This window comes from Nuphar pumila, chromosome 6 (genome assembly GCF_984573655.1).
Source record: "Nuphar pumila chromosome 6, dmNupPumi1.hap1.1, whole genome shotgun sequence".
In the NCBI taxonomy this organism is placed as follows: domain Eukaryota; kingdom Viridiplantae; phylum Streptophyta; class Magnoliopsida; order Nymphaeales; family Nymphaeaceae; genus Nuphar; species Nuphar pumila.
Window position 1 is genome coordinate 83,609,749 of NC_143254.1, and position 268,518 is coordinate 83,878,266.

The 268,518-nt window shown below is 38.5% G+C and overlaps 4 protein-coding genes across 5 annotated transcripts; 1 reads left to right on the forward strand and 3 right to left on the reverse strand.

Moving 5' to 3' along the window:
- The first annotated feature begins 4,492 nt into the window (after positions 1-4,492).
- LOC149834989 (ubiquitin receptor RAD23b-like) lies at positions 4,493-26,232 on the forward strand. Its single transcript, XM_090011638.1, has 12 exons — positions 4,493-5,061; positions 6,662-6,823; positions 12,739-12,777; positions 12,877-12,947; positions 13,039-13,080; positions 15,000-15,174; positions 15,256-15,408; positions 15,510-15,575; positions 18,507-18,554; positions 18,637-18,746; positions 25,462-25,540; positions 25,760-26,232. Exons 1-12 carry the CDS (start codon positions 4,996-4,998, stop codon positions 25,874-25,876), a joined length of 1,128 nt encoding a protein of 375 aa, XP_089867764.1. The 5' UTR covers positions 4,493-4,995; the 3' UTR covers positions 25,877-26,232.
- A 2,073-nt stretch (positions 26,233-28,305) lies between these two features.
- Positions 28,306-61,688, reverse strand: LOC149834990 (histone-lysine N-methyltransferase ASHR3-like). Its single transcript, XM_090009501.1, has 12 exons — positions 61,350-61,688; positions 56,894-57,040; positions 56,141-56,218; positions 55,472-55,636; positions 54,720-54,770; positions 54,136-54,253; positions 53,819-53,918; positions 51,872-51,965; positions 40,027-40,105; positions 36,402-36,573; positions 36,188-36,268; positions 28,306-28,648 (listed from the first exon to the last, which is right to left on the reverse strand). Exons 1-12 carry the CDS (start codon positions 61,686-61,688, stop codon positions 28,501-28,503), a joined length of 1,572 nt encoding a protein of 523 aa, XP_089865627.1. The 3' UTR covers positions 28,306-28,500.
- A 2,250-nt stretch (positions 61,689-63,938) lies between these two features.
- Positions 63,939-65,186, reverse strand: LOC149834991 (trihelix transcription factor GT-2-like). Its single transcript, XM_090009502.1, has one exon. It carries the CDS (start codon positions 65,184-65,186, stop codon positions 63,939-63,941), a length of 1,248 nt encoding a protein of 415 aa, XP_089865628.1.
- Positions 65,187-90,846: 25,660 nt separating this feature from the next.
- Positions 90,847-205,602, reverse strand: LOC149834992 (uncharacterized). 2 transcript variants are annotated; one of them, XM_090010356.1, is made up of 14 exons: positions 205,475-205,602; positions 205,340-205,385; positions 205,023-205,217; positions 128,785-128,921; positions 128,505-128,654; positions 127,840-127,941; positions 125,387-125,551; positions 124,572-124,682; positions 109,135-109,232; positions 107,600-107,723; positions 106,906-106,995; positions 93,515-93,559; positions 92,752-93,072; positions 90,847-91,021 (listed from the first exon to the last, which is right to left on the reverse strand). In XM_090010356.1, exons 1-14 carry the CDS (start codon positions 205,523-205,525, stop codon positions 90,995-90,997), a joined length of 1,662 nt encoding a protein of 553 aa, XP_089866482.1. In that variant the 5' UTR covers positions 205,526-205,602; the 3' UTR covers positions 90,847-90,994. The 2 variants fall into 2 exon arrangements, with proteins under 2 accessions (XP_089866482.1, XP_089866483.1); XM_090010357.1 differs by lacking the exon at positions 205,340-205,385 and having other exon boundaries at positions 205,475-205,564.
- Positions 205,603-268,518: the final 62,916 nt, after the last annotated feature.

A 268,518-nucleotide genomic window follows, 5' to 3' on the forward strand; every position in this document is an offset into this window, starting at 1 on the left:
TAAACGAGTTGTGGCCTGAAGACTAGTTCTTCTGCAGATTATAACAAAATTGTGACACATCAAGGAGATTCACCCAATTTTTCTTATTGGCACTAACAAAGTGCCTAAGGTACTGCTCAAGTATCTCGTTGATGCGCTCTGTCTGCCCATCTGTCTGCGGATGGAAGCTTGTTGAAAACAGCAAATCAGAGTCAAGTAGTTGAAATACTTCATGCCAGAACTTGCCCGTGAAGCGAGTCGCGATCACTCACAATGTTCTTTGGTATGTCCTAGTGCTTCACCACATGCTTTACGAACAACTCTGCAATCTTCTCTGCAGGGCACTCCTTAGAAGCTGGGATGAAGGTGACATACTTTGAGAAACGATCTACCACAACCAAAATAGAATTGAGGCCCTCTACCTTCGACAGACTAACAATAAAGTCCATGGAGATGTTATCCCAAGGACGTTCTGGAATTGGTAGAGGCTCAAGGAAACCGGCAGCCTTTTGGTTTGTCCCCTTATCTTGCTGGCAGATGAGGCATGTCCGCACATACCCCTCAACGACATCTCTCATCTGCGGCCAATAGTAGCCTCGCTCAAGGAGTGCTAAGGTCCGCTCCTGACCAGGATGGTCGGCCCATAGTGTATGATGGCACTCCTTAAGTAGTTCTCGGTAAATGTTTCCCCACCGCGGCACGAAGACGCATCTCCCTTTTGTTATGAGGAGGCCATCTTGTAGCCAAAATCGTCGAGTCTTCCCTGCCTACGCCAGAAAAACAAGGTGTTGTGCAGTCGGATCCTGCTGCGTACATTCACAGATGCGGCTCAGCAATGCGCCCTCCAAGTGCACTTCTGAAGGCTCCGCACTCGCAACTGCTAGTTCAGCCCTACGACTCAGGGCATCTGCCACAACATTGGTCTTTCCAACCTTGTTCTCCAAGGCAAAGTTGAACTTAGTCAAAAACATCAACCATCGAGCTTGTTTAGGCGTTAACTTCTTCTGTGTCTGAAAATAGCTCATGGTCACATTGTTCATCTTGACGATGAACTCAGCACCCAAGAGGTAGTGTCGTCAGGTCCTGAGGCAATACACAATGGCAATCATCTCACGCCCATGCACTGTGTAATGTTGTTCTGCATCTTTCACCTTGCGACTCTCATATGCGATCAGATGACCATCTTGCATAATAACTCCGTCAATGACAAAATATGAGGCATCCGTGTGGACTTCAAAGGGTCTCGAATGATCAGACAGTCGCAACACTGACTCTCTCAGTAAGGCTTTCTTCAAGCCATCAAAGGCATCTTGGCACGCTCCTGTCCAGAGCCATACCTGATTCTTCTTTAACAAATCTGTGAGGGGCGCAACAATGAGGGAATAGCCTTTGATGAAACACCGATAATAGTTTGCCAAACTGAGGAATGATCGTAATTTTGACACTTTGCTTGGCAGAACCCATTCTTGAATGACCTTTATCTTCTACCCATCCATACGCAACACACCATGCCCCACAACATGGCTAAGGAAGTTGATCTCCTCCTGCCCGAAGAGACACTTCTCTCGTTTGACACAGAGGTCATTCTCCTTCAGCACCTAAAACACTGTTCGCAAGTGTCCGACATGTTCCTCCATGTTGCTGTTGTAAATCACGATATCATCCAAGTAGACTACCACGAACTTGTCTAAGTAAGGGTAGAAGATCTGGTTCATTAAAGTCGTAAACGTGGCTAGAACATTAGTCAACCTGAATGGCATTACTAGAAATTCGTAAGCACCATAGCGGGTGACGCAAGTTGTCTTCGGCTCATCACCTTCAGCAATCCTCACCTGCTAGTAACCTGATCGCGGATCTAGCTTGGAAAAGATACGGGCACTATCTAGCTGATCGAACAAGTCCGCTATCAGTGGCAATGGGTACTTGTTCTTTACTGTGACCTTGTTCAAAGCACAGTAATCCACACATAACTGTTTGAAGCCATCATGTTTCATCTGGAAAAGGATTGGGGCACCAAATGGGGCTTTTGATGGACGAACAATGCCTGCGTCCAACATCTCGTCTAGCTGCCTACGCAGCTCCTTCAATTCAGCTTGCCCCATACGGTATGAAACCATTGAGGGAGGCTTCGTTCCCGGGGTCAACTCAATCTTGTGGTCGACCTCACGTCTTGGCGGAAGACGCTTTGGCAATTCCAGAGGCATCACCCCCCGAAACTCCTCCAATAGTGGGGCTAGGGTTGGTGGCACTGTTGCTTCTACTTTCGCTTCTTCTGCGCGCACTGCCACTAAGAATGTCTGCTCCCCATGCTTGACACCCTTTTTCAGCTGCATTGGTGATAACACTGAAGACTTGCCTTTCTATGTAAGGCACTGCAATGTGTGGGACAGGTCTGACCCCATAATCGTCAACGCGTTAAATTTCGGCAGCATCATAACATTCTGGCTTCGCAGAAACTCCATACCCAAAATCATCTTGAAATCGTTCAGGGGCACCACAGAGAAGTTGGCTTTGCCGACCCAACTCCCCACTCGAATAGCCACGTCTCTTGTTTCGCCAAGGATGGGCTTGGCCTCAGAGTTTACCATCTTGATGGTCCTCTGCTTTGGCCCAGGCTTCAAGCCCAACCATTCTGCCACTTCCCGCAAGACAAAGTTGTGTGTGGCCTCGGAGTCTATCATTGCTGAAGTGGACTTTTCATTCATAATGACTTCCAAGTACATAAGTTCCTTACTGACCTGCATGTTCTTAACTGCGTAACTTCTAGCAGCGTTAATCGATCATATGGCCCACATCCTTGGTTGCATCGCTTCAGTGTCACTGCATTCATTATCGCTGCATTCTTCCTGTGCAGCATTGACTTGCCTGTTGTCCTTTACGAGGCACTTTGGGCACTGCCTGACGATATGTCTATCACCGTAGAACCAGCATGTCACAACCACACCCTTGTTGTTGTTGTTATGCTTTGTGAAGTCCTGTTTTTTTTCGGATTGATGGCGTGTCGACGCATCACCTTTATCATTGCGCTGCTCATCCTTCTTGCCTCTGTGGTCAGGCTTCTTCTCGACTTTGGTTGATGGAGTGAAAGGCTTACGCTGAGTGTCAACTAAGCGCTCGGCCGCCACATATGCATCTTCCAAAATACAGGGGTTGCTCCTTTCCACTTCAGACTATACTCATAGCTGAAGTCCCACAATGAACCAGTTGAGTATGTCGTCTTTTGGCATGTTAGGTATCTCCAGCATAAGCTTCTGGAACGTTCTGATATAGTCTTGCAACAAACTAGAGTGTTTGAGCTCACGAATCATCTGATATGTCTGTCTCTGTGCATTTCTTGGCATAAAGTAGTTGTGCAACTCCATTTTGAAGTCATCAAAGATGTCTATTACACATTGACCCCTCTCCATGTCATTGCGTTTCCGCCTCCACCAAGCGATAGCATCTCCATCAAGTAAGGCCGCTGCAACCTTAATCCTCAGATCTTCAAGGGTCACATTCTGGATATCCAAGTAGTCTTCTACTTAGAACAAGAAGTTTTCAATGGCCTTGCTGTCATGAGAACCATTGAATTTTGCGGGTCTTGGCACATCAATCCTTGATAGCCTCTCACCATTTCCGCCATTTAGGGTCACCGTCTGCTGCAACGTACGGTTCTTCAACTGAAGCTCCCCTACTTCAGTCTGCAAGTCGGTCACTGTAGTCGTCAACGAAGTGACCTGCCCTATTAATAAGGTTACCTGCTCTTGCAGGCTCGCCACCACATCATTCAGCCCATTGAATGATTCACATGCACGTGAAATCGCTTCCTCATGTGAAGTCACTTCTTCCACTAACTTGTTAATAGTTGGAGCCAACTCTTCTTGGCCCCGAGGTGAACCCATCTCTTCAGCTTCGGCAACTGCCTTGCCTTTGGTGTTGTGCAAGTTTTGATAAGACGCCACAATGTCTTGCTCACAAATCGCAGCCTGTCGGCGTGTCTTTCGACAACGATTCCGGAGTCCCTTCTCCTGCACGAGAACGAGCTCTGGTACCACTTGTCATGAGCCTATTTCCTTCAATGAGCCAGCGCGGCACGACAATCCTTCCTCATCGCCGCAAGCCTACTCGTCAGCTCGCTTGCTGATCGCGGAAGCTTATAATCAGAGTGCAAGAGAGTAAGAGAGAATAGAGAGAGAGAAATTGCAATCACAAGAAGCAATCACAACGAGAGTGAACAAAAGAAAGCTCAACGCATTTACTTTATTCATAATTTTGTCTGCAGGCTATTACAGTTCAAGTATACAGGATGCCCCTTCGCGGTATTGATTCACCTAAACCAAGCAACTTACATCAGACTCAACAAAACCAAAACATACTCTAAGCACAACTGTAAAATGTAAATTGCAAGAAAACATTTGAAATCATGTGATTTAAAATCACAAAACTTATTTGTGAGATTCCAAATTTTAAGATCTAGGGTGATTTCGAATCACACATGAGCCCTCATATTTAGTTATTTAGTTGGGCATGATGATTGGGGGCGAAATGAGAATGAGAGGATGATTATCATGGGGGGACACAAACAAACACAAGTGCGCTTGACCCCCTCATTGTTAGGACATGTGAATTTTTTGACCCAATAGTACCAACCCAACTGTCACATCGGAAGGTTGGCGCACATTCCTATGGAATTGCACCCTTGTTTCACGACCCGTATTTGCAATTTGAAAGCAAGAACTACTGCGGATCAATTATCATTCGTAAAGTACGTCGACCTTGCCTCTGGCTAGCTGTCCGCGGTAGGGGTGGGGCCCACAGTTCATAAAGAAGAAATAGTCTCTCTCTCTCTTGAAGGGTTCTTTCGTTCTTCGTCCTTCCGTCCTCTTCCTCATTAGGGTTTCGGTGTTACCGCTCTGGTTGTGGTGGGAATCGGAAGCGAACCCTAATTTGTTGGTTCCGTAATTCGTCCGGAGTCAAGTTTCTGAGGAGTCGGTTCGTTCGTCAGGCCGTCGGTTTGGTGGTTTTCCGGCGGTCACGATGAAGTTGACGGTGAAGACGTTAAAGGGGAGCCATTTCGAGATTAAGGTTCAGCCCAACGACACGGTGAGTGGCTTCCTCCCCCCTTTTGCGCAAGTTCGTGTTTTCTTTGGGTTCCGTTTTGTGGGGATTTACTTTCCTCTATTTCCTTTTTTTCCTTTTTCTGTGTGAATAATCATGGTATCCTGTTTGGTGGGTGCGGGCTTGTAGATTGGTAGCGGCACTTTTGGTGTTAGGGTTCATTTGTGTCTCTTGGCGTGAGGATTAAGATTAGGGCAAATTGGCAACGGGAAAATGTGATGTATTTGTAATGTGGCCTTTATGCGGTTTTGTTGAATATAGCCTCCATCGTTTGTATTCCTTCTCTGTTTGGGAAAATCCTTTTTTTTTCCTCTTTCTCTATTGCCTCAGCGATTGCGAAACAAAGAACTCAAAGTAGTTGTGAAGCCTTTGTGCTGTGTTTGGATTCAGGGAATTCAGTGGAATTGGATTCCTACTCTGCTAGAGCCTTCACTCATTTTCCATGCCATAATGAGGAATTTGGTGGAACTGGATTTTCAGTTCCACTAAATGCAATGAATCCAAACAACACCCTTGTGGGAACACATGGTCTTGTAACTTTTTGAAATTTAAACGTAATAGATTGTGACGTGTGTTTGCACTTGAAACATGGGAGCTTGTATGCTGCATTTGATGTTCCATGTTTTTTACTACTAGGGATGGCTAGTCACATGTACGTATACTGTATGTTGTAATGTGTACAACACCACTATCTGCGTTAAGTACCTTACCTGTGCACCAAAAAACCCTCCGTGATCAAGATATATAAAGGTAGGCCCTTGAACCATTAGGCTCGTAAGTCGTCAATGACGGCCACATTCTGCTGCTAACATCCTCGGTTTCTAGCTCATCTTTCTCTAGCCTCAACTCCATGTAGCCATTCCCATTTTTGGCGACTCTCACTCTGGTCTCTTTTGTTGCTTTCCACTTTTTCTAGGGTAACCCTTTTTCCAGGATGTTCTTTTCTGGAATCAATCTGGGGATGTGGGGGATTGCCCTGGTTCCAAGTTAGGTACCTAACCAGAGGCTGAATAAACCTAGGGTGATTAAGATGCATAAAGCCTTTTAACCATTAGTATTGTAGGAGACTCTATGTGGATTATATTATGACCTCTTAACCTCCTATGGCATGTCACTATTTGGACTCTTATTACAGCCGTTATCTGAAGCCATTGTGTACGTGCGTTATATGTATTTACGAGTCCTTAGTACATTGGTGATAAGTTGAAATAAAGTTGACACTTGACATGTATATCTTTTGTATCATTACTTGTATGTTTATGCTACCATGTTTTGCAGTTCTGTTATACAGTTTTTTTTATTGATGATATTGGGATAACTGCATATGATTTTAAGATAGTCTAGGTGGTCTAGAAGATATGTTGATGAACATGTTATTGGTCACAGTTAGTTTCCTTGCCTTATTCCATGCATAAAAGCTGGAATTCTCTGATCTTCTTAACAAAAAAAACAAGATTAGCTGATTTGTATTCTTTCTTATTGTCCTTTGCCTGTGGATGCATCTGTTATCTTGCCTTTTTTGAAGTAAGTCTTGAATAATTTGCTCTTGTTGTGATTGGATATTAATCTGGCATGTTTCCTATAGGTCATTGCTGTTAAGAAGCATATTGAAGAGCTACAAGGAAAAGACAACTTTCCATATGCTCAGCAGCTATTGATTCATAATGGAAAGGTCTTGAAAGATGAGACAACTTTAGAAGAGAATAAAATCAGTGAGGATGGCTTTCTTGTTGTCATGCTCAGTAAGGTATATAGCTTGTTTTTTGGTTTTCCAAAGTTGCTAATGACAATGAATCCCTTATTGTGTTTGAGATTATTTCTTCTAAATAGGATCAGTACCTATGGTCTCTTGGTTGTTCTATGGATGATTAGATTCAGTATGGTTGTAGTTTGATGGACAGATGATCTTATTGGAACATTATCTAAGGGAAAAATTGGAAAAAGAAAAAGGCAAAACCTTTATCGGAGAAGCACTTTTTCCCTCAGTTGTATGTTTCTTGTTTGAAAAGTGTCACCTTCAGGAATATTTGTTTTTGCTTTGTAGATCCTTTTAGTTGCCAAGACTAAACCAGCACTGTCATGGTTTGGATGGTCTTTCAAAGCCAGATATTTCCTGTGTGCATCATTGTGGGTCAGAATTTAGAGTACGTGCTAACTGATGTTGGGAGTGAAGGAACTTTGATGTTAACCTTTCTAGCTAAAAGAATAGTTTCCTCTACCGGTCGTTTTGAATGTCCCTTATGTGATATGTGCTAGATTTTTTCTAGCTTAAGATGTTATTTTCATTGGAGTTAGTATGAATGCTTTGCGTCCTTTTGAAACTTGTTATTTTTTATCCCAATGTTTTCACATCTTATATTTATAGATTATCATTTATTATATACCATACACGATGCCCATTTACAATTCAAACTTCAAAAATACTTTCATCTTGTGTGAAAAAGGTGGCATCAATGTTGTGAAAAGCATTGAGGCGTAGCGAGGTATGTGTAAAGTAAAACAGGGGAGAAGGAATCAAATCAAACATTTTAAATTGGTGTTGTTAGTATCGTACAATACGATATATCGTAGTATCGATGGGGGAACCAGTATGATTTAAGTAGTAAATCATATTCGGTATGATTAGCATACCGATACGATATATATCATATGATACACCCTGTATCGTACTAGTTGAGTTTTTTTTTTTACTTTTCCGATGCCGAAAGAGCGACGACCGACACTTATGGGGCCATCTGTTTGCCTTCGCACTAGAAGTGTGGTTTGCTTCAAATTTCACCCATTTTGCCCTACCTAACCTTTTTTTTAACCCTCAAATCTCATCCATTTCCATCTTACCCCCACCCTAGAAATTGGGGCTTTTGCTAGATATGAGGCCTAGTGGCGTAATTTATCCTAATCCACCTATTTCCATCATACACACACATTTTTGTGCCTTCTAACCCTCAAATTCGAACCCTAGGGTGTTAGATTCAACGTATTTGCAGCATGGCTACATCAAGAGACCCGACCTGGGATCATTATGCACCAATTTACGAAGGAAATAGGATGTTGAACCAGTGCAACTTTTGTAAGAGGCAGATTCATTGAGGCATTTCAAGGATGAAACATTATTTAGGCAAGGAAAATGCAACCACATGCAGTTCTTCGAATATGCTAGATGTTGTAAAATGGCAGATGCATGAGCTTTTGAAGAAATCTTAGAGGAAAAGGCAGAAAAAACAACAGGAGATGAAGAAAATTGGGGGCTACGATATATCCCAACCTTGGGAAGAGCCAGAAATGTCACCTGAGTCATATAGGCAAGCAACTGACAACATATCGTACCGTATCGTATGATACAGGAAAAATCTTGAATTAAAAACCACAAAAAATCTGAAAACTACAAAAAATAAAGAAAAATCTCAAAAATATCAAAAAAATTATAGAATACAATAGAGAAAAAAAACATAAATATATGCATTATGAGTAACTAAATATAAATATGTATTAGTAAAACATTGGATACGATACTGATATCACTCCTAACAAACATTTAACAAAAGTCACAAGCATGAATATTTGATATCAAAGTTGTATATTACATAACAAAACAAAACAAAAGAAGAAGCATCCTAATCTATCAATCATAACGAAAACAATACTCAAATGATAGATCTTCTTCTGAATTGTCTTCTCCTCCTTAATCTACATTCATCTCTGGGCCATCATAATCGTTGTCATCATCCACTTGAGCCTCCATCTCAATCCCTTGTTGCCTCCAATCCTTATCATCATCCAAAACACCACACTCTTCTTCTACCCACTTAATATGTCTAGGTTGTCAATACTGATGGGATCGTAGTTGCTCCTTTGGTGTCTTCTCGATTCTTTTGTGTTCGTCTGCAATATTCATATATTAATTTGCGACCCCAATTGTTTTGGGATGAAGGCGTAGTTGTTGTTGTATTCATTTATTAATTATAATACAAGTTATATTAAAGTGGATCCACTAACATATATCTTAATGCTACCTTTACTTCAATCTCATGTTGTAGACGACAATACAAGATCTATGTCACAGGGATTCGACTAGCAGGGTGCCGCACCCGCGTCGACGCGGGTGCGGCACCAGGTGCGGTCAACCCGATCCTGGGTGCGTTGACCGCACCCAGGATCATTTAGGTCCATTTTTTTTAAAAAAAAATTGCCCTATGAAATGGGCTGCGGAATTTTTTTAAAAAAATTCTGCTGACAGCTGCTGCTGCTCCTGCCTTTTTAATCCTGATCCTTCTTTTTCGTAAAGGATTTTCTCTCTCAATAATAAATGATAATGATGGTGGTAGCCTTGCTGATCCTTCTTTTTCGTAAAGGATTTTCTCTCTCCATAATAAATGATAACGATGGTGGTAGCCTTGCTGATCCTTCTTTTTCGTAAAGGATTTTCTCTCTCCATAATAAATGATAATGATGGTGGTAGCCTTGCTGGCTATTAGTATTCACTGTTCTCCTGACGAGATGGGTGCGCTATCGTGCATGTGTATATAAAATGAAATTTGAAAAAACCCGCGTCGGGGGAACCCCCGGACCCCCTTATATATATATTATATTTTTGCCCCTGCCGCACCCCCGCACCCGGGTTTTTTGGAAGTGCCGAATCCCCGCACCCGCACCCGCACCCATGTGACATAACACAAGACCATTTAATCAAGAGTGCTCAAATCTTTGCTTTTCTTTGTTTAGATGCGCTAAAAAAACTCTAATTTCTCTTGCATCTACTTGCACTGCACCTTTGACTCAATATACGTTGTGCAAACCTAGATAACGAAGAAGCATGTCCACCAAACCTATTCCACCATTGATCTAAACCAACGAAAGAAAAATATATCACGAGAAAATCCTTGCAACACAAAAATACATAATTAAATATAATAACATTGAATTTCAAATGCATACCTGGCCGCAATGAGCTACGCAATTTGATTGTGTTCCTTCATCCAAAGTCCCCCTCCTTTTGTTCATACTCGGTTAACTCCAAATGAATGTGTTTGGAGACTGATATTTATTAATTTTCTCAATGAAGTTCAGAACACCTGTTTGTATTTCCCTATCATATATGAATGTGGGGGAGAATTTGATGGCAGGATTGAAGTAAGAGGCAGCAACATGAATGTCTTGATAGAACTGGTGACTCCATCTCTTTTAAATCACCTTCCAAACTGGCATATAATACTTTTTCTTGTTATTAAAATTTTCTCTAATTTGTTCTTTTGCTCTGTCCTTATCGTCATACAAGTAGAGCATAGCTGGAGCCTCGTCAGTGTTCACTCTTCTTAACACTTTTACGAGTAGCATTGTCATCATCAAAAACATACTGCACTTGACTATCTCCACTATCTCAACCCAATAAGTTTCTGTGCAATCCTCATTGCAAGCCACTCATATTAAGCAAACATTTACTTTAATTCATTTTGATGAATAACAAGGCTTTGTACATTCAAAACATTCGTGGAAAACCTTGTCAATGCATGGTGTATCAACCTTGGTAAACCTCCTCTTCAAGTTTAGGATGGTTGAATGATTATAAATGAATTATGTTACATTTGTATGCATCCCAATGCACTCAGAAATGCCCTCTATCTCACCAATATCTTCAAGCATGAAATCAATACAATGCATTGTGCATGGGCACCATACAAAACATTTATATTCCTACTGTAGTATTAATCCAGCAACTTTGAAGTTTGTTGCATTATCAGTAATGAATTGGACCACATTTTCATGCCTAACATCCTCCACCACATCTTTAAAAATCACAAACAACTCCCCTGCCACGTTTTGCCTATTAAACATATCAATCTATTTCAAAAACATAACACCTTTAGGACAAGAAACAAAAAAAAATTACCAAACTTTGTTGTCACATGTCTGTTCACCCATCTGCCATGATGGTGCAACTCTGGTCTTCCAAGACTCTCTGAACTCATCACACCACTACTTCACTTTTGCAACAACTTGCTTTAAAATCTTGCCCCTTAATGCATGATAGGAGGGCATCTTGTAACCAGCTCCTATAATAGCTATTGCATCAATTATAGCCTGAAAATGATACAACTTTGCAACGTTGAATGGTGTGCAAGTCTAAAAAAAAAGTCCAACTTCTAGATCTGCTTGCTCAATCATTTGCTTGGAGGCCATGGCAGAACGTATATCTGGTTGGGTCCCAAGGATTGTCTTAGTTGAGAAATATCCCATGTCCTGGACTTGTATATCTCCTTCCCTCCTTCCCCAAAGTTCATCCTAGTTGAGAAATATACCATGTGAACTTGTGAGAAGTGAAGTAGAGGCTCATGGTTTGCAGATTTAGTTGATCATTTAAGCAATATGGATGAGAGATATTACATTGTGTTATAGGGTTATGGTTTTCTAGGCATAGGATGCTTATAGGGATTCAAAATACACACAAAAATTGCATACTTTCCTTTTTTGTGATTTGTAACGTTCTTGTCAAAAAATTTATGAAGAGAAAAATGGTATCAGTAGCACATTTCATCTGTCATAAGATATATCATTTGGAGAGTTTAGCCCAAAAAAGGCCAAGAATGCCATAGAGATATCTAAAATAAAATCATGAAAGTGTAACACGTCCCTTTCATGGGGATGTAAAGGTGCAAAATGAATGTAAAGTCATAGTATCCACTAGCAATGAGCAGCTTTGAGCAAATTGTGGAGAGAAATGGTTCATATTCTAAAGGTGCAAAATAAAGTGAAACTTGAATGTATTTCTCGACATGATCTTTGATACATATGACCTATATTTGAGCAAAACAGATTCAACATTGCTAGTGGATAATTTATTCCTCATTTGGAAGAAAAAACAAATTTATTCAAAAAGAGAGTGATTTGGAATAAATGTGAAAAAAGTGATGTAATGGCCTGATATGGCATGATGGATCTTGCTTATGATGTTAACTGCAAAGAGCTACTTGTTTCTATGGTTTCATGCATATGCCATTTTAAATATATCTGTGATTTCTTTCTATATATTTTGTTTCGAAGTGAACAAGTATGACTTGGAATGGGAATTCATTGAGAAATGAACAGAAAGAGACATCATGTTCTCTTGAATAAAAATTATGTATAGTATATTCTAAATTTAAGCTCTCATTATGTTGCTTAGCCCTCCCCTTATGAATTCATTAGCATATTTTGTTTCCGAAAGCATACATCATTCTGTGGTCAAGTATCCAGTTTCTTCAGCTTCATATTATAGACTATAATTAATGCATTTTGGGCTAATTGAAGTCAATGTTTTTTTGTTGGTCTACTATGAACTTTCTCTAGGACATTATCTTTAATTATTCTGTGGTCAGTGATTCAGTATAACTCTCTATTGAAGTATTTTATGCACCCAAAAAAAGTTCTAACATTTGGCAAATTCTGAGATACTCGTGAGGGATTTCAAGATGCCCCATTTTAAGTGTGCATTAATTACTGAAAATTTTATCTGTTTCTAATAGTATATTCAAAATTTCTGAAATAGTGTTTTGAACCTGATTGATATTTGTCTGTGCTAGCAATTTTGCTTGTGTGGAATTTTGAGGTCTAGAATTTGATGGATTGTGCTGCATATTTTGCTTTCTTTAACTTGGCTTTATTTTACTATTTTTCTTTTTATTGCAGAGCAAATCTTCTGCACAAGGGGGAAGCTCATCTGCTCAGGTATCTATAGCTGTCTCTCTGCCCATTGGTTCCACTGGTGTTCTGTCAATTTTAGGATTGTGATTTTCGTCCTTTTAAATTTTTGTTTAAATTAAACAGCCTTCGACAACAAATCCTGTTCCTCCTGCTGCCTCTCCAGTGCCCGAGCTGCAGGCTCCTCCACAAGCAACGTATATCCCTAGCCTTGCATGTCTTAAATTGATGATACCATATGGTTTCGATTTTAAATTTCTTGCTTATATTCTGATGTCATTGTGACAGGACCCATGTGAGTACAGCAGCAGCTTCTGATAAGGCAGCTGAGTATGAGTTTTATCCTTTTATGCTAGCAGTTATTTTTCTTATATGGTTATTGCTTTCAAATAATTTATCAATAATGTTCCAAACTATTGGTGTCATTTGAATGTGAACTTACTCTGTTAGTTGCTCATCGTGAGTTTGAAACATTTGTTTACTCATCTTAATCAACAGATTTAAGTGCTTCATTCACCAACAGCACCTCATCTACCGGAATTGCATAAATGTAGCAATCTTACTCTAATGACATACACACATTGGTTATTGGACTGTGAACCAGAATAGTTTTGCATGAATACATCTCCACTAAAAATCTGGCATTGGCTTATATTATATATGTTCATCTGCCATTGCATTATCCTGTATATAATGAACATGATGAAAGAGAGACACACAAGTTGCACAAAGATTTGTTCTTCGGTATACGCTAGAATAAATCTGACATTGGCTTAGATGTATCATGCTGATATTCCAATGCATTGTCCTGTATCAATATGAGCATGATAAGAGAGAAGTTGCACAGTGATTTCTACTTCAGTATATCCTTGAAGGGTCCGCCACTCAGGCAATTTTGGATGATTCCCTTTTTAATAACATATGCTGATTGCCTCGATACAGAAACTGTGAGAAATCTCCAAGATCTTAGGAATCCATGTGATGTTGCATTAACTCCACACATCTCACCTTCTGTTTTCCTTTTTGTTGTTACTTGTTTTTGCCCGGAGTCTGCTTTGTTTTGTTCAACTGGCTTTGTACTTTTGGTTATATGATGCATATGTTTACATAGGATCAAGATCATCAAATGTATGTGCTCAATGATCATGCATAAGAGTGGACATCAGGCGAGGCACTGATTGGCTTTTAGGTACCCAGCACAAAACCTGGGTCTGGGCATGGCTTTACATGAAGACAGGCCCAGGCTTAGGCCTGGCAGAGATTGTGTCCATAAGGGGACCTAACCTGGCCTGACCTGAGTCTGTCATGATGTAATATCTGAGTGGCTCCAGTTTCAGCAGCAAACCTTATAAAAACTGGGCCTGGGCCTGAGCCTGAGCAGAATAAGGACCAGACTGGGCCCAGTCAGGTGTGACATCCTCCCACTTCTGACCAGGTCCTTGAAGGTGTACCTGACTCCAAGCCTGGCACGCCCACCTCTATCATGTGTCGAGTGTTTTGCTGTAAAGAGTGCAATCAGTTCCATGTATTATGCATGTGATTGCATGGGCAGAATGACCTACTAGACCAGCAACTCTGAATGCATTGACGCTTGCTTACGTGTTCTCATATCCACTTTTACCACTTGGTTTTCACATGTTCTTTGAATTTAATGACTTTTTTGAAATCTGATTAATTACAGGGTGGCTGACCCATATGGTCAAGCATAAGAGTGGACATCAGGCGAGGCACTGATTGGCTTTTAAGTACCCAGCACGAAACCTGGGTCTGGGCATGGCTTTACATGAAGACAGGCCCAGGCTTAGGCCTGGCAGAGATTGTGTCCATAAGGGGACCTAACCTGGCCTGACCTGAGTCTGTCATGATGTAATATCTGAGTGGCCCCAGTTTCAGCAGTAGACCTTCTAAGAACTGGGCCTGGGCCTTGGCCTGCGCCTGAGCCTGAGCAGAATAAGGACCAGACTGGGTCCAGTCAGGTGTGACATCCTCCCACTTCTGACCAGGTCCTTGAAGGTGTACCTGACTCCAAGCCTGGCACACCCACCTCTATCATGTGTCGAGTGTTTTGCTGTAAAGAGTGCAATCAGTTCCATGTATCATGCATGTGATTGCATGGGCAGAATGACCTACTAGACCAGCAACTCTGAATGCATTGACGCTTGCTTACGTGTTCTCATATCCACTTTTACCACTTGGTTTTCACATGTTCTTTGAGTTTAATGACTTTTTTGAAATCTGATTAATTACAGGGTAGCTGACCTATATGGTCAAGCTGCATCTAACTTAGTTGCTGGTAATAATCTTGAGCAAACCATTCAACAATTGATTGATATGGGTGGAGGCAGCTGGGACCGGGAAACTGTTACACGTGCACTCCGAGCTGCTTACAACAATCCTGAACGAGCTGTTGATTATTTATATTCTGTAAGATTCACTGTTTATCAGATATTTAAGCAACTCCTTTTGACAATTCTTCACTTAGTTACACAGGTTGCTATTTTGCAGGGTATTCCAGCCACTGCAGAAGTTGCTGTTCCTGTGGCTCGTCCTTCAAGCCAGGCACCAAGTCAAGCACCTGCTGCCACAGATGCAGACTTAGCAGGAACTGCCCCCCTCTATGGAGGACCCAATGCTTCTCCATTGAACTTGTTTCCACAGGTCTAATTCTGCTACGGTCCTCCTTCCATGTGCTTAAGATTTTTGCTTTTTGTTGTCTAAGGTCCTATGATGTTTATTAAGGTCCTATGATGTTTATGCAGGGAGTTCCCAGTGTTGGAGCTGGGGCTGGAGGTGGCTCTCTTGATTTCCTTCGGAATAACCCACAGGTGTGCTCAAATTGCTTGGATCTATCCTATTGTTCCAGTATTGTATAATTTGCAAATTTGTCTTACTCGTTTTATGTTGTCTTAGTATAAAGGAAAATCTGAAAGTGAGATACTAATCATGGAACTGGATTATAGTTCAGCAGTAATTTGCCATTCTCTTGGTCTAGAATTGGTCTATTCGGTGGCTATTGCATAGTATGCAGTAAAGTTAGAATGTGCTGAATGTCGCTGTTATTGGTAACAGAACAATATGATTTGTGGTATACACTTAATGTAACTTTTGGACACAGTTTTAGTATTGTATCTCTATGATCATCCATTTGAACGAGTTTTTTTGTTTTATACATCCAAATTCTCCCAACTTAGTTATCACTTACAGGGATATTGACTATATTCCATGGATGTGCATTCTAATGTGGAAAACTCAGTCAACGGTACCATCTTTGCACTTTAATTTTCCCTCAACTTGCGTCATGATGAACAACAATGAGCAATAGAGAGAAATTTACCCAAACAAATAAAGAGTACCATTGAATTATAATAAAAATGGTGAAAAGGGGAAGAACACCTATAAAAATACTTCGTATAGCACACACAAATACTTTCAAGAAGTAACATTTGTATAATAGTGTAATGGAAAAGGGATGATGAATAATTGAAGGTGACAGGAATTGGAAGCTACAAATGTGAAAGGAAAACTAGCCAGAAAGTGTCTCAACCATGGAGTGCTTTAGGTCATAAAATTTGCCTCCAAATATTTGTGAATAATCTCTGTTGTAGTTTGTTACTTAGGATGAGGATATTCAGTGGTTGGGCAGCTCTGGTGGGGATAAGAGTAGGCATAATGTCCTCAAACAGATTTGTGGAACTAAGGCTAGTGTCTCTATGTAACTGCTGTGTTGTTGTGGTTAATCCACATGGATAAGACCTTTTTTTTGGGGGGGGGGGGGGGGGGGTAGACCAAGGTTGTAAGTATCGTATTGGTCGGGCCCAAAACAAGATATGTATCGTATCGTGAAAAATCGTAAAATTTGAAAAAAAAATTAAAAAAAAATCTAAAAAATCTAAAAAATAGCAAAATTTCTAAAAATCATAACACATGAAACAATGATGAAATGCACAAAATCAAAATGCAACCATAAAATCACATATGAAGCATTTATGTCTCTATGAGATGCATAAGACATCATCAAACATCAACTATCTTACAAGAACAATGCAAAATATTAAATATCTTGCAATTAAGAACATGTCGCAAGACTCATACTTTCATATTACATAAAAAAATATTGTGGCAATAGTTGCACTCGATTTTTAATCGGTTTTCACTCATTAATTGAGTGTCCCGTTGTCATGTCCGAACATTTGATGCCATCTTTGTTGGAGGAGTATGGAGCTTGATTTCTACCTTGATATAAATCTCTAATCTTCACTGAGGTAGAAATTTTTTGGAGGGTAGCTTTGTAATTTTACTCATAATAGAGATTCTTTACTTTAACCTACTTCTTTGAGTGAAAAAATGGTGAAAATGCATTTTTACTTTAATAAACCGCAAAAGCCCTCTCTCTTGCGCATGAATCGGTTTCCAAATCATTCTCACGAGTCCTAGGGTGTGTAGATTAGGGTGTGAGTGAAAAAATGGTGAAAATGCACTTTTACTTTAATAAACCGCAAAAGCCCTCTCTCTTGCGCATGAATCGGCTTTCAAATCATTCTCACGAGTCCTAGGGTGTGTAGATACCTCTCTAATGGTTTCTACACAAATGAGGGAGTCAACCCTCAAGAGATCTTTAAAACCCAAAACTAAAAAATTATGATTCAGCCATTTTTAAGTGTGTCGCCTCTATATTGTATTGTACACCTTGTATCGTACGATACACACTCATATCATGATACGAGTGCATATCGTATCATACGATACAGTACAATACGTACAACATTGGGTTAAACATCAATATGATGGTCATTGACCAATGGTCTGTCCATAGCAACATGACACAAATATGGGCACAATTTTGTTTGAAACTATGTCACTTGGGTATGGGTATGGGTACGGAGGGTACAACACTACAATTTAAAAAAATGAGGGTATGGGGGCACAACTATATATATATATATATATATAGAGAGAGAGAGAGAGAGAGGTAAAAGTTTGGGTCTGGATCATATGCGGATCCATATTAAGGTTTATATTAAAAGTAAAAAAAATGTAAATGTATTTTTTGAAAAAATAGGGGAGGGGGAATGAAAAATTTAATATAAAAGGGAAAGGGGTATTTTGTAACCTCTCTCCACGAAAAAGAACGAGAAGACGAAGACGACGAAGTTGGAGCCAAGTGATGACCCAGCCCCACCACCCCTCTCTCTCTCTTGGGCAGATTGGAAGAAGGTTCTGGTACTCTCTCTCTCTCTCTCCTCTTCTACTTTTTCTTCCTCTTCCACTTTCGACTTCTTCCTTTTCCTCTTTTTTTTTCTTCTTCTTCCTCCTCTTCCTTTTTCATCTTCTTCCTTCTTCTCCTTCTCCTTCTCATCTTCCTCTTCCCCTTCTTCCTTCTCTTTCTTTTTTTCTTCTTCCTTCTCCTCTTTCTTTTTCTTTTTCTTCTTCTTCCTCCTTTTTCTTCTTCCTCCCTACCTTTCATCGACATCAAACAAAAAAAATGGTTTGGGTTAGGGTCGGACCTGACCTGGAGCAGTGTGGGACCCGACCCACGGTGTACTTGCATTGCGTCTGGTACCCACCCCCATGTCAACACCGGTACCAAGAGTTAGACATGTCCCACTTGTCATATCAAATCTTAATAATTAATAATTATTTGGTGCTATTTCAGATGGTATTTAGTAACTTATGCATGACTATCTATGATACATTGATATGTTTTTGTTTGATGGATGCTTGGAAGTTAATATAAACCTTTGTTTGCTTTCTTCCAGTTCTTAGCTTTACGATCGATGGTCCAGGCAAATCCTCAGATACTACAGGTATGCATTCTTTGTCACAACTTTAACATTTCAATTTCTTGACATGTACATATCAATTTCTAAATTGTTAGTGCGCTTGCAGCCCATGCTTCAGGAGTTAAGCAAACAGAATCCTCAGCTCCTAAGACTGATTCAGGAACACCAAGCAGAATTCCTTCAACTGATTAATGAACCTCTAGAAGGATCTGAAGGGTGAGAATCTCATGCACATATTGTTTGCTGTAATTTATGATGTAATATGAATTTTGGTTATCTGGCATTGGCAATGGTTAATGTCTCTGTTCACGTATCATGATTTATGTCTACGTTCTCGTTTTGCTTGGAGGTACATATCTACAGTTTGTGTTATGATAGACCATCCGTTCAAAAGGCCCTTATGTTTTCTGAAAAGGGTATGGAATATTCAAACTTTGGAAGATTCTTTCCAGAGTTACCAGTCGAGGAAGCGGGAGCGGGAAGCGATACGGGAAGCGATACGGGAAGCGGAAGCGGGAAGCGAGACACTCCTAAAATTTTAGGAAGCGGGAAGCGCGGGACGACTTATGAGCGAATCAGGAAGCGTCTCAGAAGCGACATAGGATTCGAGTGAGAAGCGAATAAGAATCGAAAGGGTAGCGAAAATGTAATTATAATATTATATATTTTTATTTGATCAAAAAATAAGATTTATGTCATGATTAACAAAATAAAACATGTATCTAAAACAATAAATAATATAAGTTGTAATTATCTAACAAATGTATCATATTGCAACTGTCAAACATTTAAAAAATCATACATTAAGAGAAGATCATAATTCGCATTCTTGTTGCAACCATTTAACAAATGTATGCAAGCACTAAATAATGCATTAAGAAAATAATTAAATTTGATTAAAAAGTGTACCTTTTTCAATGAAAGAATCAAATGACTTGTTATTTGATGTTGTGATTGTTGTAAATCTTGTCATCTCTACAACATAGAAAATGAAAAATCAATAAACTCAAAGATTACATAGAGATATAGTTAAATTTTTAAGCTATAAATTTCTAAACTGTAAATTATAAGCTACAAAGTTCTAAACTCTAAACTTAAAATTAACATAATCCGCTACTTCACTTCATCATGCAAGATTCAAAATAAAACTACAGTTTACCAACAAGATATTACAAGACCATGACAAAAAAGTAACATAAAAGTTTTTAAGTTTGACTACTCCAACTACATCATCAAAAAAATAATTAATAATTCAAGAGTTCATTAATTTGTCATCTTTTTCTTTTCCTTCAAGTCAGCAATAGATCGCGAACTTTCTGCATCATCACGTGTTTCTTGTCCTCCACGACCATGTCTTCTGCTCCTTCATTTTTTTCTTATAATGAATACGTTAAAAAATTAAAATGTTCAAAAATCATAATTTAAAATATAAAAAACACAATATCAACATACTTTGCCTAGGTCTCCTGCTAAAGAAACGATCAATCCGACCTTGAGGAACTGATGGTCGCTCTTGTATATCTGCAGTTCTATTAGCTCTGTTGGATTGATTTATATCATTTTCAACTTCATTTGTACGTATGATTATTTGAGGTAATGGAGCTCTTGTTTGTGCATCTTTGGGTTTGGATTTGGAAATAGTGCTTGCTTGTTGTGCACTATCATCCAAATCTCTTCAACGCATGTCCTCTAATCTCAACGTATTTTCTTCTACAATAGGAAGTTCTGGATTGATATCCCATTTTCGACTAGGTCCTTCTTTATAGCGATTGTTGTACCTTTTTATAACAAGAATATAAAATATGAATGGTAATAAATAATCAATGATAGAAAAAGAGAAAAAAAATACCAAAACAAAAGTACAATATAATTTAATCATACCTGTCAATCAATCGAAGATTGAAATGAATATACACTAAGGTATCAGCACGATCTTCATTGAGCCTATTTCATTTAACATTGTGAATATAACTATAGGTGCTCCACACTCTTTCTGCAGAAGATGTGCTAATAGTTGAGATAAAACCTTAATGGCTAATGCTCTCAACTCAGGTGTATCACCACCATAAAAACGCCACCAATTAAGCACCAACATTGTAGGATTCAGTGCATCTATTCTTGTTGCATTTTGGTTAAATCTTTCACTTCTTGATGCAAAAGCCATAAGTTGTGACCTATAAAGTGTAGATAGCTCTTCATTTCCAACAGATATCACTTCAAGCGCGAGCATTGCACCGTCTAAGGTATCATTATCCTTTTCTGCAATTTTTTTTTTAATAACTATAACAAGAAAATGCAAATGAAATAATTAAATAATTAAACTTTAAACTTTATTAAATAGATAGAATAAAATTTCTACCAGGAGAAACTCGTTTGACCCCTCCTGCTGCTGAGATCTTGAGATACTCTGACTCATAATATTGTGGAGTAAGCATGTGGGCTAGACTATGGAGAGGCACATTCATTCTATCCCATCTATTTGAGACAATCTTATGAATCTTTTCATACAAATCTGGTTGTCCTTTTAGATTGTCTTTGATTTCTCCCAACATGTTGTTCATGCCTTCATACACTTCACCAATTATAGGGCCTTCCTGATCACAAAATTTAATCATCTTATATATGGGTTTTATAATCAATAATGCTAAACGTACATAATCCTAATATTCTTCGTCAAGAACAGTTGTTTCTGTTGTAACAACCCTTTTTTTCATGGTTTCATCCGTGCATGACTGCTTCCACTCTTTCCATCTATCTGAAATTAATGTGAGCCTCAAGCTCTCCCTCACATCAAGCAAGCGCTTCAAAGTAGTATAATGTGAAGCAAACCTTGTTTTTGCAATCTTTATTAACTTTGATTTTTCATTGCTTCTAAAGATTGCTAGTGCCTTTGAATGATTTGTAATATACTTCACAATTTCTTTACTCTGCAAATATGTTTCTCCCAACCAATGAAACTCATGTGCCAAATCCTTAAAGATCAAATTAAGTGTATGCACAACACAAGGTGACCAAAAAATATACTTATATGTTTGTTTTAATTCTTCACCTGCTAACTTGCAATTTGCTGCATTGTCTGTAATCACTTGCATTACATTAGAAGGCCCCACAAGTCTAAATCTCGTCTTCAAAAACTCGGCAATGTTTGCAGCTGACTGTTGCACATTAGAAAAAATCGCTTGTATATAAGAACATCGAGCCAAAACAGATTGAGGCAAGTATATTTATCAAGTGTTTGTTCTTGATATTTGTCCAACCGTCTGAGACAATGGAAACTCCAAACTCTTCGAACTTTTCTCGAAATTCATTTAACTCTCTGTGAACGCACTCTTTCTCACTGTCAAGCAACGTTGTTCGCGCTTTTTCATATGATGGGGGTTTATATTTAGGCACTTTACTAACTGCAGATATCATCTCTTCCCAATATGGTGATCGAAGCACATTGAAAGGTATGTCATTTGCACACAAAAATCTGATAATTTTGTGATCTACATCATCTCTTTCTACCTTTTTAAAGGTATCACAAATATCAACTATTTTTCGGCTTCCACTAGATGATGTAGTCATACTAATAGGCTTCTTCGGATTATCAATTCTTGATCTCCTCAACTTAAATGCACTTGATGAAACCTCCACTTTGCAAACTTGCCTCTTATTTTTTTTGCCAATTCTGCATTTTTTGCAAGTACAGGGCAAAAGGCAATCCCAACACTTTGCCCCTTTGAAGATCCCATGAGATGTGCAAAAACTCGAGTATATGACCCATGATAAATATTTTTGCAGTGCCTGCGCATAAAAACCTGGTTTCCACCTTGCTTTCCTTGCCCACTCTTCTTTTGTTTCAATATATGGCGCCATAACACTGTTGTTCTATGCATGCTAGGTGGTTCATCATCTTGGTCATCTTCAGAATAGTAATCATCCAAGTCATATTCTTCTTTATCTTCCTCATCAAAATAATTTTCATTTCTGTCCTCAAACTGATATGGACAATCAGAAGACCTCTTGGTCTTGCCCTTTCTTGCATTGTCCTTCCCAACACCACTAGACGATTCATGCTCCAAATTGTACAAAGAATCATTATCGTCATCATAATTATCGTGATCATAGCTTGTGATGGTCATTAATGAAGCAAAGAACAGGTAAATCTACATGCATCATAAAAGTATAAGAATCATTTTAAAACACTTTAAAAAACTATTATTAACTCCAAAAGATGGAGAGTGGAATGCAGAAACAAAAGGGAAAAAAAGAGACCCAAAGTAAACCATGAACGTCCCTTGCAATCGAATTCCCGTAAAATACCGTGGGGTTTACTAAACAACTTCAGTGTCAACGCACATAAACTAATCATGCTCATTTCTTAAAATAATCCAGACAATATGTATCACACACAGCTTCACAATCACAATCTAAATTTCAGAACTTTGAAACCAATCAGATTTCCTTTTTCTAATAGCATTAACACCCGTAATGAATACAGAGGAAAGCATCAAGCCTTAAAATTCAAGTTTAATTAAACTAAATCTCAAACAAACATGACAGTTGAAACACCACAGATTTAATTTAAACCAGGAAATCACAAATAGGTAGAAGCTGGATAAATCCAATCTAAAAAGAATTGCAGACTATAGTTCTATTTATTCTTATCAGAAATTTTGGTTTAATGACCATCAAATCAAATTTAACGAATCCGTACATGAATCAGCCAAGAGTCCAAGACTCAATGCATATAGCAAAATTTGTGTATAAAACCCATAAGGTTATATATATGATTCTTGAAAACATGTATGTAATAAACATCGGAACACAAGCATCGATCAATCGATTTAACTACAATCAGTGTGAAACTGTGAACCCATTATAGAAGGATGCATATTAAAAATCTATAACATCAATCAATTTATTTCAAACAGAGATGATCTTGATCATTCGTGAACCTAATACAAGAAACAAGCAGATCAACATTTAAACAAACATATCTAATTTAAACAGAATTAAAATCTCAGCAAAAGTTCTTAAAAGAAATTAGATCTTTTTATGTTCATCTAAAACCCAAATCAGAAAATTAATACCTGAATAAGCAAAGACAGTCAGTGTTCCGCCCGTATCACAGGGGGTGTACCCACAACTATTCTTATACAAGGGGGCGATAGCCCCTATTCGAGTCTATACAAGGAAACGGTCTTGATCATTCGAGTCTAAAGCCTGTATCACAGGGGGTGTACCAACATATCTATGGTAACTGCGCTCGCTGATTACACGTGGATGGAGCGAATAGTGGATGAGAGAGGAGAGTGAATCGAAAGAGAGAGGTCGTCGGACGTCAGTGGATGAGAGAGGAGAACATACCTGAACAGAGACATTGCCAACGTCACTCGAGGAGGTCGTCGGATGTCAACAAAGGAGGAGGTCGCCGGTCGTCGGAGGTCTTCGATCATCAGAGGTCGCAGATCGTCGGAGGTCGCTGATCGTCGGAGGTCGTCGATCGTTGGTGGCCGAAAACGAGAGAGAGAGAGGGAGGAGTCGGGTGAAAAACAAAACCCTAAGCCTTCGTTATTAAGTTTTCACGATTTTTTTTGAAATGTTCGTTTTGCCCTTATTTAGAAATTTTTTTAGTTTCTTGTTTTCCACGTTAATTTCGTTTTTGAAAAGGGTAAAAAAGACATTCCGTAAATGTGTCCCCCTTTCAGGGGGATGCCTCCCCCTTTAAAGGGAAACACATACCCCATGAAAGGGAAACATGTACCCCATGAAAGGGGGACGCGTCTCCCTTTAAAGGGGGACGTGTTTCTTCTTTTTTACGTGCGCTTCCCTGTGCGTTTCGGAAGCGCATCTCAGGGAAGCGTGCTTCCCCTTATGCATGTGTGCTTCCGGTAACTCTGGTTCTTTCTTTGTGATGTCTGAGATTCCTATTTGTAGGTAAGTTTGATAGTATAGCTCCATACAAACAACAGCATGTGCCAGATGTTTTGTGTAACCATCACATTTTCCAAAGATTGAAAGAGTAATTTGTACATTCAATCTTTCAGAATACTGCCTAATTTGGTCTTCGCAATGAGGGGCATAGTCTATACTTTATCATGTCCCTGCATAAAGTTATTGATTGGTGCTTTGTATGTTTGATTTTTGTAAATGTGATTCTCTGGCTGTGAGGGTTCCATATTTGAGAACTCTAACAGCCATATCTTGTTTTTATTTTCTTCTTTAACGTTGATTTTGGCTTTTTGTCCAATACCTTCCGTAGCTTTTTACTATAGGATGCGGCTGATGTTTTTGATCTCCTTTAGAGCTCTCTATATCATGTGGTATCTTCTTGAAAAATGGATCCTTCCAGTTATTTTCATTAATTATTTATTCGCATTTGTACTGATTGTCTCCAAGCCTTCTCTTTAAATCTGGCAATAAATTAACGTTGGTATATACTCGACCAGTCTGGAAGAATAAAAGAGGAAGATCATGATTCACAGGTGTTGAAATGACCATTTTGTCAAAATAGTATTGTGTTGTGTTCTTTCTGTTCTTTGTTTCAATTTTCAATTTGCCATTCTGTTGGTTATGTCAAATGCTTCCATTATTTTTCATATTTCCTGTCTTTTTTCATTTGCTTGCTATTTTATTTTCAATTTTGTTTCCACGAAGGTAAAATTTGTCACATTTTGTCACAAGAATGTGAATTTATGTCAAAATCATTATTTTTTATTTACTTAATGGCTGGAGCTTTCATACCAAACTTGTTTTTGACATTTTATGTCAAAATCATTCATTTTGAGTTACCTAATGGCTGGAGCTTTCATACCAAACTTGTTTTTGATATATTAGCTATTTCATTTTAAACACTAGCTGCCATTATTGAATTGGCTGATGTGCTTAGACTCCAGGTGATGCAAAACCAGAAACTGTACCTACTAACGTTTGGTATTTATTTCAGGGATATATTTGGACAGATCGAGCAGGACATGCCCCAATCTATCAGTGTTACACCAGAGGAGCGGGCGGCTATTGAACGAGTGAGTGTTTCGTGCAAAATTTTAAACAAAGGGACCTGTGCTAAGCCTTGGAAAAAAGATTTGGGTAGATTGTGTCACACCCCAAGTTCCTCCTACCCAAGGCTTGGCTTGGATCACCTATTGAGCATCTTCTGAGTCTGGTTCTTTAGTACCTACCTTTTAAGCATTGATTTCATGGTCTACCTAGCTTTTCTGAAATTGGTGCTAAATTCTGTTCAGCTTGAAGCTATGGGGTTCGATAGGGCACTTGTGATTGAGGCTTTCTTGGCATGTGACAAGAATGAAGAGCTTGCTGTGAACTATTTGTTAGAAAATGCTGGTGACTATGAGGATTGACCAGTAGAGCAGATGATGACCTTGTTTGCCTCCCAACTGTATGGTATCAGTTCATTCGGGAAACTGGTAAAAGAAGTCTCTAACGGTCAACTTGCAGTTGAATGGGAATCGTGATCTCTACTTTTCAACTGTTTTTGGTTTGTTTTCCATAAAGGGTTTCTTTCTATATATTTTTTTCTTTTTCAAGATGCAGAGATCAGCCTTGTTTGAGGAACTGCCAAGGATCCAAATCAATCTGTTATTTCGTTTCTTAGTGTCCTTGTTTGGTCTCACATATGAAATCATTTATGAAAATCTTTCATTGATTAAATAGAATTCCACTAATAATACTTTGGTCTAGATCTTGATGTACTGAACAACTTTTGCATCTCTTTTGCAACCCCTCTGATTAAATCTCGTTGTTTCCTTTAAGATGAGCATTTCCATCACATGAACAGCCCCCTACATATATTCACACTTGTAAAAAGATTATAAGCCTTCATACTACAGTTGGTTTTGTTTGTTTGCCTTTAATCGCTTGCCGGATGTGTTTGTTGTGATTTGGTGGTTTAGAGAAAATAATGGCATTGGTCAACAAGTACTATGGATGTGGGATTGGGCATATTGTTTGTTGGGTTGTGCAGTGTTTGGATTCAGGAGATTTCTTTCTATCGGAACTAGATTCCACCTAACGCAAATGAACCTTGTGGCAATTTTCCAGCCACAAATAGGAATTTAGTGGAAACGGAATCCAATTCTACCTGATTCTCTAAAGCCAAACACTACCCTTGCAGTAATATGCTCTGTCAGATTTGCCTACTGGCTACCAAGCTTCGTTTCTTGTCAATTGCTAGTGAGCAACATTAAGCCCTCTTTGTTTCATTGCAAAAGTTAGGGATGTTATGGTTTAGGTATTGATCTAAGTCAACTGAAAGAGGCTTGGTACGTGGTATGGATTAAGGGTGCAATTTTGTTGGGTTTGTCAATCTTCTGACCCAAATCTGATGCTTTATTTCTGGATATGGTTTGTTAAAGTAAGCTCCAAAAACGTATTGCATATTTTCATATCTGATTGGTACTATATATTTGGATTGAGATCTAGCCCAATCTGTATGTAGATTTTGCATGTAAAGACCGAAATGTGTCATCTTTTACCTGATCCAATATCACCATATATTTTGGATCCGGGTTTCATCTTACATTCTGATTCAAATCAGGCAAGATTTGTCTGGTATTTAATTTGTTTATGGTCCTACTATGGATGTCTGCCTCTATTAGTGGTCAGGTTTGGATCAGTTTAAGAGAATCTGCAAATATTCAAATAAATAACGATGTTAGGTCTTTTGTGACCCAATCATTCACAAGTCGATGGGTGGCCAGAAAATATCAAAAAATGCCTGAAAAAGACATTCCCATCTAGCGAATGGCTGGAAAAACTGAGAAAGGTATCAACCCCATCCCATGGCACCTTAAGCAAAAGGCTAGAAGACCAAAAAAAAAGAAGAAAACGACCATTTCCCACCAAATAAACTATGAAAGGTGTTATCCACCATGGATAGCACTTTCAGCAATTTAACGACCATTGGATGGCCGTAAAATGGCTAACATTAAAAAAAGGTACAAATCCATGACTTTTCTGGCGTTGAATCACCGAAAAGCTGTCAAGATGACACCATCCGATGAGAAGGGCACAGTCCGACCCACTTATGCTCATCCGACCATATGCTGGCCAAAAGACGTTAAATCAATTATATTGAGAAAATGAAGACAAGAGCCTGACAAACCCCACCCAAGCTAATCAAAACAAGGTCCTGGACAGGATTGGCTCCAAAACCTGGTTTTGAAAATGTCATCCAAACACTGTGAAACTTAGTTTTGTGGTAAAAAAAGTTTATGCCTAAACCTCATTTTTAACCAGGTCGTCGGCATCATTCAAATGATGCCTAAAAAACGGTACACCAGGAAAGACCAGTTTATGTTCAAAACTGAGTCATAATAACACCATTCAAATATTTCTATATATCTGGAAACTTTGGTTAATCCACATTCCATAAGTGATACTAGTGGATAGTGACCTTGTTTGTGCGGTCTACGTTCCAATCATATGTAAATTTGTTTCAATCTCAAGCCTAAGACTTGAGTGAAAGGGGGCTGCCACTGCCAGGTCCTTGAATTTCAGATTCCAACTGCATTCAAGATTGTCAAGACATTGTGAGGAGATTACTCAATTGCTTTTGCAGAGTCCTTGAAGATTATGACCAAGGACATAACATGAATCAAACCTGATGATACTGGAGTGAATCATGACTCCTTTGAGCGGAATGTCTGGTTGGCAAGCCCTGGCCTATGAAATGAGCCCTGGAACTAGTCCAAAGTCCAAGCTCAAAAGAGCCACTTCAGGCCTCCATCCTGAACTCCCAACAGTAAACTGATTGATAGGTACAAGAACATGGGAAATTGCCCCCTTAAATTCATACAGGAAATCAGGGGTATCAGGGAAATTACAAACAATTGGCTTCATTGATGAATGTCTTTTCTCCTGCATATGCAACGAAGATCATAGCAGGGTAAAAGACAAGAATGAATTTCAACTCGAACATACAAGACAGGTGACATCTGGAATAATGAATAACCATAATTGAACATCATGACGCATTGCGAACTGAAGTTCTCTTCCTCTTGAATCCCCAGTCACTGATTACAACCTTATCATTCTTTTTTTCACTTCCAAGATAGCCTTGACAGTTTGAAGAACCACAGCAACATTTGATATTGTGTCCAAAGTGAACAAACCTATACTCAGATACAAAACCGACTACTTAGCTTTCTCATTGTCAAAAGGTAACAATCACTGAAAACACAAGCACACACATGAAATTTGCAATAGAGCAGCCTCTCTTAACCAAAATTACATTTAGCTAAACCCATCACAGAACCCCGCTACACCTTTATGGAAACACCTCAAAGAGGCGCTCCAGTTAGTGTCTATTCACTTAAGATGCAGAAAACATCAAGTTAGAAGTAAGATTAATTATTTCTTATATCTTAAACCATGTTCCAGAGTTGCCGAGGATTTTCATTCCTGTGCTCTACCAGCTGAGCAATCCTGTAAGTCTCAACTCATGAACACTGAATAACATGTTTATTGATGTGTAAAAAGATGAAGATTATGAAGTCTAACCTAACTACATAACATCTTATAGGCATAACATATATAACACAATCATATCAAGGATAGAAACATTTTTCCAAGTTTGCTTTGCCATTTAGTCCTTTTTCTATCTGTAGCTGCAAATGCCTAGAAATACTTTTGCCTAAGTCGGCTAGCCACTCGGCTCGGGGCCAACACCTAGGTGTTAGAACTTTGGAGTACATTTGCTGAGAGTAAGGGGAATTTCTGTCCAACATATACTGTCTAATGACTAACCTCATTGTGTTCTATATTACTGTTGCAGTTAAGGCATTATCTTACTTTACAAATACAATAAACAAAAGTTTTATATGCAGTTATATTAGCTTATGCCACTAAAGTAGCCAGTCAACTCCCCACATGAATGGCATTCATGCCTACCCCACATGGTTGACAACGCACAAGTCAAGAGTGCAAGCTCCCCCCCCCCTCTCCATGTATTAGGTCAAGAAAAAGAAATTCTTCACAAATAAGCAACGATGTCCTATCCAGCTATCTTGTGTTAAAATACAATCACAACCATAGTTTAAAAACTCGCAGGGTCAACCCGGTGACTCAGCCCGAATCACCCAGTCACTGGGTAAAAAAAACGGTTAAACTCGTTTTTTACAAAACTCGACCAAGTCATGGGAGTCATGCAAATATATACATATATAATATATTTTATATATAATTACATATATTATATGAAATATAATATAAATATTATGTATATTATATATAAAAATATGATTATACATGTATTAATAAAATTATACATTAAATATATTATAAAAAATATCATATAATGCATATTATATATAATATATTGGTAAAATACTATAAAATATAGATAGTATATACATATATTCATATATTTATATATTTTATATAAAATATAAAGTTAACATATATATTTTATATAAAATATAAAGTTAACATGACCCGACCAAGTCACGAATCACTCAAGGAGGAGCCGAGTGACCAGTCACTAGGTTTTTAAAACCATGATCAGAACAAAATTCCATCAATTTTTTTCCAGTCCTTTCCAATGTAAGGATTTCAAAATCAAATTCATCCTTTTACATGCTTCCAGCCATAGTTGGCAAACCCAGCGAGGCGACTCGGGAATCGTCCGAGTCACCCGGATTGGACCCCTACTGGGTCACAATTCAGGATAGCCGATCCAGCCCACTAAATAAATTTTTATCACGTATTTTATTATTTAATGCATAATTCTTATATAAAGTCACTTGTTATGAAGAATCTAATATTGTTCAATGAAAAAAGTTAATAATCATGTATGATTATATGTTTTTGCAACTTATATATTGACATATTAGCTTGAAGTTTAGTAATTTTCATGTCTTATTCATGTGCTTACACTATAAAATATAGAGTCCCCACTAGTTCGAGTCACCGAGTCAACCCGCTGACTCGGTGACCCAATAAGGGTCTGATCAGAGCCTGAGCACGAGTTTGCCAACTATGCTTTCAGCAGCGAGGAGAGCCCCCACCATCGCCTTAACTTTTAATTTTTCTAGGGTCCATATCATGTAAAATTTAGCAAGAAAATATTGCTTTATATGGACAGCTTTAAACAACATTTCATTTGGAAAAGACTCAAATTTTTCCTTTTCCCTTTTTGCTTTCTAGCATAGAATAACAACACATCAGACTACCACCCTACTGCTTGATAAGGGCTTAGCCCCACCTCATAGTCAACAATATATTTGTCTCAGCTATTTCTTGATGAGGGTTTTGCCTTGAGATAGTTTAGAAGTGGTTTTTGATCAGGAAAATCACAACATTTTTAATAATCCAAAGATGTACAGAATAATTCAAATTGTAAGAATAGAAAATTTTTAGTATATTTTCTTATGGAAATATAAAAAAGAAAAGTTTTTCAATATAAAAGAGACCAAGAATCAGAAAAATAACTGCTTAAAATGTACGTAATAAGAATGTATTTAAAAATATTGTGATATTATCATTGATATCATCACAACATTAACGCAATGTTTGTATTATGGCTACATTTTAAGAATATCATGATATTTTCACAGTTTTATCGTTGTAAAAGAATGTCACTAATATTGCAATATTTTCAAAATATCACAAACAGTGGTGGCTGTATTCCATATAGAGCTAAAAGAATTTCCATCCGGCTTAATATCTCGAATCTAAAAATTCTTCTTCAGATTAAAACCATTGCAATCCTGATATTTTTCCGCAGCAATTGTTCGCACAAGCTAAATTGACAGATTAATCCTTTCACCCTCAACACTCTCAATTACCTATTATTAGGATGCTATGTCACATGGGTGCGGGGATCGACACTTCCAAAAAACCCGGGTGCTGGGGTGCGGCAGGGGCAAAAATGTATATATATATATATATATATATATATATATATATATATATATATATATATATATATATACACGCCTTCATCCCAAAACAATTGGGGTCGGCGATATGAACCAACAAAGAAAATCATTATGGGTCTTCCACATGAATCCTTCTCCTCCATTCATTTCTATCCAATGCCATGTCCTCGGTGAGGTTCAAAGCATTCATATCCTTTCTTATCACCTCCATCCATGTCTTCCTAGGCCTACCCCGACCTCTTTTAACTAATATATTTTCCCATTTCTCCATCCTTCTAACTGAAGCATCATTAGGCCTTCGTCGAATATGTCCAAACCACCGTAAATGATTCTCTCTCATCTTATTTTCAATGGGTGCAATGCCTACCTTCTTACGTATCGCCTCGTTCCGAATCTTCTCTTTTATTGTATTTCCACACATCCATCTCAGCATACGCATCTCAGCTACACTCATTTTTTGAATATGATGTCTCTTGGCAGCCCAACATTCCGTACTATATAGTAAAACAGGCCTAATAGTCGTCCTATAAAACTTTCCCTTCAACCGCAATGGCATTCTACGATCGCACAACACTCCAGTTGCACTCTTCCATTTTATCCACCCAACCTTTATCCTATGATTTACATCTCCATCAATTTCTCCATACTTTTGAATGATAGATCCCAAATATTTGAAAGAATCATCCACCAGTATTTCGTGCTCACCAAGCTTCACTACACTCACATCACTACTTCGTTGCTTACTAAATCGACATTCCATGTATTCTGGCTTACTCTTACTCAACTTAAAACCTCTTGCTTCCAATGTCTGTCTCCATAATTCTAACTTAGCATTAACCCCAGCTCTAGACTCATCAATCAAAACAATATCATCAGCAAACAACATACACCACGACACATTTTCTTGAATTGATCTCGTAAGCTCATCCATCACTATAGCAAATAGGAAAGGGCTTAAAGCAGATCCTTGATGTAACCCAACCGTTATAGGAAAATTGGTTGTCACCCCTCCACAAGTGCGGACATTGGTTACTACTCCTTCATACATATCTTTAATTATACAAATGTACTTGAGAGAAACACCTTTCTTCATCATTGTCCACCAGAGAACATCCCTAGGTACTCTATCGTAAGCCTTCTCCAAATCAATAAAAACCATATGCAAATCTTTGTTCCTCTCTCTATTTCTCTCAATAAGTTGTCTAAAAAGATGTATAGCTTCCATAGTTGATCTTCCAGGCATAAAACCAAATTGATTCTCCGATATCATGACAATCTTCCTCAACCTAGACTCAATCACCCTCTCCCAAAGTTTCATAGTATGACTCATGAGTTTTATACCACGATAGTTTGTACAATCTTGTATATCACCCTTATTCTTATATAGAGGCACCAAAGTACTCTTCCTCCACTCATTAGGCATCTTATTTGTCCGCCAAATCTTGTTAAAAAGATTTGTCAACCATTCTAAACCTTTCTCTCCCAAGCATTTCCAAGCCTCGATAGGTATACCATCTGGGCCAACTGCCCTTCTTGATTTCATTTTCTTCAAAGCCTCTGCAATTTCTTTCTTTTGAATCTTGCGCATGAAGTCACGATTCATCTCATGAAAAGGAATTGAAAAGTCTCCAAGATCCTAAGCATGACTTTCATTAAATAGCTTATCAAAATAATATTTTCATCTCTCCTTAATCTCCTCATCTTTGACTAAAACCCTTTGCGTTTCATCTTTGATACATCTAACCATACCCAGATCCCTCGATTTCCTATCTCTCATCTTTGCAAGCCTATAAATATCCTTCTCACCCTCTTTGGTATCCAACTTGTCATAAACCTCCTTATATACCTTATCCCTCGCGTTCCGAACTACTTTTTTAGCTTCCTTCTTTGCTATCATATACTTCTCCAAATTCTCATTATCACGATTTTTACTTAGATTTCTATAACACTCTTTTTTAACCTTAATAGCTAATTTGACATCCTCGTTCCACCACGATGTAATCCTTACCTAACGGTGCACCGCCTTTAGACTCACCCAATACCTCCTTAGCCACCTTTCTCATGCCACCCGCTATCTTATTCCACATAGATTCCGAATCCTCCTCGAGACACCAATCAACTTCTTTAACTACCCGCTCTACAAACATTCCTTGTTTAGCTTCTTTTAGTGCCCACCACTTAATTCTAGGATCTATCATATGTCTATCCCTTTTGCGGTATTGTCTAATTCTAAGATCTAAAATTAAGACTCTATGTTGTGTAGCTACACTTTCTCCCGGTATAACCTTACAATCGATGCAACAAACCCTATCTCTCTTTCTAAGTAGGAAAAAATCTATCTGACTCGTATTAACCCCACTTTTAAATGTTACTAGGTGAGACTCCCTCTTCCTAAACCAAGTGTTTGCTAAGATCATATCATAGGACAAACCAAAATCTAAAATCCTTTCTCCACTTTCGTTTCTTTCTCCTATACCATAGCCTCCATGGATACTCTCAAATCCATCCCTACTAATGCCTATATGCCCATTAAGGTCACCGCCGATGAAAAGCCTTTCTCCATAAGATATCCCTTGTACTACTCCATCTAAATCTTTCCAAAATTGACGCTTAATGGAATCATCTAAACCTACTTGAGGTGCATAAACACTAATAATATTAATAATATTTGTACCTAATACTAATTTAATAAGTAAAATCCTATCACCCTTCCTACGGACCTCAACTACATTATCTATAAACTCACGACTCATAACAATCCCTACTCCATTCCTATTCCTATTTATTCTTGTATACCAAATCTTATATCCCCAAGGTTCTATCACTTTTGCTTTCTCACCTACCCATTTGGTCTCTTGTAGACATAAAATATCAATCTTTATCCTACACATAACATCTACTAACTCTACCAACTTACCAGTTAAAGATCCTATGTTCCAAGTGGCTAACCTAATTTTATGGTCTTGGACTAACTTCTTTACCTCCACTCGTCCAACAAAGTGAGGGAACCCTTGCCTATTTGACACCACACCCGGGCGCCGGTGTGACGCGTCGCTTCCGGGCGACGACCTAGCAACCCTTGCCCATTTATCACTGCCTCCGGACCTATAGAGTACAGCGCGTCGCTCAGTAGGGAACACCCCAACGAAATTCTCATATTGGTTCATATTCATAAGGTATGACTAAGTTTTTATGTTGGCTGTCACAGGCCTACCGCAACCCTCCTCCTTTATCCGGGCTTGGGATCGGCAGTGTATAACTAAACAGTTATACACAGGCGGAGTTATATATATATATATATATATATATATATATATATATATATATATATATATACACACACACACACACCGTAGGTTCCCCCGACGTCGGTCGGGGTCCAGTTATCGACCCAGCCTGCTGTGTTCTGCTGACTGTCATGATTCAATCATGTCTGAAATTCCCTGGTCTTCACGAAAAATATATTAGCAAAGGTTTGATGTGGTTTGTTGGAGAGAGTCTTCACGAGGCCTATGGCTCCACTGCCTAGGGTTCTTCAAATTTCATTTTATATACAGTTGCACATAGATGACAGCTAAAAGAAATTTATTGGATTTGACATGTGGAAAAGAGAGGTCTACACAAGGCTACGACTAGAGCACCCATCTCGTCAGGAGAAAAGTGAATACTAATAGCCACCAAGGCTACCAACATCATTATCATTTATTATGGAGAGAGAAAATCCTTGACGAAGAAGGATCTGGATCGTTGAAGCCTTGAAGGATAAAGACTTCAAAAGGCTCTTGAATTTTGGTTTTAATTTTAGAGGAAGATGGATCATCATTTCCAAGTTAACAGTGTGTTTTCCAACGCTGCAAATTAATTGTTTGGAGGCAGGAATAACATGGGAATCTGGGATGCCAACAAAGCTCGTGAGATGTTGTGGACACAAGTGCCCCTTTATAAAACAAGAGCAGCCTCAAGCAGCTGTCAGCAGATTTTTTTTTTAAATTCCGCAGCCCATTTCGTAGGGAAAATTTTTTTTACAAAAAAATCCAAAAAAATGGACCGAAATGACCCTGGGTGCGGTCAACGCACCCAGGATCGGGTTGACCGCACCCGGTGCCGCACCCGCGTCGATGCGGGTGCAGCACCCTGCTAGCCGAATTCCTGTGACATAGTTAGGATGTTAAAACCCAGTTTCTCATTTAATCTAATCTGAAGTACATGATTTACATACAACAATCTTTATTGAGATGAATTAAGAGACTAAATTACCCATCTGATTAGATAGAAAAAGAAATCTCATAAAATTGGATATCATAAACGGAGAGATCTTTTGAGCTAAAAAATATCATCTATCTCATATGAGGCTGAGAGCTAAGTCAACATTATACATATGCCTAAAACAAGGAATTACTAGATCAAATAAAGCCTACATAACTTTTAAGACTATAGAGAAGTGAAAGACAAAGCACTGCAAGCTGAAAGACAAGGAACCAATTTAAAGAGACCACATCAAACTCCACTACTACACCATGAATTGTAAATAGCAATGTGGCATCAAAGACTTCTTTCCTTTCAAGGGCCAAGCATAAGGAAAGAATGCTCCAAGTACCATCTACTAGTTAGACAGCTAGATCTAACAAACAGAGAATTCCTCCAAGAAAAACATATTATGCAGTAAAATATAAGAGGCCAAAGTTCAGGAATAAGGATGAAGCAAAAACAAACAAATATAGAATATCTAATGTCTATTCCTAAGCAAACCAATTAAGAAATATTCTCAAATACCTATAATCATATGTTAATGGTTCCCCAACTTGAATATCCTTGGAAGCAAACACACCTACACGTGTTTCCCCATCAACTTGCCTATGGAAAATGAAAGCACAAATGAGTCAAAGCAGTGTCCAGGGAATTAAGTGTGCTAACATGCAGGATAGAGTACTGAGGAAAAGTGGCTGGTTAAGATAAAGAATAAGTTGAAAAAGAAAGAAACACAAACCATTTCTCTAATTTGCAATTAGGATCACAGCCATGATTCAAGAATCGAGAGGCATTGCCCTTGAAAGTAGCATCAATTAGGAAGTCCTTATGAATTTCACACATGTAAAAATTCTTATTTCCTCTATATTTCATATCCCAAAGCCTTGCTTCACATAAGGCATCATCAATAACTGAAGCATCAAAGAAGATTCCAAACAAATCAATAAATAAAGTCAGAAAAATAAACATCAAATAAGAAACAAGAGACAGAATGATCTAAAGTTGAAGTACAAGAACCTTTCATGGTTTGCACTCAGAAGTCAGAATTTATAATAAATCACATGTGAGTTAGCAAGAATCAGGCAAAAAAAATGAGCTCAAACATGCTTGCAAATATAGCATAGTTAACTTAAGCCAGCAGTTGAGAAAAATTCATGCTCAAAATCAGGAGTGTTGATGGATTGGATCTTGGAAAGGGTTACCCAAAACAAGATTTTCGGGTTTGATAAAAATAAGAGAAATCCAAACAAAGAAATGGTTGGATATGGGATCTCCTTTCCAAACCTGACCAATTTTGGGTCAGGATACATGGAATGTATATAGAAACCAGATCAGATCCGTAGCAAAAGTCTAACCTATTTTGAAATATGAGTCAGGTATCCTCAACTTGGAAAGCAAGGATCTCCTAGCCACATTAAACAGTCCAGTATAAGCAATTTCAAGTGAATCAATTAGAAGCAAGGTTTTAAAACCCGTGACTCGGGACTCGACTCGTTCTTTATTGACTCGTGACTCGACGGGTCAACTCGGTGACTCGGACCGGGTTTTGTTAACTTTTGATTTTAAAAGAAAAACAGTATATAATTTGTCTCAAACCATGTTTTTCAGTAAACAAGAGATGATAAACTCATATACAGGCTCTATGATGCAACAGTATAGTGGGCTTGATGAAGACATTACTAGTAAGATGAGTTCGATGGATTAAATATTGACAAGCTAGTGGAGTGTTATGTGATCTATGTCACATGGGTGCGGGTGCAGGTACGGCGCAATTTTAAAAATTTTGGACACGGGGACTCGGCTATATATATAGATATTTTTTTAAATAATGAGTGTTTTTACAAACTTTGCAAATTGTACTTTTGCCCTTGCAGAAAGGGGGTCCAAGGCCCCCCCCGGCACGGGTCCCACTGCGCGATCAGCAGGCGGGGGTCCAGGGGGGGCGTGTCGACTCGGGTGCGGACTCATGCTATATATATTTTTTAAAAATATATAAAAGATCATTTTTTTTGTTTTTTGCCCTAAAAATGGACATTTTTAGACTCATTCAACGTTGACCGAGTCCAAAACAAGGACGGGCTCGACCTCGACTTGGCATTCACCGTGTCCGGGCCGTGTCCGAAGCCTCACCCGTGACGGGGCGTGTCGACTCAGGTGCGGCGCCTCCCTAGCCGAGTCCGTGTGACATAGTATGTGATGGATGAGCACTTTTATGATTGCAAGAATGTTTCCAAGATTGTTGTAATACCAACATTCTTACATGGTGCCCAGTGTTGAGAGAATTCCTGTTATAGAGATGTGTATAGTAGGATGAATGTGTAAAATAACAAAGGACAGAAATGAATGCATTACAAGACACTTAAGCTATGTCACATGGGTGCGAGTGTGACATGGGTGCGGCACAATTTCAAAAATTTTGGACACGGGGACTCGACTATATATATATATATATAAGACTCTATCAAAGTTGTGCCCATTAGGGGACAGGTGATGAGTTGTGAAGCCTGATTCAGAGTTTTTTTCCTTACTGGAGGGGGGGGCCATGGCGGGGGGTTATAGAGGGGCAACCCCCCACCCCAAGTTTTTTTTATTCTGTAGGCCAGAAAAATTAAAAAAAAATCCAAAAAATGGACTAAAATGACCCTGGGTGCGTTGACCGCACCCAGGGTCGGGTTGACCGAGTCCAAGTAGCACTCGTGTCGGTGCGTGTCGACGCGGGTGCGTCGACCTTGGAGCCGAGTCCGTGTGACATAGCACTTAAGAGTACTGCCAATAACTGAAAAAGAAGGTTGTTGCTTAGGATGGTTTGGACATGTTCTACATAGACTTGTCACAACATTAAAAATACCATGTTAGTGGAAAAGCTAAGAAAAGAGGAAGACCATTGAAGATTTGGAGGGCGGTTGTGAAAAGATACATCAAAGGTTGCATTATGATAGATGCTATAGCTCGTGATTGGAAGAAATGGAGAAACAAACCTCCTAAAGCCAATCTTCCAGTGTTACTCTATGCATAATATCTATTGTCAGCATGCATTTAATTGATTAATTCTCAAGTTTGCATTTCTAAGTTATCTTTTCAGACTAGTCATCTTATCTTATTCTTAATGCTTATACTAATGAGGGCCAGTTTATATGTTTTGAATCATCAAACTTAGTAAACTGGTCAGAATGATGTACTTAGTTTTTCTTCCACAAGAATTACACAATATCAAACTTAGTAAACTGGTCAGAATGATGTACTTAGTTTTTCTTCCACAAAGAATCACACAATTTTACAATCTAAATGTAGGAGATGCTATTTCTGAGGGGATTTGGTTATGCAAAATTGAAGATGATTGAGTAGAACTCCCATAATACCATTAGCTCGGTATCATTTTTTAATTCTAAAATACCCAAAAAATCAAATTTCAAACATCCCAGAACTTGGCCGAGTGAGGCCCGAGTCTTGGCAAACCGAGTTTGCCTTACCGGGTTGACTCGCTGGAGAGCCGAGCCGAGTCACCGAGTTGACTCGGCGAGTTTTAAAACCTTGATTAGAAGTGATGAAATAAAATCTAAAATATGTCCATGACATAGGCCCAAAAGACACTGATTTCCTAAGAATTTTCAATTTAAAGACTTTTATTTTGTCTGCATTGCCAAAAAATACAAACTATAGAAAAGGGTGTTTCGGCACCAAAAAGAGAACTGCCAAAAAGGGCCTATGATTAACTACATCATGTAACACTTGAGTATAATAATCAGCTGGCATTCTTGGAATACTTGTGCTCATTAGAAATATTTTATTGTTATTAATCAAGATCATTGATGTAATTTAACATGTAATGTTATTAGTATTTAGCACCCCACCCAGCAGTCTTTCAATAGGCTGGACATGACTACCCCAAACTTCTTCCACGCTTCTCTCTTCTTTCTTCCATGGGGTTTACATGGCATCAGAGCCTCCTTATTCCACATGAGCATGCACATTGATCATAAGCAGACCAAATCCTTATTTGTTTTTCTACACAAAACTTGAACTTATTCCACCATAAACGTTATTTCACAAAAATTTTACGTTTTTTTTTCCTTCAATTTCTGCTCTTTTTTTCTCTATTACATGAAAATATGGATTTTGTAAAATCTAAAAATAAAATTGCAATGTAGCAAATTGTATGGCTAACCATGGTTAAATGAAGGTAACTAAAGTTAGAGATATAAATATTACATGCACCAGTTTGAGAGATCAACTAAACAAGTTGAAAAATCATAACCCGCAAAGACGTTCAAGTTTAATCAAACTATCTTAACACTCTTGATCAAGCAATGCTCTTGCACAAAAACAAAATCATTCAAATAGGATAGGGTAGAGAACAAGTATACCTTCTCCAATATATTCTATCAAAAACTCCCCTTTCTTAATAGGTTCAGCAGCCTCCACCCCCCACCCGCAAAATTGAGTCTACAAAAGAAAACTTTTGGTTTTAGTCATTCTGCAAGAAGCAAATACATAAGACATGCTGTACCGGACAGAAGTATAAACTAGTATTAGACAAAGTTGGAGTACAGCAGCTTACTAACTGCATATGATAATCTTCCCATGTACAACACTTAGATGCTTTTGTGAAAATATCTATAGAGAAAATATGTGCAAAAAAGCACAATATTCTTGATATGAGAAGTGTGCACAAAGGCACAAGGAGAACACTCGCAAGTGTACAAAGGCACGGATACACATGCACAAAGGCATAAAAAATACTTTTTTATTGAAACACCAAAGAAAGCTTTTCTAAAAGCTTGAAACATCTAAAGGGGGATGACTCCTATATATACAATGAAGGAGTCATGGGGGGGCTCCAACATATACGTTGGAGCCGGTTATAAATATAACCGTTGGAGGGGGCTCCAACGTGTATGTTGTGGGCCCCCTCATGGCCAATATGAAAAGAAATAAATAAACGAAAACAGAAAAATAAAAATAAAAAACAAATTACAAACATATTCTCAAAAGAGAATGTGTAAAAGGACAATTATACCCTTATCAGGTATTTATACATATTTATATAGATAGATAGATAGATACATATGCATATCTATATATGCATATGCCTCTCTCTCTCTCTCTCTCTCTCTCTCTATATATATATATATATATATATATATATATATACACACACACACACAAAAGAGGCAATTATATATTACAATTTAACAACCCCCCCCCCCTCAAACTTAGGATGAAATAACCGAAAGTTTGCCAAGAAGAAAGATGAATCTGGAAGAACAGAGTGCCTTGGTGAAGAAGTCTATCAGTTGATATTCTGACGTTACATAAGGAAGATCTATAACTTTTCTTAGATATTCTTCACGAACATAATGGCAATTCATCTCAATATGCTTTGTGCGCTCATGAAATGTGTGATTTTTGGCAATGTAGATTGCGCTTTTATTATCACAACATAGTTTTGTGGGTCCTTGAACTCGTATATTCATATCTTTCATCCAAACAATTTTCATGGTAGTGGTTGTCATGACTCTATATTCAGCATCGGTGGATGAGAGAGATACTTTCTGTTGTTTCTTTCATCTCCAAGAAACTAAGGATACCCCTAAAAAATGCAAAAACCAATGGTGGAGTGATGGTTATTTGGGTCACCTCCCCAATCAGAGTCAGTATAAGCAATTAAATTTAATTAAGAAGAAAAAGATATAAATACCTCCTTGTTTATGGTGCCCTTTATGTATCTGACAATTCGGAGAATGGCGCTCATATGTACAGTAGTTGGGGCATGTTGAAACTGACTAGCAACATGCTCAGCATGAGAGATATCAGGTCTGGTAATGCTAAGATATGTTAGTGATTCAACCAGTTGCCTGTAAAGAGTGGGATCTTTCAGAGAAATCTCATCACCAATCTTCATTTTTTATCATACTATTTCAGGAGTTTCACAAACCTTGTCATCTGTAATTCCTGATCTGTCAATAATCTCACAAGCAAGTTTAGTTTGAGATAAAAAAAATAACCTTTGTGAGAATAGACAACTTCAATACCCAAAAAATATGTCAGAAAACTTAAGTCTGACATTTCAAATTTTGTGGTTAATGTAGATTTAATGCTCTTGATTCCTTTGACATCATCACTTATTATTAACATGTCACCAAAATATAATAATATTACAATTCCTACATCAGATTTCTTAACAAACAAAGTAGTGTCAGTATAACATGATGAAAATCTATTTTCTAACATTGCATTGTTAAATTTGTCGTACCAAGCTTTGGGAGCTTGCTTTAAACCATAAAGAGCTTTTTGTAACCAAAGAACCTTTCCTTTAGGAATTTCCAGTTTCGTAACCGAAGAACCTTTCATTTAGGAATTTTCATACCTGGTGAAGCATCCATATAAACTTTTTCATTAAGATTTCTATTTAAAAAAACATTTTTGACATCCATTTGAAAAATATTTCATTTTTAATTGAGGCGATGGTGATGAGACATCTAACAATGACCATGCGTGCTACTGGAGCAAATGTTTCATCGTAGTCAATTTCATATTCTTGACTATACCTTTTTACTACTAAGCGAACTTTATATCTTTCAAGAGATCCATCACTCTTGGTTTTGACTTTAAATATTCATCTGCATCCTATGGTTTCCTTTCTATGGTTTTCTTTCCGTTATGGAGATTTTGAAATTCCCATGTGTTAGCTTTCCTAAGAGCTCTAAGTTCGTTTTTTATAGCTTCTTTTCATTCAACATATTTTTTAGCTTCCTCAAAGTTTCTAGGTTCGAAATATGAGTGAATGGCACTAAGATAAGCTCTATATTTAGGGAAGAATGAATCGAAGGATACGAATCTAAAGAGAACTTTCCTAGTTCTTTCAGTTCTTATAGGATTTGCATCAAAAGAGGAGGTAGATTCCCCAGGTTCACTATATTGTTTAATTGCACCTCTAAAAGTGCCTTTATCTCTATGTGATTAAGTGATAGGATTATTAGATCTGCATCTTTCTTGATGATGGTTGGTAGATGGATTGGAATCATTGTTGTTTTCATCTATTTCATGATCACTAGTATCATTACATGATAATTCATCATCACTAATATCATCATTTCTAGATAATAGGTCAAATAAAAAAGAATAGTCGACATTATTTTCATGTGATTCACATCTTTTGAAACCACTATCATTTTTCAAAAAAGGTCACATTCCTTGAGAAATATAGTTTGTTATTTGAAACATCATAATATCAAAACCCTTTTTGTGTTTCAGAATATCCAAGAAATGCGCAAAAAATGGCTTTTGGTGAGAGTTTATCATTTTTGTCCGTAAGTACAAAACATTTGCATCCAAAAATTCTTAACCTATTATAGTCAGGTTCTTTTTGGTATAATTTTTCAAAAGGAGAAATTTTGTTTAGATTTTTGGATGAAAGATGATTAATAAGATAAACAGATGCAAGAGCCACCTCGGCCCAAAATCTTTTTGAAATGTTTTGAGATATGAGTAAGGTTCTAGTAGTTTTAATGATATGCCTATGCTTTCTTTCTGCCAACCCATTTTGTTGAAGGGTCTTAAGACATGATTTTTGGTGAAGAGTACCATAGCTTTCAAGGTAACTCTTAAATTCATTGGAGAGATTCACCTCCAGAGTCGGTCATAAATATTTTTAGATTCCTACTAAATTGATTTTTAATCATCATATAATATGATTTAAAACACGAAAATACTTCATATTTGTGTTTAAGGAAGTATAATCAACAATATCGAAAGTAATCATCTACAAAAATTACATAATATGCAAAACCTCCTTTTGATATAACGGGTGCCGGTCCTCAAACATTCGAATGAACAATTTCAAAAGGTTTAGTGGTAAACATAGATCTTTGTTAAAAAGGCTTGCTTCTCATTTTTTCAAAAATACAATCATTACAAGAAAACGAACTTTTACAAAGATTTTTGACAAAATGTAAATAGGATAACTTGATGATGTTTGGATGACCAAGCCTTTTGTGCCAAACATTTATATCTTTATGTTATGCAACGTTACAAAATGTAGTTTTTGGTATTTGGAGAGAGTTCACATAGTATAAATTTCTTTTCCTAGAACCTTCCGCAATCAACTTCCTAGACCGGCAATCTTGTATTAAGCATTTATCAGATGAGAATTTTATATCACATCCATGGTCCGAGAGTTGAGAGATGAAAAATAAATTTAAATTCAATTTTGGTATAATTCTAATTTTGGAAATAAAGAAATTTTGTCCTTCAAAGTTTCCAATGCCTTTAATTTCAAGAGAAGTACCATCCGCGGTTAAAACAAAAGAATGTGATGTATTTTTTGAATATTCGAAAAGAGAAGAAGCATTTGGAGACATGTGAAATGATACACCCGAGTCTAAGAGCCAAGAGGTTTTACCTGGAGAAAAAAATGTAAACATGGCGGCTTCAGAAATGGCTCACTTGAGAAGAGGTTGAAGTGCCTCCATAATTTGATTTAGAGAGAGAGAGCTTCATTTGAGGAAGTAGATGAACTTTCTTCTTTTTGTGGTTGGGATATGGTGGCCATGGCCAATAATTTCTTCCATTTGAGACATACCGGTTTGATGTACCCCAGTTCTTTGCAAAAATGACATACAATTTTTCTATAATCCCTTCTTCCGCCTTGTCCACTATTAGCTCCTTGATTTTGATTTTTAAAATGAGGAGGTTTGTAGGTTCTCAAATTATTTCCCAGCCTAGAAACGACATTCACTCTATCATTTTCTTCTTGATTTGAAGGTGTTGAAAGAACACTTGAATTGTGCTTGCTTATGCCCATAAGAGTTTCTTCTCCACTTAATTTTGTAATAACATTTTCAAGAGAGGGAGAAGTGAAAGAAGACAAGAGAGAATATCTAATTTGCTCAAATTCGGGCCTTAGCCCATTCAAAAAATTAAAGAACCGATTTTCCTCTAATTGCTTATGACAAAGGTCTATGGCTTTTCTGCTCCATTTTGGTTCGAGCATGGCAAACACATCCCAAATAGAGGAGAGTTCGGCAAAATACTCTCTAATAGTCATTTCGCCTTGAAGAAGGGTCAAAGCCCTTTTTTGAATGTAGTATTTATGGGACAAGTCCCTTGAGGTATACATTTTCCCAAGGTATTCCTATGCTTGAGATGTCTTCTTGAACTTTATAATGTTTGTGCTGATTCTAGTCTCAACAGATGAAAAAATTCATGATAGGATCTTAAAAATTTTCATTTCCCACTCCTCATATTGCTTACTATATTCTTCAAAAACTTTAGTTATCTCTTCTCCTTCAAGAATCTTAATCTCTTCTTTTTCTACCAAGGTGATTTTTTGCTCCGGTTCCGGAATTGAGCCTTGGACATAACCCCAAAGCCCTTTTCCTTTGATATGTGCTTCCATATTGCCGGACCAAACGTGATACTTTGAGCCATTAAGTTTAAAACTAAGAAAAAAGTGAGAATCTTTTTCACCCATTTGAGAAGAGAGATAAAGATACGTACCCCAATACGTTTTTAGAGCTTACTTGTTGTGGTATACTTCTCACGAAATGGATTACAAAGAGGTCTTCATGCCACTTACTAAGAAAAAATGAGTTGAAGGCACGTCTTTCAAGGCACCCGATATTGTGAAGAACCACACAATCTGCTTTCTTTAATCACCTTGCTTTGATACCATGTGAAAATGTCTATAGAGAAAATATGTGCAAAAAAGCACAATATTCTTGATATCAGAAGTGTGCAGGCACAGATATACATGCACGAAGGCATAAAAAATACTTATATGTTGGAGCCCCTCCATGACTCCTGTGAAAATGTCTATAGAGAAAATATATGCAAAAAAGCACAATATTCTTGATATGAGAAGTGTGCACAAAGGCACAAGGAGAACACTCACAAGTGCACAAAGGCACGGATACACATGCACAAAGGCATAAAAAATACTTTTTTATTGAAACACCAAAGAAAGCTTTTCTAAAAGCTTGAAACATCTAAAGGGGGATGACCCCTATATATACGATGGAGTCATGGGGGGCTCCAACGTATATGTTGTGGGCCCCCTCATGGCCAATATGAAAAGAAATAAAAGAAATAAAATAAAAGAAAACAGAAAAATTAAAAACAAATTACAAACATATTCTCAAAAGAGAATATGTGCAAAAGGACAGTTATACCCTTATCGGGTATTTATACATATTTATATATATATAGAGAGAGAGATGCATATCTACATATGCATCTCTCTCTCTCTCTCTCTCTCTCTCTCTCTCTCTATATATATATATATATATATATATATATATATAAAAGAGGCAATTACATATTACAATTTAACAGATTTATATGGTCATTTTCTTCAAAAACAAAAAAACAGCAAAAGAAAAAGTTCATCAATCAATCTCATTGGCAGGGTAGAAAATGTGGTAGCCTTTTAGAATATATGTAGCATGTAGTCTTAAGTATCACTAATGCTTAACTTGTTCACCCCTTCTATAGTTCCAAGAATATTAGGCACTATGAGAATATGAAAACCTCAGTCTTTAGACTATTGAGAAATAAATAATATTTAGAGCACATCTAATCTAACATGAAAAATTAATACGATGGGTTTAAGGCCGATAATAAGCAATAATCAATTGCACTATACTACAAGCTATGTCACATGGATACAACTGCGGATATGGGGATACAGCTTATATGAAATTTCCAATATCACTTGCATAAAAAGGGCTATGGAACGGCAGTCAATATGGAGTGCCCATGTGACATAGACTACAAGACTATGAATAGTGTTAATTGAGATTAATAATACCAACCTTTATTGAAATCAACAGTAACTAACAACAGAAAGCATTGCAATACTAATTAGACTGACAACACCTAAAAAATAAGCATCAACACAATAATTCAAAAATTCACAGCATGGCACTTAATGGGCATGACAAATGCCATTTCCCTAACTTCAATGATGATTTTTCCTGATTTTGATCCTTTATTTTGTAGTGGCTTAGTTTTTCTTCTTTTCAAAATTTCTTGGTATTTAATTTCAATTTTCAATTTGGATTTTATTACTTAATGGTGGCTAATCAAGCTTATAACTAGCAATTACATTTTTAAGATGGCATGCTTTATTGCTTTAGATTGTGAATTTTGAATATGCACAAACCAACACCCACTATTTTTATTTTTTATTTATGTGCATCATCATCAAACCTTATTGGAACTACACACACTTACCTGCCCCCATTCTACAAAACCTCTGTGTTGTGTTCCATGATAATGCCGGTCTCTATGTGGCAGGTCAAACTGCTGTAGCTGTAACAAAAAGAGAGGAAAAAGGTCTAGCTAGACATTTTCTATTAGCTAATCAACTGGATTGTGTTCATCAACAACCACGCAAACAATAGTAACATGATGGATGTTTCACCCTGCTTCCCTCCTAACCATCCATAAACATCCCTACTTGGTGCCCAACTTCTTTGTGTCCAACTCTATTCCCATGCAGTCATCCTTCTAATAAGCTCATTAGTTGCCTGGCTACAAGTTTTCACAATAGCATCTCAAATTTTCCACCATCCTGTTGATCTATAAGAATTCCATATCTTTTGTACATTCATTTGCCACCAAGACACGTTTATTCCATCCTTCGAGTTTTTCCATCATCTGTTCAGCAATATGGAAGAAAAGGAGTGTGCATCTAATAACATCATAAAAAACAACTAGACACCTTAGTTCAACTAGTCCTTCCCCTCTCAGTTGAAAAGCAAATATGTACTTATGTAGTCAAGGTCCAGTTACACTTGAATATGTGATTCATAGTATTTAAATACAAATCCATGCAACCATATCCAGAATCTTGGGAACCAATCACCAATCTCCATTCATGATCATAGAGAATCTTGGCAAAATATGTCACATAGGTGCGGGTGCGGGTGCAGATGCAGCGATTTAAAAAAACTTGGGTGAGGGGAGTATATATATATATATATATATATATATATATATATATATATATTAACAGTTTTAAGTAAACACTATGTGTATTTGTGTGCATTTATGTATTTATATATAATATAGATAAAAATGGACTTGATTAGGGTTAACTGAATCTACTTTTGGATAGAAATGGACCTCAATGTGGTTGACTTCACCTAACACAAAGGAAGCTGTGTCCAAGTGTCGCACCCACCTGGGTGCGGTGCCCTGTTAGAAGAGTCCGTGTGACATAGTTGGCAAATGAAGGAAATTTTGTAAGGTCAGGGTCTGCAATGGGATGGCACTGAAAGCTGTATGTAGGAAGATGGCAAGCTATCACCACTTGGAAACATAAATTGTTGAGTTGTTAAGAGATTTATCATATGATTTTTACAGTTGGTCTGCTACCCCTTTCTTAGGGGTATTCTTGTACTTTTTCATGAGATGTAAAGCCAATGTATTTTTTTTCTTTTAGTGAGAAAGGGAGAGATGTCTCCTGTATAGGCTTGTATCTTTCCTTTTGAGGGTAAATGAAGTCTCTAGTTTCCACTCTTCTTTGTGTGTCATCTCCACTGATGAATATGTGAAACTCTGAGTTTGTATAAAAATAAACAATACATAATTGTGCTTTTAAGTGCCCACAATGTGTTGCCACATGCTAAGTTTAAAAACACACTTGAAAACCTCTTCAGTAGTAAAAATCTCACCTAGGGGCCTATGTGACCAAGGTGTAGGCCGAGTGCCTAAGTGCTTAGGAAAGTGTCTAGGTGGGTACACCTACAATGATATATTTATATACAGCGTTAAAAACATGGATATTGTTTATATTGTGTTTTTTTAATATTAATATTTTTCAAAGTTTTTCCTTGTTTACATGGATTTTATATTTTTTCTTTAAACTGTTGTATACTATGTCACACGGACTCGGCTAAGGAGGTGCCGCACCCGAGTCGACACGCCCCGACACGGGTGCGGACTCGGGTGCGGCTTCAGACTCGGCCCGGACTCGGTCAACGAGTTCAGGCCGAGTCTGTCCACATTTTGGACTCGGTCAACTTTGACCGAGTCCAAAAATGTCCCTAAAAAACCAAATTTTTATATTTTTTATTTAAATATATATATAAAAAGAGGCACAGTGCTGTGACAGTGCTGCAGTCACAGACTGTGCACAGTCTGTGCAGTGTGCACAGTCACACACAGTGACTGTGTGACTGTGCACGTGCACAGTCTGTGACTGTGTGACTGTGCACAGACACACAGACTGTGACTGGCATTTTAAAAATAAAATAAAAGTATATATATATATATATATATTTGCCGAGTCCCCGTGTCCAAAAATTTTAAAATTGTGCCGCACCCGCACCCTTGTGACATAGGTTGTATATTTTTGGGTCTCTAGGTGACACCCAATTGCATATTAGGTGATGCCTAGCTCTAGGGGGGCAACACCTAGGCAGTGCCTACAACATTTGACAAATAAAAGAAAATTTTATATATGATCTTTTGTTTGGCATCATTTGATTGGTGATTTGATCATTAAATAGCTTGTAAACAACAATTTCACTGCTCCAAAAGTTAAACTGAAGGGATGACTGCATCCAAATATGTGTCAAAACTTTTCTAACGAGTAACGAGGATACGCAAAAAATGAAATATGCAGCAGTACAACCATCCCAAACCAACCTCACATGATTTTTTAATTATAGACTAGGTCCCTGAGCACATTTTTGACAAGAAAAGTTCTACAGTCTCCAATTTATTAGTTATTGTGTTTTCAAAAGAAAAAAACAATTGTAAATTTCTAGGTGATCAAAACTTATATTATATCAAAGACAATTTTTAAATAGATAGCTCATATTGAAAACCAGAACAGTGGTTGAATTAATACAGCATACTGCTACAAGAGGTGAATACCAGTTTAAATCAGAGCAACGTTGTGGAGTAGCAGGATTGTGACTAAAAGACTAACTTTTTTGTGCTTACACTTCCTGATAGGCTTCAGCATTAGAACTATGTAGGACTTTTATTTAAAAAAATTGCAGAATCCCTTACAGTCACAGTACATTTGGGACTGGGATTTCATAAGGAAAAAGGGGAGAGGAAAGCATATTAAACCCCAAGACACCCAAAACCTATGTCACAAAGGTGAGGGTGCGGATGCGGGTGCAGATGCGGCACTTTAAAAAGACTTGGGTGCAGGGGTGCGGGGAGGATATATATATATATATATATACAATTTTTAACAGTTTTAAGTTAACACTACGTGTATTTGTGTGCATTTATGTATTTATATATATAATATAGATAAAAATGAACTTGATTAGGGTTGGATAGAAATGGACCTCAATGTGGTTGATTTCACCTAACACAAAGGAAGTTGTGTCCAAGTGTCGCACCCGCCTGGGTGCGACGCGGGTGCGGTGCCCTGTTAAAAGAGTCTGTGTGACATAGCCCAAAACTGAATATTTCTTATATCTCTCGTCATCTTAATTTTCGGTATCTACTAGCACTAATTATTTCTTCATTGGTCCCAAGAAATCACAAATAAAAAAAGCAAAACCCAAATGCACCTAAAAGATGCTTTAGACTTTATAGGGTGGAGTTTGTGAATTAGTAAAAAGAAAAGCTCATCAATCTTAGGTGACAATATGTCAAAGTATTATATAAATATAATACATTCATCATGTACAGTGCCAACACCAAAAAGTTTTAAAGTTGTTTCACCATATGCGAATGCCTAGTAAACACATATAGTGACAGGAACTTCATATATATATATATATATATATATATATATATCTGTTGTCTACAGTTTGGTAATAGGTAATGCCCTATAGTGCCATTTTAGTCTTTTTACATCGTGTAATAGGAACTATTCATTAAAAACAGTTTTCTTCTTTTTGAGCATAGGCTCTATGGTCTTTTGACCATAGAGTCATTGGGGGCTCCCGAAGGGTCATAAATATGACTGTTGGGAGCTCCCATATGGCCTCTCTCTCTCTTGTATGTGTATAAATAGGGGTGTTGTCCCCCTTCATTCCTCAATGCTTTTGCTTCAGCATTTCATCAATAAATTATATGTTTTTTATATTTGGTTCCTCTTGTTATAGCCTTTGTTGGCTTTTGTATTGTCCCATAGTGGACTTGTGCATGTGCGCTTAGTATTGATGATCTTGTAAGCCCTTGCAGACTCGTGTTTTTTGTTTCCACATATCTCATTACACTAGGCACCATGAGAAAATGAAAATTCTATAGTAATATTGGGAATAAAAAACGTAAGAAAAGAAATTGATTTAATAAAAAACAGAAAAGAAAAACACACATTAAAGACCAATAATAGATAATTATCTAGTATAGCATGTCATATTAGAAAGGTTTATTTAGATCAACAATATTTTAAAATAACATTACAATATTAATTAAGTTAAGCACATCCCCTTAAACTCTAAAATTGACCTCAAACTTTAATTCACAAAAAACATCAAATTGCAGAATACCATGGAAATTTGACACAATTGAACATGTATTGCTTATAGGCAAGAAACCATCAAATAAAGGCAAAAAGTACAAATATCATATAAAATACAAAGATTGGTTAGTCACATATTCGCTAATCTCTATGAATCATAACTTGAATCAATAATTATTTCAAAAAATATTTTACACAAACGAATTTCTCACATAGTTGGCAAACTTGTGACTCAGGCTCGGATCGGACCCCTACTGGGTCACCGAGTCAGTGGGTTGACTCGGACGAGTAAGGACTCTATATTTTATAGTGTAAGCACATGAAATGGACATGAAAATAACTAAACTTCAAGCTAATATGCCAATAGATAAGTTGCAAAAACATATAATTATACATGATTATTAACTTTTTTCATTGAACAATATTAGATTTTTCATAACAATTGACTTTATATAAGAATTATGCATTAAAATAATAAAATACATGATAAAATATTTATTTAATGGGTTGGATCGGCAGTCCTGAATCGTGACCCAGTTGGGGTCCAATCCGGGTCAACTCGGGCGATTCAGAGTCGACTCGCCAGGTTTGCCAACTATGCTTTCTCATGCGTATGATCATGTCTACAAATTATTTTTAATAACAATAATTGGTTGCCCATGTAATGATTATTGACAACAAACACAGACACATGCCGACACTGACAAGCACAAATACATGCACTGATAAATGTTACAAGAATGGAGGGTTACTGCTACACTAAATCATACCTTGACAATTTTAAATTTTTTCTCTTTTCGGAATGGCCTGTTTTTGCATTTCTCTGTACAATAGCATTTCTTTGAGCAGCTAATAGATTGAACCCTACAAAATCATTCATCTAAGATGAGTATCTTTGTGGCTACACATTTAGAAGGCTAAAATCATATTTTGGCATTTTGCAAATATGAATTGATTCCATGAAAAATCTAGCAAACATCACATTAAAACATGAACAAAAGAATTTATTTGTCCACAGGAGATGTGGCCTACAGTAAATGACAAACATTGATTCCAAATGACATGCTTATGTGTTTTGTTCACCATCTATCCACGATATAGTAATCACAAATAATGTGAAAAACAATGTAAATCAGCCTTATAAACAGCAGCAAAACCAAACAGATCTTTACAACAGATGCAGGGACAGCTTGGAACAATAGTATAAAAGAAAGCTACACTTTCTTTCGAAAAAAAAAGAAAAAAATAGAATCCTACACTTACACTCTGATGTTAAAACTAAACCATGGATAAAAGAAGACAACTCCATACCAGAACATTCAGCTCAATGTTTTTGAAGGAAAAATGCTTAAACCAGAAAAACAGCAATAAATTGTTCCATCCCTTATAAAGAATAACGCAATCATCAGTTCATATGGAATCAAGATAAAGTAAATTAGTAATAATAAAATTTCCCCTGGCAAAACAAGCTAATGAATTCTAAAGAATAAAATACATCTAATTGGCATGAATAATAAGAAAATCATATCAATGCATAGAAGGTATGACCCTTAGAGAAGGAAAAACCAAATCTCAACAAAGAAAATCTTTAGCATTGATATTACTTCTTCCCATCATAAACAAGAAACTCATTATCAACCTGTAGACATCCACATTTTGGCCCATTTTAACCAAGAAAAGTTTGTCATATGGACCAATCCCATGTTGCCAAGTCATTCCGCAAGGCAATCAAACCAGTTTAAGTCTAAAGACTCTAAACCTAGTCTAAAAGAGCATGTTTTCACTTAGACTGCAATTTTGATCCTTAAATAGAGGTTTGCGTTTCTTGCACTTAAAATACAAATTAAATTTCAAGATCTTAGCTTTCCAACACACCAAAAATATCGAAAATCTGACACCGCAATAAAAGAACAGCTTCTGCAAGTTAAGGCTGTCAAAACAAGTTTGGAGAGAGACCCAATCCAATAGTCCAAATTCCAAAACTCCTAAAGCCTACACTAATTGGCTTCTAGAAACCCTATCCACGCCTTTAGCTCTTCTAAATAGCCTATGCTTCCTCCATATCTCTCCTAGGATGACCCAAACCAACTAGAAACCCTCTAGTGAAGGACTTAGAATCTTGATCCAGAAAAGCTTCTCTCAGGAGCTCTAGGACGCACCTAAGGTTGAAAACCTCCATCTAAACCCCATCTAAGATTTATCTACATCTCTAATATCATTTAGGAGCTGGGCTAGATCCAAATTTGACTAAGGTGGGAAGACCAAAACTTTTTCGTGTTTTACCCTCTCATTGTGAAAGGGACAGATCAAGCTCCCATTTGTAGCAGTTCCTGCATCTCTTTTCAAAAGGCGGGACTTTTGCACAATTGAGGTTAGTACTCTTTTTCTAAGAATAATTATTTCCCACATACACAACCATGTTCAACATATTTTCTCCTTGCAACCAAAGTAGACACAAGTAAATTTGAAGTTGACACTGCATTGGTGCATAGCAACTAATAACATGCACAATTTGCTAAGATAAAAAGCAGATATAACTATGACAGCACTGCAACATTTAAGATGCCCCATACGCATACAACCAACAAAATACTACAACAGCTCAACAATTATCTGCATTGGCAAAGAGACCAAGGTATTCCTTGAAGAAAGATTAATTAACATATGAAACAAAATACACAAGTGATCTTTTATAAATGATTGGGTAACCGACACACCTGCATTCACAGTCGTCTGCACATGATGAGTTAGCATCACAGCTAGTGCATCCAGTGCCAAAATATGCAGTATCACGCTTCTTCTTGATCAAGTACACATCTATTCTCAAGTTAAGGGCAGTTTATGACCTCAATGATGAAGACATCAATAGGACATCGTTAACTTATAATTCTTTTAAAGTCATACAGATGAAATTCATCTTGCCATTTGAAAATGCAGCTATCAAGTTGCATGTTGCAGACATGATATAGCAAATACACTTCAACAAATTGCTTCAAATGAGAGAGAGCGAGAGAAAGACTATGTTATAGGATACTCCGTCTTATATGTACATAAGGAGCAGGCCCTAATTCATTATTTGTCATATCATTGTGCACCATATCAATCCTAAAATCCTCCTCAACGTATGGTAGTGGTAATCGGTGGAAAACCTCCTGCATTGATGTAAGTATATCATCAAACTTCTACAGCAACCGCCAAATATAAGAACTGTATCATTGTATGCAATATTTTTAACCAAGAACAACAGGCCTTAGCAAAGGCTAAAAGAAAAAAATCAATAAACCACACACACACACACACACACACACACACACACACACACACACATATATATATATATATATATATATATCAAATCATCATAAACCAAGAGAAATAAGGGAGAGGGCTAGAGGTTGGAAGAGAAATCAAAACAATGGCATGTGGCATGGTTGCAGGCACTAATGAACTGCTGATTGAAGAGGCAAAAAGAAAATGCAGTTGTAAGCAACCACAGGAAAGTAATGGCTCAGATTCTGATGATTAAAAATGGTTGGAGGAATGTGGAGAAAAAGATAAGTTGATGATCTATGTATCATCATAATTCAAAAGATGGAGAGAGTAAAGACAAACACAAACCTCAATATCATTTGTGGGATCTTCACGTTGTACATCCATTATATAGCATTCCTGTCAGACAACCTAATCAATGGAAAATAAGAATGTAGTAATGAAAACCTAAAGATGTTTTATAAAACATGCATCAAATAAGAAGTTTTTACTAGTGAAGGATTTGCTCAATGAACCAGGTTGATTATCTTAATGATGAAACAAAAATGCAACATACACAAAAGCTGAAGCTGCAAAAATTATACTAAAACAGCTCCAAAATTGTTGGAAATGAAATGAGATCTTCAATGAAATATGGCATATGGAAACCATCTTCAATGTAAATACTCTTCAAATACAGCCTGATGCAGCTTACAACATGAGTGACACATGGGTCTCATGGGATCACCTATATCTTTAATGGCAGAGACCACAAGATGCTGCAATGTCACTCACAGGCTGTGTGAATGGGATTGCACCATCAGAATCCCATCATGTCAAAAGTACATCTGAACCATTAAACTCCAAGTCAGACCATGCATTCACATTCCATGATCATGTCCCTTTTTCTTTCCCTTTTCCCAAACATTGTGTGTTCTTCTTTTGTGTCTATAAAAAATATTAACTTGAGGTTAAAAGAATTCAAATGGAAACTGTCCATGAGATGAAATTTCTTGCTACAAACTTTTTTTTAAAAAAAGGATAAGGAGAACAACAAAGTACACAAAATGATGAGAAGGATTGATAAGCAAATAGCACTGCTGGTGAAGGAAGAGGTTGACCTTCTTTTGCAATCTCCAGTCAGAAGGATGTCTCCAACAAATAGCTCTCCCTGGTTTATTTTTTGGGAGTATTATAGCCTCTGGCCAAGGAGAACAACTAGAGTGAGCTGCCACTGCACATAGCAGACAACGCCAATACCCTTTTTGCTTGCACAGGAAGCAGGACTGTTTAGAAATCAGAGAAATACATTAGCCTTTAAAAACAAGTAACAAGTCATAATGCATTTCTATTAGGTTTCAAAGAGTTAAAAATTACATGTACACGTCATACTTTGAATTTTTACAGTCATCATGGTTTCCTGTAGGTAGCTTATTAACATCATGATTACAGGCACAAAGTACAGTATTAGCTTCAGTGCGAGCACAATGACCTTTCCCAAATCCAATCCTAAATGCATACTAGCATGCTATCACGTTAGAAATTGATGTCCCCTCATCATATCTTCTATAAATGTGATTCAAAATAATGACTACCTGAAAATTATAACCAGCTTATACTTATGCATGCTTGTGGATTATGAAGGATTTTAAACACTAAGCACCATTTTTTCGTAATTTATATGGACCCAAAGCAAGAAACGTAGCATGGGACAATGATGGCATGCAACACAGTAAAGACGCAATTGATTCAATATAAGCTCTATGAAGAAACAGCTAATCCAGCTTAACCTGATTGTTGGTTTCCCAAAACTTTCTATGTACACGTGCATTTTCCAGGATGATGAATAATTCAAGAGCCTGAACTGCCTGAAGGTCATCAAAAACCAGAACCCATCAAATTAAAGTGATACAACCAGACCACTCCAATCCATCAACATTAGTTCAAGTTTACAAGACCATGTGCCTATTCTTAGGAGGGAAACAAAGGAGAGAGAGAGAGAAAGAGAGGTAACAGATAAAAGATGAGAATGATGTCTAGAGTCTAGACCTACTAGACCAAGTGATTCTGCAGAACCAATTGAACCATGGAACTTCCATTCAACGTACAGCATTTTTAAGTAAGTTGTAAAAACCAGGTGAATATGTGACCACCTAAAAGTTCAACCTAATTCATAGCATGCATGAGACACCTGAGATGGATCTCAGGGTGAAGGAAGCTTTCCATCATATCTGGGCAGGCACATGAGAGAGATCTTCTATTTTACTTGTATGAGCAAAAGTTCAAAACTACTTTGCAGAAAGTTGAGTCATGACTCAAAAAGACTGTAAAACAAACCATAGTCATCAATAGTCATCTGATGAACATAAATTCAGCAGAAAATGCATAAACTCTAAAAGAAGTAACAAAAAATCACACGGCTCCGTGATTTTTCATCCTGCATATATGCCATACTTCATCATAGCCTAAACAATATAACAGCTACAAGACAATAAAAATGGCCAATCATGATCTCAAAGCTAGTTCAGTAGTGAAATAGTTACATGTTGTGGACACTTGAAGTATTTTGAAGCAGAAAATCCAAGTCCCCTTTTAGCACAGGTTTTGTGATAGGCTTGCCCACAACCACGAACAGAACAGAGCACAGCCATCCCAGAAGCAATAGATGTATCACATATGCGGCATTCGACCTGCGATTGGGATAACAAAACAAAGTGAAAGAAATTTAAGATCGTGTATGGCAACAATGCTCGCACACGGTAGCATTTAGTGTAACAAATGTAAAATAGGAGTAAGTTGGGTAACATAAGAAATCAAAAAGTGGAGCTCCAATGCTTATAATGGTTACATATACTGCTAAGATAGTAGCGCAGCAACAACTATAGCAAGCTTACACCATTAAACTAAGAGAATCTGACCATGAATCAGAATGCAGTTGCAACTATTTATATCTCATCAAAACAACAATTATATACATAAAACAGAAGATCTAGCACACATGTTTGTATACATGTGCAATTTTTCGCAAGCAAGCCTCTGAGAAGCTAACGTACCCTGTAACACTGCTCCCATGGGACAGTTGCGGAAGAAGGGGGAACCGTCGCCCCCTTCCTCTCCCACGAAATTGAACATGGGAGAGAAAGAGAGAGGGGAAACGGTTCCCCCCAAATTTTTTTTGAAAGAGCGTGAAAAAGGGGTAACCGACACCCCCCATGGCTATAAAAGCCATGGGGGGATCCTCCCCTTCCCCATCCGCAACGCAGAGAGAGAACGGGAGAGGAGACCATCAATGACAGGTAAGCCCTGCTCTCTTTCTCCTTTTTGTTTTAATACAGGGTCGCTGGCAACTTCACTGTTGCCGACGAGTTTTAGTGAAACAGGGACAGGGTTCTCCCTGTCCCTGCACCACAGTTTGGAAGGTGGGGTAGCAGAGGACTTTTCCTCTTCTACCGCCATAGGAAGAAGAAAGGGGGGTTGGCAACCATCAACGATCGGGATCACCAGCGATGTCCCCATTTGCAGTGGGGTAATAGGGGGCTTTTCCTCTGCTACCGCCACCGGAAGAAGAAAGGGGGGTCAACAACTGTCGACGATCAGGATCGCCAACAGTGCTACCCCCATTTGCAGTGGGGTAGCAGAGGGTTTTTCCTCTGCTACCGCCATTGGAAGAAGAAAGGGGGGTTGGTACCCGCCGACAATCAGGATCGCCAACGGTGCCACCCCCATTTGCAAAAGTTTGCAACAGTCCGACAACGAGGGGTTGCCGAAACTGTTGTGATGTTCGCTAGTAGGCTCGATCTGCATTTCTGCAGACCGAGTCAGCCATCGATCTGAATGACCTAAACTGAGTCATGTCAAGACTGATCAAGTGGGCTCAGTCTGAGCGTGCCAAACCAAGTCAAACGCAAAAACAAAAAAAAAATACGACAGACCAACTCGGGTTTGTATTGACAGACAGACCGAGTCGGATCTGGGTGGTTGATAAGAATGACTCAATCTATGGACAAACCGAGTCAGGTCTGTGACACTCTAACAGACCGACTCGGACTGGACCGACCAAGTTAGATTTGTGTATTGCAATGGACCGACACGATCTAATCGGATCGAATCAAGTCTAAATTAGTTTTTAGACCAACTCGGTTTGAGTAAATCGAGTCAGGTTCATAATTGTGGAATGACTCGGTCAGACCAAGTCATATCCGATCGGACCGACTCAATCTAGACCGAGACAAGTATGTCTAGCGTGAATGCTATGCTTATGACATACCACCACAAACATGTTTAGATCAAGCATACCAGATCCACGATCAAACTGAAATTTTGGTTAAAAACCTAAGTGATACATTTTGAAATCAGTATGGATTTGAATCCGGAATTTAGTACGAACTTGACATGGTATAAAGAAGTGATGTAGAGAAAACATAGATGTCATTTCAATTGGTCAAAAAAGTAAAAAGGTCATTTTACCCTCAAAAAGCCTAATTAGTGAACAATGCGTAACTTGGTACCCTAAAGTCGGATTCAGGTGATTTTTGTATCCTTGGATTTTACTTCTCCAGTAGGATCCATTAACAGGAGATGTGATGACAAACACTGAAAGAATGGAGTCACAGTTTGACATTAAAGCCCAAAGGTATTTTAGTAATTTTGATAAAAACAAGCCTATAAATAATGATACAAAATATTTGTTGTTTTCAGATCAAAACTTGCGAAAAGGCTAAGGTATTTCCTTAGAGTAAAAATTTAAGAGTTTTAGGTAAGTGAACATTTGCAAATTACTCATTAGTTCAATAAAATACATGTTAGCTAGTTTAGGCATCTTTCAATGTGATTCCATGTGCTTGAAGTATGCTAGTTTTATTTATTGTGAATAAAACATTGTTTGGCATGCTTAAGTATCCATGAAGTTTAATGTTCAATATGATGATGTATATTTCTTAATTCATAGCATGAATATAAATGTATCATGACATTACTAAATATAAAAAATTGATATGTAATTTTGAGAATTGAAGGTAGAGTTCAAGAGTCTCAGGGTAGGATCTATCCTGAGAATGTCATGATTATGCCTTGGGAGAGACATTGTAAGTGTCATGAATTGATAAGTCTGTAGTGGGTTGTTATCCTTAAAGTTCTGACATGTGAACGCATGTCAAAAAATAGTTAGTGGATATACAACAACAATTACGCCTTCATCCCAAAACAATTGGGGTCGGCGATATGAACCAACAAAGAAAATCATTCTGTGTCTTCCACATGAATCATTCTCCTCCAATCATTTTTATCCAATGCCATGTCATCGGTGAGGTTCAAAGCATTCATATCCTTTCCTATCATCTCCATCCAAGTCTTCCTAGGCCTACCCCGACCTCTTTTAACTAATATATTTTCCCATTTCTCCATCCTTCTAACTGGAGCATCATTAGGCCTTCGCCGAATATATCCAAACCACCGTAAACGATTCTCTCTCATCTTATTTTCAATGGGTGCAACGCCTACCTTCTTACGTATCTCCTCGTTCTGAATTTTATCTTTTATTGTATTTTCACACACCCATCTAAGCATACACATCTCAGCTACACTCATTTTTTGAATATGATGTCTCTTGGCAGCCCAACATTATTTATTATATAATGCACTGACTTTGAGATATGAATGTTGAAAGAATGTTGTATATAGGATAATCACACAGAGCGTGATAAGGAATTCTATTATGAGGCATGGTCTCGGGCATTTTGAGATGTGTACCTTGAGAATATCTCAAACATTCCTAGGTGACCCTTAGGAGTTAAAACATTGCCTACTAAATACATGTAGGATGTATCATGAACCACAAAATCTTAAGGACAGGTATAGCTCCTTGAGACACCTTTGAGGTTGGTATAGCTTTTTGAGACACCTTGGGGGTAGGTACGATTGAGCTCTTGAGCTCTCGGCTTGCAACCAACAAACAGTTGCAGCACCTGTGTCCATAGTTTGGGTCGGTTTGGGCTACGTTATTGTGAATGGTTCATATGTCTGGCTAACATCATAGACTCTGAGTTGTCTACATGGGTTACTACGTCCGAGGAGGCTATGTCTGAAATAAATGATTAGACTAAAATATGTGTTTAAGAATAATGTTAAAGATACAGAAAAATAAAGTAAAAACTCATAAATAACATGTGTGCATAATTAACAAACTAAACTAAGACTAAGAGCTTAGAGCTCACTACAATTGTAACGGTCTGTCTATTTATAAATGGAATCTTACTAGGTTATAAACGCACCCCGTCTTTTAGTTGCAACTGTAGATTCAAGAACTACTGACACCCACAGGATTTAGTAGTGAACTTCGACTTTGCCACGGTTGAAGTATGGCTCACTTTTACTTTTTTATTTATTTTGTTTATGTATTTGGATGATTATGTAATTGTAAATGGATGTATGGACCTTGAATTATTAAATAAATAAAAAATCTAACATAATTTTGAGATTTTGTTGAGATTATTAGAGTAATTCCCTCTAGGAACTAGCATCCACGAACCCGGGCTCGAGAGGCCCCGGATCAGGTCGTTAATACACTCTGGTTGCATTGTGTCAGTTTCATATTCCCTATAAGACTTCAAAAGCAAGCTTCCTCGCTTCCTCTGACAAACTGGCCAAGTCCAACCGGCTCAATAATCCCATTAAAAGTCCCAGAAAACCAGACAATCATTCATTAGATTGTACTCCAAACTTAACATGATGCACGTCCACTAAAATATACCCCGTTTATCATCCCACTCAATCACCAGTCGCAGCTAAATCCGATCAGTGACTAAAATGCCGGGAAAATAGATAAATCGTTCTAAACCACAAACCAACAGCTGTATAACCGGCTAAGAACAACAAAGATAAGCATGTATCATCGTGTTTTCAGACGAAAAAAAAAACATTCAAATCGTGCAAGAAACGCTTAAAGAACCACGAATAGGGCCGTGCATAACCACGCAATCAAAAGAAAAACAAGTGAATTACCATCCGCTGAGAGTTCACCAGGAAAGGAAGGCGGCACTCGTCGTCCGCCGCCCCGAACTCCACCTTCTTAATGACCCAGGCCCTCACGTGCTCCTCCAACGACCTCCCCGCCCTGCCAAGAGAAGGAGGGCGGCCATTCGCGGCCGCAACGCCTCCGCTCTCGAAAACCCCACCGATGGAACCCGACGATAGGGTTTCGGAGCCATCCACGCCGTTGGCAAGGGGAGCCTTCTCCGGTTGGGGAGGATCAGGGCAAGCAGGAGAAGAGGCCTGATCCTTGAGGACTGGCTCCTCGGGAGGGGCGCCGGAATGGCCGCAGAGGGAGCCGAGACCCGGCATGGCTCGGCGGGGTTAGGGTTTCGGGAGGAGCATCGGTCGTCCGGTAGTGTGGGCGGGCAAGATAAAAAGGGAGGAGGGATAGGGGGGAAATGAAACCAGGGGAAGGCGGGAAAGAGAAAAGGGGATCGGGACGCAGAATTTTTTGTCCGGGTATGGACAGTATACGCAACTAGAAAATGATAACTAAAAATATGAGAACTACTGTGTGAACCGCGATTTTCATTATTATTATTTTTTTTTATTTTTTATTAAATCTAACCGTATGGATGTCATGCTTGATTTATAAATACCATAAATGAAATTTGTTTAAGGTTTTAAAATCAACGGCTAATAATTTTATTCAAACATTCAAAAATCATATCTTTCATCAAAAATACATAATAAATCAGACAATTCTTAGCAAATTTGCCATGCCCAACACATTGGTTAAATTTGCATAAAAAGCGTTGAAAATGCCAATATTTCTAACTCTTATATTCTAACAACTCTCTCTCTCTCTGTATATATATATATATATATATATATATATATATATATATATATATATATATATATATATATATGACGAGGAACCCCATCCAAGCTATGGAAAACCCCTGAGTGAGGCCCCAAGGGCTCATGTTGTCCCAAATCTTGGGACAGTGTTAGCGCTCTTGATAGTGTTAGTACGATGCAGGGCATGTCGTCCTCAGCCCAGGTTGGATCCAGACAAAGTTTTATCTTGTCATGCTTCACCACCATCTTTACTTGCTTGCCCATGATTTGGTGGGGGTAGGTATCATTGTACGTTAAATTCATATGGGCTTTGCTTTGGTAACTTCGTGGGCACTATACTATTTAGTTTTAGTAGGTTCATTGATTTTCAAACATTAATTTGTATAATTTGTAGGTCAAACCGCACGTTCGTGATCATCATGGTGTTTTTTGGTGGAAAACTTAGGCTCTTTGTGAGCCAGCCGTGGGAGTAGAGGTGTCAACGGTAGGGTTTGGTTCTGACCCACGTAGAACCACACTTGGATCAGATTTTTGGGTATAGTATCGGGTTTGGACTTGGGTCTAATCAGGTTTATTATAAGATAAATCATACCCGGACCGATAAGAATTACATGAACCAGACCCAAACCATACCTGGGAAAATAATATTGTTTATCATTTTTACATTGAAAATTTGTGGGTCTTAATTGGAACTTGGGTCTGGCCCAGGTCTGGTATAAAATTTCACAAACTATACCGTCCATGTATTAATAGGAACTTCATGTCTGGACCCGGGTCTTAATCGGGTCTTCTTATTTGTCGCCCAACACATTGGCACCCCTACGTGGGAGCAACATCACAGAGGAGCTGGGGAATCCCAAGATCAGCTTTCTGTTTGGGAGAATGGAAATAAGGTTTTTACGAGCGTTCAAAGTTCAGTTCACAGCGTCGTTTCTACTAATCAACTGCCACAGAAGAGAGGTGGAAATTTGCAACTACCACACCAGTGACTATCTCAAACAGCTGCTTATATATTTTTCAAAATACTAGAATTTGAACCCTAGACCTGCTAGGCCAAAGTGGAACGGACCCATACTACAAACGAAATTACTGATTTGAACTCTTAACTTATTGCTTGAAGAAACACTTACAATATTCAGTTTCTGATATAAAATACATTTATTATTAATTCAAGAACCTTGACAAGCCAAGCCGAACAAAATATTGGTTGTTTCTTGAGCCTTTCACAAACTCGTTGTAACTCATTTACTTTATAAATATGCATAAATTCTTTAAAGCTACAAGCAGTAGCTTTTGAATTCTATGTAGCCAAACACGTCAACCATTTACTTTACACTGCATTATGTGATATATATATAATCAGTTAGGGACCTTATATGAGCTGAGCTGAGCCCAGGCGAACACATCTTGTTTACGTTTGGCTTGCCGAATCTATTTCACGACTTCAACGAGCTCTTTACGAACTAAACACAAATGGAACAATGAGTAACTCGTCTGATTTCCCAGTGCTAGTTCGAGCGTGTTGGTTACATCAATACTCTCAATAGTGGGTCAGGCTGAGAAGGGTATGAGGAAGCTGATGTTTATAGTTGGGTTGTTAAGGCTGCAACCTGTCCGCGGGGAGGATCCACATCCAAACACGAAAGATCCAAACACCATAAAGCTGCACCTCGATGAATTTCTAATTCCCATCATTTATATACACAGAGAAGAAAATAAAACTTTACAAAATTCATACTCTCTAACTATAATTTTCTACTGAATTTCTGATTTGTTTGGATTTACGTTGTAGCGACGGGTCACGAAAGCGAGGAGATCCGAAAAGTAGGGGCTCTCGGACTCATCCCGCCTGCCTTCGCTCACCTCCTTGAACTCGGCCATGAGCTTGTCCCACTTCTCCCTGCACTGCTTCCCCTCCCGCCTCACCCCCTGCCTCCCCAGCTCCTCTGCCACCTCCTCCCAGAGAGCTGCCCGCCTCCCCTCCTTCGCGAACCTCCCCTCCATCTCCGACCTCGCCTTGATCAGCATCATCACCTCGCTCCGAGTCCAGTTCCTCGACCTCTTCTTGCCCCCTAACGCCGTCTGGGAGGATCCCGCCGGTTCCGATCCAACACCGGTTCCGGCCGCGCCCGGAGAATCGCTGACGAGCTTCTTCGCGAGGAGGATGACGGCGTTCTGGAACTCAGTCCGCTGCGCCCTTTCCTCCGCCCTCCACCTCTCCTCCTTCTCCAGGAGGACCCGTTCCCGAGCCCTCTCCTTCCTCTCCATGGCTTCCAGGAGCTCCATGAAGAGCTTGTGCTGCTTGTTCAGCAGTTCATCCAGTAGCTCCTTCAGCTGCCTCACCGTCTCGTCGCCGGAATTCCGCCGTTTCTTCTTCGCTGGAGGAGGATACGATTCGTCCGTCTCGTCTTCTTCTTCGGCGGCGGAAGCGATCGCCAGATTCTGGAGTTCGACCTTCTCCGGCCGGTCCTTCCACGGGAATCTCGTGGATAGAAGGGGATCCAGATCGTGGAAGAACGGATAGTCAACCTTCTCTCTCACCCCGTCCCTGACCTCCTTGTACCCTGCGGAAAGCTTCTCCCACTTGTCCCGGCACTGCTGGGCGTCCCGATGCACTCCTTCATTCCTGAGCGAGCAGGAGATCTCCTCCCAAAGATCCGATTTCCGGACGCTCCGGGCGAACCGCGGCTCCATTTCCGACCTCAACCGGATCAGCTTCAGAGTTTCCGGCCTGGTCCAGTTCTTCGATCGCCTCTTCTGCTCCTTCCCCGGCTTCTTCTCCTCCTCCTCTTCCTCCTCCGCCGCTCGGACGGCGCCACCTTTTCTCCAAGATGGAGAAATCATCTTCGACAGCCTCGCTTTGGCCGGATTCCTCTCCACCGCCGGAGGCGGTGGCGTAATCCTCTTCAGAGACTTCCGACTCGGCTCAGCAGAAGATCGCGTCTTGCTGCTGCTGCTGCTGTTGCCGCTACCGGATTCGTCTTCCTCCTGTAGGCAGTTCATACTAGGCCCGGCTCTTCGAAAGTTTTCCTTTTTCCTTCTTTCAGATCGCCTCCAGAACTCGCAAAAGTCGCCGGATTTTCAGAACGGTTTCTGAATCAGGCGGTTCAATCTGGCCTCAATTCGCCGGAAAAATAGAGTCCCAGCGAATCGTCTCCTTCCTCCGCTATACTCCATCGCCTGAGTCCAAAATTCCGGCGAGCTCAGGGAGGGAGGGGCGGCTGAAAGGATCAAATCTGGGGGGCGCGCACCGACAGTAGGAGCAAAAACCGCTACAACGGAGGATGCAATAAGAAGAAGCCTCTCTTTCCTCCGTCAACATCGCCATCGTCATCATCATCATCATCCAAAAGGCATAAGGTATCCCTCTTCTCACTCTCTGGAGTCTTAACTCGACCTATGTTGGTGTTCACTGGTTAAACAAGTTCGTGACGTGGCGAACATCCATTGGTCCAAAACGTTTATGAGTGTGACTCGGACTCCCGGGGTTAAACGAGTTACAGTGGGCTCGTTAAACGCCTTTTATCTCCATCTCGGTCTCATTAGGCGGAGTTAATCCACCTTTATTCTAATAATATTATAATAGTATAAATAATTAATGATTCCATAGCTAATCTAGTTTATAGGTGTTAATGGTTGCGTTAATGCTCGGTGGTTGGCGAGAGGACCTTCTTTCCTTCACCCTTTTTTATTCTTCTGCTTTTCGTTGTGACCGATAGGTTTTGATTTCCACGATTAATGGCGGGCCATTAGGCTGAGATTGAGCCTTCACAACTCTTTTGATTACCTCTCCTTTTCTTTGGGATGCAGAAAAGTTGAGTGCAAGTATAGTTAAAAATGATTGAGATGATCGGGTCGGGGCAAGGGTCCTGTCAGGGGCCCCTTAAGTGCTGTTCATTTTATAAATTTTGTATGACAATCAGCGTGTAATCACCACGAATCGATTGCTTATGTCTTAGATGGGAGACGGGATGGGTCAGAGTTCCATCAGAGTACTTTTGGATGCTGTTGATATCAAGATAGAAACAAGGTGCCTATCACTTGGATGGGCCTCACTCTTTTTTTTTTATGTCGTTTGTGTTTCGGATGGACGGCATCCGAATGATTTTAAATGAACATGTCAAAACGAGCTTGTTCACTGTTTTTTATAAGTATTCAATTTTTAAGACAAACCACATCCAAGGCAACTCTGATCCTCTCTCCTTTTTTGATAGGCTTGCACACGAAGTCTCGGAGACCCTAGTAGGGTGCCACGATATAGGAGGTGGTTTGATGCATGGTGCGAAAGAGGCATGTGCATGTCACTGAGTGTGCCCTGTGATTGGGTTCGGGACTACGTTGTGCAAAGTGTCTGGCATGTGCACGGATGTAGTGTAGATGCAACAACAGATGCTTGAACGTGTCTGAAGTGCACTGAAATGTCGTAGGAGCGATGGTTTGGTTGGCCCCGACATGCATGAGGCCAGGGGGGGGGCAGGACTGGGCTACCTGACTCCCGAAACAGTTAAATTTTTTTTTTTTTAAAAGCCCAGTCTTGCCCAGCCCCAATTCCATATGAAATAGATTTTTATCCATTTTTGTGGCCCAGCCCAGCCCTGACTGCAGCAAATAGTTTGATTTGTCCATATGAAATAGATTTTTATTAATAATTGTAGCCATTTTTTATTTTATCTCAAAAAAAAAAAATTCGGGGGCACGCCCCCGAACCCCCGACTATAGCACAATTAATTTTTTTTTTTGCTACACCCCTGTTTGCCCCCCCCCCCCTCACATGAATCCTAGCCACGCCCCTGCATGAGGCAATCAGGCCAGATCCCTAACAAGCATGCCCAATTTTGGGTCTGCCCACATGTGCACAGGCCATGCACGGCCTGCATGCGCAGCAGGCGTGCAGGGGATGCACGTGCACAACAGTGGTGTTGCGTGTGGTGCTGGTCACTGCTGTGTGTGTATAGGGTGCACATGCCCCCCACATGTGTCGTGCATTGCCGCGTGCGTGCGCGACAGCATCGGGCACATGTTAAGGCCATAGCTGATGATCGTCACCGCCGACTCAATTATAGCCTTGCTTAAATGCTATAATCAACTCTTTAGACCACCACTCACGCAGGTGTGGTCAGATTGGCGCGCGCAGGTGCAATACCAAGGCTTAGCCACACATGCGCAAATCAAGGCCAACGCTCGCAGGTGTTGTTGCGAAATTTGTTACAGACATGCAGAGGAATGTGAGTTAATTCACAAGCTAGCTGTACTTGATCAAGCATCAGCTGAGTGAGGATCACGCTTCACGTCTTTCAAGCCTGGTTCCAATCTGTCACAGAAACAGGCAGATGAAGATAAATGACATTTAAGCAATCATATACTGTGCGTTGATCTATGCACTTAGATGATAGAGTCAATTCAGTGAAGTGAGCGATCGCTCATTATCACTGGAGATTGGAAGATACATTCAGCTGCTCAAGCTCCTTACAAATTGCAGAAGATGAATTATGTTCAGCGTGGGAGCCAAAAACCGTTGTTGTGTCGGCAGCAGGTTAGAATTGGAAGCTAGGGATATAAACAGGATATGGGTCAGACATGATTATATTATTTGATCTTACGTACATAGTTGCGTATCTCACCCTTTGAATTTTTCCGGCAAGGGAAAAAAATTCTTGTGGTCAACGGAAAGCATTTTTATTGAAAAATATCCAGAAAAAAATTCATACGTTAGTACTTATAAGAAAAGTAGTGAAAAAATCTTGACAATATGTGATACATCTAAAATAGGTGAGATTTTGAATTTCTCGTAAATTTCATTGGATTTTCCAAGGCATGTGAATTTTGTCACGAGTAAATCACATGAAATTTAGAAATGAGGCTTGCACATTTTGGAACATTCAGACAAGTAATTTTGCCAAGGTTTCAGTATACATGCAATGAGAAAATATAATTAAAGGAGGTTTGCATAGTTTAATTCATAAAAATTATTTGTGAAGGTTCTACTGTATTTACATACTTAGTGAAATATAGTTAAAGTAGGTTTACACATTTTGAGGTCATTCACAAAAATGACATGTGAAGGTTGTACGAACATACTTTATATAAGATATAATTAAAAAAAGTGACATTCACAAAAATGACGTACAAAGGTCGTACTATATTTGCTTACCTATATCATGTCAGAAAGATAGAGTTAAATGAGTTTCACACATTTTGTATGACATTCACAAAAATGAATCATATTTATGAAAATGCAAAAATATCTTAAAAAATCAAGAATTAGAGATTTTGAATATGAAAAGATTTTGACAAATTGTGAGGCATATCAGAGAACATGCCATTTTTACAAAGACATTTCGTTCATATTTTTTTTTTTTGTTTCAATCTCGCATGTTAGACAAACAAGAGAAAAAATTTCAAAAAGTTGTTATACAAAACTTCATGTGATTTTTTTTCTTATGAGATTCTTTCCTGCCTTTAAAGAGTTAGGATCAGGTGCCATCACATGTGATGGCACCTGATCCTGGCTTGCCTCTAAATGTGCTCGTAGGAGATGTAGCAATAAGCGTAATGATTTTGCGTGTTTGACTTCGGTTCAGCTGTACCTATGAGTTTCTGTTAGAGAACACGATGCAGAGTGTACCTAATAATTTCCCCCACCCATTTATATATTACTTTAAATCTTTATAAGGTTAGTGTAAACACCCCAAATTTTCATCCTCATCCAGTGTTCATCCATTTCATGTGTCATTGCATATCATTGCATGCATTCGGCATATCATTTCATTGCATTGCATAGCATTGCATGTCATTACAACTCATTTTCGAGATCGAGCACTCTTGTTTTCAAAACATTTAATCCAGATTCGAGTTTTAAAATTTTTCTTTCAAAATTCAATTTTTAAAACCTGGGTTTTTATCCAACATTCTTCCATTTGTCAACCCCGAGGATCTTATATTTTGAAGTATTTTTCTGAGAAAACAATCTGGATTCATTTCAAACTCAATTTCAATTGATTTCAATTCTCAGATGAGACCCATTTAGGTGGTGTCACTTTTGAATTCATTTATTTATCAAAAATCTCAAAAATTTTAGAGTCCTAGTTGGATCAGGACTCTGTATTTCCATCTTTTTGAACCTTTTCAAAACTCTATTCTGATTTTAAACCAGTTGTAGTCATATCCTTGCCCATTCTCATCATTTTGGCCAAAATTACAAAATCCCAGTCCAATCAAGACTCTTTTTCTAGAATCCTAGTTGGATCAGGACTCTTTTTCCAGAGTCCCAGTTGAATCAGAACTCTATTTTTTTTACTACCCTTTTCACCTATTTTTGAGAAAACCTATCAAAATCCTTCATTTTTGGCCAAAATTCTAGAGTCTCGGTCAAATTAGGACTCTTTCTCAGAGTCCTAATCGAATCATGACTCTATCTTTCATCATTATTCTTACATGTTTTTAATCAAACCTTTCAAAATCTTCCGTTTTGGCCAAAATTCCAGAGTCCTGGTTGGATTAGGACTCTTCTTCAAGAATCCCAGTCGGATTAGGACTCTTCTTCAGAGTTTCGGTCGGATTAGGACTCTGTCTTTTATCGCTATTTTTACCTATTTTCAACCAAATCTTTCAAAATGAGTCAAAAACACAGAGTTTTAGTCAAAACAGGACTCTGCTCAGAGAGTCCTAGTTGGATCAGGACTCTGATCCTGATTTCAATTTTGAGAGAATCTTTCAAAAATCTTCTCATCTATCAAAACGGTTACACTTTTATCAAAGAATTTCAAAATTCTGGGATTTTATCCTAGAGTTCTGATAGAATCAGGACTCTATCCCAAAGTCTTGATCGAATCAGGACTCTATCCAAAATTTGTTTTCATACTTCATTTTCACTGGTTTTCAAAAGCTTTGCTCAAATTTCATCATTTACTTATCAGAAAAACAAAAATTTCTTAGAATTCTGATCGAATCAAGACTCTTTCTCAGAGTCCTAATCAGATCAGGACTCTGAACAAAAACTTCAATTTTACCCTGTTTTCAACTGTTTTTCAAAATTCATTCATTTGTTTTATCAGAAAATCCAAAAATCTGAGAGTCCTAGTTCAATTAGGTATCTGTCCCCAGAGTCTCAGTTGAATCAGAACTCTGTTTATTTCAGTATTTGTTGTTGTTTTCACTGTTTTCACAAGTTCTTTCATCTGTTTTTCAGAAAAATACAAAAAAAATCTAGAGTTTCAGTCCAACCAGGACTCTGTCCGAAAGTCCTAATCCTGTCAGGAGTCTGGTCTAAAGTTTGTTTTTACTTCCATTTTTATTTTTTTCATTTGTTTTTCCAAAAATTAGGTCATTTTGTAGAGTCCTAGTTGATTCAGAACTCTATTTCGGAGTTCTGATTGAGTTAGGGGTCTAACCCTGATTGTATTTTCTAACTTGTTTTACCATTTTTGATAAAATCTTTAAAAACTCCTTCATTTGGCTTTTAAAATCCAAAATCTCATAGTCCTAAAATTTCAGGACTCTAGCTCGGAGTTCCAGTTCGCTTGAGACTCTATTTTCAAAAATTCTGAATTTCAGTTGTTGATTTTAACCCCTTTTCAAAATTATTTTCAGTGCTTATTTCAAATTTCTCAAAACCTGATGTGGGCCCACTCAGTTGGCGCCGCATCCAGAGGAGTTCTGACCCAGTTGAAACTCTATGCCATTTCAAAACTTTTAATTCCAAGTTTACTTTTGAAAATCTTTTGAAAAACCTCTCATTTTTAAGTTTTAAAATCATTTTTGAAAATTCAAGTGGGGCCCACTCAAGGTGGCGCCACATTTGAAGAAGTCAAGGTTAGACTAGGGTTAGTCAATGTCCTAGTTAGGTTAGGGGTTTAGAGGAGTCAAAAGCAATTTTAAAAATTCATTTTATTTAAGTTTTAAACCATTGGTTTTTAAGGTTTTAAATTCAAATTTTAAAAACCAAATGTGGGCCCACACTAGGTGACACCACATTTGGACTTTTTAGGGTTTAATTAGATGTTAATTAGGGATTAATTAGAGTCCATTTAGGTTAGAATCCTCTAGGAAAATCGTGGTCCTTAGTGGATTAATTAAAAAGAGTCCAAAAAATCAAAACTCTTCCTAAACAAATAAAAAAAAAATCTATAAATAGAGGACCTAAAGGAGGTCAAAGGGAGGCTTTTCTCTCTCAAATTTTTGTGGCTTCTCTCTCCTCTCCAGCACCTCCACCTTCCTTCATTGCAGTTGCAGCCCCAAGGTGAGTTTTTTAGAATTATTTTATTATTTTTTATGATTTTTCAATAGATTTCACCATCGAAACTCCCTTTTCATGGATTAAACCATGGATTCAACCTCAAGAACCTCAAGTTCTGTTCAAGAAGATGATCTAACCATATTCCATGTTTTCCATGATTCTAATCCATTAGAATCATTTATTGCATTATTTTTTATATTCTTAACCAAGAAAACATGAGATTTATCTGTTAAATGGATTAAATTCATGATTTCAAAGGTAAAATCAAATTTCAGCCATGTACTCCCTGTGTTTATTTATTTTTTTTACTTATTTATATTTATTACATGTGCTTTAGCATAGAAATTAATTTTGTTTTGCTGTTTAGTATTTTTTCTATTGTTTTCATTAGTTAAAGCATGATTTATTAGTTTTTCCTAAATTTCTGTGTGTTTTAAGCTTAAAACAGTAAAGAGCATGCTATTTCGTATTGAAATATTCACTGAAAATTCCTAATTTTTTTAAATGTTGTTCATGGATGTGTTAGTGAACTACTGTAAAAAAATCAGAGGTTTTGGGATTCGAGAACTCTGTCAGAAAAATCAGACATCAAACCGTGATTTTCAATCTTTAAAATCGATATTTAAATTCAAGAGGTAACTTGCAGTTGTGTTATTTTTCTCATTCGATATCCGATTTGAGATCCGTAAAGTGGTGTGGATTTATGTTAAAATGATCTATTTACTGTGAATTTTTGATAATTTTTTGCCTCTGTTTAGTATTTTTCCTCTGTCAGAGAATAAGATTTCAAATTTAAAACTTGTTAGGGTTTATCAGAACCCTAATCAGACTTGTGTTGCTCATAGATCCTAAACTACAGATCTGATTCATGATCTGTAAAAAAAGAGTCTTGTCATTTTTCTGATCACTGTTCACTGCTAAAATCTCATAAATTTTGGATGAATACTGCTATTTATTTCTGTATTTTCAATCCGAAGTAGCGGTTTTAACCCCTGCTAGATTTGTTATATTTTAGTTCAGATTGCCGGAAGGGTTTCTCCATAACCGGAGATGCTTTTTCTGATCTGTAAAAAGTAAAACCTCTGTTTTTATGTCTAGTTTGCCTATGTAAAAATTCAAAAATTTTCATGGAGGATTAACCCCTGATTCGGGTCTAACTCTGAAACTAGTTTGTGACCTAGGTTAAAAATATCATATTTTAGGGTTTTAATGCAATTTTCAGATTAAACTAATGTCAAAAAATTATTTTTATAATCCCAATCTAATTTTAGGGTCATAACAAGTGCATGTACCAATTTTTATGAATTTTGGAATATGTTTGATGCTTGAATTAATCAAATTGCAAAACAAGGTACCCGTAGGATCCCAAAACACTGCCAAAATCGTGATATTTGTGATATTTCTTGATTTTCGTGTATAAGTTCATGTTTTTAGGGTTTGTTCATGTTTAAAATCATATTAGGATGTTTTATATTTGATTTTATGTTTATTTAAATCATAAATCCCAAGTTTTTACCAAAATCTATTTCAGAAAACCCTGATTTCAAGACCATAGTCTTGCTATCAGGGGCATTTTGGTCATTTGACCTAAATTTCGAAATTCTAAATCCTAATTTTCATATTTTTAATCATGTCATGTCATGTCATATTTAGTTTAATTTATTTTCATTTGAATTCCAAAACTTGCATTTTACAAAATATCTTTCTGAAAACCTTGATTTCAAGGCCATAGTCTTGCTATCAGGAGTATTTTGGTCATTTTGACCCCAATTTCGAATTTCTAAATTCCATCTTTATTCTTTATTCAACTTTATTTCATATTTTATCATTTTGATTTAAGGGTATCATGGAAAAAGGCTTATATCTGGCAAAATACAATAATTTCTAGATATTACTGGATAAATCTAGAAAAGCCAACATATCTTCACTAACAAGTTTTCTAGTTTTGCAGGAACATTGAAGACTTTAATTTTCATGTATTTAAATTCAATTAGTGATGTAAATTAAATATAAACTTTGGAATAAGAATTTCAATTTCTGCTTAAAATAAGGAGCATTGCATATAGTTTGATTCTGCAAATTTTAATATCTGATGAATGTATCATTCATGCATATTTTTATAAATTCACCATGGTCTACACGAATGGCACGTGCACAAGCTCTTAGGGAGTTGACAAACTCGGTGAAATTCGTATTTATGGTCATAGTCAAAATACGAATGAGACCCAGATTTGTGATCTTCGTATTAGCCACATTCAGCCTACACTCTTAGGCTAACTTTAAAATGCACTGCATTTCTCAAAATACAAAAAGATTTTCTCAATTCCTCAAAATCATATTCATTCATTTCATTCATTTGCCAATTCCGATTCCAACTCCAATTCAGAGAAATCGATTTTCTCAAAATTTCTAAGTCTTACTCGGAAATTGATTTTCTCAAAACTTTGAGCTTTCAAATGGTATTTCAAGTATTTATCAAGTTCAAATCATGATTTTATAAGTTATATATTCAATTTCAAAGTTTGAATTAAAAAAAAATCAAGTTTTTCCAAGGTTACTTGAAATTCCTCAGAAATTCATTTTCACAAAACACTTGGATTCTTCAGAAATCGATTTTCATTTTCCTCAGAAATATTTTCTCACCATGATTCACGATTTTCCAAGCGACATATTTTCCAAGATTTTTCTAAGTATTTCAAATCTCAGAGGAAAACATCATGTTTTCAAATATGCATTTTCAAAAATCCATAGCACATGCATGATTCTTTGTGCATTTAGGAAATAGAACACGATTTAAACAAGTTGAGCAAAGCTAAGCACACTTTTGATCCTTGGTTCAGTTATCCCTGATAAAGGCGTCAGAAACAGTTAAACCTCGTACCGACAGGCGAGTCTCATTCTTTGGAATTATCCCTCATTTTAAAACGGATGCGAGTTATTTTCAAAAACTTTTTCAAAGGTCAGTTTGACTTGCAAAAGCAAAAATTTTGTGATGATAACAGGTTTGGCGACCGTGATGGGACCTGTCTTCGCCTGATCAATTGTGTGCTTGACTTAGTTCAAATTTTCAAAATCGTGTTCCATGAAATGTCAGCTTTTATTTCATGATATCATGTGAACCTAGGAGCCTAGACTTGAACCCAGCTGACATGAATTGCATGTAGACTAGGCATGGTTTGGTAGGACTATATTGAGGAGAATTATTCATGCTCACATAGACTTAGGTCTAATACAACCCTCCTCAATCTAGGTTTGATTGAAAACAATGTTTGCTTCTTTAAATATTTCAAAAAATTCTACTTCTTTAGGACTTAGAGTCATCTGTTTGCTTGCATGTGATCATGTTTTCAAAAACCACCCCACCTATCTTTACCCGGTCTTTACGTTGCTGGGCTCTCTTCCAGAACCATAGTTCGGGACAGAGCCTCACAACTGGGCCACCTATTTGGGTGAAAACCCCCCTGCCACGTACCAAGGGCCATAATCCAAAGTATATCGGCAGATGCTCAAGGATGTTGGAAAACTTGAACCTAGAACCGAGGAAATTGATTTTATGCCACGTACATCGGGCCTTGGCTTAAGTATATCGGCATAACATGATTGGACACAGATGATCTGAGCCTAGAGTCAGGATTAAGGTCTTACAACTATTTCAAAACTGATGCATTTAGAGTCAGCTTCTTAGGGAATGTTGTATGTGCATAATTGTTTGTGCAGAATGTGATATATTCATTTTCCATCTTATTTTGCCGCACTTTTCCCCAATTTTTTTTCAAAATATTGGACAATTTTTCAAATACCTCATTTTTCCAATTTATGAAGCACTTCTTTGTATTTTCTCAAAACCCTGGAAGATTTTCCAAATTCTCCTATATTTCCTTCAAAACTCTAGGTGATTTTCCATCCTTTCATTCTTCTGGATCTCGAATTTTCTGCTTCATTTTTATCCTGCCTGCATTCTTTTCAAAATTCCTGTATTTTTCCAAGTCTCATTCTTAAGTTTCTATGTTTTTCAGTCTAATGACATCTAGTCAACTTGATTCAGTCTTTCCTGAGGGTCACATCTCCTATGAGGTGCGACAAGGTCTTCCAGAACATCGAGTCCTCAGCACCGGATCCTTCTTTCCCCGGTGGTACTATTCATGGCTCAAGAACTTCTCTCGTATGTTTCCGGACCATTTGGACGATTGTGGATTGAAACTAGCATCCGCGGTGGGAAAGAAGACAGTCAACGACAATTTGATCTACGCACTAGCAGAGCGGTGAAACCCGAGTACTAGTACCTTCTGGTTCACATGGAGAGAAATGACTTTGTTGATGGATGAGTTTTTAGAAATCATGGGACTGCCCGAGCCAGCTGGTCAGCCTGAAGATCCACTGGAGAAACAATTCTTAATCAATGTCAAAGGTCTGGATCCTCGAGACGCTTTAGCTCGCATGACAGGACGCAAGTCTTGGCCATTGATCGAGGGGGATGGAAATGAGTACGTGGACCTGCTCGAAATCTATAGACAATATGGGGCATTTGTGGAGGTCAATTCCTTATCTCAAACAACTCGAGAGATAATTCAGCATGCGATGGTCTTATGCACCTGTAGGATTAACTCTATTTTCAGATGGATGGAATTACATGGATATCAGGATAGTTTAACTTCTGCGAAGGTGGGGAAGTCGATAGACCAGCCGCCTCTCTATAACCATGGCCGCACTCGCTTTTCTATACCGAGGGTTGACCCGTTTCACACTCGGAGAATCAATTCTAGTCGAAGGGTGCACCTATGCATTGCAATCTTGGTTCCTCCGGCATGTGCCAGCTCGAGCCAGTTCATTCAGATATAATGGTGAAAAGCTTCTTCCAGTTGCGCGATACCGATTCTTGATCGATAACCTTCAGGAGGAAGAAGTCGTATGAGACTACTTTGATCGTCAGGAATCACCCCCCAGATACACTTACGCATACGGCAAGTGGTTCAGGCTACTTGGCCCCTTCTTCTACGCATACTATTATCCAGAGCGTTGTGTCAGACAGTTCTCTCAGAGACAGAAGCGTATAGAAATTCGTCTACTATCAGGGATCTTGCTAGAGTTCGATCTCACATCAGATCAGTGGTCCGGAGCATACCATTCTGCCAAACATGACTGAGATTCTTTTGTTACTCTCACTATTTTTCCTGGTCCTCGAGTGTCCTTTGATTATCAGGAGTGGTGGAAAATTGTTCGTCCCCCTCCCCTTTGTCAAGTTTATTATTAATAAAATCATGTTCTTCAATAAAATTCCTTTAAAGTTCATCCTATCTTGGTTTGACGACCTCGCCTAGGTAACAAGGCATATTTTTCAGTTGTTTATTTTTGCAAAGGAATGACAACGTAATTATCGTAATCCCAACGATGACTCAATCCCTAGTAATGAGATGCACTTTCAATTGTCTACCAAAATTCTCAATAAATGTTTTCCCCAATCAGAATTTCTTTCAAAAAGCCTAACCATCAAATTTGCCCTGCAGAGAGCGTTAGTGACATTCAAGAGAACACCTGCATCCTGATATGGTTTAGACAAGGTCCGGAAAGAAGACCGCACCAGTCCAGCTTATCAGTTCTCTGTCAGCTTCAGTACAAGAAATGGCCTCTTCACAATCTACTGGAAACAGAAGTAAGCAAGCTAATGATGACATCGACCCACAGATGTATTCGTTGTTCCGAAGAATGCTGAGCAAAGTATTGTCTGAGGAAACAGGGGCCGGTTCAGGTAAAGCCCACAATAAGAAAAAGGTTAAAAGCCGGACAACGAAAAAGAGTGTGAAGATCACCAGAAAGCAGAATCGTCGCGAAGAAATATCTGATGAATCAGCAGAAGATACTGATGACGAATATGAAACTCACCATGCATTTAGAGGGTCTACTCAAAAGCAGAAGTCAGCTTATAAATTTGGGAGTCAGTCAATCAATGACCCTACTCAGCCACAACTTCGAGATATGATGAAAATAGTCAAGGATCTGCAGGCCCGTGACAAGGGTAAAAGGGTCTTTATGAGCGAAGACTTTTATGACAGACTCGATGGGGATGATGATCTTGACAATCTCCCCAAGAAATTTATCAAATTCGATGGTTCAGGTGACCCAAAGGCACACCTCGCCCTTTTCTTTACAGAATGTTCCAAGTTCAGGAGGAATAACCGAGCCTTATTTCTTTGTTTCCCTCGCAATCTGGAGGGTATTGTAGCAAAATGGTATTCGAAACACATTAACCCTATAGAGCTGAAAGAGTTTGACAAAGTGATCAATTTGTTTATTGAGCGCTTTTTATTCAATGTTGAAGCTCTCCCGACTCTCAGCCACCTATGCAGTCTGAAGCAGAAAGAAAATGAGAAAGTTAGGGATTTTATTCATAGGTGGAGATCCGCTTGCAATAAGATGTGTGACCCGATATCAGAGGGACATGCACTATCTTTGATCCTGAGTAACTTCTCGCAACCCCTAAGGGAACTGATTTTCACCTCTCCGTCAAAAACCTTTATAGAACTGACAGAGCGAGCCGAATGACTCGAGTTGAGTATGGAGAACGGATCTTATGAAGGCTTCATGTTCACCAAGAACAACTGTCAACAAGAATCTAACAAGAAAACCCATTTTACCTACTCTACCAGCAACAACAAGAACCATCATAAGGAAAATGTCAAAGATCACAGCTCTGGTTCAGGGAGACCAAATCCCAACAAAAATGATCAGAAGGATAAGTCGATCCCTCAGTATGATAGACAACCTTAGCAAACTCTTGAGCAAGGGTCAAGACCTCAAGAAAAGTCGAAGTACGATAACTGGAGTTTTAAACGTGACTTTACTCCTCTAGATCAGTCACGTGAAGAAATCCTTGAGTATATGTTGGCCAAGGAGATGATTAAGCTCCCAAGAGTCGATGATCCTCCTATCATTAGGGAAAGATTTAAAGATCAATTCTGCAAGTTTCATCGGGCTATGGGGCATGATACCGAGTATTGCTTCGTTCTTAGGAATATTATTTAAGACTATATCGATAAAAATATCTTTGTGGAAGGCAAAGAAGAGGATAAAGCAGCCAGCTCATCAGCACCCTAAGAGCGACAAGGCCAACACTCTTTCATTCTTGTATTTTGCTTTTATCATTTTATATGAATGGCATGGTCCCATCTCCTTCATCAATAAAATTATCAATCTTCCTCATAGCTTGACGCCATCTTTTGTATTTTTCCTTTACAAAATATCTTTTTACAAGGAGTAACCTCTTTCAGAGTGCCTCCCGAATCCATCAAGAATCACATCGTCAATCTTTTCATTGTTATCTTCAGAGAACGTTCCTCAAATATCAATTATTTATCTTTTCGTCCAATATCTTACTCCCCCATTACACTGGGGCATTATTTTGAAAATTGTCCTCAAAACATCCTGTATGCAGGCAGGATCAAGTAAATCTCTCATTTTGCACGCATGTGTACCCATTTACATCATTTTGCATTCATTTGCATACATCTGCATTCATTTGCATCAATTTATATCTTTTTGTTACCCATTCAGAATAAGGGATAAATCCTGAGACCCGTGGCATTTGTCTAGGTCATCGTGAGGGTGAAGATTGAAAATCTCACATCACAATCATCAAGCGCTTTCTAAACACCAACCTTTTTCAAATTCGACCTTCGAGTTGAGTCTTTTATTGAAACCGTTTTTACCGGTCAACCTTCGGGTGAAACCTACTTTCTAAATCCAGTTTTTATTGGTCGAACTTCCTAAATCTGGTTTTTACTGGTCGAACTTCCTAAATCCAGTTTTCACTGGCCGAACTTCCTAAATCCGGTTTTCACTGGTCAAACTTCCTAAATCCAGTTTTCACTGGTCAAACTTCCTAAATCCAATTTTTATTGGTCGAACTTCTTAAATCTAGTTTTCACTGGTCGAACTTTCTAAATCCGGTTTTTACTGGTCGAACTTCCTAAATTCGGTTTTTACTGGATGAACTTTTTAAATCCAGTCTTCACTGGTTGAACTTCCTAAATCCGGTTTTTACTGGTTGAACTTTTTAAATCCGGTTTTTACTGGTCGAACTTCCTAAATCCGTTTTTTACTGGTCAAACCCTCTAAATTCGGTATTCACTGGTTAGACTTTTTCAAAACCCAATGTTTGTGCTGGTACTTTTTAAAATCCAGTGCTCGTACTGGTACTCTTCCAAAATCCGGTGCTCGTGCTGGTAATTTTCTAAATAATGTTTTACTAGTGGAAACTCTTAAATTTGATTTTGTTTCCTTCCTAGTCAATGTTTCCAAACCCAAATTATATTCATCTAATTTTCTTTCCTTCAAATGTCTTGAATTGGTCTAGAAGATCCGAGTTCCGACTCGAATTTTCTTTCAAATCCAATTCAGAATTGGTCTAGAAAATTAGAGTTTCGACTCAAATTTTCTTCCAAATCCAATTCATCTAATTTTCTTTCCTTCGAATGTCTTGAATTGGTCTAGAAGATTCGAGTTCTGATTCGAATCCTCTTCTAAATCCAATTCAGAATTGGTCTAGAAAATCCGAGTTCCGACTCGAATTTTCTTCCAAATCCAATTCATCAACTTTCCTTTCTTTCGAATGTCTTGAATTGATCTTGAAGATTCGAGTTCCGACTTGAATCTTCTTTCAAATCCAATTCAGAATTGGTCTAGAAAATCTGAGTCCCGACTCAAATTTTCTTCCAAATCCAATTCATCCAATTTTCTTTCCTCATGATTCTAGAATTGGTCTAGAAAATCCGAGTTCCTACTCGAATCTTCTTCCAAATCCAATTCAGAATTGGTCTAAAAAATCTTAGTCCCGACTCGAATTTTCTGCCAAATCCAATTCATCTAGTTTTCTTTCCTTCAAATGTCTTGAATTGATCTAGAAGATCCGAGTTCCGACTTGAATTTTCTTCCAAATCCAATTCAGAATTGGTCTAGAAAATCCAAGTTCCGACTCGAATTTTCTTCCAAATCCAATTCATCTAGTTTTTTTTCCTTCAAATGTCTTATATTGGTCTAGAAGATCCGAGTTCCGACTCGAATCTTCTTCCAAATCCAATTCAGAATTGGTCTAGAAAATCCGAGTCCCGACTTGAACTTTCTTCAAAATCCAGTTCATCTAAATTTTCTTTCCTCCAAATTCTAGAATTGGTCTAGAAGATCTGAGTTCCGACCCGAATTCTCTTTCAAAATGCAATTCATCTAGTCTTTCCTTGAAGATTTGAATTTCGATTCAAAGCTTCCGACCGAACCCAGTTTTCCATCGGTCCGGTTAAATCCAATTTTCAAAATTGGTCCTTTTATGAAATCCAATCTCGCCTTGGTTGCTTTACCAAATCTTGTAGTTGTATTGGTAATCTTTCAAAATCCAGTGCTCGTATTGGTAACCTTTCAAAATCCAGTGCTTGCACTGGTAATCTTTTAAAATCTAGTGCTCGTACTGGTAATCTTTCAAAATCCAGTGCTCGTACTGGTAACCTTTTGAAATTTAGTGCTCGTACTGGTAACCTTTTTAAAAAAACCCAGTGCTCGTACTGGTAACCTTTTAAAATCCAATGCTTGTACTGGTATTTTATCAAAATTCAGTCTTTATACTGGTCGCAACACTAGTCTTGTATTGGGATTCAAACTCAATGTTAATCTTCAGATCTGCGAACCAAACAATCTTTATCAGACCTTTGGGTCACTCTATTCTGTTAATCGGACCTTTGGGTCATCAATTTTGTCAGATCTCGAGCCATTCAAGCAATTCTTTGAGTTATCAAAATCTATCAAGATCAATCGTCAATCGTTGCTCTTGCGATGGACCCTTTATCCAGGGAGAGTTCGAGGGAGCTCGTTCTTTTCGCATGTCTTTATTGTTCGTTCGTTGAACCCCCTTTTCTAGGGAGAGTTTGAAGGGATTCGTGCTTCACGAACAGTTTGCAAAACAACCTTTATTGTCACACAAGGAACCCTTTTTTCAGGGAGAGTTTCGATGGAAGCTCGTTCTCCTTGTAACCCTAAATGTCTTTTGTTAGGCCACCTCCGTTATCGAGGATCCTTTTTCCAGGGAGAGTGTGATGGACTCGTTCCTCTATGATATCCTTCCAACTTTTGTTAGCAGCCCCCTTTCCATAAGAGAAGCCTAGAAATAGAGGGCTTCAATTCAAGTGCAAAGAATATTTGAGGCCTGGATTGACTGCTCCAGTAGTTAAAAAAGGGTTCTCCGATAAGTTTCCTTCAAAAACGAAAGAAACTATTGGGAATCATCAACAACACTCTTCCTGGAGCTCAAACCACCACACAAGACAAGAGGAGAGTTCCAAGCATCAGAATTCTCAAGCACATGGGACAACTACTGCATCTGTCAATCATATTACCAAATCACTGGAAGCTTCAGCAGTGAGTTCCAGAAAATTTTCTGGATTGGACGAAAACTTTATTTCTCTTCGAAAGTTTGTTTTGCAAACACCTCCTCTTTAGGGAAGAAAGGAGTATCTTTTGTTACCCGTTCATGTAAGGGTCAAGTCTGAGTCTCTCCTTTGGGGAAAGGAGAGGACAATCTAGCTACGGATGTGTCATTTAGACCTCAAGTGATTTCTTTCACCAAGGATTCCAAGAATATTTTGCCAATTTGTCATAAAAAATAGTTGATCTCAAAAATCTTTTATTGCATAAAAAGAATTACCTCAGACTACCTTCAGTATTACATCCAAAAGAGCGAAGCTTTTGCGAAGAAAGATTCAAAATCCAAATTTTTTCTGTTGACCAACCAAAAGGACGAAGAATAAATCCTCGATATGGCCAGCAAAGAAAATTCAATGTTGTCACAAAGCCATAAGTGATCGATATTGATCGAAGCTATGGCACATTTTTAAAAATCATTCTTGTAAAGATAAGACAGTCAAAATATCCTGGGTGACACAGAAAAATCCATACAATTTTCATATCTCCTCAATCACCCAAGCTACAATTAAATATCCGCAAAAGGGATCTCTCAATTGTCGTCAAGATAAAGGCGAATTAAGCGAGTAGACCCCCAGGGCCAAAGAAGATTTGGATCATCTCTGAGATGAAGAAGTTTGTGACGGATCCTTGCAGGGAAAGTTCAGAGCACCGTCAAGATGAAGGCGACTGCGATGAGCCTCTCGACAAACCCTAAAAGATATTTAATTTCCGCTATCATCAAGAGATTCCCCACCAAAGAGCCAATAATCATCAAGATAATCCCTGAGAGAAAAGAAGGATCGAAACATCTCTAAGATGGAGTTTGTGATGTACCCTTCCAAAAAAAAAAGAGAGAAAAGTCAAGACATCTCCAAAATGAAGGATGATGTAATTCCCAAAAAATCCAAAAGATCCAATTCTGTCGAAAAAAAAAGTGTACAGGCAGAAAGACCATTCTGAGAAAAGAATCCCAGGATATCAGACTGCCGAATCTATCAAAAACCTCCTTTAATTTTGTGAAATTCTTTTATCAATATTCTTTCACCAATAGCTCTCGCAATATCAAGAATACATTCTTTTTCGTCCATATCAAGAAAATTGATAGCTTCCTTGAAAGAAAGTCAATGACAATGATATTTGAATTTGAATCTTCATTCTACGAAGTTAAGTCCAGTCGGAGGTAATACTTCAGTTAGACAAGAGAGAATATTTTTCATATATATATATACTTATCATTCTTGAATTAACTACAATTTTTATCTTATTGGCAATCTTTTTAAGTTATCCTGGCATGAAGTGAGAGCTTGATGTTTATTTTGATATATCCAGGCATTGTTGTTATCCCTTTTAGGATCGGATGATGGGAGTTGTCCAAGATCCTTCCCTTCTTGTTTCAATCTGAGCGCCTGGGCTCTTAGATTCGCACGCTTTCCTGCGTTCTCCACTGTCCCACCATAGACAGTTCAGGTTAAGGGTTAAACCTGAATTTTTCTGCAAAAGATCATCTGTCTTAAAAGCCATTCAGTCTCATCAATGAGACGCCCAAGATCAGTCCCTTTTCAAGCTTTAGGGAAACCCCCTTTCTTCCTTTTGCGAACCCCTCTCGGATTCATTGTGCAAAATTCGAAGGTCCCATCATGGTTTCTTCAGTCGAGGATTCCGTTTGTTGTCCCCTTTCAGGTTAAGGGTTAAGCCTGAGCCTCGTTTTTCTATGAGGTATCGTCCCCTTTCAGGTTAAGGGTTAAGCCTGAGCCTCGTTTTTCCACGAGGTATCGTCCCCTTTCAGGTTAAGGGTTAAGCCCGAGCCTCGTTTTTCCACGAGGTATCGTCCCCTTTCAGGTTAAGGGTTAAGCCCGAGCCTCGTTTTTCCACGAGGTATCGTCCCCTTTCAGGTTAACGGTTAAGCCTGGGCCTCATTTTTCGACGAGGTATCGTCCCCTTTCAGGTTAAGGGTTAAGCCTAAGCCTCATTTTTTCCACGAGGTATCGTCCCCTTTCATGTTAAGGGTTAAGCCTGAGCCTCATTTTTCCACGAGGTATCGTCCCCTTTCAGGTTAAGGGTTAAGCTTGAGCCTCATTTTTCCACGAGGTATCGTCCCCTTTCAGGTTAAGGGTTAAGCCTGATCCTCGTTTTTCCACGAGGTATCGTCCCATTTCAGGTTAAGGGTTAAGCTTGAGCCTCATTTTTCCACAAGGTATCGTCCCCGATCAGGTCAAGGGGTTAAACCTGAGCCTCACTCTGATAAGGTATTTCATTTGTCGTCTCATCCAGGTTAAGGGCTAAGCCTGAGCCTCGTTTTGATGAAGTAAATCATCTTCCTTATTCTCCATTCTATATCTACCACCATCATTTGAACTAATCTTTTCAGACCCAGTCAGATTTATCTAACTGGGGCATTTTATAGTCTGAATTTGATGTGTTTTTCTTTGCCACTAAGCTCGGCCTACAACCGGCTTAGTAGCAAAGAGAACACCCCAAATTTTCATCCTCATCCAGTGTTCATCCATTTCATGTGTCATTGCATATCATTGCATGCATTCGGCATATCATTTCATTGCATTGCATAGCATTGCATGTCATTACAACTCATTTTCGAGATCGAGCACTCTTGTTTTCAAAACATTTAATCCAGATTCGAGTTTTAAAACTTTTCTTTCAAAATTCAATTTTTAAAACCTGGGTTTTTATCCAACATTCTTCCATTTGTCAACCCCGAGGATCTTATATTTTGAAGTATTTTTCTGAGAAAACAATCTGGATTCATTTCAAACTCAATTTCAATTGATTTCAATTCTCAGATGAGACCCATTTAGGTGGTGTCACTTTTGAATTCATTTATTTATCAAAAATCTCAAAATTTTTAGAGTCCTAGTTGGATCAAGACTCTGTATTTCCATCTTTTTGAACCTTTTCAAAACTCTATTCCGATTTTTAACCAGTTGTGGTCATATCCTTGCCCATTCTCATCATTTTTGGCCAAAATTACAGAATCACAGTCCAATCAGGACTCTTTTTCTAGAATCCTAGTTGGACCAGGACTCTTTTTCCAGAGTCCCAGTTGGATCAGAATTCTATTTTTTTTACTACCCTTTTCACCTGTTTTTGAGAAAACCTATCAAAATCCTTCATTTTTGGCCAAAATTCTAGAGTCCCAGTCGAATTAGGACTCTTTCTCAGAGTCCTAATCGAATCATGACTCTATCTTTCATCGTTATTCTTACATGTTTTTAATCAAACCTTTCAAAATCTTTCATTTTGGCCAAAATCCCAGAGTCCTGGTTGGATTAGGACTCTTCATCAAGAATCTCAGTCGGATTAGGACTCTTCTTCAGAGTTTCGGTCGGATTAGGACTCTGTCTTTTATCGCTATTTTTACATATTTTCAACCAAATCTTTCAAAATGAGTAAAAAACACAGAGTTTTAGTCAAAACAGGACTCTGCTCAGAGAGTCCTAGTTGGATCAGGACTCTGATCCTGATTTCAATTTTGAGAGAATCTTTCAAAAATCTTCTCATCTATCAAAACTGTTACACTTTTATCAAAGAATTTCAAAATTCTGGGATTTTATCCTAGAGTTCTGATAGAATCAGGACTCTATCCCAGAGTCCTGATCGAATCAGGACTCTATCCAAAATTTGTTTTCATACTTCATTTTCACAGATTTTCAAAAGCTTTGCTCAAATTTCATCATTTACTTATCAGAAAAACCAAAAATTTTTAGAGTTCTGATCGAATCAGGACTCTTTCTCAGAGTCCTAATCAGATCAGGACTCTGAACCAAAACTTCAATTTTACCCTGTTTTCAACTGTTTTTCAAAATTCATTCATTTGTTTTATCAGAAAATCCAAAAATCTGAGAGTCCTAGTTCAATTAGGACTCTGTCCTCAGAGTCTCAGTTGAATCAGAACTCTGTTTATTTCAGTATTTGTTGTTGTTTTCACTGTTTTCACAAGTTCTTTCATCTGTTTTTCAGAAAAATACCAAAAAAATTTAGAGTTTCAGTCCAACCAAGACTCTGTCCGAGAGTCCTAATCCTGTCAGGAGTCTGGTCAAAAGTTTGTTTTTACTTCCATTTTTATTTTTTTTCATTTGTTTTTCCAAAAATTAGGTCATTTTGTAGAGTCCCAGTTGATTCAGAACTCTATTTCAGAGTTCTGATTGAGTTAGGAGTCTAACCCTGATTGAATTTTGTAAGTTGTTTTACCATTTTTGATAAAATTTTTCAAAAACTCCTTCATTTGGCTTTTAAAATCCAAGATCTCAGAGTCCTAAAATTTCAGGACTCTAGCTCGGAGTTCCAGTTCGCTTGAGACTCTATTTTCAAAAATTCTGAATTTCAGTTGTTGATTTTAACCCCTTTTCAAATTTATTTTCAGTGCTTATTTCAAATTTCTCAAAACCTGATATGGGCCCACTCAGTTCGCGTCGCATCCAGAGGAGTTCTGACCCAGTTGAAACTCTATGCCATTTCAAAACTTTTAATTCCAAGTTTACTTTTGAAAATCTTTTGAAAAACCTCTCATTTTCAAGTTTAAAAATCGTTTTTGAAAATTCAAGTGGGGCCCACTCGAGGTGGCGCCACATTTGAAGAAGTCAAGGTTAGACTAGGGTTAGTCAATGTCCTAGTTAGGTTAGGGGTTTAGAGGAGTCAAAAGCAATTTTAAAAATTCATTTTATTTAAGTTTTAAACCATTGGTTTTTAAGGTTTTAAATTCAAATTTTAAAAACCAAATGTGGGCCCACACTAGGTGACACCACATTTGGACTTTTTAGGGTTTAATTAGATGTTAATTAGGGATTAATTAGAGTCCATTTAGGTTAGAATCCTCTAGGAAAATCGTGGTCCTTAGTGGATTAATTAAAAAGAGTCCAAAAAATCAAAACTCTTCCTAAACAAATAAAAAAAATCTATAAATAGAGGAACTAAAGGGGGTCAAAGAGAGACTTTTCTCTCTCAAATTTTTGTGGCTTCTCTCTCCTATCCAGCACCTTCACCTTCCTTCATTGCAGCTGCAGCCCCAAGGTGAGTTTTTTAACATTATTTTATTATTTTTTATTATTTTTTTTTATGATTTTTCAATAGATGTCACTATCGAAACTCCCTTTTTCATGGATTAAACCATGGATTCAACCTCAAGAACCTCAAGTTGAATTCAAGAAGATGATCTAACCCTATTCCATGTTGTTTTCTATGATTCTAATCCATTAGAATCATTTATTGCATTATTTTTTATATTCTTAACCAAGAAAACATGAGATTTATCCGTTAAATGAATTAAATCCATGATTTCAAAGGTAAAATCAAATTCCAGCCATGTATTCCCTGTGTTTATTTATTTTTTTTACTTATTTATATTTATTACATGTGCTTTAGCATAGAAATTAATTTTGTTTTTTTGTTTAGTATTTTTTCTATTGTTTTCATTAGTTAAAGCATGATTTATTAGTTTTTCCTAAATTTCTGTGTGTTTTAAGCTGCTCGTATTGAAATATTCACTGAAAATTCCTGGATTTTTTAAATGTTGTTCACGAATGTGTTAGTCAACTACTGTAAGAAAATCAGAGGTTTTGGGATTCAAGAACCCTGTCAGAAAAATCAGACATCAAACCGTGATTTTCAATCTTTAAAATCGATATTTAAATTCAAGAGGTAATTTGCAATTGTGTTATTTTTCTCATTCGATATCCGATTTGAGATCCGTAAAGTGTTGTGAATTCGTGTTAAGATGATCTATTTACTGTGAATTTTTGATAATTTTTTGCCTCTTTTTAATATTTTTCCTCTGTCAGAGAATAAGATTTCAAATTTAAAACTCGTTAGGGTTTATCAGAACCCTAATCAGACTTGTGTTGCTCATAGATCCTAAACTACAGATCTGATTCATGATCTGTAAAAAAAGAGTCTTGTCATTTTTCTGATCACTGTTCACTGCTAAAATCTCATAAATTTTGGATGAATACTGCTATTTATTTCTGTATTTTCAATCCGAAGTAGCGGTTTTAACCCCTGCTAGATTTGTTATATTTTAGTTCAGATTGCCGGAAGGGTTTCTCCATAACCGGAGATGCTTTTTCTGATCTGTAAAAAGTAAAACCTCTGTTTTTATGTCTAGTTTGCCTATGTAAAAATTCAAAAATTTTCATGGAGGATTAACCCCTGATTCGGGTCTAACTCTGAAACTAGTTTGTGACCTAGGTTAAAAATATCATATTTTAGGGTTTTAATGCAATTTTCAGATTAAACTAATGTCAAAAAATTATTTTTATAATCCCAATCTAATTTTAGGGTCATAACAAGTGCATGTACCAATTTTTATGAATTTTGGAATATGTTTGATGCTTGAATTAATCAAATTGCAAAACAAGGTACCCGTAGGATCCCAAAACACTGCCAAAATCGTGATATTTGTGATATTTCTTGATTTTCGTGTATAAGTTCATGTTTTTAGGGTTTGTTCATGTTTAAAATCATATTAGGATGTTTTATATTTGATTTTATGTTTATTTAAATCATAAATCCCAAGTTTTTACCAAAATCTATTTCAGAAAACCCTGATTTCAAGACCATAGTCTTGCTATCAGGGGCATTTTGGTCATTTGACCTAAATTTCGAAATTCTAAATCCTAATTTTCATATTTTTAATCATGTCATGTCATGTCATATTTAGTTTAATTTATTTTCATTTGAATTCCAAAACTTGCATTTTACAAAATATCTTTCTGAAAACCTTGATTTCAAGGCCATAGTCTTGCTATCAGGAGTATTTTGGTCATTTTGACCCCAATTTCGAATTTCTAAATTCCATCTTTATTCTTTATTCAACTTTATTTCATATTTTATCATTTTGATTTAAGGGTATCATGGAAAAAGGCTTATATCTGGCAAAATACAATAATTTCTAGATATTACTGGATAAATCTAGAAAAGCCAACATATCTTCACTAACAAGTTTTCTAGTTTTGCAGGAACATTGAAGACTTTAATTTTCATGTATTTAAATTCAATTAGTGATGTAAATTAAATATAAACTTTGGAATAAGAATTTCAATTTCTGCTTAAAATAAGGAGCATTGCATATAGTTTGATTCTGCAAATTTTAATATCTGATGAATGTATCATTCATGCATATTTTTATAAATTCACCATGGTCTACACGAATGGCACGTGCACAAGCTCTTAGGAAGTTGACAAACTCGGTGAAATTCGTATTTATGGTCATAGTCAAAATACGAATGAGACCCAGATTTGTGATCTTCGTATTAGCCACATTCAGCCTACACTCTTAGGCTAACTTTAAAATGCACTGCATTTCTCAAAATACAAAAAGATTTTCTCAATTCCTCAAAATCATATTCATTCATTTCATTCATTTGCCAATTCCGATTCCAACTCCAATTCAGAGAAATCGATTTTCTCAAAATTTCTAAGTCTTACTCGGAAATTGATTTTCTCAAAACTTTGAGCTTTCAAATGGTATTTCAAGTATTTATCAAGTTCAAATCATGATTTTATAAGTTATATATTCAATTTCAAAGTTTGAATTAAAAAAAAATCAAGTTTTTCCAAGGTTACTTGAAATTCCTCAGAAATTCATTTTCACAAAACACTTGGATTCTTCAGAAATCGATTTTCATTTTCCTCAGAAATATTTTCTCACCATGATTCACGATTTTCCAAGCGACATATTTTCCAAGATTTTTCTAAGTATTTCAAATCTCAGAGGAAAACATCATGTTTTCAAATATGCATTTTCAAAAATCCATAGCACATGCATGATTCTTTGTGCATTTAGGAAATAGAACACGATTTAAACAAGTTGAGCAAAGCTAAGCACACTTTTGATCCTTGGTTCAGTTACCCCTGATAAAGGCGCCAAAAACGGTTGAACCTCGTACCGACAGACGAGTCTCATTCTTTGGAATTATCCCGCATTTTAAAACGGATGCGAGTTATTTTCAAAATCTTTTTCAAATGTCAGTTTGACTTGTAAAAGTAAAATTTTGCGATGATAATAATTAGTAAAATTAAAGCTCTATTTGAGAGCGTTAATCAGAGGTTATGTTGTGGTTTCCACCCCTCGTTCGTATTCTCTCATTGTTTGGGAGCAGTGACATTGCTGAAACAATGCTTTGGCAGGCACAACACCACATTTCAATAATGTTTTTGGCAACTCCATCTCTCAATACCAATGCGGCTCCGCTTGTCTGACATGAGCAGTTAGTGCACATCACCTTGTGTTGTGACGTTGCAAGTTTTAACCCCCAAAATGGGTATGGTTGTATAACTGGTATACCTTCAAGTATATCAACACATTTTTTTAGCATATTTTGAAATGTAGCTTTTTTATATATTTTCTGAACACTTCTAAACCTTTTATACAGATCGGCCTTTCCCCAAAATTTCATAAAATTGTAATATGTTGCAAAAAAATTTCCTTACCAAGAAAATTGCAATAAGGAGATTTGGGGATCTTCCCATCCAACATCTGCCCATCTTCATGTACTTGATTGAATTCTCTGTAATGGAACCTGATGAACCAAACCAGATCTAATGTGGATCCTCATTGTTAAGTACATTCGACCAGATAAGTCAAGGTGGCCTCTGCGTGATCACCCTTGTGGCCATTCACGCCTGAAACATGAACCATCTCCTCTTGATGCTAAACGCTTTCGAAGCACCTAGAGCAGCATAATGCCCTCTGACTCCGAATGAATATCAGCAGCTTACCTGATGTCCAAAGCAACTAGGCGGCTTAAGTATTCTTTGATTTTCTTCCTCCCACAAAATTTTCATCCATTAATTGACTAACAAATCATTACAAAATCCGGTTAGAAGAATATTTTTATTTAACAACCAGCCGCCAATAACAGGCGCTTCTCAAGGCCAAATATAGTTTGAACGACTGGCAGAAAGAATGGACAACATCAAACACTAATCATGACATCAAATATATATATATTGAAAGGCAAGCTGGGGTTAGGCAGACCCTTACCAGATATCTCTTAAGCCCCATGTGGCAGAGGATTCGAACCTGGGACTTCAGTTTGGCACAGGACCCTGCTTACCACATGGGATACCACCTCGGTATGACATCAAATATTTACCACGTAAGGTTGCAGCTCATCATTTCTCAAGTCTTAAACAAGCTTGCCGGAACCTGTGGAACGCAAAAAAAAATTGAGTTTACGTCCATAAAAAGCACACAAACAGCTGTTAAAAATAAATGATAAAATAACACCTAGCAAAAGAATTATGACGCATCTGAAATGGAGTGCTTTTAATTTTCACAACCACATCCATGGTGTTGTAAGGCAACAAAAAATAATACTGGAAGGCCCTGCTCGGATCTATTTTTATTTATTGCTTACAAATATAAATTTAAGCACATTTTATAAAGAAGAATCTTGTCCTTATTTTAATTAAGTGAATGTTTGGATCATTGCTATTTAAATTATAATAAAGCAAAGAAGATTAGTGAGTAGGGGTGCTGATGCTGATGGTAGAGGGTGATGGCAATGTGATGGTGGTGGTGGTGGCAGTAGTGGTGATGGTGACAGATAGTGGTAGAGTAGTGGTGCTAGTGGTAATAGTGACGTGTTTGGATCACCAACACCACCACCATTACCATTACTGTCACCACCCTCACCATTGCCACCATCACTATGTCATCACCGCTATTGCTATTACCATCACCACTACCACAATCACTATGTCATCACCACCACTACCATCCACCATTTACCATCACCACTACTAACTAATCTTTTTTTCTTATTTATTAAAATTTAAATAGTTGGTGATCCAAACATTCACTTGATTAAAAATAAGGGCAAGTATTATAAAGTATGCTTTAATTATTTTTGCAAGCAATAAACAAAAACAGACCAAAACAGGGGCTTAAAAAGGGTGAAATTTATAAAAAGTCATTAGAAAAAGTAAAAAAAGATCCAAACACCAAAACTTGCTCTTTAAAATAAGAATAAATGGCAAGGATAAATTTATAAAGTGATCCCGACAGGGAGAAATAATGAACTGGAAGTGGAAACAAGTTAATTATTTCATGCAATTCCATCCTTAGATTGTTTGACAAAGTTTTCCTTCATTTTGTTGAATCCACCTTGAGAAAGTAGTTAGTCTGATGCATCTGACAGCCAAAATTTGTTTGTATTTGAACGGGGAGCATCAGCAACGTGCCTCTCAATGGTCTGTTTTTGCATGCTTCTGCATCTCTAATTAAGGGGTGGGCAATGGGCCGGCCCACGGCCTAGCTCGGCCCGTGTGTGTGTATAACATAGAACATCTATTTTATATATAATATATGTTATATACAATATACATTATATTTTATAAATAACATAATATATATTATATATAATATAATAGGCCCAGCCCGATTAAGCCCACGGGCCTAATGGGCAGGCCGTGTGCTGGGGTTTTCCCAACGGGCCGGACCAGCCCGTCATTGACAGGCGCAGTCCGGTCCATTAGCGGGCTGGGCCGCGGCCTGTTGCCCACCCCTATCTCTAATAGTTTTTGCAGCTAAACATGCTTTGTATGGCTTCAGCTGCAGGCAAAACTATAGAAGACCTATCTATAATAGATAGCATTTGTTGATTAGTTTGACTCAAACTGCAGTACTATTTATCGGTATTGACTAGTTGCATGGGCCCCAAGCTAGTTGATTACTCACTGTCCAGATGACATCCAACATCTTAGGTCCGTTGCAAGTGTCCTCAGCTTCCAGGTGATTTTACAAAAAGGTAAACGAAATTTGATGGCAATGTACATTGACTTGAGGTTAATAAATCAAAATTGCCAATCTTGTGCATTAACAAAAACATATCTATTTTAACAACACAGAGATTATATGAAGTTGTGAATTTGTACCTTCACATGATGCGGCATGATTTTGATGTCAAAGGGTGCATGTAGCCAAGCTTCAGAAGGATAAAACAAGAAGTTCTCAGGTTTGCTGGTGTACACATCTGCATACTGATGAATATTGTATGCAAAAGCAGATTCTTGCCCAGTGTCTGTTAGGAAGGTTGCACCAAAGAAATGATTGAACATGGCCTTCATGGCTGCACGAGCCCTCTGTCTTTCATCATTCAGTTCATTAAGAAGTGTGCTGCAAGCTTCTCCTCTCTGGCAGTTCCGGAGACAAGCATGAAGTTTTCCAAGAAGCCCTTGTATAATGTGAAATTTAGCCTGTTATGGGTGCAACAGAAAAGTATTATGAGTCAAAATTGACACCAAATAAAACAAGATGAACAAAGCCTTGGAAATTTATGTTTGTAGCAAATACATTCAGACAGCTGTCTGGAAAGCCAATGAAAGCGTTAAACATGAACAGTGACATTAACATTGCCAATCTTTGAGATGGATGGCTCTCAATGGGAATGGTAGCCATGGGTCGCTGGCCTGTGAGTTAGCGACTATCATCCATTGAGTAATGTCCATCTTTAGTGACCAAAGTAATACTGCAGAGAATGATCAAGGGGATCTTTCAAATATTAGGTATTAAAGTTGTTCATTCTCACATATTTAGCTAGAAACCAGCCTTGATACACAAGTAATGAAACATTTCTTTATCCAATCAGGCCCCACACTTGAGTGGAATATAACAAGGAAGATTTCAAAATTTCATTACCTGTTGATATCTGTAACTATCATCATTTTGGATCCTTATCTCATTCTGCAATGAACAATATTCACGACATTAACAAGAGCATCAATAATTCGGGCTTTTGGTAGAAAAGTATAAAACAACTCTTAGATGGCCAATAAATACACCCTTGGGGTGACATAATAGATGACTGTTACCTTTATCAAGATATTCATGTTTTCTTTTACCCCGCTTTTGAACAGCTTTTATTAAGTCAATAAATCACAGTGTAGGTAAATGAAATCAAAACTACAAACAATTTATGGCAGATGTATTAAGGATGAAAACAAAACTAACTCATCCATGTTTGTTGAATCAATAAAGGTAGAAGTACCATGAGAGCTGTAATTCGTTTTAATACTCTGCAATATTGTCAGGATGGAAGTATGCATGTGAATCAACAGCAGCTAAACAGCAGAAAATGGAAAAGTTTAAGGTTTAAAAGGAAAAAGAAAAAGAAGCAACAGGAGGCAGCATCGCACAAATGGTGGGAACTTCTTGGAATTGCTGTCACAAATGCAAGAGCAAAGATAAAGTTTGAAACTGCCTGTTGGCACTTGTAAAGATGGGTGTGTTAAAATGTAAAATGTAACATATATATATATATATATATATATTTCTTTTTATTATTTTTCCTTTTTTTATTTTTGTTTTTAATATCTAGTTCAATTTGTACTAGATTCATAAAGTAGTCAAGTTCCAACTAGGAACCTGACTAAGATAGTCGTTGGACCCTAGTCCAACGGGCTATATTTAGAGCCATTGGACTAAGGAGAGATCAAAATGAGCTCTCCTCCTTCTCTCCCATTTAGTATAAATAGGGGTATCCCCTTCAACATTGTAACAATGCTTCTTAAGCATTTTGTGTATGAAATAAAGTATTATTATTTTTAGAGTGTTCTTCCATTTATACCCTTTTCTGGGTTGTGCGTGGTGTCTCCAATAGACACCCTTTGTGAGTTTTTCGTACATTAGTGGAAGACCACCATTTCATTGCATGGTATCAGAGCCTTGGAGACCTTGGATCTTGAAGAATCTCTGCCTCGTTTTTCGTGCTTCATTTGCAAAGGAGGTCTTATCCTCTTGTTCATAACTCTAGAGACTTGTTTTGAAGAAAGAAAGACTTGGAGGAAACTTGGATCCGAAATTTTTGTATTTTTTCCATTCTTATCCCTCTCTTTCTCTCTTTTTCTCTTCTCTCATCGATTTTTCTCCTTTCTCACCCTTGTAAAAGATGGATGACAATGATAAGATCACCATCATACCCATGAAGTTAAATGACACCTATTATGTAATGTGGGCTTCAATCATGAAGCACCACGTTTAGAGAAAAGGATTGTGGGACATAGTAGATGGTTCAGATTCGGAACCAAAACTAATTCTCACAAAAGTTAAGAATAACAAAGAAGTACCTCTCACAGAAGGAGAGAAGAATAAGGCATTGACGACCTACGAGAAAAAATGGAGAATAGGGCATGCCAAAATTATGTCATGGCTAATTAATAGCGTTGACATTAAAAAATGCTCTAGCCTTGCTAAATTTGAGCATGCCGATAAAGCTTGAGAATATCTTAAAAATATGTATTTCCTTAAAGATATTGCACATGTGTGCAATTTGCACGACAAGGTTCGGACAATGACTCAAAAGAATAAAACTATTAGAGAATATTACGAGTTATTCGAACTATGGGAGGAATTAACTCTTCTAGAGCCAAAATGACATTGTTCCGAAGACATCGAGCTTCGCCAAAAGCAACTCGATACGAAACATTTTTATCAATTTATAAACGGTTTAAGAACGAAATTTGAGTAACATCGAGGAAAGGTTCCTTCTATTCTTGATACTATAGAGGAACTGACTATGGAGAAAAACAGACTTAAAAATAATACTCCAAAATATGAAGATGATTCCGTTCTAGCAGTGTCTAGACCGGGTAATCATGTACGCTCTTATAGGTCACCTCCGGTGTTGTGAAAAACGTTGAGGCGTAGTGAGGTGCTCCACCAAAATCTGAGGCGAAGTGTAAAGTGTAAGCCTCAAACTTTTTTTTTTAAACTTAAAAAAACTATAAAAAATATCTAAAATTATAAATAGATAAAAAAAATCTTTATTGATGAAGCAACAACCAACAAAAAATAAAAAATCTCAAATAAATACTGAAAAATATGAGATTAACATATAAAAGTAACATTAATGCAACAACTTGATCTATATAAGTATCTAAAAAATAAAACATGGGCATTCATTAAATTAAAAATTAACATTAACAACGAAATGCATCTTAGCATTAACAATACAATGTCATAATTAGAAAATGCATGGTAGCATTAACAACCAAATGTTAATATATTTGTCCAAAACTCTTCAAAATGAGAGTGTTAACATTCACAATTGCAATTGAAAGACCTAAAAAGACATATAAATGGCCATAGCTATATGATATGAATTAGGGCTTAGACTCTTCTTGTGTCTCATCATCATCAATATCTAAGTCTTTAATGTCATCATCTGAGGAATCCATATAAATAGGTTCTCCTTCATCTTCATTTTCTGACTCTTCATCATCCGCACTTTCTTCCTTCACATCTTTGGTCACTTCTTTTGCTTTTCTTTTTCATGCAATAAAAAATCATGTACTAAAAATTTATTCTATATAATTAAAAAAATATATTTATATTCATAGCAAGGTAAAAGGAATTTAACTTTACCTCGATCTTTTGAAGACCTGTCTTGCCTAGAACCAGTTTGTGAATCATGAGGTGAAGTAACTTTTTCAATAGGCACATGCTCAATGGCATTTAAGTTGAAGTTCGGATCCAACCATAAATCCTCCAACCAATTGAGATCACTAGGCAACACTGGATCTTCCTTCTCCACAATTCACTCATCGTTTGAGTCTATATGATCTAGACATATAGGGTCTTTGGTAGCCTTCCTCCTCACATTTCTCTCTCTTAATTTCATATTGTACATTACAAAAAAAAATGCATTAATCTTCTCTTGTTCAAGTTTATTCCTCCGTTTTTGTATGCACCTATAATTTCAAATCATTGATAATCAATTATAAGATAATTATACTTATAAAAATGTATTTCACAAATAAAATACAAAGTCACAAACCAATAAGAAAGTACTCCAATTTCTCTCACACTTAAAATTCGAATTGCAAAATTCATCAACTCAGGATTTTCGTGTCCAAATTAACTCCACCAATCAACTACATTCAAATAAAACAATACAAATTTGCTAAAAACATTAAGAATGTCATAATTAACCAAAACATAAAAAATATTAACAAATAACAACATAATTGCAAACTTATCAGGACTTTTTAATTTTTTTGTTGTAACAACTGCCTCTCTACCAAACAACCCCTTTGCCTTTTTAAATGCATCAATTTGTGTTGTAATTTTCAACCGAACATTTGCATCAAAAACCAATTTCTCAACACAATCATAAAAGTCACTCATAACTTCTTCATCCGGATTGAAGTTGTCAGCATAATGAAAATGTGGATTTAAATAATAGGCAGCTGCATGCAAAGGCTTATGAAGTTGCAAGTCCCATCGTCTATCAATGATATCCCAAATAGGTTTATATTTTCTTTCAACATTGTCAAGGTTTGAAGCAATTTTTTCCTTTGCTCTATCCATTGCCTCGTACAAAAATCCCATAGCAGGTTCATCTGCATCAACTAATCGCAACACTTTCACGAGAGACAATGTAGCTTTAATTGCATATGATATGGCAGCCCAAAACTTATGATCATTAAGAACAATATAAGAAATGTTCTTAGCATCTGATTTCTTATAGTAATTAGATGATCTAAAATTTGAAGATAAGAACATCGACTTCAACTTTTTTTTATAACATCCAATACTATGAAGTGTGAGATATGTTGTAGCAAAACGAGTGACAGCTGAATGTAGAAGTTCTTTCTTCTTTGTAAATTTTTTCATCAAATTTAATACCCATGCATGACTATAAATATATCTTGTATTTTTTTTTGTCTTTTCCATTGTATCTTTAAAAATTGATATATTTCTAATATCTTCTAATATAAGATCCAAGCAATGCGCCACACATGGTGTCCAAAAACATGTTTTTCTTGTTGTTAACATATTCTCAACTGCCACATAATTTGGTGCATTATCTGTAATGAATTGCATCACATTACTTTCACCAACTTCTTTAACAACTTCTTCAAACAACTTATACAAATTTGCACAAGTTTTTTCCATGTCGCTAATGTCAACGGACTTTAAAAATATTGTCCCAGATGAGTTGTTCATAAGAAAATTAATTAAGTTTCTTCAATTTCTATCTCTCCAACAATCTGCCATAATGCTACAACCAACCTTTGGCCATTCCTTTTTGAACTCTTTTAAAATTTCGTGAGTACAATCTACCTCATCCTTCAAAATCCATGTTTTGATCTTATGATAAGAAGGCGATTTGAACCCTCGCCCATAATTTGCAATAGCTTCTACCATTGTACCAAAATATGGACTGTTGCACAGATTAAATGATAAGGCATTTGAATAAAAAAATCTACCAATGGCATGACATATATTTTTTCTTTCATCCCTTTTGAAAGCAATGTTTATTATAGTTTGTCGTGCTTCTTTGTTCACAAAGAGGTCCATAAGACTACCTGTGCTTGTTTTTGCATCACTACATGATCCACTGGTTTCTTTGTTCACATATCGCCTGTTGATGATCCAAAATAAACACTCATCTTGATATCAAACTTGTTTTGTTCTTTTTCTTGTTTTTTTTTCTTCTGATCCCTTAGATGATTCTGAAAAAATCTTTTCACATCAAGTGGAACCGATTCGCATATGCTTACACCATGTTTTATGCCAGCTAAGTGATGCTTTAACCTATAGATGCCTCCTGTAGTCTGTTTATGACAGTAATTGCAAATTACATGTCCTACGAATTTGGGATCTTTAGGAGGATTTAGAACTTTAGTTCCATGATCCTATCCTACATCTTTTCTCATTGTTCAACTGCAAAAATGCATATAAAAAAATATATATTATCACAAAAAATTAGATTCATATTCAATAAGAATCAACATATACAACTTGAAAACTAATTAAATAACTTGGAAATTATCAAGAAAACCATCCCATTATGCAAATAACATTTAAAAGAGTGCTAATTACTTGCACAAACCCAGCAAAACTTATTTATTGCTAACCATGTTCTAGTGACAACGTTTTCTAGCAGATCATGAACTTATTGAAATCCACAGCTGTAAGTTTATGAAACCAGATGCTTTTGGCTCTGACAATACATATTTTTATACATGAATTTCAGTAATGGAGAAAAGTCATATATTTAAAATGTCCTATGTGACAGTGCTAGGTTCAAGCAGGCCAATATATCTTATAAGAGATGCACCCCAAATCCGATGAGAGATATTTTTGCTATATCTATTAAACAAGGATGCATTCATCCAGTTCTGCCATTACAATATCACTATTATACATTTGCAGAAGTTGGTTTGATGTCAGCTGATTGAGGGTCTTCTGCTTCCACCACTTGTATGGTATTGCGCAGGTTCAAAATGATGAGTTGTGGAGCCTGATTCAGAGTTTTTGCCCTTGTAGAAAGGAGGGTCCGGGGGCTCCCCCCGACGCGTACTTTCTATATTGACAATACTGTCTCTTTTGTCCTTTCAGGAAGGGTATAGTATATAATGTTGGACAATAAACAAAAGATCGAAGAAAACTACTTCCTGCAAAAATTATCATTTAAGTACACTAGCAAAGTCAAGCAAGTGATCGTCCATAACATAAAATGAAAATGGTTTTCCACATTAACTAAAAAAAAAGAATAAATAGACCCAAGAATTAAAATGGTTAACTATGATACATTCATACGACATTACCGAACAACCAAATTATCATTTTGAAGCAAGTTTATTAACAACAAAAGTAGAATCGTTCCACTTTCTACAACTGAATGCTTTCTTGAATTAAAAAAAAACATAAAAAAAATTAAAAAAAGATAAACATCATACATCTGTGCATGAATTGCAACATTTTCTCAATTAGAATAGTTGAATGCATCGTATGAAAACAAAGAGAGACAAAATCCATCACATGCCATCATAAAAATGAGAAAAAAACAGAGGGGTGAAAAAAAAATGAAAAAAGAGAGGGCCGATTGTATCACGCGCGCGCAAGAGAATATTGTATCACGCAAGAGACGAGAGAAGAGATAAGAAGAAGAAGAAGAAGAAGAAGAAGAGAACGAGAGAGCAAAAAAAAAGTGTACCTGTTTTGGGGCTCCACCACGCGAGAGAGAACCTGTGAGAGCCGTGAAGGAGAGAAGGCTGTGAGAAAAAAACAGAGATAAGGGGTGAGAAAAAAAATAAAAGCACATAAAGGGGTCGGTAGGGCATTGTTTAAGCCTTAATTTTTTGGTCGAATGAGGGTTTTGACCATGGTTGCCAGTTGAGGAAGCGGGAGCGGGAAGCGAGGCACTTTCAAAATTTTAGGAAGCGGGGAAGCGTGGGACCACTTAGGACCGATTCGGGAAGCGTCTCGGAAGCGACCTAGGAAGCGTCTCGGAAGCGAAAAAAATAAAAATAAAAAATAAAAAATGCAAAAAAACAGGGGAAGCGAGGGGAAGCGAGGGGGAAGCGTGCTTCCCATTAAAGGAAAGCGCGTCCCCCCATTAAAGGGAAACACGTCCCCCATTAAAGGGAAGCGCGCTTCCCAAAAAAGGGGGACGCTTCCCCCCACGCTTCGAAAGCGCGACGTTTCGCGCTTCCGAAGCGCGCTTCGGGGAAGCGCGCTTCCGAAGTGCGCTTCGGGGAAGCGCGCTTCCCCTTTTAGCTAGGCGCTTCCGGTAACCCTGGTTTTGACCCTTATTTGACCAAATAAATCGAGGCGTGTACGCCTTAGTCCGAGGCGTGCCTTAAGGCCTATGAGGTGCACGCCTCAAGGCATGAAGCCCCTCACCTTGAGGCGAGGCGCGTTTTTTGCTCCTTGAGGCGCGTTTTTAATAACACTGGTGACCTCATTTTAATAGAAAATTGTGACTTTGACAAAAGAAAGGTCATTTGCCACCATTGTCATGAACCAGGGCACTACAGGCCTCAATGTCCTAAACTAACAAAGCTAAGAAAGTTAAGAGGAAGAGAAGAAAAGAAAGTTGCATCTATTGGATCAGAATCAAAAGATCAAGATGCATCGGTATCTATGACTCAATTAATGGAGATTCTTCAACCTCTTCTCAAAGGAGCTTCCTCCTCATCTGAAGCCTCAATTGGAGCAGTTGCATCATCATTCTCCGATCTAGGTAACTTTCCTTGGCTTCTTGACTCTGGTGTTTTTTTCCACATGATCCTGAATGTCAATAGATTATTCGAATGTTTTAAAAATAAGTCAAGTGTGTCAAAAGTTTTTACTGCTGATGGAACCTCTCTTGAAATAGAAGAAATAAGAAATTTTGAAAATGCAAAGAAATTTTTTATTCCAGAAGTTAGATATATTCCTAAACTAAATTTAAATCTCTTATCTGTTTCCCAAATATCTGATTACAAATGTAATATATCTTTCTCTTCTCATGGTTGTTGGGTACAAGATCGCTAATCAGGGAAGCTGATTGGGAAGGCCATAGAGAAAGCGGACTCTATTACATGAAATTTTTGAAATTACCTAAAAATGCTTTATGTTATAATATTCAAAAAATAGAGTTGAATTTATGGCACAAAAGACTTGATCATCCTCATATGGCCAAAATCCAACATTTTTCAAGTTTAAGAAAATTTTATAATTTTGAAAGTTTCACTTGCAAAGATTGTATTCTTGGCAAAATGAAAAGATTATCATTTCATGATAAAACCTTTGTTTCTTCCAAACCACTTGAATTAGTACATTCGAATGTTTTGGGTCCTGCACCAGTTCTTTCAAAAGGTGGATATGCATATTATGTCAGTTTTGTCGATGACTTTTCTAGGCATACTTGGATTTACTTTCTTAAACATAAATCTGAAGTTTTTGCACACTTTCAAACCTTTCACAAAATCGTTAAGAATAAATTTCAAAATGATATTTCTATTTTTTGCATTGATTCAGGGGGAGAATTTATGTCCAAAGAATTCAAAGACTATCTCAACTTATATGGCATTACACATCAAAGGTCTTGTCCGCACACACCACAGCAAAATAGACTGACTGAACGTAAACATCGACACATCATTGAAACAACTAAGACTTTATTAATAACCAATCAAGTTCCAAAAGAATTTTGGTTAGAACTTGTCCTAACTGCTACCTATCCTATTCACTGAATGACATCTTTGAAAAATGCAACTTCAATTGAAAAACATGTTAAATTATCTCCTGATTATTTTAGGCTAAGAGTCTTTGGATGTAAGAGTTTTGTTTTCACTAACAAAAGTGACAAACTCTCTTCTCGTGCGATTCCTTGTGCCTTTTTAAGATATGCCGATAATAAAAAAGGCTATAGGTGCTTTGATTTTCAAAATGTAAAGTTATATATATCAAGAAATGTATCTTTTCTAGAGAAAGAAATTTGAAAAATCTAAGTTACTGAGTATTCCTTCTTAATAGATTTAACTTCAAAATCCAATGAATGTGACTTTGGCAATGATCAAAGTACCATTGATTTTGAACCTAATAACGAAGAGCAAACCCAGAGGGATGTTAGTTTACAATATTCAAGACGAAGAGAGTCAAATCTTCCATGTGTATTAGAAAAATATTTTGAAATACCAACCAGGAGGTCATCTCGGGTTTCTAGACCTCTCAAAAAATTTAGTTCATACGAATCCTTTACACTCATATACAGAGCAATTATTGCATTAATACAATCATATGTTGAACCATCATAGTATTCTCAAGCCAAAAATCATATAGAATGGGTAGAAGCCATGAAGACTGAATTAGATGCATTAGAAAAGGCTACCACCTGGACTATTCAAGACATCCTTTCGGGTAAGAAACCTATAGGCTGACGATGGGTTTACAAAGTTAAAACAAATAGTGATTGAACTCTTGAAAGGTATAAAGTCCGATTAGTAGCCAAAGGGCATACCCAGAAATATAGCATCGATTATGAAGAAACTTTTGCCCCTGTTGCTTGTATGACCACTGTCAGAACATTAATAGCCTTAGCTTTCATTAAGAAATGACCCATATTTTAGATGGATGTCAAAAATGCCTTTCTCAATGAAAATCTAATTGAAAAAGTATACATGGAACCACCTCCTGGTATGAATATTTCTAAAGGCAAAGCTCTTCGTTTAGAAAAAGCTCTTTATGGCTTAAACAAGCACCAAAAGCTTGATATGATAGGTTTTAGACATGTGATGCTTGATATTGATTTTTAATCCTTTTTTACTGACACTGCTTTATTTATTAAGAATTCTGATATAGAGGTTATAGTTCTTCTCTATGTGGATGATATGATCATCACTGGAGGCGATAAACAAAGAGTTGTAAATATCAAAACTCTTCTTAAAACTCACTTTGAAATGACTGACTTAGGCTTATTAAGATACTTTTTAGAAATTAAAGTTGTTTATTCTCCTTGTGGGTATTTGATATCTCAATCTAAATTTGCCTTTGATATTGTTTCCAAGTCTAGCATTACAGATGATAAGAAGGTGGACACTCTAGAAGTTGTTAATGTTAAAATGAGAATTGATGATGGAGAGCTTCTTGATGATCCCACTCCTTAAATTTTTTATAATCAAAGAAATTTTTATTCTCTAAAAAAGACATTTTTTTGAAACATACAAGTTTTCATTTTTAGGGTCCTAACATTTATACCCTTTTTGGTCGGCTGCATATCTAAAGAAAACACAAAAAATAGCCCTAGGAGAAAACTTGTCATTTTTGTTGGTAAAAAAAAACACTTATATCAAAAAACTCTTAATCTAAAAGAATCAAGAGTAAGTTTAAAAAGTTTTTCAATGAGAGCGATATTTTGTGATGATGAAGATGACAATTTATTTATAAGATACACAATGATTAAAGCGGCTTCGACCCAAAGAGTTTAGGTATATGACTTGAAATAAATAGGGTTCTAATAGTTTCAATAATGGGTTTATATTTTCTGTCAGCCAAACCATTTTGTTGAGGTATGTGTGGACAAGATCTTTGATGTGTAATGCCATGTAAATTAAGATATTTTTTAAATTCTTTAGACAAAATTCTCCCCCCGAATCGGTGCGAAAGATATAAATGTTGCTAAATCTATTCTTAACAAAGTTATGAAAAATTTGAAAATGCAAGAAGACTTTGGACTTATGTCTAAGGAAGTAAAAGTGTATCTACAAAAATCATTCACAAATATCAGATAGTATGCATATAGAGTTTTTGATATAATTAGTGTCAGACCCCACACATCTGAATGGACTAATTCAAGTGGTCTAGTGAAAACAAAAGTTCTTTCATAAAAGAGTAATTTCTTTATTTTGCCAAGAATACAATAATTATAAGTAAAATTTTCAATGTAAATTTTTTTTCCAAACTTGGAAAATATGAGATTTTGGATACACTTGGATGTCCTAATCTTTTATGCCACAAATTCAAATCTATTTTTTGAACATTATAACAAAACGTATTTTTGGGTTTTTTCAAAAAGTCCATATAGTAGGGGCATCATTCTCTATGGCTTTCCGCAATCAGCTTTCTCGATTGGCGATCCTGCACCCAACAACTATTTGATGAGGAGTCCTTACATCCATTGTCTGATATTTGAAAAATAGAAAAGAGATTAAAATTTAGTTTAGGAATATATCCATCTTTTGGATTTGAATTTTTTTTTATGTTTTCAAGCTTCCTTTCAAAATTCCTTATTCTTTTGATTTCAAGAAATGTACCATCGATAGTGAAATCATTAGACATGCTTGAATTAGTATGACATTCGGATAAGATATCAAGATTTGGAGTCATATGAAATGGAGCACCGAGGTCAAGAAGCCAAGGACATTTATCAGGATCAGAATAGGATGAGACCACGACTCTGGTTAAAGAAGATGACCCTCTAAGAAAATGTTGAAGTGCCTCCACCAAAGAGACATGCTCCAGACGGATGTATCTTGGGAGTTGCTTATGTCCTTGGTCTTTTGAGGTGAACCACTTCCTTTTTCCTTAACTTATGACAAAAAGGTTTGATGTGTCCTAGACTCCCGATTCATGGCAATAATGACAAATGTTTTTTCTCTTGCTGTCATACTCATTGCTTTGTCTCCCAAAATGAGGTGGCTTGTATATTCGAGCATTGGTTCCTGGCCTAGACACGACCAAGACAGATTCATCATTTTTGGATGCTTGTTTCTTCAACCTATTTTCTTCCATGCTTAGCTCTTCAATCGTATCAACAATAGAGAGAATCTTCCCTCTATAGAGAAGAGCTAACTTAGTGACTTCAAATTTCGATCTCAACCCATTTATGAATTAACAAAAATGCTCCGCATTTATTTATTTTTGTCCTTAATATCCAAAGGGTAATGTCAACTCTTCCAGAAGTTTGAATATAGCATTATAGTATTCTCTAATGCCCATATCCCCTTGAGTCATTGTTCTAATCTTATCTTGCAAGTTGCACACATGTGCAAAGCCTTTGGGTGAATACATATTCTCAACATAGTTTCAAGCATCATTAGCATGCTCAAATTTTGTCAAACTATAACACTTTTTAATGTCTACTCTATTGAGAAGCCATGACATTATTTTTGTGTGTCCCATTCGCCACTCCTTCCACCTTCTTTCATAATCGGCTATAGCTTTAGTTTTCGCCTCTCTTTGAAGTGCTATATCTTTTTCATTCTCAACTTTCGTGAGAAGTTTGAGTTTCAAATCAAAACCATCCACCAATCCCCACAAGCCTTGGACCCAAATGTAGTGCTTCATGACAGAATACCACATTACGTAATTTGTCATTGAACTTGATGGGAACGATGATGACACCCTTGTCTTCCATAGATGAAGACCAAGAAAGAAAAGAGAGAGAAACGATAAGAGAGAGAAGATAATGTGGAGAAAGAGCACGCGCACTTGAACCACATTCACTTGAGGAGAGATCCACGAGCACACGAACAATAAGACCACCAACTTCAAAGATCAAAAGCACTATTACTCTGATACCATGTAAAGAAGGTGAACCACCAAACGAGCACCAAGGTACACCAAAAAAACCAAATGCACAAGCACAAAGAGCCACTATTGGCACACACCAAGAGAATACTCAATATAAAATAAATATTATTTTTATTAATATCACAAATGCACACAAGGTGCATGTTTACAAAGAGGGAGTCTCCTAATATATACAGTGAGAGATGCTCATCGGCTACAGATCATCTAACCGTTAGACTAGCTCTAATGGCTAGTCAACTCTAGGTTGACCACAATAAAAAAACAAAAAATAAAAATAAAATAAAAATAAAATAATATATATGTAAATATATATACATATATATACATACAAAAGTATGTGTGTGTATATATATATATATATATATATATATATATATATTATATACAACGTGTACATTTTAACAGAACTAATTGTGTTGCTTCCAACTCCGATGCCAAGACCAGTTATCCCTGTGGCAGCAAGACTTGGTCATCGATTTTCATCTAAACTTGGGAAATTCGAGAAAAATATTTGGATGCACACACTTATCCACAAACCTGGGATAAGTTGTGGCACTGCATCATGCACCACAACACAATATCCCTACTTATCCTATTTACATATATCAGTGAGTGAATCCAAACACCGATTTAAAGACAAGCTTTTCCAAGATTTTTGTGTTAAAAATTTGTGTTCATTTTTAAATGCTATGCATTTTGAGAAAAATATGCAGAATCACAGATCAGAGCATATTGAAGTGGCTTGCAATCATATAAAGAAGAGCTTTTTCATAGTGCTATTTGTATGCTCTACATTCTCTTAGGTCATCCATTAGGTGACCTCTATAAAGATCTAGATTGACAGCAATATTTTGGTCTTTTGTGTTCTTAGATAAGTCCCTCGGACTTAAGCAACTAAAATTGAGAAGGAAGTTGATAATGTATATTACTTTATAAAGGTGCTGTAATACTTTATCCATCTGTTGTATATTATTTGTTCGGAAATAAAAAGAATCTGCATGTGCGTTCTGTGACCAGTAGGATTGACAAAGTTCACATATGTTGCCATTGATAGAGAAAAATGTTTCACTAAGAGCATAGGGTTACACACAAAATAGAGCACGAAGAACTGATAAACAACAATTGGAATGCATCCTTATGCAAACATATATTTACTTTCGCAAGGCTAACAAGTACTCAGAAAACCTAAACCTATAAAAGCAAAGCACGAAGAAGGAGGTGCATACTTCTAGCTCGTGGATGATAGCTGCAGTACGCCAACCAGCCTTCGATGTTCCTCTCAAATCACTGAATAAATGATCACCAAAATATATCACCTATAAAACAAGAAACAAAAGATTCTTAACAATGCCCAATGCACAAATATAATAGAAGGATAAAGAGGTTGAAGATACAACAAATGCACCTAGAGAAAACAGAAAATTATATACTAGACCATTAAGAAAACCATGCCTAGAGATCCAATGCAACTTAAACCAGTTAAAAAAAAGATCTCCCATGAATGTGATTGTACCAAGAACTTGCATTGCATGGTTGGTCATGTGATGCACCAGAACTTACACAATAAAAAATAGGGTCTCATAAACTTCAATGAAACCCATGATAATTATAGATGACCTTGGCCCCCTATCATTATTCACATCTGCAATGCAAAAGTAGCTACTTGAATTTCAAGGTTTTGATCTTTTGATACTTCAAAAGTGTATATCATGAGTCCCGGTCCTTAGAAAAGTAAACAGCCATGGACATTTAGCAGTAAAATAAGTTACAGCATAACAAACTAGTATGCCTAAAAGTATGACCAAGAGAATCATGTGTAATGTGTCCAACTAATAAAAAGTTCAGCTGTTATGTTAATAATTATCTATTGTAAGGAGATATATCCAAAGAATGAGAGACCCAAGAAAAACCATGGAGTACCTCAGGACCATGCCACTTGGTAGTCTGAAGAAAGGCTTTAAGGTTCCCATGGTAATAAATCTGGTTTGGAAGGAAAGAGTCGACCTTTGAAAATGCTAGTGTGTCCCTTTCAATGTCATAAGAACTACAAGAGCAAATAAATGGTGAGAAAGGCTATAATGCAACAGCAAAGGAACAAATGGAAGCATTCAACTAAACTAAACAATTAATTTGCCAAAGACAATGAAATTTCGATTTTATTTAAATGAACCTCAAAGAACCATAAGCATAGTTTTAATTATTCTGCAAATAACCAGGATACATTACATTGGCCAGATGAGAGTATCACTAACAGGCCAATCTAAAATCTTTTGAACAACTCATGATGCAAAAAAATGGCTGCATCTTAGCTTTGCTGGTTGGGCCCATGCTTTAGCTCTCCACCCACCCACATTTTTATTTTTATTTTATATTTACACGGAGAAACCACCCCCAGGCCTAGCTGCACTGGCTCTGCCTGCTGCACTTACGATCACTGTCCTGGCAGCGTAAAACTCCATGGGCTTACCCTTTGCCGCCGGGGAATACACATAAAAATCCACCCACCAACATACACACACATGTATGCACGTGTACACACACACACACACAATACAATACCAATGGTATATTCAGTGTTTTTGGCATTGTCTGGCATACTCTCAATTGGTCCTCACGCTGGACAAGTGACAGCCAACTGGGAAATATGGAACAATATACTGGTTTCTCAATAGACCATCATTCCATAAATGTAATCCTATCCGTCTTGTGCCATGAGAAAAACAAAACCAATGTATTGGGAACGGTCCTTGCTAGATGGCACCAACCTCATTGGTTTATAGCAACGTTGTAATTATCCTATCCAAACATGTATCGGAAGGGCTGTACATACGGGTGTATCGTATGGTTCGTATCGTAATATATGAAAAAATCCAATTTTAAAAATCATAAAAAATAAAAAATACACAAAAATCAGAATTTTTTCCAAAAATAAAAAATAGAATAAAATCATAGAATAAAATAGAAAAAAAGAAATCAAATTTTAGCATTATGAATCGTAACAAACTAATAACTAACAAAAACAAAAGGTTAACTATTAAAGAGTCACATTAGATAACAAACAAAAGAAAAAGGTTTTGAGTAAACAAATTATAACAATCACACAATACAAAATAAAATAAAATTTAAAATAACTAAATATCATATTGTATCGTTCAGGGGAGTTATATAATATCTCATGGACCAGCGATACTGTGATATGCCGTATTGTATCAGAAGATACAATATGGTACTGATAACACTGGTTTCTAGGCTGACTGTGGTGGGAAACAGTTAGAGTGTATTTCTCAGCCAAGTGGTGAAGTGTATAGGGTGTCCTGCAACCCTCTAGCAGGACACACCCATGAACAAAGACATGCTCACTCAAAAACAAACTGACCATAAGGACCATTCAGATAATTTATTTACTAACGCATATGACAGTAAGCACAAAGTCAGAGAAAGTAATATGGACAAACCGGAATGGATGTTCTGAAGTGTAAAAACTTGGCTTATTAGCTTGAGCAATTATAACGTCAAAAAGTTGCCTCCAAGAGTCTCCACTTCCACTTGTGTCCTATACAAAATTTTCAACAGATAGTCAAATTAATGAACTAATTGTTTACATAGTCTTCGGAAATCTAATAAAGCACTGCTGCACTGGCATCTGTCACATGGGTACGGGTGCAGGTATGGTACGGCAAGTTCAAAACATGTGGGTATGGGGACACGGATATATATATATATATATATATATATATATATATATATATATATATATATATATATATATATATATATATATATATGTATGTATGTATGTGTGTGTGTATTTTAAATGTAAAAGAAAACAAGGGGTAAAATAAAAAATTTTAAAACATAAAAGAAAGAGAGAGAAGGGGTAAAATAAAATTTCTTAAACCATAAAAGGGTGTAAAAGAAAAAGAAGAGATAAAATGAAATTTCTTAAAACTTTAAAAGGTGTTTTTCTTTTATTATAAAAAGGAAGGAGTAATTTGTAACCCGTTCCCACCGCTTTTCTCTATATATACAGAGGAGAAAAAGGACCTCATACCTCTCTCTCTGTATAAGAGGAAGAAGAAGAAAGGATGTAGGTACACCTCTCTCTCTCTTTTTTGCACCCTCTCCCTCTCGTTTCCCCCCACCCAGGTCAATGCCCCCCCCAAAAAAAAATGGGTGGGTAAACCAAAGAGGTGAGAGAACGAAAGAGAGAGTTTATTGCGGTGAGGGGGACTAAATAGTCTCACCGCTTTAACCACAGGTCAAACACCAAATTTTTTTTTTGGATCAGGTTGGGGATGGACTCGATCCATGATGTACCTGCACGTCGTGCGGTACCTGTACCCATGTCCTGTCATGTCAACACGGGTATGACACCTCATATGGCATGTTTGTGTGACATAGATTGGCATGTAGTCTATGTCACATGGGTGCGGGTGCAGGTACGGGTGCGGCGCAATTTCAAAAATTTTGGACACGGGGACACGGCTATATATATATATATATATATATATATATATATATATATATATATATATTCAAAAAAATATATCTAAAGACTGAGTTGTTGCACAGTCTGCTAAAGACCGTGCTGATAGACTGTGCAGCTACACAGTATATATATATTTTTAAAAATATATAAAAGGATTGTTTTTTTTTAGTTTTTATACATCTTTTGCCCTAAAAAATAGACAAAAATAGACTCGGTGAAAGTTGACCGAGTTCAAAATGTAGACAGACTCGGCCCCAGTGCGTTGATCGAGTCTGACACTTGGTTGACCATGTCTGCCCCGTGTCCGAAGCCGCACCCGTGTCAGGGCGTGTCGACACGGGTGCATCGACCTTATAGCCAAGTCCGTGTGACTTAACATTTAGTAGAGGATGTTAAGTTATACATACAAGTATATATGATTAGTTTTTTATATATTTTTTAAATTGTTGTAATAGGTAATTCTCATTAGGGGTATTTTTATCATTTCACATTTATGTAATAGGTCGTGCCCATTATGGGCACATTAGTCTTTTTGTTTTGTCTTTATTTTTTCTTTTTTTTTGTAATTCCCTTTTAATATAAGGACTTTATGGTCAAATGACCATAAAATTGTGAGCTGCCAACAACTATATAGGGCTCCCTTGGCCCCTTTTGAGTTGTATAAAAAGAGACATCTTATTCCTATTTTTGTTAATGCTTTTCCTAAGCAATCTATCTCAATAAAGGATTATTATTCTTACGTTTTTGTGTCCTTTTGTGTATGCCCATTGGTGCCTCTTGTGGTCTTGTGTATTTGTCATTGTTTGACTTGTGCATTGTCCCTTTGTGGACTTGTGCTTGTGCACATTTAGGTTCTTTGTAGCCATTGTATGCACTTGTGTGCTTTTGTATTGCCTTTGGCATTTGTATTGTCCCTTGTAGGTGTTAAAATGTAAAATTGTAATATATATATATATATATAATATTATATGTTATTATTATTATATTTTTTCTTTTAATAATTTTTTTTTTCTTTTTAGTATCTAGTTCAATAGGAACTAGAACTTTATTCAGTCAAGTTCCTAGTTAGAACTTGACTGACTTGTAGTTGTTGGACTCTAGTTCAACGGCTATAATAAGAGCCGTTGGACTAGAGTCCGACTCTTCTTGGGAGAGCTCTAAATGAGCTCTCCTCTCTCCCTCTTCTTTGTATAAATAGGGGTGAACCCCCTCAATGTATTTACTCAATGCTTCTTAAGCATTTTTATTATTAAAAAAGATTTATTATTTCATTATTGTGTTCTTCCTTTTATACCCATTTATGGGTTTGCTTGAAGTATCTTTATAATCACTCTTTTGGTGGATTCAAGTGCGTTTATGGAAGACCACCATTTCATTTTATGGTATCAGAGCTGTGGAGATCTTAGATCTTGAAGAGCTTCTACTTCATTTTTCGTGCCTCACTTGCAAAAGGTGTTTCATCACCTTATTCTTGGCTTAAGAAGATTCGTTGAAGAAAGGAGGTTATCGAAGAAACTTTTGCTACAAAAATTTGTATTTCATCATCTCTCTTATTCTCTTTTCTCTTTCTCTTCTCTCATCTATTCCTTCCTTACCCTTGTAAAAGATAAATGACAATGATAAGATCACCATCATACCCATGAAGTTAAATGATACTAATTATGTAATGTGGGCTTCGATTATAAAGCATCACATTTGGGAAAAAGGGTTATGGGGTATAGTGGATGGTTCTGATTCATAACCTAAATTATCTCTCACCAAAATAGAGGGTCATAAAAAAGTTCCTCTTACGGAAGAGGAGAAGAGAAAGGTGTTAGACACTTATAAAAAGAAATGGAAAGAATGGAAGATAGGGTACGCAAAAATTATGTCATGGCTAATTAATAGCGTAGACATTAAAAAATGTTCTAGTCTTGCTAAGTTCGAACATGCCGATAAGGCTTGAAAATATCTTAAAAATATGTATTCCCTCAAAGATATTGCACATGTGTGCAATTTACAAGACAAAGTTCGAACAATGACTCAAAAGGAAAAAACCATTTGAAAATATTACAATGAGTTGTCCGAACCTTGGGAGGAATTGGCTCTTTTAGAGCCAAAATGACATTGTCCCAAAGGCATTGAGCTCCGTAAAAAACAACTTGATATGGAGCATTTTTATCAATTTATAAACGGTTTAAGACCAGAATTTGAGTCGACTAAATCGGCTCTTCTTCATCGAGGAAAAATTTCCTCTATCGTTGATCCTATAGAAGAACTACAACAACAACAACAACAACAACAACAACTACACCTTCATCCCAAAACAATTGGGGTCGGCGATATGAACCAACAAAGAAAATCATTATGGGTCTTCCACATGAATCCTTCTCCTCCATTCATTTCTATCCAATGTCATGGCCTCGGTGAGGTTCAAAGCATTCATATCCTTTCTTATCACCTCCATCCATGTCTTCCTAGGCCTACCCCGACCTCTTTTAACTAATATATTTTCCCATTTCTCCATCCTTCTAACTGGAGCATCATTAGGCCTTCGCCGAATATATCCAAACCACCGTAAACGAGTCTCTCTCATCTTATTTTCAATGGGTGCAACGCCTACCTTCTTACGTATCTCCTCGTTCCGAATCTTATCTTTTATTGTATTTCCACACATCCATCTCAGCATACGCATCTCAGCTACACTCATATTTTGAATATGATGTCTCTTGGCAGCCCAACATTCCGTACTATATAGTAAAGCGGGCCTAATAGTCGTCCTATAAAACTTTCCCTTCAACCGCAATGGCATTCTACGATCGTACAACACTCCAGTTGCACTCTTCCATTTCATCCACCCAACCTTTATCCTATGATTTACATCTCCATCAATTTCTCCATACTTTTGAATGATAGATCCCAAATATTTGAAAGAATCATCCACCGGTATTTCGTGCTCACCAAGCTTCACTACACTCCCATCACTACTTCGTTGCTTACTAAATTGACATAGAAGAACTAACTACGGAGGAAAAAAGAATTAAAAAGAATACTCCAAAACCAGAAAATGATTCTGTTCTAGCTGTGTTTAGTAATCATGTACGCTCTTATAGGCCACCTAATTTCAATAGACAAAATGGTGACTTTTGTAGAATAATGAAATACACAAAAACCGAGATAGAGAGAGAAAGGAAGGGGGGGAGAGAGAGAGAAAGAAAGAGAGAGAGAGAGAGAGGAAAAAACGTCAAAAGCTGCATTAGGTCTAATCTCCTCTAGTTAAATAGAGATTAGCCAAAAAGGATAAAATTATATATGAGTCCCTTATTATATATAAAATACCTAAAAACAACTTTAAGAATAAATAAAACTTTAAGTGGTCGACTATTCTTAACACTCCCCCTCAAGCTGGAGCATAGATATCAATCATGCTCAGCTTGCCGCAACATTTTGAGAAACTGGGTTTGGCAAGAGGCTTTGTAAAAATATCTGCAACTTGGTCCTCAGAGTTTACATGCTTGGTAGAAATATGTCCAGCTTGAACCATATCTCTTATGTAGTGACAGTCAACTTCAATATGTTTTGTCCTCTCATGAAATACCAGATTATTTGCTATATACGTAGCTGCCATCATCACCATAGGAGATGAAACCTTCACTTGAAGATCACTCAGCACAGTTCGAACCCACATCAATTCAGCTGTTGTTTGGGCCATAGCCCTATATTCTGATTCGACACTCGACCTAGCAACCACGGATTGCTTCTTGCTTCTCCAAGAAATTAAGTTACCTCCCACAAATACACAGAATCTTGTGGTAGATTTTATATCCTCTATAGACCCAGCGTAATCAATATCAGAGTAAGCAACTATCTCCAGGGTACCCCTTTTCTTGAATAATAACCCTTTTCCAAAGGAAGATTTTAAGTATCTGAGTATCATCATTGCAACATTCCAGTGTACCTCAGTCAGTTTGTCCATGAATTGGCTAACCTTGCTTACAACCAAAGCAATATCAGATGTAGTCACTGTCACATATAGTAACTTCCCTACCAGTGAGCGATATCTTCTGCTATCAACAGGTTTTGACCCATCTTCCAACAAATGAACTTTGTGATCCATGGGAATATTTGTTGGTTTAGCTCCCAACATTCTTGTCTCTTTTAATAAATCAAGAACATACTTTCGTTGAGACAAAACCACGCCCTCACTACTCCTAGCCACTTCTATGCCCAGAAAGTATCTAAGTGGACCAATGTCTTTTGTAAAAAAATGTTTTTAAAGATGAGCCTTTGTAGCTGCAATATCTTTCATGTTATCTCCTGTAAGGATGATGTCATCCACATATACCACCATAACGACTAGACCTGAGTTAGTTTTCTTAATAAATAATGTGTGGTTTGATGCTGACCTATTAAAACCAAACTTTGACATCACCTCAAACAACTTTTGAAACGATGCACGAGGACTTTGCTTGAGACCATATATCGCCTTTCTTAATCTGCACACCTTCTAACACTCTCCCTCAACCTCGAACGCAGGAGGTTGTTGCATGTATACTATCTTAGACAAATCCCCATATAGGAATGCATTTTTTACATCTAGTTGACACATACTTCATCCATGGTGAACAACTACGAAGAGAACAAGACGAATGATACCCATCCGTGCAACGGGAGAAAATGTCTCAAAGAAATCAACACCATATGTCTGAGTATAACCTTTTGCTACTAATGTGACCTTGTATCTTTCAATTGAACCATCTGAGTTGTACTTAATGGTATATACCCATTTGCATCCAACTATGTCTGCATCCAATGGGGGATCAACCAGGTCCCATGTCTGTTGAGACAATAAAGCATCCATTTCATCTTGCATTGCCTGCTTCCATTTCAGCAGATAAGGCTGAAATAAATGCTTTCATCTGATTACCAATTCTGGCATCTGAGACAAACTGAGACATAGGATATAAGGTATATTGTCGTGTCTCTTTTCTTAGAGCGATTGGCCTGTTATCATCAACATGAAGGTCATTGCTATCAGGAGCACTTACTTCAGGAGAAGAAGAAGGTGGATGCACTGGTGGAGGTGGAGCTCTACACACATATACCAATGGAGGATTATGAAATCATGAGGTAGGTAAAGGTGGATGCAGTAATTAGGGCACGGATTCCAAAGGAAAAAGAGCAACAAGAAGAGGAAAGGAGTCATCTTGATCAACTTGCATCTGAGCACCAGCACTGAAATAATATGAAATAGACTCGAAGAAAGATACATCCACAGTGACATACTTCTGACGGAAAATCGGATCATAACATCGATATCACTTTTTATTTTTTGAATATCCGATAAACATACACTTAGTGGCTTGAGCAGCTAATTTATCACGGTCAGGTCCAAGTCTATGCACAAAGCAAACACACCCAAATACCTTAGGTGAGAAAGAGAAAAGCATTACATTAGGATCCAAGATGTGCAAAGGAATTTGGTCTTCCACGAATGATGAAGGCATGCGGTTGATCAAATAACAAGTTGTGATAACCGCATCACCCCAATATGAAGCATGAACATTTGATTGAATCATAAGGGTACGTGCTACATCAAGGAGGTGCCTGTGTTTTCGTTCAGCCACCCCATTTTGTTGGGAAGTATAGGCACAAGTGGTTTGAGATTGAATGTCATTGTCTCGATAAAATTGCAACAATGCTTTGGTTTTAAACTCAAGGGCATTATCAGTGCGGATAATCTTGACAACAGATTCAAACTGAGTTTTTATTTCAGTAACTAAAGATTTGAGGATACTCGGAACTTCAGATGTTTCTTTTATTAAGAACACACAAGACAACTTAGAAAAATCATCAACAATAACAAGATAATATCGACACTGAGTCCTGGTAGGAATCTTACTAGGACCCCATACATCCGCATGAAGAAGTTCAAAGACCTTATGACTGAACTGACTCTAACTAGAAGGAAACAGACTCCGATGATGCTTGCCCAACTGACATGCTTCACACTGAAATGACATAGTAGACGAAATTTGAGGAAAGACACGACAAAGATTTGACAATGAAGGATGTTCGAGACGACGATGCCACTGAACAGGACTGGAGGAATAATCGACTGCAACATAAATGTTTTCCACTGGGTGATGTAGATAGTAGACTCCATTTTCTTCGTAGCCTCCACCAATCTTTCCCGTCAGCAAATCCTGAAAATGACAACACACAAGATCAAATATCACTCTACAGTTTAGCTCTTTTATAAGACAACTCACTGAGAGTAAACTTTGAGGAAATGAAGGAGCATGAAGGACATTTTTCAACTGCAAGGAAGAGGATATTGTAATGAAGTGCCAAATGAGAGAGGTGGAATCTCCAAAAGCAAGCACGGAAGCACGCACATACACAAGAGGCCACTAATGGGCAAAAAACAATAAACCACAAAGGTGGTCAAACACAAAAAGGTGAAAAAATATATTTCACTTCATAAAAGAGCTTCACAAGAAGCTTAGAAATTACATGGGGCCAAGCCCCTTATTTATACACAAAGGGACCCAAGGAGGGGCTCCCATAGTGTCGTTGGAGCCCCTCCAACGATCATATTTATGACCGTTGGAGGGGTCCAACGACACTATGTGGACCCCCTCCAACCAATACAAAGAAGAATAAAATAAAAAAAGAAAATAGAAAAAAAAGAATGAAAAAGAAAAAAGAAAACATATCTTTGGGATATGCGATTACAAGTGAAAAGACAGTTTTACCCCTAATAAAAGAAATAAAGAAATATATATATATATATATATATATATTTATATATATAGATAGACACATAGACATATATATATATATACAACATATTTTAACAGATATAGAAACATTTCCCTGACCAATAACCGAAGAGGAACTCCCATCTGCTAATGAGATTCCTCGATGTGCAGTAATATCCTTTAGATCTGAAAATTTTTTAGAGTTTCCACATAGATGTCTAGATGCACCAGAGTCAATGATCCACTTACTATCATGGGGATGAAGATGGTCTTCTGTTGAGTAGGCCACACCAGCTACAGGAGAAGAGGAGCTTGAAGGACGATGAATGACCAGTTCAGCATATTTTGTACGACTAAGGGTGATACAATCACTTGGAGAAGTGGTGTCATTCGCTACCTCTAGTTTTGTAACATTAGCTTTTGGACCATTAGGCTTTGATGTAGGAAAGACAGACCGTCCATATTTATCCCAACAACGATCTTCTAAATGTCCTGATTTCCTGCAAAAAGTACATTGGAGTTTACCTCTACCTCCCATACCTCTTCCACGACTTCGTCCTCTAATATTCAGAGGATTTCCTCGTCCATAACTAGATGAAACAGCTAGAGCAGATGTCTGAGATATAGGTTGAGATTGTGGAAGATAGATGGCAAGTCTACTCAAACGATTGTATGCATCAGCAAGGGTAGGAACATCAAACCCGGTCAACATTTGAACTTTCGCAACTGAGAAGTCTGAAGATAAGCCTGTGAGGAACCGAGCAACCATAGTCTGTTCTTGATGATCTTTTTGCTTTGAACAACACAGTGGCCTATGAGCATTAAGTCTTTCAAAAGCAGCTTTAACGGAGGCATAGTGTTATGCCAAGGTCCGATCGCCCTACTGTAAATTATATATCTCCTGTTCAACTTGGAGAATACGGCTCACATTAGTCTCTTGAGAGTACGTATCTCGAAGATTGTCCCACATCTGTTTAGCTGTGGTATAATAAATTAGACCATATGCAATATGAGGTTTGATGCTATTCATGATCCATGACATAACAATGTCATTATCTTCGTCTCAAGTAATATATTTTCCCACTTTATCATTTAGTTCAGTTTCCAACAAAATATGTTTTCTATGATGTCCAGATACCGACATCATAAACGTTCTGGACCACCTGGCATAGTTTGTTTCATTTAATTTCACAGAAGAACCATAAGAGAAAGGATTTGCAAAGGCTTTATATTCACAATAGTCTCATTCTTGGAATCGGATTTCAGAACTTCACCCATAATGAATGACGGTAACTTAAGAGATACTGCCAATAACACTGCTGCAATAAACGACCACGTGAAACAAAATTTATCACAGTTTGTAAATATGGTAGATTCCAAAAAAAATCGTTCAAATATACTCTCCAATCCACTAAAAATTCAAATCTGAATGCTTCAAGACCATACGGTCTGCTCCACACGATGCAGAACTTACGACGACACCAGAGACAGTGTAGAATCACGACACCAGATCTGAGATCAGATCTGAACTAACCAAAACAGATAAAAAAAATCCAGTTTCACAAAAAAAACTCCACGACATCGATCCAGTTCCACGACATAAAAAAAACATTTAATCGATGATATGATATGAACAAATCTCAGACCAACTGCTCCACACGATGCAGGATTCACAACGACACTAGATCTGTGATCAGATCCGAACTTAACAAAAAAAATGACTACTTCAAAAAAAGATTTCTCGACAGCCAAATCCACGATTGAACAACATAGTTACTCTTCACCCCCACTCAGATATGCTATCAGATCTGAACTAACGAGAAAAAAAAACCAGTTTCCCGAATTTTGCACAACACCCATACTTGTCGCTACTCGATCCGATCGACATGGATATATAGATCCACCATGACCTTTAGATCTGATTACAGATCTGAGTCATGATATTTGTCAGACCTGTTATTAGATCTGCATCACTTATTCTTCAAAAAGAGATCGATCACACCTTTTTTTTTTCTTCACGCAATCTACTATCCTTCACTCGAGCTTTGGCGCAGAACACAAGATCACACTCCCAAGGTCGACTGCTCTGATGCCATGTAGAATAATAAAATACACAGAAACCGAGACAGAGAGAGAAAGGAAGAGGGAGAGAGAGAGAGGGAAAAACGTCAAAAGCTGCATTAGGTCTAATCTCCTCTAGTTAAATAGAGATTAGCCAAAAAGGATAAAATTACATATGGGTCCCTTATTATATATAAAATACCTAAAAACAACTTTAAGAATAAATAAAACTTTAAGTGGTCGACTATTCTTAACAACTTTGACAAGAGAAAAGTCATTTGTCACCATTGTCATGAACCAGGGCACTATAGGTCTCAGTGTCCTAAACTTAAAGAGCTAAGAGAAAAGAGAGCCACGATTGTTGGATTAGAACCCAAAGATCAAGATGCATCGGTATCTATGACTCAATTAATAGAGATTCTCCAACCCCTTATATTAAAGGAGCTCCCTCCTCATCTGAAGCTTTAACATGAGCAGTTGTTTCATCATTTTCCGATCCAGGTAACTTTCCTTAGCTTCTTGACTCTGATGCTTCTTTTCATATGACCCTAAATGACAATAGCTTATCCGAATGTTTCAAAAATAAGTCAAGTGTGTCAAAAGTTTTTACAGTTGATGAAACCTCTCTTGAAATAGAAAGAATAGGAAATTTTGAAAATGTCCATAAAACTAAAAAAATGTATTCCAGATGTTAGATATATCCTTAAACTAAATTTAAATCTTTTATCTGTTTCTTAAATAACTGATTATGGATGTAATGTCTCATTTTCTTCTCATGGTTGTTGGGTACAGGATCGTTAGTTAGGAAAGCTGATTGGGGAAGGCCATAGAGAAGGAGGACTCTATTACATGAATTTTTTGGAATTGTCTAAGAATGCTCTCTGTTATAATATTTGGAAAATAAAATTAGACTTGTGGTACAAAAGACTTGGTGATACTGATATGGCCAAAATCCAATATTTTTTTAGTATTGAAAAATTTTGTAATTCTGAAAATTTTACTTGTAAAGATTGTATTCTTGGTAAAATGAAAAGATTACTATTTCATGATATAACCTTTGTTTCTTCTAGACCACTTGAATTAATACAATTGGATGATTGGGGTCCTGCACCAATTGTTTCGAAAAAGGGATTTGCATATTATGTGATTTTTGTTGATGATTTTTCTAGGCATACTTGGATTTACTTCCTTAAACATAAATTGAAAGTCGTTTCATACTTCCAAACATTTCATAACATGGTTAAAAACAAATTTCAAAATGATATATCCATTTTTCGCACAAATTCAAGGGGAGAATTTGTCCAAAGAATTAAAAAACTATCTTACTTTACATGGCATTACGCATCAAAGGTCTTGTCTATACACACCGCAACAAAATAGACTGGTCGAACGTAAACATCGGCACATCATGGAAACAACTAGGACTTTATTAATAGCAAATCATGTTCCAAAGGAATTTTGAGCAAAAACTATCCTAACTGCTACTTATCTTATTAATCGAATGTTAGCTTCCTCTTTGAAAAATATAACTCCAATAGAAAAACTTGTGAATCTTTCTCCGGAATACTCTACATTGAGAGTGTTTGGATGCAAGTGCTTTGTTTTCACTAACAAAAATGACAAACTCTCTCCTCGTGCGATTCTTTGTGTCTTTTTTAGGATATGCCGATAATAAAAAAGGCTATGGATGTTTTGATTTTCAAAATGAACAACTATATGTATAAAAAAAAAGCTTCTTTGATTTTGAAAAACCAAAGAAAGTCACTAAATATACTTTCCTAATAGATTTGACCTCAAAACCTATTGAATACGATCTTGAATGTAACTTTGGCAATGATCAAAGTACGATTGATCTCGAACACAATGATGAAGAGCGAATCCATAGGGATGTTGGTTTATAATATTCTAGACGAAGAGAGTCAAATCTTCCATGTGCACTAGAAAAATATTCTGAAGTATCCACTAGAAGGTCATCCCGAGTTTCGAGGCTTCTTGAAAAATTTGTGTCATACGAATCCTTTTCACCCACATATAGGGCAATTATTGCATTAATACACTCATATGAGGAATCATCATCGTACTCTCAAGCCAAAATTCATGTAAAATGGGTAAAAGCCATGAAAACTGAGTTGGATGCACTTGAAAAAGCTTCTACTTGGACTATTCAAAATCTTCCTCTAGGTAAGAAACCTATAGGTTGTCGATGGGTTTACAAAGTTAAAACAAAGAGTGATGAAACTCTTGAAAGATATAAAGCCCGACTAGTGACCAAAGGCTATACCCAAGAATATGACATCGATTATGAAGAAACCTTTGCCCCAGTTGCTCATATGACTACTATCAGAACTTTAATTGCCTTGGCTTCCATTAAAAAATGACCTATATTTCAAATGGATGTCAAAAACACATTTCTAAATGAAAACCTAGTAGAAGAAGTGTACATGAAAGCCCCACCTGGTATTAGTATTCCTAAGGATAAAGCTCTTCGTTTAGAAAAAGGGTCTTAAACAAGCACTAAAAGATTGGTATGATAAGTTTAGTCAGGTTATGCTTAATATTGGTTTTCAATCCTGTTTGATTGATACTACTTTGTTTATGAAGAGTTCTGATGTAGGGATTATAGTGCTTCTTCTTTACGTGAATGACATGATCATCACCAGAGGCGATAAACAGGGAGTTGAAAACATAAAAAAACTTTTTAAAACTCATTTTGAAATGACAGATTTAGGTTTATTAAAATATTTTTTAGGAATTGAAGTTGCTTATTCACCTCGTGGGTATTTAATGTCTCAATCTAAATTTGCTTTTGATATTATTTTCAGGTCTGGAATTACAAATTATACGAAAGTGGACATTCTAGAAGTTGTCAACGTTAAAATGAGAATTGATGATGAAGAACTTCTTGATGATCCTACTCCTTATAGACAGCTTATCGGAGCCCTTTCTTATATTTCCATTACTAGGCTAGATATAGCACATGTTCACACAACTATTCAGTTTCAGCATGCTCCCACCTCTGTGCATATGGGAGCACTTTTGCGTATTATTAAATATTTAAAATCCTTTTTTTCATGAGGACTCTTCTTGTTTGCTTTATCGTCTTTAAATTTGCTGGCATATATTGATGTTGATTGGGGAGGTGATCCCAATAATAGGCACTCAACCACTGGTTTTTGTGTATTCTTAGGTGAATTCTTAATTTTGTGGAGGTGCAAGAAGCAGCAGAAGGTCTATCTTTCTTCCACTAGAGCCGAATACAGAGTCATGGCAACCACCACTATAAAAGTTGTTTGGCTCAGACACTTGCTAGCGGATATGGGAGCTGAAGCGACACAAGCTTTAAAAATTTGATGTGACAATAAAAGTACAATCTATATTGCAAGCAACCAGACATTCCACGAGTGCACCAAATACATCGAGATGGACTGTCACTAATATTAGAGAGGAATACTTACATGGAACAATTGATCTGTCTTATGTTACATCAGAGTACCAATTAGCAGACTTTTTCACCAAGCCACTTGTTGCGCCCAGATTTTACTTTCTTTTAGACAAACTTTCGAGTGTTAAAATGTAAACTGAATATAAATTGTAATATATATAATAATATTATTATATATATATATTTATTTTAATATTTTTTCCCTTTTTTTTAGTATCTAGTTCAATAGGAACTAGAACTTTATTCAGTCAAGTTCCTAGTTGGAACTTGACTGACTTGTATCAGTTGGACTCTAGTCCAACAGCTATAATAAGAGTCATTGGACTACAGTCCAACGACTCTTCTTGGGAGAGCTCCAAATGAGCTCTCCTCTCTCCCTCTTCTTTGTATAAATAAGAGTGAACCCCCTCAATGTATTTACTCAATGCTTCTTAAGCATTTTTATTATTAATAAAGATTTATTATTTCAGTGTTGTGTTCTTCCTTTTATACCCTTTTATGGGTTTGCTTGAAGTGTCTTTATAGACACTCTTGGTGGATTCAAGTGCGTTTGTGGAAGACCACCATTTCCTTTCAGAAGGACTTGTGTTTGTGCACATTGTGGTTTATTTTACAGAGGATACCACAAGATTTAAGAAAAATGAGACTTTAAAACCATTTCTTTAATAAAAAAAGTGCTTGACATTTGACAACAGGCAGGTCATTCTTGATTATAAATAGTTACCAACACAAACATATATTCAACTGAAATATAGGATTCACCTTTTTTATATATGCTATCAAATAAAAATGTAAGTCATACTGTTAATGAGACAATGAACGAGAAAGTAGCTCTAGCATACCGTTTCGTATATTACAAAAGCAAAACAGAATAGATAATACTGTATAAGAAATAAACACTATTCTTCAAGGATCTAAGCATTTGATTTTCAGAAAGTATCACAAAACAGAAAGTGTGAATGATTTGTATCAGAAATCAAATGAATTCATTTGTATAATTTAATGACCTCAGTTATGCCTTCAACATTGTCACTAGAAATCAGAAGTCTTCAGGTGCATTACTAAAAACAAAAATTTTCAGCCACAACTTTTGGATCTACCATTCTCAATGGAAATTCCTTGGACTAGTGAAAACCTTCTTTAATTCTAGTTGTATTTTGGATTAACCAGAGATTTGAGCTTTCTTTTAGAATTTCATAAAGTACTCACCTAAAAAAGGAAATTTTCATAAATTTCTCAACAAAAAATGAAACTTTGAGGGCAGTAAGGTATGTTACTTACACAAGCAAGTAAAGTGGTGAACAATTACTTAAAAAGAACAGATCAGTAGGACAAGCCATAGAATTTAAAGGCAAGTCAACAAGAATAAAGAAAAATTTTGGGGCATTGTCTGGAAAACAGCTTAAACAATTGAATTGTTATTTATAACTGCAGATGATGGGCTGGGTTTCCTTATGAAAGACTACTTTTATCTTGCATTTGTTCTTAAGCATTGAAAGAGCTCGGTCACACTCTCAGAGACCCCTAAGGGGTTCTCATCACACGGTCTCTATCTATCTAACTTACAGCCCCAGGTCAAGCCCACATGCAGCAGGCCTCTTTTACTTATTAACAGGATGCTTGAAACATCTATACCTTATATAGCCTCCAAATTACAAATTCTTCCCAAGAATTTGATATTAAAGCAGGAGATGCATGAGGAATAAGAACTTCTAAACAAAACAAACCACTAATTCTTTAGCAAACTCATAAAAATCACAAAGAAACCTATGAGAAGATGAATGATTCTTTCCTAAGACGCATGATTTTTCCTGATGCAAAACATGTCAAAGGAAAAATTCAACAAGCTATTCGATTTATAACATGAAAAAGATGTAGACAATGGAACCATAAAGGAACCATTTCAGTCCATTCTACAAAACAGAATGGGAAACCAAATTTAAGCACAGGAAAGCTCCCCAACACAGAATGCAGAGATGTTATCAATACAAACAAAGCACACAGAGGAAATTGATTTGAAAAAGCAGCAAGAGGTTGAAGAACTGCCCTCCAAATATGAAGAAGGCATATCAAAAGAACTGGATACATGGGCTTATGAGATTTTGCATTTTAAAGAAAAAATATAGCAAAAAGAGCATTTTAGAATATAATAATTACCTCAAGCATAAAATTCATCCCACCATCTACAAAATAATATGGTGAATTAGTCAGCAAGAAAAGTTTTTTTCCCTTATTCTTCAGCATTTTCAGAAAACGCAGCACCTGTCCCTGTTCCAAGCACCCGAAACTCATGTGAAAAGCCACAGAAAAATCAGTTCCAAGAATGGTAAGCAGGTAATGCACAATCACATAGTGTAGCATAGGTTTAATAGACTACCAAGAAATTTAATTCAAGTGAATATGGAAAAAATAAGAATTGACAGATTATTCTTCAAACAGTTAGCTAAAACATGTGGACTAAATCTAGGTTTAGGAATGTGGATGAGTAAAACTGATCTTGAACCTGGGCTGTTTGAGTTAGCTTGATTCAGATGAACAAGGATCAGAGCTCAAACTCAAATCAAACACATGTATTTTTCTTTTTTTTATAACTAAAAGTAATAACAGTGGCAGTATGAAATTTGAACCCGCCACCTCTCTGTGTGCTATTAGCATCCTGACCATTAGGATAGACCTTTTTTTCTTTTCCCATCTGTTTTGCATATAGACTATATAAGGACATATTAGCATAAACTTTTAAAAAAGAACAAGGAAAATTTAAGCCAGTCTTGATCAGCCCAAGATCAACCTTGAGATCGGTATTTTATTAAAAAAAAACATGGCTCACTTATGTAAACAAACCCGAGATTTTCACGAAAACCTCACCTAAGATGAATATTTATCCAGCAAGAAAGGACACACAAAATGCTGATTTTAAGCAAGAAGAGAAAAGGTTTTTACACAAACTTATATTTTAATTTTTACAGACTTACATTCTTCACTAAGTATCTCTGAGGATCCGAAAGAATTTCCCGATGAACAAGTCCACTTTGATGAATATGTTGAATTGCACGGTTTACATCTTGATAAATATAGCAAGCATCAAAATCCAACTTTGCATCAACAAAATGCTGTACCATGTCCGCAATAAGGCAAGCCTATAAAATAACAGTGCCAAAATTTACCCTGGTTAGTAAGAATACCAAAGCACTCTGTCATCACATGCAACATACAGGACTGTATTAGTGCACAAACGGAACTGTTACTTCCGAAAGAAAATAAATATATATTGACAACATAATATATATATATATAACACATATGGTTTTGCATATGGTTTTTATTGATTTGGAGAAGGCATACGATAAAGTACCTAGGGACGTTCTCTGGTGGACAATGATGAAGAAAGGTGTTTCTCTCAAGTACATTAGTATAATTAAAGATATGTATGAAGGAGTAGTAACCAATGTTCGCACTTGTAGAGGGGTGACAACCAATTTTCCTATAACGGTTGGGTTACATCAAGGATCTGCATTAAGCCCTTTCCTATTTGCTATAGTGATGGATGACCTTACGAGATCAATTTAAGAAAATGTGCCGTGGTGTATGTTGTTTGCTGATGATATTGTTTTGATTGATGAGTCTAGAGCTGGGGTTAATGCTAAGTTAGAATTATGGAGACAGACATTGGAAGCAAGAGGTTTTAAGTTGAGTAAGAGTAAGACAGAATGCATGGAATGTCGGTTTAGTAAGCAACGAAGTAGTGATGGGAGTGTAGTGAAGCTTGGCGAGCAAGAAATACTGATGAATGATTATTTCAAATATTTGGGATCTATCATTCAAAAGTATGGAGAAATTGATGGAGATGTAAATCATAGGATAAAAGTTGGGTGGATGAAATGGAAAAGTGCAACTGGAGTGTTGTGCAATCATAGAATGTCATTGCGGTTGCAGGGAAAGTTTTATAGAACGGCTATTAGGCCCGCTTTACTATATGGTACGGAATGTTGGGCTGCCAAGAGACTTCATATTCAAAAACTGAGTGTAGCTGAGATGTGTATGCGGAGATGGATGTGTGGAAATACAATAAAAGATAAGATTTGGAATGAGGAGATACGTAAGAAGGTAGGCGTTGCACCCATTGAAAATAAGATGAGAGAGAATCATTTACGGTGGTTTGGACATATTCAGCGAAGGCCTAATGATGCGCCAGTTAGAAGGATGAAGAAATGGGAAAATATATTAGTTAAAAGAGGTCGGGGTAGGCCTAGGAAGATATGGATGGAGGTGATAGGAAAGGATATGAATGATTTGAACCTCACCGAGGACATGGCATTGGATAGAAATGATTGGAGGAGAAGGATTCATGTGGAAGACCCAGAATGATTTTCTTTTTTTGGTTCATATCGCCGACCCCAATTGTTTTGGGATGAAGGCATAGTTGTTGTTGTTGTTGTTGTATATAACACATAAATCCAAAAGACAGTTGGTCACAGAGGGACTGTTGTGTGCAGTAAAAGGAACCAGTGGAATAGAGCAACCCACATCCTGCAGTTCTGACCTAGACACAGTGCCTCATGCAATCCACTGTTTTCCAGCTACTACATACGGATATCAATATAGGTAGGAGGTAACACCCAGAAGCATTACCTCCCGCCTCAGGCCATCCCTCTAGCAGGAACACAACCAAGCAGAGGAGGGGACACGAGCCCGCTTGGCAGGGAAGTAATGTCATATGCTGCCCTTGGTGAATGTCTACGCTGAGAGAGAGAGAGAGAGAGTAATCTGGACTGTTCAACATGCCTGGGTCGATATTTAAGTGCATGCATGCCATGCAGGTCTCAGGTAATATCAGCCATTAATTTCCTTGAGGAATTTAGAATATTTTACTTTTTACAGATCAGGAAAACCTAAAAAGTTATTTGAAAATGGTGGAGAATACAGAACAAAAAAGAATTCCAAAATTTTGATACTTTTAAGAAAAAATTGCAGAAATATTCCAGGATTTGAAATAAACACTCTTTCCATTTTCATCATAATTAATAATAGAAAACTGTCGACTAATACTAAACAGATTACAAGTCAAAAGAGCTCAACTTCACAGTCAGTCACATAAACTGACTAGCTTTCTTAGGATTTGATGTTGCCAAGTTAAAATTGTCTCAGAAATATGAGTCTATCAAATATAGCATGTGAATTACATGAAAAAACAAAGACATCATCTTTCCAGGAACACTATTTAATTGCTTGTCCATATCAATTGCTAATAAAATTAAAATGACAATTTTGATAAGGAAATTGGGCAACCAGGTAAGTTTGGTGCCTTAATTTTTTTTCCTGAAGAAACAGCCATAAAAGTTGAATGCAGTTGAACATAAGAACAAAAAATTAAGGTAAACAGGATCAGCTAAGCAATATGTTGGGGATAAGAAATCAGCAAATTTACCTCACTAAAGCAAAAAAGATCCATTAAACCAACAAGCCCACGAGCCAGATCTCGCCCAATATGGCGTGTTCCATATATCTCATTGATTTCCTCCCTGCTTAGCTGTTAGTCAAGTTATAACAACGAAGTAAGTTTCAGATAATAACTCTTCTATCTGATGACCTCTCACCTCATCATCATTCAAACAGAAAGTAATTCATCTCAGCAAAAGCATCACAGACTAGATGCCAAAAGAGCATCACAGCCAAACTATGGATAGCACACAAAAAGTACAGCATTTATAAGCAAAGATAACAATATCAACTGTTTTATCTTTCAAGGCTGGTGGTAGAATTATCTAGTTCACTCTGGAAAAAAAATAATGCAAGAAATTTTTACAAAATAATACCCAATCTATTGACTAAAAACTTAGATGAAGATGAGTGTGAATCAGTGGGCGGGTCCAGATAGTGCTGCAACCAATTGCATTACAAGGCTCAATCTCTTGTAAAAACCCCCAAAAAAAGAAGAAGGAAACATCACATATCCCTACCTCACTTTATATATCTTAAACATCCACTATTGATCTTCCTACCAGCAAACAGGGGCACTGTCATCCAGTAATCATAGCAAAAAAAAAGATTTTCTACTTACTAGAGTAACCAGCAAAGAGATGAACCATTTACCTTACGTCGTCCAAAAAAGCATCCATCAGGTTCAATTGACTGGAAGAAGTCCATTTTCAGAAGACAGCCCTTTAGTTTGTCATAATATAGGCCTCTGATTGGAAAGGAGGGATCATACTTAAATTGCATGCAGCTCTCAGGATACCTATGCTGTCAAGCATGTCAAAAACAAAAACACGGGAAATCAACTGTGCAATCCTAAATTGACTAGATGTAAGACAACAAACTGCCTGACACAGATTTCTCTTCTACATCTCAATTAAAGACAGTTTTAACTAACCTCATTAACAAGATGCTCTTTTGCAAGGTCATATATCAAACTCTGTAAGTTCTCAGAATAATGAGCCAGTGTATAGTCGTAATCGAAACCATAGACGTGAATATTCTCCAACCGCAGGTTTTTATTAACATAGATACCTGCAATCCATGGGGAACAAAAGGCAATATCAAATGCACATTAGGTGCTTATCATCTTAATGAACAAAGCAAATACCAATCTGTCCATAGTTTTTGAACACCATGACCAAATGCTTTTAACCAAAATACTGCTGTCAACAAACAAAGATTTCCAGAAAAGAGGCATGGGATATATTCAAGCCCTAACATGCAAAGAGGAACAAGAAGGAAAGAAAAATAAGAGAGTGGAGAAGGGTTACGACTTCATTGAATAACACCCATTAGGGTTACAACATAAAAAGAGGGGTCGACCCCCATAAAGAACACAAAAGGCAAAACTACTAAAGTGTACATGCTATTCTACAAAAATACCCCTATATTAGAATTGTATGCACAAGACACTTAATAAAAAGGAGTATCAAATAAAATGGTACTACGGTATTTCCTCAACACTGCCCCTCAAACTTGAGGTGATGAGAACAACCCAAGCTTGAAAAGAAATTGATGGAAAGCCTTTAACAGCAATTTTTTCGTAAAACAATCAGCAATCTGATCTTGAGTCTCAATATATGCCAAAGATATGACTCCATCTTGATAAGCCTGACGAGTAACGAGTAAAGTGACAATCTATCTCAATATGCTTAGTCCTCTCATGGAACTCTAGATTTTTGGCAATAAGAATAGCACTTTGATTATCACAATACAAAGTAGTTGTAGTTGCTATGTTTATTCCCATATCCTACAACAACCACCTCAACCAAATAATCTTTGCAGTCACCTGAGCCATAGCACTGTTAAAATATGTGTATTATCGTCATTTGTAATCTCGTATATATTTATATTCATATATATATAGATACATATACATATATATATGTATATGTATATCTATATATATATGAATATAAATATATATTCTTTATTCACCCAAAAGGGTATTTCTGTAAATTCCTGTTTTGCGCATATTCCACTTTGGAATATTGCTTGTAATTTTCCATTTTTATTTTTTATTTTTCTTCTTTTTTCCCTTTTTAATTTTCGGCTTTTGTGCCACATAGGGAGGCTCCCCAAAGAGTCGTTGGGGAGCCTCCAACGGTCACATATGTGACCGTTGGGGGCTCCCAACGACTCTCTTGGGAGCCCCCTTTGTGGCTCCTTTTCTTGCTTATAAATAGGGGCTCTCCCCTTTGTATTTACTCACTCTTGAGGGAGCTCTTGCTCCATTGTAATGGGGTTTTTACCCCTTTTCCATTATTTCTTCAATGATATGCAACTTATGACTTTATGTCATATTTTTCCCTTTTTATGGGTTTTATGTCTTAGCACATTATGTGCTTGTGTTGTTTCTCTTTAATGGGTATATTTGCACTTCACATGCATAAGTATGGGTTCATTATTGAACCCAACGTATTTCAAGTCATTTTCTAACATGGTATCAGAGCAAGGTTACGATGGGGTTGTCCTTTGGTGCAACGGAAAGCGTGTCGCTCAAGAAATGGCGAAGTATTCATTGCTCTTCCTTTTTGTTTTGAAGTTATTCGGTATGTATCCCTTTTCTTAAAGTATTATGCATTTGAAAAAATGTTTCTTGCATATAGTTTGTTCGTTTAATGGCTATGATAGTTGAATTATGTCTTTTCACATTTCGTGTGCTCGTATATTTAAAATATATATATATATATATATATATATATATCTCCCTCAAATTTGGTGAACTCGTTTGTTGTTCAAATATATAATTTGTGTTTATCGAACTACTCATCGCATATAATAGCAATTTATGTTTTTTCTTAAAATTACCTTCAATTATGTGAGATTTATAATTCTTACATAAGTATCTCATGATTGACCTATAAGTTAATTTTTAAAATTATATATATGATTTCTTGCTAAAAGTAATGATCTTTGTTTAAAATTTCTTAACTCTCATATGAACCCTAATTTGATTTGAGTTCCTCTTTTGATTATGAATTTTAGTGCATTTTTTTGAAAAATTTGATATAATCCTTATATGAAAATCTCTCACATCTAAAATCTTTGTTGAATCCTAAAGTAGTTCTTGTTAATGATAACTTATAAGAACTCCTAAAAGTTTTTCAATGTTTCTTTTTTGAAAAATTGTTTATGATAAACCATTAGGAAAGATTTTTTAAAAGGAATTTCTCACACTACATAGAGTGCATAAGTTCATCTATTGCATCCTTTTGGTATAAATGATTTCATCTTTATAAACTTGTTGGTTTGTATTTTTCATAAGGTTTCGAAACCTCTTAGTAATATCTTTTAAAAATGCCTACATTGGCCATAATATGGTTTTCTTTGTCCTCAATTGCAATTGTTAAAGTTTGAGAAGTTCAAGCATTGCGCTTTTTATAAAGTGCATACTTGCTCACTTTTGTGTATTTTTGTACACATTTGTTTCTCAAATATTTGCGCTTGTATGCATTCCCTCCTTTTTATGAAATACATGCCTTAGTGCATGTTTGTTTACACCTTGGTGTGTATTTGTTCAAGTATTGTATGAGTGCCTTCGTGCATATCTTTTATAAAGCCTTCTGTGCTTACATGTGTATTATCTCTTCGTAGACATTTTTGCATTATGGAGCCTTTATGCACATTTCTTTTTGTGAAAAATATAATGAATTTAGATATTGAGTTCTTTTTTAAATCATTGTAAGTGCTTTTAGCACTTTGTATGTTTCCGCATATCTCATCTCAATCAAAGGATTTTTAAAATTGTTATATGGGATTTAATCCCAAATCTATAAATTTTCAAGTATTTTAAATATTCTTTCCTTGAGTATTGTGTTAAAGCCTTCTTTGTGAACCATTACGGTTCTTATGATTTCTTTGATTAAAAGCTTGATTGTCTTGATGAATTCTTTATGTTGTTGTGTTTATTGCTTAATAAGTCTTTTTTGGTATAAATGACTTGTTTGAAGATTAAGCATAATTTGTGTTTATGCAAAATTATTGTTATAAAGCACATTATTGATTATTGGACCTTTTGATTCAATTTTTTAATCGGTCCTCTTTTCTTTGAAAAATGATTTCTAAAGTGTTTATTGCCTTTTTGTGGCATTTATATTTGTCCATCACATGTTATTTAATGCATCATTTATTTGGCCTTATTATTGTTATATTAGAGATGTTTGTTGAGGTGAGTTATGGGCACCTCGTGTTATATCATTTTAGTTTGTCCACCCTCCATATTATAGATGGTTGTTGAGGTGAGTTATGGGCACCTTGGGACTCTAAAATGATTTGTTGTATGATCTCTAATTATGAGTGTGGCACTCATTTTTTCTCTTGTGGCCATTGATATTATGGATGCTTCTATGTAAATGTGATGGACATATGGTGTTTTGAAACCTTAAATGTTTTAAGGTATATTAAAATCAAGGGTTTTGGGATTATTGCCCAACCTTTTCTTGTTTATGAATCTTATGAGTGCATTTGCACATTTATGATTTTGTGCTCTTGTGGTTTTGCACAAGTATTCTAAGTGTTCTTGGTGTGTGTATGTTCACACATTTGTTCTCAAGAATTTTATTTTATCAATTATAGTATCTTGTTGAAGATATTTTTTACATGCATGTTATTGTTATGAGAAATCATTTTAAAAGGAGTATTGTTTTATTCGAGGTTTATTTTCATTACAAGTTTATTGCCTCAAAGGTTTTTTTCCTTTTGTGCCCATTATCTAAATGTCATCATATGTAGACAAGAATTTTATTACACCTTCGTGTGTTTTTAGCCCTTTGTTGGCTTTTGCTCTCTTGGTCTAGTAGCTGAACACACTTGTCTTGAGTGTTTTTATATGTAGACAAGGCACGTTGATTCACACCATGGTGTGTGATTTTTAGCCTATGTTGGCGTTTGTGTCATTGTTCTAGTCGCTTAAGATGTATGCCCATGGTTGGCTCATTTCACTCATTTCAAGTGCGATCATATGTAGACAAGAGATGTATTATGTTTTAGCCCATGGTTGACTTATTACTCTTGCTCTAGTAGCTGAACATACTTGGTTTTAAGTGTATTTTTTACGTAGACAAGAGATACTTTTTAGTCCATGTTGGCATGTATTCTCTTGTTCTTGTCGTAGATGCACTTATTTCAAGTATTATTATATGTAGACATGAGGTTCTTTTACACACCTTTGTGTGTGTCTTTGGCCTTTAATGGCTTTATATTCTTGATCTAGTAGCTTATACACTTGATTTATGGGTTTTGGAGGACTAATGAGGAAGATGTTTGTAATGGATAAACTATTGTTGAAATTTGCAAAATTTCATTCATGACTTGTGTTTTTCAAGCAAATCATATTTTTGATATGCATATCAAGTTGATTTCTTAGCATTTAATCTATATATTAAGTGCTTATGGTTTTTGCCACCCTTATATGCAAAATGTGGATTTTGTCAATTAAGTATGACTTTCATAAATGATTTTAAAACCTTGTGAACTCTTGGGTTTATTTTGCCTAAAGTATGCTTGGAGACTTCGTTTCTCTTGTTTGGCACTTCATTACATGTTTGAAGCATGATCATTAATGAGTTCTTTGAGTATTAATTCATTTAATGATAAGTATATGCATATGCTCTTTATGGCCTTTTTTGGGCTCTCATTCAATAAAGCATAGGTATTTTATGCCTCTTCGTAGGCTTCTTGTGGTATCCCTTTGTGGATCATTTTGTTATTCCCCATTATGGGGTTATATTTGTCCAATGTTGGACCTTATGAATGCATTATGCATTCTTGTAATTTATTTTTGCATAATTTGCTTCCGCTCAGTTTGTTTTAACATGATGTATGATTTTGAAACTTTAAGTGTCATTTCTGCATAATTTGCATAATTTCTAACATAGATCATCCATAATTATGCTAGTTAGAAATGGTCCATTTGAGTAAAAGTGCAAAGATATGTTTTACTTGTTTCTTTGTTGATTCTCTACAGGATCGCTAAAGATGTGGAACATTAGATGCATCATGGATTCGATCGATGGGGAATTGGACTTGAAGACCTAGCTCAAACTGTCATGAAGATGGAGTTTTTTCTTAAAGACTTTTGAAGACTTAGACTTCGTCTCAAGACTTCCCTTTGATTTTCCAAACTTTCGGGTTTTTTCCCCGCAAAGTTTGAGGGGGGATGTTAAAATATGTGTATTATCGTCATTTGTAATCTCGTATATATTTATATTCATATATATATATATAGATACATATACATACATATATATATATATCTATATATATATATGAATATAAATATATATTCTTTATTCACCCAAAAGGGTATTTCTGTAAATTCCTGTTTTGCGCATATTCCACTTTGGAATATTGCTTGTAATTTTCAATTTTTAGTTTTTATTTTTCTTCTTTTTTCCCTTTTTAATTTTCGGCTTTTGTGCCACATAGGGAGGCTCCCCAAAGAGTCATTGGGGAGCCTCCAACGGTCACATATGTGACCGTTGGGGGCTCCCAACGACTCTCTTGGGAGCCCCCTTTGTGGCTCCTTTTCTTGCTTATAAATAGGGGCTCTCCCCTTTGTATTTACTCACTCTTGAGGGAGCTCTTGCTCCATTGTAATGGGGTTTTTACCCCTTCTCCATTATTTCTTCAATGATATGCAACTTATGACTTTATGTCATATTTTTCCCTTTTTATGGGTTTTATGTCTTAGCACATTATGTGCTTGTGTTGTTTCTCTTTAATGGGTATATTTGCACTTCACATGCATAAGTATGGGTTCATTATTGAACCCAACGTATTTCAAGTCATTTTCTAACAAGCACTGCCTCAGTAGTGGATTGAGCAGTCATTTTTTATTTCTTGATTTTCCATGATATCAAAGATTCACCTAAGAATACACAAAATCTAGAAGTGGAATGCCTATCCTGAGAAGCTCCACAAAAATCTGCATCACAATAAGCTTTCAACTCCAATGATCACGTAACAGAAAATAACAAGCCATAATGCATAGTACTCCTAATATATTTGATAATCCTTAGAATAGTTGTCAAGTGGGATGACCTACGAGTACTTATGAATTAACTTACCATGTGAACTACAAAAGTAATGTGTGGTCATGAGACAGTCAAATAAATCAAACTCTCAACCAGCTGCCTATAAGCCCTAATATCACTGAGTAATTAACCATTAGTGTGCTTTAATTTACATTTGGCTTCCATAGGAGTGTCCACTTGTTTTCTATCATCTGCAAGTCTCGCTTTACTAATAAAATTTGTTGCAAACTTATGTTGGGTCAACAAACATCCTTGCTTGGAGTATGAAACTTCTAAACCTAGGAAATATTTCAATTTTCGCAAGTCTTCATCTCAAAATTTTGGGTTAGTTGTGTCTTCACTTTGGCAATCATTGCCTTGTCATCCCCAACAATGATTATATCATCTATATACAACAAAAGAAGACATTGACCCTGATAAGAAGATTTCACAAACAAAGCAGGCTCATAATAGCTCTGTCTAAATCCCAAGTTCATCACTAATGCACTGAATTTTTCAAACCAAGCCCTTCAGGCTTGCTTTAACCCATATAGAGCCTTCTTCAATCTGCACACTCTGCCCTCCTCATCAACAACTCCTTAAGATAACTTCATATACACTTTTTCCTCTAAGTCCCCATTCAAAAAGGCATTTTTAACATCCCTCTGTCATAAGTCTCATCCCCTCACTACTATCACTGCCAACAGGGTTCTCATAGTAGCCATTGTTAGAATCTCCACCTGTACCGGTATCGAGAAAGGAGAGAGAGAGAAACGAAGAAGAGAAGCAAGAGGGGTCTGCGGCTGTCATGATTTCTGTTAAAAAGAATCATGACCTAAAACTCATATTAATACTTGAATGTACAGTATGGGTCTGGATCTATTATAATATGCAGACCCGAAGAAAAGAAACAACAATAACAATAGTAACATACATAAAATAGGTGGATGTGGGTCGGGTCTGGAGTCTTGATATCCAGACCCGAGACCCGTACACCTTAACACCTTTTTCACCCCCCGAAGTTGATCATGGTTTTGAACCATGAACAACTTGTCTTTAAGCATCCAAAAATGATCTTTTGTCAGGCCCTTTGTAAATATGTCTGCAACTTGTCTTTCAGTATTGACAAACTCAGGCTCAATCTCTTTTTCTTCAACTTTTTGTCTTACAAAATGTTGGTCAATCTCAATATGCTTAGCACGACTGTGGTGAACTGGATTGAATGACATGTTGAGAGCACTTTGATTGTCACACAGCAAGGTAGAGCGAGCAATCGTTTCTCCTACTTCAGTTAGGAGATGCCTGACCCATGTGGCTTCGGTAGTAGCTGCAGCCATGGATCTATACTCAGCCTCAATGCTTGATCTAGCAACAGCCTTTTGTTTTCTACTGCTCCAAAAGACTAAATTCCTTCCAATAAAGACACAATATCCTGATGTAGATCTTCGTTCATCGGGATCCCCTGCCCAGTCTACATCACAGTATACAGTAAGTTCACGCTCATTCTTGCCCAACAACTGCGGTGAATATATCAATCCGTCCCCAATGGTCCCTTTCAGAAATCTAAGTATCCTCTTAACTGCTTCCATATGTCCAGTACGTGGTGCATGCATAAACTGAGACACTTGATTGACTGAATAAACAATATCGGGTCGAGTGAATGTGAGATACTGCAACATTCCTATTAGACTGCGATACCTGGTGGGGTCATCACACAAATCTCCATCATGAGCACTGAGTTTTTGGTGAAACACACTTGGAGTTCCTAGAGGTTTGCAGTCTTTCATGTCTGCCTTGCTGATAACATCCACGATATACTTGTGTTGAGTGAGTGGCAAGCCATGAGCCTGGTTATCAACTTCTATACCAAGAAAATAGCGCAGGACACCAAGATCTTTCATTTTGAATCTCTGACCTAGTAGGTTTTTCACTTCTTTGATGTGAGCTTCAGAGTTTCCTGTGATGACAATATCATCAACATAAATTAATAGTAGAGTGATCACATTCTGACTCCAAAAAATAAATAGTGAGTGGTTCAATACGGAACGAGAAAATCCATGTTTTTGAATCTCAAGCGAAAAGCTATCAAACCAAGAGTGAGATGCTTGCTTTAGACCATAAATAGCTCTCTTTAGCCTGCACACGTGAGTTTTGCAATTGTGTTTTTGATATCCAGGGGGTTGTTCCATATAGACTTCCTCCTTCAAATCCCCATGCAAGAATGCATTTTTCACATCAAGCTGACTTAACTTCCATCCATGTTCAACAGCCAGGGAAAGAATAATTCGAATTGTTCCCATTCTCACCACCGGACTAAAGGTCTCATCATAGTCTTGCCCTGCTTCTTGAGTGAACCCTTTTGCCACAAGTCTTGCCTTGTATCGCTCAATGGTTTCATCTGGCTTGTACTTTATTTTGTAGACCCATTTGCATCCGACAACATTTTTGTCAGGTGGTCTGTGAACAACTTCCCCGGTTCCACATTCATGCAATGCCTGCATTTCATCATTCATGGCTTCTACCCATTTGGTAGAAGTGGCTGCCTGATAGTACATAATGGGCTCATCTTCCTTATTGAGTGCAGTTAAAAAGAGCTGAAAATTCAAGGAGTTGTTATAGCTGACCCACCTGTCAATAGAATGTCGTATGCGATTTTATTTTCTGACTTCAAGAGTGTGAGAGAGAATAGGATCGGTGACTGAGACATGATCTAGATGATTTGATGCTTTCGGTCTCTGTCTAGAATAGGAAATGCCTTTGTATCTACCCGGTACGAATGATGGTGCTTCCTCCTCATTCTGTGATCCCGATGTCCCAGTGTTCTCAAACATCTCTTCTTCTCGTTGCACACAATCTGGGGAACATGCTTCATTGAAACTAGCAAAAAGTTTTGAACTCATCCAAGGATAGTAAACTTCAGTTGTGTTGGGGAACGTATCCGTTGTGTCGGTACCATGATCAAAATTTTTCTCATCAAAGACAACATTTCTTGAGATTATGATGTGTTTGTTGGTTAGATCATAACACCTATATCCTTTGTAGTCATCTGCGTATCCCACAAACCTACACTTTTGAGCTATGTCACATGGGTGCGGGTGCGATACGAGTGCGGGGCAATTTCAAAAATTTTGGACACGGAGACTCCGCTATATATATATATATATATATAACAATAATTCTAGTAAACAATTAAAATTAAGGTAAACACATCTATGGGCCATGGTTAAAGGAAAAAAACTTGAAACTATGACCTTGTGAAATGGTCCATAATCTGTACTGGTCCAATTTTTGAAATGACCCCTTTACTATAGCATTAACATCTTTGTGATCTGTTTAGTTTTGACATTCAAATGTTTAAACTTTATACATTAACAGTTGCACAGTCTGTGCAATGCAGTCTGTGACTGTGCACAGTCACAGACTGTGTAATGCAATGACTCTGCAGTTGCAGTTGCATAATCTGTGACTGTGCAACTGCATTGCACAGTCTGGTTATATATATATATATATTTTTTAAAAAAAGATATATAAAAAATGATTTTTTTTGTTTTTTGTCCTAAAAATAGATATTTTTGGACTCTGTCAAAGTTGACCGAGTCCAAAATGTGGACAGACTCTGCCTCGACTTGTTGACCGAGTCCGGACCGAGTCCGAAGCCGCACCCGTGTCGGGGTGTGTCGACTCGGGTGCGGTGCCTCCCTAGCCGAGTCCGTGTGACAGCTTCTGAGCCTTGTCCTGAAACTTGTTTCTCAGGGACCGATCAATATGCACATAACAAACACATCTGAAGACACGCAGATCGTGATAACTAGGGTGAGCCCCAAAAAGACAATAGTAAGGGGACTTATTTTCCAGAACAACCATAGGCAGTCTATTTATCACATGAACGGCAGAATGAAAAGCATTTGTCCATAAGTTGATGGGAAGGTTACTGTCATGAAGCATACTCATGGCACTTTCAACGATATGCCTATGTTTTCGCTCAGCAATCCCATTTTGTTGTAGGGTGTGTGGACAGGACACCCTTCTTCCTATTCCGTTATTCTGAAGAAAAGAAATAAAATCACGAGATGAGAACTCCCCACTCCATCACATTGAAAAAATTGGATGGACTCAGAAAATTGATTTTTAACCAAGGAAAGGAAATTTTGAAACAAAAGGAAGACTTCTGACTTATTTTTTATGAAATATATCCAAGTGTATCGAGAATAGTTATCAACAAAGATCATGTAGTATCTGCTCCCAGATCCAGAAACAATTGGGCAGGTCCCCATACATCGGAACAAATTATCTCAAAAGGTTTTGAAGCTCTCTCATTAATGGAATGAAAAGGCAATACACGACTTTTGCATGAAAGACAACTGGGACACTTCTAACTTCTTTCATTCCCATTGAGACTTTCTTTTGGAATGAGATTATTAGAGACAAGTTTATCAATAAAATGACTCCCACAATGTCGTAATCGGCTATGCCATAAGAAAGGCTTATTACATTCAGAAATACTAAAAACATTGACAAAAGAGAATGAACACGACTCTAATGAAGACTTCGAATCTAGATGAACATGGTAGAAGGAATGACATGGAGCTTCTTCAAAGACATACATATTGCCTCGTCTCTTTCCTTCAGCAAATATTTCTCTCGTGCGTAGGTCCTTGACCTGCACAGAGAAGGGAGTGAATTCAACTGAAGCATTATTATCATCAATAAGTTTGGAAACAGAGAATATTTTTCTTGATGTCGGGAGCATGAAGAACATCAAAAAGTTTAAGAGTGGAATATGACATGGGAATGACAGTTTTTCCAACATGACAAATAGGATGGTGGGATCCATCTCCAGTGACAATCTTACTTTTTCCAAAATAAGGAATAGGGTTAGAAAGTTTACTTGCATCGCCTATCACATGAGTTGTTGCCCCTGAGTCGACAAAGCAAGTGCCTTCATCACTCTACTTCAATTTCAACTCTGACAAGGCAGATATCAGCAAATCTTTAATCTCTCCACTGTCTTTGATATTTGTGAACTTTCTTTTGGTTTCTGTCTGTGGACCCTTTCCTTTATTTTCTGAATTATGCCAACAATTCGCCTTGATATGCCCCCTTTTGTTACAAAGAAAGCAAGTGAGGATGGATATTTGTCTCTGCGCATGAGTTAACATATTGGGAGTGGGAAGCAGACCACGTCCTCCGTGTCCACTTCGCCTTTGCCCTCCTCGTCCTCGTCCTCTACCATAAGTCACTCCTATGGCAAAAACTTCTTGGGAATTTGTGTGAATGTGAGTTTCTTCAGAGAAACCCTTCAGAGTAATTTCATACTGAATCAATTTAGTTTGTAGCTCATCAAAGGTAGGAAGGACAGGGAGGCACAATAGTAAAGTGATTATCATATTGTAGTCAGATCTTAATCCACTTAGAGTTTGTTGCACCATGTTACTGTCACTTACCGCACATCCTATAACTGCAAGTTGATCTGTGATAATTTTTATCTTGTTCAAATATTCCATGATGGTCATGGAATCTTTTCTTAATAACTGAAATTCTCTTTTGAGAAAAACCATCCTCGCTTGTGAAACCTGTGAATACGTCTGAACCAGTCGCTCCCAGAGTTGCAGTGTTGTACAATTGTCAGGGATGGCAACAAGGACCTCTTGAGACAGGGTGGAAGTGATGTATGCAACAACTGATTGATCCTTCCTTTCCCAGTTGAGAAATTCTGCATTTTTGACATACACGATCGAACTCGCCCCTTTATCATCTTTCTCTTCTCTCGGGACAAATTCTGGTGGGACTGGAGTGGTTCCATCCAGGTGACCTAAGAGACCTTGGCTCCTTATAAAAGGAATAATTTGTCTCTTCCAAATCAAGAAGTTTGAGGCATTCAACTTTTCAGAAACGAGTTGGTTAAGAAAACTTGAAGAAAGATTTGATTGAGAGGAATAAGGGTCCATTGAGAATAAAATTCAACAAGAGTGTTCACGAAATGCTCAGCCCTTTTTTTTAATGAACAGGAGATCGCAGGCTGTCAGATTCAGAGAATAGAGACACTGAACCATTTTCTATACACTTAAAGAACGAGATTGACGCGATGAAAAACACTTTCACACGTTAGATACATTTTCAAACAAGTATAGAAAATGAGAATCAGGAAGGAAATTACACAGTAGAAATAATAAAAAATCATGAGAAAAGCTGAAATATTTGAATATGTAAAGGTAGATGCATGGAGGAGATTAAGCAAAGGGAGATCAAACAAATAATGTCAACAAAAGGAGATCAAGCAGATAATATCAAACGAAAACAGATCTGAAATAGGGGTCGTGATTGATTTGGTGTTTCACGTGAATCGATTTCAGCGATTCAAGTGAAATACAGTCACCCCTTTTTCACGGTCTGGGTTCACGTGAACAGGATTCACGTGAATCTCAGATCCACGAGAATATCAAGCCCACGTGAGATGTGGGTACACAGAAAATTTCAGAAAGAGGGGAAGTATGAGAGAAGAAGAAAGGAAATGAAGAAGAGTAGAAAAGGAGGGAACAAAAAACCTCAAATCTCTGATCGTCGCACCTGTCGGAAACCTCTTCGGCCCTTAGATGGATCTCAGCTCTGATACCATGTTAGAATCCCCACCTGTACCGGTATCGAGAAAGGAGAGAGAGAGAAACAAAGAAGAGAAGCAAGAGGGGTCTGCGGCTGTCACGATTTCTGTTAAAAAGAATCGTGACCTAAAACTCATTAATACTTGAATGTACAGTATGGGTCTGGATCCATTATAATATCCAGACCCGAAGAAAAGAAACAAAAGTAACAATAGTAACGTACATACAATAGGTGGATGTGGGTCGGGTCTGGAGTCTTGATATCCAGACCCATACACCTAAACACCTTTTTCAGTCATGTGGGTCACTAGTGCAAAAGTCTCAACAAAGTCTAGCCCATACTGCTAACTGTAACCTTTTCGTTACAAGACGAGCTTTATATCTTTCGATAGATCCATCTGCCCTTGATATTATACACCCACTTGCATCTAAGTGCATTTTTCTCATCAGGTAGTTTAACTAGTTTTCATGCTTTCATCCTTTCCAAAGCCTACAATTCCTTTATCATTGCCTTTTGTCACTCTGGATGCAATGCAACCTCAACATAGGATTTTGGCTCATAATAAGATTGAATCACTGCGATAAAAGTTTGACGAGTAGTAGAAAATGATCATAAGAAACAAATCTAGAGGGAAGAATAGAGAGTTTAGAACTTTTACACACCTGAGAAACAAGAGAATATGAAGGTACTGACTCATAAGGATCGGGTCTGAGAAACATTGGTACTTGAGTCAGGCAAGGGCTCTTCTTCTAGATCATGTTGATCAAGAAATAACTGTGTAGGAACTTGCAATGGTCTATATATAACACATTCCTTGTCATTACCTTTATCTGAAAACTCAGAAAAAAGGTACTAAGAAGAAAAAAGTAGACTCTATGTTCTCCCACATATCATTCTGAATGTAAAATGGCACATGCTCCCAGAACTCCACATGTCTTGATTGTTAAGATATATATATGTATATATACATATATATACACTTGTGTAAACCGAAATACCCATCAAGGGTATTTCGGTCTTTTCCTATAATAGGCGTCAGCCCATTAGGGGCGGACTATTCTTTATTTTTTACCTTTTATTTTTTCTATATTTTGCAGCCTTTGTTTAGCCTTTTAGACTGATGGGACAGCTCCAACTAGCTATTGGAGCTGCCCCTTTATGCGCTTTTGTTTTATTGTATTTTTCACTCTTGAAGAGTGTTCTTCTATGCAATAACAAAATATATTTTTGACCCTTGTGAGGGTGGTGTGGTTTATTCAATCAAGTATTTTACTTGATTGAAGTGTATTCTTGTTTGTTCACAAGTGACTTTTGTGGATTTAGTTCACTTCATTACATGGTATCAGAGCTTTGGTGCTCTTGAAGCATTATTCTAATAAGTTTCAAGAGGAGGATCGTGGTAGCATCAAGAAGATGATCGTGAGCTTGGAGAAAACAATGAATCATTGCATCGGGAAGCGCACCATCTCTCAAGCAAACCTTGTATTGTATTTCTTTTCTCTTACCCTCTTTACTCCGTCTCTCTACTTATTGTAAAGAAATGGGATCGTGAGCTTGGAGAAAACAACGAATCGTTGCATTAGGAAGTGCATCATCTCTCAAGCAAACCTTGTATTGTATTTCTTTTCTCTCACTCTCTTTACTCTCTATCTTTCTACTTATTGTAAAGAACAAGAGAATAAAAGAGAAGTAATTGTCTCCATTCATGTATGCCTAAATGAATGTGCGCATCCATAGTAAAGCACGAAATATGAGAAAAGGGCCTATGAAGTTTGTTTGACGGTACCGAAAAGGAACCTAAACTCATTCTCACCAAAATTGAGAATGAAAAGGAAGTTGCTCTTCGAGGAGAGAAAATGTCTAAAGATGTCTCCGATTATGAAAAAAAAATAGAAAGAGTGGAGGATGGGTCATTCCAAGATAATTAGAGGACTTATCAATAGTGTGGACATTTATAAGTGTTCTAGCTTAGCGAAATTTGATTTTACTAGTGATGCATGAAAATATCTTAAAGACATGTATAGTCTTAAAGATATTGCTCACATATGTAAGAACTATGACTCAAGGAGAGATGAACATTAGAAAATATTACAATGCACTCTCTCTCCTTTGGGATTAATTGGCTCTTCTTGAGCTAAAATGACATTGCCCTTAAGATGTAGAACTCCGTGAAAACCAAATTAAAATGGAGCATTTCTACAAATTTGTTGATAGGCTTATACCCGAATTTGAAGGAACTAAGTCAGTTGTCCTTCGTAGAGGTGTATCATCCATAATCGAAACTCTTGAGGAATTGACTATGGAAGAAAATAGATTGAAAAAATCATCCACCAAAGGATGAAGAATGTGTGATTGCTATGTCAAATCCCGGTAATCACACCAGAAGTTATAAACCCCCTCACTTTGTAAAAAATGAGAATGGAAGAAACCCCAACAACTATGAAAGAAGCGACAAAAGAGGTGATCATGAATACAAAAAGGGTAGCAAAATCATATGATATCATTGTTATGAACCAGGACATATCAAACATTTTTGTCCCAAAAGAAAGAAAAAAGATCATAGAGATAATAAAAGAGTTGCTTCGGTTGAAGAAAATGATATAGACGACTTCGAATGTATCAGCTCGCTATCTTTGGCTCAACTAATGGAGGTGCTACAACCTATCTTTAAAACTCAAGCTTCTTGCTTCTCGGAAGCAGCCATATCCACAAGTGGTGACCCAGGTAAGACTTCTTGAATCCTAGATTCTGATGTCTCTTTTCATATGACGTCAAATGAGTCTATATTATCTGAATGTCATTCTAACCCAAATAATTCTTATGTTTCAACCGTCGATGGAATGTCCTTAAAAATCAAAAGTTTTAAAAAATTTCAAAAACAACCAAATTTTTACATACCAAATATTATAGTAGTACTAAAATTAAATTTAAATCTTTTATCTATTTATCAAATTACGGATCATGGTTGCAAAGTATTGTTTTCATCTAATGATTGTTTAATATATGATCTCCAGTCTAGAAAGCCGATTGGGCAACACCATAGAAGAGGAGATCTCTATATAATGGACAATCTTGAGTTATCAAAACAACCTTTTTGTAATTTTGTAAAAAAGAAAGATATAAAAAATTGGCACAAAAGACTAGGGCATCCTAGTGTGTCTAAATTACATTTGTTTTCATTTCTTACAAGTTATAAAAGAAAGAAATTTTGTTTGTGAAGATAGCATTATTGGTAAAATAAAATGAAGTTTTTACCCTTTGGGCCAAGACATTTTATATCTAAAAATCCATTTGAGTTAGTGCATTCGGATGTACGGGGATCAGCTCTAGTTGTATTCAAAGGAGGCACATTTTATTATGTTGTGATTGTGGATGACTATAGTAGACATTCTTGGATATATTTTTTTAAACAAAAATTAGAAGTATTTGATTGTTTTAAAAAAATTCATAACTAGATAAAGAGTCAATTTAAAACCACTATTCAAATTTTTAGAACTGATTCTGGAGGAGAATTTGTATCAAAAGAATTCAAAAAAAATCTTGGTCTACATGAGATTATTCATCAAAAATCTTGCCCATACAATCCACAACAAAATAGACTAGCCGAAAGAAAGCATAGTCATATTGTTGAGACCACTAGAACGCTTCTTGTGTCAAAAAATGTTCCAAAAGGTTTTTTGGCCGAAGCCGCCCTTACGACATTCTATTTGATAAATAAAATGCCTTAAAAAAACATTGAAAATATCTCTCATATTGAAAAATTATTTAAAACATCTCTCAATTATAAAAGGTTAAGAGTCTTTGGATTTAAATGTTTTGTTTTTACCAATAAAAATGACAAACTTTCCCCAAAAGCAATCCCTTATGTCTTTTTAAGCTATGTCGAAAATCAAAAGGGATATAGATATTATGACATTGAAAGAACAAATTATATGTTTCACTAAATATTACTTTTCTTGAAAGTGAAGATGATTTTAGCAAGGAAAAAATTCAAGAGAATTGTGATTATTCATTTCTTTTTTACCTTGTTAATGAACATGAAAGGTATGAAACCATTCATAATGTGCATGAGAGTGAAAATCAAGACACTCATGATGCAAATGGGAATGTAAATGAGAGTCTTAATATATAGACCTATCTTATAGTAACATACAAACCTATACTCGACGTACCAAAGATCATCCACCATGTGCTTTAGAAAGATATTCTCAAAATCAAGATGTAGATTCTTCTAGTATTAGAAAATCTGTAAGAATTTTAGAAGCTCAGAGTAGATTTGTGTCCTATGATTCCTTTGAACCAAGGTATAGATCGTGCCTAATAGTTAGATACTCATATATGGAACTGGCATCTTACTATGAAGCTAAAAATTATCAAGAATGGATTAAGGTGATGAATGATGAATTAGAAGCTTTGGAAAAGGCAAAAACTTAGAAAATCCAAACATTACCTAAAAAAAGAAAAACTATAGGATATAGATGGGTCGACAAGATAAAAACTAAATGGAATAGAACATTAGAAAGATACAAAGCTAGGTTAGTAGCCAAGGGATACACTCAAGACTACGACGAAGCATTCACCCCAGTCGCTTGAATGACCACTGTTAGAACTCTTATCTCTATAGCATCAATCAAAAAATGGCCTATCTTTCAAATAAACGTAAAAAATGCCTTTTTAAATGGTAATATGGATGAGGAGGTTTACATGGATCCTCTACCAGGTTTGAATTTAACACGGGAAAATCTTTCGATTATAAAAAACCTTGAATGACTTAATACAAACTTCCAAAGCTTGGTATGATAGGTTCAATAGCGTGATGACACAACTTCATTTTAAATCTTGTTTTACTGACACTGCATGATTTGTTAAGTCTTTTAATGCAGAAATTGTTATATTACTGCTTTATGTAGATGATATGATGGTGACAAGCAGGTAGTTAATCATATCAAAGATGTGCTTAAAGACAACTTTGACGAAGATCTTGGCTTCTTAAGATACTTTCTTGGAAAATAGAAATGACTTACTCACCTCGTGGTTATTTTTTGTCACAGACTAAGTATGCAACATATATCACTGAGTGACCAGGACTCTTAGATGAAAAACGGGTTGAAACTCCAGAGGTCATAAATGCAAAAATGAATAACGATGATGAATAACCTCTGCAAGATCCAACTCCATACAGACAAATGATTGAAGCTTTGTTTTATCTTTCTATTACTCGTCCTGATATTTCTTATGTTATTCACTCTTTTAGTCAATTTCAGCATGCTCTCACTACAATACATATGAGTGTTGTAATGAGAATGATTAGATATATTAAGAATACCATCAATCATGGATTGTCTTTATCATCATCTTCCTCATTAAAAGTCATTACATATTCAGATTCTGACCGGAGAGGGGGTGTGAATGATAAACGCTCAACTACTGGTTTATGTGTTTTTGTAGGTGATTCTTTAATCTCATGGTGATGCAAGAAGCAGCAGAACGCGTCCCTCTCTTTCACGAAGTTGAGTATTGTGTCATGACAACGACTACGTGTGAGTTAATATGACTGCGACAACTACTGGAGGATTTAGGAATTCACATCGAAGAACCCTCCAGATTATGTTGTAATAATAAGAGTTGTATACATTGCAAGCAATTACACGTTCCATGAAAGGACAAAACATATTAAACTAGATTGTCACTATGTTCGTAAAGAATGTTAAGATATATATATATATACATTTGTTGTAAACCGAAATACCCAATAAGGGTACTTCGGTCTTTTATTGTAATAGGCGTCAGCCCAATCTTTTACTTTTATTTTATTTTGTATTTTTGTTTTTCGGTTTTTGTGTTTTTGGGGCAACTCCAATATAGCTCTTGGAGATGCTCCCAACGGTCATAAATATGACAGTTGGGAGCAACCCAACAGTCATATTAGGGCTGCTCCCTAGTGGTCCGTTTGTATTATAAATAGGCCCTTTGTGGCCTTGTATTTGTAACTCATTTTTGAGTGACTCTATGCATTAACAAATTTGTTAGACCCTTGTGTGGGTGGTTTGATGATTCAATCAAGTATTTTACTTAATTGAAAGTGTGTTATTGCATGTTTATTGGATTCAATCCATTTCATTACATGGTAGCAGAGCTTTGGTGGTCCAAAAGCAATTTTTAGAGGAAAGTTCGTGACAATATCAAAAGGAGAATCATGAGCTTAGCAGATATAACAAATCATGGATTGTTGCATCGGGGAGTGTGCCACCTCTCAAGAAATTTTTGCATTACTTTTTCTCTCTTCTTCCCCACTCTCTCTTTCTCTTCGAATTGTAAAGAAATGGAGAATGAGAGCGTAGTAATGGTCTTTATTGCCGTACGCCTAAACGATACTCACTATGTGGTGGCCATCCATAGTAAAACTGAAACACAAAATATGGGGAAAAGGACTATGGGGTTTGGTGGACAGTACCCAAAAAGAACCTAAGTTCATTCTTACGAAAATTGAGAATGGGAAGGAGGTTGCACTTCAAGGAGAAGAAATGGCTAAAGCCGTTTCCGACTATGAAAAGAAATGGAAAGAGTGGAGGATGGGTCATTCCAAAATAATTGGATGGCTCATCAATAGTGTGGACATCTACAAATGTTCTAGCTTGGAGAAATTTGATTTCGCTAGTGATGCATGAAAATATCTTAAAGACAAATATAATCTTAAAGATATTGCACACATATGCCATGTTCAAAACAAGGTGAGAACCATGACTCAAGGAGAGATGAGCATTAGAGAATACTACAATGCACTCTCTCTTCTTTGAGATGAGTTGGCTCTTCTTAAGCCAAAGTGGCATTGCTCACAAGATGTAAAACTCCGTAAAAACCAAATTAAAATGAAGCATTTCTACCAATTTATTAACAGGCTTAGACCTGAATTTGAGGGAATCAAGTCGGCTCTCCTTCATAGAGGAGGTATTCCTTCTATAGTGGAAGCTCTTGAATAATTGACTATGGAAGAGAATAAATTAAAGAAGCCTTCCGTTTCAAAAGATGAAGAATTCGTGCTTGCCATTTCAAAGCCCGAAAATCATACTAGAAGCTACAAACCTCCTCATTTTGTTAAAAATGAGAGTGGAAGGAACCCCAACAACTATGAGAGGAATGAAAAGAGGGGTGATCATGAATACAAAAAAGGTGAAAAGATAATTTGTTATCATTGTTACGAACCGAGACATATCAAGCATTTTTGTCCCAAAAGAAAGAAGAATGATCATAAAGAAAGAGTTGCTTCGGTTGAAAGGAGTGAGATAGACGACTCCAAGTGCATTGGCTCGCTCTCATTGGCTCAACTAATGGAGGCACTACAACCTATGCTTAAAGCTCAAGCTCCGTCTTTTTCGAGAGCGGCTATCTACAAGTGGTGACCATGGTAACACCTCTTGGATCCTTGACTCCGCTGCTTCCTTTCATATGATACCAAATGAGTCCATATTGTCTGAATCTAAGTTTAACCCAAACAACTCTTATGCTTCAACTGTCGATGAAACATCTTTGAAAATCAAAAGTTTTGGGATTTTTTAAAAGCATCCAATCTTTCACATACCAAATATTAGAGTAGTACCAAAATTAAATTTAAATCTTTTATCAGTTTCTCAAATTACGGACCATGCTTGAAAAGTATTATTTTCATTTAATGATTGTCTAATACAAGATCTTCAGTCCGAGAAGCCGATTGGGCGAGGCCATAGAAGAGATCTCTATGTCATGGACAATCTTGAGTTACCAAAACAACCATTTTATAATTTTGTGGAAAAGAAAAATATAGGACTAGGACATCTTAGTGTGACCAAATTACACTTGATTTCATTTCTTCCAAATTATAAAGAAAGAGATTTTGTGTGTGAAGATTGCATTCTTGGCAAAATGAAATCTTTTCCCTTTGGACCAATACATTTTATAACTAAGAACCCATTTGAGTTAATACATTCGGATGTATTAGGACCGGCTTCAGTCGTATCCAAAGGAGGGGTATCCTATTATGTTGTGTTTTTAGATGACTATAGTAGACATTCTTGGATATTTTTTCTAAAACGAAAATTAGAAGTATTAGAGTGTTTTAAAAAATTTCATTGTTATATTAAGAATCAATTAAAAACTAATATTCAAATCCTTAGAACCGATAACAAGGAAAATTTTGTGTCAAAAGAATTAAAAAATTATCTTGACCCAAATGGGATTATTAACCAAAAAATGTGTCCATACACTCCTCAACAAAATGGACTAGCCGAGAGGAAACATAAACACTTTATTTAAACCACTAGAACACTTCTTGTGTCTAGAAATGCTCCAAAAGCTTTTTGGGTCGAATCCGCCCTTACGCCAGTCTATTTTATAAATAGAATGCCTTCCAAAAACATTGAAAATATCTCTCCTATTGAAAATCTTTTTAAAACATCTTTCGATTATAAAAGGTTAAGGGTCTTTGGATGCAAATGCTTTGTCCTTACCAATAAGAATGACAAACTTTCACCAAAATCAATCCCTTGTGTTTTTTTAGGCTATTATAGATGTTATCCCATTGAAAGAGACAAATTGTATGTTTCTTAAAATGTCACTTTTCTTGAAAATGAAATTGGTTTTTGCAAATAAAGAATCCAAGAAAGTTGTGACTACTCAGTTTTTTTTACTTTGTCAATGAACATGAAAGGTATGGAAATATTCATGACACACATGAGAGTAGAAATGAAGACATGCATAATGCAATGTGAATGGGGGTCTTAATGATATAGACCCATCTCGCAATAATATATAAACCTATGTTCGACGTACTGAAGATCATCCACCATGTGCTTTAGAAAGGTATTCTCAAAACCAATATATAGATTCGTCCAGTCTTAGAAAATCTATAAGAATTTCTAAAGCTCCCAGTAGATTTGTATCTAATGATTCCTTTGAACCTAGGTATAGATCATGCCTCATGGCCATAGACTCATATTCAGAACCAAAATCTTATTATGAGGCTAAAAATCATAAAGAATGGATTAAAGCGATGAATGATGAATTAAAAGCCTTGGAGAAAGAAAACACCTGGAAAATCCAAGCACTGCCTAAAGGAAGAAAGACCATAGGATGCAGATGGATCTACAAGGTCAAAACTAAATGGGATGGAATATTAGAAAGATACAAAGCTAGGTTAGTAGCCAAGGGATATATCCAAGAATAGGGAATAGACTAGGATGAAACATTTGCTCCAGTTGCTCAAATGACTATTGGGAGAACTATCATTTCCATAGCATCAATTAAAAAATGACCCATCTTTCAAATGGATGTAAAAAATACATTTTTGAATGATAATCTAGACAAAGAAGTTTTCATGGATCCTCCACCAGGCTTGGAATTAGCACATGAAAAAACTCTTCGGTTGCGCAAAACCTTGAATGACTTAAAATAAGCTCTCAAAGCTTGGCATGATAGGTTCAGTAATGTGATGAAGCAACTTAATTTTAAATCTTGTTTTAGTGACACTACTTTGTTTGTTAAGTCTTCTAATGCAGGGATGGTGATCTTATTACTTTACGTAGATGATATGATAATCACAGGAGGTGATAGGCAGGGAGTTGATCATAACGAAGATGTGCTTAAATCCAACTTTGATATGACAATTCTTGGTTTTTTATGATATTTTCTTGGAATAGAAATTGTCTACTCAACTCGTGGTTATTTTTTGTCACAGACTAAGTACGCAACAGAGATCATTGAACGATCAGGACTCTCGAATGAAAAATTGCTTGATACTCTAGAGGTCATAAGTGCCAAAATAAAGAAAGATGATGGAGAGCCTTTGCAAGATCCAACTCCCTACAGACCAATGATTGGCGCTGTCTTATCTTTCCATTACTCGTCTTAATATATCTCATGCTATTCATTATGTTAGTTAATTTCAACATACTTTCACTACAGTACACATGAGTGCTCTAATGAGAATTGCTAGATATATTAAGAAATCCATTAATCATGGCTTGTTTTTATTGTCCTCTTCCCTCATTAGAAGTCATTGCATATTCTGATTCTAACTGGGGAGGGGATGTAAATGATAGACACTCAATCACTGGTTTATGTGTGTTTGTAGGTGATTCCTTAATTTCATGGCGATGCAAAAAGCAGCAGAAGGTGTCTCTCTCCTCTAATAAAGCTGAGTATCGTGTCATAGCAACAACTACGTCTGAGTTGGTATGGTTGAGACAACTTCTCGAAGACTTGGGAGTTCATATTGCGGAACCTTCAAGGTTATGCTGCGACAACAAGAGCGTTGTATAAATTGCAAGCAATCATACATTTTATGAGAGGACAAAATATATAGAAATAGATTGCCACTACGTTCGTGAATAATTTCTGAGGAAGACCATCACATTTCCCTACGTTCCGTCTAAGTATCAACTAGCATACTTCTTCACCAAAGCGCTTCCGTCTCCGAGATTTCACTTCCTACTTGGCAAAATCTCGGTTGTTCCACCATGAGTTTGAGTGGAGTGTGTATATATATATATATATACACACACACACACACACATTTGTTGTAAACCAAAATACCCAGCAAGGGCATTTTGGTCTTTTATTGTAATAGGCATAAGCCCATTAGAAGCTGACAATCTTTTACTTTTATTTTATTTTGTATTTTTGTTTTTCGGTTTTTGTGTTTTTGGGACAACCCTAATATAGTTGTTGGAGCTGCTCCCAATGGTCATAAATATGACAGTTCGGAGTAGGCCTGGGGCTGCTCCCTAGTAGTCCGTTTTGTATTATAAATAGGCCCTTTATGGCCTTGTATTTGTAACTCATTTTTGAGTGACTATGCAATAACAAATTTGTTAGACCCTTGTGTGGGTGGCTTGATGATTCAATCAAGTATTCTAGTTGATTGAAAATGTGTTCTTGCATATTTATTGGATTCAATCCATTTCATTACAAAGAATTCTTGAGGAAAACCATCACATTGCCTTACGTTCTATCGGAGTATCAACTAGCGGACTTCTTCATCAAAGAGCTCCTGTCACCTAGATTTCACTTCCTATTTGGCAAACTCTCGGTTGTTCCACCATGAGTTTGAAGGGGTGTGTTAAGATATATATACGTATATGTATATATATGCATACATATATATATATATATATATATACACGTGTAAACCGAAATACCCATCAGGGGTATTTCGTTTTTTTTCTATAATTGGCGTATGACTTCTTTATTTTTTACCTTTTATTTTTTCTGTAGTTTGCAGCCTTTTAGACTGATGGGACAGCTCCAAGTAGCTGTTGGAGCTACCCCCTTTATGCTCTTTTGTTCTATAAAATGGCCTTGAAGGCCCTTGTATTTTTAACTCTTGAAGAGTGTTCTTCTATGCAATAACAAAATAGATTTTTGACTCTTGTGAGGGTGGTGCGGTTTATTCAATCAAGTATTTTACTTGATTGAAGTGTGTTCTTGTTTGTTCATAAGTGATGTTTGTGGATTTAGTTCACTTTATTACATTGATATCCATACTTTCCTGCTCATAGGATTAAAGCATTTATAACTTTTTTGTCCTTTAAAATATCCTATAAAACAATACTTCACAACCTTAGGGGATAATTTATCTCTAAATTGTTGAGGTATTAAAACAAAGCATGTACTCCCAAATACTTTGGGCATATCATAATTTGGTTCTTTTTCAAACAGTCTTTCATAAGGAGAGACTTTTTCAACTACCTTGGAGGAAATTCATTGTTCTCACTGCTTCTGCCCAAAACTCATTAGGCATTTCACTATTGAATAGTAATGCTCTAGTGATTTCAAAAATGTGTCTATTCTTCCTCTTTGTCACTCCATTTTGCTTTGAAGTGTAAGGACAAGGCCGCTGGTGCACAATCCCTTTTTCAAATATGAATATATACAGCTCATTACTCATATATTCTCTCCCTGAGTCTAAACGTGGGGGTTTTATTTTAGTTGCAAACTAGGTTTCAACATACACATAAATCTTTTAAAAATATCAGACAATTCACTCAGATTTTTCAAAAAATATATCCATGTATATCTGGTAAAATCATCTATAAATGTCACAAAATACACTGACCCTCCTTTGGACACTAAAGGAGAAGGACCCCATACATCAAAATAAACTATCTTAAAAGGACATACAAACTCAATTTCTTTAAAACTAAATGTGAGAAGCATGACTTTTAGACAACCTACAACTCTCACAACACTTGACATCAGTAGAGACACCATGCTTACAATTACTTCCAAGTAAACCAGAGGACAACATAAACTGAAGCCTAGAACTAGACACATGACCCAAACGTTGATGCCACAATATTGAAGGAAACTGGAACACCAACTCTACACCCACCAGCATCTCCCAGACTCTAATCCAACTGATCCATAAAGTAAAGATAACCCTGCCTATGCCCAGTCTCAATCCTCCTCCTTGACAACCGATCTTGTACATAAGAGCTATCAGGAGTCAAGGTTACATCACAGTTACCAACAAAAAGTAAGTTCGTGGCAAAGGAAGGAACAAGAAATACTTCGGGAACATTAAGCTTTTCATACGGATTGGACTCAAAAGTGACAAAACCAACTTTTGAAATGGTCATCAAGGAGTCATTCTCAGTGCGAAAAGCACGACAACATGGTTTACAATTGGTTAATATAGACTCATTTGCAGTCATATGACATAATGCTCATGAGTCTATCATCCAACCTAAAGCCAAGATAGGAATACCTGCATAAGCACAACCAGATGTACCAGTGGGAGCAGACAAGCCGGAGGAGGTAGACAAGGATAGAAGATGTTGAACTTGTTGGGCTAGCTGATCGAGTATAGAGGTAACATAGGCATGAACATCAGAAGAGGCGGTGGAGGTGAAAACTGCAACCGAAACATGATTTTCTTCCTTCCCAACACTCTTTTCACTTCCTGCAATCCCTAACACTATTGCACTCCCGCCCATTTTCCTTAATATGGGACAAGATTTTTTCATGTGTCCTATCTCCTTGCATGAGTGACAACGTACACTTCTCATATCATATTTGGGAGCTCCCATCTTTGCCCCACTATACTTGTTGAATTGTTTGGCTGCCACCATGACCGAGTCACTAAAAGAGGACTGAAGCGATTTCACTTTAGTCTCAACAATAATTTCAGAAAGAGACTGAGTAACCTGAGGAAGAAATATCTTGTGAATGATAGCACTCCTAACATTATCAAACTCAGAATGCAATTCCATAAGAAACTTGATCATTCTCACTGTCTCCCTAGATTGCACTTCTGCTTCCATACATGCCTTGCAATCCTAATATTTTTCACACTTATTACTGTCTATCAAAGTCAAAGAGTCCCAGATATACTGCATTTTAGAATGATATTCTTCGACTGATTTGCTTTCTGCCTTATTCAAGCCCTAACATGCACTTTTGAAGCATGAAATACAGATTCAATGTGAACACCAGAGCCAATATTTGAATAATTCTGTGAGAAATGGCAGCATATAAGTTAATATGCTTATTTTCTCATTTTAAAGTTGTCTCAATCACCTAGTTGACTGCAATGGATTAAGCTGACTATAATCTAGTATAAGACTCGATATCATGATTCTCACAAACAACCCTCACTCCTATCAATTTGCTTAGGGTCTCTATTTGGGAGCCGGAGATGGGAGGAGATGAGAGCGGAGATGGTATCCAATGAGGGTGTAATTAATACCACCTACCCCCACAAGTGTTTGGAAACACTGCTTTGGGAGATGAAAATGGTGTTGGGAGTGGAGATGAGTCATTTTCAACTGCATCCTCACAAGGATGTCGGTGGTAACTCCAGCCTCATCTCCACTCCCATCACCCCTCTCATCTCATCTCCAACACCGGCTTCCAAACAGAGCCTTAATACTCTTCATAACACATTGCCAGATTGCCACCTTAGATGCTGAACTACTACATATTCGATATGTAGGAGTTATAGGGTGACCAATTTTAGGTGCCCAAGTAGACCACATGAAGGTCCAAATATATTTAGAAGCAATAACTCAAAGAAGAGTTTTAAAGGAGGGATTGGACGGCGGAGGACCAGAAAAGATTCACTGATTCACCAGCTGCCCAACCTAACTGGTCACAAAAAGCCTACAAGTGGGTTTACCTGGCATATTTATACAGGCAACTATGAATCTAATTCAACTGATAGCCCGTCATAACATCTTCCAAGTCGAACCATGCCAATCTGAACCCTGCATGTGACTCGTTATGCTGGGTTAATGTGGTTTGGCTTACTAGCTCTTAGCGTTGTTATATGAGAAAAACCAAATCATAATCAACTCAAGAAAAAACTAAAAGAAAACAAAATAAAAGAACAAATGATAGTCAAGGGTGATAAATACCATTGTCCTACCAGCGAACAAAGACAGGGATAAAGCCTGATTCCAAAGAAGTATGCATGAAAAGACTAGATATCTACCCATTATGCACAATCTATAGTTAACCAACTACAATCACATCCCATTCATATGCATAGACCACTAAAGTAAGATAATCCATCATCTATCACATAAAAAGAAACATATTGAAAGAAGTTCTTTTCAATTTCTGATCAATTGAATTGCTTTTACAAAAGCTGAATACATAAGTACATACGTCGGCCTATCTTGGTCGATCACTTTATCTAAATGTAGGTAACTAATCCCATAATTGGAGGATCTTCCCTTAATCCTAGCTAACCAGATAAGGGATAAGGAAAGATAATCTACGATCTAATCTAATGTCCAACATATGGTTAACAATTTTACAGAAGATATTTACAGCAGCTAATACGCCCCCTCAAGTTGGAGCATGTGGATCGAGCATGCCCAACTTGGTCTTCAGAATAGAAAGTTGCTCACTAACCAAGGCCTTTGTGTGTGGGGATAATTGTATACGGATTAACCCATTTTGAATATTCTCCCGAATAAGATGACAATAGATTTCGATGTGTTTGGTGTGCTCATCGTAAACTGGATTAGCAGCAATATGAAGTGTTTCTTGATTGCTACAAAATAGAGTCACTAGGTGAGGATGAGAGATCCCAAAATCTGTCAACAAATATTTGACCCAAGTGAGTTCACAAGTTGCTAAGGCCATAGAATGGTACTCGGCTTCTGCAGAAGATCAAGAGACAATTGACTATTTATTTGATTTCCAAGATATCGAACTCAGGCCGATCATACCCAGAAATAGACTTGTGTTGTGGGTCATTGGGCAAGAAGCCCAATCTGAATTAGAATAACCAATAGCAGTCAACGGACTAAATGAATTCATTAGAATTCCTTGGCCTGGGGTGCCCTTGAGATATCGCAAAATCCAAAAAGTTGCATTCATATGAGGTGTGTGGTTGGCTTAGGAATTGGCTTAGAATGTAAACTGCATAGGAGATATCAGGGCATGTGATGGTGAGATATACCAGTCGACCAATCAGTCGTCAACAAAGACTCAAATCTACTAAAATGGATGTCTTCATTATTGAACTTTGAATTTTGCTCCATGGGAAAACATGGTCTCGAACCCAAATATCCCATATCGTCTAATATATCCCGTGTATACTTTCGTTGAGATAGAAATATTCCCTACATGGATCGAGCCTTGTTTTAATTCCTTTTGAGGCCGCTGATTTGAGCAAGATTATCTCTTGCTATGATTATGTCATCCACGTACACCAATATGAACATTTGGTGGTCGTTCCTTATACGTGAGAATAAAGAGTAATTTGTCTTGGATTTAACAAATCCAATATCCCTTAAATAAGATGAGAGCTTCGCAAACCAATTCCTCAAGAATTATTTGAGTCCATAGATAGACTTATTTAGGCAGCAAACTTGGTGCGCCCCCTTACTAAAAAAATCGGGGGATAAATACATGTATACTTCTTTATTTAGATCACCATGAAGGAATGCATTATTGACATCAATTTGAAAAATATGCCAATTACGTATACATGCAAATGGCAAGTAGGCATCGAACGGTAACTATCTTGACCATTGTAATCAAGACCTTCGATTTGAGTGTACCCTTTAGCCACCAAGCGTGCTTTATAACGTTCAATAGAACCATCAAATTTATATTTAACTTTATAAACCTAATTGCAATCTACAGGATACTTACCTTCAGGTAAATTTGTCATTGTCCAGGTATTGTTCTCCTCAAGTACTCAGATTTTAGCAGACATGGCATCACGCCAATGTTGTTGTTTCATGGCTTGAACTATAGTCTTTGGCTCAGAATTTTAAGTGATTGCCGCCAAGAAAATTCTATGTGAAGAAGAAAAGTTCTGATATGCAAGATAATGGCTAAGAGGATGGTGGGTACTTGGAGCCGCATCACACGATTCATCTGACTTGAGTACGGGGGCTGCATAGTAACACTTGAAATCCTTGAGGTATGAGGGTGGTTGGCAAAAACAATCAGATCTTCAAATTTAAGGCATTCTTTGGGTGGGACATGTTGTTTGGAGTACACGACGGTTCTTGATCATGAGAGTTGTTTGGGTTGGTGGGCAAAGGGTCATGGTCTTGAGTTTGTGGTGGGAAGTCTTGTGATTCAAATATTGGTATGGGTATATGATGCAGCTGCGTTGGAGGAGGAGTGAAACTAATGGCCCACCATGAATCGGTGTGGCTGAACTTCTTTATTAATTCAGAAATGTTCAATAAGAAATGGGAATATGCAATAAACAGTAAAGACACGTAAAGGAAAATAGCAATCAAGTAAAGAATAGGAAAACTGCAGAAAAGAAGTCGGTTGGAGCTTTTTTCAATCTTCTCCCCTCACGCAACCCTAGACAGGGCTTCTTAAAGACTGTTTACTGGACCGGGTCGTGGATCCAGATTTGGATCCGACCCACGATCCGGGTCAGTATCTCTTTGCAGCTGGTTCTGGGGTGTGCGAGCTCCACCACGCCTGACGTAGGTGCGCAGGGGTACCTCCCTGCGTCGTGGCTCCGTCCCTGCAAGTGAGTCATCTTCACGGGGTCCTTCATCTGCCTTGTGTGGTGGATCGAGTGGCACGATGGGCCCAATCGGGTCCTGCCCTGCATCATTCTCCCCTGGTTGGGAAGAAGTCGGCTCTGTCGACTTGTTGTTGCCACAGTAAGCATATAGATCAGCCACGTTGAAAATAGGGGAAATATGCCAATCATCGGGCAGCTCAAGGAGGTAAGCATTCGAACCCAATCGCTGAAGGATCCTAAAAGGGCCATACTTCTTAGGACTTAATTTGCTATAGGTGCCTACAGGAAAACGCTCTGGACGCAGATACACCCAGACGAGTTGACCGACCTCGAACTGGACATCACGACAACTCTGATCTACGAAAGCTTTGTAGGTCTCATAACTTTCAACAAGTTTGGCCCGAACTTGTCTGTGAACGTCACCGCATATACTCAACGGCATCAAAGGCATCCGGAGCTGGAGCTGAGAGATCTGACACAGGGGCTAGGTCAACGACATGGGTGGGAGACCGACCATACACTACTTGGAACGAAGATTTACCAGTAGAACGGTTAATGGAGTTGTTATAGGCGAACTCGGCTTGGGGCAATACGAGATCCCAAGTTTTGACATTTTCGCCCACTAGACTCCGTAACAAATTTCCTAAGGTGCGGTTCACGACTTCTGTTTGGCCATCAGTCTGGGGATGATATGCACTACTGAACTGAAGCTTAGTTTTCAACAGGGCCCATAACGATTTCCAAAAGTGGCTCATAAAACGCGTGTCGCGATCGGAAGTGATTGTATGAGGTAGACCGTGGAAACGGGCAACATCCTTGAAATAATATGAAGCGACTAAAGAGGCATCGGTGGTGCGCTTGCACGGAACAAAGATAGCCATTTTGGAGAACCGGTCAACAACTACTAAAATGGAATCAAAACGACGTGGTGTGCGGGGAAGGCCCACGATAAAATCCATGGATACATGCTCCCACGGTCGTTCAGGAATGGGTAACGGGGTGTACAGACCACTATTCTGACGATGACCCTTGGACACTTGACACACATGACAGCCTTGGATAAACTTGACAACATCTTTGCGCATTTTGGGCCAAAAGTATCGTTCATCTAAGAGAGCGAACGTCTTATCATGCCCGAAATGCCCTGCTAACCCTCCTTCATGTAATTCAGAAATCAACTGAAGTCTAAGGGAGAAATTGGGTACACATAATTGGTTACCACGGAAGAGGTAACCATTATGAATACAAAAACAGGGGTCGAGGTTGCGATCTGAAGAGGTGCACCCTTCCCAGACTTTGTGAAAATCAGGGTCCGTAGGGTATAACTCTTTGCATTGCTCAAAACCAACGACCTGCACCGACATAGTCATCAGAAGGTTGTTCTTCCTACTAAGAGCGTCAGCCACCTTGTTCAGGGTACCCGATTGATGCCGAAGCGAAAAGGTGTACTCTTGCAAGAAGCTGACCCACTTGGCATGACGAGCACTCAACTTTTTCTGACTGTTCAGGTACTTCAATGCCTCATGGTCCGTGTACAAGACAAATTCCTTATAAATGAGATAATGCCTCCAATAACGAAGGGCTTGTACAACGGCATAGAACTCAACATCGTAAGTAGAGTATTGGCACCTGGCCTGAGTTAGCTTCTCGCTAAAGAAGGCGACAGGCCTACGATTCTGACTCAAGACGGCGCCAATCCCCACTTTAGAGGCATCACATTCAACCTCAAAGACTGCACTAAAATCTGGGAGGGCTAAGACAGGAGCACTGGTCATTTTGTCCTTGATGATCGTAAAGGCTTTGCTAGCCGCTGGCGTCCAATGAAAGCTAGTACCTTTTAGGCACTCCGTGATAGGGGCCATAAGGGTACTAAAATTTCTCACGAAACGTCGGTAAAATGTGGCTAACCCGTGGAAACTACGGATCTCTCCTATAGTCTTTGGGGTAGGCCAATCGACAATCGCTCGGATTTTAGCAGGGTCTGCCTTGACGCCATCAGAAGACACAATAAACCCTAAGAACACGACGCTGGATGTCATAAACTCACACTTCTTGGCATTGGCATACAAATTTTCCTTTCTCAAAATATCTAAGACTTGACGCAGGTGACTCAAATGATCAGACAATGAAGAACTATAGACCAAGATGTCGTCAAAGTAGACGACAACAAACTTCCCAAGACACGGACGCAAGACTTGGGTCATCATGTTCATGAAGGTACTGGGGGCATTAGACAACCCAAACGGCATGACTAACCACTCGTATAATCCATCACGTGTCTTAAATGCCGTTTTCCACTCGTCTCCTTCGCGTATACGAATATGATGATACCCGCTTTTTAAATCAATTTTAGAGAAAATGGAGGCACCGGATAACATATCAAACATATCATCTAAACGAGGAATGGGAAAACGGTATTTGACTGTGATGCGATTGATCGCACGGCTATCGACACACATGCGCATGGACCATTCTTTCTTAGGAGTGAGTAAGGCAGGCACGGCACAAGGACTAACACTCTCACGAATAAAACCTTTTTGCAGTAATTCCTGAACCTGTCTTAACAACTCAGTGTGCTCGGAGGAGTTCATGCGATACGCGGGAAGGTTGGGTAGACTCGACCCGGGCACAAAATCAATGGCATGCTGAACCACCCTTGTTGAAGGTAATCCATCAGGAAGGTCATCCGGCATAACGTCGCGGAATTCCTCGAGAAGAGGGGCAACGTCTGCGGGAATGGACACAGACGAACTCATCACTGGCTTAGCCACCAGGGCATAACAATAGCCATCCTCCTGGCAGTGGTCCAGGAAAAGTCGGTACGAGAGACCGGCGAGTCGGGGGACTCGCTCAGGTTTGTCCACTGTGGGGAAACCTGTCTCCCGGATAGGTAGAAGGACGATCTTATGGCCATTAAAGATAAAAGAGTAAGTGTTCTTGCGGCCATCGTGAGTGGTCTGGCGATCAAACTGCCAGGGACGTCCCAAAAGAATGTGACACGCATGCATAGGGGCCACATCACACCACACCTCATCGTGGTAGTGTTCCCCCATGGAAAACCGGACTAGGCAACGCTGAGTGATGGGAACCTCATTTCCTTTCTTGAACCAGGCCATCTTATAGGGTTGGGACAACTTTTCGATGTTGAGTTTCAAGGTAGACACCACACTCTCAGACATCATGTTCTCACATGCTCCGGTGTCAATGATGACATTACAAGCGTGACCCTCACAGTTGCACCGGGTCCTAAAAATGTTATTCCTTAGCCATTTCGATGGAGTCGATTCTCGGGGTGTGGTCAACACATGACGGATGGACAACAAACTTTCGACGTTGCCGTCGAACTCTATAACTCCCCTCTCATCCTCAACCTCAACTAGTGAATTGTCATCACTATCACTCTCACTTGCAGACTCGACAATCCCTTCAACCAGATGGGTGTTCTTGCTCATGGTCGGACACTTGGACGCGACATGTCCTAACTCTTGACACCTAAAACAACGAAGGGTCGACTCAGTAGGTTTGGCTTTGGACCGGGTGTGAAAAGCTGGACCTGACTGGTCAGGTTTGCTAAGGTCTGTCCTAGGTTTTGAATCACTAGGGGAGCTTGCTCCCCTGGTTGGGAAACTGGGCTTGGGTCGGCTGGAGGGCTCATTACGGGTCGTCCGATATTCCTGCCTCCGCTTCAGCTTGTCCTCGATGTTCATGGCATAACTGCTGGCTTGATCTAATGTTTCGACTGTGACACAACTAAAATCATCAAAGATAGCAGAGCGGAGACCCGAAATGTACCTCGTGACCTGCTGACGAGCTGTTTCCTCGATCTGCACCTGCAGGGAAAGACGATGAAACTCCGCGGTGTACTCGGCTACAGTTCGAGAACCTTGGCGCAGGGTCAGGTATTCCTTGTAGGCTCGCTCGGCGTGATCCGAAGGCACGAACTTTGACTGCATCAGTCTTTGCATTTCCTCCCACGACTGTACGCGCTCTAATCCCTGCCGCTCCCTTGATCGTTGTAGCTCCACCCACCATGTCTGTGCTAGGCCTCTCAATCGTGTAGAAGCTAACGAGACACGACGATGTTCAGCAACTGTGTGATAATCGAAGAACTGCATTGCATAAGACCAGTCGAAAAACTGCTCCACGTCGAATCGCCCTGCAAACTCCGGAAGATCCAATTTCACGCCATAGGTGGAGGAGTGGTCTGGTGGTCTCTGTTGTCGCGGCTCCACTATTCCTGCAGGATGCTCGTTCCAGAAGATGTCGTCGTCCCATGCTGCTTCATTGCCCGTATGGCGGTATTGTTCGCCGGGATGCTGGTGCTGTCGAACTCTCCCGATGGGGGGTCGGCGGTCGGGGCGCGCCGGTTCCTGCTGACATTGCCTCGGTCGGGTTTGCCCGTGGGCGGGCACCATCTGCGGCCGGTATTGTGGTACTGGAATGACGGGAAGTCCAAGGTTCGGGGGAGGGTTCGGTTGAGGTTCTGGTTCCGGACGGGTAGAATTGTTATAGTATGGTTGTGGGTTAGGAGTATGGAGTTGAGCCGGATACTGGGTTGGGTTTTGGGTCAGGTTTGGGTAAACAGGTTGGTTTGGGTTTGGGTATGGGTATGGGTATGGGGCTTGATGGGTATATGGATGGGTTGACTCGCCCGATGGGATGTGGTTCGGGCCCACTCCTACACTAGTCGTCGGACCCAGATATGGATGGGAAGGATCGAGGTTCGAGTTTTGGGGATAATAGGCTTGGTCTGAACTCGATCCCCGATGCAAGAGATTATGGGTCTGGTTTTGACCCGGCTCAAATCCAAACTGGAGCTCCGTCCGGGTCCGATATGGGTCTGGGTCGGAAAGGGGTCCATCATGGGGATAAAATCTAACGAGTTGGATCTGGTTCGGGACAGCCCGCGAACCGGACCCAACGGGGTAAGCTGGTTGAAGGGGTTCTGGCGCCAAGCCCGTTCCCTGAGACCCAACGGACGGTCCCAGTGACACGGGCCCGGGCCCTGTAGTCAAGAGGGCTGGATCGGATCCCCCTGGGTTCAATCCAAACCGCAGGGGCCCCCCTGTTCCAGCGACTGCATATCCGCGTGCTAGGTCGGGGGGTAGCCGATTGCTTCACCGGGTCGGGTCGACAGAACAGGGCCCGATGGAATACCCAGAGAACTGCTGGGGCCCTGTCGTCCCGTCCCGGCCTGTAGTACCCCCAGTGGCCACGAGCTGGGGCCTACCGATGGGCCCAACGTAATGTTGGGGTCCCGATGGTTCGGGTTGGCCTGCGTCGTGGTCGTGGGGTGCTGGCACCCCAGAACTGGGCCCGAGGAAGGACCCAGTGGGACGCCGACTCCCTGTGGGGTCGAGTTTATTTGCAAGGCAGCCATGGTGGCTAACTGCCTTGAGTTCGGTACCCCTACAGAGGAAACGTCGCCCCTTGGAACGCCCCGAAGTTGCTGGAACGTACTCGGATTGGGAGTCTGCATCGGTGCCGTTGGGAGCGAAGGAACATGACTGTGCTGGAGTTGGGTCGACGGACAGACTGACGACAGAACAGGGTTCACGCCTGTCGCTGCGCCATCCACCCAATCTGCGCCGGCGACTGGTGGCCCGGATGCTTCAAGGGTCACCAGTCGTTCATCGAAACCATCCATTCTCTTTGATAGACTGGCAACATCCCTGCTCATCCGCAGCATATTTTCTTGGATTTTTGTAAGTATACCCATCACACGCAGCATCGGATCTTCGCTGCAAGCCTCCTCACGTTCCTCGCCGCGTACCGGATCGGTCCCTGCTTCAAGAGCCATCTCGCTGGTGAAGAAAGGGTGCGGCTCTGATACCACTTTGATGCAGCTGCGTTGGAGGAGGAGTGAAACTAATGGCCCACCATGAATCGGTGTGGCTGAACTTCTTTATTAATTCAGAAATGTTCAATAAGAAATAGGAATATGCAATAAACAGTAAAGACACGTAAAGGAAAATAGCAATAAAGTAAAGAATAGGAAAACTGCAGAAAAGAAGTCGGCTCGAGCTTTTTTCAATCTTCTCCCCTCACGCAACCCTAGACAGGGCTTCTTAAAGACTGTTTACTGGACCGAGTCGTGGATCCAGATTTGGATTCGACCCACGATCCGGGTCAGTATCTCTTTGCAGCTGGTTCTGGGGTGTGCGAGCTCCACCACGCCTGACGTAGGTGCGCAGGGGTACCTCCCTGCGTCGTGGCTCCGTCCCTGCAAGTGAGTCATCTTCATGGAGTCCTTCATCTGCCCTGTGTGGTGGATCGAGTGGCACGATGGGCCCAATCGGGTCCTGCCCTGCATCAGTATAACATTATCATCATCGATGGAATGAGCTTTATGATCTTGAAAAGGAAAAATGTTTTAATAAAATTTGATATCTCTACTGACAAATATCTTTTGAGATTCAAAACCATAAACTTTATAACCATCTTGATTCTTGACCATATGGATATCCTACAAAGATGTATTGTTTGGCACGAGTGTCAAATTTGTAGGTATGATTGATGTTAAATGCATAACATAAGCATCCAAATATTATAAATGATCATATCTGGGTGCTTTGTTGTATAGCATCTCGTAGAGAGTTTTACCCATCAAGGTTTTGAAGGGAGTCGATTTATAAGATATGTTGCAGTAAGAACACATTCCCCCCAAAACTTGATTGGTAAGTTTGATTGAAATCGGAGGGCCCAAGCCACATTCAATAAATCTCTATGTTTGTATTCAACAACTATGTTTTGTTGCAGAGTTGCTACACAACTATGCTAATGGTTGATTCCATTTTCGCTAAGATAGACTTACACGTCAATTGAAAAAAAAAATTGGTTCCATTGTCCAATCTAATGCCAAAAACATTGGTTTTAAATTGATTTTGAATCAACGCAATAAAATTCTTGATGATATTGAATGTCTTAGACTTATACCTCATAAGATATACTCACGTGCATCTATTCTAGTCATCTACTATGGTTAAGAAGAAATGGGCTCCTGAGATAGATGGAGTTTGATATGCACCCCATATATCGCAATGTATCAATTCGAATGGTTTGAAAGATGATGTCCCATAGAAAAACAACAATTTGGTATGTTTGGCCTTATGACAAATGGAACAATGTTCGTGAGAAAAATTTTCATTAACTTTATTGGAATCAACAAGAACTTGAAGTCTAGAATTTGATAAATGTCCAAGTCTAAGGTGTCAGACGGGAGGAGAGGAAGCATTCAAGGCATGGTTACCACTGTTCTCAAGGATGTAAAGATTTTCTTGCAGCCTACTCGTTCCAATCTTCATCTTCAAATGCGGGTCCTGAAATACACAATGATTTTCTTTAAACACATCATATTTCAAATCACGGATTAATTTACTAACAGAAATAAGGTTGAATTTGAAACGAGGAACATATAAGACATTATGTAAAGTAATTGTTGATGACAATATGAGGCTATCAATGTGAGTGATAGGGGCCGACGTTTCATCATGGAGGTCGATGGGTGGAAAAGAAATTGGCACAGGTGATGAATGATTAGATATTGAATTTGTGATGTTATTATAATGAATCAGTCCCTAATGGGCTGACGCCTATTACAGTGAAAAGACAAAAATACCCTTGATGGGTATTTCAGATTACTAATATATATACATATCTTAACACCCCCCTAAAACTGATGGTGGGACAACCGAGAGTTTGCCAAGTAGAAAATAAAATCGAGGTGACGAAAGCGCTTTAGTGAAGAAGTCTACAGGTTGATACTCTGAGGGAACGTAAGGCAATGTGATGGTCTTCTTCAGAAATTCTTCACAAACATAATGGCAATCCACTTCAATATGTTTTGTCCTCTCATGAAATGTATGATTGCTTGCAATGTAGATTGCGCTCTTGTTGTCACAACATAGTCTGGAGGGTTCTGCAATGTGAATTCATAGGTCCTCTAGTAGTTACCGCAACCATACCAACTTAGATATGGTCGTTGTCATGGCACGATACTCAGCTTCAGTGGAGGAAAGTGACACTTTCTGCTGCTTCTTACAACACCATGAAATTAGGGAATCACTTACAAACACACATAAACCAGTGGTTGGGCGTCTATCATTTACATCCCCTCCCCAATCAGAATCGAAATATGCAATGACCTCTAATAAGGAAGAAGATAAGAACAATCCATGATTAATGGATTTCTTAATATATCTAACAATTCTCATTACAACACTCATATGCACTGTAGTAGGAGCATGCTGAAATTGACTAACAGAATGAATAACATGAGATATATCAGGACGAGTAATAGAAAGATAAGACAAAGCTCCAATCATTTGTTTGTAGAGAGTTGGATCTTGTAGAGTCTCGCCATCATCTTTCTTCATTTTGGCATGTATGACCTCTGGCGTATCAACTCATTTTTCATCCGAGAGTCTTTATCATTCAATGATCTTTGCTGCATACTTAGTCTGTGACAAAAAATAACCACGAGGTGAGTAGGCAACTTTTATTTCAAGAAAATAATGCAAAAAACCAAGATTTGTCATATCAAAGTTGGCTTTAAGCACATCTTTGATATGATTAACTCCTTGCATATCACCATCTGTGATTATCATGTCATTTACATAAAATAATAAAATCATCATCCCTGCATTGGAAGACTTCACAAACAACGCAGTGTCAGTAAAACAAGATTTAAAATGAAGTTGTGACATCACTTTACTGAACCTATCATACCAAGTTTTGGGAGGTTGTTTTAGGCCATACAAGGCTTTGCGTAACCGAAGAGTTTTCCCATGTACTAAGTTCAAGCCTGTTGGAGGGTCCATGTAAACCTCCTCGTCCAAACTTTCATTCAAAAAACACATTATTCACATCCATTTGAAATATAAGACATTTTTTAATCGAGGCTATAGCAATGAGAGTTCTAACAGTTGTCATTCGAGCAACTAGAGCAAACGTCTCATCGTAGTCAATTCCATATTCTTGACTGTATCCCTTGGCTACTAATCTAGCTTTATATCGTTCTAATGTTCCATCACATTTGGTTTTTATCTTGTACACCCATCTGCATCCTATAGTTTTTCTTTCTTTAAGTAATGTTTGGAATTTCCAAGTTTTTGCCTTTTTCAAGGATTCTAATTCCTCATTACAACAACAACAACAACTACGCCTTCATCCCAAAACAATTGGGGCTGGCTTCTAATTCCTCACTCATGGCCTTAATTCATTCTAAATGATGTTTAAACTCAGGATAAGATTGTGGTTCGGAGTATGAGTGTATGACCATTAGGCAGGAAGTACACCTTGGTTCAAAGGAATCATAGGATACAAATCTACTAGGGGCTTTTGAAATTCTTGTGTAGTTTCTAAGACTAAAAGAATCTACTTGATTTTGAGAATATCTTTCTAAAGCACATGGTGGATGATCTTCTGTACGTCGACCATAGGTTTTAATATCATTGTGAGATGGGTCTATATCATTAAGAACCTCATTCACACTCTCATTTACATTATATGTGTCTTCATTTCTACTCTCATGTGTGTCATGAATATTTTCACACAGTTCATATTCATTGACAAGATAAAAAAGGAACAAGTAGTCACAACTTTCTTGGATTTTTTTCTTGCAAAAACAAATTTCATTTTCAAGAAAAGTGATATTTCGAGAAACATACAATTTGTTTCTTTCAATGTTATAACATCTATATCCCTTTTGGTTTTCGCCATAGCCTAAAAAAATACAAGGGATTGCTTTTGGAGAAAATTTGTCATTCTTATTGGTAAGGACAAAGCATTTGCATCCAAAGACCCTTAACCTTTTATAATCGGGAGATGTTTTAAAAAGTTTAGAGATATTTTCAATATTTTTGGAAGGCATTATATTTATGAAATAAACTGTTGTAAGGGCGGCTTCAGCCCAAAAAAACTTTTGAAATATTTCTAGACACAAGAAGTGTTATAGTAGTTTCTGTTAAAATATGTTGATCCTTAAATGTACATATATATATTTATATATATATATATAAAGATACGTATACATATATATATATGTATACATATCTCTATTTATATATATATAAATATATATATTTTATCTTCCTAAAATACCCTCAAGGGTATTCTTGTAAATTAGCATTTTACGCATATTCCAATTGGAATATGCATTGTAATTTTTGTTTTATTTTTATTTTTTGTTTTTTATATTTTTGGATTTCGTACCACATTGGGGGCCTCCCAAAAGTGACGTTGGGAGCCCTCAACGGTCACAAATGTGACCGTTGGGGGCTCTCCAACGTCCCCTTTGGGAGCCCCCAAGGTGGTCCCTTTTCATGCTTATAAATAGGGGATTTCCCCTTTGTATTTTGTATTCTTGAGGGAGCTTATGCTCCATTGTAATGGGGTTTTCACCCCTTCTCCATTATTCTTCAATGATATGTAACTTATGACTTTAAGTCATATTTTTCCCTTTTTATGGGTTTTATGTATTGGCACATTATGTGCGTGTGTTGTTTCCCTTTAATGGGTATATTTGCACTTTACGTGCATAAGTATGGGTTCATTATTGAACCCAAGGTATTCCAAGTCACTTTCTAACATGGTATCAGAGCAAGGTCACGATGGGGTTGTCTCTTGGTGCAACGGAAAGCGTGTCGCTCAAGAAATGGTGAAGTATTCATTGCTCTTCCTAAAGTATTATGCTTTTGAAGTTATTCGGTATGTATCCCTTTTCTCAAAAAGTATTATGCATTTGAAAGTATGTTTCTTGCATATAGTTTGTTCGTTTTGATGGTCATGATAGTTGAATTATTTCTTTTCACATTTCGTGTGCTCATATATTTTGAAAATATCTCCTTCTAAATTTGGTGAAATCGTTTGTTGTCCAAATATAAAATTTGTGTCTATTTATCGAACTACTCATAGCATATAATAGTAATTTATGTTTTTAAAAATTACCTTCAATTATGTGAGATTTATAGTTCTTAAATAAGTATTTCATGATTGACCTATAAGTTAACTTTTAAAAATTATATATGATCTCTTGCTAAAATAATGATCTTTACTTAAAATTTCTTAATTCTCATATGAACCCTAATTTGATTTGAGTTCCTCTCTTGATTATGGATTTTAGTGCATTTTTTGAAAAATTTGATATAATCATTATATGAGAATCTCTCACATCTAAAATCTTTGTTGAATCCTAAAGTAGTTCTTGTTAATGATAACTTATAAGAACTCCTAAAAAGTTTTTCAATGTTTCTTTTTTTGAAAAATTATTTATGATAAACCATTAGGAAAGATTGTTTAAAAAAAAAAAAAAAGGAATTTCCCACATAGAATGCATAGTTCATCTATTGCATCCTTTTTTGGTATAAATGATTTCATTTTTCATCCTTATAAACTTGTTGGTTTGTATTTTTCATAAGGTTTCGAAATCTCTTAATAATATCTTTAAAAATGCCTACATTGGCCATAATATAGTTTTAGTTGTCCTCAATTGCACTTGTCAAGCATGTAATTACATAATTAAAACTTGAGAATTTCAAGCATTGCTCTTTTTATAAAGTGCATACTTGCTCACTTTTGTGTATTTTTGTATTTTGAGCACATTTGCTTCTCAAAATATTTGCGCTTATATGCATTCCCTCTTTTCTATGATATACATGCCTTAGTGCATGTTTGTTTGCACCTTGGTGTGTATTTGTTCAAGTATTGTATGAATGCTTTCGTGCACATCTTTTATAAAGCCTTGTGTGTTTACATGTGTATTGTCTCTTCGTAGACGTTTTTGCATTATGGAGCCTTTATGCATATTTCTTATTGTGAAAAACATAATGAATTTAGATATTGAGTCCTTTTTAAATCATTGTAAGTGCTTATAGCACTTTGTACGTTTCCGCATATCTCATCTCAATCAAAGAATATTTAAAACTTGTTGTATGGGATTTAATCCCAAATCTATAAATTTTCAAGTACTTTTTCCTTGAGTATTGTGTTAAAGCCTTCTTTGTGAACCATTACGGTTCTTATGATTTCTTTGATTAAAAGCTTGATTGTCTTGATGAATTCTTTATGTTGTGGTCTTTTTGATACAAGACTTCTTTTAAAGATTAGGCATAATTCGTGTTTATGCAAAATTGTTTTTTGATGGATTATATTGGACCTTTGATTCATTTTGTTAATCGGTCCTCTTTGTAAAAACTTTTTGGAAAATGATTCCTTATGTGTTTATTGCCCTTTTGTGGCATTTATATTTGTCCATCACATGTTATTTAATGCATCATTTATTTGGCCTTATTATTGTCATATTAGAGATATTTGTCGAGGTGAGTTATGGGCACCTCGTGTTGTATCATTTTAGATTGTCCACCTTCCATATTATAGATGGTTGTTGAGGTGAGTTATGGGCACCTTGAGACTCTAAAATGAGTTATTTGATCTCTAATTATGAGTGTGTCACTCATTTTTTCTCTTGTGGCCATTGATATTATGGATGCTTCTATGTAAATGTGATGGACATATGGTGTTTGAAACCTTAAATGCTTTAAGGTATATTTAAAATCAAGGTGTTTTGGGATTATAGCCCAACCTTTTACTTATGAATCTTATGAGTGCATTTGCACATTTGTGATTCCGAATGTTGTGCTTATTCTGCACATGTGTTCTTGTGTTTTTTCACAAGTGTTCTTGGTGTGTGTATGTTCACGCATTTGTTCTAAAGAATATTATTTTATCATCTTGTTGAAGATACTTTTACATGCATTTATTCCAAAATGTTATTGTTATGAGTATTCATGTTTTAAAAGGAATATTGTTTCATTCGAGGTTTATTTTCATTACAAGTTTATTGCCTCAAAAGTCTTTTCCTTTTATGCCCATTATCTAAGTGTCATCATATGTAGACAAGAATTTTATTACACCTTCGTGTGCTTTTAGCCCTTTGTTGGCTTTTGCTCTCTTGGTCTAGTAGCTGAACACACTTGTCTTGAGTGTTTTTATATGTAGACAAGGCACGTTGATTCACACCATGGTGTGTGATTTTTAGCCTATGTTGGCGTTTGTGTCATTGTTCTAGTCGCTTAAGATGTATGCCCATGGTTGGCTCATTTCACTCATTTCAAGTGCTATCATATATAAACAAGAGATGTATTATGTTTTAGCCCATGGTTGACTTATTACTCTTGCTCTAGTAGCTGAACATACTTGGTTTTAAGTGTATTTTTTACGTAGACAAGAGATACTTTTTAGTCCATGTTGGCATGTATTCTCTTGTTCTTGTCGTAGATGCACTTATTTCAAGTATTATTATATGTAGACATGAGGTTCTTTTACACACCTTTGTGTGTGTCTTTGGCCTTTAATGGCTTTATATTCTTGATCTAGTAGCTTATACACTTGATTTATGGGTTTTGGAGGACTAATGAGGAAGATGTTTGTAATGGATAAACTATTGTTGAAATTTGCAAAATTTCATTCATGACTTGTGTTTTTCAAGCAAATCATATTTTTGATATGCATATCAAGTTGATTTCTTAGCATTTAATCTATATATTAAGTGCTTATGGTTTTTGCCACCCTTATATGCAAAATGAGTATTATGTATGTCTTTCATAAATGATTTTAAAACCTTGTGAACTCTTGGGTTAATTTTGCCTAAAGTATGCTTGGAGACTTTGTTTCTCTTATTTGGCACTTCATTACATGTTTGAAGCATATTCATTAATGAGTTCTTTGAGTATTAATTCATTTCATGATAAGTATATGCATATGCTCTTTATGGCCTTTTTGGGCCCTCATTCAATAATGTTTATGTATATCATGCCTCTTCGTAGGCTTATTGTGGTGTCCCTTAGTGGACCCTTTTTGTTATTCCCCATTATGGGGTTATATTTGTCCAACGTTGCACCTTATGAATGCATTATGCATTCTTGCAATTTATTTCTGCATAATTTGCTTCTGCTCATTTTGTTTTAAACATGATATATGATTTTTGAAACTTTGGTGTCATTTTCGCATAATGTGCATCTCTTCTAACCTGTGCTAGTTAGAAATGTTCCATTTGAATAAAAGTACAAAGATTTGTTTTACTTGTTTTTTTGTTGTTATTTCACAGGATCTTGGAGATAGGACAAAGAGAAGTACCCTGGATAGTTCGGGAAATTTGAAGACAATAGGAGGAAGGCCTTTTCAAGTTCCATTGCATCCTTGCCGGAGCCTCTTGGAGTCTTGCCCTTTGTTCAATCTTTTCGTTTCCCCGCAAAGATTGAGGGGGGGTGTTAAAATATGTTGATCCTTAAATGTACATATATATATATTTATATATATATATATATATATATATATATATAAAGATACGTATACATATATATATGTGTATACATATCTCTATTTATATATATATAAATATATATATTTTATCTTCTTAAAATACCCTCAAGGGTATTCTTGTAAATTAGCATTTTACGCATATTCCAATTGGAATATGCATTGTAATTTTTGTTTTATTTTTATTTTTTGTTTTTTATATTTTTGGATTTCGTACCACATTGGGGGCCTCCCAAAAGTGACGTTGGGAGCCCCCAACGGTCACAAATGTGACCGTTGGGGGCTCTCCAACGTCCCCTTTGGGAGCCCCCAAGGTGGTCCCTTTTCATGCTTATAAATAGGGGATTTCCCCTTTGTATTTTGTATTCTTGAGGGAGCTTATGCTCCATTGTAATGGGGTTTTCACCCCTTCTCCATTATTCTTCAATGATATGTAACTTATGACTTTAAGTCATATTTTTCCCTTTTTATGGGTTTTATGTATTGGCACATTATGTGCGTGTGTTGTTTCCCTTTAATGGGTATATTTGCACTTTACGTGCATAAGTATGGGTTCATTATTGAACCCAAGGTATTCCAAGTCACTTTCTAACCGTTTCAATAATGTGTCTATGTTTCATCTCAACAAGTCCATTTTGTTGAAGAGTGTATGAACATGATTTTTGGTGAACAATCTCATTTAGGTCAAGATAATTTTTAAATTCTTTTGACATAAATTTTTCCTTGTTATCGGTTCTCAAGATTTGAATATTAGCTTTAAATTGATTCTTAATATAACAATGAAATGTTTTAAAACACTCAAATACTTCCGATTTTTGTTTTAGAAAAAATATCCAAGAATATCTACTATAGTCATCTACAAACACAACATAATAGGATACCCCTCCTTTACATACGACTGGAGCTGGTCCCCGTACATCCGAATGTAATAACTTAAATGGGTTCTTAGTTATAAAATGCCTTGGTCCAAAGGGCAAAGACTTCATTTTGCCAAGAATGCAATCTTCACACACAAAATCTCTTTTTTTATAATTTGAAAGAAATAAAAACAAGTGTAATTTGGTCACACTAGTATGTCCTAGTCTTTTGTACCAAATTTCTATATCTTTCTTTTTCATAAAATTACAAAATGGTTGTTTTGGTAACTCAAGATTATCTACGACATAGAGATCTCCTCTTCTATGGCCTCACCCAATCGGCTTCCCAAACTGAAGATTCTGTATTAGACAATCATTAGATGAAAACAGTTCTTTGCATCCATGGTCCGTAATTTGAGAAATGGATAAAAGATTTAAATTTAATTTTGGTATTGTTGTAATATTTGGTACATGAAAGATTGGATGTTTTTGAAAAATCCTAAAACTTTTGATTTTCAAAGATGTTTCATCGGCAGTTGAAACATAAGAATCATTTGGGTTAAACTTACATTCAAACAATATGGACTCATTTGGTGTCATATGAAAAGAAGCACCGGAGTCAAGGATCCAAGAGGTCTTACCATGTTCACCACTTGTAGATATGGTCGCTCCCGAGAAAGAAAAAGCATGAGCTTTAAGCATGGGTTGTAGCGCCTCTATTAGTTAAGCCAAAGAGAGTGAGCCAATGCATTTGGAGTCGTCTATATCACTCCTTTGAACCGAAGCAATTCTTTTGTCTTTTTTATGATCATCCTTCTTTCTTTTGGGACAAAAAGGCTTGATATGTCCTGGTTCATAACAATGATAACAAATTATCTTTCCACCTTTTTGTATTCATGATCACCCCTCTTGACATTCCTTTCATAGTTGTTGAAGTTTTTTTCATTCTCATTTTTTACAAAATAAGGAGGTTTGTAGCTTCTAGTATGATTACTGGGCTTTGACATGGCAAGCACGGATTCTTCATCTTTTAAAACGAAAGGCTTCTTTAATCTATTCTCCTCCATAGTGAATTCTTTAAGTGTTTCCACTATAGAAGGAATACCTCCTCTATGAAGGAGAGCCGGCTTGGTTACTTCAAATTTGGGTCTAAGCCCATTAATAAATTGGTAGAAATGCTCAGTTTTAATTTGATTTTCACAGAGTTTTACATCTTGTGGGCAATGTCATTTTGGCTCAAGAAGAGCCAATTCATCCCAAAGAAGAGAGAATGCATTGTAGTATTGCCTAATGCTCATCTCTCCTTGAGTCATGGTTCACACCAGTGTTATTAAAAACGCGCTTCAAGGCGCAAAAAGCGCGCCTCGCCTCAAGGCGAGGGCCTTTGTGCCTTGAGGCGCAGGCTTGAGGCGCAAATGCACAGAGGCGTACGCCTCAGAGGCCTTGAGGCGTACGCCTCGAGGCGAGGCGCGCCTCAGGGTGAGGCGTGCACGCCTTGTTATTATGGTCAAATGAGGGTCAAAGCCCTCATTTGACCATAATTAAAATCTTGCCCTCGACCCTAACGAGGGTCGGGGGCCCTAAATAGTCTCTCGCAGCCCCTCTGTCTCTCGTCTCTCACAATCTCTCCCTCTCTCTCGCAGCCTCTCTCCCTCTCTCTCAGCCCCTTTCCCATTTCTCTCTCTCTCTCTCTCTCTCTCTCTCTCTCTCTCTCGCAGACTTTTTTTTTTAATGACAAGGAACTCTCGCTGAGAACTGGGTCACTTAATGGGGGGATCCCACTGAAAGGTAAACCCTGGGTGGGGTCACCAACACCCAAGCCATTACAGAGCTACCAGGAATTCTGTGAGGTCAGGGGTACCCTTTACCGACCCCTTAGATGCTGTTCAGCCATGCGAAACCACCGATGGTTCTCTCAGAGGGAACTTGTGCTTGCTCCATTGTCCATTCTGTATGCTCTAGATGCTGTTTTTCTAGAAAATGGATGGCTCAAAAAAAAACTGTGGGATCCATAACAGTAACGGAAGAAGCAAAGCAAGGAAGGAGAATATGTAGTCAGTGCACGTCTCCTTGAGTTGGGACGTTGCAAGTTCGAACCCCAAATGGTATGGTTGTATTAACTGGTAGGGGTCTGCCTAACCCCAGCTTTCGCTGTCGATAAAGAATAAGTAGTTATAAATTGAACAAGCAACTGTGGATGGTGCAGAAATAACAAATTTCTTCTTTTTTCAAATTGAGACGTATACATCATTTGTTTCAATTTCAATTCCTTATGATAGAATTCACCTTATGGTGCTCATCTCAATGTCAGAATGGTATAGAGTAGACCACCTCACTGCAACCAACACTAAATCGTATGCAACTCTACTTTATTTGTCTCTTCAGCCATAATCTCAACTAAGGTCTAAGTCAAAGAAAAAAAAGCCACTATAAACTATAGCAATTCTTACATTATCATGTTGCCTTGATTTCCTCCAGTTGATGTCTCTCTCATTGATGTTTTGCTTCAGTTTTTTCTCTCAACATTGCAAATATTCTGTGAAGTATGATTAGTTATTGTTGATATGAAATTCTGTGCAGAATTCTGTCTCCTAGTTCTGTTTCCCGTTAATTAATGTACCCCAGAAAAGATACTAATATAAGCTAAGGTTTTGTCTAAATTTTTCTTTCTATAAAAAAATATAGACATTATTTTTTTTATACTAATTATCTCATATTTTTTTCCGTATTTATTTGAGATTTTTTATTTCGTGTTGGTTGGTGCTTCATCAATAAAACATTTCTTATTTATTTATAATTTTAGATAATTTTTATAGTTTTTTTTAAGATTTAAAAAAAAAATTTGAGGCTTACGCTTTGCGCCTCGAGGCTTACGCCTCGCCTCAGATTTTGGTGGAGCGCCTCGCTACGCCTCTTTTCACAACACTGGTTCACACATTCTTTTGAACATTACACATGTGTGCAATATCTTTAATGTTAAGATCTACATATACGTGTATATATATATGTATATGTATATATGTGTTTATTGTTAACTGAAATACCCATTAGGGGTATTTCGGTCTTTTCTCTGTAATAGGTGTCAGCCCATTAGGGGTTGACATTTCTGCATTTTATTTCATGTATTTATTTTTGTCTTTTTCTTTTTTTACCTTTTTGTCTTTTTCAGATTTGATGGGACAACTCCATATAGCTGTTGGAGCTGCCCCAACAGCTATATTTATGACGGTTGAGTGCAGCCCCAACAGCCATATTGAGTTGCACCCCATTGGCTCCATTGTATTATAAATTGGCCTCTTGTGGCCTTGTATTCCTAACTCATTCTTGAGTGCTTCTATGCAATAACAAGTTTGTAGACCCTTGTGTGAGTGGTTTCGTGATTCAATCAAGTATTTTTACTTGATTGAAAGTGTGTTCTTGCATGTATATCGGATTCAATCCACTTCATTACATGGTATCAGAGCTTTGGTGGTCCAAAGGCAAGTTTTTTGAAGAAAGTTCGTGACAATATCAAGAGGAGAATCGTACGCTTAGGGGATACAACAAATTAAGGATTGTTACATCGGGAAGCGTGTCATCTCTCAAATAAGTGCTTGTATTTCACTCTTTTTTTCTTTCTCCTTCGTTCTCTACCCTTTCTCTTAACCTTGTAAGGAAATGGAGAATGAAAGAGAGGTAATGATCTCCATTCCCGTACGCCTAAACGATACAAACTATGTAATGTGGGCATTCATAGTTAAACACAAAATATGGGGAAAGGGATTATGGGGTTTGGTGGACGGTACCGAAAGAGAACCCAAGCTCATTCTTACGAAAAATGAGAATGGGAAAGAGGTTGCTCTTCAAGGAGAGGAAATGGGTAAAGCCGTTTCCGATTACGAGAAAAAATGGAAAGAGTGGAGGATGGGTCACTCCAAAATAATTGGATGACTCATCAATAGTGTGGACATCCATAAATGTTCTAGCTTAGCGAAATTTGATTTCGCTAGTGATGCATGAAAATATCTTAAAGACATGTATAGTCTTAAAGATATTGCACAGATATGCAATGTCCAAAACAAGGTGAGAACCATGACCCAAGGAAAAATGAGTATTAGAGAATATTACAATGCACTTTCTCTCCTTTGGGATGAATTGGCTCTTCTTGAGCCAAAATGGCATTGTCCTTAAGATGTAGAACTCCGTGAAAATCAAATTAAAACAGAGCATTTCTACTAATTTGTGAATGGGCTTAAGCCCGAATTTGAGAGAACTAAATCGACTCTCCTTCATAGAGGAGGTGTGTCATCCATAGTCGAAACTCTTGAAGAATTGACTATGGAATAAAATAGATTGAAGAAGCCATCCACTTCAAAGGATAAAGAAACCGTGCTTGCTATGTCAAAGCCCGGTAATCATACTAGGAGTTATAAACCTCCTCACTTTGTGAAAAATGAGAATGGGAGAAATCATAACTATGAGAGGAATGACAAAAAAGGTAGTAAAATCATATGCTATCATTGTTATGAACCGGGACACATCAAGTCGTTTTGTCCAAAAAGAAAGAAAGAAGATCACCGAGATGATAAGAGAGTTGCTTCGGTGGAAATGAATGATGTTGACAACTCCAAATGCATTGGCTCCCTATCTTTAGCTCAATTAATGGAGACGCTACAACCAATGTTCAAAACTCAAACTTCTTCCTTTTCGGGGGCGGCAGTATCCATAAGTGGTGACCCTAGTAAGACTTTTTGGATCTTGGACTTTGGTGCCTCTTTTCATATGACTCCAAATGAGTCAATATTATCTGAATGTCATTCTAACTCAAATGATTCTTATGTTTTAACCGCCGACGAAACATCCTTAAAAATCAAAAGTCTTGGAATCTTTAAAAAACAATCAAACTTTCACATACCAAATATTAGGGTTGTGCCAAAATTAAATTTGAACCTTTTATCGGTTTCACAAATTACGGATCATGGTTTAAAGTTTTATTTTCTTCTAATGATTGTTTAATACAGGATCTCCAGTCTGGGAAACCGATTGGGTAAGGCCATAGAAGAGATCTCTATGTAATGGACAATCTTGAGTTATCAAAACAATCTTTTTGTAATTTTATAGAAAAGAAAGATATAGAAAATTAGCACAAAAGACTAGGATATCTTAGTGTGACCAAATTACACTTGTTTTCATTTCTTACTTATTATAAAGAAAAGAATTTTGTTTGTAAAGATTGCATTCTTGGCAAAATAAAAACTTTACCCTTTGGGCAAAGACAATTTATATCCAAAAATCTATTTGAGTTAGTACATTCGGATGTATGGGGACCGGCTCCAATTATATCTAAAGGTGGAGTATCTTACTATGTTATATTTGTAGATGATTATAGTAGACATTCTTGGATCTTTTTTCTTAAGCAAAAGTCAGAAGTACTTGATTGTTTCAAAAGATTTTTCTATTACGTAAAGACTCAATTCAAAACCAATATTCAAATTTTTAGATTGAATTCTGGGAGGGAATTTGTATCAAAAGAATTTAAAATTTTCTTGATTCAAATGGCATCATTCATAAAAAATCTTGCCCTTACACTCCTCAACAAAATGGACTAGTTGAAAGAAAGCATAGACATATTGTTGAGACCACTAGAACATTTCTTGTATCAAAAAATGTTTCAAAAATGTTTTGGGCCGAAGTTGCTCTTACGACAGTCTATTTGATAAATAGAATGCCCTCAAAAGCTATTGAAAATATATCCCCTATTGAAAAATTGCTTAAAATCCCCCCCGATTATAAAAGATTGAGTCTTTGGATGTAAGTGTTTTGTTCTTACCCATAAGAACGACAAACTTTCCCCAAAAGCAATCTCTTGTGTTTTTTGGGGCTATGCCGAAAATCAAAAGGGATATAGATGTTATGACAGGGAAAGGGACAAATTATATGTTTCACAAAATGTTACATTTCTTGAAAATGAAAATGGTTTTAGCAAGGAAAAAACCCAAGAAAACTATGATTATTCGTTTCTTTTTTATCTCATCAATGAACATGAAGGGTATGAAAATATTCATAATGACCATGAAAGTGAACATGAAGACTCTGACTCTCATGATGCAAGTGAAAATATAGACAACAATCTTAACAATATTGACCCATCCCATAGTAACATACAAACATATACTAGGCGGACTGAAGGGCACCCACCATGTGCTTTAGAAAGATATTCTCAAAATCAAGATATTGATTCTGCTAGTATTAGAAAATCGGTAAGAATTTCAAAAGCCCCTAGTAGATTTGTATCCTATGATTCCTTTGAACCAAGATACCGAACATGCTTAATGGCCATACACTCATATTTTGAACCATCATCCTACTATGAAACTAAAAATCATCAAGAATAGATTAAAGCCATGAACGATGAATTAGAAACATTAGAAAAAGCAAAAACTTCAGAAATTCAAACATTACCTAAAGGAAAACTATAGGATGTAGATGAGTTTACAAAATCAAAACAAAATGGGATGGGACATTGGAAAGATATAAAGCTAGACTAGTAGCTAAGGGATACAGTCAAGAATATGGAATTGACTATGATGAGACCTTTGCCCCAGTTACTCGAATGATGACTGTCAGAACTCTCATCTCTATAGCATCAATTCAAAAATGGCCAATTTTTCAATTGGATGTGAAAAATGCCTTTTTAAATGGTAATCTGGATAAGGAGGTCTTTATGGATCCTCCACCAGGTTTGAACTTAGCACATGGGAAAACTCTTCGTCTACGAAAAGCCTTGTATGGGTTAAAACAAGCTCCCAAAGCTTGGTATGATAGATTTAGTAATCTGATAACTCAACTGCATTTTAAATCTTGTTTTACTGACACTGCAATGTTTGTTAAGTCTTCCAATGCAGGGATGGTTATACTATTGCTTTACGTAGATGATATGATAATCCCAGGAGGTGATAAGCAGGGAGTAAACCATATCAAAGATGTGCTTAAAGACAACTTTGATATGACAGATCTTGGCTTTTTACGGTATTTCCTTGGAATTGAAGTAGCTTACTCACCTCGTGGTTATTTTTTGTCACAAACTAAGTATGCCGCAGAGATCATAGAGAGATCAAGACTCTCAGATGAAAAACGGGCTGACACTCCAAAGGTCATAAATGCAAAAATGAAGAAGAATGATGGAGAACCTCTGCAAGATCCAACCCCATACAGACAAATGATTGGAGCTTTGTTCTACCTTTCTATTACTCGTCCTGATATCTCTCATGCTATTCACTCTGCCAGTCAATTTCAGCATGCTCCCACTACAGTACATATGAGTGTTGTAATGAGAATTATTAGATATATTAAGAATTTTATAGGTCATTGATTATTTTTATCATCTTTTTCCTCATTAGAAGTCATTGCATACTCAAATTCTGACTGGAGAGGAGATATGAATGATAGACGTTCAACTACTGGTTTGTATGTTTTTGTAGGTGACTCCCTAATCTCCTTGCGATCAAGAAACAACAAAAGGTGTCACTCTCCTCAACTGAAACTGAGTATCGCGCCATGACAACAACTACGTCTGAGTTAGTATGGTTGCGACAACTACTAGAGGATTTGAAAATTCACACCACAGAACCTTCCAAATTATGCTGTGACAACAAGAGTGCTATATATATCGCGAGCAATCATATGTTTCATGAGAGGACAAAACACATTGAAATGGATTGCCACTATGTTCGGGAAGAATTTCTACGGAAGACTATCACACTGCCTTATGTTCCATTAGAGTATCAACTCGCAGACTTCTTCACCAAAGCACTTCCTTCACCCAGATTTCACTTCCTACTTGGCAAACTCTCAGTTGTTGCACCATGAGTTTGAAGGGGGTGTTAAGATATACATATACGTGTATATATATATATATATGAATATATACATGTATATGTATATATGTGTTTATTGTTAACTGAAATACCCATTAGGGGTATTTCGGTCTTTTCACTGTAATAGGTGTCAGCCCATTAGGGGCTGACATTTCTGCATTTTATTTCATGTATTTATTTTTATCTTTTTCTTTTTTTACCTTTTTGTCTTTTTCAGATTTGATGGGACAGCTCCATATAGCTGTTGGAGCTGCCCCATCAACTATATTTATGATTGTTGAGTGCAGCCCCAACAGCCATATTGAGTTGCACCCCATTGGCTCCATTGTATTATAAATTGGCCTCTTGTGGCCTTGTATTCCTAACTCATTCTTGAGTGCTTCTATGCAATAACAAGTTTGTAGACCCTTGTGTGGGTGGTTTCGTGATTCAATCAAGTATTTTTACTTAATTGAAAGTGTGTTCTTGCATGTGTAGTAGATTCAATCCACTTCATTACATTGAAGACTATACATTCTTTAAGATATTTTCACGCATCGCTAACAAAATCAAATTTCGCCAAGCTAGAACATTTGTAGATGTCCACACTATTGATGAGTCGTCCAATTATTTTGGAATGACCCATCATCCACTCTTTCCATCTTTTTTCATAGTCGAAAACGGCTTTACCCATTTGCTCTCCTTGAAGAGCAACTTCCTTCTCATTCTCAATTTTTATAAGAATGAGCTTAGGTGCTTTTTTGGTACTGTCCACCAAACCCTATAGTGCTTTTTCCCATATTTTGTGTTTTACTATGGATGCCAACATCACATAGTTTGTATCATTTAAGCGCACTGGAATGAAGACTATTACTTTCCTCTCATTCTCTATTTTTTTAGAATGCGAAGAGAAAAGGTAGATAAAGAGAGAGTAAAGAGAAGAAGAGAAAGGGAAAGAAAATGTAATACAAGACTTGCTTGAGAGATGGCACGCTTCCAATGCAACAATCCACGATTTGTTGTATCCGCTAAGCTCATGATCCTCTTCTTTATATTGTCACAATCTTTCTTCTAAAATTTGCTTTTAGACCATCAAAGCTCTGATACCATGTAATGAAATGGATTGAATCCAATAAACATGTAAGAACACACCTTCAATCAAGTAGAATACTTATCGAATCATCAATCAAGTAAAATACTTAGATTGAATCATCAAACCACCCAAACAAGGGTCTAACAAATTTGTTATTGCATAGAGACACTAAAAAATGAGTTAGAGATACAAAGCCAAAGAAGCCAATTTATAATTGATGCAGAGCAGGATCAACCCAGATCCATACAGCCTGACCAAGGCAGGGGACTGGACCTGCACGATGGGATCGAGGATTGGACCCAAGTAGTGGATCTGATCCAAATCACAGTACCGAGACACAGGGATGAGGTACCCCTGCGTACCTACTCCAGACGAGCAAAGACCCAGGCATCCCAGATCCAACAGTAAAGAGAAGCCATCTCGGGTCCAGGGCCAGACCCGAGACCCAGATCCAGTTGCACTCCTTAAAATACCCTCTTCTAGGGTTGCGTGCGGGGAGAGAGAACACAGAATTTTCTGAGTCTTTTTTTCTTTGTTTTGCTGCAGTTTTCTTTTGCTCGTGTCTTCACTTTGCTTTTCTTTTATTCCAGCCGCAAGTTTCATTTTTGCTTGTTACCTGTCATATTCATTGTAGCCTTTACCGATCTCATAATAAAGTATCGCTCGGATCGATTAATCCGATTTTCTGGTTTCACAGGTCCTTTGAATATTCGTGGCTGCTCGACTGACTGTGCATTGGGAGACCAGCATCAACGTCAACAAATAGCGTGACAGCGTCGACTCCCTCGTTGTTGTAAAGAGCATCAACGACGACAACCTTTACGTGAAGGTTTCGGCTTCCTCGCTATATCAAAGTGGTATCAGAGCACCAACCCTCCTCCTTTGTCAACGACATGGCGCAAGAAGCGAGGAACGATCCTACAAGTGAGAAAGAGCGGGAGGAAACCGACAACGAGGATTCGATGATGCGGATGATCGACATGAAGACCAAGATCCAACAAAACATGTTACGCGTAAGGAAGGACATAGCCGGCATGTCGAAACGACTGGATGGAATCGAAGATCGGATCGTGGTCATCGAGTCGTCTGGGGAGGCGTGCGTGGTTTCTATGCTGAAAATGGGAGTGGGATTGAGTGACGGCACAGACAGTCAAGTACATGTTGCCGCAGCCGAACCAGGCTAGCCGATCTCTCCTGGTCGTGCCACCGCCCTGAATTTGGTACCTTCCGTAACGAGGGACCTTGTCACGGCTGCTAATCTGGCCACAAGTGCTTGCCAGCCAAATCACGGGGCTCTGGCCGTGCCTCCCAGCGTCAGCTCGGGTGTGCAGGCCTGGCCTCTTGCTATGGTGCTTGTGCCGCAGACCGGGCCTAGTTCGCAAGGCCCCAGCGTGACCTTGGGGCCAAGCTGCTGGCACAGCAGCGTCAGCTAGAGCAGGGGCTGATCAGGCCCACTTTCTGTTAAAATATATATATATATATACTTATATATATATATACATCCGTATATATATAAGTATATATATACATATATGTATATATATACTATTTCTCATTTAGATAAATACCCGATAGGGGTATTCTTGTAAAACCACATATGTATCTTTTTCTTTTTTATTTTTTCTCTTTTTCCCTTTTTCCTTTTTATTTTTTCTTTATTTTTTCCTTTTTGTAATGACCACAAGGGGGCCCCACACTTGTAGTCGTTGGGGCTCCAACGGTCAGATTTCTGACCGTTGGGGCTCCCAACGACTACAAGGGAGCCCCCCTTGTGGTTCCTTTTAGTGCTTCCCTCCTCTATAAATAGAGGAGGTCTTCCCCTCTTAAATGTATAGGTTTTTACACCCTTCTCTTCCTTTCTTCAATAAATTCAACTTATGACTTTAAGTCATTTCCTATATTTGTGAGTTTTTGTGTGTGCACATTTGGTGTTTGTGTTCTTGGCTCTTGTAGTCATTCTTAAAGAGTGACTTTTGCTCTATTGGTGCTTCCGCCTCTTTTCATTACATGGTATCAGAGCACGGTTGGTGATTGGGCTTCTCTTTTGACATTTTTGAAAGCGTGCCTCTCAAAGTTTTGAAGAAAGGAAGAATATTTGGTGCCGATGGAATGTGACTCTAAAGTGGAGCTCTCTTTCAAGCTAAATGGGTCCAACTATCTCATGTGGGCCTCCGCTATGGAAAATCATCTAAGAGGTAAGAAACTTTGGGGTTTTGTTATGGGGACTACTCCCGAACCATCTCTTGTTCTTACCAAAATTGAAAATGAAGTTGAAAAGGCTTTAGATGGCGATGAGCGCATCAAAGCCATTAATGAACATCAATCCAAAATCGAGGATTGGGAAAGCAACCATGCCAAAATCTTGGCATGGTTTATGAACAACGTAGATCTTAAAAATTGTGCCAATATTGCCAAGTTTAGAAGAGCCAATGAGGCTTGGTTTTTTCTTAAGGGTATGTATACCCAAAAGGATCTTGCTCGGCAATTCTTTTGCCAAGAAAAAATTCGTTCCACCAAACAAATGGATACGAGTGTCCGGGACTATTTTAGCTCTCTAACTCCTCTTTGGGATGAGCTTGCCCTTCTTGAGCCCAAATGGGTTGCTCCACAAGACATTGAACTAAGAAGGGAACAAATTGAAAAGGAGCACTTTTTTCAATTCCTTCATGGACTTCGCCCGGAATTTGAACAAGTGAGGGCATCTCTTCTCCATAGAAGCAAAGCCCTACCTATTGAAGATGCTCTTGCCGAGGTATGTCAAGAAGAAACTCGACTTGTCTTGAGCATTAGGAATGATGAAGTTTTGGCCGTTAATAGGCCCGGATCAAATGTTAAATCATATAGACCTCCCCACTTTAACAAAAATATCAATGGGCCTAGAAGGGGAATAATATGCCATTATTGTAATGAACCGGGTCACATTAGACCGGCTTGTCCAAAACTCAAAGGAAAAGTTGTCGTGGTTGGGGAAACTTCTCCAAAGAAAGAAGAAAGTACCAAAGAAGGAGATATCAAAGAAACTCTAAATCACATCTCCGAAGTTCTTCAACATCTTCTCAATACTTCTCCTTCAACATCCAGGGCCGCCATTGCCTACTCTTCATCTCCTCCAGGTATGTGGATACTAGACTCCGGTGCTTCTTTTCATATGACATCTCATAAAAATTCTCTTTCAAATATTTTTTCCGAACCTATATCTTCTTGTGTTTCAACGGCCGATGGTACATCACTAAAAATTGAAAGTATTGGATCTCTTGATTTCAAAAACTTCTTTGTTCCTAAAGTAAGAATCGTTCCTAAAATAAATTTAAATCTTTTTTCCGTATCTCAAATCACCGATCATGGATGCCAAGTCTCTTTCTCACCTAAGGATTGCACCGTGCAGGATCTCCAGTCAGGGAAGCTGATTGGGCAAGGCCATAGAAGGGGTGACCTCTACTTTATGGATTTTTTGACTCACCCATCTAAGGCATCATGCAATCTTGTAAAAGACAAAAGTATTGGAATATGGCATGAGAGACTTGGCCATCCAAATTTTGTAAAAATGTCTCTTTTTTCGTTTTTGAACAATACTTGTAAAGACAATCACATGACTTGTAAAGATTGCATTTTTGGGAAATTTAAAGCTATTCCATTTCCACAAAGAAGTTACTTTACCACTCGGCCATTTGAACTTATTCATTCCGATGTGTGGGGACCTTCCCCTATTTTGTCTAAAGGAGGTTTTTCGTATTATGTGGTATTTATTGATGATTTTACTCGATTCGCGTGGATTTACTTCCTAAGTCGCAAATCCGAAGTTTTCTCCTTCTTTAAAGAATTTCATGCAATGGTCAAAAACCGATTTTTGGGAAATTTATCTATTCTTATATCTGATTCGGGAGGCGAATATATGTCCAATGATTTTCAAAACTATTTAAAAGAAAATGGAATTTTCCACCAACGTTCTTGTCCCAACACTCCACAACAAAATGGACTTGCGGAAAGAAAGCATAGGCACATAATAGAGACTACAAGAACGTTATTAATCTCAAGAAACATTCCAAAATCCTTTTGGGCCGAAGCGGTTCTAACCTCTACATATCTTATCAATAGAACCCCTTCGTCCTCTTTAAAAAATCTTTCTCCATTTGAAAAACTTTACAATATGTCTCCCGATTACAAAAGACTAAGAATTTTTGGATGTAAATGTTTTGTTTTAACTCACAAGAATGATAAACTTTCCCCTAGGGCTATTGAATGTATTTTTTGGGGATATGGCGAAAAACAAAAAGGGTATAGATGTTTTGACATACTTAAAAATAAGCTTTATATCTCTAAAGATGTCACATTCCTTGGAGAGGAAAGTGGTTTTTCGCACCAACCAAATGAAAATATTGATTATTCATTCTTATTTGACTTATTGCCTAAAGAAAACATCATAGATGATCATGTCGATTCTAATGAATCTCTTAGTGAAGATCTTGTTGAATATCCAAACGATGATTAAAACTTTGAAGAAAATGTTTCAAGACAAATTCAAGTCTACTCTAGAAGGAATGAAAGGAATCCTCCTTGTGCCCTTGAAAAATTTTCCCAAAATGAGCTCACCGAAGAGACTTCTCAAAGAAGATCAAATCGGATTTCCAAAATACCAAATAGATTTGTTTCTTATGATTCTTTTTCGCCTAACTTTCGAGCATGCCTTCTTGCTCTTTACTCTTTTCATGAACCATCTCATTACAATGATGCTAAGCAATATGCTCATTGGAATGAAGCTATGCAACTTGAACTTAATGCTCTTAAAAAGGCACAAACTTGGGAAATCATTGATCCTCCCAATGGCAAGAAACCCATCGGATGTAGATGGGTTTTTAAAGTAAAAACTAAGAGTGATGGTTCATTGGAAAGGTATAAGGCTAGGTTGGTAGCCAAAGGATATGCCCAAGAGTATGGGGTAGATTATGGAAACCTTTGCCCCTGTTGCTCGAATGACTAGTGTTCGAGCTCTTATTGCTATAGCCGCAGTTAAAAAATGGCCAATTTTTCAACTTGATTTTAAAAATGCCTTTTTGAATGGTAATTTAAATGAAGAAGTGTATATGGAACCACCTCCAGGTATGGATTTAAATGGAAAAATTTTGAAATTAAAAAAGGCTTTATATGGTCTTAAGCAAGCACCTAAAGCTTGGTATGATAGGTTTAGTAACGTATTAATAAATTTAGGATTTTCTTCTTGTTATACTGACACTGCTCTTTTTGTGAAAAGAACAGGTGACTCCATTATTATGCTTCTGCTGTATGTTGATGATATGATCATCACTAAGAATGACAAAAAGGGAGTAAATGATGTTAAGTCTATGCTAAAAGATACCTTTGATATGTCTGACCTTGGTTATTTGCGATATTTTTTAGGTATTGAAGTGGCTTATTCCGAACGTGGATACATCTTATCTCAGATGAAGTTAGCTGCTGAAATTTGTACCAAATCAGGAATATCTGATGAAAAGAAAGTTGAGACTCCCGAAGTTATCAATGCAAAACTTAGACTTGAAGATGGTGTTCTTCTTGAAGATCCAACTCCCTACCGTCAATTAATTGGATCCCTCACTTATCTATCCATCACCCGTCCTGACATAGCTCATGCGGTTCATGCAGCAAGCCAGTTCCAGCACGCACCTACCACGGTTCATATGGCGGCCGTAATGAGAATTGTGCGATATATCAAAAACACCATCTCAAAGGGACTCTTCTTATCCTCTTCCTCATCTCTTGAATTGACTGCTTTTACTGATGCTGACTGGGGAGGCAATCCCAATGATCGTATCTCAATTACGGGTCTTTGTATCTTTTTAGGTCAATCTCTCATCTCGTGGAGATGCAAGAAGCAGCAAAAAGTCTCCTTATCATCTACTGAAGCTGAGTATCGGGCTATGGCGATGACAACTATGGAAATCGTATGGCTCAGAAGTCTCCTTGCTGACATGGGCGTCCTCATTTCCACTCCTACCAAGCTCTGCTGTGATAACAAAAGTGCGATATACATTGCCAGCAATCACACCTTTCATGAACGGACAAAGCATATCGAGATGGATTGCCATTATGTTCGAGACGAATATCTCAGAGGGACTATCTCATTACCATATGTTACTTCAGAATATCAGCTGGCTGACCTCTTCACCAAAGCGCTTTCAACTCCACGATTTATGTTCCTCCTTAGCAAACTTTCGGTCTTCTCCCCGTAAAGTTTGAGGGGGCGTGTTAATATATATATATATATATATATATATATATATATATATATATATATATATATATATATATATATATATATATATACATCCGTATATATATAAGTATATATATATACATATATGTATATATATACTATTTCTCATTTAGATAAATACCCGATAGGGGTATTCTTGTAAAACCACATATGTATCTTTTTCTTTTTTATTTTTTCTCTTTTTCCCTTTTTCCTTTTTCTTTTTTCTTTATTTTTTCCTTTTTGTAATGACCACAAGGGGGCCCCACCCTTGTAGTCGTTGGGGCTCCAACGGTCAGATTTCTGACCGTTGGGGCTCCCAACGACTACAAGGGAGCCCCCCTTGTGGTTCCTTTTAGTGCTTCCCTCCTCTATAAATAGAGGAGGTCTTCCCCTCTTAAATGTATGGGTTTTTACACCCTTCTCTTCCTTTCTTCAATAAATCCAACTTATGACTTTAAGTCATTTCCTATATTTGTGAGTTTTTGTGTGTGCACATTTGGTGTTTGTGTTCTTGGCTCTTGTAGTCACTCTTAAAGAGTGACTTTTGCTCTATTGGTGCTTCCGCCTCTTTTCATTACATGAGGCACTGCTGTAGCCCACCAGCACGTAGGGGGTAATGGGTCCTTGTGGATGGGTTCGAACCGGATTATGTGACAGCGGGACCCAGACCCGGATCTTGGGGACCATCCTTTGGGTCCCAGGGAGCAGGTCCGAGTCTCGAAGCCCTATACTGGAACTACCCGATTGGGTTCGGTTCGCGGTTCACACTGAATCAAACCCAACCCACTATTTTTTAGCCCCAAAATAGATCCAGTACCAACCCAAACCTATATCGGACCCGGACCCGGACGGAGCTCTAGTTTGAATTTGAACCGGGTCAAAACCAGACCCATCTTGTTATGGATCAAGGATCGAGTTCAAACCAAGCTTTCTCACACCACAACTCGATCCATGATCCTATCTATCCCACTCTGGGTCCGACGAATAGCTTAGGTCTTGACCCGATCCAGATCCAATCGGGTGAATCATCCCAGTATTATACCAACCAAACCCAATACATGTACCAGACCCAATCCCTTAACCCATCCCTGATCCAAAACTCCATACCATACCCGACCCATCACCTTTATCCTAGCCCAACCATAACCCAAACCCTTAGTATCCTGTTCCTACCCACCTAGAGCCCGAGACCCGACCAGCCCTTCCACCTTTAGCAAGACCTCCTGTCCTACCAGTGCCACAATGCCGGCCTCAGATGGTTCTCACTCACGGGCGGGCCAGACAAAGACCGATTCCTATGCAGATTCAGCTGGGGCCGGCGCGACCTGAGCGCCGACCACACGGCGTGGGAGTTCGTCAGCATCAGTTACCAGGCGAACAGTACCGTGGAGAAGGAGATGAGGTCGTGATGGATGATGACACCTTCTGAAACGAGTACCCTGCAAGAATGGTGGAGACCCGTCAGCAAAGAGCACCAGAGCACCCCTCCGCATATGGGGTGAAGCTAGACCTTTCGGAGTTCGCAGGATGATTCGATGTGGAGCAGTTCTTCGACTACCACACTATCGCTGAGCACCGTCGTGTCACTCTAGCGTCCACTCGGTTGAGAGTCTTAGCGCAGACATGGTGGGTTGAGCTGTAAAGGTCGAGGGAGCGGTAGGGACTAGAGCGCATACAGACATGGGAGGAGATGCAAAGGTTGATACATTCCAAGTTTGTGCCGTCAGACCACGCTGAAAGAGCCTACAAGGAATATCTGACCTTGCGTCAAGGCACCCATACTGTGGCGAAGTACACTGCTGAGTTCCATCGTCTATCCCTGCGAGTGCAGATAGAGGAGACCGCCCGCCAGCAGGTCACGAGGTATATTTCTGGTCTCTATCCTGCTATTTTTGATGACTTCAGTTGTGTCACAGTCGAGTCACTAGATCAGGCAAGCAGTTATGCCATGAATGTCAAGGAAAAATTGAAAAGGAGGCAGGAATATAGGGTCTCTCATAGTGACCAGTCCAGTCGACCCAAGTCGAGTTTCCCTACCAGGGGAGCGAGCTCCCTTAGGAAGGAAGACTCAAAGTCCACCCCTAGGGTAGACCCTAGCAAACCTGACAAGTCCGGACCCGCGTACCATACCAGATCTAAAGCCAAGCCTAGTGAGTTTATCATCCGTTGCTTTAGGTGTCAAGAGTTAGGTCGTGTCGCGTCCAAGTGCCCCACAGTGAGCAAGAACGCCTATTTCATTGAAGGTATTGTTGAGTCAGCGTCTGATAGTGAGACTGAGGGTGAGTCCTTGGTTGAAGGAGATGACGAGAGGGAGGTCGTAGAGTTCGACGGCAACGTCGAAAATTTATTGTCTATCTGTCATGTTTTGACCACACCCCGAGAGTCGACCCCTATAAAATGGTTGCGGAATAACATTTTTAGAACCTAGTGCATTGTGAGGGGCATGCATGTGATGTTATAATTGATACTGGGGTGTGTGAGAATGTGGTGTCCGAGAGTGTCGTGTCCACCTTGAACCTGAAAACTGAGAAATTGTCTCAACCATACAAGATGGTATGGTTCAAAAGAGGAAACGAGGTTCCCATCACCCAACGTTATCTAGTTAGGTTTTCCATTGGGGAGCATTACAATGACGAGGTGTGGTGTGATGTAGCCCCTATGAGTGCGTGTTACATTCTTTTGGAACGTCCCTGGCAGTTTGATCGCAAGATCATTCACGATTGTCGTAGGAACACGTACTCATTTATTTTTAAGGGTTATAAAATAGTCCTTCTCCCTATCAAGGAGACCGGCTTTCCCACTGTAGATAAGCTTGAACGAGTTCCCCGACTCGGGGGGCTATCTTACCGGTCTTTCTTGAGGCATTATTGAGAGGATGGTTATTGTTATGCCCTGGTGGCTAAGCCATCGATGAGTATGTCGTTGCCCGTTCTCGCGGATATCGCGCCCCTTGTTGAGGAGTTTCGCGACATTATGTCAGACGACCTTCCTGATGGTCTACCATCGACGCGGGTGGTGCAGCATGCCATTGATTTTGTCCCGGGATCGAGTCTCCCTAACCTCCCCGCGTATCGCATGAACCCATCCAAGCATACCGAGTTGTTGAGGCAAGTTCAGGAGTTACTGCAAAAGGCGTTTATTCGTGAGAGTGTGAGCCCTTGCGCAATACCCACCCTGCTCACCCCTAAGAAAGATAGGTCCATGCGCATGTGTGTTGATAGTCGAGCGATTAATCACATCACTCTCAAATATTGTTTTCCCATTCCTCATTTGGATGATATGTTGGCTGGTGCCTCTATTTTCTCCAAAATTGATTTAAAAAATGGGTACCACCAAATCCGTATCCGGGAGGAGGATGAGTGAAAGACGGCATTCAAGACACGTGATGGATTGTATAAGTGGTTAGTCATGCCATTTGGGTTATCAAATGCCTCGAGTACTTTCATGAACATGATGGCCCAAGTGTTGTGTCCGTGTATAGGAAAGTTTAGCGTTGTTTATTTTGATGACATTTTGATCTATAGCTCGTCTTTGTTTGATCATTTGAGTCATTTGCGTCAGGTCTTAGAGATTTTAAGGAGGGAAAAGTTGTATGTCAATGCCAAAAAGTGTGAGTTCATGACGTCAAGTGTTGTATTTTTGGGTTTTATTGTGTCATCTGATGGAGTTAAGGCGGATCCCGCCAAAGTCCGTGCGATTGTAGAATGGCCTACCCCAAAGACTATAGGAGAGATCCATAGTTTCCACGGGTTAGCCACTTTCTACCATCATTTTGTGAGAAACTTCAGCACCCTCATGGCCCCTATCACAGAGTGCCTAAAGGGTACTAGTGATAACTCCTGCTGATCGAAGTCCTGAAAATTTTCGCCCTCCGGTGGTGCGGGTAGAAGGGCAACCGACACACTGGGGTGCACCAGTTCGAGTCCGAACTGGCGCAGCTGCTGGAGGGGGCGCGCTTCGGAACGCCGGCCCCTGGGCACTGGGGGGAAGCCCCTGCGCGCAATGGTTGCTCACGATAGGGCACCCCGCGGTAACAGGGTGATGCGCAGAATGCGGCTCGGCGATGGCGATGGCGAGGGCGCGCGGTTGAAGGAGGGTTTCTCGGCAGAGAAGGCCGCCGCGCGTGCCACACGCTATGTGCGTTTCTGGGGAGGTTCTCCGCTCGGGACCCCGGTGCGCACGAGGAAGGTGAGAAGGAACGGGGAGGGGAGGTGCGCGACGGGAGACCTTGTGCGTCGGGCGCGTCGCGCGCGGAGGGAGCGTCGCGCGTTGAGGGCGCGCCGCGGGCGGAGGGAGCGTCGCGCGTTGAGGGCGCGTCGCGCGCGGAGGGCGCGTTACGCGCGGAGAGAGCGTCACGCGCTGCGGGCGCGTGTTGCGCGGGAAGGGCCGTGCGGCAGAGGGGGAAACCCCTTGTGAGAGGCGCGCGAAGAGAGCCGCGGGGGTAGGCCAGACTCGGTGAAGGCGGGCGGGCAAGGGATACCTTCTGCGCAGTGGGTTGCTCGGTGTGCGCGCGAGGGCCTTGCGGATGGAGGGGTGGAGCGCCACGCCTCAGCGGAGGGCGTGCCCGGGCGAAGGTGGAAGGAAGTTGAAGAGGCAGGCAGGCGTCCCACGCCCTGTCCTGCTGCTGCCGCCACTGAGGAAGCAGATCCGGGGTTGCGTTCTACGCGACCTCGGCCAGCCAGGGGGAAGAGCCACGTCCCCCTTGGCTACTCGCTAAGCGAGTCCCAGCAATCCGACGTCGAGAACCACGCGACAGTCGGCCGGCTGAAGAGAGAGCCACGCCCTTCAGCTACTCACGGGGTGAGTCCAGCTCCAGGTCGACACCTACAGGAGCGTGAGGGAATGAGGAAGAGCAGAGGCAACTCGAAGGTGCTGTCGTTCCAAAAATTCCATATCTTTCAACCAAGCAACAGGGAAGGCTTATAGCCATTACAAAACAACGGTCCTCCATTGCTGGAGCGCCCAAAACCAAAAGGAGAGCCCCCAACGGCTCTCTGAAACAACCCAGACCCCTGCACAGTGCGCAGGGTTCAGTCCCGAGGTTGCATGTAACGGGTGCCTGAGGAGCTCTGCTACAAAAGGCCCCTGCGGCGCACCTGCCGCAGGGGCTGCTGGGACTTTGCCAAAAAAGGCCCCTGCGGCGCACCTGCCGCAGGGGCTGCTGACACTGGCCCTGGCCAGACCCTGCGCTGGCCTCCTGCCAGCGCACAGTCATCTGCACTACCACTTACACACGCCATCCGGTCCTGGCACACTGCCTGCGCCCTGCCTTCTGCTGGGTTGACTGCATACGCCACCCCTGCCTTGCGCACAACGTGGGTCTATGCTCCCAGTTGGTGCGGTCTTCCAGCTGCACCCAGTTGGTGCAGCTCTCTCCCAGTTGGTGCGGTCTTCCAATGCACCCAGTTGGTGCAGCCCTCCTAGTGGAATCGTATCAAATCCCACCATGCTTCCGACTTGCTTGCCCTCAAGCCAAGAACCCCGGGTAGTCCTTCCGAAGGTCACTCTCCCACTTCCAACTGGCCGTCTTTGTACCTCCGTTGTCCATTTCTACCAAGTGCTTTTTTACCAGGCGCCCTCCTCCACGTCTTAACCTTTTAGTCTTCAAGATCTTGGTGGGAAGGGGTGCGTCATTATCTTGCGGAATTTCAATGGTTGCTGGCGGCGTCCCATAGAATGGCTTTAGCCTGGAAACGTGGAACACGGGGTGTATCTTAACCTCTTGGGGTAGATCAAGAAGGTAGGCCACCCTGCCGACTTTTTTCTCAATCCGAAACGGCCCATAGTATCGTGGAAGTAGTTTGGTGTAGGGTTGTCCGAAGAGGGACCTTTGCCCCCGTTGAGCTCGTTTAAGCCATACCCAATCGCCTTCTTCAAAGTTCCTATCTAGTCGCCCCTTGTCATAGATTCGCTTCATTCGCTGTTGTGCCTGGGCGATGTTGGCCTTGAGGATGGCTCTTACTTCATCACGGTTTCGCAGTTCTTGATCTACGTCCAACGAATCGGCACTCCCATGTTCATAGGAGATGATGGATGGCGGGGGGTACCCATACAAGGCTTCGAATGGGGTGAGGCCGATGGAGGATTGGAAGCTCGTATTGTACGCATATTCTGCCCAAAGGAGATAGGCAGCCCACTGAGTGGGTCGGTCACTGGTAAAACACCTTAAGTAGGATGCAAGAATCCGGTTTACCACTTCTGTTTGCCCATCCGTTTGGGGATGGTTGGAAGTGCTGAATCGGAGTCGAGTTCCACTTCGTTGAAAGTATTCCTCCCACAATTGATTTAAAAAGAGTGAGTCCTGATCGCTCACAATGCTTTTGGGCAGACCATGCAATTTGACCACATTCTCTAAAAAAACGTCCAACACTTTGTGAGTAGTATAGTCTTTTGGGAGGGCCACGAAGTGGGCATATTTGGTGAACCTATCCACTATGACAAAAATGGATTCTTTCTTTCCAGAACATGGGAGGTTCTCAATGAAGTCCATTGAAATATCTTGCCATGCCCCCTCCGGAATAGGTAGGGGCTGAAGCAGCCCCGGGGGTTTGATCCTCTCATACTTGTTGGCTTGACACGTAGGGCACTCTTTCACGTAGGTTTTCACATCTTTTTTCATTCCCTTCCAAAAAAAAAGTTTTTTGAGTTTTTGGTATGTCTTAGAAACACCCCCATGACCCGCTTGAAGAGTGTCGTGGCACTCTTTAATGAGATCCTTGGTGAGTTCATCGCCACTTGGGAGGTAGATCCTTCCTTTGTGGTAAAGAACCCCTCCTTTCTCTTGGAAGTGAGGGTGAGCCTGGGGGTCCTCGCGGATTTCTTGAATTTTTTGTTGTGTTTCTCTATCCCTCCCTTGAGATTCACATATTTTGCTTCTTACATCATTTGTAAAAGTGGTGAGTGTGTGCATTGTATGTGAGTCCTCAAATTTCCTTGAAAGAGCATCGGCCGCCTTGTTTTTGAGCCCCTTTTTGTACTCGATATCGAAGTCATACCCCAAGACCTTGGCTATCCATTTTTGTTGGTTCGGGGTGGTGATTCTTTGCCCTAATAGAAATTTCAAGCTTCGATGGTCCGTACGCACCAGAAATTTCCTTCCAAGGAGGTAGGGTCTCCATTTATCAATGGCCAACACGATGGCCAGCATTTCCTTGTCGTAAGTAGAAAGTGCCTTGCTGCGATTGGGCATGGATTTGCTCATGAATGCTATGGGGTGTCCCTCTTGGGTTAGGACTGCCCCCACTCCTGAATCGCAAGCATCAGTTTCCACTACGAATTGTTTGGAAAAATCGGGAACTGCTAGGACCGGGGCTTGTGTCATGGCCACCTTTAGTTTTTCAAAAGCCTCTGTGCTTCTGCTCACCCATTGGAAACTATCCTTTTTGAGGAGGCTGGTGAGTGGTTGGGCTAAGTGCCCATAGCCTTTTACAAACCGCCTATAATAGCCGGTGAGGCCCAGAAAGCCGCGAAGTCCCCGAATGGTATGGGGAAGAGGCCAATCTATCATGGCTTGGATCTTATCCGGGTCGGCTTGAATCCCGTGGCCGGTCACAATGTGGCCTAAGTAGCTAACTTCGCGCTGGCCGAAAAGACATTTAGACATTTTTGCATGCAAATGGTGTTTTCTTAATGTGTCCAACACCTCCCTAACGTGCCTTAAGTGTTCTCCCCATGACTTACTATAGACAAGTATGTCATCAAAGAACACAAGCACATACCTCCGTAGAGAACCCCGAAAAATGTCATTCATGATGCCTTGGAAGGTAGCTGGGGCGTTGGTTAGCCCAAACGGCATGACCAAGAATTCGTAATGCCCTTCATGGGTGCGAAAGGCAGTTTTAGGAACGTCTTCTTCGCTCATGCGCACTTGATGATAGCCGGACCTTAAGTCCAACTTCGTGAAGTACCTAGTGCCATGGAGCTCGTCGAGTAGCTCCTCAATAACAGGGATCGGGAATTTATCTTTTATGGTGGTATCATTCAGGGCTCGATAGTCCACGCAGAAACGCCATCCCCCATCCTTCTTTTTTACCAATAGAACTGGGGATGAATAGGGGCTTGAGCTAGGTCGGATGATTCTTTGATCGACCATTTCTTGCACAAGTCTCTCTATTTCCCCCTTTTGGGAATGGGCATACCGGTAAGGTCTCACTGATACGGGACCACTCCCGGCCTTTAGAGGAATACGATGATCCTGGGACCTAGTGGGGGGCAGACCGCATGGTTCTTTAAACACGTCTGCGAATTCTTCTAGCACTTGAGCTAACTCTGAAGAGACCGCTTGGGGGGTCTTTTCTTGGCTAGGGTCCACGGATTGGGCCGTGAGGAGGTATGATGCATGGTTACCCCGCAATAGTTTAAGCGCAGCGGTGGATTCGATAGCGGTGGCTGTAGGGGCTTTGACCCCCGCAAGCTTGACCTCCCTTCCTTCATTTTGAAACTTCATTTCCATGGAGGAAAAATCCCATACAACCTGTCCTAATCCCTTCAACCATTGCATTCCAAGGACGACATCCGCTCCCTTCATGGGAATGACGTAAAGATCTACCTCAAACCCACTCTCTTGAAGTTGTAGGGGAACGTCACCGCATACCTCTCTACATTTGAGGTGGGAGCCGTCCCCCACCATAACATCGAACGCGGGATGTTCCTTGAATTTGCATCCCAAGGCTAGCACAAGGCTCTCACGAATGAAGTTGTGTGTGCTTCCGGTGTCTATCAAGACATCCAAGTCATGCGTTCCCACCTTTCCTCGTATCCTCATGCTTTGGGGACTTGGTGCCCCCGAGAGCGCGTGGTAGGAGATTCCATGTGTGGAATCCTCCTCATTTTCGTTTGCCTCTCCTTCTTCCGAGTCAGCGGAGCTACTTGCTTCGTCCCCACTATCCTCTCTCACTTGATACACGTGGAATTTCTTACATTGGTGGTCTTTGGACCATTTTTCATTACAGTTAAAACAAAGACCTTTTTTGATTCGGTCTTCCCTTTGGGCGCGCGTAATGAATTCTACTTTTGGCGTGGAGGGTGATGCACCCTTGGCAAACCGTGGTTTCATTTGGCTTGGTTTTCCTTTGGCGTGCCCGTCGGCTAGGCGGTGAGGCTTTTTGGCAGCCCATAATCTTTTCTGTTTTTCATCATGTAATCGGGCAATCTTGTAAGCCTCCTCGGGAGATCTTATATTGGCTGCCAAAACTTCGATTCGCAGCTCCTCACGTAACCCGCCCGTATATGAGCCCAACAAGGTCTCTTGATCTACATGCGGGAGCAACGTGCAAAGCTCCTCAAATTCTTTTTGGTAGTCTTCGAGGCTGCCTTTTTGTCTCAAGTTTTTGAGGTCTACGTGGTAGTTGACTAGGGTGGTAGGTCCGAAGCGTTCCATCACCCCTGTCACAAATTGATCCCACGTAGGCTTGCCTCGCACTGCAACGACCCATTGGTACCATCTAAGGGCGCTGCCATCGAGGCGGGCCACTGCCTCATCTACCTTGGCATCATGTGGTATGCCGTGGCAGGTGAAGAAATGAGCTGTTTTGTACAGCCACTCACGCACATTCTCCCCAGAAAACGGGGGTATCTCAAACCTTACCTTGCGGCTAAGCCTCGGTTCATAACCGTAAAAGTTCCCTGCCGTCGCGTGCCTTGGTGGCTCACCAAAAAAAGAGCCTGCTGCTTCGTCCATACTGAGTTGATCCGCTGTCCCTGGGCCTATTGCGCCTGGGCCTGCTGTGCCAGGGCCGGCTGCGCCACGTCCTGCTGCAGCAAAACCTGGTGCGCCCAGGCCTGCTACACCCACACCGGACGCACCCATACCTGCAGTGCCTAGGACTGCTGCGCCATTGGGGTGCTGCGGGTTGGTGTCAAGACCACCTGTGCCCTGTCCGGTACGCATGGAGGCACCCATTGCGTCCATGCGCTCTGTCAGGGTCGCAATGGCACGCTGCAGAAGCCTGAGATGCTCTGCCATTTCCTGGCGGTCCCTTGCCATGTCGATCTGGGTTTGCTCGGCTACTGCCCGAGCTTGCATGCTGTGGCGATAGGAATCGTCTTGCCGTTCACGATCGTGGGAAGGCTCGGGAATGTCCATCTGCAGTTCGCTTTGATACCAAGTTGATAACTCCTGCTGATCGAAGTCCTGAAAATTTTCGCCCTCCGGTGGTGCGGGTAGAAGGGCAACCGACACACTGGGGTGCACCAGTTCGAGTCCGAACTGGCGCAGCTGCTGGAGGGGGCGCGCTTCGGAACGCCGGCCCCTGGGCACTGGGGGGAAGCCCCTGCGCGCAATGGTTGCTCACGATAGGGCACCCCGCGGTAACAGGGTGATGCGCAGAATGCGGCTCGGCGATGGCGATGGCGAGGGCGCGCGGTTGAAGGAGGGTTTCTCGGCAGAGAAGGCCGCCGCGCGTGCCACACGCTATGTGCGTTTCTGGGGAGGTTCTCCGCTCGGGACCCCGGTGCGCACGAGGAAGGCGCGAAGGAACGGGGAGGGGAGGTGCGCGACGGGAGACCTTGTGCGTCGGGCGCGTCGCGCGCGGAGGGAGCGTCGCGCGTTGAGGGCGCGCCGCGCGCGGAGGGAGCGTCGCGCGTTGAGGGCGCGTCGCGCGCGGAGGGCGCGTTACGCGCGGAGAGAGCGTCACGCGCTGCGGGCGCGTGTTGCGCGGGAAGGGCCGTGCGGCGGAGGGGGAAACCCCTTGTGAGAGGCGCGCGAAGAGAGCCGCGGGGGTAGGCCAGACTCGGTGAAGGCGGGCGGGCAAGGGATACCTTCTGCGCAGTGGGTTGCTCGGTGTGCGCGCGAGGGCCTTGCGGATGGAGGGGTGGAGCGCCACGCCTCAGCGGAGGGCGTGCCCGGGCGAAGGTGGAAGGAAGTTGAAGAGGCAGGCAGGCGTCCCACGCCCTGTCCTGCTGCTGCCGCCACTGAGGAAGCAGATCCGGGGTTGCGTTCTACGCGACCTCGGCCAGCCAGGGGGAAGAGCCACGTCCCCCTTGGCTACTCGCTAAGCGAGTCCCAGCAATCCGACGTCGAGAACCACGCGACAGTCGGCCGGCTGAAGAGAGAGCCACGCCCTTCAGCTACTCACGGGGTGAGTCCAGCTCCAGGTCGACACCTACAGGAACGTGAGGGAATGAGGAAGAGCAGAGGCAACTCGGAGGTGCTGTCGTTCCAAAAATTCCATATCTTTCAACCAAGCAACAGGGAAGGCTTATAGCCATTACAAAACAACGGTCCTCCATTGCTGGAGCGCCCAAAACTAAAAGGAGAGCCCCCAACGGCTCTCTGAAACAACCCAGACCCCTGCACAGTGCGCAGGGTTCAGTCCCGAGGTTGCATGTAACGGGTGCCTGAGGAGCTCTGCTACAAAAGGCCCCTGCGGCGCACCTACCGCAGGGGCTGCTAGGACTTTGCCAAAAAAGGCCCCTGCGGCGCACCTGCCGCAGGGGCTGCTGACACTGGCCCTGGCCAGACCCTGCGCTGGCCTCCTGCCAGCGCACAGTCATCTGCACTACCACTTACGCACGCCATCCGGTCCTGGCACATTGCCTGCGCCCTGCCTTCTGCTGGGTTGACTGCATACGCCACCCCTGCCTTGCGCACAACGTGGGTCTATGCTCCCAGTTGGTGCGGTCTTCCAGCTGCACCCAGTTGGTGCAGCTCTCTCCCAGTTGGTGCGGTCTTCCAATGCACCCAGTTGGTGCAGCCCTCCTAGTGGAATCGTATCACTAGCTTTCATTAGACGTCTGCTGCGGGAAAGGCCTTCACGCTCATCAAAGAGAAAATGACTAGTGCCCCTGTTTTAGGCCTTCCTGATTTTAGCGCAGTCTTTGAGGTTGAGTGCGATGCCTCTAAAGTGAGAATTGGTGCAGTCTTGAGTCAGAACCGCAGGCCCATTGCTTTCTTTAGTGAAAAGCTGACTCAGGCCAGGTGCTAGTACTCCACTTATTATGTTGAGTTTTACGTCGTGGTAGAAGCCCTTCGTTACTGGAGGCATTATCTCATTTATAAGAAGTTCGTCTTGTACATGGATCATGAGGCATTGAAGTATTTGAATAGTCAAAAGAAGTTGGGCGCTCGACATGCCAAATGGGTCAGTTTCTTGCAAGAGTACACATTCACTATTCGCCATCAATCAGATACTCTGAACAAGGTAGCTGACACACTTAGCAGGAAGAATAGCCTTTTGATCACTACATCAGTGCAGGTCATTGGGTTTGAACAGTGTAAGGAGTTGTACCCGACGGACCCTGATTTCCAGCAAGTCTGGGAAGGGTGCCTCTCCTCGGATCACACAGTCGACCCACGGTTTAGCATACATAACGGTTACCTCTTTCGCGGTAACAAACTATGAGTGCCTGCATTCTCTCTTAGACTCCAATTGATTTCAGAGTTACATGAAGGGGGACTAGCTGGGCATTTTGGACATGATAAGATGTTCGCTCTGTTAGATGAACGCTACTTTTGACCCAAAATGCGCAAAGATGTTGTCAAGTTTGTTCAGAGATGTCGAGTGTGTCAAGTGTCCAAGGGGTGACGTCAGAATAGTGGTTTGTATACTCCGTTGCCCATCCCTGAGTGACCTTGGGAACATGTATCCATGGATTTTATTGTGGGTCTTCCCAGAACCTCGCATCGATTTGATTCCATTTTAGTTGTGGTTGACCGATTTTCCAAAATGGCTATTTTTGTTTCGTGTAAGCGAACCACTGACGCCTCGTTAGTAGCTTTATACTACTACAAGGACGTGGCCCGTTTTCATGGATTGCCTCACACGATCACCTCAGAACGTGACACGTGTTTTATGAGCCATTTTTGAAAATCGTTATAAGCCTTATTGAAAAACAAGCTCCAGTTCAGTAGTGCATACCACCCACAAACCGATGGCCAAACTGAAATCGTGAACCGCACCCTAGAGAACTTGCTAAGGAGTCTAGTTGGGAAAAATGTCAAAACATGGGACCTAGTCTTGCCGCAAGCTGAGTTCGCATACAACAATTTCATTAATCGGTCCACGGGCAAGACTCCTTTTCAAGTGGTTTATGGTCGGTTACCCACCCATGTAGTAGATCTAGCACCTGTGCCCAGTTTCCCTGACCCAGCCCCAGACGCATTTGATGTCGTTGAGTACATGCATCAATCCACAGACAGGCCCGAGCCAAACTTGTTGAAAGCTACGAAGCCTACAAGGCTTTCGTAGACTAGGGTCGTCGAGATGTCCAGTTTCAAGTCGGCCAGTTAGTATGGGTTTACCTGTGTCCTGAACATTTTCCAGTAGGTACTTATGGCAAGCCGAGTCCTAAGAAGTATGGCCCTTTCAAGATTCTTCGACGATTGGGTCTGAATGCCTACCTCCTTGAGCAGCCCGAAGATTGGCACATTTCGCCGGTCTTCAATGTGTCTGATCTATATGCTTACTGTGGAGACAACAAGTCGTTAGGGCCGACTTCTTTCCTACTAGGGGAGAATGATGCAGAGCAGGATCGACCCAGATCCATACAGCCTGACCAAGGCAGGGGACCAGACCTGCACGATGAGATTGAGGATCAGACCCAAGTAGTGGATCCGATCCAGATCACGGTACCGAGACGTAGGGATGAGGTACCCCTGCGTACCTACTCCAGACGAGCAAAGACCCAGGCATCCCAGATCCAGCAGTAAAGAGAAGCCATCTCGGGTCCAGGGTCGGGCCCGAGACCCGGATCCAGTTACACTCCTTAAAATACCTTCTTCTAGGGTTGCGTGCAGGGAGAGAGAACACAAAATTTTCTAAGTCTTTTTTTTCTTTGTTTTGCTGCAGTTTTCTTTTGCTCATGTCTTCACTTTGCTTTTCTTTTATTCCCGCTGCAAGTTTCATTTTTGCTTGTTACCTGTCATATTCATTATAGTCTTTACCGATCTCATAATAAAGTATCGCTCGGATCGATTGATCCAATTTTTTGGTTTCACATTTCCTTTGAATATTCGTGGCTGCTCGACTGACTGTGCATTGGGAAACCAGCATCAACGTCAACCCATAGCGTGACAGCATCGACTCCCTCGCTGTTGTAAAGAGCATCAATGACGGCAACCTTTACGTGAAGGTTTCGGCTTCCTCGTTGCATCAATAATACACAAGGAGCCAAGAGGGTGCAGTTCCATATGGTTGTTGGGGCTGCACCCAACTGTCACATTTGTGATCGTTGGGGCAGCTCCAACAGCTATATGGAGTTGTCCCATCAATCTTAAATAAAGACAAAAAATAAAAAGTGAAAAGAACAAAATAAAATACAAAAGAAAACAAAAAAATATCAGCCCCCTAATGTGCTGACGCCTATTACAGTGAAAAGACTGAAATACCCTTGATGGATATTTCAGTTTACTAAGATATATATATATATATATATATATATATATATATATATATATATATATATATCTTAACAGTGATATATACATATATATATATACATATCTTAACAGTGATCCGTGGCTCCAGAATCTATAATCCAATATTGAGATGCAGATAAACAAATTGATGGTTTAGGTATATTACTTGCAAGGTTGGCTATAGATGGAGTGTTTTGGTTACCTAGGTTGACAATGGCCATGATCTCATCATATTGTTCTTGAGTAAGTTTATGGGAAGAAAAGGATTGAACATTGGCTTTTCAGGTAAAGTTATGGAGTGATAAGCATTGGCATTAGCCTGGCTGTTGAAGTGAGCATTGAAAGAACCCTTTGATCGGTTAGAAAAACCATGAAGATAATAACATTTTGCCTTGATATGGCCTAGACGCCCACAGTGTTCGCATTTTGGTCTGATGCGCATCTGGTCTATCTTTCATGTGTCAGCTTTGATAGGTTGATTGTTTCGATCAATTGCCGCAACAACTAGTTATTGACTCCAATTGACAGTAAAGTTGTCATTGAGGCCCATTAAAAATTGAATGAGCCTCTTTCGTTGTGGGAGTTCTTGAATGATTTTCATGGCCCTGCATGAGCAAGGCAAAATCTCAACGTATGTGGACATTCGTCCCATAACCCCTTCAGTTTGGTGAAATACACCATTATTGAAGATTGTCTTTGCTTGTAATTGATTATCTCTTGTTGAATTTGATATATTCTGAGAGAGTTCGATTGGGAGAACCTCTCACGGAGCTCTTCCCAAACCTCAGCTGCAGTTTGCGCATAGATCACACCTGCTACGAGGTCTTTGTGAATGGAGTTGAGTAACTATGATAGTACCATATTGTTGCACTGTTCTCACATAGCAACATTTGGTGACGATGATTCAGGTTTCATGATCGATCTGTCGACGAAACCCAATTTATTCTTTGCACTTAGTACCATGACCATTACTCTACTCCACCTCTTCAATAAGTTGTTGAGACACTAGTGATATCCCCGGGTTATCCGAGTGATGGAGGAAAATAGATTGACTTTCGAATCTTGTGTGTTCTCAGATGAACCGACACTGCTGTAGATGCCATCAGAAGCCATTGAGGACAACTTGGAGACGCTGGGCACAGAACCGATCCCACCTGACTATTACTCAAACCGATAGAATCTCGATCCTCTTGAAAGAAGAATGGGACGGTTGATGGGCGCCAACGAATTCAAAGTAAAATTCAATGAGAATCAGGCCGGATGAGGGCTCTCCTCCGAAACAATGAAGGAAGTTCAATTCGTTTTGAATTTCTGATCAATTGAATTTCTTTTACAAAAGCTGAATACAAAAGTACATAAGTCGACCTATCTTGGTCGATCTCTTTCCCTAGATGTAGGCAACTAATCCCATAAAGCACATAAGGGATAAGGAAAGATAATCTACAGTAAAGATTACAACAATTAGATCCTTTTTACCGAGGACATGGCATTGGATAGAAATGATTGGAGGAGAAGGATTCATGTGGAAGACCCAGAATGATTTTCTTTTTTGGTTCATATCGCCGACCCCAATTGTTTTGGGATGAAGGCGCAGTTGTTGTTGTGCGTAGTTGTTGTTGTTGTTGTTGTAATCTAATGTACAGCATATGGTTAACGATTTTACAACAGCATATTTACAGCAGCTAATACATATAAAGAATGGAACCACGAGTGCCATGGTAGAGAAAATTGAAGCATTATCGAGTCGAACAAATTATATTTTAGATAAACAGATGCTAAATGAAGGGAAAGACACCAAACCCAAGCCGAACACGAACAAGCATTACCCTTAGGGTCCATCTTCGGCATTAGCTTGATCGCGTTCGGTATATCAAGGAAACTCCGCTTCGCCGCGTCAAACTCTGACCTAATCTTCGCTATCTCATCGCCTCCGGCGCCGTCCTCAACCCCATAATTGAGAACCTTCTCGCTGTCTGCAGATGGAACGCTGAACCTCCGGAGAAAACCCCCAAATTCCAAGCCTAATTCACCAGAAAAACAACACCGCAACGAATCAAAGCTCGAGCAAAGAAAATAAACAAGAAAAACCGAGCCAAGAAAGCGTCGGTCCTAATAAAAACAACCGATCTTGATGCTCAATTACCATATTCTACCTCCAACCCTGAACGTAGCACCAAACCCGGCACGCTCTGCAACGAAACGAATCGGATCGGGAAAATTCACAAGAAGAACGAGCAAGATCGCAATGAACGACGGAAATGAGAGAGAAAGAGATTACCAATAATCGAGCGGTTGGGTCGAGGCGAGAAGCGAGGCGGCGCAAGGCCATAGGAAATTGCAGGCGCTTCCGACTCCAACCCACCGGAAACGGTCATACAGACCTTTACCAGTTATACAAACAATACAATTGAGTTTTGAACCTGCAACGTCACAGTAAAAGGTGACGTGCACTAGCTGCTCCTACCAGACAACTGGAGCCCCCCGTTGGTCAGTTCTTACACTAATTTGGCAAATCATAACTACCATCAAATTTTTCAGAGTAATGCGTTCCTTAAGCCCCATTTTCATTAGATCCTTTCAAAAATCATAGTTTTAAGTATTTTTTCTCATGTCTAACAGTGTAGATGTGTTCGCTTTTGGATCTCCCAAATCTGACCTGTATATAAGTTTTTTCGGTTATCCAAAATCAATAGCTATAAATGTATCATATTTTTTCAACTCATAAAAACAATTTTTTTCATCAAAAAAACATGATCCAAGAGTCTATTGTCACTAAATCAATCATGTTAAACACATCTAACGGTTCAGATCTATCATAAAACACTTAGAACCTATAAAGCAGAATAGGGCAAAACGATAAATGAAAAATAGTGTCATCTGTGACACTGCGCACTATGTTCCTGTCCTGTCTACCTCTAAATAGCTCGAAGTGCCCGATCCAACTCAACTCACCTATCTGATTTTCACGTAATCCTAGGTGATCATCTTCTAGTGATTCCTTATCCTCCTCATGAGATGGATCACTCAATAACCAAGCATATTCTGCTTCTACGAGGTCATGAATGACATCAACCTCGAAAGAAGCCTCCTCAACAGCAGGCCCCATAGCAGCACGAAAAATGTTTAGCCACATCTTCCTATTTCCAAATGACACATCCATCGCACCAGTGCGGCAATTAATGCACGCGTTGGCGGTAGCTAGGAAGGGGCGACCGAGAATAATAGGAGTCTGCTGTGGGTTATCAATTCCCTCCATATCTAATATCACGAAGTCGACAGGGAAATAACAATCCTCCACCTTGACTAAAACATCTTCAAGTATCCCTCTTGGGACCTTGATAGATCTATCTGCAAGCTGAAGAGTCATAGGTGTAGGTTTCATCTTTTTCAATCCAAATTGGTCATAAAAGAAACCCGGCAAGATGTTAACACTTGCCCCAAGGTCGAGCAATGCACGCCCAACAGTGATGTTTCCTATGACACATGAGATGATAGGAGTCCCTGGGTCCTTGAGCTTAGGTGGGGTTTGATGTTGCAATATTGCGCTCACTTGCCCAGTTAAATAAATCTTTTTCTGCACATGGGACATCGACTTCCTTTTCTGCGTACAAAGTTCTTTGAGGAACTTTGCATATGCAGGGACCTGTTGGATGGCATCTAGTAAGGGGAGGTTTATCTGAACGTGCTTGAATATCTCAAGCATCTCTTGCATGTTCACTCAAGTCTTACCTAATGCTCTCGGCCTTTCTAACGCCTCAGGAAAGGGGGCTTTGGGAATGTAAGATGGTGAAGGCTCAGATGGAAGAACCTTCTCGCTTTCCTGAGATAAAACATTAGGGACAGACTGTTTCTCGCTTATCTTCTCTCTTTCTTCTGCAGCCTCCCTCGCTTGGTACTGCTTCCCACTCCTAAGGGTTACTACTTGAGCTTGCTCTTTATGTGCATCGGTCATATGCAAGCTACGCATGGGTTCCTTTCCCTTAGGGTTGACAATAGGCTGGCTAGGCAATGTCCCCTCACTTCGCCTGCTAAGTGCCTCGGCGAGCTGCCCCATTTGAGTCTCTAATTTTGCAATAGACTGATTATGCGAGCTCAAATTCGCTTTAATATCAGAAAATGCTTGTAGCATCTTGTCCTCGAATGACTGACTATGCGAAGGCTCATGAGACTGGGGATGAGTATAAACAGGTTGGGCTGGGGGATAACTGGATCTCTGAAATTCAGGCGCATAACCGCCTTGACTGGGTTGACTCTGAGAAGGGTTAGGGGGTTGGATCTGTGAGTTGCGCCATGAAAAATTGGGATGGTTTCGCCAGCCCGGGTTATAAGTGTTGAAAAATGGATTGGGTGCGGGCCTAGCGAAATTTTGAGCCATATGAGCTTGCTCTTGGACAAACTCAGGATACTGTGGCGCAACTGGGCACTGTAAAATATGGTGTGCAGGACTCACACACAACGTGCACACCTGCATGGCAGGAGAGGGACCCAACAAAAACTGATCTAATTTCTGGGACAGTTGGTTTACCTTGTTGCTTAACTCAAGGTTTATCCCTATTTCAAAAATACCTGCCTTCTTAGTACTATCCTGTGCAGGTGCAACCCTGTCGAACCGTAAAGTTATCGCATGGTGCATCGAATTTTCGCTCAATGTCTCAAAAAGCGACCACGCTTCATCCTCACTTTTTTGCATAAAAGTACCCCCACATGATGAATCCACTATTTGCCTGTCCTTCTCGGTCAGGCCATCATAAAAATACTGCACCAGTTGCCAACGAGGCACCTGGTGGTGGGGACACTTGCGGAGAAGATCTTTCATCCTCTCCCAAGTCTCGTAGAATTGTTCACCCTCAATCTGCGAGAAACTGATTATGGTTTTACGAAACTGATTCGTCTTACCAATTGGGAAGTACTTTTTAAGAAATTCGCGCTGCATTCCTTCCCAAGTGGTAATCTGAACCGTATCGAGAGCCTTTAACCAATGTTTAGCTTTATCTTTGAGAGAGAATGAAAACAACGTCAACCTCAATGCGTCATCTACAAAGTTGTTGATCCGCACTGTCGAGCAGATCTCCAGAAAATCATCAATATGACTATATGGGTCTTCGTTGCTTAGGCCATGAAATGATGGTAACATTTGAATGATACTGGCCTTTATTTCAAATTGATTGGCTCCTACATCAGGTCTCGTGATGCAGGAGGTGGGAGTGTATATGGTGGGCATGAAGTACTCCTTAAGGGTACGGAACAACGACCGATTTTCGGCCATGGTGATAAGATGAGGAGTTCTCCTAACAAGAAACTCGGGACTCAATTAGCTCGGGTCGAGTGATCGTTGCCTGTGCATGCACCTTGAAGTAGACTGGTGTAACACTCGTCCTAATTTTGGGTTTTCTACCTAACTAATGCACTAAGCGGCCAAACCACGCAAACCACAAAGCGAGTAAACTAAAAACAACAAAAACTAAACAATCACCACGCAAGTACACATAACAGAGATTATGCAAAAGAAATATAAAATCTATGTGTACGGTACCAATCGTACACAGTCACCTCTAAGGGGATCCTAGTAGGTAGGCTATGCAGAAAAGTAAGCTAGTCTCTACGATATGCACATACGTGGTTCTAAACCTAAATGCATACAAACACTAGGCAATAAAGTGAATACTAATATTACGCCGTTCCCCGGCAACGGCGCCAAAAATTTGATGTTTTCTTTTAAATCGTTGTAATTTTGAAAAGATTTTTTATATGAAAAACATGTGAAAACCAGACATCAAATAATAAAAACCGGTTCTCACTAGTGGATGAGATCGGGTCGAACTCAGGGAATAGGAATATTTGGTATTCAAGTACACAAATCTAAACTATTCTTTATTGCCGAATTATTGAAATATAAAAATATTCAAGAAAAGTAAACACAACTAACTATTACAACAAATGAATACCCTTCGCAGAGGGCATAAAGTGCAATATTTACAAACCCAATTAAATGTCTAAATTCTAAAATAAAAGAAAAAAACTTATATTCTTTATGTGCTTCGTGTCACAGATGCGCTTGAGCTCCATTCCTGTGTGATCCTGCACAAGTGAAAAGAACACGAGCAATACAAGATACTAATAGAGAATACCCAAAGCAAAGTATACTAATGCTAAAATACTATGAACTATTTAAACCTAATAACAATTCACTAATCAATTTTAATAACTAAATTTAAAATCAAAATCTTACTAACAACATTTTCTTTACTGAGTAGCTCTAATGATCAAGTACTAATTAAATGTAATTACTTAACTAACTGAATGAAGTTACAACTAAACTAACAATTATTTATCACTCATCTAATATCCGACAATGTAATTAACTAAACAACTAACAGAGCATTATTCACTTAACTAAAGGTCAATAGCATTGCATCCAACAGTCAATACAACACTCTTAAAATCCAATTCAATTATTTTTCAAAATAAATCTTCAATTGATCTTAATAACCACAATACTCTCCGGAAATCCAACTAACAACAATTATCAACATAATTCCAGCAGTGAAGTTTAAAAGAGAATTGCAATGAATTTCAACAAAAACAATTTAGTGAAAATCATTAATCAATGTTACTGAAATTTAACACACTATTGCATTAAAATTCAATAGTAAATTGTGTCCGGCCGATTACATTTCAGTAAACAGTATACAATAAGCATTGAATTTCAACAAATACACACGATTATTGGAAATAGTGAAGTTCGCCTGAAAAGGAACAGTAAAAATTACAGTCAGATTGCCAAATTTCTGATTTTCACGGTTTACACAGTTTACACAGGATTTCCGGCAGCTTCACGGTTGATATTAACAAGGATTCTTGATGAATATTGATTCCATACTGAATAGTGACAGAAATTCACAATTTCACAGTTTATGCAAGGATTTCCGGTAGATGCAGCAAATGTAAAGAACCACCGGAGATGCAATGCTCAGCCACAATGTTAAATCGCCAGATAGATTAGGCAATCTATTGCTGGCAAAATGTAGATTCCAGAAATCACTCACTCACCGGAAACAGTTCCAGCCTTGATCGGAAATGTCAAACAATATACATCCTTCACCGGAAAACAACAACGTCAGAAATCTTTACCGAAAATGTGAAGTGTCTGGCTTAAAAAAATGGATTCCGGCCAGCAACAGAGCTCAACAAAATTTTAATCGGCTGGAATTAGTTCAGTTCTCCGATTGATACAGAAGATCAATTTAGTTGATTTTCACTGGTAATCAAGTTCGATTGATTTGGGATACAATAGTCATTGGATTCTCAGGCACTGTTATCACTCAAATTTGAATGGAAATTCAATCCAGAATTCTGATCAATGCTGAAGCTCAGTAAATCGATGATCAATCAAGCCTAAAAACTTCAGATAATCAATCAAAAGATCAATCAATGCTCACACAAGCAAGATCTCAATCATCGGAAGTCAGATGATCTTATTCCACCGTGAGACAAATTTCCACGATGAATAAAAATTACCGTAGCTGGTGAAGCAGAGTGGATTTCGGCTAGTACTGTAAACTTACTCTTTACGATGATAGATTTCACATGATGCAATGATAGATGCACAAAATGCTTCAGAAAAAATATGATGCACAATACAAGAAAGAAAAGAAAGAAAAAAAACAGAAACCGAAATTGTTGTTTTTTTTTTTATTATGCAAATAAGAAGGAAAACTATGATGCACGATGATGGATCTCACATAATGTGATGATTTTTTTCTTTTTAATTTTGAATTCAATGATCTAATCTACTCTCTGAAAACTGAAATGAAAAGAAAACCAGAAATGAAAGAGGAAAAGAGGGAAGAACATGAAGATGAAAAGAACTTATTGTCAAGAGTGGTTAGAAGAGAAGTGGAATCCTCCTATATGCCATTACCGTAGCTGGTTTCCTCCACCGGATTGAGGAAGAAGAGAGATCAAGGAAGAAGGAGAAGGAAGGGTAAGAAAAGGTGGAGGGGAAGGGTTAGAAGAGAGGGAAAAAGGCATAAGAGAGAAGACAAACCTCTCTTCTCCCTACGTATGGTATTTATAATTTTGAACTTTTCTCCATAAGTCCCTCTTCTTTGTAAAATTGCATTTCAAAAACCTCTATTCAAAAAGTTATTTACAAAACAACTCAAAATGACTATGTTTTAGAAAATACAAAACTAAGTCTATTTTAATTCTAATTTTTTATGATTTTCAAAAACTAAACTACTACAATTATGTCAAACACTAAAATAGGCATTAAAATGTAAAATAAAACTATTTTTCATGCATTTTCTATTTTTAAATCATTTTAGCACATTTACTCGAAACTAACATAAAATTGGGTTTTTAAATCATTTTCTCATGAAATCATGCATATTTTTATATGAAAAATCCCTAAAATATATGCATGATCAAATACCCCCATGCTTATGTTTTGCTAGTCCTCGAGCAAACTAGAAAAATGCACGAAATCAAACTATCACCTAACTCACTTTCGTAGAAATCACAGTTGCATTTAGCTCATGCAACAAGCCCTTTCAACCCCTGGGTTACCCCAGTGGACGAGTAAGGTCTCGTGAGGGTTTGCAATGATGCTACCCTCAAACATCTCTGTCATGTATGCAAAATATTACACGTCCTCATAAGCAGTAGGTAATCAAAGACTTTATTTTCACAAATATTTCCTGTTATTTCAAAATCACAATATAATTAGAGTCTTTTATATACCACCACAGAAAAGAATTTCTTTCACTTTTCTAAATATCACAATTATTTATGTTTTATTCTTAGAAAATCCAATAAAAACATATTATTATTTACTTATCCTCACTCATATGTTTTCTACACAGGTTTTCTCAATCACACTTCTAAGCATTGAACTTTTCTTTCTTTTTAAGCTCTTTTCTCTCTTTTTTTTTCTTTTTTTCACGCTTTTTCTTTTTGCATATTCATTCTTCTCTTATAGCTTGCGTGTGGTCTGCTTTTATGCCTTGTTCAATGTCAATATCTTCTATACTTTTTCAATGCATACCAAAAGATATCAACTAAGATATAAAAGTGACTTCCTTCATTCACCTTTATAACGTGAGAGTCAAACATTTCAACTTGTATCTGTTCTCAGTTACTTAGGATCACGAAGTTTTCCACTCTTTTTTTCGAAATGGAATTAAAAGTTTCAACTTACATCTAAGTTCCATCTACTAAGGATTATGGAATTATCCAAACAACCTAACGCATGCTATTTTTTTTCTCTTCTTGAGCTCATTTTTATGCTTTTGTTCATTTGCTTAGTTTTTCAAAAATAGAACTGTGCATATTCATATTTATGATTCAAAATAAATTCTAACATGTATTTATCATCATTTCTTTGAAATCCACATAAACAACCATAATTTTTAGATCTATGTCAGAAAAATTTTTCGTGGGGCTTAAAAATCCTCTAAAAACATCAGATTTGAAATAACATTCATATAAGTTCAAACTTTTTCTTTAAAAATCTACTTTTCATGATAGATGTGTAAACATGTGCAAGAACATAAACATAAATATCTAGGTGTGCAAACTACACCCTCCCCCATGCTTGAATGACACTGTCCCAGTGGCACTCCCCCATGCTTATATGAAACTAAGTGAATGCACATGAGAGGAAATAAATGAGGAAAAAGAGTAGAATAACCTGACATGAATTAAAAATATATGTTCTATGAATGTAATGAATGCAATGTATACATGACAAAACATGAAAAACCATGAATGGATAAAACCAAATAAAATCTACAAATCCTAACAACAAATGTAATATTGTACAGAATATGGGTTGCCTCCCATAAAGCGCTAAGTTTCACGTCCCCAGCCAGACGGATCCCTGAAAAAATCCTTCATCGTCCATGAGATCAATGGACATGAAGTTAGACTCAATCGGGCTCTCTATGAAAAATAGTGTCATCTGTGACACTGCGCACTATGTTCCTGTCCTGTCTACCTCTAAATGGCTCGAAGTGCCCGATCCAACTCAACTCACCTATCTGATTTTCACGTAATCCTAGGTGATCCTCTTCTAGTGATTCCTTATCCTCCTCATGAGATGGATCACTCAATAACCAAGCATATCCTGCTTCTACGAGGTCTTGAATGACATCAACCTCGAAAGAAGCCTCCTCAACAGCAGGCCCCATAGCAGTACGAAAAATGTTTAGCCGCATCTTCCTATTTCCAAATGACACATCCATTGCACTAGTGCGACAATTAATGCACGCGTTGGCGGTAGCTAGGAAGGGGCGACCGAGAATAATAGGAGTCTACTGTGGGCTATCAATTCCCTCCATATCTAATATCACGAAGTCGACAGGGAAATAACAATCCTCCACCTTGACTAAAACATCTTCAAGTATCCCTCTTGGGACCTTGATAGATCTATCTGCAAGCTGAAGAGTCATAGGTGTAGGTTTCATCTCTTTCAATCCAAATCGGTCATAAAAGAAACCCGGCAAGATGTTAACACTTGCCCCAAGGTCGAGCAATGCACGCCCAACAGTGATGTTTCCTATGACACATGAGATGATAGGAGTCCCTGGGTCCTTGAGCTTAGGTGGGGTTTGATGTTGCAATATTGCGCTCACCTGCCCAGTTAAATAAATCTTTTTATGCACATGGGACACTGACTTCCTTTTCTGCGTACAAAGTTCTTTGAGGAACTTTGCATATGCAGGGACCTGTTGGATGGCATCTAGTAAGGGGAGGTTTATCTGAACGTGCTTGAATATCTCAAGCATCTCTTGCATGTTCACTCCAGCCTTACCTAATGCTCTCGGCCTTTCTAACGCCTCAGGAAAGGGGGCTTTGGGAATGTAAGATGGTGAAGGATCAGATAGAAGAACCTTCTCGCTTTCCTGAGATAAAACATTAGGGACAGACTGCTTCTCGCTTATCTTCTCTTTTTCTTCTGCAGCCTCCCTCGCTTGGTACTGCTTCCCACTACTAAGGGTTACTACTTGAGCTTGCTCTTTATGTGCATCGGTCATATGCAAGCTACGCATGGGTTCCTTTCCCTTAGGGTTGACAATAGGCTGGCTAGGCAATGTCCCCTCACTTCGCCTGCTAAGTGCCTCGGCGAGCTGCCCCATTTGAGTCTCTAATTTTGTAATAGACTGATTATGCGAGCTCAAATTCGCTTTAATATCAGAAAATGCTTGTAGCATCTTGTCCTCGAAGGACTGACTATGCGAAGGCTCATGAGACTGGGGATGAGTATAAACAGGTTGGGCTGGGGGATAACTGGATCTCTGAAATTTAGGCGCATAACCGCCTTGACTGGGTTGACTCTGAGAAGGGTTAGGGGGTTGGATCTGTGAGTTGCGCCATGAAAAATTGGGATGGTTTCGCCAGCCCGGGTTATAAGTGTTGAAAAATGGATTGGGTGCGGGCCTAGCGAAATTTTGAGCCATATGAGCTTGCTCTTGGACAAACTCAGGATACTGTGGCGCAACTGGGCACTGTAAAATATGGTGTGCAGGACTCACACACAACGTGCACACCTGCATGGCAGGAGAGGGACCCAACAAAAACTGATCTAATTTCTGGGACAGTTGGTCTACCTTGTTGCTTAACTCAAGGTTTATCCCTATTTCAAAAATACCTGCCTTCTTAGTACTATCCTGTGCAGGTGCAACCCTGTCGAACCGTAAAGTTATCGCATGGTGCATCGAATTTTTGCTCAATGTCTCAAAAAGCAACCACGCTTCATCCTCACTTTTTTGCATAAAAGTACCCCCACATGATGAATCCACTATTTGCCTGTCCTTCTCGGTCAGGCCATCGTAAAAATACTGCACCAGTTGCCAACGAGGCACCTGGTGGTGGGGACACTTGCGGAGAAGATCTTTCATCCTCTCCCAAGTCTCGTAGAATTGTTCTCCCTCAATCTGCGAGAAACTGATTATGGCTTTACGAAACTGATTCGTCTTACCAATTGGGAAGTACTTTTTAAGAAATTCGCGCTGCATTCCTTCCCAAGTGGTAATCTGAACCGTATCGAGAGCCTTTAACCAATGTTTAGCTTTATCTTTGAGAGAGAATGAAAACAACGTCAACCTCAATGTGTCATCTACAAAGTTGTTGATCCGCACTGTCGAGCAGATCTCCAGAAAATCATCAATATGACTATATGGGTCTTCGTTGCTTAGGCCATGAAATGATGGTAACATTTGAATGATACTGGCCTTTATTTCAAATTGATTGGCTCCTACATCAGGTCTCGTGATGCAGGAGGTGGGAGTGTATATGGTGGGCATGAAGTACTCCTTAAGGGTACGGAACAACGACCGATTTTCGGCCATGGTGATAAGATGAGGAGTTCTCCTAACAAGAAACTCGGGACTCAATTAGCTCGGGTCGAGTGATCGTTGCCTGTGCATGCACCTTGAAGTAGACTGGTGTAACACTCGTCCTAATTTTGGGTTTTCTACCTAACTAATGCACTAAGCGGCCAAACCACGCAAACCACAAAGCGAGTAAACTAAAAACAACAAAAACTAAACAATCACCACGCAAGTACACATAACAGAGATTATGCAAAAGAAATATAAAATCTATGTGTACGGTACCAATCGTACACAATCACCTCTAAGGGGATCCTAGTAGGTAGGCTATGCAAAAAAGTAAGCTAGTCTCTACGATATGCACATACGTGGTTCTAAACCTAAATGCATACAAACACTAGGCAATAAAGTGAATACTAATATTACGCCGTTCCCCGGCAACGACGCCAAAAATTTGATGTCTTCTTTTAAATCGTTGTAATTTTGAAAAGATTTTTTATATGAAAAACATGTGAAAACCAGACATCAAATAATAAAAACCGGTTCTCACTAGTGGATGAGACCGGGTCGAACTCAGGGAACGGGAATATTTGGTATTCAAGTAAACAAATCTAAACTATTCTTTATTGCCGAATTATTGAAATGTAAAAATGTTCAAGAAAAGTAAACACAACTAACTATTACAACAAATGAATACCCTTCGCAGAGGGCATAAAGTGCAATATTTAGAAACCCAATTAAATGTCTAAATTCTAAAATAAAAGAAAAAAACTTCTATTCTTTATGTGCTTCGTGTCACAGATGCGCTTTAGCTCCATTCCTGTGTGATCCTGCACAAGTGAAAAGAAAACGAGCAGTACAAGATACTAATAGAGAATACCCAAAGCAAAGTATACTAATGCTAAAATACTATGAACTATTTAAACCTAATAACAATTCACTAATCAATTTTAATAACTAAATTTAAAATCAAAATCTTACTAACAACATTTTCTTTACTGAGTAGCTCTAATGATCAAGTACTAATTAAATGTAATTACTTAACTAACTGAATGAAGTTACAACTAAACTAACAATTATTTATCACTCATCTAATATCCGACAATGCAATTAACTAAACAACTAACAGAGCATTATTCACTTAACTAAAGGTCAATAGCATTGCATCCAACAGTCAATACAACACTCTTAAAATCCAATTCAATTATTTTTCAAAATAAATCTTCAATTGATCTTAATAACCACAATACTCTCCGGAAATCCAACTAACAACAATTATCAACATAATTCCAGCAGTGAAGTTTAAAAGAGAATTGCAATGAATTTCAGCAAAAACAATTTAGTGAAAATCATTAATCAATGTTACTGAAATTTAACACACTATTGCATTAAAATTCAATAGTAAATTGTGTCCGGCCGATTACATTTCAGTAAACAGTATACAATAAGCATTGAATTTCAACAAATACACACGATTATTGGAAATAGTGAAGTTCGCCTGAAAAGGAACAGTAAAAATTACAGTCAGATTGCCAAATTTCTGATTTTCACGGTTTACACAGTTTACACATGATTTATGGCAGCTTCACGATTGATCTTAACAAGGATTCTTGATGAATATTGATTCCATACTGAATAGTGACAGAAATTCACAATTTCACAGTTTATGCAAGGATTTTCGGTAGATGCAGCAAATGTAAAGAACCACCGGAGATGCAATGCTCAGCCATAATGTTAAATCGCCAGATAGATTAGGCAATCTATTGCTGGCAAAATGTAGATTCCAGAAATCACTCACTCACCGAAAACAGTTCCAGCCTTGATCGGAAATGTCAAACAATATACATCCTTCACCGGAAAACAACAACGTCAGAAATCTTTACCGGAAATGTGAAGTGTCTGGCTTAAAAAAATGGATTCCGGCCAGCAACAGAGCTCAACAAAATTTTAATCGGCTGGAATTAGTTCAGTTCTCCGATTGATACAGAAGATCAATTTAGTTGATTTTCACTGGTAATCAAGTTCGATTGATTTGGGATACAATAGTCATTGGATTCTCAGGCACTGTTATCACTCAAATTTGAATGGAAATTCAATCCAGAATTCTGATCAATGCTGAAGCTCAGTAAATCGATGATCAATCAAGCCTAAAAACTTCAGATAATCAATCAAAAGATCGATCAATGCTCACACAAGCAAGATCTCAATCATCGAAAGTCAGATGATCTTATTCCACCGTGAGACAAATTTCCACGATGAATAAAAATTACCGTAGCTGGTGAAGCAGAGTGGATTTCGGCTAGTACTGTAAACTTACTCTTTACGATGATAGATTTCACATGATGCAATGATAGATGCACAAAATGCTTCAGAAAAAATATGTTGCACAATACAAGAAAGAAAAGAAAGAAAAAAAAACAGAAACCGATTTTTTTTTTTTTTTATTATTATGCAAATAAAAAGGAAAACTATGATGCACGATGATGGATCTCACATAATGTGATGATTTTTTTCTTTTTAATTTTGAATTCAATGATCTAATCTACTCTCTGAAAACTGAAATGAAAAGAAAACCAGAAATGAAAGAGGAAAAGAGGGAAGAACATGAAGATGAAAAGAACTTACTGTCAAGAGGGGTTAGAAGAGAAGTGGAATCCTCCTATATGCCATTACTGTAGCTGGTTTCCTCCACCGAATTGAGGAAGAAGAGAGAACAAGGGAGAAGGAGAAGGAAGGGTAAGAAAAGGTGGAGGGGAAGGGTTAGAAGAGAGGGAAAAAGGCATAAGAGAGAAGACAAGCCTCTCTTCCCCCTACGTATGGTATTTATAATTTTGAACTTTTCTCCATAAGTCCCTCTTCTTTGTAAAATTGCATTTCAAAAACCTCTCTTCAAAAAGTTATTTACAAAACAACTCAAAATGACTATGTTTTAGAAAATACAAAACTAAGTCTATTTTAACTCTAATTTTTTATGATTTTCAAAAACTAAACTACTACAATTATGTCAAACACTAAAATAGGCATTAAAATGTAAAATAAAACTATTTTTCATGCATTTTCTATTTTTAAATCATTTTAGCACATTTACTCGAAACTAACATAAAATTGGGTTTTTAAATCATTTTCTCATGAAATCATGCATATTTTTATATGAAAAATCCCTAAAATATATGCATGATCAGCGCTCACTCGCTTCCAACCACCATAATTATAATTGAGGGTGGGATCGACGGCATGGAATCACTTCATTGGTTATTCATCTTCGGTCGTTCTAAGAAATGGGGAGCTTCTTTCTCTTCTTCTTCAGTTGTCGAAATTTTTTTGCGTGTCCCCAAAATCTGCTCAGCGACGGTTTACTGGCCCCTTATGGTGTTAATGGTGGCAATTAGAGCTAGGAAAAAAGATGAGATGCTCCTAGCTTAGACAGGGGAGGGGCGAAGTCGGAGGGAAGGTGACGAGCCCCCCCCCCCCCCCCCCCCCTTTTTTTTTTCACCACATAGTCATCAAACAATGGACAATTGGAACATAGCATTTGAGTATGGCTCAAACAAACGTTGGACTTAAAAGAATTGTTACAGAATGAACATAACCGATGCTTTGTTCTGTTCTTTTTGTTCATTTCGTCCAACCTTGGACAAGCCATCAAACATACCCTAAGGGTGCCTAAGCACAACGATCAAATGCCAGACAAGGTGGTCGCCTATTCGTAGAATGGTGAAACACTGTTCCACACCCGTTATGGTGAGAACATGATGGAGGAACACTCGTTAAAAAAAAGATGAGCGAGAGGGGTCCCTCAACTCTCTCTCTCTCTCTCTCTCTCAACGATCGGGCTGCAAGGCCATTGGTGGCAACGAGAAGCCGACAATGAGAGTCTCTCTCTCTCTTATGCAACGGCCAGGCGACAAGACTATGGTGCAATTGCCTTGTTGGTGGCTTCGCCGTCGACGACGACGCTCTTGTCTCTCATCTCCCTCTTTCTTCTTCTTCTCTTTAATTAGGTATTTGATTAGGGCTTTCAATCAAAATTTTTAATTAGAGTTTTTTATAGTTAAATTTATTAGAGTTTTTTATTTGATTTTTTATTAAGACTTTGAATCAAAAATTTTAAATTAAGGTTTTTATATTTAATTTTATTAAGATTTTTTCTTTGGTTTATTTGATTAGGGCTTTGAATCAAATTCTTAAATTAGGGCCTTTTATAATTGATTTGATTAAGGCTTTTAATTTGATTTTTTTACTAGGACTTTGAATCAAAAAATTTAAATTAAGATTTTTTATAGTTAATTTGATTAGGATTTTTTCTTTGATTTTATTTGGTTCGGGCTTTGAAACAAAATCATAAATAAGGGATTTTTATAGTTAATTTGGTTAGGGATTTTTATTTGATTTTCTTTAGTTAGGTCTTTGAATCAAAATCTTAAATTAGAGATTTGTATAGTTAATTTGATTAAGTTTTTTTGTTCTTTGATTAGGGCTTTGAATCAAAAAATTTAAATAAGTGTTTTTTATAGTTAATTTGATTAGGATTTTTTCTTTTATTTTATTTGGTTGGGTTTTTGAATCAAAATCTTAAATTAGAGATTTGTATAGTTAATTTGATTAAGGTTTTTTATTCTTTGATTAGGGACTTGAATCATTTTTTTTAATTAGAGACTTTTATAGTTGATTTGATTAAGGTTTTTCTTTGATTTGATTAGGATTTTTTTCTTTTATTAGAGATTTGAATCAACTTTTTAAAATTAGGGTTTTTATAGTTAATTTGCTTAGAGTTTTTTTATTAGGGCTTTTAATTATTATTTTTAATTAAGGTTTTTTATTGATAATTTGATTAGGGTTTTTCTTATATTTAATTAGGCATTTTTTATTTTTTTTAATAGAGTATGAATTAAGGATTTTTTTATTTAATTTTATGTTTTTTTTCTTATAGTTTAGGATTTCTTGGTTTATTTATGATTTATTTTCTTGCATTTTTAGGTTTTATAATTTATTTATGGTTTTTGTATTTGTATATAAAAATATATATTTTTTTCTTAAATTACCTTAATTGTAAACATTTTTTGGTACTTATATCTAGTTTGAGATTCATATTCGGGACTAAAAACCATAAATTTTTTTTCTTAAATTACCTTAATTGTAAACATTTTTTTGGTACTTATATCTAGTTGGGGTTAGGCAGATCCCTACCGGCTTATTGAAATAAAAAACTATTACATTTTTTGATAAATTTTTATAATTGGATCTAATATGACAATGTTTAAAACATTTATATATATATATATAATTTATTTTTCTTAAATTTTAAATATTTTTTTATTTAGATCTAGTTCGAGATCCATATTTGGGGCTAAAATTTATAATAAACATATTAAAACACTCATATGGTAGGACAGATTGAGTCATACGATCCAAAATGAAATTATTCTACCCATTATCCATGTGTTCAAGCTGTTTGCATAGCGTAAAAATCAAGTGGTGCAAACAATGAACACTTCCCGTTCAATCAAAACAAACATTGGACGTAGTATTATTATTACCGAACAGACAAAACATGCGGTTATGTTATGTTATGTCGTTCTAATTAGACAATACTCCCCACTAAGAAGACACTCGCACTTTAAACTTGATATGGGCTATTTCATATTTGTGATAGTTGGAGAAAAATAGGTGGTAGCTGGGATAAGTTGTAAGTGATGGGGGACAACAAACTTAGTACCTCGTTAATTATGTGGTTTATCGCATCCTCTAATTAGTTTTGCATGTCCCCGGTAGAAGACATTTTTCATTCAACCATCTACCCTAAAAGTTTGACGACAACCAAAAAGTAAAAAAAAAAAAAAGTGTTATTATATTGAAAAGGAAAAAAGAAAAACAGTCATGTTTTTTTCATGTCTAGGAACCCCCTCCAAAGTGAGGAAAACCCTGGGTGGGGCTCATCTCCATGATAACCCTGCATTACGTGGCTCACCACTGAAAGTTATGTACACACCCGTGCATCAGTCGGGTTTGATTGATCTGGTGCCTTCATCTCAGCACCCTCACAACCACCCCTCTGGCCATGCGGGCAACCCCTACAACCACGATGTGATTAGTAAAAAAATATGCAAGCCAAAACTATCAATACATTAAGGACTAAGTTGTAGATTAGCTCATTGGCCATGAGCTTGACACACATAATTGCTCTTGAATCAAATACTAACGATGTTCATATTATTGGTACACAATTGCCGTTCATCTTGCATCCACCAACTGATCAAGCATGCAAAGCTTACCATCTGGATTGGGGCAGCAAATTGTTCGGTTCCTAAACAGCCAAATAAGTAGAGGTTTGGATCAGAACCAAATCCGGAATAGCTAAAAATTGCAAAACCCCTGTTCTGAATTCGACCCATCTGGATTCCTAATCCACGAGGTTAACGTTCATCTGGTCGGAGGGGTTTAAGAGCATCACAAAATACTAGGACATCGTGACTTCTATACCCATGAGTACATATTGTAGAATTGATAGGTATCTGCCTAATCCCATCTGGTCGGGACCGTGTTGTGTGTTCACCCCCAAAGATGCACAGTTTGCTACAATGCGTGTTCGGGGGTCCGAATGTGCGCCACGTATATATGCATATGGGGCTTGTATTCCTGTGTGTGTCGGCATCACTTAGCATCGGAGTCTGGTGCGGTTGCAAAGACTTAAGTACCCTTTCCTGCTATTCTCGCCATGAAACGACGGTTCGAGAAAAGGACAAAACTATCCTTCATTTAAAAAAAGGGAAACAACAGTTCGAGAAAAAGACAAAAATGTTCTCCATCCAGAAAGTCGAGGATGATATTAACTCTTCAAAGTTCAAACATTCCGTTTTCGCCTTAAGCAGTAAACTTTTACACCATCTGCTATAATAGGAGCTCCCTTTGACGATGCACCCTTTACCGTCGTCTGTTGTCGCCAGAGCAACCTTTGCCGTCGTCTCGAGTCCAGGTTCCAACCTTATTTTTTAGCTTGTGTTACAACACATTGTTGCCTTCTCGTTCATGCTTTGTGTTACAAAACATTCTCTGGTTCGAGATCGACTGGTTCGATCATTGGTGGGCATCATAGGGGCACTTGTCGGCCATCTCTTTTTACAGTCTTCTCTTATTTTTCGTTGTCGTTAGGTAGTATGGAAGAAAGCAATGACCCACAAACATTCCAACAAGTGCCATTAAGGCATCGTGTGTACCTTTTCATGTCATCATGCTATTATTGAAGAACGTATGTCGTTGTGAGTGCCATTAAAGCGTTATTTTGTTATTTTAGGTGGATCTTGTCCTTTCGACAGTTGAAAAATGAAAGATATTTGTAAGATATTGGAACCTGTTGACAACAATGCTTGTTTACAAATGCGAGGAAGGGCCTCTACCCCTTCCGGTATCGTCCATTCACTCAGTATATGCAATATATCGCAAATTACAGTTGTAGTAATATACTATCAATTTATGAGATATTGTTTTTATTTGTTAATATCGATTTATAAGCAATTATGCTAAATTTCTATATCGATTTGAAATATATTTTGTGATATGTATATTGATTTGTAAGATATTATGTCTTTTGTAGTGTCAATTTATAAGCTATTATGCTGAATTTTTGTATCAATTTATAATATATTTTGCGATATGTATATCGATTTATAAGATATTATATGTTTTATAGTATCAATTTGTAAGAAAAAAAGATGATTGCCTTATCGATTTGTAATATATTATGCGATATGTATATCGATTTATAAGATATTATGTATTTTGTAGTATCGATTTGTAAGATATTTGTATAAAGAATTTTAAAATGTGTGAGTACAAAAATACATTATTGTGCGCTTGTGGTGGTGATTTTTGTATTCAAATCGCTGCTCATTTAGCAATTTTTATTAAAATTGCTTCACAACGTCGTATATATAATTAAATCGATGTCACATGAATCGATGTCATCAACACACATATACGACAAATCATTTCTTTTAGTGGCATGGTAAGTAACAACTTAATGCATAGTATAAGCAAATAAGAATTTGTTGTTGCTTTTATACTGTGATTCATTCAATCATTTCTTTGACTTGCGTAAACTTATCGGTATCCGTTTAACGCAAAATAATATCTTGCTTATGACAGTGGTGAACTTATGACTTGGTTGCGATGAAGATGATCCATCTCAATCATTGGAAAGTTATGGAGAAGTGAACATGTGCACTAATGATGCATATGATAAGAAGAGTGCAGGCATTGAATGCCTTCTTGACTTGAATGTTCCAACAGAAGAAATGCAATTCGATAATGAGGTAGATGATCATAACAGTACACTTGATAAAGGTGCATGCACTGGGAATAAACAAAATAGTACACTTGACTATGTTCCCGTAGAAGGAATGTAGTTTAATAATGAGAAAGCTGTATATAAATTTTACAATGATTATGCCTTAAAACTTGCCTTCAGTGTTAGAAGGTATTCTTAGTCATAAAATGCATGGGGTGTCATGGTGAGAAAGACATATGTTTGTTCTAAGGAAGGTTGGAAAAAGTCAAGTGGAAATCCAACAAGGAGCAAGCCAAATTCAAGATGTGGATGTCCAGCGAGAATGGTGTTAAGAGGACATCTGAATGAAAAATTTATAGTTCGTACTTTAATCAGTGATCATAACCATGATTTATCTGCTTCATTTATGACTTATATGTTAAGGTCATATCATAAAATAACTGAAGCACATGCTACAATTGCTGAAATAGCTAATAGTGTCGGCATTGCATCAAGGAAGACATACAATTTATGCGCACACATAGATGATCGTTGTGAGAATGTGTCATTCACACCTATAGATCTAAGAAACCACTTGAGAATGAAGAGGACAAATAACATGAATAATGGAGAAATATGTTCTTTGGTTGATTACTTACAGAAGAAATCAAGCATTGACCCTGGTTTCTTTAGTGCAATGCAACTGGATGAAGATGGATGTGCTGCGAATATGTTTTGGGCATATTCAAAGTCAAGAATTGATTATGAATGCTTCAATAATGTGTTTATTTTTTATACGACAGTGAAGATTAATACTGAACACTGGCCATTTACGTAGTTAGTCGAAGTGAACCATCACTCACAGAATTGTATATTAGGCAACGCTTTTTTGTATGACCAGACCAAGGAAAGCTTTGAGTGGTTGTTCAGAGTATTTACACAGGCAATGAATGGAAAGCAACCTAAAGCTATACTTATAGATGGTGATCACGCAATTGCGGCAACAGTGTCTCATATATGGCCAAATGCACATCATTGTCTATGTTTGTGGCATATCTTTCAAAATGCAACAAAGAACATAGGACACATATTTAATCAGAAGACAGGGTTTGATAAAAAAATTATAAGGTGTGTACTTGAGAGTATAGATGATGTCACATTTATGTCTAATTGGGAGGCAATGATTCAAATATACGACCTTGAAGACTGTCTGTGGTTACAAAATTTATATACAGAAAAAGAGAAGTGAGCATTGGCATATGGAAGACAATACTTTTGTACAGGTATGATAAGCACACAAAGAGTTGAATCTATGCATGCCACATTGAAGAAAACCCTCTATTCATGTTTAACAATGTTTTGCTTTATGGAACAATATGAATTATTTTTAGACAGTCTTAGACAAAATGAGCTTGAACAAGATGTGAAATGCTTCAATATACGTCATGTAACTTTGAGCATGAAAATATTGATGTGACTTGCAAATCTGTATACACTAACTATATTTGAATGGATTAAGAAATAAGTTATATAGGTCATGAATTGCAACATAGAAGGATGCGTGCAAACCGAGAATATGCAAAAATACCATATTATATGGGAGTGCGAAGAGCATCCAAAAATACAAAAAGCACATGTTACATATAATGTTAACAACGGAATAGTTGAACATGCAAAATGTATGAATTAAAAGGTATTTTATATCATCATGCATCAAAGGCACTTAATCAAGAGAAGATACAAGAAATACCTAAGTCATATTTAATGCAAAGATGGACGAGACAAGCAAATATTGAACTGCTGGATACAAATATTGTCAGTCAATCTGGTGTTGATGAGAAGTGTCACATAGCCTCCCGTTACCAACAACTATGTAGGTCACTTATGCATGTTGTAGATTTGACATCGAAAAGTGAAGAAGCTTATGTATGCATGAGAAAAGTGTCAAGAGAGTTATTTGAAAATGTGTAGTTAATTTACCATCAGTCTGTTGCAGTTCATGAAGACCAATTCATAAAAATTAGAGCAAACAACAGAGGTGAAAATTATGCTTCCCTTGATACTCATGAGAAGTTGCGCTGAAGCATAAACATCATCTTCAACAAGTCAGGAGTGAACATTGTAGATTATGATAAAAAAATTCACCTAGCAAAGGGTATTAAAAAAAAAAACTGTCTCTGATCGCAGCCGTCGGAGGACAAAGGGTACACTAAAATTGGTTGACAAGAAAAAGTCTAAGAAATAACTAACCTCTAAGCAAAAGCAATCAATCCCTTCGCATGAACATGTATGTAATACATTATATTGCTTCCCATGTAAATTGCATTATCTGCAACTTATCAATATCTAACTTGTGTAATTTCCAACATGCAACAATACCCTACAGACATGTACTACAATGTTGTAACCTTCAATCCTCCTGACCAGTTTTTCTGGAATGATAGCTTCAGTTTTATAAGTCTTTTCATATGTAATCAATGTTGTGAGGATATTTGCATTTCTTGTGAAACTTAATGTAGTGTCGTATATTGTTCTATTTCATGATAGGCTCAGATCAATTCGAAAGTGAGCTATGGAACACAGGAATCGCATATGAATTATGTTTAAGTCATAACATAAAGTTAGTTGGTATACCTCTTTGTATGACCCAATTTCCATATTGTCGGATTTGTTAAGAGTTTAACAAAACAGGAGTTGAATATGCTTATACTCATGATGGTTTTATTAATAAAGAGTTTTTGGATGAAGCTATTTTTATGAATCGTGAGCCACAAAAATAGAATTGTTAATATTTTTGTAGATCACCGTTCATGAAAATGGTTTAATTCAAAAAGCTATAGAACACAAGAATAACGTGTGAATTCTGTTTAATAATGTATCTTTCACATGTATAAATCATTTTAGTATGTATCATTCACATGTATAAATTGTTGTTTCATCTAGCCTACAGAGCTACAATTTTGATACTGTAGGTAAATCACCATTGCTCAGTACTTATACAATTAGTGAAAATCGTTGTCTTATCTAGCCTTCATATATACAAATCATTATACATATAATGTATCATCCATATTTTATGGGAGGGCCTCTACCCCATCCGATATCGTCCATTCACTCGCAATGTATCGTAAATTGCTGTTGTAGTAACATAATACGATTTGTGAGATATTATTTTGTTTGTTAATAGCGATTTGTAAGTTATTATGCTGCATTTCTGTATCGATTTGAACATATTTTGCCATATGTATATCGATTTATAAGATATTATATGTTTTGTAGTGTCGATTTGTAAGCTATTATACTAATTTTTTGTATTGATTTATAATATATTATGTGATATGTATATCAATTTGTAAGATATTATGTGTTTTCTAGTATCGATTTGTAAGATGTTATACCATATAATGTCCTATCGTGATCTACAAAATGATGTCTATGTCGGCCACAATTGGATGAAAATTGCAATGTGCATGAGTATAAATCAGGATAAAAGTTTGTGAATACAAATTGTTTTCGTTTACAAAGACTAACAAAGACATATTGTTGTCGTGGTAACTTCATAAATACAAATCAATTTCGTTCAGAAAAACTAACAAAGACATCGTTGGGGCGGTAACTTTAAAACTACAAATTGATGTGATTTACAACCACAATCATTTACGAAAAAACTTAGTCTTTTTTACCCGACCACAATAGTTTGGCTTAGATAAAATACATGACCATCATCATAAAAAAAACAGATATCATCACCAGTAGGTAATTATCGGGACATCTAATTATATTTATGAAGTAACTGCAATAACGATATGTCTTTGTTTGTCTATGTGAATGATATTGATATGTAATATCGTGATTTACTCATAATGTTTTACAACTGTTACTTAAATCGATTTGTACTTTACTAAGTCTAAACATCGTGTCGATTTGTGTACGCGTGCATAAAACTCTGCAAAATGTAAAACCCTAATATAGATCTATAAATAAAACCCTACCGTATCCGACCCGACCCATTGTTCAGGTCTAAAACCCTAATCTATTTAACCTCTCTTCCTCTTTCTTTTCTGCGGCATTGCAACTTCTTCTTCTTCTCTTTCTTCTTCCTCGTATTTTTTCTTCTTCTTTGTTCTTTTGTGTTCCTTCTACCTATGCTTGATAGATGGAGTTTGATGCTGATAACGTAGTTGTTTCACTCTGTGAGGAAAGATTTGTATAATATTCGATGATGTTTATGATGGTTATCTTATATGTATACATCGATATATTTATGACACATACGACTGTGGCGTATTTATTATGAAGTATATCGAAGCTTACATAGAATATAACGACCATAATCATCTTCAATCGTTGCTGCCATACTGAAGCAAGCACAAATATTCTGCATGATAGACAGGGGGTGATGCTGATGTCCATCTATTTAATCTATTCCTACTGTCGAACCCTTCATTGTTCGCAAACCATACTTCATAGTTGAAAAAATATCTACATAATCTTCGATATACTTCATGACAAATATGTAAAAGCGATTTATCATATAGCCCATCGGCTCCTTCAAGGGGAGAGTGCCTGAGCTGAAGTTTGTGAAGCATATTCTCAAGAGTGCACCATTGCTAAAGTCTTTAAGGATCAACCTCAGTCTGAGGAAAATGGTGCAGTGGGCTGTCATTACTAATGAGCTTGTTTTCTTGGAGAGGATGTATCCTCAGCTGCACATAGAATAATTTTACAGCAAGAAATGAACTTGATGATGAACGATATGGATGTTTTGGTGATCTCTTCTATAAAAATGAGAGTCTCTAAAAGATAGATATGTGTTTGACGAAAATGTCCTCCCATAGATATTGTAACTAAATACTAATACTTTTTGTATATGAATATGGTTGTAAATCATGTCGATTTGTAGTTATAAAGTTACGACAAGAACGATAGTCTTTGTTTGTCTTTGTGAACGAAATCGATTTATATTTAAGAAGTTAACTCATTTTGTATTGTTGAAGTAAAACCCAAAATCCTTAAACCTAAAACCTAAACCCTAAACCCTCAACCCCAATCGCCTGTAAAAGCGATTAGAAAATATCATTGACATAGATATAGCCCATAAAAGCAAATTACGATAGCACATAGCCTTCATACATCATTGTGTAAATTACAATGGTATGTATCGTTCACTTAGACAAATCTCATTATCTAAAAGACAAACGTCATTATGTAAATCGCGATGGTATAACGATTTACACAATAACGTCTATGTCGGCCATAACTGAATGAAAATCACACTGTGTATGAGTACAAATCACTGTAAAAGTGCATGGTCAATGTTTGTGCAAATCATTTCAGCTGTTCATTAATGTTTGTGCAAATCATTTCGGCCTTATATAAACGCTTGTTCGATTTTAATTTACGAAGGCCGATCATTACAATGATTTGTTCAGTGAAATTTATGTGCTACACTTATAGAATGTCACGTCACAGAAAATAACTCGTTTCTACTGTATACAATGCTCATCGCTTTTACAATTTTCATTTATGAAGGGCGAACATAACAACGATTTGCCTTTACTACAAATAATAGTCCAACTTATTGGCGTATTTAGTAAAATTGAAATTTTATTTATTTCAACCCAGAGAGATTTACATAATTCGTATACTCAGTCTTACAAAATTTGGTTATACAGTCTATAAAATCTGTTAGAAGTCGTTGTACATCATATTACTCCTAGGGGTCACGTCGTTCATTGCCTTCTAGGTATTTTTGCCGGTTGAGTTTTTTTCTCTTCCACAATTAGAAATTCCATCAATTTTTGGATAGTTCTGTGCAGAATCCAGGTATATTATCCTACAACAAAAATGTAATGTAACACCAATATATAAATTGAGTCCCCAATAATAGAGGATAATAAAGAGCATACATCGTTGAAATCAAGTTATCGTCCATTGTATATTGCTTCAATATACTTCATTACAAATATGCCATAATCGATGTTATTATTTTGTAAAGGAGCAATGTGTGCTGAGCGAAATCTTCACTTGTCAATGTCGACACCCAAAATGTTTGTGACGAATCCCACCTATGGTTAATGCAGAAGCAAGTAAATTTCTAGCCACCGTACATGATATGATACCCTTATAGATGGAAACTTACCAAATGCAAAATGTTATGATGTACACCACTGTGAAAGTCTAATGAGTTGTAGCACCATATTCATTTTTTCTGTAAATCCATCATATATAAGACCCAATTCTGAGCAGTTTGCCAGAGTGTAGGAATCAATATATGCAAATCGATAAAATATCTAATAAATTGATAGTACAAATCATGTTAGGGTTGTTATGCCTAAACCTTGGATAAGAAGTTTCTTCACTTACTTTTTCACTTAAACAAAAGTCTCTCCAGTGATCATCGTTACCCCAGTATGGTAGTCCATCTTGAAATCCAATGGAGTATGACAATCGACGACCAAAACTCTGTTGAATGAAATAGTGATAATAGTAAGGTTAAAACACAAAACAACAAGACTAAATCAAAAAAGAAAATAAATATATAAGAGAACCGATATACCATGAAGTAAGTGGTGATGATACATCTAGTATTGGTTGTTGCGTTACTTTAAATATACATGACGAAATTGAATATAGTCTGTTTGCAACAAATATGTACGTGTTAACATACATACCCATGGCATACGTAGTATATAACTGCTAGTGGTTTCATACATTTAAAATTACTGATAGTGTTTCCTTCTGTAAATTCATTTTGCAGCCGTTTGATATTATCTTGGAGCTCTTTACTGAGTTTTTGGGCACCACTATTTGTGGATGTTCCACTAACATTAGCAGAATATTCAAGAAACGATATTAAAATTTCTTTCTACAGTAACAACACAAATAAAATATATGCCAACACAAATCAAATATACGCCATAAAAGAGATAAATTTTGAAGAAACTCGTCACGAGATTTAGACAATATATGTCTGATTCACCATCGTTGGTCGTGTAGCTGTCATCTTCTCCTTCCTTGTCTCCTTATTCGACATTGATACTCCCTTTGTGATAAAGTTGGTTATATGTTCGATTCATGAACACATCGTTTATAAAGGAAATGTTGGTTAATATGTTCCTTGTTCACGAAGCGAAGTGAAGCGACACCATCTTGAACTTGTGCGATGTGTCATTCATATATAAAAGAAACATCATTTCACATACCACCAGTTTTCAAAAAATACCACCAGTTTTCAAAAATCTCAAGCAAATAAATTGCATTGCGCATTAATTAAATTTAAAAATATTATTTCATTTGCCTTTTACAAAACTAGTCAATGTGATAGGATGTATCAAGCAAATCACGATAGCATGTATCATTACAGTGAAATCGATTTGCAACTAAGTCTTGATTTATAGTTTACTAAGTCTAAACATCGTGTCGATTTATTTATTATTTTTCTTGACATATCGTTCATATTGACAAAGCTTATAATAGTAACTCATGATAGAATAAATCATTCACATTACCAATAAACATCGTGTCAATTTATTTATTTTTCTTCTTTTTTGTCTTTTAGCAGTCATTGTGTAAATCATGATAGCAAAATCGTTAACATAGACAAAGCTCATCAAAGCAAATCGCGATAGGACAAATCGTTGCAGTGAAATCAATTTGCAACTATGACTTAAATCAGTATCAAGTTGTAAATCTATTTGTATTTAAGAAATAACCTTGATTTTTACTTTATCTATTCTAAACATCATCTCAGTTTTTTTTTATTTTAGTTTTCTGCCTTTTATTAATCGCTTATTGTGTAAATCACGATAGGATATATTATTCACATAGACAAAACTGATCAACGTAAATCCCGATTGTGTGATGGGTTTAGATGGGGGATGATTGGATTGATTGTGAGACCCATTTAGCTCTAATAAAATCCAAACCCAATCTAAACCCCAAAACCCTAAATCCTAAACACTAAATCCTAAACCCTAAAACCCTAAACTATAAACCCTAAACGCTAAATTGTAAACCCTAAACCCTAAACCCTAAAACCCTAAACCCTAAACCCTAAACCCTAAACCCTAAACCCTAAACCCTAAACCCTAAACCCTAAACCCTAAAACCCTAAATCCTAAATCCTAAACCCTAAACCCTAAACCCTAAACCCTAAACCCTAATCCCTAAAACCCGAAACCCTAAACTCTAAACTCTAAACCCTAAACACTACACCCTAATCCCTAAACCCCAATCCCTAAAACATAAAACCCTAAATCCCTAAAACCCTAAACCCTAAACCCCTAAAACCCTAAACCCTAAATCCTAAACCCTAAACTGCAAATCCCAAACCCATAATCCAGTTGTAAATCATGATAAGACAAACCAAATTGCGATAGGACAAATCGTTACAGTAAAATCTATTTACAACTGTGACTTAAATCAGCATCAAGTTGTAAATCGATTTGTATTTAAGAAGTAACCTCAATTTTTACTTTATCTATTCTAAATATCATCTCAATTTTTTATTGTTTTAGTTTTCTGCCTTTTATTAATCACTCATTATGTAAATCACGATAGACATATCATTCACATAGACATAGCTCATAAAAGAAAATCGCTAGATAAAAAAGATTATTATATTATGATACTTAAAGAATTATGGTTCTAAGTAGATTTTTATTTATTCACCTTTTATCAGTCAGTGTAAATCATGCTAAGACAAATCGTTGTACATATAATGTATCTGAATTGTTATACCAGATATTGTCCCATCGCGATTTACACAATGACGTATGTATCTTTGAAGTTAACTCAATTTTTTCTTTACTAAGTCTAAATATCGTGTCGATTTGTGTAAATTACGATGGAACATATCATTCGCTTAGACAAAGCACGTAAAGGCAGATCACAATAGGATATTCAAACGGATTTGGCTCGATTATTTGATGGGTTTTGGTGGCATGGTTGTACAAATCATGATGTAGCAAATCGCGATAGTACGTAGTCTTTATACATACAAATCGTTTCATCGTTTTATCAATGTTTGTATAAATTGTGATATGAATAATGCTAGTAAAAGCAATTCATAATTTGTGCAGTACACAATGCTAAACGCTTCTTCGTTTTTTTTAATGAAGGTCGAACATTACAACGATTTGTTCAGTGCCACTTGTGTGTTACATTTATTAAAAAAAGAATTATACATTTATAGAATGTCACTTTATAAAAAAGAATTATACAATTACAAAAAAAAATTATAGAATTATAACAAATAAATATCAGAATAAAAAAATCATATAATATTTATTCATTGACACTTGACGACTCAGATAGACTTTGACATACAAATCGTCTATTTATTTTTCTTGGTGGACTCTCTTTTCTCGGTCGCCTCTTGGTTCCCATGATCTTATTAAAACCACTAGTAATCAGCTCTACCAGTGACCACATTTGTCTCCCCAAATTCTTCACATACTTCCGTAACTCCTTATTCTCTCTCTCCAGCATATCAAACCTTGTGGTGGAGTCTACCTTCTTTTTTGTGAGTTGTGTTCGCTCCTCATCATGTACTGAAACTGAGGGAATCGTTGTTGTAGCCAAAGGAACATGATGGATGTATTTTCTATACTGGAGACGACATGATGGGGGATAGGAGGGCCGCAGGGGTTCCCAATATTTCCATGTTCCTTATTCTCAATCACTAAATTTTGATGCATGGGTTCCCAATATTTTTTGAAATAGTTGGGGTCATATTATCGTTCTTTATAATCATACGCTATGGCACAAACACCTCCTTTATTCCAGCTATCTAATTGTTCCCTGAAGCGATCGTGCCAATTCACATTCCTGGCCCCACCATTTTTCATCTTCCTTTTCACTTCCACAGACTACTTTGGGGTAGACTGTCCCAAGCCAGCTTGTAAGAGAACTCGACTACCATGCTGCAACTCGGCTTCATAATTGCTAAACAGCCAAATATCGCAGGGAGACAATCTCGCAGCCTGAGCAACAATATCTTGGTCCTCATTCTCCCCATCTCTATACGGTCTCCACACAATCTATACATTGAAGATTACGGTTTAGGTATAGACATAATTATTCAGGCTAATGAATGTTAAATATTAAAATAATTTATAATAACGAGTGCTAAATATATTATGAATGTTACTAATGGGAGCTTTGTATTAAAAAAAGTACACTAATGAATGCTACATATTACAACGATTTACAATAATGAATGCTAAATGATAAAAAGATAACGCTTTGTACTAACGAAAAAATAATCCTGCAATAATCATTACTTAAGAAAGCTAACGATTACAGCGATTTACACGCGATAACGATTTATACTAAGGAATACAAAATCCTACAATGATCATTACTTAAGAATGCTAATGATTACAACAATTTATACTAATGAAAGTTAAATGCTAAAGCGATAATGATTTGTACTAAGGAATACAAAATCCTGCAACGATCATTACTTAAGAATGGCAACGATTACAACGATTTATACTAATGAAAGTTAAATGCTAAAGCAATAACGATTTGTACTAAGGAATACAAAATCCTGCAATGATCATTACTTAAGAATGCTAACGATTATAACGATTTACACTAACGAAAGTTAAATGCTAAAGCGATAACGATTTGTACTAAGGAATATAAAATCTTGCAATGATCATTACTTAAGAATGCTAACGATTATAACAATTTACACTAATGAAAGTTAAATGCTAAAGAGATAGCGATTTGTACTAAGGAATACAAAATCCTGCAACAATCATTACTTAAGAATGTTAAACATTAGAACGATTTGTACTAACAAAGTGAAAATCCTGCAATGATGATTACTTAAGAATGCTAAACATTTCAATGATTTATACTAATGAATGATAAATGTTGAAACGATTGTAAACGATTTTAAATCATTTACCTCATTTAATTGCAGACCATCTAAAATGAACTTACCATTATCTTGCTTTACATTTATTCTAGCCTACCGGCTGATCTTTGAAAAACCACAAATCGCAGGGCCACACTAAGGATGCAAGGCAACAATATGCTCCCATAACTAGGCCTACAAAATCATATATATTAGTAAGACTATAACCTTCAACTATATTAGTCTACAACTACAAAATATGTAATAAACAATTACCTTAACAATTGTCAAAACCCTACAATGGTTTTTGTATCATTACTCGCACAGTAAAGTTGACTGTACAACTGTGCGAGCGTAGCAACACCCCATGCATAGTTGTTGACTTTATCTAAGCCTTCCAAGAATTACAGCCATAGGTAACTTATTCTTGAACCAGACAAATCAGAAAATAAAGTAAGTCCAAAAAAATAAAGAAGGAAGTCGCATAACTCTTGGTCAGCTCTTTCAGATGCACATGTAGCGGATCGACCTTCCCATTTATTACGAAAAGAATAAACTTTCATCGATGTGAAATTGCTTCCACTATAAATACATTGCCTCCAGTCCTCCATCGATAATCCTAGAAAAGCCATGCACTTATCCCTTGTGGTATAATTTGAATCCCGTAATAGGACAATACTTCTATGTCACTTATGACCCGTAATTTATGCCACATTTTCTGTGTTTATGGTAATCTCAAAAGAATCAAACTAGAATATGTTCGTCTTATTATTCCACTTATTTACCAGGTGGGTCATGGTGTTCCAACACGTTTCAAAAGAATGTTGGTCCAGAAGGCCATCAAAGTGCATATTTCGCAATCGATCCTTCTGATATTCACTCAGTTGTCCATACCATGACAGAACTACAGGCCACTAACACCACCCTCTGAGCTTTTCACATTGTTCTCTACTTCTCTTGTGACCTTTCTATAACACAAAATAACATATTATTCGTATCAAATCAAAATTAGTCTCACTTGTACTTCTACATGTCGTTGTACACAATAATCACTATAAATAACAATCGTTGCATACTCGCTATGCATAGTAATCGTTGTCACAATAATTGTCATATATAATCCTACCTATAACAGTACATCATTCACAGTAATCACTATCACAGTAAAGCGTTCATAGTAATCGCTATCACAGTAAATCGCTATCACAATAATCGCTATACATAATCATACCTATAACAGTAAATCGTTCACAGTAATTGCTATCATATTAATTGTTATATATAGTAATAACTCTCACAGTAAATCATGACAAACATGATCGAGTTACGTACCTTGGTCACACTTTTCTCCTCTTCATCCCCTCCCTCTATCCTCTGACTTTCTTTTTCCTTCCTATACTCCTTCGGCTTCCTACTCTGCTTTTCAATTACTTCTTAACTTTCCATTTTCTTCTCTTCATCCTCTTATTTTTTTCTTTCCCTTTCCTTCTCTTCATCTTCCTGCTTCTTCCTTTCCCTTTCCTTCTCTTCCTCTTCCTGCTTTTTTCTTCCCCTTTCTTTCTCTTCCTCCTCCTACTTCTTTCTTTTCATTTTTTCTCTTCCTCATTCTTCTCCTTCCTTTGCCTTTCCTTCTCTTCATTGTCCTCTTTCTCCTTCCTTCGCCTTTTCTTCTCTTCTTCCTTCTTCTTCTTCAATTGCCTTTTCTTCCTCCTTATTCTTTCTTTTCCTTTCCCTCTCCTCCTCCTCTTCCTCCTTCTTTCTTTGCCTTTCCCTCTCCCTGTCCTCCTCCTCCTTCATTTGCCTTTGTTTTCATTCTTTTCCTCCTTCATTTGCCTTTTCTTTTCATTCTCCTCCTCCTTCTTCATTTGCTTTTCCTTCTCTTCGTCATCCTTTTTCTTCTTCCTCTTCAATGATTGTTCTTTCTCATGCTTCCTTTGATCTTCAGCCTCAATATCTGATGGATATTGCTTCGCATAATACAATTCCAACACTTTGTTCTTTTCTTTATCATTCTCAATCTTCATTATAATTTGGTACCCTTCATAACGCTCATATAGATGGGAATGGCGGATCATTTCGTTAAGTCTCATAAAATCGAACGGTAGGGGAATTCTTGTCTGGCGAGCTTTAGATATTGCTAACTTGCACAACACATAAATTTAACCATATCATTATATGTTACAACCACCACCTCAAGTATATAATATTATAAATTAACCCATTCGTTAAACAATCACCAACATTACAAATCATCGCAATATTTGGCTTTATAAGTAAACTTCATTGTAAGATTTAGCAAACTTAAGTATAAATCGAGGCAACTTCATAAATACATATCACTACTGCTTAAAATGTATAAATCGTTGTTGCTTCAAACTTACAAATCATTGTAGCAATCACAACCTTCATAAGAAAGTACATGTCGTTGTAACATTTGGGCTTCATGCGTAAACATTGATGTATGATTTATCAAACTTAAGTATAATTTATGGTAATTTCATTAAATTGTTACTGTTTCAAATGTATAAATCATTGTAGAAATCGCATCCTTCATAAGTACATATCATTATAATTGGGTAATTATTTTTCGATGCCCAGAAGGTGGATAGGTACAAATCAATTTATTTCAGTATGAAAATAGGTGTTATTTAGCATGAATAGTAAAACCAATTGTAAGATTTAACATTCAAATCTACAAATTGATTTGTTTACATAACAAAACCTTACATGAAACTCACTGAAATGATACGAGTTTTGGTAATCCGACAGTGGAGAAGAAACACCCAAAACCAGAAGGTAGACGCAGTCGATGGTGGCAATGATGTTGCCACTGCGTAGACAATGGTAAAGGATGTTCTGGCGGCAACAGACGATGGCAAAGGGTGATTCAGCAACAACAAACAAAGGCAAAGGTTGCTTCGATGATAGCAGACGACGATAAAGGGTGCTTTGACGACAACAAACGACGGCAAAGGGTACTCCAGTGGAAGCAGACGACGATAAAGGAGAGTCCAAGGGTTGCAGATGACGACAAAGGGTGCATTGTCAAAGGAAGCTCCTGTTACAACAGATGGTGCAAAAGTTTACTGCTTAGGGAGAAAATGGAATGTTTGGACTTTGAAGAGTTAACATCATTCTAGAATTTGGGTTTTCACTTTTCTAGATTGAGGATCTCGAACCGTCGTTTCACTTTTCTAGATGGAGGATATTTTTGTCCTTTTCTCGAACCATCATTTCTTGGTGAGAATGGCGAGAAAGGGTACTTAAGTCTTTGCAACTGCACTGAACTCTGATGCTAAGTGATGCCAATACATATGGGGATACAAGCCCCATGAGCTTATATACGTGGTGCGCATTCAGACCCCCAAACATGCACTGTAGCAAACAATGCATCTTCGGGGGGGGGGGGGGAGCATATAACTGCTTCGTATCTAGTCTATTAAAAAGGCATATGCACTATTTCCTTACTTCCCACTTAAAGACAACTAAGGTTGGCAAGCTCTCACAATGAACTTTTTATTACAACTTGTATATCAAGAGACAAGGGTAAAAGCGCCCCTTGGGTTGCCAACCAAATTCTGATAAAACGAGAGAGGGAGGAGGCCACGTGTTGTGTCTCGATCTATAGACAGAGCAACTCGGTCAGGGTAAATCAGACCAAGTCTGGTCCAGTTTAGAGGTGAGACAAAGAGCAATTGCCGTTTGTCTTGATTTGCAGACAGACCAACTCAATATGGGTAAACTAGACCATGTCTGGTCCAATTTGAGTGAGACAGTGAGTTGCCGCTCTTTGTCTCAGTTTATGGATAGATTGACTTAGTCTAATCAAAACCAGATCGAGTCAGGTAAAAAAGGTATTAAAAAAGAGGGGAGGAGAAAATCGAGATGAAACTAACTCAATTTTTCTATCATAAACCAGACCTAAACAGAATGGGTCTGGGTCCAGTTTTGGTATTCAAAGAGGTCCTAGTTCCAGTAGGGTTTGGGTTTAGTTTGGACTAAATCCAGGTAGGATTGAGTTTGGATCTTGGTGATACTAAACAAGGATCGAACTGGCTTTGGGTTAGGTTGTACCATATGAGGACTGAACTGGGTCTGATTTGGTTTGTACTAAATTAAATTTGAATCCAATTTGCTAGAAAATGTTTGGTAATTGAGTCATTGTAGGATCAATATGGATCAAACCTAGACCAAGTTGGGTCTGGATAAGATTTAATAAATTGGGAATAAGTGAGTAAGAATGAGAAAATAAGAAAACACGTTAGTCTCACATTGGTCTGGCTAAACTCTATATACTTGTGTGTATGAATAAATATATAAATAAATAAATTATATACATATATTATATGAGTGAGCCTTGGGATGGTCAAACCTTAGTTGTCAAGTATGAACTAAACTTGGGTCGAGCCCTGTTATGACCTGGACTGGGTCAGATTAGTAAAAGACCAAATTACCCTTGTAGCATATGGCTAATATGCAATTGGTAAAACAAACATAACTTCACACCTTGAACTCAAAATGGGGTAAAGTTTGATACATTGGAATCAAAATGTAGAGAAGATGTTGTTTGATCTATTTTCATGATTAAACACACAAAACAGAAAATAAGGTTCGACATACCATTCTTGAGAGGGGTAGTTTGGTAATTTTATAAAAATATTAGAAATATTTGTTTAGTGATTAAGTGAGTCTTTATGTACTGAACAAGTCCTAATACTACTACGAGGGACTCGATTTCAGGTTAAAGTACAATGTTTGCATTCAAGGTAAGAGATATTATAAGCATATTTAATTAATAATACATAATCTTTTTGTTACCTGAACGAGTTTGATTACATGAAATCATGTATGTTTGTGAACATAGTTGTACCTCGTATATGATGAAAATGCATTATAGAAATATGTTTTATACTATATAAGAAAGAGAATAAATGCATATGAAATAATTGTAATGCCAATAATGATTTTATGCAATTATGAGTTTTAATATAATTTGCATGTTAAACAAATATTGTATTTTAGACAAACATACATATATAGAATGTAGAAGTACATGCATGAGAACATAATTATGTATTTAATTAAAGTTTTTCAGTCACTTTTTTCAGTTAGGCTACTGAAAGTTTAAGTTATCTTAGCATGTTAGACTTAACCCCATAAATTTTGGAAGAGGCGATATATGAAAATGACTACTCGATAGTCGTTAAAGCGAGAGCTGCCATAAGCATGGGCCACCAGTGATTTAATGATATAAAGATACCACATCTTCTGCATGCTTAGTTTTTTGGTAAATATCAGAATCCTAGAAAGAACTCAAGAAACTTAGTTAAGTCACAGAGAAAATATTGAACTTGAGGTAGTTCATCTAGAAAACAATGAGTTTCATAATGCATTATAGGGATTATGTTTCACACAACGATTGAGACTATAGGCATACTAGGATATAGCATGAACCATAAACCTTGGGGAGCATGTATAGCTCTCTAGTTTGAATTTTCGGCTAGCTACCGATGACTCCTCATTCACTGTAATGCTTCGTGACTTTGTGAGATCACAAAGAGAGGTTCATAGTCTGACCAATATCGTAGAATTGAGGTATTTTATGTGAGTTTCTATGCCCATTGTAAGCTATTATTGTTATAACCAGTCTCAAAAAAATAGTTAGCATTGATTAAGTGCTAACTTATGAGTATTGAGAAAAATAATGAGAGGAATTAAAAGAGACAAACATACGTATCATGTGATGTAAGACTAAACTAAGCTTAGGGGCTTAGAGTCCACTAGAAATGTAAGTCAAGTTCTTCAGTTGCTTATAAATATTTTTCATTGAGTTGTAGACTCAACCCTTTTTAATAAATATAATTGTAGGTTCCAGGAGATCGACCAGAGATTGATCGAAGTAGACGTTGTCCCAACGAGTGTACATAAGTGACTAGATGAAGATGAGAACTTTCTTTTATGCTTTTATTTTATTAAACTCTTGATATGTACAAATAATGTAGTTTGTGGGAGCTTTTTTATTATGAAACTATGATGCTGTTTTAAGAAAACAATTTATGCCATGGTTTCACTATGCTTACTTTGTATATGAACCCAAACTCGAGAGGTAAGTACAACCATAATCAGGTTTCCAACTACATGTTATACGTATTCTCTTCTCTTTGTTTTTAATTGCTCTAGTATGCATAATAGTTGCACTTGCAATGTCTCACATTAATGTGTCCACTACATATAAATTCCTTCTTAAGTTACAATATTTACCTAAGTTGACAAAAGGTTTGTGATACCCATGCTTGTTTAGAATCAATTTCCCTTGAATGTTTAATCTTGTCAAGACCTATCCACACAGTGGGTTTACATTACCCTCATGACCTTAAATCAGGTAGCCCAAAACCCACCTTCATATTACTAACCACACATTGGTAGGCCCCAATAGATAAAACCCGTGGAGCTCCCCCTCTGCCCACCATGGAGCATACCCAAATTCAACATAGGCCTTTGATGGGGTTTTGAACCGTGGTCATCCCATGTCAGGTGACAAACCACAGTTGCTCTAGATTAGGAGGGCCAACATTGTGGACCATTGTCTTTGAAGTTAAAACCCATATTTCTTTAAGGTTTTGTTTGTGAGTTTTGAATTGGAGATGTCTTGCACTTAGCCCCAAGTGGTTTCATGGTCTCTTTTGTGGAGGAGTAGTGGTGTTGCCAAAACACTGCATTAGGAATAGAGTTGCAACCTCTATACTACATTTCAACCCCATCCACAAATGGATGTTTTTGGCAACTTCATATTCAACACTATATTTTGGCAAAACATGGAAATGGTGTTTTCATCTTAATGCAAAGCTCCCAAACATAACACACAAAAAGATATAAAACAATCAGAGATATTTAGGCAAAATGGTTGGTACTCCAAAACTTTTGTTAGTTGGGAATTAGTTGTTGGTGTCTTTCATAAAAATATAGCCGAAATATAAATGTGTACCTGTAGATGCCATGAAATAACATATGGGTGCTTGACATTTCTGTTATTCTCTCTAACCAAATGGGAAAACTTTATGCAAAATAAAAAATACACAATATCATTAACATTGTTATTCTGCTATTCTCTCTAACCATATGAGAGATCCTTTATGCAAAATCAATAATACATAGAGCCATAAATAATCAATTCATTTTTACAAGTGTGATCACATATAATGCATTGTCATACATCGGAAGGAATAAAAAAGGCCCATCCGCTTTACATGTTGAGAATACAATCTCGGTGCTAGCCCTTTAGTAAAGAGATCCACAGTCATTTTTTTTGTTCAAATTGTATCAATAATATCAGATGATTTTCAATCTTTTTTTTAACAATAAAATATTTTAACTCTACGTGTCGACATGAGGTTGAGCTCTTGTTGTTATTTAAAAAGGACATGACTGCTTCATTATCACAAAAGATCTTTAGTGGTCTCTCAATAGAGTCCACAATACCAAGACCCATAATAAAGTTTCTTATCCAAATGACATGAGATGAAGTCTCGTAAAGAGCAATAAATTCTACCTCCATGGTATGAGTAGTACTTGTAGATTGCTTTTCACTTCTCCAAGAGAGGACACCACCTGTTAATAGGAAGATATATCCAATAGTGGATTTTCTACTATCGAGACATTATACTAAGTTTGCATCAAAGTATTCAATGACCTCTACATGGTCAACTTTTCTTTAGGTCAACATGTAGTCCTTCATTCTTTATAAATAGTATATGATCTTCTTTGTTGTCTTCAAGTGTGCAATGCCTGAATTTGATTGATATCAACCAAGCATTCCTACAATAAATGTTATATCAGGTTGTGTGCAGGTATGTACATACTGCAAACTCTCAACCGCTAAAGCATATGAGAAAGTTGCCATCTGAGCCTTTTTATTAACATCCTGAGGACAATTCTTTAAGCTCAATTTATTCTCTTTTACTATGAGTGCCGAATCAGGAGAATAATTCTCTATCTCATATCTTTTAAGAACATTAAGGATATAGGATTTCTAAGAGAGGCCAAGGACACTCTGTAAAACCTAGTTTTAAAAAAAAAAGACCCGACCCAGATCCAACCCGTTCCCAACCCCTCGAAAAAGGTTTTTTCGAGGGGCTGGCAGCCCTCAAAGGGGGGGGGGGGGGGTCACCGACCACACAGGGGGCAGGCCCTGTGTGTGCCCTTCCATTTATAAAGGAGAGAGGGGAAGGCTTACGAGCCTCCCCTGACTCTCTCTCATCTCTCGTCTCTCCCTCCCCGATTCCATCTCCCCCTCGTTCCCTCACTCTCCCTCTCCGGCGAACTCTCTTCACGGCAACCACTCGCCGACGAGCCCCCCCCCCTTCGCGACGACGACCTCCCCAGCGACCTCCCACTCCCTCCGGCAGCCCAGGTAAACCCCCCTTCTCCTCTCATTCCACCCCCCCTCCTTTCTTCCTCTGGGTTCGCTGGAAGATCGGCAGGTGGCCGACGACCCCTGCCGCGTCTTTTTCTTCCTCTTTTCCGTCAGGCAAGGGGCTCCGCCCCTTTGCCTTGGTCTCTTTTAGCAGGCAGGGAGGGGAGTCCCCTACCCTTTTTACTGTTTCAGCAAGGGCCATTGGCCCTTGCCCTTCTCTTTCAGGTAGGGGCCTCTGGCCCCTGCCCCTCTCTAAACCGACAGAGGGCCTCTGGCCCCTGTTCCATTTCCTGTCGAGCAAAGCTTGGCAGGGTCCATTTGGCCCCTGCCTCCTCTTTGAGAGTCGCAGGGGGCCCTGGGCCCCTGTGCTCCCCCTCTCTCTACTCGTTACCTTGGCAGGGGCCATCGGCCCCTGCCCCTTTTTTAAAAATCTGACAGGAGCCAAAGGCTCCTGCCCCTCCCTTCTTTAAAACCCAGCAAGGGCCTCCTAAGGCCCTTGCCCCTCTTTTTGAAGACCCAACAGGGGCCGAAGGCCCCTGCCCCTCTTACTTTTATCCCGGTAGGGGCCGATGGCCTCTGCTCTTCTTTAGAAATCCGGCATGGGCCGAGGGCCCCTACACCTGTCTCCTTTGGTGGCATGGGTCATTGGACCCTACCCCGTTCTTTTTCATAATTGTAGGGGTCGATGACCTTTGCATTGAGTTGCAGAGAAATCAAGTCGTCTCCCTATCCTTATTCGTCTTATGCATGCTAAACAATGTACTTTTATAGTGTTACTCAATGGAGCCCGTTCGCGCCTCGCGAACTAAACCAACGATCACCTACGCTCGTAGATGACTTCTTCCTCGCAATACCCCACGGTAGGAGAAGTTGCACAAGGACTTAAATAATTAAAGATTGAAATGACTTAATTACATATTTATATGTATATACGTATATAAGTACACTTTTAATTCAAGGACGCAGTTTCACGATCCTTGTCCTTTGCTTTCGCATTTCCTGTTTCTGTTTGTCATCGTGCTTTGCACCCATGCTTTTGCTTTCGTATTTACTATTTACTGTCTTTTAATTCAAGGACGCGGTTTCGCGATCCTTGTCCTTTGCTTTCGCATTTCCTGTTTCTGTTTGCCGTCGCGCTTTGCGCCCAGGCTTTTGCTTTTGTATTTATTACTTATTGTCTTTTAATTCAAGGACGCGGTTTCGCGATCCTTGTCCTTTGCTTTCGCATTTCCTGTTTCTGTTTGCCATCGCGCTTCGCGCCCAGGCTCTTGCTTTTCACATTATTGTCTTTTGTTTTTGCCTTGCCATCGACTCAGTGTATTTCGGGAGGAATACCTTTTCCACTATTTTTCTTGATATATTTTGGGAAAATCCTTGATCTGGGACAAGATCAAGTTGTTGGGTGATGGGTTCTTTTGCGAAGCCCATTTACCAAGATCAGTGTCGAAACATGCATAGCACCCAGACACTGCATCATCGGATGCGAGATTCGAGAAAATCACATGCCATATATAGGCAAGTTGTTGATCATTTGTAAAGATTTATAATGTTAAAAATAACTTTTAAAAACATTATATCTTTGCGAAACACACTCCTGAGGCTCCTATTGAGGACCTATATCCCTTTCCTCGTAGTGTACTCTTGAACATGCAAGCCATGCTAGTACTACAATGATTGGATGAGATGGTCTTATGACCTCGATTTATGCTTTGTGCGCGTTGTTGGAAAACACATATAAAAAAAATGGGATCGCCTTCATAGGCAAGATGCTCATTTTTGTCTAATGGACCAGAGCATGAAGAATGAGACAATGGCTAAGAAACCCCATCACGCTCAATTCATCCTGGCTTCGTCAAGAGAGAGGACGAAGGGTACCAACTCCGATGGACAGACCATTTATGGTTTTTTTTATGGTTAAAAGACCCATCTTCCCCAGTCATCGGAGGTTAGGGGGGGGATTGGGGCTACAATAGTTAGCCTAACACTTCTATAGAAGCTGGATGCATTCCTATCAGGCCTTGGAGACTTACTCTCTCGACCATCGGTCATCTCCATAGAAATAAGATTCTGTCAGACAACCGAGGTATCTTAAAATACGTAATATAATGAACACTCGGCTTGGTCTCGGCTGTTTCGACTCACATGCCATGTATGTACCCGCATGACCGGTTAACAAGCAATAACTAAATTGAGCATGCTCACCTTTCAGTTTGTTGTACTTATCTTGTTTCTCTAGTTTATCTGCTTAGTTTGCTCGTTACTACCTGCTGCATAAATTATTTATGACTAATTTAGTTATTTCTGTTTTTGTGCTCACCTGCTAGTTTTTCGCAAAACTAATCCATTTCATGGGTACAGGTGACGAATAGGTGCATCACAGGCGATGGCGCGACTGCGAGATGACTTCAGGATCCACTGTTTCTACTCGTAGTTTTTCTGGACATTTTGGTTTTGTTACAGTTTCTCTAGAAGGAATCCAAATTTTGTACAAATCTGACACTCTCTTTTAATGGAAGAAATGATTTTCTAAGTATTATTGTAAATCGTTCATGGTAAATCTTTGTTCTCTCGCTAACGTGCCCAAAGTTGTCAAACTTGTTCCTTTTTCTTTTAAAGAAATCGTTTTCGCTGATTTTAAAAATTAACTCTGTAAAGAAAAGGAATTTTTCAACTATTTCAAAGAAATTATAAAGTTCGAAATTTTGGGGCGTTATAACTTGGTATCAGAGCGAGGTTGAAACAATGGTTTTTGGTCATCGAGCATCCGCACCGCGCTGTAAGTAACTTAATTTCTCTCTTTTCTATACTATTAGACTAGAGCATACCTTACATGAGTATTTTGGGTTTCTTGTTTAAAGAAAATGAACCCTTCGAATGGTGAGAGATTGGGACGCAGAAGAGGAGCACGAAGAACGCGCTATCATTCAGTTAGGGGCAGAAGCTCTGTGGTAGGAAGACTTGAGTGTTCGACTACCGGTTCAAAATGTTGGACTAGCAGGCCACCCTCTCCCACTTTTGCGGATTCTTGGGGTTTTACGCTTCTGAATGCCTACCAAGCACCGCTAGCCATGACATGGGCAACAATGCACTTTCGGGACGGTGGTCGCGTGCCAAATCATATTTTACTAAATCAACACACTTCTCTGGAATCCTCTGAAGCAGAATCTCCCTGGCAAACCCAGGTGGAGTGCGATTTTTGTGGTGAAGAAGGTCATACAATAAATAATTGTCAACTCAAAGAAGCATACGATAGAAGGGCGTCTGCAGCACAAGATCTGGAAGACACAACATCCTCAGTCCAGGATACTTTAGACACACCAACGTGTGATGGATAGATATTACCCCAAGAGAGTGCTCAGGACATCGCTCCACCCACTTATATGCCTTCTTCCAACTCACCAATATACACACCAACCCCAGACTCACCACAGTACATATCAGATACTCCGGTGAACACTCCGGCTTCACAGTTGTCCATATCGGATTCTCCGGTGTACACATCGGCTTCACCGCAGTATATACCGGATTCTCCGGTGTACACTCCGGCCTCGCCACCCTATGCGTCGAATGCCTCGCCACATTACACCCCCACAACTCCTCTTCACGGGCAAGGAGTCCCGAATGAGGATTTGCATCCTTTTCCCCCTCTGCGCGGGTTAAGGCGCACGAGTATCGCGAGAGAGTACTTGAAAAAGTACTCTTATCATCTTTAAAAAGGAGATAAAACTCGTTGGTTTTTGTACCCGTGATCGGTTTGTGTTTTGCTATTGTAAGTAACCTTTTGTATCAGCACTGCTGGGATTTTGTAATCTCTATTACTCAGAAGTACGATAACCTTTTTGATATTATTCTTTCCCTCCAAGTATTGACTTACGTATCATCTGGTTATTTTAAGGATGGTTTAAGGTTCAAACGAAGGTTCGTCTGACGAATGGTCAGATCAGCGAGGATTCATCACGGATTCCCTGAGCGCATTGGCTAGCGCCATGCGAAATCAAGTGCACAACCAAGTACCTACCTCAAAACCAAGCCATCATGCGACAATATCATATGAAAAGTTCTTAAAGCTCGATCCTCCAACCTTCACAGACAAGCCCGACCCCGATGTAGCTGAGAACTGAATTTTGGAAGTGGAACGAGTATTCCAAGTTTTAATAGTCCCATAAGACAAGAAGACACTTTTTGGTACTTTCAGGCTTTTGGGTGCCGCCCGCAATTGGTGGGACACGACCCAGAACATACAGTTCCCGACAGCTTCGTTTATTCCTTGGGAGACCTTCAAAAAGGATTTCTTGAAGAACTATTTTCCTCCTCATGCAAGGGCGAGGAAAAAAGTGGAGTTCTTGGAACTGTGCCAAGGCACGTCGAGTTTGGTAGATTACATCTCCAAATTCCAAGAGTTGGAGCGATATGTCCCCAACTTATTTGAAGATGATCGTGAGCGGGCGGAGAAATTCATCCACGGATTGAAGGAAGGACTTTGACCAAGGGTCCTTAACAGCATGCCATCAACTCTCTCCGCAGCCGTTGCTGCATCCACTCTTCTGACCGAGGATTGGGAACACTCCAAGAGAACCCAAAACAAGAAGCCACCCGTTGCGAGTAGCAATCAAAAGAAATATCCTTATGGCGGTCAAACCAAGCGACCACCCATTTTCGTAAACAAGGAAGGTGGAAGAAATCAATATCATCCTTCAAAACGTCAACGGCCTCAGGGCAACCCTCCCGCTCGGTAGCAGCGGGTGATGCCTGCCTCAAATGCGAACGACCTCACCACGGGCAGGCATGCCCTCTTATTACAGGTGGATGCCTGTACTGTGGCAAGATGGGCCACTTTGCATGCGAGTGCCGCAAGAAGGCGACTGACGACCTCAGACGGAATGGTGGAGCACCTCTGCTCCCCCGACCACTGCCACAACCGCAACAACAACATTCTTACCAGGCGCAACAACCATAGTCCAACGGCCAGAAGAAAGCACCGGGACACGTTTACACTGCCACGGTCGAACAGTTGACCAAAGGCGAGCTTGTGCAAGGTACCACCTTGATTGCTAACCAAGCAGCTTTCGTACTCTTTCATTGTGGTGCCACTCATTCTTTTATTTTTGTAAAATTTGTCAAACTCTTGCACGTACCTGTAAGTTCATTAGATAATGCTCTCAACGTCTATAACCCGATTGGGAAGAACACTATTTGTGTGACCTACATGCCAGCTTTGGACGTAGTCTTGGCAGATCGACATTTGCCGGCCTGCGCTATCCTTCTAGATATGACTGAATTTGACGTCATCCTAGGCATGGATTGGTTGCACAAGTACCATGCCAAAATCTTTTGCCATGAAAGCAAGATTGTGTTGTCTTCATCAGGAATGCCTAAGGTGGAATTCAAGTTCGCAAGGGCGGTCCATGCAAGCAAGATGATTTCTTCTCTAAAGGCACAAAATTACCTGAGGAGGGGATGCACTGCCTTTTTAGTCAGTGTCGTCCAATCCGAGCCGACGCAAGTTTCGATAAGAGATCTAGAGGTGGTTCAGGATTTTCCGAACGTCTTCCCAGAGGAGCTGCCAGGACTTCCCCCACCACGAGAGGTTGAATTCAACATCGAGTTGCTATCGGGTACTGCACCAATTTCTAAAGCTCCATACCATATGGCGCCAGCCAAGCTCGAGGAGCTCAAGAAGCAGTTACAGGAGTTGATGGATTTAGGATTCATTCGCCCTAGTGTCTCACCTTGGGGAGCTCCTGTTTTATTCATTAAAAAGGACGGGTCATTGCGGTTGTGCATCGACTATCGAATGCTTAATCAGGCCACGATAAAGAATAAGTATCTGTTACCACGTATCAAAGATCTGTTCGATCAACTGTGGAATGCCAAGTTTTTCTCAAAAATTGACCTTAGGTCAGGATACCATCAACTCAGAATTAAGGGAGCCAATATCTCCAAGACGGCTTTTTGAACCAGGTATGGGCATTTCGAGTTTACTGTCATGCCTTTCGGACTCACCAATGCACCTGCAACCTTTATGGACCTCATGAACCGTGTGTTCAAACCCTTTTTAGACACCTTCGTGATCGTGTTCATCGATGACATTCTGATGTACTCTGAAACCTGGAATCAACATCATGAACATTTAATCATCATTTTGGAAATCTTGCGAAAGGAACGTTTGTTCACTAAATTCTCTAAAAGCGATTTTTGGCTCAAGGAGGTCATGTTTTTGGGTCATGTTATATCCGAGAAAGGAGTGTCTATGGATCCTGCAAAGGTGGAGGCCGTGCTAAGTTGGCAGCAACCGAAGAACGTTCGGGACATCAGAAGTTTTCTTGGCTTAGCTGGATATTATCGAAGATTTATCCAGGATTTTTCAAAAATCTTTTTACCTATGACCAAACTGCTAAAGAAGGAAGCTAAGTTTATGTGGGACGATTCGTGCGAAAACAGTTTTCAGTTGCTGAAGGAGCGACTTACTATCGCTCCTATCTTAGCCATGCCTTCAGAACAAGGCAGCTTCGTGATCTTTACTGACGCTTCCGGGACAGGCTTGGGCTGTGTCCTAATGCAGAATGGTAAGGTCATCGCCTACGCCTCACGTCAACTTAAGATTCATGAAAAGAATTATCCGACTCATGACTTGGAATTAGCGGCTCTGGTGTTCGCATTGAAGATATGGCAACACTACTTATACGGAGAGCAATTTGAGGCTTTTACAGATCATAAGAGCCTCAAGTACTTATTTTCACAGAAGGAGCTAAATATGAGGCAACAACGCTAGCTAGAATTTCTCAAGGATTACGATTTTACCCTTTCCTACCATCCAGAAAAGATGAATGTGGTAGCTGATGCTCTCAGCCGTAAGGCTTCTAGCGTTTCCGTCAACCTATTATACGTTGGTTGAAAATTGATTGAGGAATTAGTCTCATGGAAACCGTTTGCAGTCTCATTGAATTCTATCAGTCTTTCTAATCTGATAGCTCAACCTGAGCTATTAGCCAAGATCCTTGCTGGGCAAAAGACTGATGCGTTATACGAGAAGCTGAAAGCTCATACACAACAGACCGATACTCCTTTCTGGCTTAAGGAGGATGAAAGCATTTGGCTCAAGAATCATCTTTGGGTCCCAGATGATCCTGTTTTGAGAGACGAGATTCTCGTAGAGGCCCATAAATCCAAATATACGATTCACCCAGGAGGCACGAAGATGTTCAAAGACTTGCAACATGGATATTGGTGGAGCGGAATGAAGCGAGACGTGGCCGAATACATCTCTAAGTGTTTGACTTGCCAGCAGATTAAGATCGAGCATCAACGACCTGACAGAGTGATGCAGCAAATAGAAATCCCACAATGGAAGTGGGAAAACATCACTATGGACTTTATCGTCGGTTTGCCTAGGACTTGAAGAAAGAATGATGTGATTTGGGTGATCGTTGACCGACTCACCAAATCGGCTCATTTCCTTCCTAACCGTATTAGTCAGTCTTTGGACAGTTTGGTAGACCTCTACATTCGTGAGATTGTGAGGTTGCACTGTGTTCCCGTATCTATCATGTCCAATCGTGATCTGAGGTTTACCTCGAGGTTTTGGGGACAACTTCAAATCGCTTTGGGTATGAATTTAAAATTCAGCACCGCTTTTCACCCTCAGACAGACAGACAGTCTGAACGCACAATTCAGACTTTGGAGGACATGCTGCACGCATGCATGATGGACTAGAAGAGAGAATGAGATTCTCATACCAGTCTGGCCGAATTCGCATACAACAACAGTTATCATGCTAGCATCAGGATGGCCCCTTATGAGGCCTTGTATGGAAAGCTTTGTCGTTCGCCTCTCTACTGAGACGAGGTTGGCGAGCGAATGATGAAATCTCCTGTAGTGCTACAACACTACACTCAGCAGGTGCAGATAATACAGGAGCGACTCCGTACTGCACAGAGTCGACAGAAAAGTTATGCGGATCGTCGTCATCGAGAGCTCACCTTCTCGACGGGAGATATGGTTTTTGTTAAGGTATCTCCCACAAAAAGCGTATTTCGGTTTGGAAAAAAGGGAAAGCTAAGCCCTAAATTTGTCGGACCATTCGAGATCTTGGAACGGATTGGTGAAGCAGCTTATCATGTGGCTTTACCTCCTCAGTACGCTCAAATCCATAATATTTTTCATGTATCCATGCTTCGGAAATACGTTCACGACCCATCACACATCATCCATTATGATGATGTAGACATTCATAAGGATTTGTCTTTCGAGAAAAGACCAGTCGAGATCATTGATCGTCGAGATCAAGTGCTTAGATCTAAGACGATATCTCTTGTAAAGGTGCGTTGGAAGCACCATGGGATAGAAGAATGTACTTGGGAGCCTGACTCTGATATTAGGGAGAAATACCCTGACTTGTACTTTGATCGATAAGTTCAATTTAATTTTGAGGACGAAATTATTTTAATGAGGGTTGGATGTAAAACCCAGCTAAAAAAAAAAAGATCGGATCCGGGTCGGGTCCAGACCCAACCCGTGCCCAGCCCCTCGAAAAAAGGTTTTTTTGAGGGGCTGGCAACCCTCAAAGGGAGGGATCACCGGCGACACAGGGGGTGGGCCTTGTGTGCGCCCCTCCTTTTATAAAGGCGAGAGGGGAAGGCTTACGAGCCTCCCCTGATCCCCCGACTCTCTCTTATCTCTCCCTCTCTGTCTCTGCTCTCTCCCTCCCCGACTCCATCTCCCCCTCGTTCCCTCACTCTCCCTCTCCGGCGAACACTATTCACGGCAACCACTCGCCAATGACCTCCCCAGCGACCTCCCACTCCCTCCGGCAGCCCAGGTAAACCCCCCTTCTCCTCTCATTCCCCCCCGCCTCCTTTCTTCCTCTGGGTTCACCGAAAGATCGGCAGGTGGCCGACGCCCCCTGCTGCGTCTTTTTCTTCCTCTTTTTCGTCAGGCAAGGGGCTCCACCCCTTGGCCTTGGTCTCTTTTAGCAGGCAGGGGGCGGAGCTCTCTGCCCTTTTTACTGTTCCGTTAAGGGCCATCGACCCTTGCCCTTCTCTTTCAGGTAGGGGCCAATGGCCTCTGCCCCTCTCTAAACTGATAGGGGGCCTCTGGCCCCTGTCCCATTTCCTATCGAGCAAAGCTCGGCAGGGGCCATTTGGCCCCTGCCTCCTCTTTGAGAGCCGCAGGGGGCCTTGGGCCTCTACGCTTCCCCTCTCTCTACTCGTTACCTTGGCAGGGGTCATCGGCCCCTGCCCCTCTTACTTTTATCCCGGCAGGGGCCGATGGCCCCTGCCCTTCTTTAGAAATCTAGCAGAGGCCGAGGGCCCCTGCACCTGTCTCCTTTGGCGGCATGGGTCATTGGACCCTACCCCATTCTTTTTCATAACTGTAGGGGCCGATGACCCCTGCATTGAGTTGCGGAGAAATCAAGTCTTCTCCCTATCCTTATTCGTCTTATGCATGCTAAACAACATACTTTTGCAGTGTTACGCAACGGAGCATGTTCACGCCCTGCGAACAAAACCAACGATCACCTACGCTTGTAGATGACTTCTTCCTCGCAATACCCCAAGGTAGGAGAAGTTGCATAAGTACTTAAATAATTAAATCGACCTTAAATAATTAAAGATTGAAAGAACTTAATTACATATTTATATGTATATACGTATATAAGTACACTTTTAATTCAAGGACGCGGTTTCGCGATCCTTGTCCTTTGCTTTCGCATTTCCTGTTTCTGTTTGCCGTCGCGCTTTGCGCCCAGGCTTTTGCTTTCGTATTTACTACTTACTGTCTTTTAATTCAAGGACGCGATTTCGCGATCCTTGTCCTTTGCTTTCGCATTTCTTGTTTCTGTTTGTCGTCGCGCTTTGCGCCCAGGCTTTTGCTTTCGTATTTACTACTTATTGTCTTTTAATTCAAGGATGCAGTTTTGTGATCCTTGTCATTTGCTTTCGCATTTCCTGTTTCTGTTTGCCATCGCGCTTCGCGCCCAGGCTCTTGCATTTCGCATTATTGTATTTTGTTTTTGCCTTGCCATCGACTCAACGTATTTCAGGAGGAATACCTTTTCCACTATTTTTCCTGATATATTTTGGGAAAATCCTTGATCTGGGACAAGATCAAGTTGTTGGGTGATGGGTTCTTTTGCGAAGCCCATTTACCAAGATCAGTGTCGAAACGTGCATAGCACCCAGACACTGCATCATCGGATGCAAGATTCGAGAAAATCACATGCCATATATAGGCAAGTTGTTGATCATTTTTAAAGATTTAGAATGTTAAAAATAACTTTTAAAAACATTATATCTTTGTGAAACATACTCCTGAGGCTCCTATTGAGGACCTATATCCCTTTCCTCGTAGTGTACTCTTGAACATGCAAGGCATGCTAGTACTACAATGATTGGATGAGATGGTCTTATGACCTCGATTTGTGCTTTGTGCACGTTGTTGGAAAACACATATAAAAAAAATGGGATCGCCTTCATAGGCAAGATGCTCGTTTTGGTCTAATGGACCAGAGCATGAAGAATGAGACAACAGCTAAGAAACTCCGTTGCGCTCAATTCATCCTGGCTTCGTCAAGAAAGAGGACGAAGGGTACCAACTCCGATGGACAGACCATTTATGGTTTTTTTACGGGAAAAAGACCCATCTTCCCCAGTCATCGGAGGTTAGGGGGGGATTGGGGCTACAATAGTTAGCCTAACACTTCTGTAGAAGTTGGATGCATCCCTATCAGGCCTTGGAGACTTACTCTCTTGACCATCGATCGTCTTCATAGGAATAAGATTCAGTTAGACAACCGAGGTATCTTAAAATACGTAATATAATGAACACTTGGCTTGGTCTCGGCTGTTTCGACTCACGTGCCATGTATGTACCCGCATGACCAGTTAACAAGTAATAACTAAATTGAGCATGCTCACCTTTCAATTTATTGTACTTAGCTTGTTTCTCTAGTTTATCTGTTTAGTTTGCTCGTTACTACCTGCTGCATAAATTATTTATTACTAATTTAGTTCTTTCTGTTTTTGTGCTCACCTGCTAGTTTTTCGCAAAACTAACCCATTTCATGGGTACACGTGACAAATAGGTGCATCACAGGCGATGGCATGACTGCGAGATGACTTCAGGATCCACTGTTTCTACTCGTAGTTCTTCTCCTGGACATTTTGGTTTTGTTACAGTTTCCCTAGAAGGAATCCAAATTTGGTACAAATTTGACACTCTCTTTTAATGGAAGAAATGATTTCCTAAGTATTATTGCAAATCATCCATGGTAAATCTTTGTTCTCTCGCTAACGTGCCCAAAGTTGTCAAACTTGTTCCTTTTTCTTTTAAAGAAATCGTTTTCGCTGATTTTAAAAATTAACTCTGTAAAGAAAAGGAATTTTTCAACTATTTCAAAAGAATTATAAAGTTCAAAATTTTGGGACATTACACACCCTTAGTTTTGTCATGACAGATCTCAATTCCAAGGATATAAGTGGCCTCATCCATATTCTTCATATCAAAATGAGAGGGAAAAAAATCTTTTGTCTCATGTAATAGACTCAAATCATTAGTTTCAAGAAGAATATTGTAAATATATAAAACCAAAATTATGAACTTACTCCCACTAATCTTAACGTAAATGCACTGATCAACAATGTTTTCAGTGAATCAAAAGTTCATAATTACCTGATTGAACTTTTTATACCACCAGCCTGTTTAAGTCCATAAATTATTTTTTTCAATTTGCAAACTAAATGAATTGAGTCATCTACACAGAAACCAAAAGGTTGTTGCATGTATACCTCATCTTCTAGATCCCCATTTAGGAAGGCAGTTTTCACATTCATTTGATATAACTCTAAATTAAAATGAGCTATGAAGGCCATGATTATCATCAACGATTCCTTAGTTGAGAGAGGAAAAAAAGTCTCATTATAATCAATGCCCTCTATCTATGTGAAACCATTTGCAAAAAGCTTAGTCATGTACCACTCCACTTGACTTTTAGAGTTTGTTTTGGTCTTATAGACTCACTTACAACCAACAGGTCTAACTCCATCAGGTTGATGTATAAGATCCTACACTTGGTTCTTTGTCGTAGAGTCAAACTATTCTTTCATGAAATTGATCCAATGTATTGATCTTTCACTTTCAATGGCTTCTGCAAAAGTGAAGGGATCATCCTCAATATCTATGAATTTATTGGACTCTTATAACTACACTACATAGTCTAGATGGATAGCGAGTTTTTTGGTCCTCATAGACCTCCATACAAGTGCTACTGGTGGTTCAAAATGAACTTTTGTATCTTGTTATTGTTGTATATCCTCACCAATAACTTGCTCTATTTGAGATTGATGTTCAATGACCGGACTTTCCTTGACATTATCCAAAGGAACAATGACAAAAAAAACTAGGTCTTTATTCTTAGCAGGTATGAAACTTGAATCCTACATTTTCTCAAAATCAATATTTTGAGCTCCATCTATCCCAATAGAACTATTTTTAAGAAATCTCGCTTTATCTATTTTCACTATCTGTGGTGTATGAGATGAACAATAAAACCTAAAACCCTTTGACCTTTCTGGATAACCAAGAAAAAATTCACTAGTCGTCCTATGATCCAAGGCTTTTATATGTGGGTTATATAATTTAGCTTCAGTTGAACATCCCCATATGTGCATATATGACAAAGACGGTTTTTTACCTATCCATAACTCGTAAGGAGTCTATGAACAACCTTCGTAGGAACCTTATTCAAAATATGCACTGTTGTTCTAAGATCTTCACCCCACAAGGTCAAGGGAAAGTTTGAGTGATTTAACATTGCTCGAACCATTTCTTTAAGCATATGCTTTCTTCTTTTAGCTACATTATTCTAGTAAGCACTATCAGACATGGTATACTAAAATATAATGCCTTTCGCTTTTAGAAATTGTGCTAATGATCCTTTCTTTTGTCCCATCTCATTGAAATGACCATAATATTCGCCACCTCTATTAGACCTGACAACCTTAATAACTTCACCGATTTGTTTCTCTACTTCTTTCTTGAAGTTCTTAAAAACCTAAAAGACTTCTGATTTTTTAAATAATAAGTAGAGATATATATACCATGAGTAATCGTCTATAAAGATGACAAAATACTTTTCACCCGTATAATACGATGAAAAAAGGGTCGTAAATATCCACATGCACTACCTTTAACTTTTCATTCCTGCGTTTGACATCTTTCTTATATATGTTAGACTGCTTAGTCTTTATACAATCAACACGTGACTCTATATTTGTGAAATCAAGGGATCCAAGGATTCCTTCTTTCACAATTCTTTGGACTCTCTCTTTTGAGATATGTCCTAACCTTCGATGCCAAAGCAAGTATGATTGATCTTTCTTTAGGCCACATTTATTGCCAATCAATGTGTTCTCAATAGAATAGGATTCCTGAATTTGGAATTCGGATTTTAACTGATACAAACCATCACACACATATGCAGAACCTACATTAATACTTTTTTTTATAATAACAAGCTTAGAGCTTTTTAAATTTAAAACTAAAACAAAACTTATCAAGTTTTAAACTTGAAATCAGGTTCCGACTATAGGGTGAAACATAAAATATATCAACAAAATCCAAAATGAATCCTGATTCCAACACTACTCTTAGCCACCTGATTCCAAAATGAATGCCACGTCGAATATTCTTAGCCACTCGAGATTGCAAAAGCAATATGCTAAGTTTGTTCGAGTACTTCCACTTCTCAGAGGCAACCTTCTGTTCGGTTGTGCTTTGCTTTGTAAGAGCGGAAGGTTGCTCAGTTCTAAGGGCCAAATCAAGATCCATATAACCTAGAATGAACAACACTATTTCTTTCTAGTATAAAAAATTAAATTTGTCTAAAAGGAAAATGTTACTAGAACCGTCGATAAGAAAAGAACCTAATACAACAAGGAACGAAAGATAAAACTTTATCATTGCTCTAGACAAGGCTTGTGATGAAAAGGTAAAAAGTGAAACCCTTTATTATTCACCTTTTTTAGACAAGTATAGTTGAATCATTATCATTCCACTTTGATAAAAATAACAATACTCATAGTTGATCTGTCTCTTCAATTCATAAGGAATTGACTTCAATTCATAAGGAATTAACTTCAATTGGTGAAACTAGCAGATCATGTAACCAGAGACAATTTAGCACTGCACCTTTAGGTATTAACATGCTCCATGGGCTAAAAAATACATATACTATTACACCCTGTGTGAATTTGGAACACAACAACTTACCTTTTGGTAAAATTGTTGTTTCATAAAGTTACACACAATCATAATAACAAATCTTAATATGATCCAAAGAATCCTTAATCAACACAACTCATATTACTTTGGTGATTATATGAATCGGCCAATCATGATCTTTTACAAAAAATGTATTTGTATTATGGAGCATGCCCATGCATTCATGTTAATGCATGTATATTTATGACAAAATATACTTTATATCATCAAAATATAAGTTCATACTTCAAATTATATGCATAAACTAATTTTGATAATAAAATATCATGAATTTAGTCATAATTCATGTTTAAACCATCATGCATAACTTAAGTAACATAAAACGCATAAATTAATATGCATAAGTTATGTTTTCTTAACAATAAACACTTATAAAGCATGAAAAATAACAAAAGCAAGCTTATATGAGTAAAATCCAGGGTCCTCAAGCTAGAACCGGTCTGAAAATACCTCAAAACGGCTTTGAACTGGTAATTCAAGGGTCTAAACCGGTTTTGAACCTAATGAATCAATGTAAAACATAAACAAAAGTTCATAAAATCCTAAAATCGAATGAGAAAATCCCTCTCTTTTAATGGATTCATGAAAACAGAGTCTCTACATCTCAGAATCGGTGAAAAACTATAAGGAACCAGTCAAAAATAACTCCAAACTGGTCCCAAAAAGGGCCATATCAACCACTGATCCAGTTCAGGTATAAATAGTGCCTAGACCCTGTTACAGATTCTACCCAATCCAAACAGAATACGGGTCTGACTCGATCCAAATAAGATCTTGGTCAGACCCGATCCAAATATGATCCAGGTTGAACCCGATTCGAACTGGACCCAGGTCAGACCCGGTCCAAACAATATCTGGGTTAGGATAGGTCTAAACTGGATCTGAGGCCTACAGATCAGACCTAGACCTGCATCCATAATGGATCCAAGTACGGGTCCGGTCCTGGGTCAACTCTGACCCGGTAAACCAAAAGACCCGAACCACACAAAATGGATCAGGATCGTGTGTGACACTAGGTTGGAATACCTTAGACCCATTTGGGTTCCGGATAGAGAAAAAAAATGAATACAGTCGGTTTCTCAGAAACCGGAAACCATCCATTGGTTTCTCATGTCGCCCCAATGGCGACCCATGTCGCTTTATGGCGACAGACACCAACGATCGGCCGACGAAGGGCACCTGCTCCCCTGGAGACACCCAGTGCCACCAGCGAGAGGTAAGGATGTGTATCTATTTATTTATTTATTATTATTATTATTTAATATAGAGGGTCATCGAGGTTGCGGTTGCCACCGACGGCCGACTAAAGGTGCATCAACGATGGTCGGAAGATGGCGACCAATCACCGACTTCCACCCCCGGTCGTCGGCGATGGCAATGGCATGTCCTGAAATGGGCACCACCGATTCTGAGACTCTATCGAGGGTTTCAATTGTGGTTCGGCAATGCGATTTCAACTGCCAACGGTGCCGGTGAGACTGTCAATGAATGTCGCCCCACTCACCCCCCAACAAAAATGTCGGTAAAACGACCGGTAAGGGTTGACATGGTTTCCTGAGAAAACTAGAAAACTGAAAAGGCAAATGCCCCTTCAGCATCCAAGTTGCAGAAAGAGTCGTTGATGATGTTGCCGGTGAATCGGAGATGCTGTCGAGCAGCCAGCAACGCCAGCAAGGCTACCATCTATCCACAATCCTCTCATCTCCCCGACGAATTGCCATCGGCAGGTAAAGGGTTCAGATATTGTCCCTCCTTTTTTTAAATGGGGGCCAAGAGAGACTGAACTTCCCCCTGCGATTTCCAATTTTTGATTCGCAGGGAGTAGTGGGGAACTGAAAAAAAATATGCCTGTGAATCCGAATAGGGAGAATGCTGTCAATCACCAGTAGCAGAATGAGCTCTCATATGTCGGCCCCGATTATGCTACCCACTCAGTGACCGCAACTGTCGGCGGCACTGAAATGCGATAGGGTCTGCATCAGCAGCGAGAAAACAGATACGCCTTCGTCGGCGAGGATAAACAAAATGCTCTCGACGCACCCACACGTGCAGCATAATGCGCATTGTTAGTGGGCTCATAACCCAATGTTGATGTTTTTTCACAAAAAACATAGCTGAAATATAAATGCGTATCCGTAGATGCCATGAAATAATGCGGCGTTCTTCTTATCCTATCAACGTCCATGATGAGCCCAAGCGTCAATGGTGAGCAGACCCTGAACCCAATAAAAATTTTCTGAATATAGGCAGGGCATTTGACCAATGTCTCATATCATATACAACTCAAACCCTTTATATAATGGGAGATAGGGGGTGGTTACCTGAATGTGGTCTCTCCACATTCACTAAATCCCACCTCACTAACTATTCACTAACTTCCCTCTAAACAACCCACTAGCTCTGTCAAACCTTATGGGTTGGACTCAAACCCAAAATGTCTAACATTGGTGGCTCAACCAAAGGAATGTGGCGGCATGGGAATTATGGAGATAGAAAGGTGGAACTGCGCCTTTGTTGTTATATGTGTTGGATTAACCACCACGATTAACGTGGTGGTTATCCACAATGTGGATACATCCCCGTTGAGGGATGATCCTGCCGATAAATCAGCATAAGATAAAGGGGAACGATGCGTAACCGTTCCCACCCTATGCTTATAAGAACAGGGTATCATGAGCGACCCTGTGTGACGGAAAATCGAAGGTCTACTCACTGACTGCATCTGGTAGCGTGGGCTCGTGAAGGGCTGCAGTCCGGCTGAGCAGAAAAACTCCGGCGACCTCCGCCCTCCGTCAATGGCAGCCTCAGGTACGCTATCTATTTTTTTTTCTTCTGTTTTTTGCAGGGCCACCGCCATACAGGGATGCCGAATGAGGCCTTGCCGGAAAACCCCCTGACAGACCCGACATTGGGTTATGGGCCCACACCCCGCTTCCGCTGCGCGGTGTGCTCTGGGTCGACCAGCAAAGCAGGTCACCATGGGGTGACGCTGCTGCTGGTCACCGGCGCTTGTCGCCGGCACCGGCGACTGTCGTCGTTGGGCGACAGACAGAATAAAAAAAATCCATTACCTCTGTTTTGGGGGTTTTCTGTCGGCGAGGACACCGCCGGCGTTTCACTCCTTCATCCGCCATTAAAGCGCTGCTGGGACTGTTGCCGACGACTATTAAGTCGCCGGATTTCTGAAAAGGATTCTGCGGCATCTGTTTTGGCCGGCGGATGGATGACTGTTTTCGCCGGAGGAGAAACACCATCTAGAGCGGCGGTGTTGGTCGTCGGCAGGGGGCATCGCCGGCAGGCGGCGTGGGTCGCCGGCAGGCGGCGTGTGTCGCCGGCAATGAAAAGAAAGGGAAAACCCCTCTTTTCTAAAAAGATCGGGTTTTCTGCCCTTTTTTTTCAAAATTTTTTTGTTTCGGGTCGGGTTCATTTTCTGAACCGGAGCCGCCCACCCGAATCCGATCCATAAAGTTGATTCGGATCGGATCCGGGATTCGGGTGGGGTCCCGCTCGGGTCCGACCTGAATAAGGTAAACCCCGGGTCCGACCCGGATCCGGTTACTACCGGGTTCGGCCCGGATCCAATCCAAGCCGAATTAGACCCGAATCCGGTTTGTACCAGGTGTGGTCCGGATCCAGGTCTGACCCAGATCCAGATAACTCCGGGTCCGACCCAGATCCAGCCTGCACCGGGTCCGACCCGGATCCAGCCTGTTCCGGGTCCGACCCGGATCCGGATAACCCTGGGTCTGACCCGGATCCAGTTTGTAGTCGGGTCTGACCCAGATCCAGAAGGGTCGAGGCACTATTTGGCCTGAACCGGATCAGGGACTGACTCAGCCCCTTTCCGGGACCGGTTCAGAGCCATTTTTGGCCGGTTCCTTTCAGTTTCTCACCGGTTCCGAGATGCTAAGACCCTGTTTACTTAAATATAAGAAAATACAGGGATTTTGGCATACAATTATAGGGTTTTAATGAATTTTTGTTCATATTTGACCCGGTTCAAAACCGGTTCGGACCCTTGGATGACCGGTTCGGGGCTGTTTCAGACCGATTCAGAGTGCTTTAAGACTGGTTCGTGGAACATATGACAGGTTCATTCAGTTTTTTGAGAGTCATATGTCTAGTCCATTTGGTTTGCAGACTATTTTAAGATATTATTATATATATAATATTGGCATTAAGGATAGTCAGATAACTTAGTTTATTCATGTCACCAAAGTGACTGAATACACGTATATTGTCAAAATATTATACTATCATATGATTTTAGTCAATATTACTGTTGTACTTATATTCATGAAACGATAAACGACCCAAAGGTAGTTTTATCGTGTTTGAAAATTAAGTAGGGTAGAATAAGGTAAATGTGTCGAGATACATCACACATGAGTATCCAAAGGTACATTGTGTTGATGGTCTAACTTCACAAGAACCTTAGTTTTACCGAATATGGTCGGTAGGCGAAGTGGTTTCGCGTGTCGGAGCTTTTACCAAAGTAGGACTCTGATGACCCCCTTCTCTCGCTTGGAAAGAAGCATATCAAGGGCTTTTATTATTTTGCTTTTTCCACTAAAGTTTTAGTCTCGTATGAATGCTTCCTGATACGTGTCTTTTGTCATGTAGTTTCTAGTTTTGTGATTTTAGATGGCTCTAGCTGTATACCTTTTCTAGATGGATCTAATTTTAGTGATTGAAAAGAAACTGTTCTTTTTGCATTAGGGTATATGGATCTAGATCTGGCCCTAAGGATAGATGAACCCGCTGCCCTCACTGATCAGAGCACTGCTGATCAAAAGATTGCTTTTGAGAAGTGAGAGCGCTCGAACAGGCTTAGCTTGTTGCTTTTGCAATCTAAAGTAGCTAAGAACATTCGAAGTGCTATCCCATAATGCAGAACAGTGAGGGAATTCATGAATGCCATTGAGGCACAATTTGTAAGTTCAAACAAGGCCAGAGCCAGTACCTTGATGTCAAAACTGATATCTATGAAATATACTGGAGGGAGAAACATTCGCCAGCACATTTTGGAGATGAGAAACATAGCGTCTCAGCTGAATGACATGAAGCTCACCATCTCTGATTCTTTCCTAGTGCATTTAGTCCTAACATCCTTACCCTTGGAATACGGACCTTTCAAAATCTCGTACAACACACATAATGATGAATAGACATTTAATGAACTTATGTCCAAGTGTGTTGAAGAAGAAGAGAGGATGAAAGGTGAGAAAGTGCAGAGTGCACATATGGCTTCTCATACGTCCAAGGTAGGACCAAGGAAGAATGCATTTAAGAGAAATGTTAGGAAGAAGCCAATTGAGGATAAGTCATCCCAAGACAAGAATCTAACTCTGCTCCCATAAAGTGCTTCTTTTGCAAGAAGAAGGGACACATAAAGGCAGATTGCATAAAATACAAAAAGTGGTTGGAAAAGAGAGGTAATTTATCATTTGTTTCTCATGAATGTAATTTATTACAAATTCCTGAAAATAGCTGGTGGATTGATTCTGGTGCTACTGTTCATATTTTCAACTGTCTACAGTTGTTCCTGAGCAGAAGGGAACCAACAATACATGAGAAAAGCATCTATTCGGGAAACAAGATGCGTTCACATGTGAAGGGTGTTGGAACCTGCAGGATTACTCTGGATACGGGCGTAGTTTTAGATCTTCATGATATCTTTTATATTTCATCGTATAGTAGAAACTTAATTTCAATTTCAAAGTTGGATATATTTGGATATTGTTTTAAGTTTGAAAATTCCAAATTGTTCATATTCAGAAATTCAATTGAAATTGGTTCTGCATTAGTTTATGATGGTTTATATAGATTGAATATGAAGATCCAAACTCAGGAGTCTTTGACTTCTGAATACGCATTAGTTGGAAATAAACGTAGTATAACGAATGATAAATCTTACATGCTTTGTCATCGAAGGTTGGGTCATATCTCTGAAAAGAGAACAAAAAGACTGGTAAATGAAGAGATCTTGCAATCTCTAGATTTTACTGACAATGATCCATGTGTTGATTGCATAAAGGCTAAGCATACAAACACATATAAAGAGGGTGCCAAACGCAGTAGTGAGATATTAGAAATAGTTCATACGGATGTATGCAGACCGTTTTCTCCCTGTTACACAGGCGAAAAATATTTTGTCACCTTTATTGATGACTATTCTCGGTATATGTATTTCTACTTGATTTTCGAAAAATCTGATGTTTTTCAGATGTTTAAAGAATTTAAGAAAGAAGTAGAGAAACAAACCGATAAGGTTATTAAGATAGTCAGGTCTGATAGAGGTGACGAATATTATGGTAGGTTTACTGAGATGGGGCAAAGGGAATGACCATTAACGCAATTTCTTAAAGAGGAAGGCATTGTGCCTCAATATACCATGCCTGGTAGTGCCTATCAGAATGGTGTAACTGAAAGGAAAAATCGTACGCTTAAAGAAATGGTCAGAGCCATGTTGAATTATTCAACACTTCCCATAAAGTTATGGGGTGAAGTCTTAAGGACAACTGTGCATATTTTGAATAAGGTTCCTACAAAATCTGTGCCTAAAACTCCTTACGAGTTGTGGACAGGTAGGAAGCCATCACTGTCTTATATGCACATATGAGGATGTCCTACAGAGGCTAAACTGTATAACCCCCACATTAAAGCCTTTGATCCAAGAACAACCAGTGGATATTTCATTGGTTATCTAGAAAGATCAAAAGGGTACAGATTTTATTGCCCATCTCACTCACCACAGATTGTTGAAACAGATAAGGCTAAATTTCTAAAAGATGGTTCAGTAGGACTGAGTGCACTTCAAAGCATTGGTTTTGAGGAAATACAGGATCCAGTTTCATTACCTGTTAAGGAAAACATCGAAAGATACCACATTGTTATTCCTAATGATGGTGTGGTTGATCATTCGATTGTTAATGCATAAATCCAAAGTGAACCTATTGTGGACAATGCGGAAGAGCACGAACATGATGATCAGGTTCCATCTGAGCCTAAGGAATGACCTGTTTGGAGATCCACAATGATTAGGAGATCTGCCATACATCCTTATTATGTGGTGTACCTTCAGGAGCCTGGTGATTTCATAGATATGGATGATGACCCGTTGAATTTTATGGAAGCTGTTGAAAGCAAACAATCTTCGCACTGGATTGAAGCCATGAAAGAAAAGTTAGACTCTATGGCTAAAAATCAAGTGTGGGATCTTGTCACGTTACCTAAAGGAGTAAAGTCCGTAGGGTGTAAATGGGTCTTTAAGACCAAGAAGGACTCGAAAGGTAATATAGAGAGACATAAAGCAAGATTGGTTGCTAAAGGATTCACCCAGATGGAAAGCATTGACTATAATGAGACATTTTCTCCTGTCTCAACTAAAGAGTCAATGAGGATTATTCTTGCCCTCGTAGCTCATTATGACTTAGAGCTACATCAGATGGATGTGAAAACAACGTTCCTTAACGGAGATCTGAATGAAGAGGTATACATGGATCAACCTCTTGGTTTCTCTGAAAATGATCGTTTGGTTTGCAAGCTTAACAAATCAATATATGGACTTAAACAGGCCTCCCGACAGTGATATATTAAATTTTTCCAAGTCATTGTGACTTTCGGGTTTACAAAAAACATTATTGATCAATGTATATACCTTAAGGAAAGTGGGAGTAAGTTTATTATATTGATGTTGTATGTGGATGACATCTTACTTGCAACCAACGATATAAAGTTACTTTCAAAGACAAAACAGTTTCTTGCATCACATTTTGATATGAAAGATATGGGTGAGGCTGCTTATGTTCTTGGCATTGAGATTCGTCGAGACAGAGCAAAAGGTGTTCTAGGCCTCTCTCAGAGATCCTATATAGAAAAGGTGTTAAAGCGATATGGGATGGAGAATTGTTCTCCTACTTCTACACCCATATCAAAAGGTGATAAACTGAGCCTAAAGGATTGTCCACAGAGTGATATTGACAAAGCACAGATGAATGCTTATCCATATGCATTAGTTGTTGGCAGCTTGCAGTACGCGCAGACATGTTCTCGATGAGATATTTCTTTTGCAGTAGGGGTACTTGGCAGATTTCAGTCTAACCCAGGTTTACCCCATTGGAAGGTTGCCAAGAAAGTCTTGTGGTACTTGCAAGGGACAAAAGACTATATGTTAACGTATCATAAAGTTGATCACCTCGAGGTCATTGGCTACTCAAATGCGAATTTAGGAGGATGCCTTGATAGTAGAAAGTCTACTACTGGGTACGTCTTCTTACTTGCTGGGGGAGCGATCTCTTGGAGGAGTGGAAAGCAGACGACCACTGCTGCCCACACCATAGAGGCAGAATTCATTGCATTATACGAGACTACTTCGCAGGCTATATGGTTAAAGAACTTCATATCACAGTTAATGGTGGTTGATTCCATCGGGAAGCCACTGAAGGTCTACTGTGATAATGAAGTTGCGGTGTCTTTTTCGAACAACAACAAAAGTACTACGTCATGCAAGCATATGGAATTGAAGTATTTTGTTGTTAAAGAAAGAACGAAGAATCATTTAGTGCATATTGTCAATATTGGTACCAAAGAGATGATCGTTGATCCTCTTACTAAATGGGCTAGCACCGGGATTATATTCCGAACATGTAATGAGGATGGGATTGTTAAACTCTTTTTGACTTATGCATATAAATAAAGTGATCACTTTCAGTTTTTTATTCTCATTATGTTTGTTGTCAATCTCCTAAGGATTAGAGATTCAACTAAGGACCTTTAGAATAGATTATAAAGGCCAATCTATTCATCAAGTTATTTCCATAAGGTTTTTTGGTTAAAAAGATTTATCGTCGGATCAAGTGGGAGAATGTTGGATTAACCACCACGATTAACGTGGTGGTTATTCACAATGTGGATATATCCCCGTTGAGGGATGATTCTGCCGATAAATCAGCATAAGATAAAGGGGAACGGTGCGTAACCGTTCTCACCCTATGCTTATAAGAACAGGGTATCATGAGTGACCCTGTGTGACGAGAAATCGAAGGTCTACTCACCGACTGCATCTGGTAGCCTGGGCTCGTGAAGGGCTGCAGTCCGGCTGAGCAGAAAAACTCCGGCGACCAACTCCGACGACCTCCGCCCTCCGTCAATGGCAGCCTCAGGTACGCTGTCTGTTTTTTTTTTGTTCTGTTTTTTGCAGGGCCACCGCCATACAGGGATGCCAAATGAGGCCTTGCCGGAAAACCCCCAGACGGACCCGACAATATGGTGGTGGAGGCTATGTACAGAAAACAAGCTATGGTTGAAGCTGCTCAAAGCCAAGTCGAATGTTGATGGCTTGTCCTTGTCATGCGAATTGAACCATAGGTAGTCAGCGGCATCCAGAGTTTGGAAAGGGATGCTGAAAGTGTGGCACATCTTTATGCAAAACACTTGTTTGGTGGTTGGGAATGGAAGATCCATTCGGTTTTGGAAGGATCTTTGGATCAATGATGGGAGACTATGGAACATGTGCCAGCTATTTGCACAGTTGCACAACACAAAAAGGCTTTAGTGATGTTGGAAAGAATCTCAACCAGCATATTTTTTCACAATGGTTAAGCTTGATGGATGCTTTTTATTCTCAAAGGCTTATTGAAGAGGAAGATACTATTCACTGAGAGTACTCTCTGGTGGGAACTTCATGTTCAGTTCTTGCTATAGATCCCTTTTTATTCGTATCAGTGCAGTGACTTTCAGATGGTGCTCCGGCCTTCCCCCGCAGAGGCTATATAACCAGCTGGCTGATTATCATGGACAAATTGAAAACCGAATGTAACTTTTCATCTCCCTAGTCACTGTGTGATGTGCTTGATTGAAGAGGAATCGACCAAGCATTTGTTCTAGGAGTGTCAATATATGCCGTCACTCGTCAGTCACTTTTGGGGTGATTTCAGGTTTCATGGTGAGCTTGATTATAGTCTGCATCATTTGGTAATCGCCAAACTTCTTCAAAGGTAAGGATCTAAATGGCGATTTGTTTGGAGATGCTGGTTACTATTGACAAATTTGACATGGCGGGCAGTCTGGTTAGACAGGAACAGGATTTTCATAGAGAGGTCCCAACTAAACTTTTTTTCTTTTAAATGCAAGCTGGGGTTAGGCAGACTTCTACCAGTTATACAAGTATACCGTTGGGTTTTGAACCTGCAACGTCCCAACACAAGAAACGTGCAGTAGCTGCTCCTACCAGACAGGCAGAGCCCCCCAACTGAAGCTTGTCTTCACCAAAATTCAGTTGGACTTCCGATAATGTGCTTGTAACAAGTGGCCAAACTCTGATCTATCATGAATACGCATTTGCAACATTGAATCATTCTAAATAATGTGACAGGGATGGCAGTGGACTGGGGCGGGAGACAAGGTCTCTACTCTCGCCCTGTCTCAAAATCCAGACCTCCATCCCCGTTTAATGTCCTCCATGTCCGGTTCAAATGGGATGAGGCAGGGCGGGGCCCATTTTTTCTTGGTCCATTGCCATCTCTTAGAAGGGTGGGGCGGGGCCCACTTTTTCTTGGTTCATTGCCATCTCTTAGAAGGGCGGGGCGGGGCGGGGTAAGGCAGGGATCGGGACGGAGCGGGGAAAAGCATAAGTCCATCCCTGCTTTCATTCCCACATGGGTTTTGATTTTAACTTTCATCCCTGCCTCTATCCCCTCCATCCCTGTTTCATGTGATCCATCCTCAGTCCAAACAGGGTGAGGCAGGGCAGTGCCCCGTTTCCCCAAGTCCACTGCCATCCCTAATGCTGTCTGTTCTTTTCTTTCATTTTAATTTTTTTACTGTTTTCTTCTAAGCTTAATAATAATATTCTCTTCTTTCAAACAAAAAAAACCTACACATGACATGATTTGGAAAATGATTGTACGACAGCCACTTCATTTCTTGAATTCCCACAACATTGCACATTTGGAAGATTACAATTCCTGCTTGACTTTGAAGTTTTTTTTTTCTTTCTTTTCGGACTTAAACCCTGAGGTAGTTGGTTATCCGACCTGAGATGGGCCAAGTTTGGGCTGCCGCAGCAGCTCAGGGCCTAGTAAGTCCCGGGCTTTACCCAGTCCAATTAGTAAAAGAGCTGGGTCTAAGAATAAAAGCTCATTCAATGGAGCTCAACCCGGC

Bases quoted from the DNA above. Each gene is read 5' to 3' on its own strand.
- LOC149834989 (XM_090011638.1), top strand. From the start codon at position 4,996: ATGAAGTTGACGGTGAAGACGTTAAAGGGGAGCCATTTCGAGATTAAG. The intron at 18,555-18,636 runs GTATGCATTCTT...GTGCGCTTGCAG, and splicing joins CAAATCCTCAGATACTACAG to CCCATGCTTCAGGAGTTAAG. The intron at 18,747-25,461 runs GTGAGAATCTCA...TATTTATTTCAG, and splicing joins CCTCTAGAAGGATCTGAAGG to GGATATATTTGGACAGATCG.
- LOC149834990 (XM_090009501.1), bottom strand. From the start codon at position 61,688: ATGCCGGGTCTCGGCTCCCTCTGCGGCCATTCCGGCGCCCCTCCCGAG. The intron at 54,771-55,471 runs GTCAACCTCTTC...GTTGTCTGACAG, and splicing joins ACTGGAGATTGCAAAAGAAG to GAATGCTATATAATGGATGT. The intron at 36,269-36,401 runs GTTTGTGTTTCT...CATTTTCCATAG, and splicing joins AATTGCAAATTAGAGAAATG to GCAAGTTGATGGGGAAACAC.
- LOC149834991 (XM_090009502.1), bottom strand. From the start codon at position 65,186: ATGAACTGCCTACAGGAGGAAGACGAATCCGGTAGCGGCAACAGCAGC.
- LOC149834992 (XM_090010356.1), bottom strand. From the start codon at position 205,525: ATGGCCTTGCGCCGCCTCGCTTCTCGCCTCGACCCAACCGCTCGATTA. The intron at 205,386-205,474 runs GTAATCTCTTTC...GTTTCGTTGCAG, and splicing joins ACCCAACCGCTCGATTATTG to AGCGTGCCGGGTTTGGTGCT. The intron at 127,942-128,504 runs GTAAATGGTTCA...CTTGACTAACAG, and splicing joins GCTTTTTTGGACGACGTAAG to CTAAGCAGGGAGGAAATCAA.